Consider the following 288,358-nt stretch of genomic DNA (forward strand, 5'->3'; position numbering starts at 1 on the left):
AGGGGATCTGTTTCCGCGGAGGTTACGTAAAAGCTCACGGCAGTACTGACGAGTTCTGACTCAAGGATCCAGCGTCGGCCTCAGCTCAGCTGCAGTCCTAAATGCCGTTCCTAGACGAGCGTAATCTGCTGCAGCTGGCAGAGGACGACGAGCGGCAGGTGCGGCCGTCTCTCGAGTAGACCACTTCCGGGTTCGCAGTCTCCTCAGCGAACCCACACCTCCGGAAGCTCACACAGAGACACATGGAGAGATGGAGAGCAAACCAATACAACACACGGAAAACATAAACATACACTGAAAATGCCTGAGCCCTGGGTCCCTAGACCCAGGCCATGACAGTACCCCCCCTCTAAGGGTCGGCTCCCGACGACCCAAAAACAAACCAAAAACAGTACAACCAACCCAGGGCGGGCGGCGGGAGGTCCAGGACGGAGGGCCCCAAAACCACTCCGCTAAACAGCCACTACAAAGCAACAACAGAAAAACACAGTTCAACAGTCCAATCCCCCGGTCCAGCGGCAGCAAACACAGTTCCGGCGGCCGACCCGCAGGATGGCAAAACAAGCGGGACCCGCCGCGGGTTAGACAGTGGCGGCAAAACAGTTCAGGTGGCCTACCTCTAACCCCTTGATGGAAACACAGCAGCTCCGGCGAGCGGCCACGGGTCCGGCAGCCGCGGCGGAACGGTTCCGGTGGCCTGCCACGGGTCCGGTGGCCTGCCACGGGTCCGGTGGCCTGCCACGGGTCCGGTGGCGGCGGCGCTGCTCCACCGGCGGCCTGCCACGGGTCCGGTGGCGGCGGAACGGTTCTGGTGGCCTGCCACGGGTCCGATGGCAACGTCGCTGCTCCAGTGAGCAACAGCGAGGCGTGGCACATGGTCTATGACGCGCCGGTCGCTGACGTGGACGCACTGGACGTGGATGGCGTGGAGGCCGCGCTAGACGTGGAGGTCCCTCCGGTTCGCTGACCTCCGGCTGAGCGGGCCCCTCCTCGGCTGGCAGCGAGAGCCCCTCCTCGGCTGGCAGCGAGAGCCCCTCCTCGGCTGGCAGCGAGAGCCCCTCCTCGGCTGGCAGCGAGAGCCCCTCCTCGGCTGGCAGCGAGAGCCCCTCCTCGGCTGGCAGCGCCGGTTGTTCCTCCGGCTCGCCGAGCTCCTCCGGCTCGCCGAGCTCCTCCGGCTCGCCGAGCTCCACAGCTGGCGACGCGGGCTCCTCCCGCTCGCTGAGCTCCTGCTCGGGCATGCTGAGCTCCTCAGCTGGCCGTGCGGGCACCTCCGGCTGCGCTCCAGTCACAGATGGATGATCCGGAGGCGAAGATGGTGATGCGGTGTACGCAGGCGGGGAAGGTGAAGGCAGAGCCGGTGAAGAAGATGGCAGAGGGGTGACTACATGCGGATGAGATGACGACGGCGCTACATCCACAGATGGTGAAGCCGCCAGCGGCATGGAGACTGCTGAATGAGGCGACGCTAGTCGTACTGTAGGCCGGCTTGCAGCAGCGTCAGCGGCGTCACCATCCACTGAAAACAAAAAAGCAGATGGGGTGAGAAATGAAAAAGTGTCCTTATTACTCACCACAGCCGGTTCTTGAGATGTCCGGGAGGGCGGCTGCGGTGAGGAACGCCGGCGGCGCGAACGTCGTTTCCATGTAGACGTCGGGGCCGGCGTCTCAGGCTGTGAATCCACCAGCTGTCCGGGCCGGTGAGCAGCCTGAGGAGGAGAGTGGAGGTGGAGGGTGGAAAGCAGGAAGTCCAGGACAACTGAATTAAGGGAGTCCACCAACCAGGGGAATTCAAACAGCATCCCCTGCAGCCGCCTCTCCACGGCGCGACACAACCCCTCCGTGGGCTTCTCCCACCACAACTCACACATGCGGTAAACCTTGTCCATAACCTCCCCCCTGAGCCTCTCCTCAGAGACCGCTGGGTCCAGACGTGGCGCTGTAAACCGAGCTGAAGGTGGCCGCTGATCGGCTAACCGAACTGAAGATGGCTGCTGATCAGCTGACTAAACAAACATAGCCCCAGAATAAAGAGTTCCAGACGAAACAGTCTTGATTCCTGGATTTGAAAGAACGTCAGGCGCACAGTCTTCTGAACCTATGGGAGAATAATCGCTCTTAAAACGAAAACTTCTATTTTCCCAAACCGGAGAAACACGAGCTGTAGTGTTCATGAAGCTGGCGGAATGTGACGAGGGCGGATTTTGATGTGGCTGCTCCTGCAGTGATGTGGGAGCGCTGGGTGTGTCGGGTGGCACGAGAATAATCCCTAGCATCTTATAGAATGCCTGAGCGGGCGTAAGCTGATTGCTGTCAGGCTCATAGTAATCCTCCCGGGACCGGCTAGGGCGTTCTCTGCGAGACCGAGGCGTCCGCGGAGAGGAAGCAGACGAGTGGGCCGAAGGGTAGGCTGCCAGCGAGGAACGGCAGCACGGAGGCCCTCCAAGCACTAGTCGGGTCCCGTCAAAACGGGAGCTGCGCTTCCGCGGTGAGTCCGCTGGGTCCATAGTGGCTGGATCCTTCTGTCACGGGCTGCGATGGCAGACCGTGGAGTGACAGTGAAAGCAGGGCCCAAACGCGAGACTCTAAGTGAAGGACAGTGGATTTATTTACAGGAGGTGAAAAACACAACTATATACAAAATCCCAGCACTGTGGTCCCGTGGTGATTCTCCCTGAATCCCACACAGTGCAGATGTCCGTGAGAAGTGAAAGGTGGCGACTCCAAAAAACTCCAATTCCCACACCGTGACTTTAGAGGCGTACTCCGCTCCCGATTCCTGGTAACACAAAAGGCAGAGGGTTAGCAGGGGATCTGTTTCCGCGGAGGTTACGTAAAAGCTCACGGCAGTACTGACGAGTTCTGACTCAAGGATCCAGCGTCGGCCTCAGCTCAGCTGCAGTCCTAAATGCCGTTCCTAGACGAGCGTAATCTGCTGCAGCTGGCAGAGGACGACGAGCGGCAGGTGCGGCCGTCTCTCGAGTAGACCACTTCCGGGTTCGCAGTCTCCTCAGCGAACCCACACCTCCGGAAGCTCACACAGAGACACATGGAGAGATGGAGAGCAAACCAATACAACACACGGAAAACATAAACATACACTGAAAATGCCTGAGCCCTGGGTCCCTAGACCCAGGCCATGACAAAGGGAAAAAGAAAAACAAAATCTTTTTCCAATTATTTGTTTTTCATATTTGTATTGCGCTTATGGAGTAGATGTTGCTATCTGAGACTGCCTGGTGTGTGTCTTGGTGATTAGTTATGAGGAATGTGTGCTCTTGTGTAAGGATCAGCATGAGATGTCAAGACGAATGAAGCTGCAGGTGCACCAAAGCAAAACAATAAACTTTGCATTTTTTCAGCTGCGAGTGTGTTCAGGAAAAGATTTGTCCTTAGATTCCTTTTTATTTGATGTATCTGCTGTTTGAGCCTTAAAAGTCTTGTTTTTTCACAGCAGCTGAAAATAAAAATGAGAAAAAGATTCAAAGGACGTCTTGAACACTCTCTGCATGACCTGTGAAATTTCGAGAACGTGAAGCGCTGTTTTACATCCAGGCTTAATGTTTTACAAAAACAGGCTGTTCTGTCAGTCTGGATTTAAATTAACAATCAACAAAAGCTGCTCTGGACATGTGGACGGATAACAGAGTAACCAGAAAGGAACCAAACTGAGGGAAACACTCAGAATATCAATGAAGGTCTAGGGAGATGGCTTAGGTATCACATGCTTTTACTTAAGTTTATGGCTCACTAAACAGCCAGTCATGGACAAAACAAAGGCAGCGGGAACATTTCAGAAGAAGAAGAAGAATTCCTATCATATGCTTAGATTTTATTGCTTTTAGTGCAGTGCTGCCTGATCACAAGGATCCAGTATTCATTTTCAGACTTCTCCACTGCGCACAGATTTCAAAATTTCTCCAAATTCCCTGACTTTTTTGATTATTTTATTCACTGTAGATGCTTAGATATTTAAAGCATACACAATTAAACACATAGGAACATTATTTGGAACATGCTCCACAACTGTAGATGCAATTTTATGCAGATTGCAGAACCTCTGCCCATCTTTGTTTCTCTAATAGTTGGTCTCTTTAAGATGCTACTTTATACCCAATAATGCCACTGATCTGTTATTTTTCCTCACTTATTTTTGCAGCCTTTTGTTGCTCGTGTTACAACTTTTCTAAGACGTCACCACCATCAAATTCAAAATGAGCTAATATTTCTTATGAAACAGTAAAATGTGTACATTTAAATATTTTTATGTCCTTTTTTTCTATGCTCTCTGAATACAGTATAGATTTACGACATTTGCAAATCCCTACATCCTTGTTTTTGTTTTACATTTTACATAGAGTCCCAAATGTTTTGCAATTGGGGTTGCAAATACATATATGTATATATGTATCATTTGAAGCCACTTCTGCAAAGGATTCGCTTCCAAACCCACAAGCTATATCAGTCTCATGGCCCACACACAGATGTGGGGATCCATTAAAGCAGCATGGATGCATGTGTGCCAAATGTCAGCTAGATGCGACCCTAGAAAAACAAATGAAAAAATTTATATGGATAACAATATTAATATGCATTCATAGGGAAATGAACTAAATATCACTCTGAATGCCAAACTGTCAACTATGGCTCTGACCCAGAGATCACTGTGACATCAGTGTCACTTGCTGAGTTGGTTCTTTAATGCAGGGCTCAGTTTAATTAATTCACTTTCATCTTGGTTTCAGACCTGCCAACTGGAAGGACACTTTGAAACAGAGGTCAGCGCAATAACATGTTGAGACTCGAGAGGTGTGCGTGTCAGCCTCAAAGCCTCTGCAGCATACAGTCACCCATATTTACCTTTCTCTGCTCAGGTTCACAAAGACGTTGGGAATTTCAAATGGAGCTGGATTCCAGCTTAAAGAGGACCTATTATGCTCATTTCCAGCTCCGCATTTTTATTCTTGGACTCTACTACAGTAGCGTTGCGTGATTCACAGCTCCAAATAATCCTTTATAAATGATCCATTTATCCTTCACTGGGTTTTGGTGCAGTCATTTAGTTCATCCACTGGATTTATGACAGAAAATAGGCAAAGTGCATTATAGGTAATAATAATAGTAAGCTTTTTAATATAAATTGTAAAAATAACAACTATAAATAAATATATATATATATTATTATAATAAAAAATAACAGCTGCAGTAACTAATTTTAGACCAATAGAAATGACACCCCGATTTGCAGCAGCGGAGAACAAATGAAAAATTTGCTCTGGTCACTTCATGGAAGATGAGGGGATAACCTGATGATTGCAATTAAAGTGGCACACAGACCTATGCATACATTTTCATGACAGTTCAGAGGAGAAACAAAGTAAGGAGTCATCATCAACGGATACAGCAATCAAGAGAAAGAAAAATACAACAGCAACACCATCTTTATTTCAGTTTATCCTGATAAAATCGAGTTGTAGGGTTTACTTACAAGCAATGAAAAAACTTTCAGTATTGAAATGCTCAAACCTCACACCTGGAGAGACAGATACAGCCTGAATGAAACATCTATCGCAGGTTTTAATTCTTTAACTGCCAGATTAAAAAATGCAATCAAATAAAGTAGTAAAAGTAATCAAAAAGTAATCAGAGGTAGAAAGCTAACAACGTGCAAAAAAACTGCAGATGTGTCATCAAATTACAGATCACGGGGGACTAAATCCACAAAGTCTGAAAAAACAGGAAATTGCCATTTGAACAGTGAAGAAAAGGTTTCTTTTGTGGTTTTCTGAAGATGGTGTATTTTATGATATGCACTTGCTAAAAAGATAGACAAGCTCTAAAGGTTAGGGATTTATCAAATTTATTACATCAGTAAAATGTGACAAAACATGTGCATCTTCTCAATGTTTACCTCTTCCTCAGTTAAAACCTGTTAAACATAAGTGGATACGTAACACTTTAACTTTCAGTTAAGTACCAGTACAAAGATTATAAAAACAGTTTAACAGAAGTCTGACCCCACGAACCGTTTCAACATTAAATAGAACATAAGTTACACAAACTGTCTTTGTCTTTTCCCACTGACAATCTGTGTATCTTTAATGAACTGCAGTAATCACTCTGACCACTTCTTCTGAAGTTTAGTTTTAGTCTTTACTATCAGAAGCTGTTCTTGCCTGGTTCCTACACTTTTTCTGCAACAATTCGTTTTACCCAGCTTCTTGTTGCTTTAGCCTCCTATGCTGTAGTTTTTCATGTTCATTTCTGGCCACCCAGTGATTGGTTGAGATAATATTCAATGTTTGCTGTTTAATGCAGAGAGATTTCTTTTCATGCTGATCAGTGTAGATATAGTTCTGCTAACGTATATGTCATATAAGATCAGTTTTACAAGGTACGCCAAGAAAAGAGCATCCATACTCACCATAAAACCATATTACAGTAAAACTCAACCTCAACAGTAACCCTGATAGTACTGGGGGTGGGAGGGTGGGTGGGGGGCTGTTCTTTCTTTTCATTTATAAATACTATAATGAGTTCACAAGGCCCATTTATGTTTGTATTCTTCACTGTAACAGATTGAATTTTATGGGGTAACTGCATTTCACCCAGTGAAAAACATGCCTATGCAGCTGCCCAGGCAATGTGTGCATATTCTCGCCACATGAACCTGCTCTCATCTGTGAAAAGCACAGGTCGTCATTGGTGGACCTGCCAATTGTGGTATATTAAGGCAAATGCCAGTTGGGCTCCATGGTGTTGGGCAGTGAGCACAGGGCACAATAGAGGATTTTGTGCTCTCAGGCCACCCTCACAAAGTCTGTTTGTGATTGTTTGGTCTGAGACATTCACATCAGTGGCCTGCTGGAGGTCCTTTCGCAGCTCTGGCTCATCCTGTTCTTCCTTGCACGAACAATCAGATACGGTCCTGCTGATAGGTTAAGGATCTTCTATGGCCCTGTCCAGCTCTCCTAGAGTAACTGTCTGTTCCCTGGAATCTCCTCCATGCACCTCATTTTGTGCTGGTAGATACAGTAAACCTTCTGACAATGGCACATATTGATGCTCTGGTCCAGGTGTCATCGCATGCTACAAGCAGTTGCACTGACCCTAGCCAAATGCAAAACTACTGAAAAAAATAATAACAAAGCAGCTGAAACTGATTAACAACTCCCTCTGCCTGTTTCCTGAACAGACCAACATCCTAGAAGTTTAATGACTGATGCTATACTCTGATTAAAAAGTTTTCTTTTAATTTTTTTGAGTATTATATATCACTTGGTTCAATAACAATGTCTTATGTTAATTTCTGCTTTTTGTAACCTTGATCGCTCAGTGAAAGATAAGCCTACCCCTGTAGCATGTCCGTATGTGATGAGACAAATTAGATTTGGAGATGTATCTGTAAAATTTTTAAGAACTGAGGGACTGAATGTAACAAACCCAAAAACAGGCAGAATGAACAGTCACAGCAGATTTATTGTAGAACTCCAGTGATAACAATGGGTAGGAGTTAACTGCTCAGAGTTGCAGCTGGCAGTGTTTGGATTCAGCTGGTGGATGTGAATAAGAGAGATGGACAGGCAGGCGTGGTAGCTGATGATGTGAAGCTCTGGTACCAGACAAAGGATTTGATGCACAGGAACTAACAAAGACTCTTAGGAGGTCAGACAACAAAGCGACAACATTATAGAACTACAACTTGGACGCAGTGTTGATACCATATTGACAAACTGAACAACTGAGTCAAGAGCAGGAGCTTGATTGGTGGATTAGTCTCATGTAATCAAGTGAATTGGCAGCAGGTGTACGCCACATCCTGAAAACACACACACACACAAACAGAATACTCCACTCACATCTTGCTTCCTGAGCTGCAAGCAGTAGAGGTAAGGAGACCTGAGAAGCGAGGCAACCGGCATTTAACAAAATGAGGTGTCTTTGTGTCAGAGCTATAATTTTAAAGCAGCGTCAGTTTATTAGAAACACATGCTGCACAGTTGCAGAATCTTTGCATTCTCTCGTGTCCATGTATCTTTGTGCTATAAGAATAAAATGAAGTCACTCAGTTTCACTGGACATATTTGAGGAAGGCAGGATTTGGGTTTTTCAAGGTCCAATTTCTTTTTTTTCTTGTCAGGTTTGGAAAATTCATTCCAAAACATCACACCTGGAAAGACATCTGTGCCTAAACACCTGTGCCATTTGGTAGATGCTGTATTACCCTTTTATTTATGCACTTGGCTGATAGATCTAGGTTTGTCAGCCAGGATGTCAAGCTGACATTCACACTTTAACGCAGTCTCAGCGTTTATGTGCAGCGAAATTGTTAACATAATCTAAAAAAGCAGCCAAAGGTTTCTCAGAAACAGTTGCTGAAGAGCTGCCATTTTTAATGATGATGCTTTGATTCATTGTTTTGGAATAAAGGCTGTGAATGGATTTATTCACTACAACAAGTATCGTCAGTAAAAGCGCATGATAACAGCTTGCGTTGATAATTTACAGCCTCTAACTGCATCCTATCACCAGAGTGCTGTCCTCACTGATATAGTGCCTGTGGGTCTCGTGCTGGTATTGTCTAGCCTGGGGCTCGGGACCTTGGGCTTATCAGGCGCTCTGATCCCTCTCTTTTTTTTTTTGTCTAATTGCATCTGTGTGCTACATTGCTATCATTAGTTGGTTTAACCTACATACAAGAAACCTGTTGGACTCCATCCAGTAAACAGAGCCGTTGCGAACACACTCCCATCATGAATTTGAATAGTTCAAACGGATTGGATTTATATAGCGCTTTTCAAGGCACCCAAAGCGCTTTACAATACCATTCACTCTCGCATTCACACGCTGGTGGAGGCAAGCTACGGTTGTAGCCACAGCTGCCCCTCTGGCCAACACCAGTAGGCGGTAGGGTAAAGTGTCTTTCCCCAAGGACACAACGAACAGGACAGAGAGCCCAGGGATCGAACCGGTGACCTTCCGGTTACAGATACGCTTCCCAACCCCCTGAGCCACGGTCGCCCGGCCTAAAATAAAAACTACAAATAATTGGTGCAACACCTACATGAGTAGTAAAACTTCCGTTACTTTTACATAAGAAAATGGTGCTGAGTTGTTTGTTTGAGGCTTGAATTTGCGCAGTCTCTAAACCCAGAGAGCAAACAACACACATAGATGTGCGTATCTGCGCTCACGTCAGTGTTCAAATTACATATTAGACATGTAGGCCTTGTGGAAGATTGAGCGTGCACTATTATTCACAAGTATCTAATTACACTTCTGTCCCTTGTGTTTTTCAGTGGATGCCGTTGTTATTAATCAGACTTTTTCCTCCCCATTCACTCTCATAAACACAATTATACTCCCTTTCCTTTTAGCACCTCAAAGTGTACAATCACAGCTGTCACTTTAAGCTGTAAAATTGTAGTGATGGCATGACTATAGACTGGAGGCATATCATCATTTCCTTTTTGTTGTTTATGTTGTTGTTATGATTGGATGAGCTGAAGTTTTTATTTTCCGGCGTACAGCTGGTGCATTCACTGTCCATCAACACAGATTCTGGGATTTTTGTCGAGTCGCAATTCTGACGATAACTGTTTGTGCAGGTCAAGGTAAAGTCCATAGATGCCTTTTTTCACCAACTCACTCTAAGTTGAATTTGCGGCTAAATGTACGTGCATGTTTATTCTGTATTTTACAATTATGAATCATGCCTGAAACAGCTAAATAAATAAGTCAGATTTTATTTATGGCTTTTAAGACAGTTTTTGTTTTTTATTCAGAATGGGTCTGAAATGGAAATACAAGACTTTATATTTCGGAATACAAAGATACCACGGTTAATTCTACAAGCCCCAACAAAAATCTCTTTTGTCCTTTTTCCAGCAGCTAAACAGCAGTTTCTGCTTCACTGATGACAGCTGCAATGGATTTACTTCACTAGCCTGTAACCTGGATGCTGCGAATATGCAGGTATGAAAAATGTAAACTTGAGCTTATATGTGACACTGATTAATGGCTGTGGACAAAGGTTTGTGGGGGACTTTTGCAAGACATACAGTATCTTCCGTGTGAGTTCTGAAGACAGTTGAACCAACAAGGGAAACTGCGATGTTGGCTGTCATGTAGACATTTTAGTGTTTGTCATCGGGGGCGGGGATTTTCTCAAGCGTGGGCTCCACGCCCCAGATCTCACGAGCATACTGGGCAATGGTGCGGTCACTGGAGAACTTGCCACACCCAGCAATGTTGTAGATCACCTTCTTGGTCCATTCCTTGGGATTCTAGGGGAGAATAAAAATGATTGATAAGCCAAGAATAACTTGACTTTTACACTGTGAATGAGACAACTATCTATATCATACTATGAATACATAAGAAGCATTTTTTCCCAGCTTTTGCATTTAATTCCTACCTTATAAAGAGCATTGACTTTCTCTTGGCATTTAATGTAGTCTTCATAGTCAGCAAAGACCTTAAACCTATGCAGAGAATAATGCCATTAACCAAATGATAACATAACAGGCTAATAACAAAGTTCACCTGTTGCATATGAATAAATGCATATGTGTGAATGAACATGTGCACTGAATATTGCTTTGCATGCAGCAACACCAGGATGTTCAGCAAGTTCATACACAATATTTGTATGTGTGCATGCAGGTCTGAGCCTCAGGCATCTAATGTTAGATGTGTCTCTACCTGTCATGATGCATCAGCATGTTGACAATTTCTTTAAACAGGTCATGCTGCTTTGGGCTAAAGAAGCCTCCAGCAATCTGGTCAATAGCCTGTTTCAGCTCAGGCAGACGGTTGTAGTACTCTTCGGCGTGGTATCTAAGCAGGAAAGAAAATAAATAACAAACACATTCAGAAACACAGAAGGACCAGGTTGTCGCCGTAGTAACTGAATCATTCACAAGGAAAAAGCAAATAGGGCCTATAAAAAATATGAGCCCAAGGCCACACCTTTTTCGTGTGGAAAATCTCAGTTTGTGTGGACATAACATTTGAGTCTCTGTTTGGATTGTCAGAGCATGTGTACACTCGTTTTAATATCAGAAAATCTTGATAGTTGATCTTTTGTTTGTCTGACAGATATGGCAATATATTACGTACAGTAGTTATCGAAATTACAAAGACAATATGAGGCTAGGAGTAATAAATGTTCTCTCCTTACCCTCTCTTGTCAAGGGCCTCGACATCGTCCACCCTCATGCCGAAGATAAATAGGTTTCCTTCACCGGCCTCCTCTGCCATCTCCACGTTGGCCCCGTCCATGGTGCCAATGGTCAGGGCGCCATTCAGCATGAACTTCATGTTGCCAGTGCCAGAGGCCTCAGTTCCAGCTGTAGAGATCTGCTCTGACAGGTCAGCAGCAGGGACGCCTGGGAAAGAGCAGAAGTAGGGGTTTGAGAAATTTTAGAATAAATATTAATAAACATTTGCAGTGATTTGGTAATTACCTTTTTCTGCCAGTGTTACTCTGTAGTTCTCCAAAAAGATTACTTTCAGACGGTCTCCAACGACAGGATCATTGTTGACCACCTCACCGATAGCCGTGATCAGGCGGATAATCATTTTTGCAGTGTGGTATCCAGGAGCAGCCTGCAAGAGAGCCACAGTTAGAGACACGACATTAAATAGCCTTAACACTTCGTATCGAATGGTGCTGAAATGTGACATAAATTTAAAGCTAATAGCTGTTAAATTAAAATACAAACCTTTCCTCCAATCATGATAGTTCTTGGGGTCCACTGCTTGTTGGGATCCTTCTTGATGCCTGGTGGAGATATAAAGAGACAAAACTGAGGCGAGCAGCAAAATCCTTTTTGTAGGCTCTGACACACAGTCGGTAAAGATCTGGAGCAACATGTTATTTGGATTTGAGAAAATATCAAATCAAATGAAAATGGCAGAGGCTTTTAAATGCATCCTTACGGTTGTAATAAGTGATGATGTGCAGGCAGTTGAGCAGCTGTCTCTTGTATTCATGGATTCTCTTGACTTGAATGTCAAACATGGAGTTGGGGTTGATCTTCACCTTGTAGTGCTCTTCCAGGTGCACAGCGAATTTCATTTTGTTTTCCTACGTGATCAAAACATTTATTTTACTCCAAAAAAAGAAAACAAGTCATAGTCAAAGTATGGTAACCCAAGAACATGAGAAAAGAAAAGCACAATTGTGACTGTCAGGAATGCCTTTTTGGCCATATGCGTATACTACTGTCTGCCTTGGGGAGGTTTCAGGGCTAATGTATTCATTTTATTTGCTTGTCAGTTGCAGAGACAGAAAAGAGCTACATGACTGTCACGTGTCAGAGATGAGAGGTGGATCTCTGGAATTTCTTCATTAACCGAGTCAGTGCTTGCTTCCCAGAACACCTTCCTCTGTCTGTAACTGTTTGCTGTAAAATATTGTCTTTGTTATGCAACTAAATGAACCAAGGTCACAGTCCAGTGGTCCAGTGTTGTGAGCTCAAACACAAGGCGAGTGTCACGTGTTGAATATCGCATGTGTCAGAAGCCATGGACCAATGTGCCTAAGGCCTTGAGGTAAGCCCACTGACTCATGCCCAACTGACAGTCAGGGCCCACCTCTATCCTGATGCTATTACTGTTCATGTGCAGAAATGTACTCTGAAAGCCCCAAGGACAACAGCCATCTAGGCTTGCGAAGTATTCATAAAATGGCATTTTTCCCAGACTGAAGTGGTAAACCACAATATGTGCTGGCTACGGTGTAGATGCTGCAGTTATTAACTGTTAATGCAGGCTTTGACACTGATCTTAGAGGAACAAATAGGTCAGCAGGTTGGGTCTCTGGAAAAAAACGATATTTCATCAGATATTTTACAGAACAGTTTGTGTGTGCAGTCTGAAAACAGGCACAGGTTGCTTAATGTGAAATATATGCAGAGGTGGAAAGAGTACTCAAAATTTGTACTCAAGTACAAGTACTGTTACACTGGTTAAATTGTACTCAATTACAAGTAAAAGTACTGGTGTTAAAAAAATACTTGAGTAAAAGTACAAAGTACTGTTCTCAAAAACTACTCAGAGTATTAATTACTTTTTAACAGACTGATGTTTTATTCTGTTGTCAATAGCAGGCATTCAACTCGATTCACCAGTATAAATATTTATGTTCAAAGCACATTTTTCAGATGAACAAGGTATAGAAATGTAACTTGTTTTGTAAATAAATGTAGATATAAAAGGAGGAATTTTGTTTGTTAAAACAATGACAAAAATGTTTCTGAACATGCGTAGAACCATTTAAACTTTTCCCCATACACTGAACAACAGGCAGGTAAGTGTCTTAAAGTCTTAGCATTTCTTTCACACTTTACTTTCTGAACCTTTTGTTCAGTTTCAGCAAGAGCTGGTTTTCTAAATTAACAGAGGCAATCCGACTTCGTTTGGCAGCGAAGAGTAGACCAGCACAGCTAAAAAGTCGTTCACACGCAGCAGAAGCAGGCAGAGCTGTGTTCAGTTTAAGAGAGAGGTTTTTGATGGCTGAGAAGGAGTGCAGCAGCTCCATGGTGTCTGTGGCACAAGCAAGATAACCATCAAGCTCAACTGCACTTTGCAGCCTTCTGGAGATTGGTCTGGAGAAGAATTCATCTTCATCAGATGACTCTCTTTGCTGATCCTCACTCTCATGCTCTGTCATTTCAAGATGTTGTTTGATGTATGTCAAGGCTGTAATTGCAAGTAGATAACACAATTTTGTTATTTAAATTTCAGTGATTATTCCTGAACACAAATTTAAAATCGGCAAATTCTCAAAAAGGATTGTTTAGTATTCAGGACAGACCATCAATAACTTACAATGTATTAGGTGAAATACTCACTTAAGCATGTGTTCAAATGTAAAAATACACAAAAATGGGATCACATGAATCCTTACCAGCCTCTGTTACATCTGCTCTGTCAGTCCAGGAAGTCTTGAACTTGGGTAAGAGGACTGCAGCTGCAGCCAACTCTGGATCCTCCATCATCGCTCCAAAACGCTTTTGAAGGCCATTTTGCAGGGCTCTGATGAGTGGCACGCATGTCTTGCTTGATGTCTCCAGCCTGCTAAGTTTGGACAGTAGTTGTTGGATTACTGGCAGGAGCCATCCCATAAAGGAAGTGGACTCAGACTGAAGGATGTTTGAAGCTTTCACCAGTGGCTTCATGGTGGTACAGTACTCCCTTAGGAATGCAACTTCTGCAGGACTCAACCTGTAAGACACAACAACAAAACCCACCATGACTATAATAGGGATCTTCTGATTTAATATTAAGAGTCTGCTCACGTTTTTAACCATCCATTAAGGAAAATTCACAAAATTTGAAACCATATTGGTAGGTGTCCAATTTTACTCACATTTTCACCTTGAACTCCTCACAAATGCTCCTGATGGCATCTTCCCCCTTCTCATCAATGATGCGTATTATCCTTTCAATGGCAAGGTAGGTTGAATTCCATCGTGTTGCATTGGGACGAATGATCTGTAGCTCACACTTGTCCTCTACCACTTCATTAGCCAAATGAGATCGGCCAGTTTTGTTCCAAATGGCCTGGCATTTTGCAAAGGTTGCACGGGAGAGCCTCTTGTAGGTTTCATTCATGCTCTCTGCTAGGGCAGCATCAGTTGTTGCCACAAGGTTTAGCAGGTGACATGCACATCGCTGATGAGGCGGAAGTTGATACTCCAAACCAGAGTCTTCATCAAGAATTGCACTTGCCTCATGGTAGTCCCTATGGTCAGTCAGGTCAATAATTTCTGGGTCTGCTTCATCTTCAGCTTCATCTGCATCATTTTGTGCCCAAAACATGTGGAAGGCCTTGACAAAGTTGGATCCACTATCAGTTGTGGTTCTTACAACTTTGCCTCTAATCTTGTATTGGCAATGGATATCATCAAGCGCACCAGCAAGCATGTCAAATGTGTGAGACCCTCTCAATCTTTTGCATGCTAGTGCTGCAGATCTTCTTTCCAGGGACGCTTCCTCTATCCAATGGCATGTGACTCCAAGGTAACTTTTCTGATGAGCTGACCAACAATCAGTAGTGGTAGCAACAAATTTGACTTTATCCAATGCTGCAACCAAAGTCATCTTCATGTGATCAGCAGCTTCACAGATTCTGGCACGGACAGTGGGTCTGGAGATGACTTTGGCTTGAGGTTGTAATGTGGTAACCAATTCTTTGAAAGATGGCTGTTCTACCACTGCAAATGGCTGTAGACCCTCACATATGAAATTGATGACAAGCTTGTCAACAGTTGCTTGTGGAACATGTTTGTTTGCAGCTCTCAACATCAGGTCTGGTAACTTGGCTTGTGTATTTGCTGAGAGCTTGTTTGGTGTGGCTGTGGTCTTTCGCTGTCGAGATGTTGATGCCACAGTGATATTGTACTGCTCAGTCTTCGATGGATGTTTCCTCTGTAGAGATAAATATTATCATACGTCAGGTTCATACATTACTTCATAACATCACTGTGATTAACACTAAAAGAAAACACATTTTTAAAACATTATTCAACTAGACTTGAGCTAATCTTTGATTGTTGAGCATAGTATAAAAGAGTGGTGAATTGGTGAAATTTTGCAGATATATTGCTGTATTTATTCACAAGTGTAAACCAATTTTGAACGATCATTGCAAAAAACATGAATTTCTGTATACATTCTAAGTTCTGTAATATGTATACTATCTGTAAAAAGAGTATCGACCAATGTATCAGTATCTAAATTTTTAACTCCTTTTTATCAGTATCACCCTAAAGTTTTCAGTATTAGTCAGGTCCTAAAAATACTAAGAGAGCAAAATATGTGTATCTAGCAAATCTAATTTAAGAAAAGGGATCACATACACAAAAATGCTGCCCATACAGCTAACAAATAAAACCAATCCACATTATGTTCTTTAAAAAAAGATATCATATTGGGAAACATATAACCCTACTGATTAAGAGCCACGTCACTATGATAGACCTATATCAGGCCAATGATACTGATCAACTGATCCATCAATCGGGCTCTGGTACATGTCAGCTGAGAGCTGGAAGATTAATTTGAGATGCAGCTCAGCACTGTGTTCAAGTTTGTTTGTTTTTTTGTTTGTTTGTTTTTTTAAATAGGCCAGCTGATTGTAGGCCTGTGAGTTTTAAATGACTACAAGTTTAATTTATTGTAATGACGGTGGTTATCCAAATAATAAGCTAAAACATTCCTACGAATTGTAGCTCAGTTATGCATGCACACACGCACATTAGCTAGCTCCGTCTTATTTTAATATCAGGCTAACCAATGGCGGTGACAATATCTTAGCCAAACTAGTAACCTTAACACACATGAAAAATAAGAAAGCAATATCATACACGTATAGTTGTAAAACCTCTTACCTCAATGTGTTTTTTTAGATTAGATGCTGAAGTCTTGTAAGCTGAAATGACTGTAGAGGTCAAACAAAGTTTGCACTGCATCTGGACGCTGTCTCCTTTTCTTCCTCTGTACACGAAAAATTCCTCCAGGTATGGCCACGGGCACGCGTCCTCCGTCTTTTCTACGTCGTTTTCATGGTTGACAGTGTTGTCCTCTGTCTCCATTTTGGCTTCTTTGTCTCCAAATCTTTCGTCTATAAAGTAGTTTATACTCCACCATTTAGCACCTCCAGACACCTGTGCCTGCTGCTGCAGCGGAGTTTATTCTTTGCTTACGTCTTAAATTGGCGCGGTTGCGATTGCACGGCCTTATTGGCTGCAAAAATGCAGACGAAAGGTTTGAATATTAATTCAAATTGTGGGCGTACTCAGTAGTGACTTTTGATTTTATAAGTAGCGAAGTAGATTACATGGTGTAAGTTGTACTCAAGTATGAGTAAAATTACACACTTGAAAAATTACTCGTAAAAGTACAAGTACCCAAAAAATGTACTTAATTACAGTAACGTGAGTATTTGTAATTCGTTACTTCCACCCCTGAATATATGTGCCGCTTCTCTGCAGGACTTCGACATCCTGTCATCTTCAGACACAATTATAAACATTCACAAGCATTCTTGTATCTTTTTGAGCATAATGCTGGATACATATTAGACAAAATAACACATTACTTGCCTGTTTCACTTTGGCAATATCACGAATGAAAGCCTCATCATTCACAAACTTGATGAGGTTCCTAAGCTGGTCAAGGTCACGAATGAAGTCCTCCCCAATTCTCTAATGAGAAAAAGATAAGTGAAAAAATAAATGAGTAAATAAATTGACTGATCATTGTCCTTTGTTAAGTATAACCTAAATTTAAGCACTGTGTCCCTTGTATATTTGAAACACTGCTAACCTCGGCAATGACCTCGGCAAGCCCGGGGTTGCACATAACCAGCCAGCGGCGAGGAGTAATGCCGTTGGTCTTGTTTTGGAACTTATGTGGCTCCATTTCGTAGAAGTCCTTGAAGCTGCGGGAGAGCATAGCATATATCAGAACACACAGATGATGTGCAGTCCTTGAAATGACAGAGGATGGGGATTTATGAAACAGATAGCAATACACTTACTACACACACTCGTGCATCTGTGTGCGACGTTGATTATGATTTACCACTACAAAGGATGATCAGTTTTTGTTTAGAGACGTACACTGTAGCTTTGAGGATGTCCGAGTGGATCTGAGCCACGCCGTTGACGGCATGGGAGCCCACAATGCACAGATGGGCCATGTTAATCCTCTTCTGTCCGCCTTCTTCAATGAGGGACATGCGGCGAAGGCGATCCACATCGCCGGGGTACTTAGCAGCAACTCTCTGCAAAATTCAAAGGTGCACGAGAAGCAAAAATAAACTAAGTCAGAGGTTATATTTCTTTATTTCATTTGCTGAATATGATTTTACTTGTCACACTTGTCACTGTAGGGTCAATACAGCTATTCTAAAATTATACCAGACCACCAGTAGGACAGTTTCAGTCAGGATTTAAGTAGATGAAAGTCAGTGTGTTATCTGGTTGAGCAACAGCTCATAAAAACCTGCCCACCACTTTATGTCAGAAACAAGTCTCTCTCTGTTCACGAAGAATGTGGGAGTCTATTCTGACAGATGTTGCAATTAAAAGCCCATCAGGACCATTTTGTCCTTTAACTTTTACATTACAGCATTTTGGTTCTCCTGCCAATCTTTGAAGTCTGTCCTTGCATTTTAATAAGGTTTCCTGTTGTCTCGTTCCACAGTAGCAATCTAAAATCCACGATGGAACAATATTATTAAAAAAGTAAGAATAAGTATTTTGTTTTTTCTGCTTCTTTACCTTTCAGGTTTTTCAGTTTCATGCTGTATTTATGCTAGAAGGTTAATATCTTTCTTAACTTATCTTACCTATGAAGCAGATTAAAATCATTAATTATAACATTAACTATATTTACATTGAGCCACAGGACAACGTCAATATGTCCTTCCTGTGCTATATATAGTAATTAGGAGCCATAGGGGCCTATGCATCCAGCACACCCCAGATTATGACATGCTGCAATGTGCAGAACTAACCTCCAGGTGGCGGCGGTTGATCTCATAGACTATTTCCAGATGACGGGGCAGCAGATGAGCAAACAGTTCGACTGGCCAGCGCTCCAGAGCTTCAGGGAGAACCGTGTGATTGGTGTAGGCACAGGTTCTCACACAGATGTCCCAGGCCTCACCATCAGCAGCAGGACATTAGGTTTAGTGAACAGAAAAATAAATAAATTCTGAGCTGATATCCACCCTGCATCCCTCCATTGTCATCATCATCAAGGTAATGACAGACATCAAGCGTCAAACACTGCGGTGACAGTAGGTAAGTTTTTAACTCCACCTTCTTGCTGAAAGAACAGGTCGCTTCTCCTTTTTTGTGACCTAATAGATCAGCAGTTGCTTCTGAACTCTCTCATCTGTAGTTCACTTTTTGTTTTGTTCGCCCTTCCAGCAGCTGAACTCTGTTTCTTTTGCTTGGTAGAGTGTCCACATTTACTCCAGTTATACTAGTGTCAACCATTTCAACTGCCTGGAGAAAACTACTGGCAAAAACAAACGGGTCAGCTTGCTTTGGTTGTGCATTCAAACCTTTAGCCTGGTAGCACACAGAAAGTGAGGCCTACTGGGAAATGTTCGCACCAATTTAAAGCCAGATGTGTCATTATTCTGTTACTGTTATACTGTGCAACAAACTGACCTCACTGTGATCATTTAAAGCAGCAAATCAACATAAAGCACACATAACCTTTTAAGACCCTTTTAGGGGTCGTATTAATCTGCTACTCACCGTTTCCCAGTTCAGCTTCTCTTCATCAACAAGAACCCTCATCAGCTCAGGAATAGCCATGGCTGGGTGAGTGTCATTCAGCTGGACGGCAACCTGAATATGCAAAACATTAAAGAAAGTCAAAACCGAGTTTGAATGGGTCACAGAGCGCTTTGTAGATACTATTCTTTTCAACTATTCTCCTAAGGTACAATAAAACCCACCTGCAACCTGTTCAAAAAACTGACATAGGCAATTTAATGAAGACCCAGGGAGAACATCATGAGGAAATCTTTTCATTTTTGACAGAAACTATTTTCTTGAGTTTTTCACTTCACCTTGTCAGGCAGTTTGCTGAAGTCTGTGCGAGCAATCTCCCTGGAGCCAAACTTAGAGACCTTGAAACGGCGGATGATGTCTTGCAGGGTGGCAGACACCACAAAGTATTCCTGCTTCAGACGGAGCTCCTTTCCTTCAAAGAACTGCGGGTAAAGACACATATTTGTCTTTTTCTGTTCTGCAGTCAAAGATGAATTTTCTTTTATTATTCATTAAGCATAGCCTTTTGTATATCAGCGGCTGCTTTTTTCGTGGACCACTAAAATATTTTAATATCACAATTACATATTAGACTTGTGAGAAAAGATTTAGTGAAGCTTTAATAGATCTATGTCTAATCTCTTAAGCAGAGACATTATGCTAACACCCATTAAGAATATACTGGCAAAGTGTACTACATGTGTATAAGCGTGCATTTGCATTTGTCCACTGTGCAGCTAATCAGTGTTTAAATCAGATCTCCCTTGAATATGCAAAAGACATAAATTTCACACTTTTCATCCCTCAAAGATACCAAATTCATGCCGCTATAAAAATGATGGTCTTACCAAAAATAAATTATTTATTCTCAATGATCCCAACTAAACCGCCACAAGATTGGTTCAGATCTCTAGATTCATGTATGTCCAAATTCCTTTGGAAAAATAAACCCCCACGTATAAGCTTAAAAACACTACAAAAGACCAAGGATAAAGGAGGACTAGAACTGCCTAACTTTCAGCACTACTTCTTAGCCAACAGGCTTCAGTTTATCTCAGGATGGCTAAAACACACCCTCTTAGATGAACCTTGGCTAGATGTAGAACAAGCACTCTGCAATAATCTAGAGATCTCAGACCTACCATTTATCAGCTCAAACATCCAACGACATGAATGCTTTAAAAGCATCAACATCAGCTCTTCTCTGACAGCATGGTGGGAGTTTCTAAAATTGACGGCGTCTTCATTAATCCCATGCAAACGTACACCTATCTGGAACAACCCTGACATATTACAAAACAATAATATGATAAACTTTTCAGATTGGAGTGATAAAGGAATCAAATATTTAGAACATATACTAGAAGGAACAGAATTTATTTCATTTGACGGACTAGTTACACAATATGGGATCAACAAGAAAAGATTTTTAGAATATCAACAAATTAAATCCATAGTAAAAAAGAAATTTAAACCGGGTCAAGTTGAACTACAAACACCACCAAGTGTGGTTCAATTTCTTACTCTTAAACCCCCCAAATTACTATCCAAAATATACAGAATGCTTTCTAAAACAGATGAATCAATATCACTTCCTATTGCAAAATGGGAAGCGGATTTATCAGTTAACTTAGACCTAAACTTCTGGTCTCAGATTTGCTTAAAAACCTTTCATCTAATTAGAAATCCCAGTCTTCAATTAATTCAATACAAAATATTACATAGAGTGCACTATACAGGTCATCGGATGTTCAAGATGGGCTTTACGTCTACCAACAACTGCTCACACTGCCAAACCAATTCACCGGACAATTATATCCACGCTCTTTGGTTCTGTCCACCAGTTCAGAAGTTTTGGCGCGAGATATGTGAAGACTTATCGAAGTGTCTGAAATGTAACATTCCAACTTCCCCCTTAGTGTGTTTGTTGGGCAGCTTAGATAATGTCACTTCAGAAAAGAATATCGCCCATATGGTTTTCACTGCCCTATGCATAGCCAAGAAAACAGTCCTCATGAACTGGAAAAATAAAAATAATCTTAATTCTAACCAATATAGAAATTATCTATTAGATTACATTAGTCTTGATACAGCCTCTGCCACCACATCAGATCAATTGCTCTGGGCTCCTTTGATCAGCTCCATCACCTAGTGGGGGTGGGGGGTCATAGTTTGGTCCCGCCTTCACTGTTGTGATTGGTGTGGGGGTAGGGACAGGCTTAGGGCGTCGGGGGGTTCCCCGGAGGCATCTTCCTTGGGGGGCTCAACCCGGGGTAGCGGTCATGTCCGGTTAGGGGCTCTGTTGGCTCTCAGGTGACTGTTTCCTCGCGGCTGCGTGCAGCGGGGCTAGGGGAGGGTCTGTGCTGACGGACGTGGGTTACTGACCTGGTAGCCTGGCTGCCCCTGGGTGGGTCCGGGATGGGCGTGAGGTTCTGGGGGCGCTCCGTCTCTGGGCTGGGACCCGGACCGGGCCTCGGGGGCTTGGGTCCTGGTTGGTGTGTTGCCGGGGTTGTGGGCGGGTGGGTGCATGGGGGCCCAGCCCTGGAGCAGGGTGCCGCCGGTGCGTCGAGCCACCTGGGGGGCTCTTCAACTGGTGGGGGAGATTGTCACATCTTGCAGGAGCTTTCCTCTCCTCAGGAGCTCCCTCTGCAGGAGGGGGAGATACAGGAGAGGTGGAGGAAGATCTCAGCCTGGGTGTTTATTGTCTTATGTAGTCTGGAAGATGAGTGGATGGTGGGGTGGGTGCAGTTTTCTCTGTGGTGGGGTTGGGTGGACTGTCCCGGGCTCTGTGGGGCCGGGCGGCGCTGCTGCACTGGGCCCGGTCTGGATGGGCCTGGGCCCCCTTTCCCTGGCGGGTCGCGGAGTATGGGGGTGCCTACTGGGGTCAGCGGGGGAGCTGGCCCCAGGGAGGGGTCACTTGCCCCTCCCTTCCTTCCCTCCCCATCTCCAGCTGCCTCCCTCTTCCCGCTCCACCACAACCACCCACACATGCAGGGCCTTGGAGTAGGGGTATGTCACCAGGGTGCAGAGGAGGCTACCCCCCCCTCTGTCCCCTTCTGGCTGCCTCTGCCTCAATTTTATCCCACAACTTAGACATTCACATTACTCACACTCTCATTACACATACATATAGGATCTTGGGGGTGGGCACGATACACGGAGTCCAAAGTACCATCAGGGTGTACACCCCACCCCTGGCATCGTTGCCCACCTCTCAATTTTAAATACACGTAGACATTGAGGGCTAGCAGGAGGGACCATGCGCTTACCTGCTGCTCTCTGGCAGGTAGCTCCAAGCCCTCCTGGGTTTTAAATGCACCTTAGAACACACATGCATCAACATTACAATGAGCGGGTGGAGGGAGGTTTGGAGTCTTCTCTCACCCCCATTCTCTGCGACCTGCTGGAGTAGGGGGGCTAGGACTAGGAGGAGGAGTTGGCCGTCCGACTGCGGTCTGGAGTGTGGAGCCTTCCTGCTGCTGCGGAGTCGGGGCGGTCTGCCTCCCCCCACCGCAGGGAAAAGGGAAACACCACCTGGGTCTGGGTGCAGTTCCCCCCTCCAGGGGCGGGGGCACCTAGACCCGGTTTGTAGAGTACGCTTGGGGAGTGTGATCGTGTGTACAACGTCTCTTTATGTCTGTCTCCACGTTGGTTGAGTGTGGAGTCAGTGCATATGAGAGCATGAGGGTGGGAATGGATGTTTGTATCTGTGTGTGCCTGTATTTCTGTGTCTATATGTCAGGTTGGGTGTCAGGCGCCACCTCTCTGGGGACATCTCAGGCCCTCCAAGGTTTGGAGGCCTATCTCCCCCTACCACCACTTCCCCTGCCAGTGGCGGACCCCCTCAGACATCGGTGCGTTGGTGGTTCTTTGTGTCCGGGGATGGGCGTCCAGGTACACACCGGCTCACTCCTTGGCGGCCGCTTATCGGGGCCTGGAGCCTGGGGCTCGCTCGGGCCACTTCGGAGGTGGGGTTCCCCCGGCCTCTCGGCCTGGGGCTCGGTCACTCAGGCGCAGCTGGCTGCCGGCGGAGCTCACGGGCGCGTCACTACAACTCCCCCTGGCTTCTGCTCCGCGGCTGCTGAGTGAGCCCTCATCTGGGACTCTCCTCAGCTCTTTCCGGGACAGTGGCGCAGCTGCCCCTCTGTTGGTCTTCCTTGGTCTCTTGTGTTCTGGGGGCCTCTGGATGTCTGGAGTTTTGATCTCCTCCACACCTGCTTCACGCCCTGGAGGACGGGGCTGTGGCCCCCCCACACCCTCTAGCAGATTATTACATGAAGGAACCTTTTAAAAAACAAAAAACAAGCGCGTCCATGCTCACAGGTGTACACACGGGTGATCACACCCACAAACTACACCCTTTTTGGCTCCTACCTCAAAGCACACTGTGTTCTGTTGATCTTATGTGCTGCACAATAATGTTTAACATTTAGTATTTACTGTCATATTCCCATATATCATTGTGATGTTGTTTATTCTATTACTCTTGTTCTCTTCTGCTTGCTTTCTTTTTTCTTTCTCAGCAGGTGATCCAGGTGATTGATATATGCATTTTTTTTTTCTCTGCCCGTTCTGTTGGTTTTTGTCTTTTGCCCTTCTCCCCCGTCCCTCTTCTCAGCTGTTTCTCTTTCCCTCTTTCTTTCTCCCCTTCTTTCCCCCAGTCAAGTCTGTCCCGTATTCAGTAAGTGAAAATAAAATAAACAATAAAAGGTGAATCAAATGGACCATTACGGCAAGGCTGGGATGGTCAGTTTGGTAAAGTAAATCCGTTGGGCATCTTTCTTTGCCTTTAGACAACAATTCTGATGGCAAAAGAGCCAAACGGGACAGGCCAAGAAAAAAAAAAAAAAAAAAAAATAAGAAGTAGAGGTAAAAGCCGATGTGTTGGAGGCTATGAATATGTTTTTGGAAGAGTTAAGAGAATACTGTGTATTTGCTGTTTTGATTTGCCAAACAGAGAGGATTTGCAAAGACATTTTAAGGCTGATTAAAGCAACTTAAGGAATTATATAAAGGGATTAAAACTAGCAAAAATTTAGTCTTCAGTTTGCAATTTCATATACTGAAGAAACTGGAAACATTAGCTTTCAGTGTTTTGAAACAACCTCAGCTTTCATTTTTGACTAAATTTAATAAATGATCACCCTACTATTATAATATCCCGATATTACTAGAGCAAACTTGATTGAACAGCAGTGTAACACTACATCATGAGTTACACCACACTTTCTGTTCTCAAATGCAAAGACGTAAATTACCACACTTGGCGTGAGCTATAACTCACGCTAGATGGTTATCTCCTAAATCCTCCTGCTGGAGCCTTTGAGGAGTCGGCACATGTTGGTCAGATCTTTTGTCAGATTTGAAACCGAGCTTCAGAGGAAGCTGGGAGAATACACATCGGCTCTAGCTGAGCACAAAGGACATTAGGTGTGGTCCAAATTATGGAAGTCCATCTCCCAGCTGAGCTAAGATAAGGTCTAACCAGTCACACACAGATCCCTTTGATATTCACATTCTTCTAGTTCCTCTAATTCAAGTTAATATCTGTATGCTCGGGCTATGAGTGCAGTGCTGGTGGATTAAATGGTAATAGAGCCACATTTTCTTACATTATCATTGGGATACAGAACACGGGAGATGTTCTCAGCCAGGTTTCTGTCCAAAACAGCCTGAATGTAGCCACCGACATTAACTATAAGGAAAAAGCAATTATTTAAGTTGATGCTAATTCTTATTTGACAGATGTATTTTTGAAAATACGTGCTTTCTGCCAGGATACATACAGTCTTTCAGGTTAAACTCGCACGGTGCCTTTGCAGACCACAGCCTCATGGTGTTGACAATGTTGTTTCTGTAGCCTGGGATAGGGGTGTCATAAGGCAGAGCCAGCACTACCTGTCAATACCATAACATGAAGAGCGAGTTATTTAAAACCGTAGATCATCAAAGAAATATCTTTCAGTTTAATTTGCTTTGTTCCACACATTCACCTGAGTGTCAACCCATTTGACGCCATCGGGGTGATGCTCGGTCCTGCCATAAAAGTGAACTGGGCGCATGTACTCAGGACGTGCTTTTTCCCAAGGGTTGCCGTAGCGCAGCCAGTCATCGGCCTCCTCGACCTGGGTAAAGCCACACATTTGTATTGAGGCAGAAAACTGCTCATTAGCGGGTGGCTTCTGAGCTGAGCCAGGTATAAAGGGATGTCAGGTCATGATAATGAAAAGGAGACTCCTCCAGCAGGTGATTTAAAAACAAAGCTGGTGTTACTTAAAAGGAAAGCAACAGCAGCTGTTTTCTCTCACTGAAAGGAATGTGAAGTTTAATCTTCTAACCTGCCAGCCATTGACAATTTTCTGATTGAAGATACCAAATTCATAGCGGATACCATAACCATAGGCAGCCAGGCCCAGTGAAGCCATGGAGTCCAGGAAACAGGCTGAAAACCAAAGGCAGGACATGATAACAGGTTCAATAATATCACAGCTCTTGGAAAGAAAGAAAGAAAGAAAGAAAGAAAGAAAGAAAGAAAGAAAGAAAGAAAGAAAGAAAGAAAGAAAAATGCAGTATTTTGGTCATCCAACAGGGATAAAAAAAAAAAAAAAATTCCTTTTGAATTTATTTAATACAAAGCATGAAAAGATGCTCACCTGCAAGGCGACCCAGGCCACCATTGCCCAAACCTGCATCTTCCTCCATGTCCTCCAGCTCCTCCATTTCCAGACCCAACTGAAGGAGACAAACGCATACAACAGCAAACCAGTGACTCGGGGATGCTCCCTCTCTGTTACAGTATTTGAAAGCAGCAATTTCACAGTTAAAAGAGGATTAAAATAAGCGTGTTTGTCTCACCTGGTACATGGCCTCGTCACAGGCATTCTCCAGTCCGAGGTTCACCATGGTGTTCTGCAGAGTGCGACCCATGTAGAACTCGAGGGAGATGTAGTACACACGCTGCATTGTGAATTCGAAAAGGAGAAAAAAAAATCATATTTAGCAATCAAACAGGTCAAAACTGTCTTATGAACACTAGCAGAAATACTCAAGTGACATTCTGCGATCAGGGTCGGGGAAAGGTCCCACTAACACCCGCCCCATACTGTCAAAGAAATCTGCGAGTCTCATCTATTGGCTTCATGGTTCAGAGTGCGGAGAAATATGCCACCTGAGCCTCTGTTTAGCCTTTGCCATTTAGTTGTGTGCTTTTTTTCTCTCTCTCTCTGACATGGAAGGGTGGACACAGGCTGTGGAGGTAAAGCAGGGGGAGAGAAGACTGGGCGACAGATTGCTTCAAGTATTATGTAACCCCAACATTTTGGGCTTGGGCAAAAATAACTCCTGTAGAGGTCACTGTAAAGGTCCGCTGATAACCTTTCATTGTGGAGTTCAAGTCTAGAGTAATAGGAGAAGTGGTTCAGATGGATGTGTAAAATAATAATGAATACATCTGACAGAGCCGTATCACTAGAGCGCTAACAGGATCTCCTGAATTATATATGACTCTGTTCCATATCTTATCTTTGTTTCATCTTCTTGTGTTGATTGGCTCTGCTTTTCCATGAATGTGTATTATTAGTGTTTAAATAGTTGCAATAGTAACTCTTCGGGACGTGATCTTTGCACAAAGATGTAGACGTGCTCTTAAGCTAGCATGTCTTCCCTCCTGCAAGACCTTTAAGAAGTTCACCTTTGACCTTTCGATGCAGAGCACCAGAAAAAGCTCTCGGCTGGTTTCTGAGTTAGAGCGCCCGATCAATAAACTTATTGTGAGGAGCAGCATGTGCAGATAATTTGCGAACTGAACTCGTGCATTGTAAGCTATGGCGTACAGGCAAATTTTCTTAACGTTATTAAAGAAAAATAATCTCTTTCATTCAGTGGGGTTATTAATAATCTCGCAAGAAACATTTTTCCCCACTAATAAGTTGAATTGGAGCTGAGTTTTGCTCTGCATCTGAACCCTCTATTGTAATTACAGACAGTTTCGTGTGACATTTTCGAGCAATAACGCGGTGTGGCGGCTAATATTGTGGTAACGGCAGCTTCATATTGTTCTTCTAAGGCTCTTTCTGTAGCTGTTGGCTAATAATACTGGGGTTGCTGAGATACAACTTCAATCCAACTGCTTTTAAGTGAACTCAGACACCCTCAGAGGCATTTGCTCATATGACACATGTGCTGTATGGTCAGACAGGAAGGGAACAGAAGGTCTTGGGGTGGTTTCATGTTTCAACACACTATAAGCACTGCAGCATACCAGCAGAGTGCTAAGAACCCCCAGTGAAGTTTAAATGTCATGACTTGGCATTACACCGATATCAAGCTGCTGAAGGTACAGTTGAAGAATACAAAGCTTTGGCTCTCGGTGGAGGAAGAAGTATTTACATCCCTACACCAATACACATTTTGCTTTTTCTTGCCATTAAAAAATTGCAACATTATAATATTTGATATCAAGCTGACAAAGTTTAAAGAAGAAAGCTAATTACATAGACAAGCGCCGCTCCTTTGACTGATATATGTTGACATTATACACACATGCATAAGACTAATGCATCAGCATAGCAGCAGGTTGAGTGGAACAGGAGCTGTAGTTTTGCCCAGAGTTAGCTCCTTAAAGGATTATTAGATAAATTTGAAAAATTTAGATAAAGTAAAACTAATGTGAAAGAAAAGAGGAAACAATTTCTTTCAATCTGTTTTTTTCTGTGTGTTTGTGTGTGTGTTATATGCTTACACCTTCTACAGGTATTTACTAGAAACAAACCTGAGTAATTGTCTTCAGGTACTTGACACCACTGTTTACTTTAAAAAATGTGAAACAGTGCAGAAGAAACAGGCATCCCATAAAACAGTGTAAGATCCGAAGTAATTGTAATGAAACAAATTTCTTTCATCTTTCCCTTATACCACTCTTACTCTATAACCACCCAAAATACAAGTTTGTACACAAATGGCCAAAAAGATATCAAAAAGATAGATTAATAATTGATTTGTAGGCGATAGGCTGTCACATCTAGATTTATTAGAACTTACTTTAGGGTCTTTCTCATAGTAGTACTGCTGGGTTCTGATCCACCTGCCAATCAAGTGGTCGCGCACCGTGTTGGCAAGCGCAAAGTAGTAATCCCTTTTGGTTGCCACGTTTCTGTCCTTGACCAGAGTAAAGTGGAGATGCCTGTTGAAGTTTAGCTTCAGATCTGAAACGTTTTCGACGCCGGCAAGGCCTCTCACTGAAATCTGTTTCTTTCTATCGTGGTCAGACAACGGTTTAGACATGGTGGCGCAAGTGATCGCGGCTCAGGGCTCTGACACTGGGAGAATGTAAACAGTATGGCAGCAGGTACACACCACCAGTCCCAGACACACAGCAAGACAGGCACCCACACCACAGCCCTGGCTTCACAGTTTTAAAGGCGCGATTATAAATATTAAGCGGAGGGTGGAGCAGATCGCTTGTTTAAGGTAAAAGGGTGGAGCGTATGCTGAGGACAGAGGATGTCACATCACAGTTATGTCAGTCGCAGATAACTAAGAGTCCCTTTTGGGATCTGTTATGTGTTACTGGCATCAGAACAAAGAATTGTACAAGTCGACGTCATTTACACTATATAGTGAAGGGAGGTTTTTACTGTGGTTACTCTCACAAAATTAAAACTTTCCAGGTAAGCTGATCAAATAATTTAAAATAAGCTGTACAAATATTCTACTTGCCATAAACTCAGGATTGTATCTGTTGCTACATTGTATTTTTTCCAGTTTTATTTTTATTTTAAATTGTCTAGCTGTATTAGCCTGGTGTTATGTTCAAGGATCTCAAAGTGCAGCTCCCAGGCCACTGGCGACCCTTGGTGTCATCTTAAGCGGCCTTCAAGCATCCTGGGAATCCACAGTTCCTGCCCCACTATCATATAGCAGCACAGAAAGAACAAAACCAAGGCAATATTCTCTTCCATATTAATTCCTCTTTTCTAGCCATCAGAGCAGCAAAATAAAACATCACCCTGTGAACTGAAACATTAGAAAAACTAAACTAGTATTAGTATTTAATGTGTGCACCCCTGAATCAAACATTGGGTCATCAAAATTTTAAGAACCCCTTACGGATAATATCTCCAGCAGCTCACTTAATTTCCCCATATTTTGCAGGACTGTTTGGCTACCAGAGGATATTTTTACAAAAAAAGGTTTGTTGTGGCACTTTGAAAGCAAAGCTCTACAAAGTGTGCTAATAATCACACTGTAGGGTGACACTATTTGTCAGCCACTGCAGTACAGGGCAGTTACAGGGTACTTGCAGTATGTCTCTGACAATCCAAAAAACCTCTACTGCAAAGTTTAAAATTGTCTCTCTACTCTGTCATTTCACTCCTACTGTACATAGCTGCATTATCAGTTATCAGCACAAACCAGTAATCCAGTGCATGTAGGTGTAGGTCACATCTGTTCAAAGCCTGAAGCAATAACAGACACAAAATCAGCTGCAGTGAAGCAACTAAAACCCACTCTATTTTCAGTTATCACTCCAGCTCGCCAAGCTATCATAAAGTCTTGACCTTCTATAAATAGCAACCCTGACCCAGTCCCAAAGGCCATGATATTTGAAAGGCGTATCCTGTTAATGTCAGCAAGAGCCAGTAGACAACACTGCTATATTACTAGTAGCTGGAGTCGAGTTTAAGAGGGGAAAGCAGTGTTTGCAAAGCTTGTTCTCAGCGGGATCAAATCAAATCAAATCAAATCACTTTTTATTGTCACATCACATGTGCAGGCACACTGGCACAGCACATGCGAGTGAAATTCTTGTGTGCGAGCCCCACAAGCAACAGAGATGTGCAAACACAACAACACAAACGAGCAAAATACAAGAATGGCCAACCTGAAACTAATAAATATATGTACAATATATAATAGTGTATGCATTTCTGGATGTGTATACTAAATATTTTCCTACGTGTGTGTGTGTGTGTGTGTGTGTGTGTGTGTGTGTGTGTGTGTGTGTGTGTGTGTATACACATTTTTACAAATTAAATAGTAAAAAAATAAAATAAAATAATAATAATAATAATAAAATATATAAAATATACAGAGTTGAATATGTGCAAAACAAGTGGCATTTATATACAGTGTGGAGTGCATAATGTTGAAGTTCCAGTAGTGAAGCTGAGGTGTCTATGACGTGTTCAGCAGTCTGATGGCCTGGTGGAAGAAGCTGTCTCTCAGTCTGCTGGTACGGGACCGGATGCTGCAGAGCCTCCTTCCTGATGGAAGCAGTCTGAACAGTTTATGGCTGGGGTGACTGGAGTCCTTGATGATCCTCCCCGCTTTCCTCAGGCACCGCTTCCTGTAGATGTCTTGGAGGGAGGGAAGCTCACCTCCAATTATCCGTTCAGAGCACCGCACTACTCGCTGGAGAGCTTTGCAGTTGTAGGCGGTGCTGTTGCCATACCAGGTGGTGATGCATCCAGTGAGGATGCTCTCAATGGCACAGTGATAGAAGGTCCTGAGGATGCGGGGGTTCATGCCGAATCTTTTCAGTCTCCTGAGAAAGAAGAGGCGCTGCTGCGCCTTCTTCACTGTTTTGTTTGTGTGTACTGACCACGTAAGATCCTCAGCCAGGTGTACGCCAAGGAACCGGAAGCTGCTCACTCTCTCCACAGCAGCGCCGTTGATGGTGATGGGGGTGTGTACTTCTCTGCACCTCCGGAAGTCCACTATCAACTCCTTTGTCTTTGCGACGTTGAGGGTGAGATGGTTGTCTTGACACCAGTGGGTCAGGGCGCTGACCTCCTCCCTGTAAGCCGTCTCATCACCGTTGGTGATAAGACCCACCACTGTAGTGTCGTCCGCAAACTTCACAATGATGTTGGAGCTGTTAGTGGCTGTGCAGTCGTAGGTGTAGAGTGAGTACAGGAGAGGGCTCAGTACACACCCCTGTGGAGCACCAGTGTTCAGTGTGATGGGGGATGAGGTGATGCTGCCCAGTCTGACCACCTGGCGTCTGTCAGACAGGAAGCTAAGGATCCAGCTGCAGAGGGAGCTGCTCAGTCCTAGATCCTGCAGTTTCCTGTTCAGCTTCGAGGGAACGATGGTATTGAATGCTGAGCTGTAATCTACAAACAGCATCCTCACATACGTGTCTCTCTTCTCCAGGTGTGACAGGGCAGTGTGTAGTGTCAGGGCTATGGCATCATCAGTGGACCTGTTGTGGCGGTATGCAAACTGTAGAGGGTCCAGTGAGTCGGGTAGTGCAGAGCAGATGAAGTCCCTGACTAGGATGCGGTGCCATGTGATTATCATCATCTTGTTAAAAGACGGGTTCTGCTTTTGGACTAAAATTGTTTAGTGAAAGAGTGACTCTTATTTCAGTGTCTACTTGTGCCAGATTGTGCTGCACATTGAATGAATGTTGACAGGAAAAGTATTGGGAATAAAATTAAATTATCTTGTCTTTCTTACCATTCCCCACTCTGTCGCCTGATTGGACTAGATGTGGAGAGAAAGAAAGAAAAAGGTGTTGTTGTTGCTGTCAAGCACAACAGCAGTTAGACAGCAGCTAAATAGAAATCAAGTTGCAGGTGGTAGTTGAGCTGCTTGGCAGTGCTTCATGGTCGTTTGTGCATCAACTGAAGAATTCTTAGAACACACACGCACACACAAGCACATACAGCTGTCAATATTTGCTGTTTCCTATTTAATCTTCCTATATGCCAAATGACCCCAGAACATCACATAGCAGATGACAGATTGAAGCTGGCGTGCCCCTGATTTATCCACAATGATGTGCAAACTATGTTCTTGCATGTCTACTGGCTTTTCTGTCAAATGGTACATCAAGCATTTCAAGACTAAACTCAATGAATGCATTGACTTTTTGATGAGAGCCCAAATTTTCAACAACAAATACAATTGCTTTGCACAGATTCTGCAGAAAGTGTGCCAGCAAAACGTGAGCATTTTTAAAAAATAAATAAATAAATAAACTCTTCTTTCTGCTCTTATTTACGATCTCTCCATCAAGTAATAATCGGGCATGTGAACATTTAATTAGCTTACATTTAAATTTTTATTCCACTGGAAATATTAACTGTGATTTTAATGAAGGCTCTGATTGGCCAGGAGTAACCTCAGTTATTAAAGTGCCCATGATGTTTGACAGACATTAAAGTAAAGCAGCTAATGGACAGTAACTGCTGCTGCTGCTGAGAGCAACACTGACTTCTGCAAATTGGAATCAGCAACGGCAATATTAAAATATGTCTCATTTAGAGTTTACCTATTGATGTGAACTGATTTCTTAAAGCACATTTCTAATGATGTTTTATGAACACTGTTCGCGGGTTAAGTCTGTCTCTTTTTTTGGCTTAGAATAACTCCTGGGGATTTTTGTTTTCTCACCTTATTTTTCAAAAGTCTAAGCTGACAATGAGAGAAAACCTCTCTTTGCACGGTTATAAATATGCCTGAAAGCTTTCACACGAAATGATGTGCCACATTTTCAGTTGCAATCTCTGTCTTGCGCCTTTGTGTTTCTCTGCAACTTTTTACATTCGAGATTTTACACAGATGCCTTTTTTTCCCCCTTTCATTTTTCTTATATTCCTATATTTGCCTGACTTCCTCCCTTTTTAAGCAAAATAAAAAAAATTTTCATTTTCACAAACCTTTAATACGAGATTTATCAGAATCTCGTATTAAAGATTTGCATGGGCGAGTTCACCAGAGACTGCATTAGTTCAGCGCACAGATATGAGAAAATGAATGATTAATGGGTAGCAGGGGGCATTGCAATGTTCCAGTTAAAATGTTTACTTTTTTCTGGGGTTTGTTTGAATGGTTTTTGCACTTGTCTGCATTCAACACTCCCGCCACCCAAATCAGCAGTCAAACACCTGAAAAGTTTAAATTTAAAACCTGATGTTGATGTGGCTGCAGTTCTCCGTTATTCACGCTCTTGCTCCATTCACAGACTGACATCCAGACTGTTGAACTGAGTCTGTTTCCTCTTCTTTTCCTGGTGAGAGTGAGCATCTTTGTTTACATCTCACCGAAAATTAAGGACAACACCTACTGCTTGGCGCACATTGCTTTTCACACACAAGACTGCAAACCAGCAATCCCTAGAAGGCCTTGGTGTTTTGTTATTATAATGCATTAACTTTAATTAAGTTACGTAGTTTCAAATATGTTCTGCTAAACTGTAAAATCTGAACTTGCTCAATTAATTTTCATACATCGTTTATCTCCAGTCTTCCTGCAATGATTTCTAATAGTGCCAGACAAGATAAGTACTTGGGCTTGTGTGTGTGCATGTGTGCGTGTGTGAAATGCAGTTTTATCTCAGATGGCTGAAAAGACGTTTAATTGCATACACACTGAGCATATCTGTTGTGCACCGTTAAAATGGAACACCAATCATCTGATTTGCACTGCTGGCAATGAATCACAAGAGAACGGGTTCATAGGGGACATTAAGTTGCTGAGTGTTTTACTCAGGTGAAATGCTTTTTTTTTTCTTCTCTCCCGCTCCCCATCCTTGTTTATCCGTGAACTTGTCAACATGACGCCGGGACGGAAAGGAAGGAATAGTGTCATCTGGTGGTAAATCCGGAAATGTCACAGTGGAGTGAGTGTGAGTGCAGAGGGGACCTGGCAGTACCAGCAACTGCACCTGTTATGAGGAGTGAGCAATATCAGCCCATTAAATATATATTCGACACAACACATAGAAAAGTGCTGACTGATGAATGAAGGACTGGTTCAGTTTCCTCATCGAGTTTCATGAAGCTATCAAACGGCATCAAAATTTATTAAGTTGATTTTAGAAAAATCCCACTCATGATTCACACCCAGACGTTTTGTTATTAATCCTTATCTCTTTGAACTTCTTTACCGGGAATGTGTACACGCTACCTGACAGACAGCGCCTTCAGTCACCTGGCAGGAACTCCACTTGGCACCCTGGTCACGTATATTTCGGTAAAGCTCCACCCTTTCTCAAACTGAGCGAATGTTTGATCATGTAGAATAATCAGAAGTGTTGCTTGCCACCAGGCAAGGCAGACAACTGCTTGGGGGTCCCAGGCCAGTGGGGTGCCCCCAAGGGCTGACAAACTTTAAACTACTGAAGCTGCAATGTGCAAAGTGTGGAATGATATCACGTAAGACCTGATTTCCCTAAAGGGGCTCCATCTTACTCCACTCGCTCTCTTTGCAAGTGGCGTGCATGATTCTGTTTAAACACACCTAATAACAACAACAAAAGCCACTCAGTGGAAATAAAGAAGAGTTGGGAGTGCGAAAAAGAAAGAAGATGGTAAACACGCGGGTACTTATATAGCACTTTTCTACTCAGTTGAGCACTTAAAGGACTTCCTACTACAAGTCTCATTCACCCAGTCACGCACTTTTATTCATGCCTAAGTGCTTTACAACATTCATTCACCCACACGCACACATCGGGGATGCAGTATCAGTTTGTTGATCAAAAAGGAGCATAAAGGGCAACTTTTTGCCTGAGGATACTTCAGCTCAAGGAATTAGGGATCGACCCACCAACCTTGCAAATAGCATACAACCCACTCCACCACCTGAGCCACAGCCTAGCCTTAAATTTTGGGAGAGACGATTAATTAATGTAACTTCCACTTGAATTGTCATTATTTATTTTGTTATTCCTGTTATTATTTCTTTTGCCCTCAGATGGCTGCCCCTCACTGAGCCTGATTCTGCGTTTTCCTTCCCACTGTCACCAAGTGCTTGCTAAAAGGTCGTTTGATTGTTGTGGTTATCTCTCTATCATTGTAGGGTCTTTACCTTGCAATATAAAGCACCTTGCTGTTGTGATAGGCATTATATAAATAAAATGTAATTCAATTGAATTTACTTTGACATTTAATGCTGGTTAACTAGCATAGCAGCCTAGTGTGTCCCACTGTGACCCACTTGGGTACACACAGTTGACTTGCTGGCATAGCTATCAGCCTGAAAGAACGTAGAAGCTTGTAGTTACAGTTTTGACACCATATAATCAGTCAACTTGATCTTGGGTATTGTTACTGACATAAGTATGGTCTCCGCCATTTCTAGAGTATAGTTTTTCCTCTCAAATTTTTTTTTAGAACTGTCGTTGTCTTTGTTGGTTTTGACAACAATCACACATTGTTATGCAGAAATTAATTGTACAAATTCCCCCAAAATATTTCAGCAACATTAGGAATTCATAATTCTAAATAATATTATATCTAATAACAAATATTTTTTTTTTACTTGTTCAATACCTAAAAATAAATAAATAAAATAAAATAAGCTGTTTTTGTTCTTGGCATGGAAGTCCAGATTTTGATAAATTGATAAAGCCTTGAACAGTGAGTCAAAGTGCCAGCACACCAGGACCCTGAAAATGAAGCTGCCAAACAGAATTCAACCATCATTAATTATATCATTCACACCTGTAATTTTCCAAAGGCCTATTGATTTCCTGTCTTTGTATCTGCTGTGTCATATTATCCCATAACAATTCCAAAGCAATGAGCCGAGTTGGTAATAATACTGTTGTTCAAACATTATGATAATAGGAATACTGCTATACATTGGTATTACTTCAAATTTGACCTGCTGCACTAATTCAGCATAATGGCTCATTATGTATTAGTATGTCTTCTAATCCATAATGACTATTACGCACTATTGCAAAGCAGTTAAGATACTCTGCAGCTTTTAATTGGTTGGCTACTTTACTACCTGCTAGGAATCCTTGTTAACTGTACTTGCCCCACACTTTTTATGATGGTAGAGTGTCTGGCTTGTTTTGAGTATTTACTGCTTATTTGAACTGCTCCAGACTCTATCACAAGGACGGCACAAGCCACAGGAATGTTTTGCACTGGTGAATGAACATTCTTCAAATAAAATACATGTAAATAAATAAATAAACTTTTGCAGCTGAATCCCATAAAGCAAGTTCAGTAATATGCATACTTTTCTTAAACCCTCAGGACTTTCTCCTATGAAAGTTGTTCAATATTTTATTGCAGTTGTTGCTCTTTGCACAAGAGATGCGCACCTCCATTTCCTCATCGAGGCCGCAGAGCTTCACTCTGCCTTAGACCAGAACAAAAATCAATAATTGCCGTTGACTGGTCACTAAAATATACACTGCTGTCTGGTAAGGTGTTGTGCAGACTAAAATACCACAGACATTCACAATAAAGGTTTCTATTGGTCAGATGCTGATTATATCCCAAAAACAGGGGAAGGGGGGATAAAAGCGTAATGATAACACAGAAATAAGATTTAGTGTAATAAAGAAAATAAGACCTTCTATATTTCCTGCTGTAGAAGCAACATGTCTTCAGCCTTGCCATTAAACTCAAAGTAGCAACTCAAAGCATATATTATAACTGCCAAGAAAAGTCCCTGCAGTGCTCAAAGAAGGGGGGGGGGAGGCATATCCAGGGTCCAAAAAGCTGAGGAGAGATGTTAAAGGTAAGATAAGACGATGACAAGAAGGGGATGTTTTTGTCAGCTGCTGTGCCATGTACATGCAAAATCAGCAAGTGATCTGCAGACATTTCACCTCCAAAAAGCAAGTGAACTTTGCCTTTTAAATACGGGTTTGAAATAATTAGACGTCTGATGAGGACATTGTTTGGACTGCAATGCACCATCTTTACTATGTGACTGGCAGGCAGATGAGTTGTGGTGACAAGTGGACACACTTTCAATTCAGATTTAGTTGCATTTGTTGAATTCCATACTACTTTCATTAACATTTCCATTAGTTTTTTGGGGAGATATATATATATATATATTGAGGCAGATTTTTGGTCTGGAGTATTCAGGTGTTTGTTAACACGATGCCAAGAAGGGAATTAGTTGTTGCTGTCCAGAATTCTAGGAAGGGTTATAAGAGAATTTCCAAACAACTTTAAATTCATCAATCTACAGTATAAAAAAGATTTTTCACAGATGGAAAACATTCAAGACAGTTGCCAATCTTCCCAGGATTGGGCCGCCCAGCAAATTAACCTCAAGGTTAGACTGAATAATGTTCAGAGAAACTGCAAAAAAAACCAACCAAATATGACTTGCTTGGAAGTGCTGCCAGGAGAAAACGTCTTCTCTCTGAAACAAACATGGCAGCATTAGCATGACTTAGGTTTGCAAAGTTGCATCTGAAGAAACCACAAGACTTATGAAAAAATGTGATTTAGACTTGTTTTGCAGACACAGGACCATGGGCAGCTTGATGTCATTAAGTTGACCATGAACTCTTTCGTATACCACAGTATCCATCTGTGCAATCGATCCCACGGCTGCAAATCTACAACAGAATGTCTGAAAAAGAAAAGAATCAAGGTGTCGAAATGGCCGAGTCAAAGTCCAGACCTCTACCCGACTAACGTGCTCTGGTCCTCGGGAGAGCTGTTCATAAAGAAAACCCTGCAAACCTCAATGCAATAAAGCAATGCTGTAAAGAAAAGTGGGCCAAAATCCCTCCACAATGATGTGAGAGACTGATAAACTCATACAAAAACCATTATCTCAAGTTCTCAAAGTTCTTGCTGCTAAAGGTGTACAAGCTAGTGAATAATAAGGACATAACATGGCTATATATATGTATGTATGCATTGCTGAATTTCCCTCTGTGTTAAATCATGAACGTTGCTATATTGTTGATTTTAGCAGCAAATGTGACCGTAAAAATATTCAACCCCGTTTTTACTCAGTTGGACTGAATTGTTTCACAGGTAAAAACATTTCAGCACATTCATTATTCATTTGTCATCCTCAGACTCAAGATTGCTTTGATTTTATCTGTCTCACAAGGAAGGCTTAGTCCCATACTGGCTCACCTTAACAGGCTTTTAGAGTTTTAAATGGGTGAGTCAACCATCACCAATAAGTCAAATATTCTACACTTCACAGCATGCTGCATAGACCTGATGTAGGATAGTGAATACAGAATCAGCAGTTATAGAAAACTGATACGTGACCTCACTTTTTTCTTTCTGCACAAATCCAAATGTCCTCAGTTTCTCTGAATCCAATTCCAGCATGGAAAAGCAGCATGATTAAACAAAGGAGCTTGAAGTATCATCCAGAAAATGTACAGCTCACTCCAACATAATGAGGTTAAATTTTGATTTTCTCCACCAGAAGACTTATATAACCCTGTGTGAAGTCTTTGCAGTTTATCTCTGTGTTGTCTGCTTGTGTGTGTCTGTGTGTCTGTGTTCCTTATATAAAGCAAGCTGACTTGCTTTTGTGCATTAAATGTACTCTACTACCTTTTTCATATCATTTTACACAAAAATCAACTTCAAAAGTTAAAACTATTGTTTTTTTTTACTTTTCCCGCTCTTTCTTCTCTTTCCTGCCATTAATTTAATGTGATTTGAGCAGAACTAAGAATTACAGTGTAAATAAAGCTCACATCCATACTCGCTCACTTACAGGGATGATAGCAGCTTGAAATATTACACCCCAGCCTGCACACTGGTGTCACTGTTAACTTTGGACAGTCTTTTTTATAAAAAACAAAAACAAAAAACTTTCCCTCAGAGCCATGGAAGTTTTCGTGCTTTAAATAGTTGGTGGGGGGGAGGTGAACGTGGAGGGAGGCTGCTAATGTAGGAATGACACCACGGTGTGTTTTGTTACATGATGTCAAACAAAGATGGCAACTGGATGAGTAAGCTGCTCATTAAGGCACACATGGAGCTGTGGACCCTAGAATGGAGCAAGGGGACTAGTTTTAGTGGTGATGTGGGGGGGGTGACCACAATCCGATCATCTGTCTTGCTCAAGGACACTCTGGCAACACGAAGAGACCTAAGGCAGGATCTGGTTGAACATTTGAACCGCCTCCTTAAAAATAGGATGGCACTCCTATGTTGAGATATCCCACTTAATATGATACTCGTGATGGAAATTCCAGTTTACCTGCTTAAATATTGCAGGTTACATTTCTGTGGTTAAACGCCGTTTAATCCTCCATGGCAACGCTGCTGTTATAGTTTGATGGGAAGCGGGATTGGTCAACAGCAGCTGACCGCGCCCTCAACCCATATAAGCTACCTACCAAACTATTACCATCAAGTGTCGGGGGAATGACGGCTCTGCTGCCGCTGCTGCTGCCCTCGGTGCGGCGGAGGAGAGAAAGCATCTTTGTTTGTACAGAGAAGCTCTGGGCTTCCCTGCCCGCCTGCCTCCATCGACACAGCAACATTTGAAGATAAGAATATCCTTTCTGAAGACAGAGGTCGCTTATTCATCTGCCGCATTCATCTCTGCTCAATTTAGGATTTTTTTTCCCCCCTTTCCCCCCTCCTCCTCTTCCTCCTCCTCTCTTCTCTCTCCCTGTCTTTTGCCTGGCTGGAATAATCAAACCCTCCCTGTATCCATGTGTCGGATCGCTGGATGATGCACAGGTAGGCTAAATGACACCGCACACCTCCTACACAGAAACGACCTTATGGACGGCGATAATTGGCTTTAAAGCGTGCTGCAGTAGAAAGCTACAAGATAAGCCTCGCTGTATCAGTGTCTGTGTGTTTTTATTTTTATTATTTTTATTTTGTTTTTCAATGTCAGTGGTCCAGAATTGTTTGCATTTCAATTCTTGGGGGGGGGGGGGGGGGGGGCGATAGGCTGCTGCTGCTGCTCACCAATTATGGACACTTCTCCTGAGGTTTCTTTTGGAGATTTCACTTAAAGCAACGAGAGATAATCACATTTAAAAACCAAGCCGCCTTTTCCCCCCTCTCTCTAACGCTTTGCTTTTTTGTATCCGTGTTTACAGTCAGTTGAGGGAGGGTGGAGGAGAGGTATGGTTTCCAAATTCAACACGGTTGCGGTTGAGGTCGCTTAATTGCGTGCCGGCAGACATGCCCTGTGGTTAGGCTACAGCACATACAGCGGGGGCTTTTCCTTTGAATACAGGCTGCACAACACACACACACACACGCACACACACACGCACAAGCCATTGTTTCATTTCGTCAGATGCCACATGCCGGGATGGCTAGGTATTAATTTTTTATATAAAAAAGTGAAGTTAAGGTGGTCTTTGAGTCATGCAGCACGCAGGGCCCTTGTCTCCGAAATGCTCGAGGTAGCCTATTTATTATTGAGAGGGATTTCATGTTCTGTGCCAGAGGACTGGCCAGTTTAAAGATAGGAGAAGGAGAGACAGGCAGACACAGAGAGGGAGAGAGAGAGAGGGAGGGAACAGTGGAGTAAAACAGTTGTCACATCCTTTGCATCCTCAGCAGCTTCACTTTAATATTATCTTTAAAACCTGAGAAAGTTGTGCACTGGAAATTATGATTATTGATATGTTTTTGATATATATATTTGTGTGATGAGAGTAGTTGCTCAAACCTGTAGCCCACTAGGCCTATTTATGCTCCCACAGGAATCTGCAGCTTCCACGCAGCAGGTTATGTAGCACCAATTAAGAAGCGTTGGCCGCTGATGAGGTGCTGTGGTTCAATTTGGAGCTTGTTTTCAAAAATGTATTTATTTTTTCCTCCCCTTTACACAATTGACAGCAAATCATCACCACTAACATACCACGCTGCATCTATTACTTGGATGAATGTGAATGAACAGAAACAGACACTAGTTAATCATCTGCTATTGTTCACTGGATTGCGTAAATTGGTGTAGTTCAGATTCTTAGTCTTGTAATTCAGTTTAATTACATCATCTTTCTTTTTTTTCTTTCTTTTTGAGTGTCTTCAGTGCTGTCGCTTAAAATGGTAACGAGTCTAGGTCACAGCTGGATATTAGCCCCAGTAATTAGATTAATTTATCAAAAAAAAAAGAGGGGAGGTGCCCAAGATTCTGAGCTACGCTGCTGCTGCACATTTCACAGGAGTGCTGCTCCCCTCCCTTCACCCTGGAAACCAATTTGCTTTGCAAATTCTACTCCACCTGTAATCCAATCCATTTTGTTACTTGGTTCTCTAAAATCTAGGTATTTACAACTCAGGTAGCTGCATGAAAAATGCTTTTCACTTAAAGTAAGTAACCACCTGTGCTTGACTATCGTTGCATGCAATCTTTTAGCACCTCTGTTGTGGACAGCGCACAAGTGTTGCATCTCAGATTGCACATTTTCTCATCAACACTCTTAAATCCCTGCTGCTTTGGCTGACAGACTCATTTAAATGCTATGTTATTCTTTAGTAAGGCACTTGGTTTTCTTAAATGAGAGCTGTGTTGACAACAACCAAGGCTTGCAATGCTCCAAACCTGAACAATGGATTTATGCAATGCAGAGCATGACTTTTTGTGTATATAGTGTGTGTGTGTTGGGTATTTTTTTTATGATAATATTTCCAGGCAGCATTGCAACAGCAGGGTGTGTCACAGTCTTGCCTTTTTGTTTTCTATTTTAATTTCCCTTTTTCATCTTTTGTATGTGCAGCTTGCAGCAAATTTCCTGTGTTTATTTTTATAAGTTATCAGCTCTGTTTTGACACAGAGTATGCCACTGGCAATATTTTGCTCATCATTTAGTATTTTTTATGCCTTCGGTGTCATCTTTTCCCAACTCTTGTTGCTATAATCTGGCTCACAAGACATCTGTCTCCATTGCTGCTTCCAGTGAGACTTAAGGGTTTGGACAGAGAGTTAGTTTTTTTTTGTTTTTGTTTTTTTAATTGACGTCACAGCTGCTGTTACCCACATAATACAACCAGTATTAATTCAATTGAAAATAATATCAGAAATTATTTTATAGCTGTTAATAGTATTAAGCTGCATCCACATTACTTCACATTAAGCTTAATGCTGGAATGTATTTGAGCCATTATCTGTTAAAGCTGCACTTATTTGAATTTTTTACATTAGCATGGTGCCTGCTAAGTATGAAAAGGAAATTTAGAATTAAGATGTCGTGCCTAAAGCACCAGCCAATATGCAAAGAGAGATGGATGACTGGGTGACGTGAAGGAGGAGACTGCTTGAAATAACAACAGGGCAGAGTTGACATGGTGTGTGTGCGTGTGTCACAGCTCAATAGCTTCAGCGTGCATACTGGGGAAGTGGAAGTTTACAGATATTGTGCGGCATTGCGAATCGTGTCGCTTCCTCTCTATCATACCCCATCAAGGTCACATCCACAGACTGAAAGTGGTGGCCCTGGCCTTTTCCACTTCTGGCTCTGGCAGAGGAACGGGGCCCGCGGACCACTGCTGCTTCTAATCAGGGCTGACGCGTGACTCAGTTGCATGCCAGCTGCGCAGCCAAACAGGGATTATGTCCCTGGATGGTGAAGACAAAAAAAGGTCACAGTTGAGATCTTTGTCTCGCTACACCTTTGGGGAGTTGGGGTTATTTCATTATTTGCACATTATATTTAATGAACTTTGCTCAAATGACTGAAACAAAATACTTAAACAACTGAAATCCTACGCACAATACAAGTCATACAGCCAGCAGTCCTATAGTCAGAGTTGGGAAACCAGCAGCGCTGTTGGTTAAGTTGCAATCTGGGTCATTGTGCCACTTGTTTTAAAGGGTAGCTGTAAGGCTGTAAGACAGTATTAGTCCAGATATGGACACTGAAATTTTGAAAAGTAAAATAATAATCTTCATATGTGGCGGCAACTGATTTAGAAAGCTTGATTGGTCTTGTTATATATCTGTGAAATAATTGACAGTGAAATTGCCCGTTATTTTCACCGCAGGTGGTACAGTAGGTGGAATGGAGCGGAAGGTGGTCTGTAATTTTCTGTAAGCAGAATGCTACTCAGGAATCAGCAAAGGTTGGTACACCAGGGCCTGTCATACTGGGAGGCGCCGTGACAGAAATGTTTTCTGAAAAGCTCAGCTGTAATTCATTAAATATGTGCATGACAAAAAAATTGCACCAGATCATATTTTAGCACGACGGTGCAGCCATTATGAAGAAGGAATGACATTTGCTAGGTATTTCTTTCCGTTAGTTCTCATTAATGAAACGCTGTGAGACTGAAATTAGTTTTTTTTTTGGCTGTGCAACAAATAACGAAATGTAAAATGCTTATGTGCTGTTTTGGGGGGGTGGAATAACAGCGCGGGGAGAAGAATGAGGAAACCTCAAACTTGTGATGTTATCAGTTATGAAGTCTAGACAGTCTCTGGAACTAGCGGCACATTTTGACACTTTGTTTCAGGAGTATTGGTACATTTTCTGCTGCATAAAAGACGATGTTCCTGTACAACAGTACTCGCCCCTACCCCCCACCCCCACCCCCATTCCCTCCACCACCACTCTATGGTGCACACAACTTTTTTTTGTAATTAATGGGCTCCTAAGGTTGACACCACAGTCTCCAATCAGCCTCTGGCCTTGATTAAGAGGCTATTGTATTGCAGTAATAGCAGAGGAAAACAGAAGCGAAGTAAGTGTTCATAATCTCACAGTTTAACTTTGCATGGCACCGTAGTAATTCCAAATGAAAATAGCATAAAGAATAATGAGTTCTTGGAGTGCATATAAAAAAAAACCCTAAAGGTGATATTTATAATAAGCATTTACTGTTAAACTTAGGATACATGAGCCAGTAGGTGAAGAAAGCAGGATTGTTATTCTGCTCCATTCAGGTGTCTTCTGCATGTTCAGGAGTGTTGCAATACATTGCAAATTTATTTCAGCTCGTCCATCGTTGCTACCGTGTGACAACATGAGAAAAGGGAACTGCACTGTTACCCAAAATGTGCCCAGGCAGCATAATCAGTGCCCTTTGAGATATAAAACACAATATCACCCTGTCAGTACATTATGCAGTTACGGTGCTCAGAAAACAGCAATGCAACAAGATCCTGCTGAAATCTGGAGCAAAGAACAGAAACTACTCTCTGTGCTCCAGTTACTGTATCATTTCAAATCTGCATTTTCTATCTAACCCATTGTTTGGCAACTTAGCAGGCACACCGTAATATTATTAGAGGTGTCTTTGTTTTCCTAATTCTGAAATATTTACAGTTCAGTGTCCCCAAACTGTGGATCTTTATTTATTAAAAAGAGCCAGTAATTCCTAGAATATCATCACATTTCTGCATATTGATATATTCTAAACTTGTGTGATCTTTTACTTTGGCGAGCCTCATATCTGGTTTTGCATTCCTAAATGTTTTAGTAATGAATGTCAAAGAAAAAAATAAATCAAAGGTCCAACAACAGACTGGATCCAATGCATTATTCATGAGAGCACTGGGTTAGCTTCTTTTACAGTACATCAGTGCCATCTTTAAATAAGTGTGCGCAGAAGCCTGTTTCTTCCACTAAAACAGTGATGACATGTGGAAGGTCAGACATTCACCTTGGCTGACTGTCAGTCTGGTACAGTAATACACATTATCTTCATCAGTGAGTCAGCCCATAATGTTGGAACTGAAAAAAGGGGGTGGGTGGGGGGTTTGGGTCAGTGGGGGATGCTACAGTAAGGCAAACTGAAATGTTTTGATTGAACTTGCATCAGATCTGTTGCCAGAGATGTCTGACGGGGCTACGGAGGTCTTATACTGTCTTAGTTTCAGATTGCTCAATGAATCTTTCTCTTTCATACCAGACATTACTCTCACCAGAAAAGGCATTAATCTTTTCAAGCTAATATCCACAGGACTCTGGCTTAGAAGGAATGTGAGCACTCACGATGAAAGGAAGCTTATGTATGGGGAAAAATAAGAGCAGGAAACCTGGCCAGCCATAGTAAATTGCATTGTAACACTTGGGGTTAAAAGAGCAAAGTCTTGCAAGCTTTCGTTTCTCCTTCCTTATCATCTCACATTAAGGTGGATGACAGATTTATGTGGAGGCAATTGATCAGCTGCCTGACTGTCCATCCATCACTCTGATCTCTGCTGTGCCTGAACCAGGCCTGTCACACTCAGATGACCAGCGGACTGCAGCGTCGGGGATGGTGTGGTAAACACTGGGACAGTCATTTATTTCAATTCAATCTGTGTCTTCGGGCGTCTCTCATGGGGAACAGATTCATGCTAATTTGTTATAGTATGCATCGGAAATCTCATCTAATGCTGCATTGCAAAATCAATCTTATCCTTGACTGAAGCGGCTGCTTCTATAAAGGAGTTTGTCTCTTGCGTCCTACCTGTATGAGGAGGCTCCATGCTGTATCAGTGTCAACATTCATTGGGTTTTAGTGGAGCTTTCTGATCCTGGCCAAGAAGCTGTTACCCAAGATTAACCCAGGTTGTTCTGTTGCATTGCTGGTGAAGAGGAGAGAGGAGTGTGTGTGTGTGTGTGTCTGTGTCTGTGTCTTGTGTGTCTTGTGTGTGAAGGAAAGAATCAGTGAATAGGATCTTTTCTTGCTCCCACTCTCCATTTTGTCTGGTGGCATCATTCTCAGGATGAGATGTGACAGCACTGGATGATCTAATCATGGATGTCATAGCATAGCTGCTTATTAACTGAGATTTCAAGGGCAAACATTTTCATCATTAGTAGTATGCTGTATAAATGGGTGAGCTCCACAAGCAAGTACAGTGCTGAATGATGGCTCCTGGTAATGTCACTGAAGCACAGGAGGGCCTTTGCTGTCTCATTAAATTTTTTGTGCATATATTTTAGGAAGCGTCTTTATGAGGAGCTAAGTTACAGAACCTACATTGCTACACAGTGCTCTACTAGAGGACCGAATCTCAACGGCAAATTAATTCTTCCTTGAGAGTTGAGAGGGAAGGTCCGTCATTTATAATAAAGATCTCTGGGGTTGCTTTCATGAGGGTTGTGTTTAAGAGTATTTGCATATCCAGAGTCTTGAAGAGGCACTCTGAAAGATGGGGGAATTCATAAAGTTGCACAGTAAGGACTTCAATGATCTTTGATATCGGCACTGTATCTGTTAGCTCACTGACAGTGTATTTTATCTTCACTGCTTTTGGATCAGTGTATTTTTGTGCAGATTGAATTAAAGTTCAGCTTTTTAGAAACCTCTGGTATCTCCCAATGAGATGTTATCCTTTGTTAGCCCTGTATGAGCTACAGCACACTGGTGAAAACCGATGGAACGCTTTCAGTATTTTGATTGGATTTGATTTTTTTGCATGTGAAAATGTTAATCAACAAGGCAATCATTTAATTAACTTTATATACAAATTCATGGTGCTGCCCTTTATTATCAGTGCTTGTATAGTATTAGTATTAGTAGGCTACAACTTACCTTGTGATTGTGTGAACAGCTAGTACTATTCAGAAGAGTGAAATGTAGAGATGCATTAACTGCAATTGTCTTGGTTGATGTCAATTGTTTTTAAGTGGGACCTGCAGATTTTTGGCACTGCCGATTTCTTTCTGAGTACTATAGCTACCAGCAAAACCAAGCAAAATCATATTTTTTCATTATTCAATATTTTTTGTTAATAAAACAAATGATAAAACAGTTTCCCCCATACTGCTCTGACTGAAAATTAAGTGCTCTGCTACTGGTAAGAGGTACAAGTCATTAATTGCTGTACACCCATCTTTACCTGAAACATTTTCCCCCATAAAACAAAAGCAGTTGCAATAGATTTTTATAAGATAACAAAACAAGCATCAGTTACTCGTATTATTTTCCAATATGTTTATAACTTCCCCAGAACATCAACACTTATCTTTTCCTATCATCTTTCCTTATAACAGGGTTGATCCTTTGCTTATACCAAGCCTAGTGGCATGTGGTAACTCTAGCTAGCTAGCTCAGACCTAGCTAGCTTTTTTAGTATCTTTAAAATGTCCATTTCAGCTTGGTGAGTGTTATTTAAGTGTGCAATTAGGTAAAGGAGTTTTTCATGATGGTCCCCCATGTGCCTTAACTCACAGTTGGGCGCTTTCTAGCCAGTAACATGTTAGCATGTGGGCTATGAGTGTGCTGCAACTATTTGTCTGCATTCGTGTTGCACATGCATTAAAGGTGACATACACGAAGTTGACTGGCCAGCCAGTCATCTGATTCTGGTCCCTAGCTGGTGGATTGGTGTATCTCTAGTAAAATGGGGTAAAATAAATTATATAGTTCACAGATATCCAAACACATCCTCACTAATGCACACCCTCACATTATTTTAACATGGGGCTGAATTTGCTCTCAACAACCATTCAGACATGAGCCATTTTTCTAAAATGCCTGAACAGTGAAAGATTAAACTATCACAGGAATATCAAAAACATCCATCAGAATAAACTGAAAGATTTTCCCACTCATTTGTACTGTAGCTTACCTGTGTGAGATTGACAGCGTCTGACTAAATGGCGCTCTACGCCATTCTTTGCTCGTCCACACACATCAGTCATGTCATTGTATGCTCAAACTGAGTGGAGTGGGTGGCGAGCAGAAAATTGGAATCTTTTTTATAAAATAAAGCTTCAGACAAATGGTTCTCTTCTGAAACAATCTTGTATGTAATTTCTTTTTTTCCCCTGAAAACTGAAATATAAGTAGAAGAACTGAATGTTGACAGAAGATATGTCAGGACAAAAATCTGTCTAATGATGTTAGTGAGTCTTGCCTGAGCTGAGCTTCTCATAGCCACGACCCAACCTCCACCTAAGTGTGCGATGAAGGTGTTGCTCTGATCCCGCTTGGTTGGACAGAGACAGTGATGCAGGCTCATTTGCTGCATGTAAGCGAATAAGCTGGAAGATGCCTGCCGTCTTGTCATTTAAATCACATTTTTTTTGCTGTGGGAACCCAAGCAAATTGCATCTCAGAGGAAAGCATTTCAAATGGCATTACAGTTACAGCAGTGTAGCAAGCAGATGTGCATGGATTTTATCCCTACTACGCCTACAGTACATTTACATTTGCTTAATGAGGGTACTGTGAAGAGTACCATGTTTATGCTTGTAGCTAGTGTTACGTAGTTAGTTACCTAATTACCTGGCTTGCTGGTTTGTGAAAATGTCATCTGTTACAGGCCCTGTTCTACTGAGACAAGGGGAAACTAATGCTTGGCTGACACGCACCCAGTATGTATGGCCTACATAGTGTTGCAGCAGGTAGATAGATACCTTAAATTGGTTGTTCTGCCTGAGTGTTGTTCAAGCCAAAGGCCCATATCTGCTCATATTTATCACACTTAAATCTAAAGGTGCAGTAAAAACACAGTTTTTTCTCTTCAGGCCTGTGTCTCTAAGAGCTTTCCCAGCAAGACAAATTGGCAGATTGTGAAGAAAAATAAGGGCAAAGCAACAGCATGACTACGACCGTAAATGCTACGAAAGTGGCTTGATTGTTTCTGTGGAATATTTACAATTAAAATCAATATTTTCAAAAGGTTGCTTTCATGTCTGATAAAAGCAACCGGCGCAGCGCACAGTGTGAACAGCAGCCACAAACATCTCGTTTTTAGCACTGAAAATACTGGAACGTTTATACATCTCTTTGAATTATGCAACATATAAATCAGGGGGATAACAGCTGACGCAGAGATATGAGTTAACGGTCAAGAAGAGGATCAAGTGGTTGATGAAGATGAGGATAATGACGGCCTTGTTGATGATGAGGAGTATATGCCTAATGGCAAGGGTGACGGTCGTGCGGATGCAGATGTTGATGAGGGCGGTGATTGTACCGCTCAAGCTTGCAGCTGAGCTAAAAAAGCATTCCACAAATACAAGAAAAGCAAAGCACACATAAAATCTCAATAGCAAACGCTTCTAGCTTGAAAAGGCACAAATGTGATACCTTAGGCTGGTAGAAAATTCAGAAAGACATATTTGACGATGTGTCTGTTTGAGGACTACAAGCATTTTTTTTTTTCTTTAAAACGTTTTTCATTTAACAGAATGCATACCAAAGTCCAAATGCAGCTGCATTAAAAAAAGAATTCCGTGCTTTTGGAAATGCTTTGCCTATTTGCTTTCTTGCTGAGAGTGAGATGAGAAGATTGATAGCACTCTCATGTCTTTACAGTAAATATGAAACTCCTGCCAGCAGCCAGCTAACTTATCTTACCACATAGTGCGGAAACAGGTGGAAAATGGCTACCCTGGCTCTTTTCAGAGGTAACAAAATATTCCTTCCAGCACCTCTCTGTAAAGCTCCCCTAAAAGACATGTTGCACTTAGTCGGTATGAAACCAAACTGTAGAAAATTATTTTGCTGTCAGCTACTGTCTAGGCTCCATAAAACTACTGCTCCAGGCTTTGCACTAAGTGAAGTTAGCCTGTTGCTGCTGATTATCTACACTGAAAAAGAAATCCATTTAAATAATGGGAAATGTCCCGGTCATTTTATCCCCAGCTCATTTGTCAGAATTTTATCGTAAATTGTAAAATTCAGTGCATTTCAAGATTTAAAGAAAAACACCCATAAAAATGAAAGATTTTAAAATGGTAAATTGTTCTAAATCTACTATAGTGTGTAGTCTGCAGTGTACACTCAAAAAATAGATTTGAGAATTGTGTCACTTTTCTCATATTAGTTTTGATATAACAAGACAGCCAATGACCCTTTCTCTAAATGTTAACACGAGCAAGCACGCTGCTATAAAATACCATCTAAAATGAGGTTATTAGATAGGAGAAGCACCTGATAAGTCTAATACTGACGTTCAATATGAACCATGTTGTTTATCAGCTCATCTTTTATTTAGCAGGTGCAGAATCAGCAACTAAACGGCGTCCATCTCACCAGTGCAGCATCAGTTCTTGCATTTTTTTTAAATTCATCACCGTCAATAGCCAACTGCAAAAACGTACACTGCAAACCTGACACTTTTTGTTAACACATAAAATAAAAATAAGCAGTCCCTCATTGCTGATGAAATACCTCGATTCTCTCCCTTAGCCCACCTGCCAAAGTAGATGATGTGTCCTCATCATAAAAAAAGTAGGCCTAGATGTCATGTATGAGTAATTAAAGTTTCATGTTACACAAGCCACTATAGATGAGTGCATGCCCATCATAAAAGATTGACTCATTCCAAGGAAGCTGCCTCCAAAAAAAAAAGTACTGAGGAAAAAGTAGAAGGGATGAAATGTAAGATTCATAAAGCTGGGAGAAGAAGAGAACGTGTTGTTTGCAACATGACATACATTTGAAGTCGGGACACTGTCATGCAGTGTGGAAAAATATGGATGCCACTAGGAGCGCTGAGAGCCTGGAACAGCAACACAGATACCCACAAAATGCATGAAAGAACACCAGGATGTTCCATTTACCAATTTACCAAATAATCATCTCTGCATTACGTTTGGGTTACAAACAGGATGAACTGTGTTAAGTGAGCAAACAGTGGCTTAAAACAAAAGCTGAGTGACAAAAAGGTAACGCGTGTGAAGAGAAAGAGACTCACCTAAGTGTCTCATGCACACTGCTGGGAGGAAAACGGTATCTCTGGGGATGATAATTGGATGACACCAAATTAGAAGCTGGGAGTGTTTACACACTGTTGCATTTAATAAATGGAAAATGAGAACCCCTTGAGCATTTGACCATCAAATGCATGTGTAGATCTGCTTATTAGCTTTTATTTTATTGATAGTTTGATGGAAAAAGTAATGTCACTTTCATGTGTGTAGGAAATATGAAGCCACAGTCATCAGCAGCTATTATAGTTTGCATAAAGACTGGAAGTAGGGGGGGACATCGGAAGTATTGCTCTCTGATAAAAGAAAACCTTCCATTGAAAGGAAAAAATACAAATAATTGATACTATCCACTAACTGAGGGGGGTGGAAGTGGTTAACAAAAAGCTTTTAAATGTCCTTAAATCTAAACCACATGTCAGACAAACAACATAAAAGGCATTCAGTGCATAATGTCCAAAGCTGCCACAGTTTATTGCTATTCAAAGTCCAGGAAATTGCGCTTTAGTATTGTCACGCTCAACAACAACAACAACAACAATCTTTATTTATAGAGCACATTAAAAGCCAGGGGCATGCCAAAGTGCTTTACATGAAACAATAAAACAATAAAATGATTTACACTAAAACATCAGAATCATATAGGTGTGGGATTATGTTCACAGGTAAAAACCACTCATGTCTTTCAACCATAAAAAAATCACTTTCAGTAACATTTAGTATTTGATCTATGCTTCAAACAAAGTGGAAAACGATCACGGAAATATATTAAAGAGAGTTTGATTTTTATTGTTAAAAGCTGCGGACTTCTCTAAAGTACATCTACCCAGTAGGTGTAGCAGAAAAAAACAAGAGAAGAAAATAAACACCCTTGTCAAATTACTCACTCGCTCACCTCACAAATAACCTGCACTGGTTGCAAATATTGCAAAGTAATTTAACTTGACCTTTGGAAGGTAATGGGGCCACTGTTAACCATAAATTCAAGGATGAGTCGAGTGAAACGCGGCCACATAACAAGGGCTGAAATTCGTGAGACATTCACTCTGCTTTTATCTAAAGAGCTTCAGTAAAAGTCGTGGCATTAAGTAAAATGAAGTGGCTTTAATGAAACATTCTAAATATACATTTAAGAAACTGAATATGGGTCAACATTCTTGGATGGGTAACGGTTAGAGCATTTACATTGCACATTCTTGGTCTCCAGAGGATGATTTGTACTCACTTTTTTAGCCCCCAGCCTGCGCTTTACATTTGCAGTTTTTTGTGATTTACCGTGACTTTCATTGCATTTTACTTCTAGCTCGTTTGTATGTTCAGTACTTTTTTTTTTTAATTTGCAGTTTTATCAGCCTCAACAATACTTTGGGTTTAATTTAAACTACTAGGTCTCCAGGCTAAGGTGATGAATGTAGGCAGCATTGCAGATTACCATGTTATGTTAGCTTTGTCATTGTGAGCAGGTGAGCCTGCTGTCAGTAGCATTCAGCTATTCCTTTTTTCCCTCCTATGTGTTGTCTCAGCTTCATTTCAGTCCTTTTTAATAAATGTGTAATTGATGAAATTAGGTAGATTATGTAATGTGAGACTATATATTGTATATTTTTTCTGCTTTTGAGCACCGCATCAAATCTGTGAAGGCTCTGGTTATGAGTGATTTTAGTATGAACTTAGTCTTTTTTACTCTTTTGATTCCTAGCAGACCTCCATTTCTGTTTATGAGGTTGCAGCTAAACTTGGTCCCATTATGTCTTCACTTTCTCTCCATCTACCTTCCGACCCCTCTAGTTGAGAGGATCTTTTCTGATGTGGATTTTTGCATTGCTGTGTTTTTACATTCAACAATACTGAATCTGCTTTTCAGCTTAAAAATTCAAAAACACAGTCTACATTAGCATATGTAATGCCCTTGCACATGTGGTTTATTGCAGTGGTTGTCATGTATGCCTGCAGATTGTATGTTGTGCCCGGTAAAGTGATCAAAATTCAGGGACCACAGAAAGTGACAACATATAGAAACAGCTACAACTTCAATGGGTGGAGCGTTCCTGGATTTAGATCCTACTTTTAGTATCATACAAGGAAAACAGCTCAACAAAATTTTCTGCAGAGTAACAGCATCCATTACATGTGTCATCAAAATGACTTTAAAAGGTCAGATTTTTGGCTTTATTTCTGGAAATTGTTGGAGTGTATCATGACATAGCCTCAATTATAGCATTTCCTGGCTTGGAATGAGAAAAGTCGATGTGGCAAATTTGTTAAGCTTATAAGGGAGGGTAAAGCAGGATCTTTCAAAATTGAAGATAGATCTTCTTCATTGTGAAAGACACTGAAAGAAACCAAAGAAAAACAGAAATGAGGGGTTGAATATCTCATAATGCAAGTCTTAATTAAGAAGACCTTCTCTTTGAGGCTGGTGGGGATTCACTGAGGAGTCGTTGGCATGCAAACACAGGAAGAATTCATTCCAACCCAAAACCCAGCAACAACTCACTGAGGCCACTTTTATATAGGCGCCTAGTAAACACAGTAAAAATAAAAGGAAAAAAAAAGCTTCATCTGGGCCAGACTGAGGTAGCAGCTTGTTTGAGTGATCCCACACAGCTGAGCAACCTTCTGTGGCTTCGTCCTGGGTGCTGTAGGGTGGAGGGCGGGTGCTGTCCTTGTAACTTCTGTAGGTCCCCAGGCAATATGAGTGCCTGAGTGACAACCCCCTGCTGCCTACCCCTCGCTTATATTTGCATTCATATACTATTAATAAACTTGAATTTCAGTGCAGCAGAATTTTCCCCTTTTTTTGCAAATGACCAGAACCTCCTTGAGCTTATACATCAAGAAAGATTTATAATTATTCATGAGTGTATTGATGGTTTATCCTCATAAATTTACATGAATGTGTACACTTTTGTGAATGTTATTTGAAGATACTCTGCTTAATATCACATGGGACAGACTTGAATGAAATAAATGTTATCGATTGGGTGTTTTTTTTCTCTTCTGTCTATCGAGTAATGAATTAATCATCTTACTGATGCATATCTGTGAAGTAAAATCTGTCTTTGACTTAGCTGGTCTCCTATGTGCGTTCTCGCTCGTTTCACTGTGGAAAAACTAGTCTTCAAACTACTGTTAGTCATGTGACTTGATATAAGGGCTGCATATGGTGGTGTAGGAGAAGCAAGAAGGTGAAGAAGAGTGCAGTATGAAGGGACTTCCCTTCCCTTCATACTGCACTCTTCTTCACCTTTGAGCACATCCTTTGAGGCACACAAAGTGTGACCTGCTAATGAGATAGTTGATGATTCAGATCACATTTATGGCATCAAACAGCCTCACCCTGATGTTATCTTTGTGCTTGTGCTTTTAAAAGCAGTCGTGTCTGTTTATTTGCGTGTCTACCGTCTGTCTCTGTGCTGAATTTTATCTACTGCGAGAGAACCACTGGCTTAGGAGAGATTTGACTGTGTAGTAGTATCTTTTTTTATTCCTTAAAATGTATATTCATAAGATAAAGATCATATTTTTGCCTTGAAAGATGGATGGAAATAGTTTTTTTTTAGATATATTTAAAAACCCCGCAAGCTCAGATTTTTTTCAAGTCTGTTAGAAAATTGTCCATTTTTATTTTGGAAGCAAAAGTGCTGACACGCTGTGGACTTTTTGTTGAGCTTTAAAAAAACATGGCTGCTCACTCTCTTTGTCTGCTGCTGTATGCAGCAGTACTATCTCAGTGTGCGGAACAAGACGGTCCCTTGATGTCTGAGTTACTCAACTACAGACTATTCCTGATAAATACCAGCACTCATTTTTTTTTTGTCTCCCCATAGAGGAACAAACGTCTGAAAAGAGGCATCCATCTGTGTCTCACGGTTATTTGAAGGAATCAATTCGCTGTTACACTCTGTAATTACTAAAACATGCAACTAGACAGATACATTAATGATTCATTATGAGACAACAAACAAAGCAAAACAATTTTTTTTGTCTACAGCTCTTCCATTTATGAAAACCTATGCTAAAATGGCAACAAGCAAAAAAAGGAAAAAAAACCAAAACGCAATTAATGACAATGTATTTTAAAAGGAGAGCTTCAATCTTCAATCCAAACTAGATCAAAGAAAAATTCCTAGTGTATGTAGGTCAAACTCGTCTTTGTTTCACACCAGGCCAGATTAGATTTTACTTCAAAATTGGTTAATTAAAAGTGTGTATCATTACTGGTGTCATTGTTTCCGTCTGTAATTTAGAGTAATTCTGCGCTCACTGCTCAGGTTTTCGTGTAGTTTCTTCACTCAGAAGAAATGCTGCTGTGCATGACAGCCAAACTTAAGACCATGAACTTAATAGGCACAGAACAGACAGAATTATGTGGAAGGGTTTTTAGCAGCATTAAATAATCTTATATCGTTTAGCATTTGCCTCCACAGTCTGGTGCATGCCACAAATTTCAATATGCTTTCTTAGATTAGAGCATTCTTTGAAAAAGCTGGGATAAATCTTCCTTTGCACTTACTGTAAATATCAGCAGGTTTGACTGTGCTGTAACAAAGAAGGTACAGCACTGTGCAAAAGTCTTGTTTCATTACTCATTTATTCATAATTTAATAGCAATGAGAAATACTTTTTTTTTTTTTGCAATGTTTTAAAGTGGTCTTGAGCAGTAGTTCTAAATATCAGTGCTTTTCTTTGGGTGTTTGCTGCTTTTTTAACTTTATTCATTTTCATCCCAGTTCTTGTACCTGACCACTTTTATTTTCACAATTTTTTATCATTCAAGCAAAAAACAGACAGCTTACTCAATGTGATGAATCAGTGTTGTGTCCACACATAACAGACACCCGAAGAACCAACTTTAAATTGTATCTTTACAATTTGTTTCTAGCAGCCTGTCACAAACACACATCATTTGTTCCTTTTTCTTTAGTTGTATAGAAACGTAGTTGTATGGAACGATAACACAGTTTGACAAGCATAAAACAGTATTTTTGCACCAACAAGGTGATTCCCAAAGAGCTGTTAGCCAAAACCTGGCATATCTCATCATTGAGTGCAGTGTGTTTTTAACAAATGCAAGAAAAATGGAAAAATGGACAGTTGGAGGATAAAAGATGAAGTGAAAGGCCTCAAAAACCATCTGCAATGGTGCAATATCTAAAAGTCATGTCCTTAAGAAATAGGGAAAATATCCAGCAAAGACCTTAAAGATGCATCTGGCCCTTCAGTTGATCCATCTGCTGTTCCCTAAAGCCTCATCAGAAATGGTCTCAGTGGAAGGGTGGCTGTCAAGAAGCCATTCTTAAGGAAGGGAAACAGGGAGAAAAGACTGGAGTATGCCAAACCTGAACAGGTTTTATTTGGTGATGAATCCAAATTTGAATGTTTTAGTTCAAATTGTCATCAGGAGAGAATGTTCAACAATGTGTATTTATAGCCTGTAACAGTGCGGGGGCTCTGTCATAGATGATGGCTACATTTTCAGCCACTGGTGCTGGAATTTTTGTCAAAATTGATGGAATTATGAGCATATAAAAGTATTATCAGATTATGATCCATAATGCATTACCATCTGGAAAGCTGACTGGCAACAGCTTTATTTTTTAGCATAACATTGGCAGTGTGCAGTGAAATCATACCTGGGTATAAAAAAACAACCCATAGTGGAACACTATCAGGCATGGCATGGCCTCGCCAGAGCCCAGAACTCAGCGTTATTGAAGCAGATCATCTCGACAGAGAACAGAACAAAAAGGCAGGCTACATCCAAACAAGAGCTTTGAATATCTTTCAAGAAGCCCAGAGAATTATTCCTGAAGACTAATAAATGAGGGAACTTGCCTTATAAAGGCGGTCAACCTTACTAGCATTGTAGAAACTTTGTTTTTGCCTTTTCTGTTATATTTCTATTTATTTCGTTTAAAGAGATAGCTGTCCTTTTCCAGGCACAATATAAAGAAATGAGGGGTGGCTCAAGACTTTTGCACAGTACTTCAGAGTAACTCCAAATAACCCCCATCACCCTAATAGAGACTATTTCTAGAATGGAATCTTACATCAACATAAATACTTAATGAGATATTTGCAATTCACTTTGGTAATTAATATCCGAATTTATGCCTAATTTTGCTTCCAGCATCACTCAGAGGATTACAGAGGTGTAGTAGGAAGTCAATATTTGCCAGAGTGCTTTCACTTGGACCCATGCCACAAGTAGATTGGGCATGCATATTGAGTGCAGTTTTCCTTACATTTGCTTCTATAGGCCTATTGGAATTGTTTTCATAGTCTAGCAGGCTCCATTTGGAGAATGGCTGAATATTCAACCTCCACTGGTCGTCTAATAGAAAAAAATGATGGATGAAAAGAGAGAGCTAAACAGCTGGAGAAAAATAACCATGTGGTACATTAGGTGCAAATGCAGGACTCATTGTCATTGTAACCCAAGAACCTGCTCGGATAAATTCTAGATAAGAGGAATAATTTCAGAAACATTTGCAGTTCACTGAAGCGTGAAAAAGAAACCAATCACTGCAACAGAGGCATACTTGAAGACAAGAAGACCTTGAGCTCCGTCTAAATGCCTCAGTGACAAGCAAACACAGACTCCATGTATGATTAAATGAAACATACCATGCAACAGAATATCAGGCTCACTTTTTTGCAATCTCTTGCAGGTTATTCTTAAGCATTTTCCTTTTGGTAACTTCGCAGTCGAACTCCTGTTTTGCTCTTTCACCTGCTTATTCGGTTTATCCAGATTCAAAAAAATTGCTTTAAGCTCACCGCTGTGTTCGCTGCCATAATACTGAGTATCACTATGATCCCTCCTGTTTGGTGTCAGCTGTGGAGTCAAGAAAAACAGTTCAGTCCTATCCCTAGCAAGCCTGTGTGTGTGTGTGTGTGTGTGTGTGTGTGTGTGTGTGTGTGTGTGTGTGTGTGTGTGTGTGTGTGTGTGTGTGTGAAATCTGTTCACGTTCAGGCAGTAATTGCTGAACCTGTAGCCTCTCTGACCACTTCTCTGTCCTTCCCCAGGGTATCAGGTTGACTTTTACTACCAGCAAGTCATTCATGCTGAATTTCTTTAGCAGTGCAGTGCTGGTTGTGACCCTGATGTGATCCCAAATGTTCCATTTAAGAGAATGCAGTATCTAATCTGTTAGGAAGAGGAAGTTGGATTGGAGGTTTTATGTGGCAACCCCATTACTCTCATTTTTTAATGATCAGTGCCAGTGGCTTGTGATTATAGACTAGGATACCAGCAGCAGTGACATTCCACATAAGTCATTTGGTAACTCATCTTTATTCTCACCATAGGGATCATAAGGCTAGACCACAAAACAAAAGTGTTGAATATCATCCTTATAATGTATACAAATGTCTATTGTAACAATTACTGAGCCAATTACATGAGATTGATACTGGATCCCTCCTTTCTTTCCATTTTTTTTTCTTTGCTTCTTTTTTCTTCTTTCTCCCAACTAAACAAATTTTCTGTCTGCTGAATGGAAATGTAATACTCTTATTTTCACAGGCCACTTTGGTATTATTTTTTCTGTACTCTGCATCAACTCTTGAGTCATCGCCACATCTCTCACATTTCTACCTGTTACCTGTTATGTTTATATTTATTCGGATGCTTCGTGGTCGCCTCGCTTCCTCCTTTTTCTGCTTTAGCAGCTCTGTGGGCCAACATTGCGTTTTCAGTGTGCAACACGTCCCTGCACTGTCTTTTCTCCTTTATTTATTTTCTTTTATTCGGCAGCACTCAGGCTATTTTATTATTTATTATCATTTTATTTCTCACGACTTAAAAAAAAACCTTCACTCAGCACGATGGAATATAACATTTATTAATATTATTATCGGCTATAGATAATAGTGTTGTTTTTCCTTGTTGCCGCAATTGAATTGTCAAACGCCACGCCACATTTATACCCACACCTACTGTCTCTTCCTGTCATGCCTTTTTTATATTTTGAATTGGTGCTTTTTTTAAATTTTATTGCCACTCACCCACTCACAATTTGTCTGTCCTAAGCACGCACGCACACACATTCTTTTCATATCTTAGTGAAGACATCTAATTGACATCATGCTTACCCTAATCCTAACCGTCAAGAATGAATGCCTAACCCTAACCCTCAGCCTAAATCTAACCATAACCTAATTGTAACCCTGACGCTAAAACCACATTTTGAGCCTCAAAAATGCCTTCAAACTCGAGGGGATGGGCATTTTGTCCCCATAAGTCACTGGTGGTCCCTACAAGTATAGTGGCATGCCAATTTTCTGTCCTCACAAAGATGTCTACGTACACACACGCACACATACATGCATTCAAACCTCCTGACATAAGCTGGTGTGCTGTATTTGTCATGTTTGTTGCATATTTGTGTCCTTGATGCATTTCTGCAGTGTATGTCTGAACTATGTGTTGCAAGAAAAGAAGAAAAACCAGCAGATGTTAAAAAATAACTATTAATTTGTGGGCTGTGTTGTAATAATTTACATTTTATCCATAAGATTTTTGAACAATGTTTACTTTTAAGTACGTTCATTAGCACCAGCTGTGTAGGCTGGAGTAAAACATGGTGCATTTGTAATGTGTCTCGTCCACCCACTTCCCACAATGATTGACCAGCTGTGCGCCTCTTACTGGAGAAAGAGGTCGGGGTATGAACTTCTATCTCAAGCTGTGTTTTACTCGGGAGAGATTGTCTGAAAATGTGCAGCTTTATTCCCCATCTCCACTGTCTACAGCAGTTGGCTTTTCTCCCCAAATTTGTGTGTGGTGATTTGGAAAAGCTATCAACACACTGAATATTCATTAAGGTTGAACTTTAGTTCATTTTTTTATTTAATTCACAAACAAAAACTTTATGACCAAGGCTTTAGTCATAGAGATTGTCATATAACCTTCAGTCTACCTGGAATGTCTGATGCAAAGTAAATAGTTCTGTGATTGTATATCTGTGGTAGTTTATAAAGTGAGCATTATTTTAGGTCACTTTTACACCTATTGTTGGTTTTCTCTGGTCGGAATTAGTTGACGAGTTTGTAAATTTGTAGCTTTTTCCTGTGGTTTGGTTTGTGAACTCCAAAGGGCGGGAGCAACAAAAGTAAATAGATGAAGAAGGTGCTGCATTCTGGATTATTGGAAAAGAGAATTTACGTTAATTTCACGGCTAGTTGCTGGGCCTTTCCACATCTATAGTACTTTCCCACAATTAGAATAGAAGCGTACGTGGCTACGGGATGTTTTTAGCTCAGACTTGTAACGTGTGCCTGGTAGTTCGTTCAGATGTGAATCAAATCACATTCAAACCATAAATGGACTGCTCTGGAGTTTGTTTGGAACCGTACCAACACCACCTCCTCCAAAGGGTCTTGGTGTGGTTGTTTTGGTCCGAGTGCAAAGACTGTGTTCAAACAAACCACAAACAAACCACACCAAGGGGGGAAATTAACCAGATTTCCATTTAAATGGACTATACAACTGTAGGTGTGAAACTTGAGAAAACAAACCAGAATTCTTGAAGATGATATATGTAAGGATAAAAAAAATTGTGTACTAGTAGTTTCATGTACACTCACCGACTAGTTTAGGTACACCTTGCTCGTTCTAGGTGTGACACTATTTTCCCTTCCGAACTGCTTTAATTCCTCATACCACAGATTCAACAAGGTGCCGGAAACATTCCTCAGAGATTTTGGTCCACATTGACATAATAGCATCACACTGTGGTTGCAGATTTATCAGCTGCACATCCATGTTTTGAGCTTTGTGACATGGTGTATTATCCTGCTGGAAGTAGACATGAAAAGATGGCTACACTGTTGTCATAAAGGGACGGACAGCAACAGTACTCGGGTTGGCTGTGGTATTCAGACTCAGGTGGTACAAAGGGGCCCACAATGTGCCCATCTGCTTCATGGTTCAATGTGTTCTTCTGCATAGATTGGTTGTAACGAGTGGATCTGAGTTACTGTTGCCTTTCTATACCCTCCAAGCAGTTTGCTGTGTGACCTCTGGCATCCAAAACGCATTTTCTCATGCTTCAAAAATGCTCTTTTCTGGACCTTTCTCTGTAAACCCTAGAGATGGTTGTGTGGGAAAATCCCAGTAGATCAGCACTTTCTGAAATACTCAGACTAGCCCATCTGGCACCAACAGCCATGCCCTGTTCAAAGTCACTAGAATGACATTTTTCCCCATTCCGATGCTCGGTTTGAACATCAGCAGGTCATCTGCCTGAAGGCATTGGGTTTACGTCATGTGACTGGCTGATTAGAGATTTGTGTAAACAAGCAGCTGAACAGGTATACTTAATAAGGTGGCCAGTGAGTGTATTTAACTGATACGATTATGTATGATGATCAAAAGCAAACAGTACAGCAGTGTCTCTTTGCCGTTGTATTGATAATAAAATGTCAGTGATGTTTGGTGGCGTTTCACTTCACCATAGCAATATACTGCATCATGTTAGATGTATGCATGTAAGAATTATGCTGTATGCGTCCTACTTTTATGGTATCACTACTTATTCAATGTTTTTTTTATAGACAGAAAAGTATGACAGCAAAATAATTTTAGTTGTCAGAAAAAAGAACAACAAGAGCTCAAAAATTTAGGGCAGGTGAAAAGAAAGGCTATTGTTTTCTGCCACGTGAACCAGTGACAGTGCAGACAGACCTTGGTAGATTCCATGTACCAGTCTTCTTCCAGTGGTGGAAGAGAGAAGTGTATAATGTATCTGGTTTTGCCATCAAATTGGCTCGGGGCACCACTAAACGAGATTAATTGAGCACCCCGAGTGGCTCCCAGACCAGATTCTGACCCTGATGGGTAATTGGCCTGTTGCTTTTAATGAAGAAAGTGCATGTTACCCAGTGAGGAAAGCCATTAAAATTTACAAGCTTAACTGTAAGCACCTTGCTTAGACATTGAGACGTCGTTATTTTGTGATCAATAGTGAGGCCTATTTGAACAGGGAGTAGCTGACCTAGGTCCAAACACACACACACACACACACACACACACACACACACACACACACACACACACACACACACATGCATTGAGGACTCTAATTTGTGTTCTGAAGCATGTAATTCATTGAACTGTTATTGTGTTTTGTTTTTTAAAGTCAGCAATAAATCGGTGATATCATTCAGTAAGATCAAAATCTTCACAGAAAGAAAATTAGAGGAAGTAGAACAGGTCGTTTACTAATCAGAAGGTTTCTGATTCAATTCCTGGATCTTCTACTCTACATGTTAAAGTATTCGTGGGCACAATGAGTCGCCCCTAAACCATCAACTTGTGTATAATGGTTAAAGTGTTCTGACTGCTCAGATAGTATGTTAAAGCACTATCTAAGTCCATTTATCACAGCGTTTGGGCTGAATTGAGTTTTTTAAAGCACTGTGATGCTTCTTTTTTTATTTTCATGTTAGTAGGAGTTTGAAATTAACAGTATCCATGACAAGACTTACTTATACCCAAGATTTGTGCTGAATCAGCTTAAATATTTTTTCCAACAAGTGCAACAAAATTACATTTCTTGACTAGTCCCTCCAGGAAATAAGGATTTGCATGTTTCATCCACCCTGTCTCTGTTGGCTTAATGCTGCTTCAGAAATGTTGAGTGTTGGTAAGATTGTTGAGAGCAAAGGGTGTGGGTTAACGGGACACACAGCTCAGATACGCGTACAGAAGGATGCATTTGGCATAACCAGTGCACTTAAAAGTGTGATTATTTGAGAAATGATGTTTCATATAGATGTCATTAACTGTTTGAAGTTAGGTTTATATTCAAATGTCAGCTCATCCTCTTTTAACTTTGAGAACTCATGCTTAAATTCAGCCAGTCAAACTGTGCACTTGTCATACGCTATAATATGAAATTTCTCCTGCTCAAGATTTATTTATACTACCTGCCCACACATTGTAGTGATATCTTAGAGTGAAAATGGCTCGTAATGAGTATACAGGACTTGCAGCACAACACTTATGTGCACGATGTCTTTTAGTAGCACATACCTTCTTGTTACTTTGTGTCTCAAAATACTAATATGTTTTTTTTAAAACATCAACGCAAGCTAGTGTTGACCGCATATATACAGCCTGTGAAGCATCTGACACGCCATACCTGACCCTGGCAAATTGCAATTCATCTTGTGAGGAGGGTGTCAGTTTTTATGACCTTCCTATTCCCATGATAAACCCGTCTATCAGAAGGATATTCTTCCAGCCTGAAGCCTTCTCATGCTTTAGGGAAAAACTTTGATTTATTTGCTGTAATGCACTCTTTCTTGCAACATCTACCTTTAGCAGATATAGCTAACTGTAGCAGTCCCTCATCTGCAGGATACCCAGTAGAGGCTGTAATTCCCAGCAGACTCAAACACACATTATATTTCTCTCTGTGACAGAGATGAAATTGGGCCAAACATGCGTGAAATGCTTCTACTCCTGGTGGAGAAACATCCTTAAATGAGAAAAAACTCAGTTTGACACAACAAAGATTATTTCCTCTTTCAGACAAATTAGCTATTTTATGTTTTATTGTAAAGCCCGGGAGCTGTAACTGTGGAAATTATTGACAGCAGGCTGTTTTTATTGGAGACTGACTCATTAGATCTGACTGGATCAGTACAGTACCTCCATTTCTTTGTGTTTTTTTCCCTCTTCTTGAGATGGGGTGACTTTGGGACATTTTTTGAATTTTAAGCGCAGACATCTCAACATTCACTCAACACCCTCCTTTTCAAAATCAAACATATAGTGAGTTTCATCAGACGCGCGCTATGTGACGTGCAGTATAAGCATCCTTCAGATCTACTGTCGCTCAACGCTTTTACTCAAACTGGTTGTAATTGATTGTAGCTGCTGATTGTGGTTTTGATCACTTAATTGAATCACATAGTGCTATTGCGCTTTTATGTGTTTTTAATAGATTTTGTGTAGCCGTGGAGTTCTTTGGCACAAAGAAACAAGCTGCAACAGGCTGAAGCTGTACTTGTCTGTATTCATTATTATTGGCTTTGTTCTCTGCAGGGTAATGAAAATATAAATAAACACTACCCTCGTTGTTTAAATAAATTTTTTGCCACTTGGAATATGTCTAATTTCCTAAGAAATAATTTTATCCTGCTTGACACCAAACTGAACGGTCTTAGTGAGTCATTGCAGGCTCCGAGTACAGCTGACGACTGGTACATAACTTTGTTTGTGTCCCTAGCCCTGAGAGGCACACCCTCTTTTGTTATCACAAAGTATTGAATTTTGCTGTTTGCTTGTTTGTTTCGAACATAGACCCTGTCCTTTTCAGCACTCTCCAGCCTCTAGCCTGCATGTATTTTTTAGCTGTAACGTCTTAGCTTGAGTCTAGGGACTGCAGAAGGCTTTAGGGGCTCAACATCACTGAAGTTACCGAGGCCATGGATTGTGCTGGAACATCTGTGCGGGGGGGGGGGGGGCTTATAAGTTGTTTTTTTCCCACCAGCTTATTGGAAATCAACACAGGTCTCAGAAAACTAGTGAGACCCTCAGTTTCCCTTTCTGCCCAAAAGCTAAGGAATAAGGTGGGGTGCCAGGATTAGGGCTATATGCTAAAGCCATGTGTTGAGGGCCTTTTGCTGGAATCTCTAGGCTGTAGATGGTGAAAGTGACCTGTGATCATGTGAACCAGAGCTAAAGGCAGGCATTTCAGTTCTTCGTAACACTGACAATTCTCTCTTGCTTTCATCTCCATGTTCCCCTTCTTGATGCTTCATTATCTTTGGTAATTGATTTGCCACGTGATTCATAATGACTGTGCTGTGCAGTATTTCCAATTATTCATTGCACGCTCTTCTTTCATGTCTTAGGATGTTGGGATGCTGAGGAGAATGGAGGCTGTACCTAGGCCGCGTGCCTAGCTAACCCATGAAGAACTGACAGGAACAGTGCTGGATGGAGGCCAAGACACTGGATGGCGAAGACGAGGAATCACGCAGTGCTGTTTGTTCTCTTTCTCAGCCAATCCAAAGTAGATGCAAAGTGTTCTGTAATGTGCCTCGGCTGTTCACTCTGTCACGAGTCACCCAAGGAGAGATGGCAAAAAGAATCAGGATAGACAGTCAAGGCTAAAGAAACTCTTATTTCTGCAAACTGTAGGGTTATAAAACAATTCTAGATATATAGATAGCTTTTCCTCACAGCTGTCTGTTGGATTCATTGGAACTAGAGGCCTACACTAGATAATAGATAGTCAGCATCATGTGCAGCAGTAAAGGAGCAGCTTCCTGGTTGTTGTTAGCTGGATTGGTGCTAACAGGAATAGCTTTGGAATATGAGGGGGTTCCTGGTCAGTGGACACGTTATGGCCAGTGGGATGCTAAGACAACAGGTGAGCTGAGCTTTATTCTCAAAACCAACATCAGCAAAGCCCTGGTGCTCTATCTCGATGACGGGGGAAACTGTGACTTCCTGGAGCTTCTCATTGCGGACGGGAGGCTTCAGTTGCGGTTTACCATTCATTGCGCAGAACCCGCCTCCCTGCACACGGAGACCCACATCAACGACCAGCGCTGGCACAGAGTCCTTCTCACTCGTAATTACAGAGAGACCAAGCTGGTGGTGGACAACGAGGAGAAAGCGACTGAGGTGAAGTCCAAGAGAAAAGAGATGGCAGTGGATAGCGACCTCTACGTAGGGGGAATCTCACCTGACGTGCGCCTCTCAGCCCTGACTTCCAGCACTGTCAAATATGAGGCACCCTTCCAGGGCTTTATTGCCAATTTGAAACTAGGAGAAGCGCTACCAATACTGATGGATGGTCAAGCTGTCCATAATGATCTGGAGTATATATGTGACACACATTCTCCATGCAGCAACAAAGGCCTGTGCTCCATCGACCAGGGAGAGGTTTTCTGCGACTGTATCAGTACTGGCTACAGGGGAAGGTACTGCCAAGAAGGTGAGAAAAATACCATGTGTTTCCATGACTTAAAGGCAGTAAGATTTTATTTAAATTGTGCTTCTTTTGGATTAAAAAAGGGATTGTCTGACTAAGGCAGACACAGTTATAAGGGTAAATGATAAAAGTCAAAATACAGTGTGACAACACCACAAGCATGAAAGTTACAAAGTCAGCAATTAGAACTATGAGCTGTTCAGCGATGTCTAAAGTATAAATAGTTCACATATTTTCACATACCTTCCAGATATACAGTGCATACCTTCACTGAGCTCCTGAGGATAATCAATAAAGCCCACTTAACCGCAATCCAGGCCAGAGTACACTACAGCACCGCTTAGAAGCCGCTCGCCTGCGTGACCTCAGCTCTCTCAGCAGTTATCTTCACAAGTCAAAGGATAACAGCTTTCTAATGTGATAGCTGTTTGCATGTTTTCAACACTGGCACGTTGAATGGGCCACCAAATGGAGCCCCTTTTCTTATTTTGGAAAATCTGCTTAAAATAAAAGGAGAAAAGAAGTGTTTTAAAGGAGCTTAGACACTTCTCGTTACCTAAGGTATAAAGATCAGAAAATGGTAGTGATTAAAATCTTTTCCACTTTGCAAAAACACATTAGGGTCCCTCTTATAAATGCTACTCGTGACTGTTTGCTTAGCTCAGAAGCTTCGCAGCCTTCTTCCAAGAGTCCATGCGATGTCCTTAGTGGCTAAAACGAATCCTGGCATCTATATCTGAGATCACGCATATGGGACATTATCCATCACAGATGTGATACAATACTATCATTATACCGAGCGAACAAATTACCGACTTTCAAGGCTCTGGGTAAATCATGTGTCACCAGCATGCATGCTGTGACATAAAGAAGAAGCTCGAGGAAGGCATGGCATACCCATCAATGTTTGATGAGATGCAGATAGTAATCTGGCTGTGGATTAATTCTTCATATCGAGATTAAACATGTCTGTCTTTCATTCACTCCTGCAGCTGTCCAGAGAGAAGTAGAAGGTAAGAAAATGCATTGTTATATAATGAGCATAATGATGAGCATAATTTGTTTGCTGTGATGCTCTTATATGCAGAGGCTATTACCGCAGCATCAGTGGGTGAGAGTGTGTTTCGGTTATTATCAGGTTGTTATTGTCAGTTTGGACTGCAGTTCTGACATCCTACAAATTAAGCTGAACGGAGATATACTATCACTGGTCACAAGGTCACTGATGAAAAAGGGCCTAATGTGCGGAATGCTCATTGTATATATAATCACTGTGCTCAAGGTGACTAGAAAGGTCCGCCGAGTACGTGGGTGTCACACAATAGGGGTTGCATTTATATACTGCATCACAGAGAAAGCAACTGTACAGAAATGCTTTGCTTTAATATTTATACATTCTATGTTTTCCTCTCCTGGCAGTGCATATATATCTCAAGAAAGCTGCTCTGAGGTTTATTAAGTCTTATATGCCATATATCTCTAAGGTAAATAAGTGTGTTTATCTCTAAAATGATGCCATTTTAGAGTTGAATGTACTCTGGCGCTGATCGCCACGCCCTTAACGTTAATACATTTTGATAATGCTTGAAATGTATTTTTTGCATAGGTGCCTTTTTTTCTTAGAAGAGACACTTGTCTCTGAATTGCCAGCATTTTCAGTCACCGTAATCAAACAGGACTGATTTCTAATGAGGTGCACATGCTGAACGGAAATGAGGATTGAGAGCCGCTAGGAAGATTTGTTTAGTTGGCATCCGAGTGAGACATCCATCTCCCCGGTAGGAACTGCTGGTTCTGGTGAAAGGACAGTCCAACAGACTCAGGACACCAGCACAAGGTGTGCCGGACTGTTGCACATGATAAATCAGTGTTACCGACTCGAGATGTGCACCTGTACACACCTACTCTCTCAAGTCCTGCTTGCGGCGCTTACATTCGGAGTATGACAGCAAAGATAAAAATGACATTTTCTTCATCTGCAGTCTTCTCATACGCCTGTGTTGATTAAATATACATGGTGTATCTGGGTATATTATTAGATGCAGTATTTATATGATACATGATTTGTTACTGATTCTCTCAGTGCAGGATTTCAAACTTATGCGGCTCTTGGTTTGTACTTTTCACCAACAGTTAAAACAGGATTCATCGCTGCACAATTTGCAGAAGCGAGCATTAATCATTGTTAATATTAGCAAAGATGGCATGGCTCTGCTCACAGCAAGCAGGCACGCATTATTAAATGACATGCTGCAAAGAGAGCACATCAGAGTGTTTATTGGATTAAAGCTTGACATGGAGACAATCCCCAAATGCAGAATGCATGAAAACAAGAATGACGGGGGGAAGAAAAGAAATACTGACCAGATGCTTTTTTAAAAATTTCCTTCATATCACTCATACACTATTCTGCAGCAAATCTCTACCCTGCTGGCCTTGCATCAACAGAAATAGACTAATCTATGCATTATCTAAATTGCCTTCCCCCTACCCCAGAGATGACAAAAATGGTACGCTACATGCTATATTTGGTCTTGGCTGTGTTTTAACTGGTGCAGGAATTAGCCTTATTTGTGTGAGGAATGCTTTAAGCCAGCAAAAATCTTTTGGCACAGCAGGTGAGTCGTCCGAGTTGTTCATCTACAGTATGCTGCACGTGGGCCTCCCATCGATCCGTGGGGACAAAGGCCATAGTGGGGCATGCTTAGATGCCAAGAGAGTGCAGCATCCCAAAAAAAAAATCAGGTCTGTGAACAAGAGATAAGAATAGCCACCTCACAAGGTGCAGCGAAATCAGTCAAACATATAGGGGAACCTTACGCAACACGCACTGCCATGTGCAAACACACTATCATTGTGTTATTTCCTCTTCAGATTTTCAGTTGTAAGCACAGAGTAATGACGCACTGAGAGCTTCTGGGATGATAAGGCAAGCGTCAAAATCTTCGAAAGAAAGGACACGAGCGGTCCTGGTGGGTTTTGCATCTCTTCAGCAGCACTGACCTTGGTCTAATCCCTCATTACAACAGGCTTCATAATGCTGTACTTTTCATGCAAAAACAAATTTAGCAAATGCTAATCCTCGTGAAATGGTTCTTTCTTCGTAGTTGCTTGCTAATTAATGTCACAGAGAGGTCCTTCAACATCTGCATTTGTTTTTTCATTATACTTCTTTAATTAAACTTACAAAGGTAGCCTTGCTTACCTTGTTAGAATCATTTCCAGAGTTAATCGCGTTATAAATGATTCAGAGAAATAAAACTATTATGTTTTTTGTTTTGTGTTTTTTTTGGCAGTCCCACTAACATAAATTCAGCTCTTTTCATATGCTAAAATGTTTCAAAATCATGCTAGTTTCTCTCAGCCTTATATATTTAATATAAAACATATATATGTACATATTTAAATAATAATGTGCTTTTACAAGTGGGAAAAAAAAAATCAATGAAAAGAATCCAGAGCTGAAGTGTTGGAGGAGGGGAGTGAGGGGAGTTAGCGGTCTAAAGGTCAGCAGCAGTGCACACGGAATAGCCTGTTAATACAACGTTTTCGGAAGCACCAGGCCTTCCTTCTGTAGCAGTGTTTGTTCGCATGTTTTTAGGTGCGCTCTTTAAACTTTTGCTGGGTATATTTGCACATGAAATCGCACAGGTCAAAAAACTTCACCTGCTCCAGGAATCTGTGGATTCAAAAACCCTCGTCATTCACCGACTGAATTACTTATTTTCAGCCAGCTCTAACTGGGATGTTGCCAGAGGTGCATTATTCTTGAGTGCTTGAAAACACAAAGAGTTGTTCTGCAGCAGCTTTCCTGGTTGTATGTTTTCAGTATCATAGATTTACTCGAGGTCAGGAGGTGCAGATGTTAAGGTGTGTGTAAGCACATAAAAAAAAAACAACAAAAAAAAAACGTGACTAGTAAACTATTGACGTAGAAAATCGCACGCTATTGTAGAGTATTGTGACCAATACCATCACATCACAAGGTAAATGAGTTGATTTCAGAGTACTTTTTACAACAGCAATAACAAAAAACTCCACCTTTTTTGTATAATGAGGCCAAGTTAAAAGTATCCTAATAGTAGCATTTTAATAAAGTGATATTCAGTCGCTTGGTTTCTTATTTTATAGCCTACTTTCCAGTGTATAGCTTACTGGTAGGAAGGATAGTTTATATCCATACAGGCTTTCCCTTCTAAAGGGTATTAGCCAGTTATCTCTGCATTTTCACACACTGAGATTTGGATGTAAGGCACAGCCAAGCAGGATGCACGTATTCGATGGGTAGCTGCCTTTGTACAAGGGAAGCAATGGCACCACTCCTAATCCCCTTATAACTCAACTCCTAGGAAATGCATATATTCTCAAAGATTATGATGTTGACTTGGGTATTTCTGTTCTGGTCAACAACATTCATTCATCTTACTCACGGGTGCGAGTCAGTTTTGCTTGACCCAGAGCTCAACAACAAGTAAGTGAGTCAAAATTTGCTTCCGTCAAAGCCTTTTTCCTCATCTTCATATAAGTGAAAGACAGATATTTGCCAGCTTTGGCTTTTCTACTGCATTTGCTTATTATTTGGATGAAGGGAACCTTATTCCTGTCCGTGAGGACCAAAGGCAAAAGCATGGAAAGAGGATTTTTATTCTTCCCGCTATGTGAGCCAGTGGTGGCTTACAACAACAGTGTCTTTGTTACAGTTAATGGCACTGTATGCAAGCCTCCTTTGTAGCCCCTTGAAGCTGATGCCGTGGCTCATCTATGCTGTGTGACGCTCATAGCAGAATGATAGGCAGAGGATAGAGGCCGACGGGATCTTAATCTAGTCACATCTTAGTACTGCTTTTGAGTATGAGATCACCTTAGGGGTGATGAGGGTAAGAAGAGGTGACATCATTTATGTATATGTACGTTGGCCTGTCATGTGCAGTGCACAGCCGCAGTGGGGGTGCACACAGCAGTGCTTTGTCTGCTCTGCAGACAGGGCTGCTGGTGAATCCTGTCTAAGCAGAGGCTCAGTCACTGGCTTTGCAGTGGCACACTGTATCAAAAGCCTACGTGTTGGCAGGCAAGGACCTTCCCAGGGGTAATCATGTCCATTCCACACCATGAGTTGCAGCATTAACAAGATTGTTGAGTGGGACATGCGACGAGATTTGTGCAAGAGCAACCTGCCCTCTTCATAAGGTTTTACCTAATGACTGAAATGGGGCTGGAATAGTGAGTAAGACTTGCTGTACAAGGGTCTTAGAGTGCTGATGCACTGATGAGAGGTGTTTGTGTCGGCTCACACAGTGGGGCTCATGTGCTCAGCAGAAGTGTTGCATTGTGTCAGCCCCAACTCTTTGATATCGGGAAAAGCAGGAGAGCTAGGCTACGCCATGCAATTTCTGCCTGACCTACTGAGATGTTTGTCTGTGTTTCGCTGTCAGTATATAGCACACGATGCATTGAGAGATTTAAGCTGGTTGAAACTGGATCAACCTTTGATGAGCAGTGCACGCAGGCTAGCCTGCAGGGTTTTGACTGCAGTGTCACTCACAACAAGCACGTGACACGAAAACAATGTTTGTTCTCAATATTTGCTTTTAGAAGGCATTTCCATGCAGTATTTATGAGTACTATAATATGATCTCATGAAGTAAACTAACTGTTAATCAGTGCAATTAGCTCATATGTTCAGCACAGTAGCCAGTGCATTCAGGCTAACCCCTTTGCCCTGCCATATGCCATAATATGGAGGCGTGATGTGGCATTTTTGTCTTTGGCTGACAAATTAGAAGATGGTTAATATTTAGTGAGGCTTTACCGGAGTGCAGCATTGCTTTTTTCTTTGGAATTAAAAGGTTACGTGTGACAGCCTTAGATGTATTGGTGTTTATATTATTACATTAGGGCACAGACTTCAGGCTCCACTGTCAAACCCCGCTGCATTAGATGGTAAATCGTGAGAATAAAAATATGAATGAGAGTCGCTAAAGATTTAAAGGATAGGGAATGGTGCTTCGTCTGTCCTTTTATGAAATGGTGCCATCTGAAAGGTTAAATAGGCTCATCTGGGTTGGCTGAGCACTTACATGCCAAATACTCGTGTGGAGAAGTGGAGATCAGGAGATAGAAAGATCACAGAAATCCATGAACTAGCATTACCGCGGGTGATTTCTTTCTTCTTCTTTTTTTTTTAAACATTTAGTCTTTACAGTCGAAGCAGTTTTATGTATAGCTGGTACATCTCAAACGCTGTCTGCATCAAATAAACATACAATATGTGTTCCATTAGAAAAAAGCATCTATGAGAGCAACTACCTGCGAGGGTTGCACCTGTCAAGATGTTTTTTTCTCTCCTTGCCTTCCCTTTCCTCCCTTGAGATGTTTGTCTGTTTTTAGTTTGATTTCCCCTTTATATTTTAATTTGAACTTTGACATCCGTACCTTCCCCAGGATGTCTGTCACAAACTGCAGTCCAACATTGTGACAATGCTTTTGTTCTCCCGAACCTCTTTATGAACTTCCTGTTTTCGTATCCTTTTTTCTGTTCTTTCCCTCAAGGTCTGGCGCACCTGATGTTAAACCGCCAAGGTATGGGGTCTATTGGTTTGCTTTTCCTTCCCAACCACCTGATCACATTTCCCTTCCCCTGAAATCATTTTAGTTAACTGTGCTGCACTAATATTTCCTCTCCTCTTTTGTCATATACTTGCCTATTCGTTTTTTGCTTCCTCTCATGTTATGCTCACTATTCATAACAATTTTTGTCCGTCAAACCCTTGTCCTGACCACTGACTGAGCTACTGGAACATCACCTTTGACCTCTGCAGTTATTCGCCAAGGTAATGCATTTATGCTCATTTGGTTTCATGGTGTTTTCAAAGGAAACAGGTGTCAGTAATAACAAAAAATACATTTATATATATATATATAAAGGTATCTCATCTTACAAATGTGAAGGTCTGCAGAGAAGGGAGTTTATTTATGTAGGTGTTTAGACAGACATATTATGTGAGGACTTAGTTTGCCTTTATTTTCATTCTTAAGGTTGTTGTGTGCATAATTGAATTTTCTTTCTGTTGCACTGATGTCTCAGACGTGTTATCACTGGGTTGTAGATTAGTGGGAGATTTTAAAACAAAACAAAACATTGTTGGAAGGTTGTGGGATTTTTTTTTCCTAATGGAGGATATTTTTTCAGGGAGAGGTACCACTGTGGTCCTCTGGTTGGAAAATAAAAAAAGCAGTAACATTGTGTCATGCCTATGTGAACAAATAACAATTATACCAGCTCATTTACAGGTGATGAAAATACTGAATATAATTGTATGATTTTAAAACGGAATTAAAATAAAGCGTAAAACATTTTCTGCAAGGCATACTTGGAATATAGGCACTTTGAAAAAGGGTGGATGTACTCTGCTGTGGTGAGGCTTTTGCATTTCCTCCACACGCTGTGAGATTTAGATAAACTTCATCATCCTGTCTCCATGGAGATCAGTGTTGTCTATAACGTACTTGGCTTTTCTGACCCCCTCATGTTGACCACACAGTATTTTCCACTGTCCCAGTTCCTCGGGAAAAATTGCTCATCTGACCAGAAAGAACAGTGGTGTCGGGTTATCATCGCAGCTTCTGTACTAATGATTTTTTATTTTCAACCCAATTATCCTTGATTATGAATAATGTGCAGCCGTGAACTGAAATAGCTGCGTATGTCATCTTTCACTCTCCCGCTCGGTGAAGATGGAATAAAAGAGGGTGTGGCAGCATCCGCATTTTGTCACGCATATGTGAACAAATAACAATTATACCAAGATCATTTACAGGAGATGAGAATGCTTCACAGAATGAGGTTTTTCACCATATATAAATGATGCAGATTGAAGCCGAGCATGACTGTGACATTACAGATTAGGGTCTAAATCTTTTTGGTAGCCACTAGTAGCAATTAGTCTTTATAAGACCAAAAACATAATGTTCAGTTTAAGCTTGTGCTGTAATCAATGGATATTCTGACAGAACAGTGTGGGTGAATATACTGTACGCCACTACGTCCTCAATCGTACAAAGATTAATCATCTCTGCTGTATTAGAAAAATGCTGTTATATAAAGCATATAGTACATCATACAGTAAGTGTGTCCTGAAGCCAACCACAGTGCGATTTGTCATGAAATGAAGCCTAAACGTAATTGTTCAATTTCACGCATTTAAATGAAGAAGGAGTTGGTAATTGATTGTGGAATCGAGATTTGCAGAAATAACCCTCAATGCTCAAGCAAAGCACAGTTACAGCTGCAACACAGAGCGCTGCACGTCTGACCTCATGGGATATACATGAGACATCAGCGCTTTATTCAACCATCTCATGTTATAACAAACATTTGTTATTAACTGTGTTCCACCTTCAGCCCCGGGGCGCATACTTGAGCGAGCGCTCTCAGACTTAGTCTCTATTTGTTTTGCCACAAATATGCAGACTTCTGGAAATTGAGAAGCGGCAGCTTGTGAATATTTCACTCCCACACTCCTTCGCCAGCGTGTGCACCCAGATGAGATTATTCAGGCACAGGTGTAGCTTGATGACCACCTACAGAGCTACACACCAGTGGTCAGCTGCTGCCCCACAGCCTGCTCGCACTCTGCCTGATAACCCAGTCCCCGCCTCTGAGCCACAGACAAACGTTACCAGCTGCATCTGTGCCCCCTGCTTTTACATCATTTTGAAATTAATCTGCTGTAAACCTTAATATTAATGAGCAGCGTGAGTGGTGGAATTTGTCTAATAGTAACAGTCTTCTCACCTGGTGGCTGAACCCTTTTTCTCACCTCATGGTATGGCCATCAGGAGCTTACGTATAGCTCCCAGCAGCAGAATTATAAATAAATCTTACACTGACTGTCTTAGAGTTATCCGGTGTTATAGTAACATCCAGGATGCTTTCGCTCTCCATATTTTGTAGCTGCACGCTTCATTGGATTGGCCATGAGCAGTGTCCTTCTAGAAGGACTCGCTTGTATTTGTATCCTGAATTTAGAGGGAATTTATTTCAAAACCTTGGGCTGCAAGTAGATTGAATGGTGTATAGTAAGACGGGAGTGGGGGCAAGGTGGCGCGTGCCACAATGAGATGAGAAGCAGGAGAGGCATGTAGAGATTGTCGGTGCTGCTGTTATTTTCTGCTGAGCCTCCTTTTTTCATTGATGTGTTTCCATTTACATCGAGACGTGGTTCAGCACAATGGTCTTATAGCTGAATCCAAGAGGGTGGACGGCCCATCCACCCCCTCACTCTCCGACGCCCCACCCTCGTATAGCTATAACATGCATAAAGTGCTAAACTGCTCCAGCAGCATCTTTTAGCTGGCGTACTGACTGCAGCTAGGGTCTTTGAAGATTTTTCTTCGGAGTTAGTGCCAAAGTCTGTCTGGTGTCAGACAAAACAAAGCTACTATTTCTTTTTTTCTTGTTCCTTTTTTCTTTTCTTTTTTTACAGAGTGGTAAACATTATTGCTGCAGACAGTAGGACACCTTCTAGGAGAGCTGAAAAGCAGAGCTATAGGCCGTCTACCCCTCCCATTTCAAGAAAGACCTTCAAGACAGATTCAGGGTCATGCTGGGGACATCTTCATCACAGAATGACAGGAAGCCTATTAGGCAGATTGCGTTCTGTAGAATGTGCACAGCTTAGATGCAAATCTTCTTGTCATTAAGGTTTATCTCTTATGATAAATCCTTCTGTATTTAGAATGAAAAATGACACAAAGGCACTTTTAGTTCAAGTGCTATAATTTCCCTGTAGTTGTAACTGTCACTATTGGCTCCACTTGGTTCTACTTTACACCTTAAACGTCAGCCAAATGAGGAAGTTTGCATTCATGCTCCGCGCCAGTAGCTCAACGAGTAGCTGTGTGCTCAAGAGTTGAGCGACTACACTGCACAAACAATACAGACTAACAGGACTGCTCATCCTGCAGCCTTAAATTGGCCCCTGAGTACCAAAGCTGACATTTGCTGTGCAAACAAACAAGCATCAACTAAAGGGTCAGCTTATCCTTCTAGCTTGAAACAGCTTGCTTAGTAGCTCATAAAGAGCAAAGGACAGCAGCAGTACTATGTGTTGTAAAGTTGTTAGTGTTACTCCCTGTGTCAAAGCAAAACTTTGGTTCAATATCAGAAAAACTAAACTTAAAATTTGATGGTTAAAGGTTGTGCGTGCACGGAAGGCCTTCGTGAATTATGAAGCGAAACAAAATTCAGTGATTCTTTCTAATTTCGTGTGCAGTAGGGCTGCCTGTGAGGTCGTGAATTGAGAAAAAAATAAAAAAAATAAAAAAACAAACTCAAAACTGTCACCTTGTGGAAGGTGTATTAGCAGCATAACTGTTGAATGAGCTGTAAGCTGTCAAGAATGATTTATTATTGACGTGCCGTGTGATGTTTGCCATCAAGGATACATTGATGGGGTTGCTTGAGAAAAATTGCTAAAATAAGATAAGATAAGATAAGATAACCTTTATTAGTCCCACACGTGGGAAATTTGTTTTGTCACAGCAGGAAGTGGACAGTGCAAAAGTTATGAGGCAAAAATTTGAATACAATAAGAATAAATACAGTACACAACTGTACAGAATAGAATAAAATAAAATACTATATACAGTAGAATAAAATAAAATAAATATACAATAAGATAAAAATAGAATACAAATACAAATACTATATACAACTGAGTAAAAATACAACGATGACAGAAAGGATTATTGCACTTAGTATTATTGCATATGTATGGATGTGTGTGCTTGATCAGTTAAAGTCTTTATTATGGAGTCTGACAGCAGTGGGGAGGAAAGACCTGCGAAATCTCTCCGTCCCACACCGTGGGTGCCGCAGTCTCCCACTGAAGGAGCTGCTCAGTGCTGTCACAGTCTGCTGCATGGGGTGGGAGATGTTGTCCATCAGGGATGACAGCTTAGCCACCGTTCTCCTGTCACTCACCACCTCCACTGGGTCCAGAGGGCATCCTAGAACAGAGCTGGCCCTTCGGATCACCCTGTTCAGTCTCTTCAGTCATGTGGAATTCTAAGAAACATTGACAAATACAAAAACAACATCTTTAATCAAGCTCCATCTGCTTCCCTCTGAACAGTTGGTGAAGTTCCCTTCTGTATATTTCACTGTGTGCATTACCTAGCGGACATTCCCTGGAATGTGAGTGTGAATTAAATGTTTAGCCAAGCCTTACACGTTGATATTGGCATTTAAAAAAAACCCCTGCTGAATAAAGGATAAAGCGGCTGTCGTTGTATAATAATTTTTTTTAGCAAATTCTTCTCAAATGATGGTAAAAAGTGCACACGTCTTGATCAGGACCTTTCTCAGCTGAGGATGTGGTGTAATGCTGTAGCTCTAGTGTGTTTTTATGTCGGTCTTATGAAAGATGAATACAATTCATTAGGCTTTGACTACAATGAAAGTACTTGTCAGTAAGGATCACTTCATAGCTGCCTTTTTTTCCCTACATATGTTAATAAAAAGAAAAAGACATAAAGACTTATACTTTACTATGGAAACAGCACGCTGAAAATGTACACTTGTTCATCTGACTGTACAGTGACTTTGTAACGTTTCAATAGCTTTACAAAATACACACATGGTCTGTTCAAGTGGGTCTTAGTGAAATGTTTCCGAAGCAATACGGCACGATGCATTTTCCGCTCATTTTAGCCTCTAATATCACCCACCAAGCCTCCTCTATTTTAGCAAACTAAAGTAGTGAATGCACCCAGTAGATAAGTAAAGGTTAAGCTGGATGAGAGGAACAATTATCTAAGCTGTTTCTCTTTGACTCTCAGGGCAGGAGGAGTCAGTGGCCACCTTTAAAGGCAATGAGTTCTTCAGCTACAACCTATCCCAGACTCCCATTCAGAGTAACCTGGACGAGATCACGCTGTCCTTCCGGACGCTGCAGAGGAACGCCTTGCTGCTTCACACGGGGAAATCAGCTGACTATGTCAACCTGTCTCTGAGGAATGGCGCTCTGTGGCTGGTCATCAACCTGGGCTCTGGCGCTTTTGAAGCCCTGGTGGAACCAACCAGTGGGAGGTTTAATGACAATATATGGCATGATGTTCGTGTGACGCGCAACCTCCGTCAGGTGTGTATACATCCATTACTTATGATTTTGTATTCTGCTTAAGAAAGTTGCAGTTTTTTGTAAAATGTGTAGATTGTATTTACGCAGAAGTCAATATAATTGCAGTCTGCAAGCGATCTGTGTGAGATAATGAGAAATCAGTCACTGTACACAGTATTGTAACAGTATTTAAAGTGTATCTTTCAGCTTATTAATATAAAAAAGATTTGGATCTGATTCTTATGAGCTGCAGGAAATGGCAGTCCTTTGCAAATAGAGTTTAGATAGGCTGCTATTAACCTCCGGCAGTGTGAACTGCCAGTAAACAAATACTGTGTTGGATTCTGTTGAATGCTTCTGCTGCCACATTCCCTATCCTGATATTGCAAGCGTCTATTAGGTCATTGCCCCTAGATTGCATTTCTAGAAATCACTCTTTTTCTTAATTCAGAGAATTGATTCCTTCTTGCACCCACAAGATTGTCATATATATACTTTTAATACCTTTTTTGTAATAAAAACTTAACTCATTATTCATCCTATTCATTCGTCCCACAGTAGTGATGATATCAGGAGCCTGTTCATTACCAACTCTTGAACGGAGAGTGCAAAAATATATTTTTTGCAGCTTTAGCCACTGATGTAACATTGCAGCAGTATATGGGGACTTGCGAGAGAAAGCAGTGCTTAAATAATGAATACAGCCAGTGCACGTGTCCAACCATGTACTGCTGTACCTATTGTACTCCAGCCAAGTACAACTCGGCCTTAAGGTTTCATATCATTAGCAGTCAGGACAAGGGACTGAATTCCCAGTCTAATTTACTGCAAGGATGTGTCTGTTACATTAAATGTTACCCCACTGGCATTCTTCTTTGACTGCATCATTCTGCTATTCTGTTAGTCTCCTCATATAATACCTTACAGCTGCACTTTTTTTTGTATGGACACTGAATAAGTGGGAGTGAGTGTAATGTAAAGTGGTTGCTTGCAGGAACAAGCCCACACATAATTACTCATTTCTTTAGGTCTCACAAATTTACCTTTTTCTTTTCTTTTTTTTTGCATTGTCACCACTGCAACAACCTTGTTGCTCATAACTGCAGCAACAAACTGCAGAGAGACAAACTAGTGAAGAAGAAAAAAGATTCATAAGATGAGTATAATTAGGTGTTTAGGAGTCCTAATGACGAATGGAAATGCCCTTGAAGTGCTGACAGAAAATAAAGCAAGATTTGATTTTGGTCTGATTACCTTTTGATTGACAAGTAAGCGGCCTTACAGGGTTTCACAGTCAGAGCCACTCCTCGCTCGTCAATTCCTGTAAAAAAAAAGAAGAAGAAAGAAACAGTATAATGACTGCAAAAGTGCTCATTTGGTGGTTGTAAACTTGTCAGCTGGAGACATTCCTCAGAGATTTTGTTCCATATTGACATGATAACAAGCTCATTTTGTCAGCTGCACATCCATGAGGCGAATCTCGCGTGCCAGCACGTCCCAAAGGTGCTCCGTTGGATTGAGATCTGCCGCCGTCGAGGCCATTTGAGTACAGTGAACTCATTGACATGTTTAAAAAAACAGTTTGAGATGATTTGAGCTTTGTGACATGGTGTATTTTCCTGCTGGGCATCAAATCAGAAGATGGGTACATTGTGGTCATAATGGGGTAGGCATGGTCAGCAACAATGCTCTGGTACAGCGGTCCCCAACCCCCGGGCCTCGGAGCGGTACCGGTCCGTGAGTCGTTTGGTACCGGGCCGCGAGAGTTGAAATGTATGGTTTTCAGGGTTTTTATCGGTTTTCAGCGTTATTTTGTTATCGTTTTTATCGTTAACTCGGTTTTCCTGGGTCTTTTCACGTGTGTTATGAATAAATCTTCTTTTTTTCGGTACCGGTACTAGTTTTATTTTGTTGTATTTATCCGCGACACCTTAAAGGCCGGTCCGTGAAAATAATGTCGGGCATAAACCGGTCCGTGGCGCAAAAAAGGTTGGGGACCGCTGGTCTGGTAGGCTGTGGTGTTTAAATGATAGTACTAAAGGGGTAACAATGTGCCAAGAAAACATTCCTCATATCATTATACCACCAGCAGCCTGAACTATTGATACATGGCAGGATGGATCTATGTTTTCATGTTGTTTGTCTGATCCTACCATCTAAATGTTGCAGTAGACAGCAGACTCATCAGACTGGGCAAGATTTTTCCAATCTTCTATTGTCCACTTTTCTTGAGCTTTGTTTTCCTGTTCTTAGCTGAAAGCTAAGGCACAGGTGTGGTCGTCTTCTGCTGCTGTAGCCCTCTGCTTCAAGCTTTGGCATGCACTCAGAGTTGTTTTTTCTTTTTCTAATCCTTCTTGGTAAACCCAAGACACAAAAGTAGGTCCATTTCCTGACCAGCCCATCTGGCACCAACAGGCATGCTACATTCGGTCACTTAAACCACCTTTACTTCCCCATTCTGGTGCGCAGTTTGAACTTTAGCAGGTCATCTTGACCATGTCTACATGCCTGAATGCACTGAGTTGCTGCCATATGATTGGCTGCAACTTATTAACACTTGTTACTGTAGCCATTCATTGACGAGCAGATGAATGGCTGCGCCTAATGAAGTAGCAGTTCAGTGTATTTACACACAGAGCAGTGACAGATAATATAATGATCATTCACTCTCTTCTAGCTGTGTTTATGGTTATTTAGCTGTCAGTTATGTTTCTCCAGCTAATCTGTTATGTCTTCACTTTAAGCTAAGCGTAAGCTAAGAGTGCATCCACCCTAAATTGTGCTCTCACATATCTGACCAATATGCTCCAGTATGCTCTGTATTAGTCAGATACATTGGACAATGGCATTAATGTCGCTGTTACCATTATCTTAGCTAACTGAGTTCAGTACAATACTGAAACCCTAAGAAAGCTGAGCTTCTAAAGGGAAAGGCGGCGCTAGCTTTTCTGTTCCCCACAAAGCGATCGCTCTGTAAATTTACTTGAACTATCACCAGACTAAACATATTCCCCAAGATGAGTGGGACTCATGCAGTGCATATAAATGTTAGATTTCTTTTCTAAAGAAGAACTCATTTTGTATCTAACCATCTCATCATCGCCAATATATTCTAAACCTGTCACGTTAACCTGCATATAAGCGTGCATCCTCCTCCACTTCTATTTCCTTAGCCTGGCTTCCAGAAGAGCGGCAAGCCGAATGCTTACAACGTCACTTATGCTTTCAGGCATGCATTTGATTCCTGTGTAAATTGCTTTCCCCTCAGATAAGTTAGCTCACTGACATGTAGATAGGAGGAACTGTAACTCCCACGAGAGTGCTGGTGGAAACATTTTATTAGATCCGGTGGTGCTTTTCACTCTAGAATTCCTCCTATTACTATCTCTCTCTCTCCATCTGCCTTTTGTGTAGTCTGTTTTGGGCAAACTCGTTGGTGCTCATTTTCTCTGCCTTTCAACCCTTGTTATCGATGCATCCACCTATTTACTGGCATGCTCAGAACACAGAACTCACTAACATGCTTGCTGATTATCTGCTGTTGTACCGCATGAATACTCTTTTGAAAACCTCCTGAGCTACACTGACAGTCATAAATATATATTACCATTTAATAAGCACTACATAACACCGGCGATGTCGAAATGCTGGCAAAATTAATGATAAAAGGTCAGCTTCAAAGTGTGCCATCCAGGTCTGGAGCCTGTATATTCTCCCAGTGTGTTCTTCTAATTAATAATGACCTAAATCAGTAATTACCTTTGAACGCACCGATCCCTCACCTCAGATATTCAAATGCCAGTAAAGTAGGTGGGTGTCACCACCATCTTAGACATCGGCCATGCTTCTGTAGACATTTTGGAGTGAACAAGAAAGCAAGATCAATCACTTCCCAGACATGAAACACATTTTTCTGAAATTTCTTCATGTGCAGTTTCATCAACCCTCAGTCAAGCCTTCTCATTGTCCAAGGTCCGAGGCAAAGATACTCAAGGCTTCAGTACCAGATAGATAGAAATCAATACCTGCCAGTAGCAGCAAATGGAAAGGCAGAACCTCATTTTATTGACCTGACGCCTAAACATACCATGCTGTCTCTCATCCTCTTATGATATTCATAAAAATAGACACGGTTCTTTTTACATAGTTAACTCATTCTCGAGATGCAAGGGTCACAAGTCAAACATTTTAAATGATTTTTTAAGCGAAGCTAGAAATGATTCCACATTTTATAATGCTTATTTTCCCCTGTGGGTGTTTACTTGAGAATTTGGAAAATAGTTCCCTCTCTCTCATCTCTCTCATTTCCTGTTTTTTTTTTTTTCCTTTTAGCTTTTTGTAATCCTTGGTTCTTAGTTTTCCTTCCACACTTTGTTTCCTTCCCACCAGTTTTCTGCACCACCTGTTCCCCGTTAGCTAATTACATCCTCTAGTAGTACATTACAGATCATCATTGAACTCATTTGTAGCAATGCATTATAGCCATTTATTCATGTTGTGAATCCTTTGCCTTACTCTACTCTTGTTGATCCTTAATTTTTTATTCTGTTTTCCTAGGTTGTTTGGGTATTGTTTTTTGATTTTGCCCTGCTGACTGATCGCCTACAAGTATAACCTGAAGCTAGTGGATAGAGATTTGTACTGGCTTTTGCTCTTTGCATCCTCTCCCTATGTGAAAACAGTGCATGATCTGTGGTATTTTCCAAGCTAATGATCTGACTGAAGGATTTTATGCACAGTGTCCTTCCACTCAGGAATATTGTGTGTAGCATGAGACATCGGAACAATTAACTGAATCTGTGACCATGCATGCTCAACACTTTATTTTGTTTGTTTATGCATTTTGTGATATTTATTATATGCAGTGCAATATACAAAGAAATTGCTTTCTACTGTAGAATTTCCTGAAATGAAATGGAATAATGCTCCCAACAATAGAAATGGTAATTGTTTTCACTTATTACCCCTAAGTGGGAGCTGTTACATTTGTGCAGAAATACTTGTTACTGTAGGCTTATTGTCATGGCAACAAGCATATCATTTTTACTTCTATATCCCTGTTCAGTCATTCGTTTTCTTCCCTGTTTACTGATGACATTGATAGGAGAAATCTCTTGCTTTGATGGTGCCAATATTCGAGTAAATGTAGCTTGCCATCCTGTTACCTTTAATCTCAAAATAACTGTAGCATCGCAAATTGCTTTGGAGCCAAAATATCAGCGGAGCCCACATTTATCATACGTTGACTTCGCTACGATCATGCTGGTTTATCAGAAATGGGGATCAGTTGAGATTAGTGAACCTTTCAAAGCTGTTCTTGTAATTGCCTTCAAGAGCCAACATTACGACATGCTTATTTCAAATCAAGAAATGAAGCATGAAATAATTAGGCCGGTTCTTTCCACTTGGTTTAAAAATCTTGGATTTTATTTTCCTAACGTGCTGGGATTTTTATCCCTGTAGGTGACGATTTTGGTGGACGGGATTCTCACCACCACTGGCTACACCCAGGAGGACAACACCATGCTGGGCTCTGATGATCTCTTCTACATAGGGGGCAGCCTAAACACAGCTGACCTGCCAGGCTCCCCGGTCAGCAACAACTTCATGGGCTGTCTGAAAGATGTGAGTACAGCTTGACCTCAGCTTCAGCAGCAAACTGGAAATACTATCCGACCCTCCTTAGGTAGCGCAACCCTTTAAGCAGAGCATGTTCTGCGTATAGAAAATTACCCCTCGCACTGATATTGATTCTCCTGTTGTAGGGTGTTTGAAGGAGAAACTTTCAGCTGGTAGGTTGTGCTGTGCAGAGCATATGCATTTATAGATTCCTGTGGGAACCCCTTTGAGAATGTAGCACTGATATGCATAAGAAACAGATGCATCTCATGTTCATTCCTGAAACACAGTTTGGAGCTGGTTTTCATCCCCTCTTCTGCATTTTTTTAAGTGCTTTAAGTCTGACCTGCACCTGTCACATTGATTATCTTCAGCAAGCGAGTAAAGATCATGTACTTGGTACTCGATGTTTAGGTAAAGCAGCAAATTATGGGTTAATGCCCAATTTCAGCCAGGTCTCACAAATTTTTAATGAACTGAGCCGTCTCATAAAAAAAGCAACTGATGTGCTGTGAGCCTTAAAATAAGAGAAATGCTTTCCCCTTACACAAAGAGAGTTAGGAGGAGACGTGATTAAACAGGCAGCAGTCTGATATTTAAAAGTCACACAGACGTCAGGGAGGCCGATTTTCTTCGGGGTTAATACCCCAGCTCATACAGCTGAGTTTACTTCTGTCAGAGACACTGACGTCACACAATATAAGACCATTTATTCCGTAATTGCTTATAAACTCTTTCTAGCCGCCTGTCCTGATCCCCATTAAATCCAGCTTCTCTGGATTCAGCAGGGAGAACAATGCACCAAGGACAGAGCAGACACATCACTTAGATATAGGTTACACATAATGCACAAGGCAAATAGAGTGGAAATAACGTGACTAAGCTAATAACAGCAGCGCCAGGTCGGAGCATAACGAGCAGCGGCTTCATTAAGTGTGAGTGCTTGGCAGTCAGAAGGACTGTCTTACTGTCTTGGTACAAGTAGATTAAGGACTGATTATTGTCGGGTATGCTCTTGTTCATCAGTGCTGGCCTGCTTAAACTAACACGAAGATTTCTTCGTACTTCGGTTTCACATTTTCTTTTTGGGATCCGGTTGAAAAAACTGCTTAAATTGTCAACTGCTAATGACAAAGCAGCCAGCTGGTGTAGTGGAGAAATGAAATCTTCAGATAATATTTTGATTAATTGGATTTTGTGAGGCAAAATATGGGAGTTCAAGTTTTAAAGTTCAATCAGATGTTGCATACAGAAAGAAGTTAGCGATATCTGTGATTTTTACAGTTGTAATATGCTGTGATTACTGTGCACTGGTCTAGTTTAAATGTCACAACAGGAACTGGACAGTGATCTGTGGTTCCCCCAAAAAGGATCATTCTTATCCTGATGTTGCCGTTATGAGGTTTGTGGTTTTTAAGCGAGTAGTATCGACTGCCTAGCTGGATTGTTGTGAATTTAGCTACAGTTAATCGAGCCCACCCACTCACAATATAAATTTAGATGACTTTAGTAATCTGTGGACTTTTCGTTGCCGGTCAGAATTTAAATTGTCCACTTCTTTGTCTGTTTTTACCAAATACCTGCAAAATAATTCCTGTATGCTTTGGGTTTTTGTATGAAGTACTAATTTATTAAGGTATTTATGTATGATCAAGGCAACCCTGTGCTAAACCTTGCATTTACATGTTCCCTGGATTAGTCCTATTTCCTGAGTCAGTGTTTGTTCTTCTGACCTCAGTGCGTTCAAGTCTTGTGGAAACAACATGGATGTTACAATCAATGTGTGCTACTGCCTGTTGAAACAACATGCAACAATACATTTTAAGTAATTTAGGTAATTCTATGTAATACCATGGTCAAAAAATAAATAAACATTTTATATCGAAATGAATATACGGTGTATAAATGGGCAAGTTTGTTAGCCCAGATATTTTGCTTTCACCAGGTTTTTGTGTATGACATCAGTAACTTGGTCATAAACATTCCTTAATGTTCAAAGTCTCCCTTTAAGGGTCGCTACTGCGGATCATCTGCCTCCATCTCACCTTATCCCTAACATCCTCCTCTGTCACAACAACCTCCTTCACTACATCCAGGAATATTCCCTGAGTCTTCCTCTTTCCCTCCTGCTTGGCAGCTCCATATTCCACATCCTTTGTATTCCACATCCAGTATATCCACCATCCCTCCTCTGCATATGTCCAAACCTGAGCTCAGTCTAAGCCATATTATACCAATGGAATATTAGAGACTTTAAGAAAAATAAACACACTAGAAGGCTCTATTTTGATTTAATTATTCTTAATTTTGAGATTAAAGTCAAAATAGTACTTCAGGTTTTTCCAAAAATTTGGACTTTATTCCCAGAATTATTCATTTTACTATAATGACCTTGTAGCATGTATGCATTCCTTGTCTCTATCTCCTCCTTGACAGGTGGGCCGCATGTGGGTCGCACATACAGAGATTATTAACATCTAATGTTTTTTGAACAAAATGTATTTTAAATCACAATTCATTTGATTTTCCTGTTATTACGTTCATTTAGTAATCCTCCTGCGAATGCGATGTTAGTGCTCTATTTGGGTTAAATGCGTCACGTTTCTCATATACACAGACGGCACCCTAGATTCAAATTAGAATAGTATGTCAGTTATATATATTATTGTTTATTTTGTCTTCTCACAATGAACAATAATAAGAAACAACAGATCCCACTAAAATTTCCTTAATGCATTCCTAATGCTCTTAATAATAGCAATAAATGTCCATCCCAGTCACTTGAAATGGAAATCTGAGCATCTTCCACTCTCCTGTCTTGGCCCCCGCCCGACCCCCTCACCTCCACCGCACCAGCGCTGGGTTTAATTTTCCGAGGGGCATTCATACAAATTTTTCTGAATATTCTAGCTCGACATTTAAACACAATTACTGCCTAAGTACAGTCTCAGAGAGCTGCCAGCAGTTTTTATTTTTAAATCAAGGCTGTTATTCATTTTTAGTCATAACGTCAACACAGTTTGCATATCTATCTATCTATCTATCTATCTATCTATCTATCTATCTATCTATCTATTTTTTTTTCCCTATAAATTCAACACTAAAACAGACAGATTTATTAATAAAGCCATTTGTAAGCAAACAATAACAAACATATAATCATTTTTTAATAAACCTCATAACATAAATATTTAAACCCACTAAAAGTATTTCCACTGACTGATTTTAAGTGCACCATCTACATCATTACTATGCAGTTTGCATCTACTAAAACGAAAAGGAGATGTTATTTATGGACAGGTTATTGTCCCAGCACCGCTGCCAATGCTGCAACCTCCGCTCTGTGGGCGGTGTGACTGGTGATGGTGTTTAGACCTACTACTTCTGTGTGTAGTCACACAGTCACACTGTAGGCATGCGGGAAGAGTGTGACGCGATAAAGAGTCATGAAGAAGGGTTGACAAACCCCGATAATGAGTGTGAGCGGTGACACAGGCAGAGCTGGTCATAACTGGATCGGCCTGCCAAGAAATCTGAGATGTGTCAGTCCATAAGCGAGCGCTTGAGTTTGGTGATGAAGTAAAAAATCAAAGCTCTGTGGTGATTAGAAGGTATTCACAAATACATCCGGCACATATTGTATTCCTCTTGGTCCGCGTGGGGGGAAAAAAGTGAACAGTGAGGAAAATACTCGTTTTTTTCTGTCTTATTTTACTGAATGTAGACAGCGTAGGCAATGACTAATCTCCCTACATGTTTCAGGATAGTAGATATGAGAGCTGCTGAGGAGAGGCCATCAGGTTCATCAGTGCAGGAGAAACATTCAGATGAATGTCACAACCAGCAGGCAGAGATGAATTTGTTTTTCAAAGTTGCCGCTATGTCGTTTTATTATGCTGCCGTGCGTGTACCTTCCAGATATCACATGCCTAACCATTAGCTACGTGTACTTTAATGCTTCACAGATTGCACCCAATTTGGTTATGGAGAACGTCTTCACACGGCTGTTGGGAGAAGAGAAGGTCCTCATTCTCACAGTTTGTTATGCTGTACTTTTTGAACATAAATGACACAGGGACTTTGCCGGTTGGCACTAAAGGGCTTTATTTCTTGTGTTTTGGGATACTCTGTAATCCATGTCACAAACAACAAGCATCTGAATTGGTGAAATAGGATTCCGCTTCTTGCTTTGTCCTTTGGCTTATATAATAGCCCTGCAGAGGTCACAGTGTCTTTTTGTAGCCATCTGTGCGTTTTCGCTGGTGTTGTTGGTTGTTTACTGAAAACACGCTGTTCCCTCTTTGTGTAAGTGACTGCCTTGATTGACTGTCTTCCCATTTTAAAATTGCTTGTTACACTCATTTCTCGATGGTCAGTTTCGCCATCTGATTTCACTGCTTAATTAGTCACACTGAGGCAGTGTGAAGTGTGATATTGGCTCAAATTGCCTCTCAGCTCTGCTGTTAGTCCTCTGTGCTGTGTGGTGTGTCACCTCAGGCAGTGACTGGTTGCAGAGTGATGTGGCAAATAACAGTGGGCTCGGGGTGACTTACAACTGATACAAAATGAGACAAGGACCGCGGTTTCCTACTGTGCATATTGATGAAGCCAGAATGAAAGCAGAAAATACAACAACAAGACAAAGAAGCCTGCGCAGGCATTCTCTCCCAGTATGCTTTATGTTGAAAATAGGCATTGTCTATCTGGAGCCTTGTACAGTATATGCAAGTAAATATATGTACAAAAGGTTGTTTTTGAATTTCACTAAAATATTAAATCACCAGCAAAATATTCCTCAAAGGCAAATGAGTTTCTCATGTACATTTATTCATGCCGGAGTGCAAAATTGGATTTTTTTTTTAACGACTGTTCTGCAGATCACGAGTGCATGTTTACTAAATTTACCCATTTTAAATAATAAATTTCGCGCTGAGCTTGTAAAGGGTCAAGGCCGCCTCTCTCCCACTCACCATCTCTGCCTTGACTTGATCTCTTTCAGTTTACCTCGGTATAAATACACCAAATTGTTTGCCATCGTGTGGGTGCAGTGTTCCTCCTCCTGTTCCTCCGCTCTGAATTTAAGATGATTATGTCAGACACATTGTGCATTCCTAAATGAGCCAGTTAAATGTCTAAAATATAAGCATTTGCATCTAAATCTAAATGCATTTTCTTTTTTTTCCTTCTTTTTTTTTTTGCAATTTCACAAGCGGTTTAACACCTGCTGCCTTCTTGTTGTCTCGTGATAATCTCCTCATAATTTGTTGGTAATTAAAATATTTTTATGATCTACCTGAAATCCTGCAGAATAAATGCACTCAAATGTAAAATCACTAAAGTGCTTTCTGTCTCAGCTCCGGGTTCAGGAATGATTCACCGTGTTGTCGGCTGCTGTGTCCTATTGATTGTCGTGTTTATTGATGACTAATATTCAACCTTTGCACTAAATTCATTCCGCTTTTCCAGCTGTCATCTCACCACGACATCTCTCTCATTTATTAGGTGGTCTACAAGAATAATGAGTTTAGACTCGAGCTGTCACGGCTGGCTGAACAGCGAGACCCCAAGATCAGTATCCATGGTGACCTGATATTCAGCTGCGAGGATGTGGAAGCCCTGGAGCCGGTCACCTTCGACACGCCGTCTGCCTACTTGACATTGCCCAGGTGGAACACAAAGAAAACGGGGTCCATATCTTTCGACTTCCGCACCACAGAGCCCAGCGGCCTTATGCTGTTCAGCCATGGCAGCCTGCAGGGCACGCAGCCTGATAGGAAGCCCCGGGCCGACTTCTTTGCCATCGAGCTGCTCGACGGATTTCTCTTCCTCGTCATGGATATGGGCTCTGGCAGCATCAAGATGAAAGCCAGTAGCAAGAGGCTCAATGATGGCGAGTGGTGCCATGTGGACTTCCAGAGAAAAGGGCGCAATGGTAAGTCAGTGTTGTGTTTTTGTGAAAGCGGGGTACGCCTTCTGTCTGCTTCTGCTGCAGTGTTTCTCTAGTTTTAGCTGTGGAGCAGACTATAAAAGGTTCCAAGCTGTGAAATCGCCATATGTCAGCGTGGATACAGTCACTCTGGCACGCTCCTGTTTTTTATTCACTGCGGTGAAACATGCATGCATATTAGCTTTTAATTACAATTATATTTTTAGTTGCTATAATCTACATGTGACATTTTTAAATTTGTGTTAACCTATTTAACAAGTGGCCAATTACACAGTCGCCCAACTCAAATTAGGAATTGCCTGACTTATTAGTGCGGTACGTATGTGGAAGACGAGATTGCACTTCTTCTATTTTGGCCTCACGTTTCTATAAATAAAATCCATTTCTTCTCAAGGGTCCCAAATTCACAGGTCGTCACTTTTACAGATCAAGTTTTAGTTTTTGCTTTTGCCCAAAAGCAAAATAATCTCCCAAGGACACATAGTGCATTTTTATTATATTCACTTTTTTTTTTAAGACAAGCAGCCTGGTGCCCACTTCCTCAATCTCGCAGTTTGTTCTTGCCTTTCATTCAGCACAACCCACGCACACACCTGTCTTCCTTTTCTGCAACAAAAAAAAAAACTGTGTAAGTGCAAGTTGACTCACACTTAATGCCTGGCCCACAGGTTTTATTTCAGTGAACAGCCAGAGCATCCCTTTTTCTGCTAATGAAGGCAGTGAGATCCTTGATCTGGATGGGGACATGTATCTTGGAGGTTTGCCAGAGGATCGTCAAAACCTCATGCTGCCCCCTGAGGTATGGACTGCGTCCCTCGGCCTCGGCTACGTGGGCTGTGTGAGGGACCTGTTCATTGATGGACAGAGCCGTAACCTCCGGAGGCTGGCAGAAATTCAAAGCGCCACAGGTGTCAGCAGCTTCTGCACCAGGGAGACTCACGTCAGGTGTACCAGAGACACATGTGCCAATGGTGGACACTGCAGAGAGGGCTGGAATCGCCATATTTGTGACTGCAACAGTACTGGGTACCTAGGCCCCAGCTGCGAGAAGGGTAAGAGTATCTAAGAAGGATGGCAGTAGATGGGGAAGATAAATGTGTGTTTTTTTTTTTCTTTTTAAAGGTGCTGCAAAGCTTTTAGCACACTTGGCTAGTATTTTATTTATTAAGTTAGGTGTGTAGTGGCTTAAAAGTCTCTGTAAATATAGAAACAATGTAGCTATAGACAAATTTCATTATCAAAAGGACTTAGTGCTCAAGCTTCCTAAACAATAAGAATTTCATTTGCAGTTGCATTATGATCATACTGCCTAATGCCATCTCTATTCAAATGAGAGGCATGCTCTCAATCCAGAATAACTCTCCAAATATACAAACCAACCTGGTGACAGTGACAGTATTATGGAAAATGATGCTGTTTTTAATGTGAGCCATTCAACAGCAAATTGCGGTATTTACCTACAGTAGAGCGATTCATTAGTGGATTGTCAGTATCACGAGGTTACCAGTGCTATGAGTATTTCATCAGAAATGCAGTGGTTCTTCAGCAGAGTGATTCGGCCTGAATCACTCTGCATTCACCGTGCAGGCCAAATTACGCAGCTCCATTGGCAGCTAATAGTATGAGGAATGAAAATCCCCCTTCTATTGCGCTGTGTTGGGAATAAATCCTTCAGAAATTTGATTGCGCCTGCAATCTCGCCACTCTCTCTGTTTGCTCCAGGCTTTTTCTGCCATCTGGTGCGGCAGATGAAAACTGCAATCTAAAAGGATATCATGTCGCACCCAAAATAATCTCAGACCAAATTTAGGTTTCGCTCCATAAATGCCTCTTCGTGTTTTTAATTTCACGCTGCGATTCCCTCTGGATGTCTGCTAACACTTTTTTTCTCTCCCGTTTTTGGTCAAATCCAATTCCTAAATCTGCAGAGGCCACCATGGTGAGCTATGACGGCAGCATGTATCTAAAAGTGGTACTGCCGAGGACGCTGCACACAGAGGCCGAGGACGTGTCTCTGCGCTTTATGTCCCAGAGGGCCTATGGACTGCTGATGGCCACCACCTCCCAGCAGTCTGCAGACACCTTGCGCTTGGAGCTGGATGGAGGCAGAGTGAAACTCACTGTGAACCTGGGTAATGCTGCTGCGGCGAATATGAGCACATACTGTAATCCCTCTTGAACTTTTAGGCCGCGTTACTTAGACAGATACCTCTGTGTATTTGTTCTGTCTGAGGCTCTCTCATCCCCATCTGCATACACAGTATATACAGTGGCCTAAAAAAAAAGAAGAGTAAAGCACACACCCCTGGTTGTTTTGCATGCTCCTATAATTTTTTTCAGAGGCCTGCAGTGGTTCTGTCAATTTTAGAAAGAGCAGCTGGGTCTAAGTGAAAATGAATTAATTAAATAACGAATTATCAGTTTAAATTAAAAAGTAGCATAATGTGATGTCATTAGGGGATATCCTTGTCAGCGTTCTTTTTTGCCAGCTCTGCTTTAAACCAGGAAATTTTAAAGAAACATTCCAAATAACGTCAAAAAAGATGCATATTATAACCTGCTAAATATTTGTTTGTCTTCAGATACAGACAAGACTATATAGAGAGAAAAATAGTATGATATGCAAGTGCCATTGTGTTTACACCCAATACGAGCTAAAGCGTCAATATAACGAGACGTCACAGTTATGTCTAAACTTTGCTTTGAAGTAGACGTTAAAATATGTTTCAAGGTTATGTCTTTATCTAATACCTTATACTGCAGAGGCAGAAAGGAAAGAAAGGGAGAAAATGTATATTTTTGTGCTCTAAAGACAATGCACATAAAATGCAGAACAAAATACAAAAAGCTGTGGAAAAACAAGGGATTAGTGACTTTTTAGGCTACTGTATATGTGTATGTATATTCTGCCTTATCTTTCTCTCTCGCTCTTTCTCTGCCTCTCTCTCTCTCTCTCTCTTTCACTCACTCACTCTTTCAGTTCATCCCTTGGTCAGGTCCCACCTGACCGTCTCGGCTCTTTCAGCCCTTCAATGGCTTGTCTGCAGTTCAAGGAGAAGGCAGTCAGAGACCTGATCCGTCATTACGCTGAAATATTACCGCTTAAACTGCTCACATTGTAGATGTGTCCATTGTAGTTCCTTCCCCTCACATTTACTGGCCTTTCCAGTTTAGAGCCGCTTCACTGAACAGAGAGTACCAGCGATGGCCGTACAGACACACGCACTCACGCGCACGCACACATGCAGACACACATCCGCAGCAGAAAGTCACTCTGGTCTCTGGCTGTCTGTATCCACTGCTCTGTGATGGTTGACAGCCTGAGAGCACTCTGCAGCCACATAACTTACACCGACATATTGAACCACAGTTGGTTAAATTGGTTTCATTATTCAGAACATGCAAATGATGTGTGGGTGAGCCCATTTTGAGGCCAAAAATGTGAACATTTCAGCTGGATTGAGAAGATAGTCACTGTTGTAGATATGAGAAAATGGTGGCAAAGCATTACATTTGTGCTGTTGTCACTTTTTTCACGGTGTAACTATCACTGAGGCTGCAGGTTGTGCAAATCGCCACTTTTCCTCTGTGTGTAACTCGGAAAATATATTACCGTCAAGCCTGCAGGACAAACAGCAATTTGAGCTGAAGATGGATCGAGAGTTGGGCTTTTTCAGTAGAGGTGCATTAGCCTACCAGATTTAATAAACGACAATAATTTGTGCATAAAAAAGCACAGTCATGAAGAATATACTTATAATGTATTACATCTACGGACTACTAGTTGATTAACCTCTCATATATTAGATTGCACAGGCTCTTCTTCTTTAAGCTGCTCCCTTTAGGGGTCCCCACTGCCTCCGTCTCACCCCATCCTCTGTCACACAACCTTTGTTGTCTTCCTCTTTTTCCTCCCTCCTGCCAGCTCCATATTTAACAACTTTTGTCCAATCCACTGTCCCTCCTCTGCACACGTCCAAACCATCTCAACCTAGCCTCTCTAACTTTTGCTTCTCGACTTGAACTGTCTCCCTCATATACTCATTTCTAATACTGTCCATCCTGGTCACTCCCGATGAAAATAGCATCTTCAGCTCAGCCACCTCCAGCTCGACCTCCTGTCTTTTATTGTCAGTGCCACCGTCTCCAAACCACACACCATAGCAGGTCTCACTATCGTCTTGCAAACCTTCCCTTTCACTCATGCTGCTATATTCTGTCACAAATCACGCCTGATACTGGTCTCCATCCACTCTCTTTTCTTGACCTGACTTGTTTAGTGTTTCTATGAATAGTTGGCCTCAGACACTCATACACCTTGATATCTTTACTCCTTGCTTCTTCACTATTACCCCTCTCTCACTCACTCACATTTATTCTTTCTTCGTTTATTTGTTCTACTGACTTTCATTACTCTTCTCTCCAGAGCATACCTCCACCTCCCCAGGCTCTTTTCCAACTGCACCCTACTCTCACTACAGATCACGGTGTTATCTGTGAACATCGAAGTTACCAAGTTACCATTACAATCAACAAGGGCCTCAGAGGTGATCCCTGATATAATCCTACCCCCACCTTAAAAACCCATCTGTCACATCAGTTGCACACCTCACCACTGTCCTCATACATGTCCTGCACCACCCTCTGAAATTTCTCTCCCGCTCCTGTTTTCCCCTTGCAGTACCACACCTCCACTCTTGGCACCCTAACATATACTTTCTACCGTATCATATCATATGCTCTATCCTGAAAGATGCAGTGCAATTCCTTCTGACCTTCTCTATGCTTCTTCATCAACACTCTCAAAGCAAAGATCGCCTCTGAAGTACTCTTTCTTGGCATGAAGCTTGATCATCACTTCTCCTCTTAACCTAGCTTCAACAACTATTTCCTGATCATATATCTCAGTGGTGTACAGGTTACTTGTCGCTGACTGCAAATTCAGCCTCAGTGACGTCTGTGACTGTTTATTGTTCAGTAGCCACCTGTTCTCTGTGTCTATTCTCAGAGAAAGGTTTTCATGTTTCTCATGTTAAAATCAGCATAATTATCTCCTCGTGAGACACTCAAATCTAATACGAGTTTCATTTTCCAATTTTGTTATCTGACAATTTTCCTCACAGCAGTGTGAGTTTGCCGAATTACCCCAAAGCAGATGTAGGTGGAGCGATCAGTCGTGTTATCTGAAACAGATAAATCCTGCCGATTCTTAACCTAAGCAGTCGTAGCAGAGCCGGTATGGATGCTAAAAATAACTTCACTGCACCTCTACTTTTATTGTCCATAAAACTCTCATTGATCCCAACTTTGACCGGGTGTCTTGTATTTCCAGCGGTGCCAGACACATGCTGGGAATTTTTTTTTCCCTTTCACTCACCGTTCCTTTTTTCTTCCTCAGAGAGGAAGGTGGCGGTTTAGACTCTTCAGGCTGTCCCCGGATGGTGGGCTCTGAAAAGCACTGAATTGTCTGCAGAATGTACCTTGAAGGATGTGAAATGATCTCCTCTTGTGCTGTTCTCTCTTTTTTTTTTTCTTTTAATCTCACCATCTCACTCTCTCTCTCACCAGATTGTATCAGGATAGGCTGTAATCTCAGTAAGTGTCTCCTATGATTATGATTTTATTTACTGTACCATGATTTAGGAACATGCTCTGTGCCTCTGCTCCCACATGAAAGAGAATATAATTCATTTATTCTGCCACACAATTGTCTTTGTTTACTGTTGCTGTTATCTTCCTCACAAGCATCAGTATAAAGATAAGAACATGAGTGAGACTTCACTGTGGCACGCAGCTGTACAGTTGAATATAATTGGGATCCTGTTGTCATGAAATCTACCAATTCAAATTAGACACATGATGCTGTAATCATATGTAGCTATTTTTGACATACAATAGTCTGCTGTTGGGCTGCCAATGAGTCTGCCATTCATCTGCCTCTGACTAATTTGCTCACATAGCTGATAATTGGGTGCAGTTAAAATATAACCCGTAATTGTCTTTAGTGGGAAAATCAGTGTCTCAATTTCATTTTAGGGAAAAAAAACAACTGCTTTATTAGGAGTAATCAGACTGCAGTGACAGAGCTGAGATAAACTTAAAGGTTAGAATGAAATCAGATCAATAGCAGAGCTTCAGAAAATCAATGACTTGTTTTGGCTAAAATGTGTAAAAATAGATACAGATTGGTGCAGACAATTCGCAGCTCTGGACACCTTTTTATTAGAGTAACTGTCACGAAACATGTTCCATGTTTAAATATCTTTTCAATACCCCATCTCCTTTTACTCTGATTACCAATGCCTCATTAACAGATTAACAGATTGCTCTTTTCATCAATAAACGTTTTGATTGCACATCGTTGACTGTTTGCCATAAAGTACAGGGCAATAAATGAAATAAATGTTGAAAATGAACTGAAAACATAAGCTAAAAAATGGCAATAAAGATGAGAATCTATCCAAAAAGAAGAAAAAAAAACATTTTCATGAAGCTACAGGGTCTTTTAATAATTCAGCTGACCCAAAGGAAAATGAATACTGAAAGTAAGATTTTCCCCTGGATTAACGGAATAGATTTGCTGGTTTTTTCTGCTCTTGTGAAGTGGAGTGGGAGTTCAGGTCGCACCGCAGTGATGCTGGAATTTATGATGCAGATTGTTGCTCTCGCCCGATAGACAGGCAATTTAAGTTTGGGTTCAGACTACAGCGGTGTGAGAAACAGATAAACGCTATTGCCGGTGGAGAGGTGAGCGGCTCTCTGATTTAGATCATCGTATACAGAGGAGGCTTATGAATGCTTATAAAAGTTATCACTATAATTGAGTGCGGACTGAAAGCTTGTTCCCACCCCTCATGTATGAATAATTCTTTGATACTTCAGAATAAAAACCTCTCGGTGTTCGTGTTAGAAAACGATTCGCAGAAAAGCCGCCCTATTGCCAATTATTATGCATTTAAAATCACGAGAGGTAGATACTCTGATAAAGACAACTCTTTGTGTACTCTCAAATATATTTGACAGTGAATCCCAGGTAAGTAAAGAATCGATAACCCGCAGTCAGTTAGGTGCAGGTTTTAACAGCTTTTACAATACAGTTGTACACAGATTTACTGCACATGTATGAAATTATTGAACTGCTCGTTATATTGAATCAATTATATTGTTTTTCTCTGTGCGAGGTGAGTAAAATGTGTGCATTAATGTGTGTTTGTGTGTCTGGTTTTATGTGTGTGGATGGTTGAATGGAAACTAGGTGCCTGTGTGCTATCTCACCTGCATAAAAGCGGTTTATAATCCACTTTAAATGATTTGTTGCACTCAGTGGAAAATATACAGATGAAACCTTATGCAAAGAAAGCTTAGCAGAGAAAAATGCATTGAGCATTGCCTGCCTATCTATTATCTTCATCAGATATCTGCCCTGGAAATTCTCCTTCTCTACCAGCAGATGGCATTATAACATTGTGCATTGTCCACTTTATTTGTGTCTTCTGTATTCATTAAACTGCTTGTATCCTGCATCAGTTGCCTCTAAAATAGCTTAACTGGGCACATGTGGCAATGAATGGCTTCCTAATGGTTATTCAATATTACAAGATGTACACAGAGTTTTAAACTGCAGAACTACCTGCTTAAATTATTAAGACACTAATCACCAAAAACAGCGCTACCGTACAGTTTGGGTTATGTACTTTTTTAAATACATTTGTTTTCCCCGCTTTGATGGACTACCTTCTAACTTGACTGCAGGCAAATTATTTCTCAGGCAAATCGGAATTGCCTGAGAAATCGGAATTTCTCAGGCAAGGTGTCTTTCAAATGTAGCTTACTTCCAAAGGAATCTGGGAGGAAAGCCCATCTGCAACAGCTGCTTGGAAACTGTCCACAACTGGATACACAGTGGGAGGGTAATCGCTGTAAGAACAAATGTTGCTGCAGTGTTCTTGATTAATTATATGGAGTCTGGGAAAGCGTGGTGCGCACACTTTTGAAATGAGGCATTTGTTCGACAAATTTGCATTTTATTAAGACGCAAATCCTGCAGCCATAGTCTCAGCTCACTCATGAGTCTGACCTGTATAACTCCATCGAGCCTTTGAAGTTATTATTGAAAGCATCACTCAAATACAGCTGGGGATCAGAATGGACAATATGGACCTTTCTTTCAAGCTTTTGAAAGGCAGACCGATTTCAAAGGGTTTACAATCAGATGTCTGTGGTGAATACACTTTTCTATTCCACCATTTTGATCCACTCTGCAGTGTTACAGATAACTCTTTCTATCATAAAATATACATTTAAAATGCTGCTTCTTTATTTAAAAGTATTGAGAGACAACATTCATTATTTATTGTTATATAAATTACTTACCCTGCTGCAACTATTTAAACTATTCGCTGCAGTGAACCGGTAAGCTTCTTTCTGACTTCACACCCATGGATCATTCATTCATCGTTCATTTTTAAACTGTATCCATAATCAAGCTATATGAGCTAACATCCCACCTCACTGCTATAGCAACCACACTATTGGATTTCAATAAGGGGCCAGGACCACTGATGCCATTGCCCTTATTCTGTGGATGCTTTATAAAAGATGGGTTAAAAGTAGGATCATCTTAAAGTTGTTTCAGACAGTATGAACTAAGATGCTGTACCAACACCCAGTATCAGAAGAACCAGGATTAATTTTGAACTGTGAGGTGTGCAAAAGTACTTTACGCTGAGTTGTAAATTAGCACAATAGGTCACTTTTGAAGCTGCATTCTTTAAAATGGCCAGCAGGGGGGGACTCCTCCAGTTGCTTAAAAATAAGTTGGGAGAGGGACGGGGGGCGAGGCCTTTGCTCTCTGCCCTCTTTACATTTTTCAGATGGCCTCGATTGTTAGCGACAGGTCTTGAGATCTCGTGTTGAACATAACGCTCAGTTCAGTAAGCAGTCCTCCCCATTACAGTCATAAAAGGTGACAGAGCAGGGTAAGCTCCAGGGCAGGCCTCCCTTTTTGATCGATAACTCGCTACAGCATGGGCTTGCATGCTGTTATTTATTGTGTCACCCTCAGCTGATTAAAACCTCTGGAATAAAGTTGTATTGTATTGTATTGTAACTGGGTAGTTGTGTTGTCGAAATACATCCCAGTGGAAACAACAGACAAAGAGAAATTGTTCTTGCTAGAAAAATAGTCATTACTGGTTGTACCTGTACTGTTTTACATACTTAATGAACGTGTGCATAGCCCCTTTAATTGCATTTAACACTGTTTGTGAAGGATGCCCAGACTTTAGTTCACCCCTAAGCGATTTCTCGGAACTAACACGATGTTGTGCAAATGTGCACAACAGCAACAGATGTAGGGCAACTGCAACAACAAGAAGAGTGGCCTGAGTGTAATTTTAAAATGATGATATGATTGAAAGCATGTTCAGTATTGCACTTGTAGTATCACCACTTTGGGTCTTGATCTATCCAATTGTAATAATGATATAAACTGAATTTTATGTGTAAAATATTGAGAAATTCTTGTTTTGTGCTTGCAAGAAATTTGACTTTGTTGTTCTATTTTGATATTATTGTGTTTGGCTTCATATGCTGACATTAGATAGCAGGTGAGGTCCCCATGCAGAAACACAGATAAGCCGAATAGTCCGTACTGTCTTGCATTCCGCTGTTGCCTCTTTCATTACAGCAAATCTCGTCTGTACCTCTGCTATCATGATAGTCACTTACAAGATAAACATTTCTCGGGTTTTTTGTGTTGGACGTGAATCCAGCAAGTTGTGTGTTTTTCATTATCTAAGCGACGACATCAAATATACAGCGAGCGGGATTTGATGAGATTGATCTTTCTGGTGTGCGTAGTCAATATTCAGCAGGGTGACGGTGAAATGATGCAGTGTGCTGTGAAGACACTTGATATGCAGCTCTGGACAAAGTCTCCAGTCACCATTTTATTTCCCTGAGGATGAAACAGTGAAGTGTTCGGAAACCAGTTGATGTTTTCCATTTATTGTCCTCTGTACGTCCCCTGTAATTCTCCTGCACCCTGAGCTCAATTAGACAGACAAACCCCTAAAGGCGCAGTCAGCTTAGGCATGGCCAATTAGTTTCCCAAGCGATGTCAGAACTCCTTTGAACTGCCGTGTCGGCCTGTTGCATAGGCACTGATTTGGGATGACGGTGCTGCAGTGGCAAGCTTCTGCACTGTGACCTATTTTGAAACCACTGAAAAAGGCTCAGGATAGTGCAGAAATTCAGGAACTTAAAGCTCCGTGTTTGAGACAGGGCTCCAGATACTGCATGGCCTCAACATGTTTCCACCAACAGACATCACCCAAATGACCCTACACAGAGAACGCGCAGCTGTGTCATGCAGTACATTTTAAACATTCGGATTTGAATGGGCTCTTTTGTAGCTGTTTCTTTGTCTCATTTCCCATATTATTGCGTATTGAATAAATGCAAATTATTGCTTGCTGGTTTGTGGCTTTGTGTGTGAGTGATAAGTAAATGAATGCATGCACCCTGAGAGTGCTTCAAATGTTGAGTGCTTTGTGTCGAAGACTTGTACACTGAGCTCATGTGGTATGATTGTCACTTGACGCTTTCTTCCTCTTAGGCAAGGGACCAGAGATACTCCTTGTAGGCGAGAAGCTGAATGACAACGAGTGGCACACAGTGAAAGTGGTACGGCGTGGGAAGAACTTGCAGCTCTCTGTAGACAACGTGACTGTGGAAGGTATAGTAGGGAGAAAGTGGCTATAGTAGAAAAAAGGCACAGATACTGAAATGTTTTTCAGTTGAAAAAGAATGCTTTGTTACTTAGGCCACATGACCGGCGCCCACACCCGCCTGGAGTTCAACAACATCGAGACGGGGATCATGAGCGAGCGCCGTTTCATCTCTGTGGTGCCTTCCAACTTCATCGGACATTTGCAAGCCCTCTCCTTCAATGAGATGCTCTATTTGGACCAGTGCAAGAATGGAGACATCTCCTACTGCGAGCTGAATGCTCGGTTTGGCATGAGGCACATTGTTGCCAATCCTGTAACTTTCCTAACGCAGGCCAGCTACTTGGCTTTTTCCACTTTACAGGCCTACGCCTCCATGCACCTCTTCTTTCAGTTCAAGACCACTAGCCCCGACGGGCTGATCCTTTACAACTCAGGAGATGGAAGTGACTTCATTGTGGTGGAGCTAGTCAAAGGGTAAGTACTAGCGTCTAATATACATGTGTGATGAAGAAATCTGAAAAAGGGGTTTATTTTTTCATTCACTGTATTCCAACCAAACAGTATTTGTCTTGGAAAAATAAAGCACGAACGGGAGCTTTTCTTATTTCCTGGCCTCGAAATTACCTAATCATAATTCATATCTTGAATCCATCACCCCGCAGCACTGCAGAGAGATACCAAATGGCTTTAAAATCATTTGTTCATTATAAATAATTCTGTTAAAGGGAGTCGAGCACAGAGAGGCAGCGCAAGTTCAAAAAAGTCACACTCGTTCCCGTACTCAAGCACATTTTGGCACTTTGACACCATCTCAAATACGTTTCAAATGTTTTATTCATCGTAAATAATTTTTGTTGCAGAGAGAATCGCAGAGAAAGGTCGTTAAAACAGAGCAAGCAAAGCAACAATTGTATCTTCCCACTGTCAGACCTTGCACAGACTTTCTTCCCAGTAAGCAATTAGTCAGCGGGAAGCCTTGTTCAGCTCTGGAGCCTGCAGCAGAAGCTCAGGCAGACAACACAGACAAAAAAAATGGTTTCCAACACTTCTGTCATAGTTTTCCGGCTGCTCGGTGTTATTGAAGTGAAGTGTAGCAGCTTATTCATGGATGTTGCTTTACTTTGATTTAAGCAAGATGTCGTTTTTGACAGTGTGTCCTTTAAATGATAAAATTTAATGTCAACATATTGGTGTGCCTAAAGCATTACCTTCTGTGTTTACATAAATTCACTGTTATTTGTTTGAACATAAACAAAATACTTGAATATGTTCGAGTAGTTTGAGGCCCGGCAGAAATAGAACCACAAAACAGATTGGCAGACAGAAGTGTGCACAGCTGCATCGCCACGCATGACACTGGAGTAATTTGAACCACGCTTTAATCGTATAAAAGTCACGCACACGGGCGGTTTTTACTTATCCGCTTGCTACGTAAAGGTGGTATTGCTGAGTTGCTGGTGGCATGTGGCATGTGAAGAAATAATTATAGATAGGAAATGGCGTTTGTAAACATTTGTGTTGTCGTGCAGGTACATCCATTATGTTTTTGACTTGGGAAATGGGCCGTCACTAATGAAGGGAAACTCTGACAAGCCACTAAATGACAACCAGTGGCACAATGTGATGATTTCCCGTGACAGCAACAATGTGCACATCCTCAAGATTGATTCCCGCACTGTCACCCAGCACTCCAATGGAGCCCGCAACCTGGATTTGAAAGGTATTACTAAAGATATAGTTGGTACTTGTGGCAAAAACTAATGCTTAATAGTCAATTTTGTTGACATTTGCTCTGAAGAAAACACTATATTGCAAAATTTAAAGTGTGTACATGTGTAAAACGTGCTGTTTTTCGGAGTGGTTCAGTGCATGCACTAGCAAGCACTTGGATACGGAAAATGTTTTTTCTGGCCAAATTTCCTCCTGATCAATTCCTCTATCTTAAAGGGGAGCTGTACATTGGAGGTGTTGGGAAGAGCATGTACAGCAGCTTGCCCAGGCTAATAGCATCCCGGGAAGGATACAAGGGCTGCCTGGCATCTGTGGACTTGAATGGAAGACTCCCTGACCTCCTAGCAGATGCCCTACACAAAGTGGGGGAGGTGGAGCACGGCTGTGGAGGTGAGGACATGTGAAACACCTGTGAATCATTCGGTGTTCTGATTTCATTGTACTTCACAGGTGGTACTCCTGAAAAGAGGGGAGCAGGTAGCTGAAAATTAATCACACCTCATTTGTTAGGGCCTGAAACATCTTTGTTGTTCTGTGTATTATTATTTCCTTTCAACCTAATCTAACGTGCAATACTGTCATGCAGCAGTAAAGACATTCAGCTGCTTTTATGGACCTCTAACAAGAAAACACTCAGCAGAGTGGACAGTTCTGCCAAAGCTAAATAGTCACAAAAAATCTCAAATAAGGTAGCCATTACTTAACAAAGGCCGACCTGGATGTGACAGAATAGATGTATGCTGTATATGTACTTGAACTGGTGGTGACGCTTGGAGAAGGTCAGACATTTTTCTCTGTCAGTTTTGCACCATTTATTAGTTACCGGTGAGGAGCTTCAGTTGGTGTAAAATGATTGTGGCCCAGTTGTGAATTAGTTATTATTATTAATCTTCCTCTGATTGGGGGGGGGGGGACCAGAAAACTCAAAAGTGTCATGTGAACTTGATTCAATACATTTTTGAGTTTTCTCAATTTTTTTGTTATTGACTTTGCTGCTGTGTTAATTTTAGCGGAACATTTTCATTCAGTTTTAGTCTTAATTTTTGAATTTTTGTTTGTATTATTGTGGACTAAATCTAAAGTCGATTAAGTTTCAGTTAAAGTTTGCTGTTGTGAGAGTTGTTCCACACTTATAATATCCACAAATGGATATTATTTACCTGGATCGTTTCCCAACTTCTCCCACATCACACATTGTCTTAAAGGGGAGCATTGGATCTCGATTGGATCTCACCTCCCCTGGAAATTTTCATCTCGTTTTTGTTCGTGGGTGAAAGTATCAATCAATTCTGATCCTGAAAAATCACTTGTCACGGTCCTGGGTCACTTGAACAGTGTTTGTGAGATCTTAGACTTTTCAAGTTTTATTTTCTATTTGATATTGGTTTCTTTTTTGTTTATTTTACAATGTTTTTGGCTTTTCCCTAGTCACTGATTTTCTTTAGAGTTTCGTTTTCCCTTAGTGTTTCATCCTCTTGTGTCAGTCCAGTCAGTTGCTTTTAGATTTTCATCCCTTGTCTCATCCTCTGTGGTTTAGTTCAGCTGTGTCTTGTTTTCCCCAGCTGTTTCCACTTCCCTGATTGCCCTTCTGTGCGTAGATATATAATAACGTCTTCGTCAGAGCATCTGTTCCCTTTGCCGAAGTGTCTCTTAGCCCCTGTGTGTTTTCTAGTAGCTTATAGTTTTCTGTTTTCCCCTTTTTGATTTTGCAAACAGCCAAAAAACCGGTTGCTTTCAGTTCAGTACGGTTCACTTTCACACATCGGCCTTTGGGTCCTCCTCCACACAGTCTATAGCATCCACTGGTCCATGACAGCAATGTTATTCATGCTGCAATAGCTCTATTTAAGAAACACTGAGTAAAGTGAAGAGGATGAAGCTGATAGTTATCCACAACATTGTTTATTTTGTGAAGCATCGGATGGGTTTGAACAGGTAAAGTACATTCTGTCTGGCCTCAAGTACGACAGGCCTAAGTTAAACATGCATGTGTTTTTCAATGAATTGTTGAATCTAGTTCAGCTCCTAGTGATCTTCAACTGCTCTGATCTTTAGCATTAAGGTTCTCTCAGCCTTTGACATAAAGATTCAGAAACATTTTCTGTTGTCAGTCCACATGGAGTGCGTGTACTATTGGCTTGTAACGATTCGAAAACTAAAACGCTGGTAAAAGCTGTACTCTCTGCAGATTGTTCACATAAAAAGCCAACTGTGAAAATGCTTGCAATCGTGATTAAGCCATTAGGCCTGCGGTCAAAAGATGGTTTCCTTGTTTTGTTATACCTTCCCTCTACAGTTGGTGAATTGTTATACTCTTAATATCCATATCCAGGGTTTGAACCATTTAAGTACATTTTCAGTGTTACCATTGTGTGTTAAAACTTCAGTTTTAAGTGAACTCTTATACATCTGCTGAAGTGCCCCAAATCAAACTGGCTTACCACAGCTTGTTACTTTTGCTGTATGTTATTTATTCCGGTAGGCTAGAATTGAAGATGTGTGAATAAAATAAGTGGGGGCAGAAAAACAGCTGGTAAATCTGCTATAAATACCCTGCAGGTCCCAGCACCACCTGCACAGAGGACTCCTGCCACCACCAGGGAGTGTGCCTGCAGCTGTGGGAGGGCTTCTCATGTGACTGCACCATGACCACCTACGGGGGGCCTTTCTGCAGTGACCGTAAGTGCAGCTGTATTATACCTCACAGGGAAAAGTCTGATTGAGATGTTACTGATCAGATCGTAGAGTCAAATAATTGGCCAAAGAAAATGATTTGTTTTCAAAAGAATAGCCAACGGCATTTTTTCATGGAGTCACTGGATTTTAGAGCTTTAAAAAGATTACAGGAAGAAAGAAAAGATGTGCAAAATTCATTAATGAGGCTGTTAATTGTGGGATTGCCCTTAATAAAATGAAACCAGCTGCTCTGTAAGGTAGTAGCGGAAACTAAGGATTCATGTCATCACTCCAATAATGATGTAATAATCAAACCTCCATTGTATATTGTAGCTATTTTAAGCGAATAACAATAAGACTCTATTATTCCTATTAGTCAAAAACCATGTGAATATGAAAATTTGCATATATTGTGCCTACATTTGAAAGCATGGTAATATATTACATTTCTAACTCAATGGGCCGATTGTGCTGTAATTGTGCATAACAAAGTTATAGCACCGCATTTCAAACTTCTCATCTGATTGCTGCTTTCACTATAAAGGGCCCTCGACATCAAATATAAAAGACCCGACTTTTACCAGGAGCCCCCCCGATACCCCTCGAGCTCATCGGTCAGGGTGAGTTAGGCTTCATTTGCTGGAGAGGCATTTAGAGTAACAAAGAAACGTCTTTGCGGTAATCATTATCCAAATGTGCTGGTGTGTGTTGTTTAAAGCAAGAAAAGGACAATGTGCTATGAAAGCTGTAGGGCGAGTGTGAGAGGATAATTTGCAATAACACTGAGTGTAAGAAAGCCAAATTTGTAAGGGGAAGCTTCACATTGTAGGAAAACACATCTCATCAATTATCATTATAAACGAATTTCCGTTGGCTGTTTACACTGAGTGTAGCATAAGTGGAGCGCTTAGCTCACTAAATAAGGTGTTTTTTCGAGTAGGTGATTATCCGGCTTTACCTTAATATCATCAAGCAGCCTTCTTCTTTCACTTGTTCCCACAGTTTCTAGTTTTAACAAATACACAGCCAAATGTGCTTCCTGTCATTGCCTACAGATCTGAAAATCAGTAGTTTGTCCACTGTAGGCTTTATGTTTTACATCTAAATGTGCTACGTCACGGAGCGGGATAACTGCGCCGATTTGTGAAAGTTCAAACGATATTGTCATTTTAAATATGAATATAGTCTGTTTGAATACCTGCTACAGCATGTCTTAGTATTACAGATTGATATGCTGGTGCTTTTTAGTGTTTCTGCAGTAACTTCATTTGAACAGGCAGGAATTTGTTGTTCAATAAAGGCTTGAATTGGACCTAATGAAAATATTGATTGCATCAATACCAAAGGTGGTATTGGTATCGGATCGATACTAGTGTGATTGGATCGATACTTTGTTTCTATCCTCTAAGTTCGTTATGCAGGCCACTGGATTGTGTTAAATAAATATTTTTTAAATAAAAAAACTATACCTTTACCATGCACTATGTTTTATTTATAGCCTGTAGCAAATGTAAGTGTTTTATAGACAGGCGCATTTACATATACTGCCATTATAAGTTAAAAGGAGTAGTGTTAGTATTGGTATCAGCAATACTGCTCCTGTATTTACTTGGTAGTTCACAGCATTATTAGCCCTTAATCAAACAACTTAATTTGATACGGCAAGTTAAAAAAATTCTTGCATTTTCCATGTCACATAAATGATTCTAAAGAGTTGGTTTTTTCTTCTTTTTCTTCCTCCTCCTTCTTTCATCCATTAGAACTGCAGATATTTGTGTTGATTCCCTTTCCACACAGATAATACTTCTAGTCGGCCGTGGCTTGTCAAAGCAAACAGCATGTCCGCTTACGTAAACAACAACAGCAAAAACAAATTGTTGATCTTTATTAACCTTGGAAAGGATTCCAGTCATGAGACATTATGGCAATCGACAAAATGTTCAAAGGACGCATGATAAAACCCCTCCCAGCATCAGATAGAGACCATCTCCAGTGGAATTTCAATATTTTTCTGTAATTGCAGTTTGTCTCATGCACATCACATCATCTGAGCTGGAATTTCAAATGGCTGCCTACGGCTAAATCTTCACACCATCTTTTTCTGAGTGTTGCAGACATGAGTGCATTTACAGCAATATTTGTTAGCCTGCAACAGAGGCAAGCACTCCGTGATCTAGCTGTCGGATGCATCAGTGTGGTTCTGTCAGTGTGTTTTGATTTTCAGGACAGAAGCTGCCAACAGAAAATGTTTCAGATCTTTCATTTCTCTATCCCACAAATTTTCTGTGTTCACTTATCTGAAATGTATTCCTGTAATTGTAAAAGGCGTGAAAGAGACACTTTTTAGATAGCGGCAATAATAACATTTTCAGCAACAAAAGGGGGGGGAAAAAGAATTTCATTGCAGCGTTTTGGGTTTTCATCTAGCAGTGTTCAGGGAGGGCTCTCAATCATGCGGGTGGTAAATGGCATCGCTGGCCAATATCAAAGGTCAAACCAATACATCAGTCCAACTCGGAGGAAATAACAAGCCTCATACCTCACATTGATCCATCATTGAAGTCATTAAAACTAATGGAAATGTGACTATAATGTGAATACACAAACAAACACGTAGGCAGGACCGTCTTTTGTAATCATCAGTATTAAATGGTAAAGCCTGTCTCATCCAAACCACAATCTGCTGCTTTGTTTATCTCGCCATCATTAAAGCCAGATCTACTCCTCCCACCTTTGTCTGCTGCATCTGTGCACCAGCGCAGAAGGTCAGCTATATATTCCAAGAAACAACCATTAAAGAGAAAGACGACTGGTGTGCTTTACTGATCAGATTTGTTTTTTTGTTTTTTTGTGTTTTTTTTTTTTTTTTCCAAGAGGGGATTCATAAGAAACAAAGTTGGAGAAGTCTGGAGGCTTGTCAGACAACTCATTTTTTCTCAGTTAGCTTGTGCCTCAGTACATTGATATTCATATAAAGTGAGCAATTTACCAAGTCTGCTATAAACATCTGGGCTAATTATCTCTAGGTCATTGTTTTATCACCAAAATCACTTAGAATTATGCACTGCGCTCAATTTTTAACGTTTCTTTCTGTAAACATATGGAGTCTGTAATTATTGGTTAACCTCTGCAGTGGCAGATAATTGTTTTGGCATATTCATTACGTGTGTGTGTGTGTGTGTGTGTGGAGACAGAGTGCATGGAAACATGTACTCTATGTGAGCATTTTCAACTTGTGCTAATGTCAAGTAAAATTCAGTAAAAATTTCTGTCATAACAACCACAGTCTAAACATTGTATTTAAACTTTATTTTAAAAAAAAGAAAACACAGTAAAAAAAAAAATGGCGTGACATTAATAATACAATGTTCAATTGCTCAATGGACAACCGTTTATTTTAACTAAACGTGACTCTTCCCCCATGTTCTTCTCTAATCTTCTGTGTCCTCCCACCTCGTCAAACTCTGCCAGCCGACGTACAGTAAGCCCCCCGCACACTGAACTAGCACATGAAATTCCACCTGACATGGCTTTACATAACCATAGCATTAGCAGATTGGAGCCCACCTTTGTGTTAATTTGTAAATCAGCATTTCGCTGGAATTGTTTGATTCCTGTGGATAAAAGGCAGACAGTAAACAGAGTTTCCAGGCAAGTTACAGTAGACAGCATGTCCTGTTGCACGTGCCTTGTTAGCAAGCATTATCTTTAGCTTTTACTTTCTAACAAGATATAATGAATTAAATCAAAATTGCAAAACTGGAAGACTTATTAAAAGATTTGAAATAGACCAAATGCAACTTTTAAAGAAATATGACATTTAAAAAAAACTGTTAATTAGTTTTACGTACAAATTCATCGTCTGAAAAACCAGTGGTTATTTTTATATAATTATATTTCAAGTGTTTATGTAAAGAGTGAAAAAGGGGGACATGTCATCTTTTATAATGCACTCTAAAGAGCAGAAAAACTGGAAGTTTCACTGCTCAGTCAAATCCTATTTTCCCTTTGACCTTCATTTCAGGTGGAGTCATTCTCGATTATGAGTGTGTCCCAAAGGCCACAAGGATAATCCAGGATAGAGGTTCAGACTTAATCTTGCACTCCGGGACAGAGGCTCAAGAAAACATTGCTGTTCATAACTTGGTGACCTATAAGGAATAGACTTTTGAGACACTACAAAATCTGGACTATTTAAAGTCAGTGGTTTGGACTAGCTTGGGATCCATCACCATACTGTATCTCTTGGAAACCTGACCTCTGTGCCTTTCGTCCCTTCTGTGAGAAACATAAACATTATAAAGCTGACATATTAATCAGGCTGCAATTTAAAAATCCAGAGCTTTCATTTATACATTACTTGTTTGAAAGGCCTTAGTAATTACAGTATAATTCATTCACTTTAGTCTTGAACTCTAAAGTGAAATTGACTGTGCTCGCTTTCTGTAAAAAGATGGGTAGTTGTGTATACTTCACTTCAATTTAAGTCAGATTAAAAGAGACTATATTGTGTTTAACAGAGATACACCATTGAATTCACAGTTCCAACTACTCAGACCAATCAGATTCAGTGGCATTTATGCAGACATTAATTAGATGTTGTAAAACCAGGATGGGATTAAAATAAATAAATGTTATTTTTCAAGCCAACCACCGTCATATAACATTACGTGCTGGGACAGAGCGGTCCTGTATGATTGATGAATCTGCTTGAATGCAGAAGTTTGTGAAAGAAGTCCTTCTGCAGTTACCTTGAGTGGTTCAAGTCCAAGTTCAGTTACATCATGACCATTGTACAACATCTTGCAGTTGCCAGCTGCATACAGAAATTAATAATAGCTAATGCATTGCTGAAAACACGTCTCTGTCCATGGGACAGATGTCTGTTCATGCAAGGTTTTACTCCTTGTTTCTTATTTCACCTTAATACTCATTCTGATAGATGACTGTGTGTGGGGAGAACACGCAGAGTTGTCACGTAAAGGCCCGACGATGGATTCAATTCAAATATTTCAGCTATAGGATTTTAGAATTATTAAGGGACTGAATTAAATTTGACTTCCTACACAAAAAACAAAGCATGCCTGATTTAATTGGACCACAATTCAGTTCCTTGAAGGTCGTCTCCTCGTGCACGTTTTCAAGCACAGCTGTGATTTTTAGATCATCCTGGAAGTTGTGTTTTAACCACTTGCATTAGTCACCTGCGATTTCGTCATGGAAGTCAAACTTCCACAGAGAGCAAAACATCTGTGTCAAGCTGACCCAGCTTTTTTGTTGATGATCATCACTGTAGAGGAAAGCTGGACCCTGGCTATGTCCCAGTGACATACAGCAGCCTTCGCTGAAAGAGTCTAGTATCCAAACATAAAGGTGTTTTGTTGTAATGTCCTACAGCCTATAAGGGAGAACATTTGGCACAAACCACCTGGACTGTTTTGTTTATCATCATGTGCCAGCACATAGCGCTCTCAAAGGGCAGGTGGGTTTTTTTAGCCACACGAAGAAAATCTTCCCTTATTACCCACCCTACTCAGCCAATTTGTGTCGCTACCACTTTGTATTATTCTTCAAAATGAAATTCAAATCGAGGGGTTTTGTTTGACACCACAGATCTAAGACGCACCGCAAACCAACACATGAAGTACTTTCTATTTGTGGATTAGAATGAGAAAAATACTTGTATTATCAATTTTTTATAATGAATGAATGTTTGTGATTAGATTTCTCTATGGGCTGTTTCAGTTGGTCAATTCATGATCATTTTAACATATTATAATTTTCTATTAACTTTTACCATATAGAAATTATGCACACTTAACCACTGTCTTTAGATGCCCTTTATTAGCAGACACCTGCCTTTGTTGGCTCTAGAGTCTCTATTATAAAATATCATTCCTGACAGATCTCTGCCCTGTGTGAGTCATGTCTAAATCCTGGGCCTCAGACTGCTGGCATAGCTCCCTGCAGCTATATTAAAGAGGTAGAAAAGCTTAAACAGAGTGTAATTGACTGGCAGAGCTTACAGGGTCATAAAGGTTCACCTGTGATTTACAGGAAGCACTTCTTTAATCTTTGTAATTCTTTAAATATTTCCTCCTCCAGTGAAATACACCAAAGGTCAATGTCTGACCACTCAGGGCATTTTTACAGCTTTGTAGCCTTTTAGGCATAACTGCAAAACTTTTGACATTTACATAGATGTGAAAAGAAGTCAAGCACCTGAGGGAGTAATGCCCCCTTTAACTGATTTTGGCTTATGTCCTTGCAGTTTCTCACATTAAAAATATCTTTGTTGTCTTCTGTGTTATACTTCAGTGATTTTCTCTCAAGGGCAGCAATATGTCACAGGCATGTTTTTGCAAATAGAAAAAAACCCACTAATAAGTATGATTAATTGCTAATCGGTCCGTCTTCCGATTTGTGCCAGTGTTGCCATTATTTTGAAAATAGCTGCTCGGTGAATAAATAGATAAAATTTTCACTCTAATCAGCGATGCTTGATAGTGCACTATGTTAAGGCTCATAGTGACAGCGACACAGTGACTCACACTGTTTAATAAGCTGTCAACAAACTAAAGCAACTACATGTGTGCATGTGAAAAATGTCTTATCTTTGTATATGGGACACCAAGGGGTTAGCCTGTTTCTTCCAATTTACTAAACTGAGACCGTCATATTTACCATTTCTGTGTGGTATTTTAACTTTTCAAACACCAAACAGGCTCAGGGGACAACAAATCAGATCTGATCCGTTTGAAATGTCCTTTACCTCAAATGTCAGAGGATGGCATTAAAAGAGCTATAAAAGGACTAAATGAAATAAAATATAAAGTGAAGCCTCATGAAAAACGGACTTTTCACATCTAATCTGCTAAATAGTTTAACAACCAGACAAATACATCTAAAAAGTCCCCTTAGCCTGAACTTTTCACCTAATGGCATTGCTTTTCCTTCTTTCCTTTCCTTCATTTGCTTCCTTCCTTACTTATTGAAATTGTGTCTTGAAATTATGTTTGCACTTTTCAATAGTCATGAAATTATAAATTATTTTAGTATTTTTTTTCTTGTGTTTTATCTTTTAAAACACATATTCACTTATATTTTTTCACACACTTGGTAATACAGTATTCAAGTGTTGCTATTGCCAGAAGGTTGCTATAAGACACCTACAAGCTGTTTGCTAACCAGAGTTAAAAAATAAAAACAAAATTAAAAGAACTCGTCAGGGTCATGGTACTGTGCTGACACTAGACAAGGCTTTGCAGAGCTGGTGTCATAATATGTAGAAAAATATGTAGAACAGCTGCTAAAGGAGGCTAGCTTTTTGAAGTTTCAGCTTTTGTTTGTCCTTAAACTTTTAATAGATAATAGACCAAGAAATTCTTTGTAGTGAAGAAATTCACACTTTTTCTTCTTCATGAACTTCACTGTGATTCGATTTCCTATTCAAGCTAACTTTTTCACCAACTGCCATTTAGCAGCACAGAGATTAACCTCAATTGTCTTATTGAAGGACTGCATGACAATCCTCTTTGTATCACCTAAGAGGTCCATGAATGGACACAAAGGTGGGACCATAAGTCCAACTTTAGTAAGGTCCCAGTGACATGGATCTAGAACTTTTGGCAGATTGCTGCAGTTACCCGTAGTATGCATAGAAGACACCAGTTTGCCTGCAAAACCAACAACTTGAGAAAGTGCAACACAAACCAGAAACGTAGAGTGTTCACGAGTAAAAAGTGGGCTTTACCTCTGCAGCCAACATGGTTGCAGGTTTTCAACTTTTATTCTACTCCTCAGCGGGTGTTTACAAGCAAGTTGGTGTCTCCCATGCAAGCTGCAGCCAACCAGGGCAACCTTCAATCGACCAAAGCAGTCACATTGAGGTTTTTGGTGGAGGACCATCTTTGTGACTAATTTCACGTAACCAGCAGCCATGTTGGAGAATGCACATTTTTCACTAGCAAACAGAGATTACCAAGGGGTCTGAAGTCTTTGATCCAAAGGTTTGTGTGACAGGGTACAAACTCCTCAAACAGAGAAACATGTGCTGTTCAGTGTGATTAGGCACTACTGTACAAATATAGAAATTATGCAAAGACTATAATACCCATAAAACCGTCAGTCAAAACAAAAGTAGTCACCCCAGTGTTTGTCATTCAGGTAGCAATGTTCTCAACTGTTGACGCCCTTCCAGACAGAAGACTGTGATTTTATGGATTGCTGTTCAGCTGGGAACGCTTAAAGTGCTCACAATTTCATGTTTCTTAGTACATTGGCGTTTCTCTAGATTAGTGTAATATTGAATTGCACAACACATGAACACACTTAAATTGATTTTTTTTTGTTTTTTATCCATGTACCTTTAGACATTTACTTTGAGAGTTTAAATGATTTTGCAATTTTGACTACCCTCAAAAGTAGAAAAGAAATGAAGCACAGTCACACTCAAGATTTCAGCCACTGTATTGTCATTATAGATGGCCTGTCTCTCTATTTTCTTTATTGTTTTTTGTGTGTTTTTTGTCATTGAGATTAAACCTCTAAGCGTGGTGCTTGATGCTCTTCTAAAAACAAAGTAGGTGTTGATTCCTAGTGGGATCAATAGCACTAGTAGCCCATTCACATAACTCTGAGTGATTTATTTCCATCTTGTATAAAACATTGTGAGCTAGGAAGTGCGACCTGACCAGTCAGCCAGTGAAATCTGCTCCCTTAGAGATGCTGCTTTTCTGTCTTTAGATTGTGGTGATAATGTTGCGTTGATTGTGACCAATCAGTGGTTTCTGGTGCACCTACCAGGGTGTTTATCAGAAATTAATCATTTGCAAATGTGCTACATTCAATTATTACTGAACAACAATAATCTAAAGGGCAGACACAGTCTGACATCTTTGAATTAAAACTGCATAGAAAACAAATAAAGCTACTGTTGTTTTTTTGTTTTTGTTCTGTTTTTTCCACGTTGCTCTAGAAGTTTTGACATTTTTTGGAAATGTAAAATGTAAAAAATGAACATGGTGAACTTTGACCACCAACAACACATTCATGAAGTTGTACACAGGAATCTATACTGTGCATCTTTGCACATTGTAATGGTGTCAATAATTGATATTTGTTAATGTTTTTAATCATAAGAAGTTGAGTATCATATACTTTATGCTTTTACCTCAGTATATCTATAGTATATCTATAAAAAGATATCATTAGTAATGACACTTTTTGGGTAAAATCATATAAGGTATTTGTTAAACATTTTAAGGTGTAGCTCTGGGCATAGCAGCTTCTGCCTATGGACCAGTAGGTGCAATAATTTGGTCCGGACTGAAATATTCTGAAACTGTTAAATGGATTTATATAAAATTTACATTCATAGTCAACTTCAGTGGTGGCTTGACTTTGATCATTCATGAGGTCAAAATATCTATTTAACCATTTCTTTGCTCCAGCACTTAATCCGTCTTATAGCTTGGTTCTCGTTAAATAATCAATCACAGGCTGACATAGCAGCTAGTGAGGCTTTATACTTGGAGATTTTACATGCTCAGCGTGGAGACTGAAGAGCATTAAGGCAGGTATTTACACTGTTCGCAGTGTAAATACCTGCCTTAGTGCTCTCATTAGCCTCAAGAATTTACACCATCAGCAATCAGTAATTCTTTCTTCAAAAATAATCCAACTCACCATTTAAAGCAACTAGACATTGCTTCTCTGACCCCTTGCAACCTCTGGGTAACGTGTCACGGATCAGGATAATTTAATGCAAGCTGATAGCTCATTAGAATGCAAACAGAAACAGGCTGTGCTAAGCTATGTTTGACAGATTGGAAAATACAAGCCACACTGCCAGTTTCGCTCAGATATGCGACAGGTTATTTCATGATTAGTCATGGTCTCTTATGACTCACCCTGCAAACACTGACTGCTGGAGAGGGAGTTCAATCTTCTGCCAATGTCACACTGACTAACAGAGTTAGGAGAAATATCCAAACCTCTATAACACACACTTCACTCACTCTGTCTACCAAGGAGTTCAAACCACAGTTACATTGTCTGCATTTGGAAGTGACGCGAAGCAATCTAGCATCGCTACGGCGCCATTGTTTGGACTCACAACAACAAGTGGCCCTTCTTGCGTGAGTTGTATTTTCATACCTTTTATGAGTTTTAATGGAGTTTTCTCAGTGTCCTGTGCTAGTGTTTGTGCTTTATACGAGCTTGTTTGGAATTTCACCATAGCATATATAAAATGCAGTTTTGCGAAACATTACTTTTAAAAGTAACTTGATGATTACTCCTACATTATTGTTGCATTACAGCATAACCTACCAAGAGAAGTAACTCATAGTACTTTTTTCATTACATCCCTACAAAATTTAACTTGTGCATGTTGATTATGATATACAGAGTGAGTAGCCTACTGTACACTGATGCGCACTGATTATACTTCACTGCAATCTGAGTTTATGCTACATCTTCTCCAACACATAACCAGAAACAAGCTTGGCAATTCATTGTCCATCAGAGCAGCCCACCAGTGTGTCGAAGCTGCACTTAGTTTTCTGTTCTTTCTTAAATATATGCAGTGGAGCTCCTTAGTGGCTGACAGACACTGATTATCAACTCAGCACAAAATAATGCAAATACTTCTGCAATGTAATGGCCTTTCAGTCATTTTGAAAGCTGACCTTAGCATGCTAATCTGTCACAGCCGTACAACCAGATACACTGTGCTATAGCAAAGAGTCAGAAGGAGACTGAAGTATTGTGAATGTATCAGGGATTTTCTTTTCTTCTTCTTCTTTTGCGACAGGAAAAATGCAGCAACATTTTAACAGCAATGGATGGCTTACTTGAAAAAGTAACAACAACAAAAGTTGTAGAGTAAATAGTAATTAGGGTTGTCAAAGAAATCAACACTCATCAGAAAAGTGTTTACCAGTCTAAAAATGAAATAAGATGATGCTCATGATATCGTATTCGTTTTTTAAATGAAGATGACTGGTTGAGTCACTGTCCCAACTCAGGCAAAATCGCTGATATAGGAGTTGAAGAAGTAGAAACCAGAAGGAAAGAAATCTTTTTCAAGTTTTTCAAAGTTTGCATCATCTCCCTCTGTATAATCTGGAAATTTCTGATCTTCTGCACTGATGTATGCTTTGACATGGGTCATGTCTTCAATCCAGCCATGCCAACCATGCAACCTGCACGTGGTTACAAAAACTGAAAGCCACAACCAGTTTAGCAAGACCAGCATTGTTTTTCACATGCACCGTAGTTCCTGAGAACAAGAACAGTGGATGTAAAAAGCCAGACTTCTTGCAGCAATAGAAGATGCCCACTGCTGGGCTTTTTTTTTTTCGTGTGTGTCCTGTTTGGATCTTTAGCCATCAGAATTGTTGTCTTAAGGCCGAGAAAGATGCCAAACAGATTTATTTTACCAAGTGGATCATCATGGCCTTGCCATATTGGTCCATTTGATTGACCTTTATTATAATTATGTATTTATTTTATTTTCGGTTGCTACAAACGGGACAGACATGACTGGGGGATAGGACAGGGAGAAAGAATGAAAGAAAGAGAGGGAGAGAAAGAAAAACAGAGGGGAGAAGAGACGGTGAGAAAGGGGGAAAGAAAGAAAGAAAAACAAACAAAACACCTGGATCACCTGTATGGAGAAAAAAAAACAGAAGAGAAAGTAAGCAAAAAAAGAGCAACATAATAAATACAGCACCATCACAATAAACTAGCTAGCAGTAGATAACAGTAGATACTAAATATTAAACGCTATTGTGCAGCACGCAAGATAGACAGCGCACAATGTGCTTTGAGGCAGCAGCCATGAAGGGTGTAGTCCGCGTCTGTGAACACCCGTGTGCATACCTGTGTGGATCAGCATGCTTGTATTCCAAAGGTTTCTCCATGTAACGATCAGCTAGGGAGTGTGGGGAGCCATAGCCCCGTCCACCAGGGTATGAAGCAGGTATGGAGGAGATCCAGGCCCCAGACATCCAGAGGCCCCAGAGTACGAGGACCCGAGGAGGACCACCAAAGGGGGGGAACCGTGCCACCCTCCTGGGAATAGCTGAGTAGAGCCCCAAACGAGAGGTCACCCAGCAGCTACGGAGCAGAGGCCAGAGGGGGTTGCAGTGGCGTGCCCGCGGGCTCTGCCGGCAGCCAGCTGTGCCAAAGAGGACCGAGCTTCAGGCCCAGAGGCCAGAGGCCTGAGGGCATCCCACCCCCCAAAAGGGGCCCAGCCGGGCCACAGGCGCCAGGCCCCGCCAATCGGCCACCAGGAGTGAGCCGGTACATACATGTGTGCCCAGCCCCAGTCGACAAGAACCACCAACACACCAACGTCTGAGGGCATCAGCCACTGGCAGGGAGTGTGGTGAGGGGAGATAGGCCTCCGTACTTAGGAGGGCCTGAGATGTACCCAGAGAGGTTGAGTCTAAGACCCAACCTGACATATAGGCTGTATCCCAATTCAGGGTCTGCAGCCTTAAAGGCCCCATTTCAAGGCCGATTACGTCACAGCGGCGCGCCGAAGGCTGTCCCAATTCAAAGGCTGCTCGAAATGCAGCCCTGAAATGCGTCCTTCATATCCCTGAATTTTAAGGCTGTGGCAGTGTAGACTTCGTGGCCCAACATATCCCAGAATGCATAGCGCGGCGGTGGGTGTGGATAATTTCGCCGAAAAAAAACGGCGGATGAGGGGCGGCCGAAGAGTAAACTTTAAGTAAGTACTGAATATTATGTCACTTATTTATGTGCAAATGTTTAATAACGAAGAACATTAAAACATTACTGTTGGCAACATGTCGGCATAGTTATGTGACATTAGTGAAGTTTGTACTAACTTGGTTTTAAAGCCTTTACTTTAAAATATACACCGTTCAATAGCTGAGCTTAATCTTACAGAGAATGATCAAAGCTCATGTAGAAAGAAACAAACAAATGAACAAAAGATTTTCTCCTTCATTTCTGTCAAACAAAGCTGTATGACACGTTTCCAGCTGTTAGTATCATGGTTGCTAGGCAACCTGGGCAGCACAACGGAGGCTAGACCGTCCCATTTTACAAGCCTCGCACTTCTGGCCTTAGCGGTCTTTGAGTACGTGGCCCTTGAGGATCGTTGAGGCTGCGTACTTTAAGGCTGCAGACCCTGAATTGGGATACAGCCATAGACACAGACGAACAGGCGCACGCGGACACAAACGTGCATTCCCAGCCCCATATACACAACCAAATACTTGGCACTCACCCAACGTGTAGACAGACACAAATAGACACTGCACAGATAGTCACACTCCCCAAACATACTCTATATCCCAGGTCCAGGTACCCCCGCCCCCAGAGGGGCAAGCCGCACCTAGACCCAGGAGATGTTACCCTTCTCTCTGGGGTGGAGGCAAGCGGACCACCTCCTTATCTGCAGTAGCAGGGAGGCCCCGCATCCCAGACCCCAGTCTGACGGCCAGCACCTCCTCCCAGCCCCCCAGCCCTGACGGCTAACAGAACCGGGGTGAGTGAAGACCCCAAACCTCCCTACGCCCGCTCATATGTAGTGTTGCTGTGTGCTGTTCTGAAGTGCATTTAAAACATCAGAGAGCAGCACGGCTCCTCCCGAAGACCTGTAGTGTCTATATGCATTTAAAATTGAGGGTAGGGCACCAGCGCCAGAGGTGGGTTGGAGTACACCGACCATCCTCTGGATGCTGTAAAACGTGCCCACCCCCAAGGCCCTATATGTATGTGTTATGTGAGAGTGTGAGTAATGTGGATGTCTAGGTTGCAGAATAAAATTGAGGCACAGGCGGCCAGAAGGGGACAGAGGGGGAATGCCTCCCCTGCACCCTGGTGACATACCTGCACCCCAAGCCCTGCGTGTGTGGATGGGTGTGGTAGAGCCTTAGCAAGACCAGCATTGTTTTTCGCATGCACTGGAGTTCCCGAGAACAAGAACAGTGGATGTAAAAAGCCAGGCTTCTTGCAGCAATAGAAGATGCCCACTACTGGGCATTTTTGAAACCCCCACCCCACAGTTTGAAGGCACTTTTTGCTTTAAATTTCAGAACAGGAGGCCGTATCCATCATCTGTATGCAGTCTATTCATGCTGCTCTAAATCACATCGATAGCAACAATTCTTCAGCATTCCAAAAATCATATATATCATCAATAGGTTTAGTCTCTCAAGAATTATAAGATACAATAGTTGTGCTTTTATATGCCGAGTTACAACTAGCATTTGGTCCAACCTTAAATATTTAACATTTTATTGCTATTAGAGTCTCATAATCTGATATAAAACTCATCCTTGAAGTCATTGGAATCATCCAACTGCATCACAGTAGCCTGTAAATAAAATATAATAAGGTAAATCTGTCTGTCCTCCGAGACCCACCCATGATTTATTCAATAATACTAACATTTTTTGGTTAGATGAATTAATTCTTACCAAACAAACATTCTATGTCCATGAAACCAATGCATACTGAGGGAAAGTAGCCATTAAAGGATTATTCTGTGCCTGTAATTCAAGCATCATCTTCTCAGACTGTATTAAACGCTTGCTTTGTTAAAAGTAACTGACTCTATTCTTTAGTGGAACTCGACTTAATGTCATCATGCTCGACAGCTCCTTCAAGCAGAAAAGACTTATTTAAAGATAGAGCTTTGCTAATTACCAGGTTGTGCTTGTGGATTTAAATACAGAGTGCTATTTAATCACCTCCCGTCCAAATTAAAACATGTAAAATCACCAATGCTGCACTTTAAATAGGTTGCAGGGAGTAGACTTCTGTACTTGTGAGGGTGAAAACATTGCTTATAATTAAATTACAATATAAAGCTATATTTGACACTTGCCATATTCCTTAATAAGCTTGATAATATTTGGGAAAGTTTCTAAGTCATTATAAGTATGTATTAAACTGAAGAGGAAAAGAAAAATTGGGTTCAAGGAGACGCCAGGAGTACATCAACTGGAGGGCAAGTCATAAAAGAAGAGAAAACGCTTACCCGCTTAAAAATGTATCTCAAAATTTGTAGAAAAAGTTTTTCAAGCAATAACAACGTCATAGCAGCGGTTAGAAATTTGGGCTATCATGTCAGAGATGCCCCAGAAAATAAGTATTCTGGTTGGAAATTATGTGAATAAATAATGTAGAACATGATTACTGGTTTAGGGCACAGTTAACGCTGAAACTTGACTGGCCTGTTTGCTGTTTTAAATTGTTGGTCATAAATGGCTGCAGCAGTCTTCTGTTCATCTATATGTAATTGCCCATGTTAGGCCTCCGTTAGTCTAAAGGTGCTTGCACGGATAATGAGACTTTAAAAAAATTCAGTCTATAGTGCTATATGGGAATAGTTATTTCAAAGAATTTTATTTTTTTCCCTAACAAAAATATCTCAGGAGAAAAAGACATAAGTATAGCTTCCCAGCTTCATCTCACTTTGTGTGTCAAGGGGAGACTGCATGGAAAGACCTTATCGTATTATAAGCAAACAATAAAACTGAAAGATTCCCTTAAAAGAGCTATCAGGAAGGCTTTATATCAGCCTGAAAAAGCCTTGGTGTGCTGGCCGATTTAAACAGCCATAGGCAGTTTTAGATTCCATAATAACAACATAAGAGCTGAGCAGAAGGCTGCGTCTGCAGTTAGAACAGTGTCATATCCACCGAGGATCTATCTGCATTAGAGAGGAGAGCTTATTTTTTCCTTTTTTTTTATAATAACTGGCAATTTGTTAAAGAGGATGTTTTGAAATAATCTTCATATAAAGGCTATTTATTGAAAGAATGCTTTTATTTCTAAATTGCTTTGTCAATAACCAAAGAAGTAACAGCAATCATAATGCGCCTGTAGGTGAAGTAACCAAGAGTACATATAATTATGGCAGTAAATGGTGTAAAAGTGGAGTCAGAGGCTTAGCAAGAGGCCTGGCACTTCTGCTCATATTGAGTGAAGTGGATGTGTAGAGATACAAGATAAAGTATAAACTGTCGCACTGGCGTTTAGTGCCTTTGTTTACTCTCTCATTTCCAGGCTGATATTCAGCACAGTCTCTGTGAGGCTCTATCAATTTTTGGGACAAACATTATGCAAGACTTGATTACCAAGTGGTCAGTCTCCACTTTGCTCTGACTGTCCCTCTGTACCCTGCTCTCCATGGGAACACGGTGGGTTTCACTTGACATCCAGACCACGCAGCAGCTCAGCCTCTGATGAATGCTAGTCTATGCTGGCTCCCGGGGGTAGGCCGGGGCTTCCTAGTCTCTACTGCAGGGGCTGTGTGAGAGGAGAAAGGTTACATTCAGTTTACATCATAAAGGCTAGACGGAGACACACACACACACACACAGAGGCCTTCAGATACAGAGACTGCCTCTATCTGGCTTCGTTTCTTTCTGTCACTCTTTCTAACACTCAAAGACACAGCGACACACTCACTTATACATCATTCAATTGCTGTTCCTCTTACAACATCAAGCTCTCACTCTGTTTGGTGCTCAATAAAATTAGACCCGCTGTAATGAAGAATTTAGGAAGCGCAACTTCTAATGCAGTTATGATGTATTGTGTTTTTTACATCATTTTTTAGAAGCCTGCGTGGGCTACGAAGCTGAACCATCATAATATCTGAACTAATCTAAAGCAACTGGTATAATTGAATACTATACATTAGAGAGCTAAAACTTTACATTTTATACACTTATACATTATAGAATGCTTACTGCACTCAGGTCTGACACTGCCCTGCAGCATAAGGAGGGAGTTGTGGAACTCATGTTAGTGTTAGGTCAGGTCAAAGTGATTTTATCAATTCAATCTCATAAAAACGTACAAATAGTCATATCGATGTTCTAATGTGTGTTCTACCTGCTTCAATTTCATGTGTTTAAAGCAAACTTGGCATAGAATTAAGGTCAAGCAGAAAGACATATTTATTCATTTACATGCATGCAAATTGCCATGACAATGCAGCAAATACATTTTCGCACTGCTGTAACTTCACTGCGCAGCTTTCTCAGTGCATGCATAAAACAGATCTCTCCAGCTGATGAATTATATCGCACTTAAAGCATATTGTCATTAAAAGTGAAAATGTGGTGCCTTAAGCCAATTTTAAACTGAAACTCTGACCCAGTACCAGGTTATGTACCAGGTTATACCAGGTTACTATATGTAGCCAGATAAAAAGACAACCTTGTCACACTGAAAATTCTGATTTTAGGCTTAGCATACTCACCTACCCATTAACATACACAAAACTGCATAAATAAAAAAGATCAAAATCTAGCAGAAGCAAGAACAAAGGACATATAAAGAGTTCATTGGTGTTAAGCCCATTTTAGTTGACCTTTAAAGCTATATGTCTGTATGCAGTCTTATCCTTCTGTAATATTCAAGACTGTTTTCTTCATTTTAATGTAATGTCTGGAATCCAACACTAATCCTAAAAAAGTTGTTATGCTGAAGTAATTTGTAAAACATTTAAACCCTACATTGAACCTGAAGAAAGACTATATATCAAGTTTTTAAACTGAAAAATTTGCTTGTAATTTAAAATATATATTCTAATTTTAAAATTGTAACCTACAATTTTTGCTGTTATGAGACAGCAAAGAGTCCCACAACAAGAGTCACTCTTACCTCCACACTGGATCCTTTTCTTCTCTCTCACTGCCTGCTGATATGCCTTCCCCTTCTCCTTGTATGCAGACAGTCATTTGTAGCCTACATTGAAAATATTAAAATGGGGTTGTCACCCAGATAGCCCCCAAAAACTGAAGCTTTTGAAAATGTGGATACAATCGTGATATGGTGTGTTTTAACCCAAACAGTAACTAAACAGAGTGCTGTTTACAATGGACTAAGATGAATGGGAATCCTGCGGTTTGATAAATCCAAACTTACAAATTTTAGAAATCACAGTCACTGTAACCTCTACCTGAGCAAAAGACCTATCCAGCTTTTTATCAACACAATGGTCAAAAGTTGGGATCTGTGATACAGGTCAGAGGTCCCCAACCCCCGGGCCAGTACCAGTCCATGAGTCGCTTGGTACTGAGCCGCGAGAGTTGAGGCTGGGGTGCGAAATTTATGGTTTTTATCGTTAACTCGGTTTCTCTGGGTCTTTTCCCGTGTTGTAGTTGTGTCTTATTTTGAAAGAAATATTTACACATTACCACAGCAATTACACAGTGAATTCGCATTTATTACACAGTTTTTGTCTTGGTCCTATCATTTTATTTGGTTGTATTTATCCGCGACACCTTAAAGGCCGGCCCGTGAAAACATTGTCTGACATTAAACCGCTCCGTGGCGCAAAAAAGGTTGGGAACCGCTGATATAGGTAACTTGCAGATCTGTAAAAGTGCTTTTAGCTGTAATACATTCAGCCCTTTAAAAGAGTCTTCAAAAACATTTGGCTCATTATAAAAATTTAAATTAAAACCATTGAGTGGCTAAAAACCCTATATCAAATAATAATGTGAAGAGTTTTCATATTACTTTCATACGGTGCTTTAGTTCCCAAAATTTTGTAGTTTTCTACAATGAGGAAAGGATGTGATGAAGTAGTTGTAAAAATGCATAAGTCACAAGAGAAAATGCTGCTTACCTTACGTTCAAAGTAATCTGTGTTAAAATTTTGTCGTTCAATCATTTTTAGCTTTTGATATGTTGCATTTGTTCAGTTTTGAAGGAAGAATTGGGTTTAGATCATTTTAAAATTATTGCATGCTCTTTTCATTTTTTACATATTGTCTCTTCACGTTTATGACTTTATTACCATAGATCATACAACAGCAACAACAGAAAACTCAGCATGGCATTCTGTATTTAAAAAAAGAAAGTCTTCTCATAGCATTATGTGATTAGCAGACTGTGCATCACTCTGGATGCATTTCTATGTCATTTCTATACTTGAGGTCACAACTGTTGTCATTTTCCTTCAGGCAGCACAACTGGCTGCCGTCTTCAGCTGCTGGAGCCGCCACTGTTGCCTGATAAAAGCTCATGTTCAAGTATTTCACATTTCCCTACCCACTTCTGTAACCTATTAAAACTCACGATCCATATAAAATTGGCATTCGGGAGATTCGTTTATTGAAACGGTATAGAGTAACAAGGCACTCAGACAGCTGCAGTGCTGTGAATAGCTATAATAGTCACAGCCATTGTATCTAGCACATGTTATTTTGAGGGGTCTGTCAAATGTCGTTGTGCCTCCTTGATTAACAAATTAATTACTTTAGAAAGTTTAATACATAGTTTCACTTAGTATTTGTAAGGTTATTGTCCTTACAGGCTGTAAAACAAGTGCAGAATATTTAATATACATATATTTTTTAGACAATAATAAGATACTCTTAATCCTTATGTTTCCTACATATTTTACATACATGTACTATGGAATAATAATTTTCTGTGAGAAGCAATCATAATAGCACAATAACATTTTAAAACGTATTTCTTCTTAAAGCTCTACGTATGTAATTAATGTCATCTAAAGATTAAAAAAAGATTGTTATTATTATTGGTTTTTTTGCAAAGTTACAGTCAATTTTCATATTTAGCAAAAGGACAGTCTATCCTTTTCTTTACCACAACGTGCAGCTTTTATCCCAAGTACAATTATTACTAAAAAGCGTATTTATATTCATTTGACTCTGGTGTCATTTAGTTTTCAATCATATTAGTTAACATTAATTGTGCTGTATTCATATGATAAAAAACAGCCAGGGTCATTTTAACTCCCACATAGAAGACTTGAAATAAACGCACAACCAGCCAATCCTGAAGTCTAATCTCTCCAGCATGTCCTAGGTCTGCCCTGGGGCCTCCTCACCTCCTTCCCCTAGGACATGCCCAAAACACCTCGCCTAAAAGGTGCCCAGGAGGCATCCTGGTCATACCATCTGAACTGGCTCCTTTTGATTTGGAGGAGTGGCAGCTCTACCCTGAATCTCTCCCAAACCACCAAACCTTACACCCTATCTCTAAAAGATAACTCAGACACCCTTTAGAGGAAGGTCATTTTTGATTTTATCCACAATCTCATTTTTTCACTCACTATCACTCACTATCGCTCCATCTGGAACAACTTTTAGTTGTCACGCCACCCATTTGAAGATGAGAAGCATGGCCTAAGACTTTGAGATGCTAATTCTCATCCCATCTGCCTCAGACTCAGCTGCTCCAGTGCAGGCTGGAGGTCACATCATCTGCAAAAAAGCAGGGATGAGACCACTGAATCCTCCTCCCTCCGAACATTGGCTGCACCTAGAAAGTCTGTCCATAAATGTTATGAGTGACAAAGTGCAATCCTGTCTGCCCAGTGTCAACCAAGCTCTGTCTATGGTTGTACAGAGACCAGAAAAAACTAAAAAAAACCTAAAGCTAAACATGCACTACAGGCAGTCATAGGACCCCTCCTGCTATGCTCAGGGCATCTTACAGAGGGAACAAACAGATGCTATTTCCTCACTTCCATGAGTGTCATTGCTGCTATGACGCAGCAGTATCAGCTCTCTTTTTTATAGGATCCATGGCAAATATATTTTTTTTAAAAATATTTCAATTAAAACAACATACTGTAAATGTGCTTTTGACTTTATCCCCCGGGACCCCCAGACATTTTTTAAAAACCCATCAAATCAAAGCAGAAATAGAAAACAGTGGCACAATGGAAGCGATGAGAATGGCCCATGATTAGGAATGAATTGACAAAGTCAAAAAAACATGGGACTGATGGGTCCACACAGACCCAATTTAGAAGGATGATTGGTAAAGTAATTACTACACCTTTAGGCAAATCCAAAGAGTGGTTATACAGCACAACTTGTGACTTAATGTGCTTCATATTAAGATGTGTATGCAAAGATCCACCTATCTAAACACATTAGCAATTTAGTGAGTAGGAATAAGTATTTAATGCATATTCTTATGAAAAATTACTGTGCAATGTGATTTTCTCATTGGATGGTAGATTATTTGGGTCTAGATTAGTGCTGTCCTTCTCGTGCATGCTTGGCTAACACATACAACAGTACTGTACATATGTGAATTTGATACCATTTTGTCACAGAAGACACCCTCTCCATTTGACACACAAATGCAAATGACCTCTCTTTACCTGTTTCTCATTATCTCTTTTAAAAAAAAACATGTCTCAGTTTCCATTCATTTTATCTTTCTCTATCTACCCCCTTGTCTTCATCGCCACTTCTTTATACGTGGCTCAAACTCTGGTCATTGTGCAACAATGGAAGAGTCTCTGCATGCTCAGCAAAAGAAAATCCTTCCAATTTTTTTCTTTGCCCCCAATTCATTTTGATAGATTGCTCCCTCACTTTGCTCATGTTCAATGAATAATAAAAAGATCTGTTAAGCTTCTTTCCTGCAGTGAGGTAGACTGCTGTCCCTTATGCATTTTTCCTCAGACGCAGTTGTAATGCGAGTGATAAATTTAGGACACACACGCAATCATTTCTCACCCGATTTGATTCTCTGTGCAGTCTTCAATGCACAGTAAGCACTGCTATTTGGGCAGTGATGCAGTACTCGTGATTTGACTTGGACTGTCCTAAGGTCAGGTTAATGAACTGTAGAAATAGCAGTTTGTGTTTGATTGTGCCATCAGTCACAAAAAGTATTTTTTTCATTTGCAGCTTGTGTTGGGACTATTATCTGTTGGTCTAATTTAAAAAACACTTGATGACCATTTGATAAATGTTAAGTAATAAGGCATCTGGCAATCACTTTTACATTTTCCCCATTAAGATGGAAACTGGAAAAGTGATGGCGATGCTGCTGTTTGCTAAGGATTGACATATATTTTTCCTTTAAATGATTATAAATGAATATTTAATTAAGAGTAAATGGTGCATTTTCTTTTTTCACAGCTTACAAAAGAAATGCGTGATTATCAACTGCTCCGAATTAGCTGTGCATCTGTGTTTGTGTGTGTGTCATCAGGGCAAAAAGTGTTGCTGGTGACACCTACTGTAGTGGTACGTGGCACAAAATGTCTGACTGTGGACAGATTTTGCCAACACGATGGCAGCACAACCAGACACAGTCACGAAGGTTTGGATGAGTGTGGCTGACATGAAAGTAAAGGTCATCTTCGAATATGTGGTCTGGTATCCACATATCTGATCCCTTCACAAATGGTACTTGCATAAATAATTGTTTATGTAGTTTAGAGCGAAAGTGTTACCCGCTGAAAAAAGTAACTGGTTAAAGCACTTTTTGCATTGCAAACAAAAGCCCAGCACTTTGCAATTCCTTACAACCATGAGTTATATTGTCCAGTGTGCATGTGTCCTTTTGTATAGTTAACTATGTATATCACTGCATAGCAATTTGATGTTAGTATCTTCTCTGCTATGCAAACAACAGCAAGACTGTTAATTCCCTCTAGCTATCAGTTTCATATTAACTAGAAGCTAGCTCTTGCTATCCCATAGCTATAGTAACAGCATCAAATTGCTCCTCAAAGGTCTTAGCACACAATTTGGGAAACTTAGCTTTAAGAGGCGTTCTCAAAATGTGAATTGGAGTCCTCCAAACTCACAGACACTTATCTGTTACCAAGGCACAGTTTACATTTCACCGTGATGTTCTTTTCACCCACAAATTCAGAATAATGTGCGTCTTTGATGACATAAAGGTTTTCCTTTCTCCTTTCTTCTCTAGCGTAGCTTTACATGCACAGTAACACAACACTAGGTTTGGAAATCTTCAAATAACACCTGCACAGCAACTGGCCAATGAAGAGAAAGAGAAACTGTGCACATTTGTCGTGATTTTCTTTTTGTTAATATGCCTATGCCTGTGTATGTGCATGCGTGTGTTAAATAGGAAAAATTATTAGAATGGAGAAAAACAGGCTGCTTGAAAAAGTAACAAAAACAGTGAAATGCAAAACCAATTTGCCACATCAGTCGTTACAAGACAAAAAAGTCTGAGCAGTCCAGAATGTTACTTTTTAATGTGTTACTCTAGTTTTCCTTTGCTGGGGCTTTCACATTATTTCACATAAAACGATACTGCGTACTACAAAAGACATCCCACAATGAATATATTGTGAATCTGACATCTCTTTTTGGTTCCTGTAAAAAGAAAAAAAAAGGGGGGGGGGGGAAGAAGTATGTCTGTAATATTCAACTCAACGATACTTGATGACTTGCTCAGAGTTTGTCATGATAGCTGTGTGGCAGGCAGGATGAGGACCCAAAATGCAAACTCACGGACTCAGGGGATAAACTCAAAATCACAGCTTTAATGCTGGAAGGCAGATCACAAGAAATACAAAACTTAAACCGGGAACAATAACTAATACTTGCAGAGAGACACAGGGAAATCCACGCAGCTATGAGGGAGACTACGACACAGAACTGAGGGAGACGCAGACATAAATACACAGAGGGTTAACGAGGGAAGTGGGAGCACACGGGGAACACAGCTGACACAGATAATCATAACGAGACAGGGCAGGAGTGAACACAACATGACGCATACTGACGAGAGACTGTCAAAGTAAAACAGGAAGTACAGAGGTTCAGACAGGAGGAGAGAGCACGGGGAGAACACAGACATAACAGGCTGGGGAAAACATGGAATAAAACACGAAAGGGGACAAGGGCTCATGAATACATAGAGGGGCACACAGGGGGTGAGAGTCACAAAGGGAAAGCACACAGGGAACCACATAACAGGGCAACTCAGGAAACAGAACCTAAACAGGGAACTGAATACAAAAATACAAGAGAACTAAGAATACTGGGCCAACACGGCCCAGGACCATGACATCACCCCCCCCTTAAGGGCTGGCTCCAGACAGCCCAAACACAGGAAAACAAAAAACCAAACAGAAAACGACCCAGGGCGGGCGGCGGGGGCCCAGGACGGAGGGCACGGAACAGAAAACAAAGGAGCACAGCAAACACCGGAGCCCAAGAAAAACAACCCAAAACACAGTGCAGTTCAGGGGGCCGACCATGCGGACGGGAACGGTGGAGACGTGGAAACAGTTCAGGGGGCCGGCCGTGCGGAAGGCAACGGCGACGGCGAAGGAGACGACGGAGCAGTCCAGGAGGCCGGCCGCGCGGAAGGCAGCGGCGGCGGCGAAGGAGACGACGGAGCAGTTCAGGAGGCCGGCCGCGCGGAAGGCAGCGGCGGCGGCGAAGGAGACGGAGCCGTTCAGGGGGCCGGCTGCATGGAATGCAGCGGCGGCTCTCCAGTGTTAGGCATGCTGGCCATGGCCTGGTGGGCACAGGACCAGACGAGGCAGGACCAGACGAGGCAGGACCAGACGAGGCAGGACCAGGCGACGCTGAAGCAGAGGCAGGACCAGGCGACGCTGAAGCAGAGGCAGGACCAGGCGTAGCAGAAGCACGGGCTGGCCCAGGCGTAGCAGAAGCACAGGCGGATGCAGCTGGACCAGGCGTAGCAGAAGCACAGGCGGATGCAGCCGGACCAGGCGACGACGAGGCGGTCGCAGGTGGCGGCTGGACAGGCTCCTCGGGCCCTCCAGCTGATGCGGCGTGAGGCTGAACGGGCCCCTCGGACCCTCCAGCGGAGACAGGAGGCTGAACGGGCCCCTCGGACCCTCCAGCGGAGACAGGAGGCTGAACGGGCCCCTCGGACCCTCCAGCTGACGAGGCGTGAGGCTGAACGGGCCCCTCGGACCCTCCAGCGGAGACAGGAGGCTGAACGGGCCCCTCGGACCCTCCAGCGGAGACAGGAGGCTGAACGGGCCCCTCGGACCCTCCAGCTGACGAGGCGTGAGGCTGGACAGGCCCCTCGGACCCTCCAGCGGAGACAGGAGGCTGAACGGGCCCCTCGGACCCTCCAGCGGAGACAGGAGGCTGGACGGGCCCCTCGGACCCTCCAGCGGAGACAGGAGGCTGAACGGGCCCCTCGGACCCTCCAGCGGAGACAGGAGGCGTGAGGCTGGACAGGCCCCTCGGACCCTCCAGCGGAGACAGGTGGCTGAACGGACGCTAACTGTAGCTGCACAGGGCACGCAGTCTGCTTAGGATGCAACGGCTGGGGCTGTGCAGGGCAAACAGTCTGTCCAAAGTTTGTCAGCACCACGCAGTCCTCAGCTGGCGGAGAAAGCTCAAAGGCTTCCAGCTGAGGTTGGCAGTGTCTGAGCGGGTTGCTGTGCTATGAACTGAGCTGGTGACAGAGGTAATGACAGAGCTAACAATGACTGAGCCGTTAACTGAACAGGCAATGGAGTAAGACACTGAGGTGGTAACAGAGCGGATGACTGAGTGGGTAATGGAGCCGTTAACTGTGCTAATAACTGAGCCACTGACTGAGTTATGGACAGCAATGCCAGTTGTAGTGGGAGTTGCGCTTGTGGTAGATTAGGTGTCTGGCTCTGGGCTGCTCTCCTCCGGGGAACAGGAATGGGTGCTGGGCCTGGCCGAACACCAGCCATCCCCACCCGAGGAACAGATACGGGTGCAGGGACGAGCTGGGCTCTGGCTGCCTTTACCCTGGGGGCTGGTGTAGGTGCAGGAGCTAGCTGGACCTCTGTCGCTCCCACCCGAGGAACTGAGACGGGTGCAGGAGTCGGCAGGGTCACGGCTGACCTCACCCGGGGAACCGGAACAGGAGCAGGCAAAGTCTGGGTGTCCATCAACCCCACCCGAGGAGCAGGTACGGGTGCCGGGATGATAGGAGCCTCTGCCAGTCTGGGAACAGAAGCAGGGACCAGCTGGACCTCAGCTACCCTCTCCCGAAGAACTGATACGGGAGCTAGGGAAGGCTGGGCCCACGCTGCCTTGGTTACAGAAACTGAAGCGGGAGAGCTGAGCTCAGGAGCAGAAACAGACACAGGGAAAACAGAGTTAGTGGAGCTAGAAACAGTGTTAGCGAACAGAGATTCATGGCGGGCCACTCCTAGCGACTCTGTAGGCCTTAAGCTGTCCATCTTAGGAGTAGCAGTCTCTAAAACAGTCATTGCACAGGAAGATCCAGGTTTAGCAGAGTCAGAGTCTGTAATACCGGGCACAAAGGGATCCGTTATGGACACAGGAGCATTCACACAGACCGTTTCTAAATATACAGGTTGGGGAGCAGCATAGTCCAGGAGTGGAGACACACCACTCACAGTCTCACACTCAGCAGGTACAGAGACCGCAGAACTGTTAACTTCACAGTGCTGTTCACAAGTATGCGGCTCAAAAACGGTCTTTTGCTTCTCTACGGTGAAATAATCTGTCTGTGAGTTAATTGCTGCTGACCTGGGAGGAGCACAGGAAACATAGTCGCTCTCAAACACGGGCGTGAGGGTAGGCACTGCAGGACCAGAATTAACAGACCCAGAGTTAATGGCCTCAGGGATGACGCGCACGGGGCTTATAGTGCCAGGATTCTTTAATTTAGCATGAACAGCAGTCTCTAGAGTGGTGATGAAGTCAGTCTCGTGCGTAATAGAAGCGGAGGCGAACGTAGAAACAGTATGAGGCCTAGAAACACAGTCATATTCAACCTTTTTGTTCTTCTCTGGTGAGTTACGGACGTGAAAAACAGCGGACTCAGAAAACGAATACTGTCCGAGACGGTCGGGCTTGGAACTCGCATGGAAAAAGCAGTCAGATTCACTCACCACCGGAGCTTGCTCAGTAGCTTTAGCGTGGCGACGGCGTGAGCGTCGTGTTTTCCCGGGAACTGTGCCGTGAGTTCCCGAGGCAGTGGGCGCAGGCACTTCGGTGATGTCGGCTGGCTGAGCCGATGACGAACCAGGCTGCGCCGGAGAGACAGGGAGCTTGTGCAGCTCTGAGCGCGGAAGTCCCAGGTAGAGCGCAAAAGCCTGCAGCGGGGTAAGGCCGTTTGTCGTCGGCTCGAAACCACTCCCCGACCGCCGAGTAACCCTCTTCTTTGCGCGGGACGTGGGCGGCGACCGGAGAGGCGAACCAGAAGTCGAAAATGCCGGAGGAGTTGTGGCAGGCGATAGGCTGACTCCTCCAACTCTTCTTACCGTGGGGCGGTGTGGGGAAAAAGCAGCAGCCTTTGCCATTTGGACGCTGCGCGGCCCACCTAGCGCCCATAGAGTCCCATGAAAGGCAGACTCGTGCTCCCGGGCGTGCCGAGCCTCCTGCCTTCTCCTCTCGTTAGGGAAGGCGGAGTTTGCACGCTGCCGGTTCCGAACGGAGTTTGCTGGGTCCATTACTGGTCGTAGTCTTCTGTCATGATAGCTGTGTGGCAGGCAGGATGAGGACCCAAAATGCAAACTCACGGACTCAGGGGATAAACTCAAAATCACAGCTTTAATGCTGGAAGGCAGATCACAAGAAATACAAAACTTAAACCGGGAACAATAACTAATACTTGCAGAGAGACACAGGGAAATCCACGCAGCTATGAGGGAGACTACGACACAGAACTGAGGGAGACGCAGACATAAATACACAGAGGGTTAACGAGGGAAGTGGGAGCACACGGGGAACACAGCTGACACAGATAATCATAACGAGACAGGGCAGGAGTGAACACAACATGACGCATACTGACGAGAGACTGTCAAAGTAAAACAGGAAGTACAGAGGTTCAGACAGGAGGAGAGAGCACGGGGAGAACACAGACATAACAGGCTGGGGAAAACATGGAATAAAACACGAAAGGGGACAAGGGCTCATGAATACATAGAGGGGCACACAGGGGGTGAGAGTCACAAAGGGAAAGCACACAGGGAACCACATAACAGGGCAACTCAGGAAACAGAACCTAAACAGGGAACTGAATACAAAAATACAAGAGAACTAAGAATACTGGGCCAACACGGCCCAGGACCATGACAGAGTTAATTCAACAGGGATCAGACTTCGCTCTCTAAACCCATTTCCCATCTTAAATAAACAGTCACTATGATAAAATCAGCTAAAGAACAGGGCAGGACAAAAATACAAGTTAAATGTGCAGTATGTATCTCTGCCAAGGCTGCAAAGTCATATAAATCTTTAAATATTGATTCACAGTAACTGCATTGGGCAGGCAAACAACTGTTTATCTTCAGACTCCACTGAAAAACATTTGTGTAAAGTGAAGATACCGACAGTATCTGCCTCTTGGTGGAAAGAAGCACACAGTTAAAAAAACAAAAAACAAAATAACTCCTCCTTCAACACTAAGGATCATGACATTCACGCCGATTCTTTATTTGAAAGGGTATTATTTAACTATTTTGTTTTTCACACACGATTTGCGGTAATTAATAAAATAGGTGAAGTAATGCAGCCGATTTGGTTCAAGAGCCGTTCTCACCAAACTGCACCAAAATACATAACACATTAGAAGCATCTGGTCTGAATACAATGTTAGCAGTGGAGCGAGGATCTTGGAAGTATTGCCTGAAATCTCAGAATAATGACTGATTTTCTTGTTCTTGCCGTTCTGGCAACATTGCATAAATGAAGCATAAGCATTCGCTCATCTTGGTTCCTGCCACCTCCGCTCATTTAGTGGCCACTCACATGAAATATGGTGCTAATTAATGTTAAGTGCTAAGCTTAAATGAAGGAGGATGCAACAAATGGATATTGACACACATCATGTCTAAAATCACTCACTTTTTTGCTAACTATCATACTACATTTGCCCTCTGTGGTTTTATTTGATTGTCATATTCCTCCTTTTTTGTGTGTTAATGGCTCGATGCGGCTTTCTGCTCACGATTCAATGAATCATATTTGATGGGTGTGAAAATTACAGTTGTGCAACACTACAGCTGTCAGCGATGATGCAAAATGTCAGAAAAATCTTTGTTTACTTCTCCTTTGGGAGTAAATTTGTTGCTTAGACGGTAGTTAATGAGTGAATGATGGATTGATTTCAAAAGCAGCCCAGAGGTTTGAGTGTTAAAACACCAGCATAAGTGACAAAGAGACACGATTCAGTGTTTTTGTCTGTGTTACACAAGTGGATAAACGCAGTAATGACAGTAATGCAGCAAGACAAGAGTATTCAAATGTGTGTTTTCTCCCATTTTGTTTTAAGTTGTTTTTGTAACAGTGCCTTTCATTCTAGGTGTTGAACGCAGCTGTACTTGTGTAACGAGAGTGATAATAAACGTCTTTAATCATGTGGCAAGTAAAGAAGGAAACAAACACTTACGCATTCAGTGTCCACTTTGCTCGGTACACCGTGCTAGTACCGAGCTGAGCCCGCCTTTTGTGTTGAGAACTGCCGTAAGTCTTCATGTCTTCCACGTTGACGTGATAGCATCAAACAGCTGCTGCAGATTTGCCAGCTGCACATCAATGATGTGAGTCTACCATTTCACCACATCAAAGGTTCTCTATTGGACTGAGATCTGGTGACTGTGGTGGCCATGCTCAAGAAACCAGTTTGAGATTTTCTGAGCTTTATGGCATGGTGTGCTATCCTGCTGGAAGCAGCCGTGAGAAGATGGGCACGCAGTGGTCATAAAGGGATTGACATGGTCAGCAGCAATACTCAAGCAGGCTGTGTTGTTCAAACTCAGCTGGTACTAAGGGGCCACAAAGTGTTCTAAAAACACACACACACCATTACACCATCAGTAGCAGCCTGAACTGTTGATAAAAGGCAAGATGGAGCCATGCTTTCATGTTGCTTATGGCAAATTCTGACCCTGACCCTGAATGTCGCAGCAGAAATCAAGATTCATTTTTCCTGTCTGGTCTTCTGCTGCTACAGCCCATCTGCTTCAAGGTTCGATGCAAGGTGCATTCAGAGATGCTGTTCTGCATACTTTAGTTGGAGCTAGTGGTTATCTGAGTTAGTATTACCTTCCTAACAGCCTCTTGTTGATGATGATGCCATGTAAGCAAGGACACTCCTGAAAAATATTGGCTGAAATAGCACCACGGGTTGAACGTGAAGCATATATTGTGGGCACAAATCTCAATCTCAAGTTTCATTTCATATATTCAGGTTTTTCTTTCACATACTTCAACTTGCATTCTATGTGCCATCTGTAGCTGTCTTTAGTGTGGCATCATTAGAATTTACTGCCCCTACTGGATGGATAGATATATCAACCACCGGGTATTATTAAGGGGGAACTAATTTCAAATAGTTAATTTGGATAGAATGGCCATTTAAAAGCCCAGAAACAGAGGGGAAAAGTTCACCTCTTGAAATCCTGAAGTCCCACAATGCAAGAATCCATTAATAATTGTCACCTGAAATCTGCTGCCTCAAAATCATTGAATTAATTAATTAAAGAAACAATTAAATTGGTTTTCAGCTTAACTAGCTATGTGCTGCCACATAGCTCATCTCCTACGTGTACTGATGAAAGCATCCACACTCACAACAATGATTTTGCTACTGCAAAATCTCATTTTGGATTTAAGCAGAAGAAAACACACAAAAAAAATTATAAATAACCATTAGATATACATTTGACCTTGACTGAATGCATCAAAAAAATTTTAACTGTTAAATAAAAATGCCTCAGCATTTACCTTTAAAACTATAAGCGCGCTACACAATACCTGCCCGAAATGAAGAAGAACAGATCAGGGCTTTCTGACAGATTTTGTGTCTGTGTCAGAAATAATTGTTATGAAAAATTAATAAAGTCACTGCTGTTCTGTGTGCACAAATGTGTAACCGGTTCCTGTATTTTTAGGTCAGTTCAGTTTTATTTATATGGCACCTATTCACAACAAGGCACTTTATATTAGAGGATAAAAACCCTAAAATATTAGACGGAAAACACTAACAATCAGATGATCCTCTCTCTGAGTATCACTTGGCAACGGCGGGGAGGGAAAACTCCCTTCAAAGAGGAAGTAATTTCCAGGGAAGGTGCAAATCACAAGAACATGGAGGATGGGGTGAACATAATTATTTTTGTGTTTTAAAAAAAATTGATATCTTGTATTGCTTGTAATACACAAATTGCAGTTGTGTTTCATCCATATGAAAAATCACCATTGTGATAATTACTACTGGTGGTTTAGTGCCCCCTCCGACAGTTGCTGTCCGAATAGTGCCATTGTTGACATTTTGATGATATCCTAAAGTGCCTGAATCATCAGGTGGACACTGCACATACCAGAGCTATAGCAACAGCTCATGTTTTCTATAACGAGCAAGACGAGTAGATCAGCACAAAGCAATAGAAGAGAGAGGGCTTCCAGCATGGCCGGCTTTGCTGCTGATGTCTTTTCATGCTCATCATCAAAATAAGGCGATTACGCTGGAAATACACCTCATCCAAGTAAAAATTATATATCCATTTTCGATTTTTCTGTTTTTTCTTTTTTTTACTTTACACTGTGGAATAAAAGGAGGAAATGACTTGAAGCAGTCCCCCTTCACTCATTTTCTCTCATTTTTTTTCCTGGCCCTAATCCAGAGCCCAACATTTTAAAATTTTGGCTATTTAATATATTGTAATTTGTTCACATTGTAAGCATCACTGCCGCTCTTCTTTTCCAGGAGACATGCTGAGGCTATTAAGCTCAGCTAAACAAGCAAATGAAATCTATTTTTGCCAGCACCATGTGCAGCCAGCAATATGCAGCCTACTGTCACATGCACTGTCTTTTCAAAGAGACTGCACCCCATCTGCCAAGACACAAGTGAAAGATCGCATTTATTCAAGGTGTGCATTTCGACCAGGAAATTGTGTATTTAAAGTTGTGCTTCCAGTGCCCCCACCCACCGCCTCCATCTTCAAGCATTAGAGCATCGGTGTGAATGAATGCAAATTCTTATATCTGTCGATGGAACTATTGTGCAAAGCAGCGCCCTCATGTTTCTTACTTTTTCCTTCTTCTCCTTGCACCGTCTACGCCAGGCTTATTTTAGGTGTTGTCGCTTTGAGACTAATGAAATCAACCAAACATCACAACTGCAGGCCATGCCTTTCAGGGGTTGCTCGCATTATGAGTAATTAATCTGAAAGTGCTATGATTAATCCTGCTACTTTACCCCCTGGGGCGAGACTGGATGTCTGCGAAAACTCGTCTCTCACAAATCCTCCCGAGAACAAACATGCGCATTTAGGTTTCTTAAGTCTTTAAAACGCTATACACGTCTTCTCGCATCATGTCACTCGCAAGTTTGTGAGAGAGAAAAAAGCAGAAAAAAAACCCCTTCTTTACGTGAGCTTTTTCTGCAGTGAGACATCTGTTCACGGTATATGTTCTATAAATTGTTCCCTATGTGCATAAATAATGTGATTATGGAAATGCTCAGTGCTCTCCCAAAGCTCAATAAGTGATAAAAAGGGCTTTTAAAAGATATGTGGGAAGATTTTAAGGAATGCAAATGAAAGATTGTTTGGTGTGGAATACAGAAATCGCAGATAATGTAGGGCAGTATCTTTGCTTTTGAAATCCAGGAAAAGTTTGTTGGATTTCATCTGACGGTCAAGCTTGGCTTCTAATGCAAAGTTGATGTGCGTCCTTTAAAGTCTGCTGAACTTGTTCAAGTTGGAAAATAACCAAGGGCAACACAAGGTTACAGTCATCCATCCTTCTCCCTTGTGTTGTCCAGATATTGTGACTTCGATGGTGTTAAGCAACCCTCAAGTACGCAAACTAATTAACGTAAGCCCTTCATTGTAGACAGTTCTCAGAGAAATATCATCTGGAAATTAAATACTGGTTTTATTTGAATTGTGTGTCAGAGAGAATTTCTTGCTGAAATTATTTGTTATGACTGCCCGTATTTTTGGCTGTGCAAAACTAAAAATGGCTGAACTGCTTTGACAGTGGAAATAAAATTGACTTTTCAGTTGGCGTCATCGGGGGATTATTCTCTCTGTGCTTGTCAGTGCCTTTCCACAGCAAATAGTTATTACTGTAAAATGTGTCTACATGTTATAGCCGGACAGCGCTCAGCATCGTCACTGTTTGATTAAGCTGGCATGTGCTTCCCAGTATTAAGATTTATGGAGAAATGTATAGAAGAGGATACACATAAGGGAATTAAATCTCCCTCTGACCGAAAAAATAAAAATCCACAGCTTCTTCCAGCTTATTCACGTTCATAATAGCAGCAGATAAATGTCTACATGCTGTTTGGGCACTTGCCATTCCAGAGTGCTGTGCACTCATCCCTCCTGTGTTCTTTTTTGTTCGACCAGCCTCACTCCCCCACATGCCCCACCCCCTCCCCTGCTTGAGTAATGGCCTGCGTCGACTTCTTGTCACCATGAGAGGTGGTGCTGCATGGCTTGCCTCTGTCCTCCTGTTACCATGCGTGTCCTTTCAACCGACTAGGCAATCCCAGCTGATATCTATATCGACCGTGATTTAGCTGATATAGCTGCAGTCTCCCGTTACTTCTCCTGCAATCCATCCTCTCGAGTGTCAACGTAGTCCAATTCATCAGTTCAAAACGTGAGCAGCTCGGAAACTCGGATCAGTCGTTGCCTAGAATAAGTTCTGCATGGTTAAGCAGCAGAGCTACTGAGCTCTTTTAACATAGGGGTGCCTCGTATACAGGTATGAGGTGAAAACAGCAGGCAGAGGGATTAGAGCGAATTGATTTGGAGTGTAATGTAAAAACAGCAAAGGTTTGGAAGTGCAATCCTGGGAAAAGAGAGGTTTGAGATTGAATTTTGATGCAAGCCATTGATTTGCTTAAAATGGATTACATACCGCCGCCCATAACTTGCTTAGCTTAGGGGTGGCGAGCGATATTGCTCTGACAGGTATTTGTGTTTCTGTCGTTCATGCCTGTTGTAGCTCTGGAGTCTTTATGTTAGGAGCACGTCCATACCAATACCCTTGTGTTCATTCTGTAACAGCTCTGACAGCTCACCTAAATCAGGCTCCTCCTCTGCAGTATGATTCCTGCGTGTTACTGCCAGGACCTGCAAGCCAGTGCGCTGTGAATCTGTAGCATGTATTTATTCACACAACCCATTTACTTGCCTCACTATTTCCCTGTGTGTTTGTGCCGTGGCTGCCTGTTTTCTCTTTCGCTGTCTCTTCCTGTGTCTCCCTCCCTTCTGCTATCGTTCTCCCATCCTCGCCACCCCCCCCACTCTCTTCGCTCACAGACTCTCTTTCTCAGACGCACACACACAACGCACACACACACACAGAGGCACATGCTGTGCCTCACTGGATCAGAGCCTCTGACTACAGTATGCCTTCAGAAGAGCTCCTTTATCTTGCATTCATTAGACCACAACTCCAAGGCAAGGTTGCTTTTTGCCGGGGTCCAGACTTGTCCTGGAATTTTACCCATCCGGGATTCATTATTATACGACGGTGCTTTTTAATTAGCATAATTTTTGCTGCGGCAGTCCAAGGCTACATCTCACTCGCTGCCACCCAAGCCATCTGATCTGAGGAGAATCACCTGCTCTCCTTCAGAGACAGACAGACGCAGCCGTCACGTTAACCAACCGTTCTCCGTCAGAGGCAGTACGGCGGATCTGGACAAGGTAACAGGAGAAGATAAAGGGGGAATAAAGGAGCAGCAGTGAGAGGAATGCAGCAGTAGTCGCTACTGCGTGAGACTAAGCAGGTGGAGCGTGAGGGGAGGATTGTACGTTCAATTGAAACAGAAACACTCAGCTGCATTCTGGTAGATCGCCACGCCAGAGGTTGCCGTTCGCTGGATTTGCTGCGCCTGTGAGAGGCTGAACGAGGAGCCGCTGAGAAATTATTTATTTATTTTCTGGATTTTCTCCTTTACCGCGCTGCTGCTGCCGCTGCTGCAGATACTGCTCCCTGTCTCTCGCTCTCTCTCTCTCATCTCTCCCCCCCCCCTCCCAATCTCCGTTCTCTACCCATTCCCTGGCTAAAGGAGAACAAAAGCACTGGTTCCTGCATCACCCTTCATCGCTGCATCTCCACCTATTTTTATCTGCTCGTGATTTTTGCTTAATGAAATGATCCAGTTTCTCGCGGGAGCGTGTTATGTCTTCTACTGCGGTGGAGGGGCACTCTTCTTCTTAGTGGGCAGGCTCAACTGCCCCCAAGCTCTACCTGTGGGCGATGGAGACTCTTATCAGAATTCCTATCACATCAATCTCTTTCGTGCCACTTCTCATGCCTAAATATCATGGTTGAGCAACATGCCCGTTTGAAATCAAGGCTGGATTCGTTTCCTTTTCTTTATTCGGATGTTTATCTTCTCTGCATTTAGGATGCACCTGGCTCACTTTTGGAAGAATGTGCTTTCAGGATGCTTTTTAGTGAGATTATAAATCTAGCTTTTCCGTGCAGTGGACATGTCGGCATGGCACAATGTTAAGTGAGAATAGACAGGTTAGTTGCTCTACAGTTTCTTCCGCAAATGCAACTGGATTTTGACTGCCTGTTTTTATATCCGGTTTTGATATTTTTCATAACATCCAGAGGATATTTTTGTCCAGAATCTAGAACTCTCGAACCAGTCTAAGGGAGTACAAAAGAAATGGGCCCAGATTGTTAGTGAGATGCCCTGTTGTCTTCAAGTTGGACTGTCAGAGGCCAAGTTTTCTGTCCTGGGCCCATGTGGATCTAATATACATGGGTAGACTCTTTGCAGCCACCTCTGTGCTTGGACAGCGGAGCAGCTGGTCACAGTTTAGCCTAGGCATGGGCCTAAGTTATTGTTCGAGACTTGCCTTTTGGTTCACCTTGCTTACTATACTCCCCATCCAGACTGGAACAGCACGCGTGTCCTCAAGTCTCAGTACCACACACCATGTCCACCACTTCCATAATAAACATGGTACTGTTCCCATTGCTATCAACAGGATGCCTTTTCTTACAAGAGGGGGCCATGGTAAGACATTTCCCTTTGAGGTTTACACTTTGCTGCATCACCAAGGCATCACTTTACTTAGATAGAACAGAGTGCCGTGGGATTATTAAGAGCTAGATGTCAGATAAAATCTCTGCTGTCTGACAGAATTGGCAGTATTGTCGTTTTAGAGGTAGAAAGGCTACTGCTGTTCTTGTTCTTTTTATTTTATTATTCTTGGTGGCTTTTTTGTGAGATACAGAGGCACTATAGCTCTTTCAGCAGCTATAGATGAGCTGCAAGCCTCTGTGCGTCATTAACTATCTTTATCTGTCCGTCGGTATCAATAGTGTTTGCCCTCTCCCCGTGCTGCTGTTCAAGATGCGACTGCATCTGTGGATCTGTGTTTGTTTCATTACAAATAGAGATCAACAGCATGATGAATCATCGTTGCAAATCTCCTTATCTTTCTCTGTGATGTTCCTGCTTGTTTTTGAGTGGCACAATGCACTCGTTGTTATGATTTTTCCCTTGTGGCAAAGGTGATTGATGCAGTGTGTTGTAATTAGTGCGATGTCGTGGCACAGAAGCTCTACAGTGATTATACTGTACAAACGGAGTTCGAGTGGGGATTGCTTTAAATTTATGAAAATAATCTTGATTTTGTTTAAAAATTGGTCTTGATCATTTTCTGTTCTGGTTATTTTTCAAGGCTTCGATATAACTCGAGCTTAGTGGATGTGATATAAAGTATTGATCTGTCCTGCATCAAATTGGCTACACTCCTTAAATCGGGTCCTTCAAAGCGCTGACACCAGAGTCATTGCTCCCTTTTATATCTTACTTTGAAATTTCAGTCCTAGGACTTGCTTTTATGTCCTATAAAAAGAGACCCGATGGATTTGCAGTGTCTTTTTCACGGCAGCAGTTTTGTCGCTTGCAAAAGGGCTAAAAATGTGATGAATTACATCTGTGCTATTATAGCCATATCATTCCTGACCAGGCTTTTACAAGGACAGCACAGCCTGTGATCAAACAAGCTTATAAAAAAAAACACTTCTAAGAAGTTGCTGATAAATTTTCAATTACCTCTATTATAGATTTTGTACTGTGGGTTATTATGAAGGATGTGCTTCAGAGCAAGAAATTCAATTTAGTGCAACATAAATGATGCAGGCAGCACTTGTGATTTACAAGCCATGTCTGCAATACCGTAACGCAATATGTAGAATGCATATCTGGATTTTGGGGAGCATTTATTGGTGTCATGTTTACGGTAGTAAGTCGTGGAATAACTATCAGAGAGTCCTAACCCTTTAAAAAGGCATAATAAATATGGCCTTCATTATTGGTCACAAACACCTTTATTGTAACACATAGTTTGTTTTGGGGGGCTTTGTCCTTGCTTTGATATAGCATAAATGCCTGTGTGTATGAGCCTGAGCGTGTGCATGTGCGTGGCCATGTGTGTCAAGGCTGGCCAAAGACTTCTGGATGCCCCTGGGCTATTTTCTATTTATGGGCCACCTAGCCTGCTGCAAAGCCTTACATTTGTCATCCAAAACACATTATTGGATTTATTGTTACATTAAAGTGGGTAATGTTCATAGCATGATCATACACACAGTATTTCTATGACAAGTGCATGAAATACCAAGCAAAATAGGACAGCATTAATCACTGAATTAGGACTAAGGTGTGAGGTTGTAAAGGTTTTTATTCCTTTTGCTTTACGCGATCAACAAATAACTGTTTTCTAGCAGTATCTTAGATGGAGTGGCATTCATATAGTTCATTTCTCATCCTATTTATCAAAGCCACAGATGCTCCTAACCACAAGAATAAAATGTGTTTTTTGAATTGTTTTAACATCATTTTTAGCAAAAATGGCAAACATTCCTGATTCTCAAGTTGGAAAAAAATGAATGATTTTCTCTGTTTCATAAGCTTGATCAGGAAAGCAAAAAAATTGAGAAAATAACTGGCCGATTAAGCCAGTAGTAGTTTGTTCTGCCCTGTACATTTTTTACGTTAAACTCTGCAACGACGCACCTTCAAATCCCTCTACAAAATCAGAAATCCTTCTTCCTCCAAGTACCAGGCACTGCTCATCGCTCAGCTGGTCTTTGATAGTTTTTTTGTTGTTGTCCTTCCCCTTCCCTTCATGTAACATAATAAAAAAGCATTAACACTCAAAATGCATTTACAGCAATATAATAAATTCATAATTCAAAATAGGTTTTTCATTCATTCCTAAGCCTCGAATAAAACCGTGAATAACTCAGTCACACCTACTTTATCAACTGCTCACAAAGACCTGCAGCATGTTTTCAGCATGGTTTGGTTTATGCAATTTAGCAGCGGTATCTGGTTCATTATAAATAAAATGTTTCCACTTGCTAAACAAAATACCCTACATGAGTTCATTAGCTATTGAACAGGTCCTTTTCAAGAATGTTAACACCATGTTAACTGAAGCTTTTCTTATACCAGGGGAAGCCAAATCCCAATTTGAAGTATATTATGTAACTTGCTTGCTTCCATTCTTCCATAGTTCATATTCCATCACTGCAGGGCCATTAAAACTCAAGAGATTTTGCGCATGCTCCTTAAATGCAGCGTTGTTTTAAATCAGGTTCTATGCTGGGATTTGCTGAACTCATCACCGAACCACTAGACCGCAAGAGAGCTAGCCATGACCCCAGTGCCAAAGACCTTGTATGCTCTCAACAAGAATGCAAGAAAGATTGCACCAGCTGACCCCCCTTCATGCTCACAACACACCCGCATGTTCAACACACTCAGTAAAAATATGCTGCACTTAGATCTCCAGGGCCCCCATGTTAGTGCAAGAACTGTCTGGCTGAGGCAAGGCAAAGAGGAGCTAATGCTTGAAGAGAGACGTCTCAAGTTCAGGAAATGGTTTAGTGAGCTTCTTTCAGTGATGATACCTTTGGGCACAATTCAAAATTTAAAGATTGAATAAAACAGAAAGCATGCTGTCCTTAGATCGATGCATTAGTGCACCACAGTGTTTATTTTTTTCTTGCTTTGAGAGCTGCAGAAAGGGAAAACAAAGGGACGCCCGAAGATCCGTTGAAGGGGGCTCAGTTGTCTCCAGGTCGCATATTACATTACCCTCAAGGATCGTAGTGAGGAAGGCTTGAGTACACATGCACAATAATACACTTACAAACACACACGACAAATAAAAACAAATTTAAGCAACAGAGGTTGTCTCGGCCAGCGGATGCATATGTGTTCAGATTTTGCTTGTTAATTTCATATCAAAATCAAAATCATACAGCCATTGCCTCCATTGCCATTCCATTCATTTTGATTGAGCGGGTCGTTTTGGGTGGTGGACGCGACAAAGGATGGGGCGTAAAAGCAGAAACAAGAGACCTGCTCTAGATCTGCAGCAAAGCAGAACAGGAGGCTGAAAAAGTGTTTTAAGAGGGAAAAAAATGAGACACAAAAGAAGTGCGAGTGCTGCGTTCTCGAAAAAATAGCCAGTAACCAAACATCATGGCACATATACTGTAGATTGCATTTATGCTGCCTAACTGGTACACATTTTTAGCAATCCATTAAGCAGCCCGGCATTCTGCATTAGTAGGAGATGTAGGCCTATACGGGGGCTGGTAAGAAAAGCAGCATTGTCTTGTAATCCTGCCCATCTGTAACATTACAGTGAGCATTAGCAAGGCTCCTCTTGAGGTGCAGTGAAGTTAATACGTTGGCCATACATTTATGGTAGTCGATAAAAAGAAGAAGGGTCACATTCACAAAGAGTGATGGGTTTTTTTTAGTACGTCACAGAGCACATTATAGGTTGGCTTGCTGTACCATTATATTGCATCAGAAACTTCTGCTTGCATGACAAGACAGGACAGTCTTGATATCAAGATTATTGAGAAGTTAGGTCCAAGTTAGGTCTTGGTGCATAATGGATATTTCAGCTTCTAAAAAATTAACCAAAAAAAGAACCAAGAGGAGAAAAAAATATATTAAAAAATATAAAGACTGCAGAGGTGCTCGATGAGAAAGAGTCTAAAACACAAAAATGAATGAATGTAGCTGCAGACTAAAGGTTTCTAGGAAATCCATTTTTTCAAGGTCTTGTAGTGTTTTCAATTCTCAACAAAGTAAAACCCTGTTATAATATGCTTTGCTAAAGGTGCACAATTGTGTCATGCATGTTCCTTTTTTTCCATAGGCCATATAACTGGCAGATTACAGGTGCTTATCAGAGCACTGCAGTGTGCATTTCGGGATCTCAAAATCACATTCGTCATTAAATACAATAATATCTGAGTTGGGATGGTGACACCTGTTCTTACTGTGATCACAGCAAGTAGGATTTTACACTTCAGCTGATGTCCTTTAGCAGCTACTTTGGCAGACATGCAGCAGAGGAGCAACAGCTGTATCGGTTTATAACCTGGTAGAACAAACTCCTGTTGTTTTGCTTTGGAGGCGCATTATTGATAAATCATTAAAAGCCCGCTCTGTGTTTTGCCAGTTGAATGCTTTTAATCTGAAGCAGCAGTGAGAGGAAATGTTCAGTTTGCATTAGCAGTAGCATGCGTGTGCCACCATTTTAACACAACCCAGCTGAGAGCATAGCATTACACTGTCAAGCACATCATGGACAGTTAAGAATGGGTTCAAAGTTAATGCTTTTTTCATTCGACACATTCTTCTTTGGTGCCAAAACCTACTATTTGTATTACCCACAATGCAACTTTATGATTCAGTTCGATGTATTAAAGCATAGGCTAGGCCACGGAGGTCTATTAAGCAGACTATATGTCCTCACTACCAGATTTTTATTCATTCCCAAACTTGTAGTCTTCAGTTCTAACCGACATTTATCAGATTTAATGCAGCTCCCTCTGGAGCCACTCAAGCCTTTATGCAACTCCCCAAGACCAGCAAACACACTTTGATGTGTAAAAGTGATGAGGTCTCCCTTTAATATAGCTCTGATGTGGCCTGAAGAGAGAAAAGTGAACTGTAACTATTAGGCTCATCTCAGTGAGATAAAATAATGCTGCTTTACTTGCATCATCATTCCCTCTGAGTTCTTTGACAATTTGAATCCATGGTGGGAATAGGGCACTCCACCAGTAGCAATCAGAGCTACTTTATACTGCATAAATTAAACTAGAAGCACGCTGAATGGCTTCTTCGTCTTCTCCTGCTTCTTCTTTTTGCTGCTCCCTTTGCTTCCTCCATCTCTTCTTTCCAAACCTTCTCCTTCACTACATCCCTGAGCCGTCTCTTTGGTCTTCTTCTTTCCCTCCTCCCTGGCAGTTCCATCTTCAACATCCTTTGTCTACATTTTCTTCTCTCGCCCTGCTGCCAAACCCCCCTCCTCCTCCTATGTCTTCAGCAAACACTAACACAGTTTCCACTGGCACCCTGCTGGCAACATCAGCAGCGGCGCTTGTTGTTAGCCCAGTCCTCAACTGATCTGGTATGGAAATCTCATTCTTCACGAAGCGTATTTGATTTAGCAAAGGTTTTACACTACATGGCCTTCCTGATGCAACTCTCCCCATTTACTGGAGAGAAGCACTAGGCGTAGACTGGCTCGTGCCCCTCCCCCCATGGCAGAGTTAAGCACACTGAGTAGCTATTGCTAGAAAATAAATACCATAAGCAATGTTAAAAAATGTTTTCGGTTCCAGATGTTTAAAATACACCTGCCTCACGATCAAGCCATCACAGGTAACTTTAATATCGCTTTATTTCAACAATGACAGCTGACGGGGCAAAGTCTGAGAAGGCTGGGGTCATTATCACTGACATGGTCATAAAAGCTATTGTGGCGCATTGATGGGAGATGTCTTGCACTTGAGTCACTGTCAAAACAGCTTCACCAGGACACACATCACCTGAAATCTGAGCGGGGCAAAACCTTAACACTGGTTTAGAAGACGGGGTTTGTTGGAGGTGCTCTGAGCTGCAGACATTCAATTTAAGAAGTGACAGCGTGGATACATCTTGCTGATAGGAGCAGAAACTGCAATTCAAGCATAATACAGCTGAAGCCTGCGTGCGCCAGCTGAATGTGCATTTATTTAAGATTCATAACGTTTTTCAGTCTGGCTTTTGGTTGATCAGATTTAATTGATTTGATTGATTTGATTTCCAAAGTCTGTGTTTACTGTGCTAAGTATATGATGCCACTTTCTAACGTGAACGCCATATTTTTACTTGGGAGCCATATGTCCTCTCTGTCAGGCTTTAGGCTGCACTATTCATTTTCATCGTTTCAGTGAGCCGTATTTAATAGACCGTGGAAGAAGTGTGCCTCAGATGCCATAAGTCAAATGATAAATTCGAACTTGATATTTCTCCATAACCCTCTATTTCAGCAAACCGCTCACAGATGAAAGATGTATGTGAGTTTATTTTCTTAATTGAACAGCTTTGTTTTCCCAGTAAAGTGCCCTTGTTGCCCTTCACAAACTGTCTGTCTGATGCCTCCACAGCATATTGTACAGTATACTGTACTACACTTGGACATTTTTGCCCTGCTGGAGGCTGGCAGGCCAATTCAGAGCTGTTAATTGACATTATACAGCCTTAGGTGCACTTAGATATGAAAATCCTGATCATAATCACCAGAAATGATTTAAATGGCAATGAGAGGATGAGTAATTTACAGCTTATTCCACTGCTTTGTGTCAGTAATGTTGCTGATATTAGTCGCTTTTTGTATGATTCATTATGACAGCAAATATTCGCTCCCTCTGGCCACAGGAATTCTTTACGACAGCAAGCTCAGGGGGCGATTTCAAACCTTTTCACATCTTAACTGATACATGTGATAAAAATTATCGCCAGCATCTCAGCGTATTTTCCAAGTCCTATGAGCATGTTGCCTCGTCTCTCGCGTATTCAGCTGGCTGAGAGCTCAAATGAAAAGAACAGGATGTTTGAGTGGGTAGCATGCATCTTGGCACAAACAAGCAATCCATACTGTTACATTTGTTGTGTAAAGGATCCATTAAGACATGACAATCACTCATGGTTTCTCTATAGAAATTCAGGTGCTCCATTTACGTAATTACTATGCATTTTTTTTTAAAAAGCGAATTATTCATATGATATCATTATATGCTGAGGGGGCTGTGTTAAACTGAGAGACATTTTTAAAGGTGCAGTGTGTAGCATGTCTAACTCTAGATGATGTGACTGTTGCACCAGCGATGCTACTTTGGTTTCTTTGGCCAGCTTTCTTTATTTTCTGACTGGTGATCACGTTTATCGACAGATGTTGCTAAAGCATATAGATCATCATATAGCCAACATGCATGTGATCTGCGAGACAAACTGCATAATTTAGGCTTGCTGCGGGAACCAGATACCAATACCAGTCCCGAGTATTGCTTGATGCTGGCCAGGAGGGAATGTGTTATGCACAGTGTGCGGGCGGGAGGGATAGGCGCTAGGGTATAAACAAACCCTAGCCAGCTGCCTTTCATGTTAATCCTGCTTCCTAGTGGTCGCTTGCCAGGGCCGTTGAGTGCCGTCGCCATCGTTGTGTTTACTGTTTCATTCATTGACTTCCTGCCCTTCAACATGACTGACAAGAGGTCAGAATCATAGATGGTATAAAAGAAAAATACGAGCTCTGGGTAGCACTAAATCTTCTTGCTCTCGTGATGGACTGAGGGCAGACTGGATGCTTCATTGACTCACTATCTCATCTTGGGGTACAAAATGGCGTTACGTAAGGGCATGGGCTGGCAGTTAGTGGTTAGCGTGTAACTTTGGTAGATATCAGTCAATCTGTACATTTGACATGAAGTCATTATTATTATTAACCTTTATTTAACCAGGAAAAGTCCCATTGAGATTAAAAACCTCTTTTGCAAGGGAGTCCTGGCCAAGAGGTGACAACACGTTGAAATTACAAAGTTACATACATATTATAAATAACAATTACATTTTAAAAACATTTTTCTCTGGCTCTCTCAATCTGGACTTAAAAGCATTTAATGAAATAAGATCTGCTATCTTCCAGTCTTTTTGCATCATGTTCCATGTGAAAGGGGCAGCATAAGTAAAAGCCCTCTTTCCCAGTTCAGTTCTGGCAAATGGAACATTGAGCAATAAAAGATCGCTTGAACGCAGGCTGTAAGAAACAGTACTTCTCCGTGTGAGCAGATCGCAAATGTAGGTGGGCATTTGTCATGGCTATTAAATCACTGTACTGATCAATTATTTATTCGGATAATGATTAATTTATTTTCTTAATGTTTGAAGCCGTTTGTAGGTCGTTGTCTTACATCTTTTATCTTTAATATCCCTAATTTGATTTGCACAGTGAATATGCTCCATCGCTTTATTATTATTCCCATATATAATATAGTAGACAGCAGGAGCATTGCAGTGCCTGTGTAAAATATAGTTAATTGCCACAGCTGCAAACTAATAATGATGTGATATACAGTGAACACTTTGCAGTTGAGAATCTCCAAGGAGGCCTTGTTATTAAAGCACAGATGCAATGTACAGCCACAAGACAAGAGCAGAGAACTCCCATGAGGTAGTCGGCAGAGAGCGAGCGAGCAGGGAGCTGTTTCAAAGCAACAAATTGTGATGTTTATAGAAATAATTTTGATTTTATGTGTGCTTTCGTTGATGGAGCTCAGCCACAGAAAAGAAGAGATAAGAGGAGACGGAACAGGAAGGCAGAAAGGTGTATTGAAATGCTTTAATGTTATGACTAATTCAGGAGTTACTGCTATCTATAGACAGGTGTTTCTGTGCAGGTGTATTAATATTCTATATTTTTTTATGCACACACAAGGAGTGCTTGCTACCTTTGTTCGCCTTTCTGCTCTGTCTGTTTTCTGTGATCCCAACAGCAAACTAAATGTTTGTGTTTGGAAACCATTTGTAGTGAGACGTTTCCTTGACGGGGGAAATCATTTCTGAGATTAAAGAGTTTTTGTTGTTTTTGTTTATCTCATCAGTGTGTACTGCTCACAAAGAAATCCCTTCTTCCAGCAGACTTAATTGAAATTTCATAATTTCCGAAATACACTTCCATAGGTCCATAATTAATAAGCAGTCACCCAATATCAAGTGTTGTACTTCAAGACCATTTGGTTAATGAGCTTTAGCTTAGTTATTCGGAAATTTGGTCACGTGTAATTGAGTACAGTAAAGACTGGATTGGATTTTTGTCTGCTGTATTTTTGCCGAGAAGAATCCATTAAAATATACGAAATCACTCCTGATACCAATCTGAACTAATGATAAAATTAATACACGGTTTCATGCGTAGGCGTTAGCTGAATCAAGAGGGTATCTACCGATACTCTTCTTTGTTCCATCCACTGCGGCTTAGCGAGTAAACACTCGCAGTTAAAAGCCCTGTAGCCTTGGAAGATATCCACTTGACTAATTCAGTCTGCTGGAGTCAGTTAGTAGCTGCGTCTGAACTTTCCCTCAGCACATCTGTCAGTGTTGTTCACCGTCACTTGCATTAATATCCATTTAGGTTTTGCTGCACCCAGTATGGAAAGAATGAATAATTACAGTGAACAATACATGGCAGCTCTGCCGTGTACATTAGCCTACATGTGAACATGTCAGTTATATTTTAGCTGAGTATATAATAACAGGCAGATATAATTTTCTAACTTCTCAACACAGTTACAGTGAAAGACTACAGGTTAAATTGCTGTTTTCACATGAGATGACTTATCTGGTAATTAAGCATGACTTTGTCGTATTTGAATAGAATGAAGATGCCATCTATTGCTTTGCTAAAATATGATTTTCTTTCATAAATCTACATTTTTGTTGTTATTTAGCTATAACGAAAGTCCCCCACATTTTTCTGATGACATTTGGTGACATTTGTACTCACCACACTATTAAATGTGATGCAGCGATCGACCAAAGACCGGTATTTAGACTTCTAAAACTGGGAACAAGAAGTGCATGAGGCTTAAGCCTCTTGAGTATACTTTTAAAGAGGTGTCCTGGCTTATACAGCACAGTGAAATTTGAGGTCTCCGAACATGTGGACTGACCACACCGTGGCTTGGCTGCTCTTTGTTTGCTTTCACAAGAGTAAACAGAGCTAGGAATCATGAAGGCTTGTATGATATAATCAACTGCAGCATTATGGTCCTCCAACAAATACCAGCAGTGTTTGATTTTGGCTGAGTATGTGGTGAAGTGCTAGTTTGGAACTCCTTATAGGCAAGTAGACTATCTGCACAAGTACTGCACTATATGTTGTAGGGCTGATAGAATTTATTACCATATGCCCTCATAATGCTATGTTGTTTTCATAACAAAGGCGTAGCATCCGATGGGGCAGTTGGGACAATACCCCGAGGCCCAGAGGATGTGAGGTGGGGGCTAGTTGGCATAGTTACCAGATAATTAGTCCTGCTAATATTTTAAATTCACAATTTTATCTTTTGGACCGAAGCTTGTTTATGCAGTATACATTTTCTTTATTAATTGAATTTTAGCTCTGCAAATATTTACTCTCCACTGATTAAAACAGAAACCTTTTCTAAATGCATTTTGATGGCACAGAGGCATGCTGGGAAATCTTTGATTATTTTATGTTTGTTTGCTTTTTTCTGGCCTTTCTCTCTGTCATTTGTGGTTGATGCAGGCGAACCTGTTTACATCTCCTGTGATGCTGTTGTAAATTATGTTTAGCAGGACTTTTTTTTTTTAAAGTACGGTTGAAAAGAGGAAGGAGAGAACAGGATGAGTATACCTGCAGGACTCTGGGTTTAAGCAGTGTTGTCAGTGAGCGCAAGGTCCGAAAGATAAAGTTGGGACGGTGAGTAGTTTGCGTTTTTATAGAGCACTGAAACATTGTTCTCACTTATAGGCTGGAAATATACAAATAATACTGTAATATGTGTGCATGATGTATCTAGAAGCTGGACCATAGGAAACGATTGTGAATGAGGAGTCCTATAAATAAGTCTGTGACGATCTGTGGGTAATGGGTTTCTCTCGTTTGTTCCATGCTTACACACATTACAGATGTTTTTATATGATTTTCGCGAGGCTGAATCTGTTTTGGGCTTTTGGAAGATGGTGCAAGTTTATAGCATGAGCTTATTTAAATGTGTCTGTTCCTTTGAATGCTTTTATCCGTGGTTCTGATCAAAAGCTGGAACCATGTTATTGATATTAGTATTACTGCTACTATACCATGTAATATTTTTTTACACAAATATACATTGTGTGTCTGTGTGTGTGAGAGAGAGATCCTGCTTTGGTTGCTGGCAGTAGGAACCTAAAAAAAACACCGTATCTGCCCCGGGGCCCATCGCAGAGTTGTTACGGCTGTGATTCGTAACCTATATTTTGTTTAAGACACAATAAGACACGGGCATAGTAAGCAAGATAGTGGTTTGAAAATGAATCTAGAAGCCCATTACACATCACTGTGAAAAATAACAAAGTCCCCTTGCAAAATTCTGCAAAGAAAAGTAATCTAAGAAGAAGGATCTAAGAAGAATCTACAAGGACACACAAACCTTTTCAGTCTTCTCAAAAGTAATTTGGGAAGAGGAGACTAAGAGGCCAGCTGTGAGTAACATTAACTGAAAGGAAGAAGCCAATAAAACCGCTCTTTGATGTGACTAATGTCACTGACTCATATTCGACTGCAAATCCCTGACATTAATTAAGATTACCTCAGTAAGAAATAATTTTGTTTTAAAATAATTGCTGTCAGAGAACCTGCCCTTTTAATTTAAATTCAAAGCCAGCACAGGATGTTTTTCAGCATTTGGATTAGGCGTTTAATGTTAAGAAAGCATCCAACCAGCAGCTTGATCTGTCAATAGGAAACCTGTATGGTGAGTGCCCATTACGCTGAAGAGTGGAGTCTTTGTAGAAGGTTGACATTGAGGCTACAATTTTGTCTCAAGTGTTTCTCTGAGCTTCTATACTTAAATCTTTGAGAGATTCGGGCATTGAAAACCACCAGTCGTGAAACCAGCTCTTAGGTTTCAGTTGCTGAAACGATCCAACACGAGTTTATTTGTACTTTCTTAAGTAATTCTCATTTCTGCTATGGCCACGTATTACAGTGACTGCACTATCACCTGCCTTTGTGTAACTTTGTAACCTGCGGACAGCGCTTGGTTCTCACTTAGATTTTCCACATTTAAACTATGAAAGCTGTGTGGATTATATTAAATGGCTTAAAGTACACAAATGAAAGAATTTAGCAAATTATTGTTGAAATGCCTTTATTTAGGAAAATGTAACAGGTGTCACAAGAGGTGTCATATGTACAGGCTGATCAGCATATGGATTCTGCAATTTAAGCAAGGCAAATGTTGTTTATGTTGTTTATCTCAAGGAGACAAAAATCTTGCTGAGCACAGAGGAAAGACTTCCACAGTAAAGGTTCAAGCAGATATATTTCGTTCTCATGCACCTCTTAGATTCTGCACCAGCTGCTATTTTGTATTAATATCAAGTGTTTGCGATGCATTTTAACTGTGATTATTAAATGGTTGGCTAAATGACAAAAAACAAACTGAACTGTCCAGAATATCATCCTTATCTTTCAAAAACCAAGAAGGTACAGGGACAAAAGATGCTGCTAGTTTCTGGATTTCCATGGTGCAAGAGAAGTTTACATTTGTGAAAGCAAAGCTTTATCAAAATGAGTAGTTCAGGCTATTTAATGGAGATTCATGAGTGGGTTTCTTTAATAAATCTCCCATCTTTGGTTGAAATTTTTCTCTGCCTATGGCATGATTTTGAAAAATGAAAGGTAGTGTTCGTGCAAGGAAAGAGACGTGGAATCTCATCTCTTTATAATAAGGATTGGTACTTCCAGAAAAAAAACCTAAAAACGAACAAATGTTAAATTAGTTAAAAGAACCAAGGCTAAGGGAAGACACCTGATAAAGCAGAACTAATTATGTTAAAAATGCTGCCTGTTTTTAAAAGTGTCTCTGGCTACTGTCTGTCCTCTCATCTTTTCCTTATTGCCTCTGTTCCCAGCTGGCACCACGTATATCTTCGGGAAAGGCGGAGCTCTCATCACATTCACCTGGGCCCCCAATGAGCGCCCGAGCACCCGAGCTGACCGCTTAGCCGTGGGCTTCAGCACTCAGCAGAAGGATGCCATCTTGGTGCGAGTGGAGAGCACCCATGGGCTTGGAGACTATCTTCAGCTGCACATAGTAAGAACGTGAATCTGTGTGGCTTTAAGTCACAAAAAGGGAAGACTGGTATCACACTGCTACGATAGATTAAAAAAAAACACTTAAAGGAGATTAGAATTTAAATATTTCATACATATGACCTGCGGCTCTGAACACTCTGAATACTATGCTCATTCTTTTTCTGGTTTCTAAATATTACAAGTGGAGTTACTTAGACAGAAAATGTAAGAATGATTACCCAGAGAGATTTTAAGATACTTTTCTATTCATTTTATTTCCTTCTCCGAGTGAGTCTGCTCATACCACCTGCATCCTGTATTCATGAGCTTAAAATCATGTTGTGATTATACGAGAGCAGACTTTCTGTGTAGAATAAATTATCCTTAATAGCATTTATGGTCATTCATATTGTGCTATTTAATGTCACACTTTGCAAATATGGTTATAAAGAAGCATTGTGATTGGTTTAGGAGGCGAAAATCAAATCACTTTTTTTTTTTTTTTTTTTTTTTTTTTATTGTCACATCACATGTGCAGGCACACTGGCACAGCACATGCGAGTGAAATTCTTGTGTGCGAGCCCCACAAGCAACAGAGATGTGCAAACACAACAACACAAACGAGCAAAATACAAGAATGGCCAACCTGAAACTAATAAATATATGTACAATATATAATAGTGTATGCATTTCTGGATGTGTATACTAAATATTTTCCTACGTGTGTGTGTGTGTGTGTGTGTGTGTGTGTGTGTGTGTGTGTGTGTGTGTGTGTGTGTGTGTGTGTGTGTGTGTATACACATTTTTACAAATTAAATAGTAAAAAAATAAAATAAAATAATAATAATAATAATAATAATAAAATATATAAAATATACAGAGTTGAATATGTGCAAAACAAGTGGCATTTATATACAGTGTGGAGTGCATAATGTTGAAGTTCCAGTAGTGAAGCTGAGGTGTCTATGACGTGTTCAGCAGTCTGATGGCCTGATGGAAAAAGCTGTCTCTCAGTCTGCTGGTACGGGACCGGATGCTGCAGAGCCTCCTTCCTGATGGAAGCAGTCTGAACAGTTTATGGCTGGGGTGACTGGAGTCCTTGATGATCCTCCCCGCTTTCCTCAGGCAGCGCTTCCTGTAGATGTCTTGGAGGGAGGGAAGCTCACCTCCAATTATCCGTTCAGAGCACCGCACTACTCGCTGGAGAGCTTTTCAGTTGTAGGCGGTGCTGTTGCCATACCAGGTGGTGATGCATCCAGTGAGGATGCTCTCAATGGCACAGTGATAGAAGGTCCTGAGGATGCGGGGGCTCATGCCGAATCTTTTCAGTCTCCTGAGAAAGAAGAGGCGCTGCTGCGCCTTCTTCACTGTTTTGTTTGTGTGTACTGACCACGTAAGATCCTCAGCCAGGTGTACGCCAAGGAACCGGAAGCTGCTCACTCTCTCCACAGCAGCGCCGTTGATGGTGATGGGGGTGTGTACTTCTCTGCACCTCCGGAAGTCCACTATCAACTCCTTTGTCTTTGCGACGTTGAGGGTGAGATGGTTGTCTTGACACCAGTGGGTCAGGGCGCTGACCTCCTCCCTGTAAGCCGTCTCATCACCGTTGGTGATAAGACCCACCACTGTAGTGTCGTCCGCAAACTTCACAATGATGTTGGAGCTGTTAGTGGCTGTGCAGTCGTAGGTGTAGAGTGAGTACAGGAGAGGGCTCAGTACACACCCCTGTGGAGCACCAGTGTTCAGTGTGATGGGGGATGAGGTGATGCTGCCCAGTCTGACCACCTGGCGTCTGTCAGACAGGAAGCTAAGGATCCAGCTGCAGAGGGAGCTGCTCAGTCCTAGATCCTGCAGTTTCCTGTCCAGCTTCGAGGGAACGATGGTATTGAATGCTGAGCTGTAATCTACAAACAGCATCCTCACATACGTGTCTCTCTTCTCCAGGTGTGACAGGGCAGTGTGTAGTGTCAGGGCTATGGCATCATCAGTGGACCTGTTGTGGCGGTATGCAAACTGTAGAGGGTCCAGTGAGTCGGGTAGTGCAGAGCAGATGAAGTCCCTGACCAGCTTCTCGAAGCATTTGCTTACGATGGGGGTCAGGGCTACAGGTCGCCAGTCGTTCAATGAGGAGATGGTGGAGGATTTGGGTACAGGGACGATGGTGGCCATTTTGAAGCAGGCTGGGACTACAGACAGAGAGAGGGAAAGGTTGAAGATGTGCGTGAACACTCCAGCCAGCTGAGCCGCGCATGACCTGAGGACGCGGCCGGGAATCCCGTCCGGACCAGTAGCTTTGCGTGCGTTCACCTTCCTGAAGCACTTCCGCACATCCTCCTCAGACACAGTGTGCGCACTGACGTCATCCGCGGTGCGCACACTGTCCGGTCTCATGGTGTTCGCTGTGTCGAATCTAGCGTAGAATACGTTTAGATCCTCACACAGAGAGGCCGTGGTCTGCGGTGTGCTGGTTTTCCCTCTAAAGTCTGTGATCGTGTTTAGTCCCTGCCACATACTCCGAGGGTTGTCAAACTGTTGTTCCACCCTGTCCCTGTACTCACGTTTGGCTGCTTTGATCGTCTTCCGGAGTTGGTAATGTGCGTGTTTGTAGTCCGATGTGTTCGCGGAGGCAAAGGCGGTGTTCCGTGCCGCCAGTGCCGCGCGAACATCTCCGTTAATCCAGGGTTTTTGATTTGGGAAGGATTTGACTGTTCTGGATGGGACGACATCTTCCACGCATTTCCTGATAAATCCACAGACTGAGTCTGTGTATTCATCAATGTCTCTGGCGGCCACGTGAAACATTTCCCAGTCCGCGTGATCAAAACAGTCCCGCAGCGCAGACTCCGATTGGTCCGTCCAACAGTGCACCGCCCTCCGGGTTGGAGCTTCCTGTTTCAGCTTCTGCCTGTAGGCGGGCAGGAGCAGGATGGAGCAGTGATCTGATTGGCCGAATGGGGCGCGGGGGAGGGCTTTGTACGCATCCCGGAAAGAGGTGTAACAGTGGTCGAGTTGCCGGTTTCCACGTGTGTTGAAAAGGATGTGTTGATGGAGTTTTGGTGAGACTTTCTTCAGGTTTCCCTTATTAAAGTCTCCGGCTGTGATAAACGCTGCCTCTGGGTGTGCGGTTTCCTCGCTGCTGATCGCGCTGTACAGTTCCCTGAGTGCACGGTCAGTGTCGGCTTGTGGGGGAATGTAAACAGCCGTAATAATCACTGCTGTAAATTCCCTCGGTAGCCAGAATGGCCGGCACTTAATCATCAGGTACTCCAGGTCCGGTGAGCAGAAGGATTTGACCGGGTGCACGTTCGCATAATCACACCAGCTGTTGTTGATCATGAAACACACACCACCGCCTCTGCTTTTCCCAGTAAGATCCTGTGACCTGTCCGCGCGGTGCACAGAGAACCCCGGCAGTTGTATTGCGGAGTCCGGTACTTTGTCCGATAGCCAGGTTTCTGTGAGGCAGATCACGCAGCAGTCCCGCATCTCTCGCTGGAATGAGATCCGTGCCCGAAGCTCGCACAGCTTGTTCTCCAGAGACTGCATATTAGCCAGTAATAAACTGGGTAACGGTGGTCTGTAAGTGCGCCGTCTCAGTCGAACCAGAACGCCAGATCTTCTCCCTCTGCGTCGGCGTTTGTGGCCTCCAGGGCCAGAGAACAAAGGCGTCTCAGGTGAGATGAATGGGGGGTCTGCAAACGGAGCGTCCGTGTTGCAAAACTTGAACTCCGGAAAGTTATAAGAAAGACCGTCTTTTATGTCCAGTAAGGTTTGTCAGTCGTACACAAGGAGACAAGTGCTGCTCGTGAAAAAATAAAGGAAAAGTAAAATTAAACACAGAAGAAAGCCGTTGCTTGGGGGAGCTCGCGACGAGGCTGCCATACTGCCATACTCGGCACCAAATCTGGTCTGTGTGAGGTGTGAAGCCTATCAGAACTGTTCAAATTAGTCTACTCTGTCTGCAAACAGAAGAGTGCAACAGCAACTATTTGAATGCCCGAACAACATGTACATACATAGTTAGAAACAAATGAAACCATGAAATGAACGTCACTACACTGAAATGTGAACTTTTTATTCAAAAGTTTTAAAAAAAATGCTGCTGTGGCTTCTTAAGTGTTAACCTTTATTATTCAGGCCAGGTCTGCATGTTGAGGAGGCAGAGAAAGAGCCGTCAGGATAACATCACATGACCTTTCTGCAAAATGATTCACAACATTTGGATATCTGTTGGCACTGCACATATGCACAGAGCTTTTTTGGAGGGTGTAGATTACAGTAACTATGATGTCATCATGTGCTTCAGAGCGGCTGCAGCTACTTCTCAAATGCTCACCAGCTTCCGACAACAAGGCAGCCATGTAACTCAGGGGTTCTTAAAGGGAAACCCTAACAAGAGATTTCAGCTTCCCTCACGAGTTGCCACAGAGCGTGTTATTCTATCAATAAACTGGTAAGCCGTTCCTGATGCTGATTGCAGTACTTTCAACCTTTACGTATGTGAACAGTACGTGGTTGCTGTCGTACTGGCAGCATTTCCATGAGCAGTTAAATAAATATAGACAGCGCAGAAATAGTTACAGCTACAAAAAGGGGAAGAAAAAGACGGCTAAGGTGCCAAAGTTTTATTTTAGTAAACTTGTAAGTCACATATCATCATTTCTCTCCAGATAAGCTGATGAAGGCCCAAAAAAACAGGAAGCAAACTCACATTTGCTGGTGGAGTTCTAATGCTCTAATCTTAATTAAATGAAATGGATATAACTAAACCTCTCGGTCTATTTTTAAATGACGTTTTAACTAGACTTTGTCCTTATTCTAACTTGGCGCAGAAGCATCACAGCTTGTGTGATTCACCGATTAGTGGCATCTGAGTCCAAATATTGGAATAAAATAGGAATTAATAAATCACACAAGTACAAGAAGGAGAAGAGGCGCACGCACGTCAGCAGACTACGAGATATTTTCTGGTGATGAACACGTGTGTGGATATGTGTTTGCGTGCCTGTGTGTGTGTGGTCGTTGAAGCCAAGTGGCGCCTCAGCATCTGCCTGCAATGGTGCCTTTTTCTGGAGGGAAATCAGCCTTTTTAGTATGGAGCCACAGGACAGGTGTGCCGTGATGAAAACCAGAAGGGAGATCTGTCAAACGTCTGTGAATGGTGTAATAATTAAAATCACATCTGTTGACAAAACTCGTAACTCGAAGTCGCTATCTTATTAGCAGACACTTTTGTGGTAAACACTAAAAGGAAAAAAAGCCTTTATAAGATTACAAATCTGACCTTTGAAAGCAAAACTTTGGCTCCTCTTATTTTTAATTATTATTTCTCATTTGAATTGGATTCATTCTGATTAGGAAGCTTTGAGGTCAGCTGTCTGGTGTTTGCATGTGTGGATGCACACGCACTTAGTGTCATATCCACTAAAGTAATGAATATGTCCTCAGTGGCTAATCTAATCTGTGGCACGTGTCTGATCAGCTCCCTGAAGACAGCTAGTGTCCGTTCCAGGGGACCAGTTCAGCTCAGAAGCTGCTGTTTTGGGCATGCATAACCACACAGTTACATTACTGTTTTGGGCATTGGCAGAAGCAAAGACGAATGGACCCCATGTGCAGAAAGAACCCAGCCTGAAAACAATCTGATTGAATTGTTTATATTCCAAAAAACAAAAACAAATAAGTCTTCTGATGAAAAAGTTTTTATGACCCTTCTGAAACCAGTTGTGAATTACGTGTGCGCCTCTTTTATTCATATCATTTTTATTCTAAAAGGAATTTGAATTGTAATATCAGTCTCTGTATTAAAGTACCTGCTGTTAAGTGTGGAAAAGTACTTTCTACCTGATTTATTGGACTCATTTGATCTAATATTGAACTTTTTGGTGCAGATACAACGCACAGAAGCAGGTAAAAGACTAGAATAAAAAACATTATGCACAAAATCTGTTGTTGGATGAACACAATTTAACCACGTGATTTAACCAAGTAAAATAACCAATTTTTGAACATGTCAAAGTATAGTATAGTATACTTACATTGACTTGAAGTGATTTATTTATGTAGAGCGAAATTTGGCAACTAACCACTCTGACTAGATTGTATCATGTCATCTCAACAAGAACAAATTAAGCTGCTGAATTTCATGCAGATGCTACTTGATTTAATTGCGTTCACCATAGAAACATGAAATTATTTAGTTCAAATTACAAGTTTGAATCTTGTACATGTAACAACCACCCAATTTCAATTTTTTGAGTGTGCTTGTCAGCATCTCCTCATTTTCCACACCACATTGACTCTGTCTCTTAATCTTAACTCTGAGTGCAGGGCAAGGGGAAAGAAGGGGGGGCATCACATTTGTCCTACCAAACCAAATACATCCATCCATCCATTCGCGTCCGCTTATCCTTTTCAGGGTCGCGGGGGGCGCTGGAGCCTATCCCAGCTGTCATAGGGCGAGAGGCGGGGTACACCGTGGACAGGTCGCTAGTCTGTCGCAGGGCCAACACACAGAGACAGACAACCAGTCGCACCGTGCCACCGTGCTGCCCTAATCTTAACTCTGAGTGCAGGGCAAGGGGAAAGAAGGGGGGCATCACATTCGTCCTACCAAACCAAATACATATTTTTGTTTTAACGGATATTGTAATTTGCACATATATCACATTATACTGAAAAAACAGATAAAAACTGTAGTGTTGAACATTTAAGCAAAAGTGTTTTTCCTCCACATGTCATTTACTTGACATATTTTGGTCCAAAAATCCTGCCCTGGATGTTTTTTTTTTTTTAAATCGTCTCATTTAAATTGCATTTCCAGTTTTAAATGTCTGAATCTGACCTTGCCAGCCGTAGACTGTTGCTAGTAAATGCAAGGATTCCTGCCTGCGTGCAAAGTGAGCTGAAAACATTTTTCCTAGCATCTGCCAAGTCCTTGCGCACAGACAGATTGCTGAGTTTGACACCTTATTACTGCTCAGCGGAGGGAAATCCAAAGCAGTTCAGGTGATGTTGAAATCTTTTTTTAGTTTCCCAACAATTTCACACCTTCTTGTTTTGTAGAGACATAAGTTGTGATTTGTTTTAATGTATTCTGCTTTAGTGTTAATTCTTCTTTTTATCTCATTCTGTCTCCACGCTGGAATTTGCCCTCTGCAGAAGAGGACGACTGAGAGCAAAGCTGGCTTGAATAACAGTTGAAAATAGTAAAGGAAACAAATGATATGAGCTTTTTATGGTTTCGATTTTCTTCAGATTTCACCCCTTTCATTCAAAACTACCACTGTGATGAATAATTACAGTGGGATTTCAGAGCTGCTGAAGATTGCTGTAATAAACTGGTCACATGGTTAGCTCAAAAATATGACTTTGAACACGGTACATGCACCAGCTTAAAAGACCAATTATTCTGCACAAAAGCAGCAAACCATCACCGTATTCAGTTGAGAGCACATCAGAGTGGCTAATGCTATTTTCAAATGGTCATGTTTTTAATGAGTGACTAAAAGATGAAACAAAACAGAACATACACTGTGCAAAATGGAGACTATTAGAATTGTTAAAGCAGTGCTTCAAGAGCAAAAGATCAACTTACTGGATGAGATTTGGGTGGACCTCAGTGATTCCTTAATCTCACTCCTCTCCCCAATATTATTAAGGTGATAAGCCATTTAGCTATATAGCCAGAATATATTTTACAGTAATAATTACACATTTTTATGCAGAACTTATTTTAGTTGGGAATCAGTGTCTTTCATAATCTTTTAAATTTTATAGCTCAGTTTCCTTCATTTAAGATGTGTCGTTTCCATCAGAAATTAATGGAAACCTTACCCCTGACCACAGCGACACACCTGATTGAAGCACATTTTATCATTTCTATATTTCTGAGAAAGATTTGAAGACTCTAAAATCCCAACAGTATTGTCGCAGGCTCCCACCCACCTCTAAAAAGTCTCTAGTAGAGAGTATAGTAAAGCAAGCCAATTCAGAGACAAACATTTGGCTGGTGACAAACCGAGACAGACAGAAATGCTGGTGGTGTTAAAAGAATCATGATCGGTCCACTCTGTGCTCTGTTTAAAAATATATCAGGCAGCGGCGATGTATTATCACAGAAGAACTGTTAGTATTGTAACTCTTTTAATTCATTTTGTCACGTCATCATTTCATCTGAAGAAGCTGCAAATTCTTGAAATCACATATCCTTATAAAAATCAGTACTTTTTCCCTCATGTGAATTATAGTCAGTAGCAGGTTAGATGAGATACAGGAATGAAAAATCTTTGGGAGAAAAGTAAGAGTCCATCAGAGCGGGTGTCGAAACAGTTTAGTGAGTGTGCAAGAAAATGCACTTCATACAGTTACATGGGCATTAAAAACCACTTTGCAGTTAAGGAAGTGATGTCACAGTCACAGTCAACGAGTTAATGTCAGTCAGATAAAATAACCACAACCATAATAATATATAACTTTATATAAACTCAATGCAGTTATCATAATGCTGTGTTTATAGTGGCCAGTTATCCATTCCTTATTTATTCCACAATCATTCAAAAATCTGGCACTCTGCACCCTTGCACATATAAATCTTGAAATATGCTATATTCATGTTGCCGTCTGTATTATCTGTTTGTCTATTCTGTTAAGTACACTGAGAGGAATGAAAAATGCTTTTCCAGGCTGCAGATAAGTTTATTTGTGCTAAAAGTTTTGTATTATGGGGTTCTATAAGGGTCGACTCACAAAATGCTTGTTTCAGCACCACATTGCCTTCAATTTTGTATTTTATCTGGAAAATGCTTTGCCCTGCACACTGAAAAAATTATGCTAAAGGGCAGTGAGTAAAAATGTGATGGGTCATGACTCATGACCAAGCATCAGTATGTGATAAGTTGGGAGTGAGAATGTGTTGACTAGAATGGCCAAGCTTTTGTTTACAAAAACCGGGGTGCATTAGTGTTGCTTTGCCAACTGTCAAAAGGTGCTTCAGGGCTATTTTGCAATCACTCTCTAAGACTGAGTAAGCAAAATAGGAGCAGCACTTTTTGAAGCCATAAGGACCCCCAGGCAGACTCTCCTGGCCCTGGAGATTTTAATTGTTGTCCAGAGGACACGAGTTGAAATTTGACCTGAGGTCGCACTACCCTGTAGCTGCCTAATGACTACTCATCAGTTTGCATCATCGGAAGAATATTTAAACTACCGACATCCAAAGTTGTCCATTTAGGTTACAGATAAGTATACAAAGAAAATATAAAGGATAACACTGACAATAAAAAATATAAGGAATTTATAGTAAGTGCGTATCAAAAGGCATTTAAAGGATTTCTCATTTGCCAAAGTGTGTCTTTGTTCTTGAAGGGGTGTACATGTTCTGTGACATTTGTGTGACTTTAACTGTCCAGCTTTTGTTCAGGGATCATAATTCAATTCAATTGCACATATTCACCTGTTCATGAGTTCATGATGGCTTTCAGGTGATTTTAGAAAGCATAAAAAGATAACAATCCTTAAAACTTCTGTACTTAACACCAGCCATGTCAGCAAGAATAATTATTTCAAATTCAAAAGGTTTCTCGAATGGTTTTACATGTGATTAGAGGGTAAGAGCAAAGCACCGAGAAAGGTTTTACATCACACCATCAAGGAAGGAAAAGAAGTCTACGTATTTGAATTTTTAGCCTTTGAGTCAGTAATGCAGTACTGGAGGTAGAAGAAAATGGGGAACAATCAGTTATATGAAATGGTGCATGTCAAGGAATAAGCTGTGCAGCTCATTTCTGACAGTAGAGGCAGGGAATCCAATTGCAATGCAAGGCCCACTGTTGAACATATTTACATAATGGCTGTAAGGCCAGTAGATATTGTGCACATCATAGCATGGAAGGCCAGCAGTTTGCAAGATTTTATTCAAATAAAACACAACTCCAGTCATTTTCACTCTTTACCTCGTCTTTCCTCGCTGGTTCAAGGTCTGATACGGTGTAACCAGCTGCAGGAGTCGAGATTGTTTGAATAAGAACCTTCAGATTCTTTTGTCCTTGACTGTAAACATTTGAGATACACATTGTCATGATACGTTGTGTGGCAGGCAGGAGAAGGACCCAATAGCAATATTCACAAACACGGGGATGAACTTAAGAAACACAGCTTTAATGCTGGCAGGACAGAATACAGGACATGCAAAACTAAACCGGAAAAACGTAAACTAGTACTCGAAGGTAGACACAGGGAGATCCACACAACATGAGGGAGAACACGACGCCGAACAGAGGGAGACTCAGACAGAAATACACAGAGGGTAAACGAGGAAAGTGGGCACACACGGGGAACACAGGTGACACTGATAATCATAACGAGACAGGGCGGGGTGAACTGAACATGACATGTAGAGGCACAGAGGTTCCGACAGGAGGAGAGAGAGCACGGGGAAAACACAGACATAACGGGCTGGGGAAACATGAAACAACCACAAAGGGAGACGAGGGCTCATCAATACATAGAGGGCACACAGGGGGGAGAGAGCCATGAAGGGAAAACACTTAGGGAACAACACAACAGGGCAACTCAGAAGACATGGCCTAAATAAGGAACGAAATACAAAAATACAAAGAACTAAGAATACTGGGCCCACATGGCCCAGGACCATGACACACATGTTATGGGGTGGGATAAAAGTAGAATATTACTGCATGTGTTATACATATCATAATATCACATTGCATAATCTCTGGTCTACAATGAAATAAGTATGGTCTTTTGATTTATTTCTCCACCTTTTCTACTTACTTACTTACTTCTGTATTAAACCAGCATTAAAGGTTAATGCTATAAGTCGAGGGAAAGTGGCCCCGCAGCTTTGTGTTGTTTCTCACTATGTCTATTATAACCACCTTAGCACTTTGTCCTTGGCTTGCATTTAAAATGACTGCGAGGCAGTGAACGTACAAGGGCCGGACAGGCACAGAGACCCCACAGAGTTTGCTTCCAATGTTTCTTATTAGTACCAAACAAAGGCTAGTTTGAGAAGCAGATTTGACCTTTGAGGAAGGTTGGCAGGAGTAGGTAGAGGCTGACAGGGTGAGAAGTTGGTCAACCAAAAGAGAAACAGCAGGATTCTGTCAAGAGTGATCCACATCAGGAAAGTGGAGCTGGCTGCTGAGGGGAAATGGCACTGAACCCTAAAGAAAGAACTAAACATACTGCCCATGTCACAAAGGATATGGGTTTCCGTTTAAACAAGGTTCCTGGCCTGACAAGCAGATAGATTAAACTTGTCAAGCCATTGTCTCTTTAGTCAGAAAAGTGTGAAAAATATTATAAAAAGATAAACATCACCAATTTAATTAAAACAGTTCTTTTGATGTACAAAGCAAATATCAATATTAAATATAATTTAATAATACACGCCAAACGGCACGCAATCTGCTAAGCTGTAAAATAAATGCATAAATAAATACTAGCAATAATTACTATTTTATCATTCACAACTGACACTGTATTGTTCAACCTGTGTTATATGCTCTTAATAGTGATATCCAGCAGCAGATTGAAGTGGGGCATAATGCCCCCCAGGGCAAATGCCCTAAGGCTCAAAGTACAGGCCCCGAGAAGCAGAGGAATACCTCTAAGTAGGGTTAGCCCTTACTTTCATTTATTTTTAAGTGATTGCTCAACATGTTTCACTATCTTGGACTTTCCCCAAACCCATTTGTGGCAATGCTCGCTTTTCCTACCGCATCTGTCATTTGCCTAATGAGTCACGTTCATTCTTGTTTTTGTGCAGGATCAAGGAAACATTGGTGTCATCTTCAATGTGGGGACAGATGACATCACTATTGATGAGCCTGCTGTCATAGTAAATGATGGCAAGTACCATGTTGTACGCTTCACACGCAGTGGTGGCAATGCCACTCTCCAGGTGGACAACCATCCAGTCATTGAGCGTTATCCACCAGGTAAGGTTAACAGGACAAACTTTGGAGTTATTACACGCATAGTAAGACAGCATGAAACTTCTGGATCAGAGAGAAAGGGTTGCATGTCTGCCTATTTCTGCCTTGGCAGTTTGCCCAGTGAATAATTTCAATTCAGTGTTCCTGCGTGGTTATTTTATCAGTTTATAAGAGATCTATTAAAGTTGCCTCATGCAACTAAAAATTATGTGTTTGTGTAAAAATATAATAGTTTGAAATGAGTAAATCTCCTTAAAGCTGCCTTTTTGAGTTTAGCAATTCAGGTATTTTCATCAGCTGCTGCCGTATTTGCATTTAGTTTGGTAGAGAGGTGGGAAGATGTGAAGTTGTGGCTCAGGTGGGATTCTCTAGACTTTTCTAAATGGTGTAATATTTAAGCCATTCTTGTGCGGCTTAAGTGCTATTTCAGCCCAATATAGCAGTGTTTTAGATGTGAATGTATGAACTGCTAGCCTTAAATTTATATGATAGTGTTGTTTTCAATAAATATTCACTTGACAAATTCTTGCTGACATTCAAAATGTGGCTGTGATCATGCTTGATCATACTTAATCTGTCTGTTGTTAGATACAAAATAGTGTAGATTCACTAAAGGGAGACTGTTATAATGATAAGTTATATAACAGTTTTATTTTATGTGTGGTAACTTATGATAGTGAGTAAAAATCACTCAACTGTGTGCACACAACATATACATGGACCCAAAAAAGAAAAGATACATACATAAAATGATCATAACTGGCTGTGCTTTAACCTGTTCTGAACCAATCTACCAATTAACCTTATTCAGAGCAGGTGCACCAGCTGGCATAGTGGGACACAAACCACATCTTTTCTGTGCCTCCAGCTGGTGTTCAAATCACAGATGCATATAACACGAGGGCACATGCAAGCATGCAATTGGGTAATGAAGATGGTGTGCACCTTTATGTCAGCTCCCACTCAGCAATCAGTGATATTTGAAACATTTCACATGGCAATGCATAGAATAGTTAGAAATAGGGAGTGCACATCACACAAGTTTCTTGTGCCTTAAATAGATATCAAATATCATGGAGTATTTTTTTTCTGGCAATTTGTTTGAGAAAAAAAAGGCAAACATATTTTAACATCTTCACTATATTACAGCTTACAGTATAACCAGGCATTTAACTGCCTTTTCATTGTTGTGCTGTAATGGTTTACTTTAGATTCTAATAATTATTCATATTTGTATTAATTACAAATTTGTTGAAAATGTTTGCAAATAATAATCTCAACAGAATGTGAATGGAACAAAATAATGTCACAATAATTTACTATCAGTTTTAGTGACCCTGTGGCTGATGATTGATAGAAATTCCTCGGTGCTAGGTCTAAATAAAAATCTGGGCTCTCCTAATGTCTAGAAACAATTCATACTGTAATTACTGTATGTTGCTTGTTCTTGTTTTATTTTAATTTATTTGTTTTGCATTTGCATGTGTTTAAAGGAGAGCTGAAGTCCTGTCTCACCGGGGAACTGTTTGTGTCTCGTTCAAATAAATGAACAAGACAATGAATGAATGAACACCAAAGAGACTTAAAATTGCAACTCCCATAAGCCTTTGATGTTGACATACTGTCACTGCCTTCTGGGAGCTCGAGTAAAAACACTGCATGTATACCATGCGCTGCATTGGAAAAATGCATTTTGGCACTGAAGTGAGCGAGACTTTGGCTCTCTGTGAATGCAATCAAATTCATATGCTCCTACTCTAACTACATGACTTTTTATCACTGTCTAAATGCAACTGTTTTCCTGATTTGATTGGTTGTTTCTTATGAATGAACGTCTGTTTTATAAAGTACATAAAATTATTCGTCTGTAATTGGTAATTACTGAAGACGATGCTTTGCTTGGAAAAAAAAATAGCTAAATAACACTAACTAGAGTAGCACATTATAAATAGCCTAAACGTTGCTCTAATTAGCATTAACAGTGTTACTCATAATAACTAGATAACACTAAGTAAAGCTCAAGTTTCTTTTAACTCACAGCTGAGTTAAAATTGATAACTTGTTAAAAATGTTAGCCGTTATAACTTTGTTTCTAACCATGTGATGTTTCAGCTTGCAGACTTTAACCTTTAATCTGTCTCTCCAAATTCTTTGAAGGACACTATGATAATGAACGACTGGCTATTGCTAGGCAAAGAATCCCATACAGACTTGGTCGGGTAGTTGACGAGTGGCTACTCGATAAAGGTAAAAAATATAATTGATTAATTAATTAATTAACCCTTGAAATAACTAGTAAATAAACTTCCCCCCCTGAGAGGTGCAGTGCCAGAAGACAAGGGTGACAAAGTGCAGGTTACCCAGACGTATACATTTCCATTTTAATTGGAACTTGTACCGGCTATGAATTTTAATGGCCACAGTATAGCTTTAAGCAGAAGAAAATGAGTGTGGAAGCAAACGGATATGGCGTGCTTGCCATTTCTTTTTGTCATCCTTATACCTTGTGGAGAGGCTGCACCTTAACAAAGATTTTAAACTAAATTAACTAAAAGCGCATAACCCTTGTCTAACCCTCTATCATCCCTCTTAACCACTGTGTGTAATTAGATACTGTGTGTAATTATTCTACATAAATATCATTAAAATGCTGTGTAACGTTTTCATTAATACCAGTGAAGCTAACACTGGACATAAGCTGACTAGGCTTTGTTCCTAATAACTGAACCATATTTTAAACCACAGCTTCAGGATGTGTTCACCCCAGTGAACCTCTTTCCATTTTTCTTGTTCCCTGTAATCTTGTGCTGCCTTGCATTGTACTACAACGAGCACATCAGACTCCCAAGCTGAATTTTTTTTTTTGCTGCAACAAAACAACCCTGACAGGCTGTTAAAGTAGATCACTGTTTGCAGCCATTAACTTTGCTAATAAGTATTCTCCTGAGTTGGGCCCATTACCGCAGCCCTCCTCCTCAGATGTAACACTGCTTATCAGTAAAGGTGCTGACAGCGGTGCTGTTGAATATCATTGCCCCTTTGAGGAGGTAAAACAATTGGACCGTGGGGGAAACCCACGGAAAAGCATGTGTTAATGGCCTAATGGCTGATGAAGTCAGTGGGAGGAGGGAGTCAAATTTTTATTGTCATTCGGCTTCAAACTGTCTGATGTGTGGCAAGACTGCCATTTTAGTAGTTACCTGTTAAAAGGAGCCATAAGATACAGATCTTCACACCTTCTTTTTTTCCCCTCTAAAGCTAAGAGACAAATATAAATATCATTTTCCCACAGGCAGCTGCTAACTTATTCAGTGACATTTCAAAATCATAAATAAACATCTAAATAGGCTTTAAGCCTCCTCTTCTTGTATGTGCAAAGTCAAAATTATAAACTTGCTGCTAACCAACATTTCCCTTTTTAGAGTTAACATCTAAATAAGCTTTTAAACAAATTAATTACTAAATCCCACCTGGCTCAGATGATGTTCTTGTGCAAAATCTCCCATATGCCGTCTCTGTGTGTGCTCTGCCGTTCTCTCCCCTTTTCCATCATCTCCTTCTCTGTGTTTCTGTCTAACTTTAGGGAGACAGTTGACCATCTTTAACAGCCAGGCAGCCATTAAAATTGGCGGTTCTGACAAAGGGCGACCCTTCCAGGGTCAGATTTCAGGGCTGTATTACAATGGTCTCCAGGTGCTCAAACTGGCAGCGGAAAATGACCCCAGCGTACAGGTGGAGGGGAACCTGCGGCTGGTCGGAGACTCGCTCTCCGTGGTGACCACGGACACCACCTCCGTCACCCCGCTGGCGGTGTCTGATATGTCTACCACGATCATGGAAACGACCACCACGATGGCCACCACCACCACCCGCAGGCAGCGGTCGCCCAGCTTGAGTGAGAGCATCTCAAAGGTCAGCGAGTTTAAAAAGGGGTGCTAATTTGCTGACAACAGGGAGGTAATTAGCTCATAAGGTGAAGGCTGTTGTCTATGTTTCGCAGTAGGAAAAAAGGCCATTTTAAATATGGCTCAATAACAGTGAGTGATTTTTATTTTTATTTTTTTTAATTAATTAGCTTTGTAGAAATCTGGAGCTGTGCGTGATTCCCAAAATTACAAATTTATATTTCTGTTCAATTATCAGGTTGCTAATATGTCTAAGCATCCTTAACATTCTCAATCAGCTTTAAAAATGCAAAATTGTGATTAATATAAGAACAAAACTGAGTAATACTTTGGCACTGTCTTTATGTGTGTCACCTTATAAAACATAAATGTTTAAACTTGCACAGGTTTACACATTTGGAGCTTATTTAATCCCCCTGTCATGTTTAGCTTATACTGTAGTTTCTGTTCCATTCATCTTGTATTAATGCACATTTTGAAATTTAACTTGCAGTACTAGAATCTAAGATGACAGTCAACACACAATCACAAAACCAGAGAACACTTCAGAATCCCCAGTTCTTCTCTACATTTGACAATGATAAGCTTATTTTTCAGATTTTTCAGATTTTTAGGCCTTAAAGGGGTTTAGGAACATGAACACACTTTTCCCCTGATCATCATGAAAGGAGTTATGAGATGAAATGAACCACATTTAAGTCTCACACCTTGACAAATTTCAGTGTTTCACAGCATCATTAAATTTCTTAGCGCTGCATCAGCTATTACTGAAAGAATTAGGCATATAAAACCTTGTATGGAGTAATAGGTAAGCTAAAATGCTTCATAAATTCATTAAATAACAGGTTTGATCCAGCATGTTTGATTCTGAATTCGCTGCATAACTTACTTTCCATCAAGGTATTAGGATTAGGATAATGATAACATTCTTGCTTAGTGTATTTTTACAATACAGCGGCCACATAAAAACAAAGAATTTGAATGTGATAAATGCTGAAAACCCTTCAAATTGGAGAAATTTCAGTAGTTGGACTTGTCCTGAGGTTTTAAAGAACCCCCACTGCCACTGCCTCTCCTAATAAAACTGCAGAGTGCTCTTTTTGTTCCATTTCTTTTGTCTAGCTATCCTAAAATGGTCTTCTCTATATTTTCAATTTATCAAAGTAATCCATTAGTGAGCCTTCTAATGCCCACTCTGCCCAGAGCCCACTGTGCATCCTGCATCCTCGTTAAATATATGTGAGAATTTTATATGGGTTTTTTGTGCAAATTTGATATAAAAGAATTGTTTAAAACCCAATTATATAGCATTTATCTCATTGAGAGCCTCCATCGGTGATGTTTTTCCATTGTTTGCACACACATAAAGTCAGCCAATGGGGTAAAGGATAAAAAGCAGCTGCTGATGGGCTCATTTTGAACTTGTAGTCTTACTAGTGTCGCTCCAGGCACAAACACTTAAGCAGTACAGTGCTGCATAGTGCAGATTTTTTTCTCAGACCGGACAGTCAGTGTAAAAAAGAGACTGTCTGTGAGCCTGAATGAAGAAAAATGTTTATTGGGTATTTGTTAAAAAAGAAATTGTATTCCCTGTTTGCTTTCAGCCACAGAACTCTGATGATATTTTGGTGGCATCAGCTGAGTGTCCAAGTGATGATGAGGACCTGGAAGAGTGTGAACCGGGAACAGGTGGGTCAATTGGTCCTTATGAAGCGATGGTACTAGGGTGCTTAGATGAGTAATGTTATTTTTACCCAGGAGTGCAGACAAAATGCAGTGCTTTTAGGCAGCCATCATTGTTCTTAACAAAACAGATCTGTCTTCTCAGTTTCATCCAACTATCTTACACTCACATATTGAGTAATTCTGTCAAATAACTGTCATTATTTGGATAGTTATTACAGACTAGCATTAATTTGTTCTCTACCCTGTATTTGTAGCTCACAAAAGTGAATCAAAGACAATCTTTGTGAAGTGTACTTCAGGCATTAAGAGAGTCTGATCGAGTTTGTGACAGAAACAAGCTGTAGAACTTGAGAGTCTGGCCTTATTGTGGGTGCCTTAATTATTAATATGACCTTATCAGAATTGTTTGTTGTTGTCTGGCCCGGCAAAGTGTGACTGAAATAATAATGAAAGAGAACCTATTGGCTGTAAATGTCTGTAGATGTATGTATCTGTAACATCTGTAACTCTGCAGAATGTTATAATCGTATATACAAATACACACACACACAGGAAAATATATTGTTGAATTGTTGAGGCATCTAGTAGTAGTGGTTAAAGGTACATCTGTAAGATAGCAAGTGCTTTCAGAAAATCATACTATTTTGTGTGTGATTCATTCATACAATAACCTTTCTGCTCTCTTATCATTCCTCAACCTCTGCCTACAGATGTGCATATCGCAGCATGGCCATTTAAAACTTAATGTTCTTGTGTTTATTATGTGCTCTTCATTCAGCTGCCGCCTCTCACGGGTCATCTTGTATGTTTGTTTCTGCATGTGAGCTCTTTTTTTTTACGCATTTGCTGTATTGCATTATTAAACATTCTTAATCTGCACACCCACACACATATGCATACCTTCCAGACAGCATTATGATGCTTTCGGTTTGCTTTTCTCCTCAGTTGCCAAGCGCTGATGTAAATACCCATGTATTATAGAAATGCAATTACTATAAATAAAATCACTGATAAGCCATCTAATATTAAATTCTTCATTAATAATGTACATAATGAGCAGATTGTGCTTCCGTTCTGATGAGCACAACTGCTCAGCCAGAATTTCAGTGTTAATTCTGCTCTAATTTAGGATCCCCTACCTTTTCTGTTTTCTTTCTAGGAGGTGAATTAGTGTTGCCTATTATAACAGTGGATTCCCTTGAGCCCCCATCCATCGCCACCCGTTACCCCGTCATCCCTCCTCCTCCTACTCTCCTTTCCCCACTTGAAACCACCAAAGAGTCCCTGATACTCCCTCCCCACCCTTCCTGCCCCCCGGACCAGGAGGACTGTGGTGACCCTGTGGAGGTCTCAGCCTTCGGCTCTGGGGAGATGACGGAATCCGATGACGAGGACTTTTACAATAAAAACTCCCCCTTGGTCACTGACAGGACAGTCCTTCCTCCACCCCCTGCTGCTGGTGATGGTGGAGTCCAGAAACCCCGCCCCTTACCTCCTTTTGTTCCCACCACCAACCCTGACCAGCTCCACATTCCTGCAGGAAAAATGAACACCCGTGACCAGGTGCTTCTGCCCCCTGTTCCTCCATCCTCCCGAAACACACCAGGACTAACTTACCCCCCCAATTTTCCCCATGTGCCCACAGCCAACCCCACAGCCTCTGATGATAAGAGCCTGCCTGGTGCCGTGGAGGTGATAAGGGAGTCCAGTAGCACCACGGGGATGGTGGTTGGTATCGTGGCTGCTGCTGCTCTCTGCATTCTTATCCTCCTCTATGCCATGTACAAGTACCGGAACCGGGATGAGGGCTCCTACCAGACAGACCAGAGCCACAATTTTGCCAACAATTCCACTGCGGAGGGCAACGGAGCAGTGGTCAAAGACAAAAACACAGCGACAGCCTCTGTGGCAAAGGCCATCACAAAGGGTAAAAAGAACAAAGACAAAGAATACTACGTCTGAAATCACAGGAGAGTAGGCAAGTGTGGACTGAGACAAGAGGATGAGAGAGGATGCTTTCCTTTCGCGCCCCAATATTGTCAGGTCGACTATCAGAAAAATTCCACAAAAGAAAAAAAACAAAAGAAACAACAACTGCGCAAAGCAATTGTGTCCTGCTTTTACATTTTTCTCAAAAGTCAAGGTTGCCCAGTTCCTATTAATGATAAATTCTTATCTACGGCACAAGATCTGACTCATCCTCTGTATCACAATGTGCACTCAGTCTGCATTCACCAATTCCTTATTAGTGTATCATTTTTTTATGTTTTTAACAAGCTCGAAGGAGGCATATCCACTTTGGCTTTGTATATAGCATGGATATGGCACCGTGAAGAAAGTGCTGAAAAACATCTGGTTTCTTTGTACTTCTTTGTAATGCCCTATCTCAAGTCTCAATGTCCCCATTATGATGTATGAGGCTGAACAGCCCAGCTATTGAATTTTGATGGTAGATGAACAGAGAGCACAACAGTCATCCTGGCTACACTCGAACAGAAGGCCTTCATTTGGATAAGACATCATGTCTGCAGTCTACATGTTATTTCATGTGATTTTAAAACTCCCCACTCACTCTGCCTCTATCCACAAGAGATGGTACCGTGTTGCTGATGGCTTATCGTAAAGTAAATGAAGCAAGATATTTAGCCCTCCTGGTGAAAAAAGGAATTTTCAAATCCTTCTCCATATTCTGGCCAGTGAACCTTACAGTATGATGGCTCAGAAAGAGAATTAATATCAGATATTGCAGTCAATGTGCCATGCCATTCCAGGTAGGGATGATTGTGAGCCAGTCATTCTACACCAGTGAAGGTATTTATCCGTGAACACTGCTTGTATGTACATATAGTGGTTAGCAGATTGAAAAAGCATCGTGTACGTAGGGAAGGTATAAAGAAGAATAATCATGCGAGATGCTATGCTTGGCTCGCCCCCGCAACACAGCTTTTCATGACAACTTCAAAACTGTTTCAGCCCGAACTTTACAGGAATTTTCAAGAGCTCAGAATCACATTTGAGAGTGTTTTCTGATTGCTTCTTGGAAAGAGGAAACCAACACACCTCACCAGATGCTGGCTCGCTCATAATGTTTTCTTTCTTCTAAACTGTCTTGGGATAATTCAGAAGCACACAGAAAATGTAAACATATCTTTGAAGCATAGATATTCCTTGTAAAGCAGCCAAACATGTATTGGTTTTTTTTTTCTATCGGTTATTAAATGACTATTCTACGAGATGAATAATTGAAGATTTGTGAATTGTATTGATATTTCTCTGATATTTCAATGTATCTTGTTACCACTCCTCTTAACACGTTATATTTTAGATTGCCTTTTACTCAAATCCGGACTAAAAGCACACTTTTTCCTCTGATAGCTGCAAATATCTTTTGGGTTTTTTGGGGGGGGATTATTTACGGTACAGATTATGCAGAGAAAACACAAGGGTGGAACAAACAAATGTTTTGTTTTGTTGCATTGTGCATTTTATATGTGCTAAATCTGTTACTCAATGGATCTGATAATATAAAGCCATTTTCTCTGTTGAGTTATTTATTCATGCTCTGTGATTTCGTTCTTTTTTTTATGAAAGTGCCATTCGACATGAGCTGCTCAGTGCTCAGAAAATATACCATTCCTCACTCATTGCTATTGTATAGTGTTCATGTGAAATGGATCTTAATATGTGTACAGAACGTGGATAAAGATGAAAATACACTTGATTATATACTTTGTACACAACTGTGTTGTGTGTTGCTTCTTAGAAGTTCCCTAAAATAATTAACTTTATTTGACTTTTCTTCTTGGATGCAACATTGTGGGTGAGCACAATGAAAAGAATGTAGTTTTTAGGTCAGGACAGTTCGGCTTCATGGTGTGGTAAACTGTGTGACCCTTGTTCTTGTATGCTTCTGCAACAGCTGTGGGTGTGCAGTCCCTGCAAACGGACAAAGTTAATATAGTAGTAAAATAAAACTAACTAAATTTCAAATAAGAAACTGACATTTTCAGAGGGTTAAAAAAAAGACTTTGAATATAAAAAATACAGTCAGTCTTTTTGTTTTAGTAGTTTTCAAGTTGGTCTCACTTTTTCAATTAGCAAATCGTAGCAAATGCGTTTATAGTGCTAAATATATAAATGCAAATAAAATGTAAAGTAATCAAAACTAAACTGAAAGTAAACATTTTAAACAATAAAACAAATCTTTAGCACTGAAAACTGCAAAGTAAGTAAAAATAAGCCAAAGAGAAAATAACTTTTTAACTCTATATTAATAAAAGCTATGAAAATAACACGGCTATGATAACCTTGGTACAGATGCTGACATGTTTGTGAATGTTATACCTCAGAAATGTCTTATGAAAATTTGGTATATTTAGCACAAATATTCCCTTGGCCTCAATGATGAACTGAATAAAGATTGTTGGTCAGAGGTAAAAGTCACTGTGACCGTACCCAGTCCCATAATAGTGATTTACTCTACTTAATTTTATGAGAACACCTGGAAGAAATATCATCACACCTGGCCCAAACATCGACCGGGACTCAAGGATCAACCATGCAGTGGCCAAAGATCACTATGACCTCATAAAATATGCTTTTGGCCACAACTTAAGAGTTCCTTTACCGAGTAACAGAAGATTTCCAACAAATGTTTAATATTGTAAAGTGATGGCATCTTAAAACGGAAAGGTCAACAGTAAAATTCCCTGTGGCATCATAATGTTCTGTAAAACATAACTCAGGAGTAGGAGGTTTGTGTGTGTGTGTGTGTGTGTGTGTGTGTGTGTGTGTGTGTGTGTGTGTTTGACTGTGTATGTGTGTGCTTCTAAGTTCAATAAGAGGACAGATGCAGAAGCAAATGTAAGGTAAGCTAGGGTAAACCTTAATGAAATTTGGAGAAGAATAACAAAAGGTGCTTCAGGGTTATTCAGGCAGGCAAACAAAAAAATAATTCAAACAGAGAAGAAAAATTAGATTTATCCAGAAGAGGGGGGGTTCATATTCCAATGAAACAATGAAGAAACACAAGGAGACATGCAGAGAGAAGCAAGAACACAGGAAGGTGCACAGATGAATGGACAGAGGGAGAAACAAAAGGCTAAATATAGCAAGGTAACTGGGAACAGGTGGAAACAATGAGAGAACCACAGGAGTGTGAACCACATCCAGATATGAAAGGCACACAAGAAAAGTAACTATCAGATTGACACAGGGAGCGATAGGAAAAAGTGACAAAGAAATTAATACAAAGGGCAAACAGGGTGGAAAGAAAAACAGACTAAAAAGAGAACAATGACTGGAACACTCCAAAAGTTGATTATGTTCATCTGGACATAGCGTTTTATGGGAGAAACATTTCGTCACTCATCCAAGTGACTTCTTCAGGCTCAGCTGGCTGCAGGTTTCGCCAACCTACTCCATGCTCAAACCAGCGTTCCTCCCTGTCCAGGATGTGTACATCCTCATCATTGAAAGAGTGTCCACTGGCCTATAGGTGTAAATAGACTGCAGAGTCCTGGCCTGACGAGGTAGCTCTTCTGTGTTGCGCCATCCGCTTCGCCAGAGGTTGTTTGGTTTCCCCGATGTATAAATCCTGGCAATCCTCCTGGCACTTAACAGCGTACACTATGTTACTCTGTTTGTGTCGGGGGACCCGATCCTTGTAGTGGATCAATTTTTGGCGCAGCGTGTTTTGGGGTTTACAAGCCACAGACCCGGTGTTTAGAAAAAATGTGTCTCAACTGCTCTGATACTCCTGACACATATGGGATCACTACAGGTTTTCGCTTAGGCAGCGATTGTTCTTCTCTCCTGGATCGGCTGAAGCTTTCTTTAGGCGCCTGCCCAGCTTTGACAAATGTCCAGCTGGGATAACCACATTTACTCAGGGCCTTCTTGATGTGATGTTGTGATGTTCTTCTGCTTCACTGGCCGCTGTGTCTGTGGGGATGGTGTTCGCTCTGTGTTGTAGCGTCCTGATGACACCCAATTTATGCTCCAGTGGATGATGAGAGTCAGACCTTAAATACTGATCCGTATGCGTAGGTTTGCAGTACACATCAGCTTTTAGATGTCCCTCATTACTGATGGAAATCTCACAGTCTAAGAAGGCTAACTTGCCACTTTTCATATTCTTCCTGGTGAATCTGATGACTGGAACAGGACGATCGTGACCGTATTTCACGTTTGGTTGAATACTGAATTACTCACACTAATTCTGGGAGCCAAACAATAGTGCTTGTGTAGATTTTCTGTGCTGCAGGGTTGAAGATGTATGTGCAGCCATGTCTTTACTCAGTGTTGATCCCGGCTACATCTTTGTCTCTTATCAAAGTCAGGCTCGTGGGACATAAATCCATCTAGCACTTTTCATTCAATTTCTTTAAAATCTTCACTACATCATAGAAATCTGGCTAGAAATGAATAAAAATTTAGATTAACCCCTGTTGCCTTACTTACTATAAGAGAGTAATTCTTGCAAATTAGCAGTGTAACATATTGATTGCTTCCGTTTGTCTGTTAGTGCTTGGGACCAAAGAATCTTTTTAGGATAGACCAAAGACAATCACAATGACGTCACTCTACAAAGGCTAACAAGACAGGTTAATACATTTAACATGATGAACTAGTATTTGCACAAATTGCAGGTCGTGTAATGTGCTAAAAATGGGTCTTACACTTGAATTTCATCATCATTTTCTCACTCCTCTCTTTTGCTCACGCACTCTCTTTTGGACTCTGCGTTGTTCTGGCATGTTAGTAGCTCCTGGATGTCTATTATTTATAATGAAGCACCTTCTTATACTATCAGAGTCCATTGCAATGGAATATCATGATCTCTGTGAGGCTTAAATGCAATTTAAATAGTCCAAAAAAAGAAAAGAAAAGAAAAGAAAAGAAAAAGAAAGACAAGATAAATTCTCATAAGAGATGCTAGTGATTTGTCCACAGTGTGACCCAATCAGGTCTGACACTCGTGGACTTTGTTGTTCCCTCACTTGAGTACCAAGCACTCAACTTGGGTTAAAAAACAAAAAACAAAACATAAAACATGCATTTCAAGCTGGTGACTTAGAGTTTAAAAAAAATTGGTAATTTAGAAGGCAGGAAGTGTTATGAAAAAAGTTACTATTTGGTCAAATTATTAAAAATGAGGGAGTGTTTGTGGAAACTAGGAGTCAGGCTATATCAGGCTCTGCTACACTGAGTTTAGTCAGTCTTTATTTGAAATCCTTCAAATAAAGTACTAGAATATTCCCTTAATATGTGGAGCAAGTCTATATGCTGATATCATATTACTAACTTTGAGGCTACAGCACATGAGGAGTTCCCTCACAGTAAAAAAGTATGCCACCGCACAGCATTTATCAAAGGCAAATTTGGTTATCATCTTCAACTACAGAACTACAATAAGGATCAGCAGCCTCATGATAATCTTTGACAGCGGCACCATGTTGGTGTTGTTTGACTACCCCCTGCTGAGAACATGTGGAACTGTAAGAGAGGAAAGCAAGTCGGTGACGTTGATGTGATGTAAGGTTATAGTTGCCTGCACTTAAGCAGCCATCAGTTTATCTCAAGGATGTTTATCACCAAAGACAAGAATTTAAAGAGACTGCATTTCAAGCCAGCAGGATGACCCGTCCTATCAGTCTCTTTGTGCTGATAGTGATGACAATAATCCTGTGGGGTAAGCAAGGTGTGGTGTCAGTACGGTTTTGGTGCAGCAAGGCCTGATCTGTGCTGACACTGTGTATCAAGGAGGGTGGCTACAGGATATGATAAGCCACTCCTGAGCATTGCTGAGGTATCACAAGGTTAATTCAACAAAACAGCAAAGGCAGGGGAAACAGATGACGGCTGATATGGCCTACCCTACACTGAAGCTGTAGGTATAACACGCGGGGATTTAATTGGAAGGGGGAACAGAAAAGTGCAGGAGCAGCTTTTAGACCTGATGCACCTCAAGCATAGTAATGTACGACAGTAATGAGTGTATTTTATCCATCCATCCATTCTCTTCTGCTTATCCAATTCAGGGTGGGGGTGCTCAAGCCTACCTCAAAGTGTGTATTTTAATTAACATATTTTTTATGTGTGTGTGTGTGTGTGTGTGTGTGTGTGTGTGTGTGTGTGTGTGTGTGTGTGTGTGTGTGTGTGAGCGAGCAGATGACCATCAATGATTAATTTCCTTTGGGATTAATAAAATTTTATGAAATGAGCAACCACTGCTCAAACAAGGTTTTCTTTTTACTGTAATTACTATGTAGTTATTTCCAAGGACTTCACAAGTAATTATATGTGTTTCATAGCTTCTCTTCATATCTTGACATTTAACCTTGGCTATGTGTCATCTTCCCACAGCCGTGATGTTAACTCAGGCATCACTCCCTCCACATAACTCTGTAAATTGAGAGAAAATGAGTGCATCCATGCTCTTCCACTTATCCAAATCAGGATCACAGTGGGATTGGAACGGTACATCCTGGATGGGTCACCAGGATTAAGACAGTGACAGACTATTTGTGTCTTTGGACTGTGGGAGGAAGCCACTGTACACCGCGAGAACATGCGCTCCGCACAGAAAAACCCCAGAATGGACTCAAAAGCAGGACCTTCAACAGTGCTAACCATCGCACTACTATGCTGACCATCCAGCCATCCATTTTCTTCCACTTATGAGAAAATGAGTTATTTTATATTAAGGAAGCCAGCTCATATATACACTATATAGCCAAAAGTATTCACTCACCCATCCAAATAATTGATTTCAGGTGTTTCACGCTACTAAATATTTCACAAGTCTGTTAGTATTAGTGGTATTATAACAAACTGGAAGCAAATGGGAATGACAGCAACTCAGTCATGAAGCAGTAGGCTATTTAAAATCACAGAGTGAGGTCTGCAGATGCTGAGGTGCATAGTTCACAGAGGTCACCAACTTTCTGCAGAGTTATAGCTGCAAAGGGTGGGCGGACATTATATTAAACTCTTTCGATTAAGAATGTCAGTCAAGTTCATATGTGTGTGAAGGCATATGAGCTAATACCTAGGGCAATATAGTATATTTGCACAAGAACTTTTTTTTAACATGCCCTCAATAAATAGGCAATTTTACAGACAAAGATGGTCGGAGATGTTCTTTTACTTTAAAAGAACAACTTTTTTATTTGTAAAGAGTTTATGTGTACTGTCATAAAAACAAGAGATCGTTGGCTAATGTTGCAGAATGGCACACAAATGCGAGTTCTATACTATTTATAAAGAATAAATATAAAATATAAATGTAAAATTTTTACCTATCTAAAAATTAGCTACGGTACCTACCTATATGTAGGTCCAATTCATCTCTTCAAGCATGGACAACTGGGATTGTCAGGTGGCATCTGGAACTGAACCATTAGCAAGGTGAGGGTCTTTTGGGATTGCAGGGAGCAGTTTAGCAGTGTGGCTGGCTTAAATGGGGGTTAGCTTGGCCTACATTAACCTGAGCTAGCTGGTAAACCCATATATAAGAAACGTCTACATAAATGCCAGGACCTGAAAGTAAACATTCGGGACCTATTTATTTTTATTAATTTGTTTAGGTAGTTTTGTGGTTGATTGGTTTGTACTAACATTACATTTTAAGAATATTTTAAAATAAAAGAAGAAGAAAAAGTCCTCATCATGACGTCAGTACACATGGCCAATCAGCGCCATGGGAATCTCTCTCGGTCTCTCACTCACTTTGCGGCCGTGCGTGCGTGCTTGCGTGCGTGTGTCAACTAGTTGTTAGCAGAGCTAGCTACCCAGTGAGCTAGCTCGTTGAAACATTTTTTGTTTTTGTTTAGTTTTTGTTTTTTTACACAGGGTCCGTTTATACCAAGAAGCATTTGTTGTTCGTCATGAGAGGGGCCCACGGCTCCCCATACATGATGTTTGTCACCCAGTCATGCCAAAGAGGAGCACGGCCTCTCGGGAAAAACGATAAGTTAGCTAACGCCAGCAAAAAGTGAAGCTACAGTTTTTTAACAGCCGATTTCCTTCCTAGCTAGCATCCTGAGACGGAAAGCGCTGAGATTTTGCATGAACTGGATGCGGAAGGAGGATATAAGCCAACCTGGACAGCTATTGCTAACTATGAGCTATGCTGGGATCCAAAATCGGAGAACATCTCACTGTGAGCACAATTATTAAATCTATCAAGCCAGCGTGAGATAATAATAGCTAATGACTTTCACCTACCTATTAGCGGTTAGCGTTAAGCTGTCTTGTTTTAGGGTGACGTTACAGTTACCCAGTCAACGATAGGGACATCAAGATAGAAATGCTTGCTTATGCGGCCTAGCATTAGCCGGTAACTAGCATTAGGTATCCTAATGTTGTCTGTCAGGCAGTTTGAGGAGATAATCTTCGGGTTTAGGTCATGTTATCATATTCACTGAGGTCACTGAAACCACTGGCGGCTGCCCAGAGGTGAGAAATGCACAGAAATCTTTGTAATATACGATGAGCTGCCAGTTAGCTTGCTAGTGCCTGTCACAAAACTTAATCTAGCTGGCACAACAATGGCCTGGACGTGAACATAGGGAGTTCATGCTGTCGGAAAACCGAATATGTCAGATATGTCATATATCACATACAGCTGTTTTTGTTTGTGTGAAAGACATCTAATGGCAAATTATGTTTGTTATAATCGTTGTTTCACGTGCCATTGCTAGTTTATGTTATTCTTTTGCATTTATCGATCACTAAAACGATTCTGTCACTTCAGTTGCAATAAAGGATAATTAGTGTCCTGTGATTTAATGTAATTAAGTAAAGGACAGATGAAAGAAAAGAGTAAAATGTTAAAGTAAACATACTAAATAGACGTTATAAGTTGCACCTGAAACAAAAAGAGCAACACTAAACTTATTTGGTGATTTTTATTAGATTTTCAAGATTGTTTTTCCATAAAATCCAGTGTTTAAAGTGAAGCTTCATAAAAGAAAACTGACTAATTGTGATCTCTCTCACAGATGAGCACTTGTTCGTGCAGTCATTGGGTTACCAGTGTGTCAAAAAGTCACTCTGCTGATTACCCACCGAGGATTGGGCTAGAGTGTGGCAACGCTGGTGCAGGGAGGGAGCTTATACTGGCACAAGAATATGCAAGGACTCTTTATCTCAGCTGAAGTGTATGCATATATCTAAGACACAAAATTGCTGTGCTTGATGAAACAGTCTTGGTCAACCTGCCATGCCCCATGGACATGCCATCGTAGACACAAGATACCGTGGCTCAAACTGCTGCACAGTTTTTTGAGCTACAGCCTTGGGGGAAGCGTTTCAACTTTTAGTTGAACCTGAAGGTGGAGATGGGTTCCCAAGCTCTTCAGATACTGCGGCAGGGCGTGTGGGCTTCGCTCACTGGAGGGTGGTATGTGGATCCCCACCAGAGCACATTCTCCAACTGCTTCCACCTCTACCTTTGGATATTTCTCCTGGCTTTCCCCTTTCTTCTGTACATGGTAAGTTCATTTTCCTATCACCATAGGAGCTACCAAAATAATGCACAAATCCTTTTAAATCAGTTTTCAGAAGTTAGCCATGATGACATGATAGCTTCAAGTAATTTCACTTATATAGGTCAAATCACAAATTTACCTCAAGAAGTTTAATAATCCGTTTCTAACTTGCATGCCCAAGCCCTTTTTACACATTGGCAACTTCAACTGACTTAATCATCTCCCAGGATTATCATGTGTAAAATGGGTCAAATACTATGTTTTGAATAACATGACTGCATTTTTTTAATGATGTAAACTGTATGAGAGACTCATTCAGCACATATGCATGGGATAATAACTTTATAGTTTAACTTCTAGTGCTTGTAACAATAGGGGGAATAAAAACTAAGGGTGTTTGCCTGAACTTGTGTGGTTAAATTAAGATCCTGATTTAAAACAATTCCATAATAAGTTTGAAATATCCAGCTATATTTAACACCTCATTTCCAATTAAGCTTCCTTCCTGGTTCTAGTTCTTTGACGTGACTGCCTGGTCTCATTTTTGTAATTCCTCTCTTTAAATTCCAACTCCTTGTCAGGCTCTTCCTCCAAGCTTGTTGGTGGCAGGTGTGTACTCTGCTGTGGTTGCTGTATTTTTTACTGCCATTAAAGTGGTAAACTACCGACTTCATGCAATGTTCGACCTTGGGGAGATTGTAGAGAAAAAGCAGGCCTCACTAACAGCTGAAGTGCCAAGGACAGAAGAAGGAGAAGAGGGGTCAGGTGCTCATGAGGGGAATCAGCACAGGTAATGTGATGTGTCTTAAAGAAAACTTGCCTGTTGCGATGCTGTGACTTGCTGAATTCTTTGGGAAAAAAATTTCTTCCTGCATGTGACTATTTCACAGGGATAGTCATGTTGGTGTAGAGATGACTGTGTTTCGGAAAGTCAACTCAACACCCCCAGTGCGTTGCAGCTCCCAGCACTCTCTGTTTGGATTAAACCAAGTGTCGGTGAGGATTACCATATTTACTAGCATGCAACATTATCTCTTCTGGCTTCCAACATTTCTCCAGTTCTATCTATTAGAATTTTGGCACTAAGGCTTACTACAAGATGTAGCAAGCTTTAAAAGCTAGCAGGTGGTATGGCTACAGGCAAAAAATTAAAAAAATAGACAGCAGATGATTGAATAAACCAAGTTACTGTTTAACCCAAGTACACTTGTTGCTATGATCTTTCTAACTCGTAGCTCCTCATTAAATGCTAATTGGTCTGAACCTCCCGTGGCTTAGTGCCAGGTTAAAAAAATTTGTATTTTCCATGATCAGTATGCCTGTAATAGTAGTTTGCAAGATTTTTTTTTAGTTCAGTACCAAGCTAAGGGGGGATTTTTTAAGTACTTAGCGATGTTCTTATGGTTTCGTAATGCATAATCATGTGTATCAGGTGGTTTAAAGCATTGTGTATATTCTTTCTTACTCTTCAGGAATTCTTGCCTCAATTGGAGGATTCAGGGGGTACTAAGGGTAAGCATCTAAATGTTTTAATTCTGCATACCATATTTTTATTTTAAATCATGATGTATATAATAGATAGTCTGACATTTTTATCCAAGCATATGTTTTAAATTTGTAATTTCCTTTTATTTCAGATATCAAAGAGTTAATGCGGGAACAAGGAAGCAATAATGTGATTGTCACGTCAGCTCAACGTGAGATCCTACGTCAGAGTTCCCAGGACCCCATTAGTAAGTCTGTTATGTTTCACTGTTTAGAAATGAGCATTAGATACTGGAAACAATGTTTAATCCTTCCTGTATAAGTCAGGCTGTAAGTATATCAGTATTTTCATACAAATTTAGGAAAGGGGGGGGAAAAATGGAATCTTGAGAAACATAATTCACAACGTCAGTGTTACAGCTTGCAAAAGTGCATTTCAGTCTAGGGGGTCCTTTTGTCCCTCTGTGGGGGGATACTCCCACTAGGTTTATATCTGGGACTCTCCACCATTTGACCTCAGAACTGAAGAAGCTTCTCGGATGAGAGGTGAAACGTCTTCAAGTAACTTAAAGAAGTCTAGACGCTTTTCTTTGCAAGCTCCTTTGACTACGATGACCTGGATGACTGAGAACCTTCATAGACATTTCAGTCTAATGTTTGGTTTTCTTACCGTACAGGGGCTCTGAATGGGGTCTCATCCTGCATTGTTGCCGCTCTTGGAGGTGAGTTCCAAGGTCTTGTAGGAGTATCTGGAGTGTCAGCTGGATTTGAAGAACCTGGAGCCTTGTCTATCCCCCCTTCACCCTCGAGTCAAGAAGATGGAGGCGAGAAAGAACACTTGCAAGAAGTGGAGATGTTAACAGAACAGTTGTCTCATCAGAGTTCCAAGGACAATGATTTGGGGGCTTACTCTCCCCTTGGCCCCTCTGCTGAATCTGAGAGTTTGGGAGATACTCCCCTAAGCCCTCTTATAAAGAGTAGTTTAAGTGAAGAACTCAGTGAAAATCTGCTGGGTTTAGGCCTTGACCCTGTGGCTTTTGCTCCTGGGACTGAGCTCCCCGGCAGCCGCAGCGGAGTAGCACTAGCTGCTGGATCAACAGACAGTTGTTTCAGTGCTGGTGGAGCTACCACAGACCGTGAGACGCTAAGCACTGTTAGCAGTTACCGCAGTGAAAAAACTGATTCAACTCAGCTGGAAAGTCCTTCATTCAGCCAGTCGCGGCCTGTAGATGGACAGGTTTCTGCCTCAGCACCAGCGATAGGGTCTGACATCCACAAGCCCACAGAGGATTCAGCAGTGCAAGATGGCAGTGATACTGACAATCTGTCAGACAGTGTGTTACTACGCTCCCCTTCCAAAGAATTCTCCCTCAGCCAGGGGCTAGACCGGACACTTGTTGAAGGAGAGGATCTGCCATCTGTACCTTCTGATATTGCACAGCCCCCTCCTCTCCAGAACTCTTCCCCTTCAAGTAGTGGCCACTCAGAGGTTTGTGAATTGGACAGGAACGTCCCAGTTCCTCCTCTACCCCCACCTCGGCAGACCAATTCAGTGCCCTCAGGGCTGGCCCTGGGTCTGGTGTGTTCTGAGCCTGCTTTGCCCATATCTTCTACCCCATTCTTACTGTCTGAGCAGCCTGCTCTGCAGTCCCAGCAGGTTGTACGCCCTAAAGACTTAAAGCTGCTGCGGGCCAGCGGCGGTAGCATGGGGCACAGGCCAGGCCGAAGGAAAGCTCCAAGAAGGCGCGCTGGAGCTGGCAGTAGTAGTTTTGACTGTGGCTCTTACAGGCGTCACCACAATCATAGACAACACAGAGATTACATACCAGTGCGCAATCGACTCGGCACTAAGGCTTACAGTGAAAGTTTGTTTGAGGATTCCAGTGACGAGGACGACGGCAGTGACATGAGTGCAGGTTCTAGCCTGGGCTCTCAGCGCCGATACAGCTCAGATGATGATGACGATGATGATGATGACTCTAGTTCCTCTACCTCCTGCTACTCTCCAGACCTTGCTAACACTGGCATTACATCGACTCTTCCCCCTGCTGCTCAACTGCCTACTCCAAGGGAAGGGGATTTACCCGAAACTGCTGGCCCCTCACATCCTCGTGCTGCTCAACGCTCTTCTAGCACCGCTAGTGCTAAGACTCACGCAAGAGTGCTAAGTATGGATGGGGCAGGTGGAAGCCAGAGCAATGCAGTGGCTCTGCCCTCTACTCTGCTTGCAATGCCCTCCACCTCCACGCCTGCACCTCGGACTCTCACCATCTCTAAGTCTGATCTGGAAGCCCGGACTATACACTCTGATGGCTTTGCTGGAGCTCACCATCATCGCTTGGATTCACTTGGAGGCTCTTGGACTGGCAACCAGATGGGCTGGAGAACAGGAGAACTGGTTGAAGAGGGGGCTGTTGGAGGTGGTGAGTTTGCAAATTTTCAGTCAAGAATATATGTTTTAACTTACCCTACTGAAACAGTTTTCATCATGGTTTGGAGGTCTAACTAATTAAGAAAGTTAACCTTCATAGGGAGTCGCTGATAGTAAGGCCTATTTGTAAGGCATCAAATTGTTGCTGATATTTTTTTTCTGTAATATATTTGATGACAGACCACTATTAATTTGTACTTAATTTAATCACGAGTAATGACTCCATGGTGTAGTGATTAATACATATACCTTATTTGTGAAAGATTTTATTTAAGATGGCGAAGAGACACAAACCCAGCCTTGGGGTCTCACAAGCTAGTGTACTGTGATCTAACTAGATGTATCTGATATGATCCCTGTGTTGGTGTTGTCCCTGGTGATCATAATTAATATTGGTCCAGGTTCAACATTGCAAGTTATATTGTCATATGGAAAAAACTGCCAATGTGTACTAAAATCCAAAACGGGGCAGTTGTGGTTTAGGATGGGTTACGGTTATAATTATAGAGTTACGGTTATAATTATAGAGTTAAGGTTAGAGTTTGGTCCGAATTTCTTTCCACGTCGCAAAACCATGACATCACAACAATGTGATTGGTCACTTGCAATGATGAACCTGGCCCATCATTAGCTTCGGTGATCCTAGAACAACATTGGCACATTGATATCAGATTGTGCACTATACCCAAGCCAGTATAGAGGTGACGGTTGTGTCAGGAACTCCATCTGATATGAAGTCTGTGCCAAATCAAACATGGGTTCCATGTGCTGTGGCAATTCCTTTGGAAATAAGAGAGCAGCTGAAATTCTATTACTTTTTTTTTAGTTCCAAGTAACCATGAGGTGTGATCAGAAAGCTCTGGAAACGATTCTGTAAAAATCTAAAATCATGCCTGTATACCCATTCAAGAATATATTATACACTGCACCATTGTAAGTGGAGCTGCTATATTTAGATCACTGTAGAAGTCCTGTTATGTCTTCTACTTATGTCTCAGTAGCGCCTGTTGGATCTACTCCAGTGTATTCCTTCAACTTAATTTTCATTTTCAATAAGTTTACAGTGTCACTATCAGACAAGTGTGCAATAAGAGCAAATAGCAAGAAAAGACTATGTTGCAATGTATTTGCAACTCTCATAGGCTCGTATTTTGTCAGGTAATTGTAAAATGCAGTGTTTCTTTTTCGGCTTTTCTGTTCTAAGATTTTGTGTAGAAATTTCACCAGAACCTCAATCTGTTTTGCAAAGGAAGTATGGTCTCATTAAGAGCTTGTTTGCACTTGGAGGGGCTGATGCCCTGCATAATCTGTTATCCTTCAGAGGTTGCTGGCGATGCAGGATTTTCAGCTCTGTGTGTCCACCCTGCAGCTGGATGTGAGACGTCATCTCAGCCGAATTTCTCCCAGATATCTTCTGCCTCTCTATTACCGGAGAGACCCAAAAGTGTTCACCGCCAGTTCCCCTTAGGTTAGGTGGTTATGAGGAAAACTAGATGCTTCATTGATTGGGTGGGGTGCTGTTTTCAAGTGGAGGGCCATAAATGGCACCTAGCCCCAGAGGCTTTGTCGCACATATATAAATTACTTGGAGCTGACGGCAGGTTTTCGGCTTTGGGGCATTTCTTGCTGCTCCTGAAAAATTGTTATGTCCTGATTAGGAGAGACAGTATAACAACAGTTGTGTATACAGACTGTCTGAGTAGGGCTGCTCGATTATGGCAAAAATGATAATCATGATTATTTTCACTGAAATTGAGATCACGATTATTTGACGATATTTATTTAACCCTTTAAGACCTAAATGGTAAATGGTAAATGGCCTGTATTTATATAGCGCTTTACTAGTCCCTAAGGACCCCAAAGCGCTTTACATATCCAGTCATCCACCCATTCACACACACATTCACACACTGGTGATGGCAAGCTACATTGTAGCCACAGCCACCCTGGGGCGCACTGACAGAGGCGAGGCTGCCTGACACTGGCGCCACCGGGCCCTCTGACCACCACCAGTAGGCAACGGGTACTATAGAACCAAGTCCACCAGAGCTTTTTTTTTTTTTTTTTACATGCTGTAGTGCCATTTGTGGGAGCATTTCAAGTTGCTATACATCAATACAACTGTTATAGCCCATATTTTAATAATATGTATGCATTAAGTCCATAGTAATTACATAAATTGCAAAAAAGTGCAATAAACTACAAAAAATATTGAAAATCGCTTTTGTTTTGTTTACATATATTTCTACTTGGAGAAATTTAAGAGGTTTATCCCTCAAAACTTTAAATACAATAAAGTTGCAAAAAATAGTTTACAACAACAGGAAATTTATTTTGAGTGTCTTCATAGTTTTATTTTGGAGATACAGTTTTTATATACTGCAGGAAAAACAAAAAACAATCCTATGATGCAAATTTGCAAAGAAAACAGCAGGTGCATCATTTCACTGTGGGAAGTGTTACGAACAGCTGATGGATCGGCAAAGCGTGTTTCTGGAATATTATGTTTTTGTTCCTGCAAGCGCTTTTTATGCAGTTTTTGCAAAGCTTTATGTGGAAGGAAACCGTGACCGAGGACAAGCTGATGGCATCAGATGTAAGTACAACTCCTCCGGTTTCATATGCAAAACAAATTATTGCGCTAGCTTACACGGTTCAGGTTCTACAGGGATTTAAAAATAGTTACACAACACGGAGCGTGCTGCTCTGACCGGATTTAAAGGGTTAACAATGACTTTAAAAAATAATATAAAATAGTGTGCAACACCACTGAAGTTTTTTTACCTCTCTTTTCAACCAACAGCAGTCACTCTCCTCTCCAAATAACTTCTGCTTAGCTTTCCGAGCTTCCCTCGGGTCCTCTTAATCAGCGGTCTCCAACCTTTTTTGCGCCACGGACCGGTTTATGCCCGACAATATTTTCACGGACCGGCCTTTAAGGTGTTGCGGATAAATGAGGGAGGGGCTAATAATCGGCTCAGTCATTTTTAATGATCGTTGAAAGCCCAGATCGTAATCGTGATTAAAATTCGATTAATTGAGCAGCCCTATGTCTGAGGCACTTGCTGTGTGACATTACACAGCCTGGCTCACACTCTGATTGTGTGGAGCAGTGAACACCTCCTGTCATTATGTGTGACGCATGTTCCCAGTGCATTGAACACTGGAGTGGAGCTACAGAGGAAATCCACTCTATGGGGAGTGGAGACTCAATCCCACAATAGTCCACCACGTCTGAAGGTGTTCGTATATTTGTTTGCATCATACAAAAACACAATCTCCTCTTTTCTTTTCCCTAAAAAAATTGAGGGCAAAACATTAGGGGAGCTCACCCATGGCCAGGCGCACTGCTATAACAGTTTCCCTGAGCAGGTTGAGGGAGCAGTGGCTGTCTTTGATTTTGATTGTTCCATGATGGATCTAACTTGTCTTCTCCACAGCCCGGCGGTGGACACTGCCTTTGCACAGGGGCCTGGTGTCACAGGTGTCACAGAGCAGTTAGCTGAGACTGGCACCTGAAAGGCTGAATTTAAATGAGTTGGGTCTCCCCCTGAGGTTGATTGAGACCATTCAGAGTGCAAGAGCAGTTTCTGTATTCTGACTTTATGAGGGTGTGTATTTGAGAGATGTGCAGCTGCGAACAAAATTTCTTATCAGTGCTGTGTTAGAATTGTGTTAGACTTCCTTCAGGTTTTGCTAGATAAGGGAAGAGCATTTTCCTCTAAAGTGTTTGGCTGGAATGTCAGGCTGCCATGTTGGCTTTGGTAATGCACCAAAGAGATTTAACTACAGTTTTAGAGTTAGTCTTAGTCTTTTTACAGCTTGCTTTAGCATCAATGAAAAATAACAGTAACTGTAAGTTGCATGCTCTATCTACCTACACATCATGTCTGTAGTTTTCAACTGTAATAGGGAGGTTTTGCACCCTAATGCTGCCTTCATGCCTGACATTAGGGATTCTACCTATAGCTGCCCTGCACAGGAGCTGTTAGCTTTTCGCCCCCTGCCATTTGGGGAATGACAGCCAGAGGTGGCTGATCTTTTGCGTGGATCAAGGGGTTAACCCCGGTTCCTTGAAAACTGAATGAGGTATCTCACTCGCACTTTGCCCATGCAACTGGACAGTGTCAGTAAGGCATCAATAGATTAAAAAAAAAAAAAAAAGGAAAAATGCTGACTGATATTTATTTATTTAGTCAAAATTATTTGACCTTTTGAATTTATTAAATTTAGTCATGAGTTAGTTGCTTTATGGTGTAGTAGTGGCACATAGAAGAACAGCACTAAGAATGCCTGGACCCCATGGTCTTGGTGATAAGAGCTTCTGTGGCTTGTCATGCCAGAGGGCACTTACCATAGTGAGATGCCGCATTTGAGCTTCAAAGAAATGAAGTTACCCTGGGCCCGTTTAAAAAAAAAACAAACAAACAAAAAAAACAAAACTATTAACAAAATCCTCACAAAACTAAGCTCGAAATTAAGCAGGCAAAACAAAGGTATAACTGTATCTTTACGGAATAAAGCATGAGATTGGGGTTTGAAAGAACACATTCAAATTTACAGATGTAACAGAATCTGCTTTGAAGTGTCTGTTTTGTGCACAGGAACAAGAATAAAGAAAACATTTAGAAAATAATATTTTATTCAAATTTATTTTTTAGGTTATTCTATTTAATCAGATTATTTTAACATTGTGTAACATAATACCCTATATGGACAAAAGTCCCTCTTAATCTTTAAATTCAGGCGTTTTCACTCCCATTGCCAGACTTGCATAAAATCAAGCCCATAGCCAAGGAGTCTGCCTTGAGAAACATTTTTTCAAGAATGGCTCATTCTAAAGAGCTCACTGAGTTCAAGCATGCCAGCCAGTTTGTGAAATTGCTTCCATCCTAGATATTCCACTATCAGTAAGTGGTATTATTGCAAATTGGAAGCATTTAGGAACCACAGAAATGAAGGCTCAAACTGTGTAAAGTTATAGAACTGGCTTACTGACTGCATATAGTGCGCAAAAGTCTTCAAAGCTCTTTTGAGTCAATAACTGCAGAGTTCCAGAGCCCCCAGCACAAAACCATCAGCACAAAAACTTTGCACCAGCATTTTTGTGGCATGGGCTTCCACAGCTGAGCAGCTTTTACCTATATACTGTATGTATTAATGTCAGGTGTTTCCACTGTGTGTTATACTAGGGATTTTCCTAATTTCTTAGTCGACTAAATGAGGAAAAAAAAAAAAAGACTGACTAGTCTGAAACTTAGGAACACTCAGGTAATAAGTTCCATTTGAGAAACTTTTATTGGAAAATGTCAAAAATTAATAACATAGGTATTTGAAACCATTTATCACATTCTTCAGTAATGAATCATGCCGCTTAAATGTGCAGCACCTTGCAGCATGCATTATCAATATTACACATTATACTCCAGATAGACAACAAAGATGAAAAACACTTAAAATAAACCGATGTTAAAGATGATACAAAACCAAACACGTTCCACTAAAATATGACAAATTAACATCTAATAAATCACGACTTAAAAGTCCCAAGCATTATGAATGATGCACACTGTTCGAAATTCATGACATCCACTTCAATAAAAGTTAGAATCTAAAATAAAACAATAAATCATCCATCCATTTTTTTTCTGCTTATCTAAAGTCAGTCAGACATCCTTAGCCGTCCCCTTTCAATGTGAAGGAGTAGCTGCTCTTCTTTGAACCCCTTCCGAATAACTGAATTCCTCACCCTATAACTAAGGCAGAGCCCATCCACCTTATGGAGAAAGTTCCTTTCCACTGCTTGTAACAATGATCTCATTCTGATAGTGTTAACAGAAAGATCAGGCCTAGATTAACAGATTTAGTTTCCCAACAATGATGTGCCATTTGGTGGCAAATGGGTGCACAACATTTAGGACCCAATAATATACCGACATTTGGCATTGATTAAAAGTTTAATAATTAGATTAAACCACTAGTAAGTCTGGTACCAACTAGTGACAACAGCAACGATTAGTCAGTTAGTCGACTAGTCACACATATGCCTACTGTAGGAATAGTGAAAGGTAACTAAAGCACAGTGTTGGGGAAAGTTGGAAATATTAATTAAAATGTTGACTGCTGTGCTTAAACTTTATTATTTTAGTAGAACTCCTTATTATGCAAGTTTACCAGAAACATTCAGGCATCATCCAGCTTTTACCTCTTTGTACCTGAGTCATGAGAATGTGAAGAAACTATGCAAAATATTTTCTACCATCTTTTGGTGCCATTTATGGTCGACGTGCAACTTATTTTTAGCAAAGACATAGTTGTTTAGGAGGTGTTCCCATCTGCACTAAAAGATGGTTTACAAAACTGTTAATCGAATAAATAACTTTGAATGAAAACCCAATAAAGTTTTATTAAACTGTCTGTTTAACAAATTATATGAATATTTTAAACACCCAAAAAGCGCTTGTTAGGCTAATTTGATAAAGAAGTTAAAACACAAGCTTCACTATAAACACTAACTGCTAACTTAATTTACCTCTGCAAATTGACAATTTGGCTGAGGCTGCAGCTGTGCTCTTTCTCTAGCAGCAAAATCCAATGAATCCTCATCAGCAGCATAGGAGAGGAGAATGAGATGGCTGAAAGCATCTGATTTCTTTGTTATTCACTCACTGTCTTCATTTTAAATATTTTTTTGGTTTGACAGTTTGGAAAAGCATGAGTGAGATATGTGCTGCTGGTAAATAATACTGTTGTGCTCAATTACAATTCTGTTCAGATGTTTTTCTTTTTTATAAAATGGGAGTATTTAAAACAATGTTTAGCAATGAAAAATGACCGAAAAGACTACTAATACAAAAATAAGAAGCATCAGTAAGATGAGTATAAATTATTGTTTAAACCCTGATTACTACCTCACTGCTGAGACCTCAGTAACCGATCACCCCTAACACATTGAGGCAAAATCTTTTCATTAACCCATGTCCTTGCTGCTAACATGGAGTCATGCTTTGAAAAATTTCTAATAAATTAATTTTAATTAATAGTCTGGTGTGTGAAACCTAACTATCTCTTAAGCTTTATACTTATTTATTTAATAAATGAATAAATAACATAAGGACATTCTAAGTTCTGAATTAAGATAAAATGCAGTTATAGTTAAATCTTAGATATGTGCATTATATACACTGACAATGTGATGTAAATGATAAACTTTCCTCAGCCATGGCCACGGAGGAAGGGGGCAAACACGAATCAGTCAGCAGTGTAAAGAGGACCCAGGCCATACGCAGGAGACACAATGCTGGGAGCAACCCTACACCACCACCATCTACCATGGGATCTCCTCCCAGGTTTGTCATCTAAGCAAAGATGTCCCTATATTTCTGCCATGCCTTCCATATTAGTATGTTTACATTATAATGGACATAAGAATAACAGCCCAGATTAAAATTTTGTCTATATAAAGTCGTATTTTCATTAAATAATTCTAATTATAGCTCATGGAGGATGTGAGCTTTAGGAGGACTGAGTTTAGGATTAAGATTAACTGCTGTATTCATTTGTTTGCTTCCTGCAGTCTCCAGGACCTCCAGCGAGCTCGGACCTCCTCTCATTCACGCACCCGTACACTTCCCTCAGCCTTACAGTTTGCCTCTTCACTTCTACTACCCCGCAGTGGCATCCATGAGGCTTCAACATTTGACGACACATCAGAAGGGGCAGTGCACTATTTCTATGACGAGAGTGGTAAGTACCTTGTCTTGTCTAGACAGTCATTCTGTTTATCCTATTATTAAATGGGGAGATATGAGACTGAATTCATGAACAGTGGACTCTCCTTGAGTACCGATTCTTAGGACTTGCTACCTTGAAATGTTACCAGTCTGTTATTTGAGCTATTATTTTGAAGCATTATGTAAAGTAATTGTAATGTAATGGTCACTGGTATTTGAATCTACATAAAGAAAATCACTTGTCAGATTGCATTATTGTATACTCTGTCTGTGATTGCAGATTTTACACTGTTGAGGGTATTCATTTCTGCTGTGTCTCTGTTATATAACAGGAGTAAAGAGATCCTACACATTTGGACCTGCTGGAGGCGGCTATGAGGACCCAGTTCAGTAAGTTATAAAGTTTTTATTGCCAAGTGTCTTTCTTTTCTACAGACTACGAGAGTTATTGTTGTCATTAAAACATTACTAACAGCTACATTCAAGGCTGTGAAATTTTACACTTGCAGAGAAAGGGAGAGGCAGTCCCAATCTTCAAGCTTCACATCCACTGAGGTCCCAGAAGGGGCACCAGTCCTGTCCATGCTACAGCCCAGACAAGGGGCTTTACAGGGGATGCAGGTGCGCAGGGTGCCTCTGGAGATGCCCGAGGTTAGCAGTGCTTCATTGATTATTCCAAATAGGACATCAGTCGGCACATCAAAGCTAACTATCACAGACGGTCCTTCTAGATCCTGTTTCCTAATTCACACAATCTCTGAATTCTTACCTAGTTTGATCTGGATCACGAGTCTCTACAAGAGTCCCAAGAAAACACTTTGATGATTGAGGAGAAAGCCAAACCTAAACAGTACTATCGCTTTTGGGTGCTGCCTGGAAAGTGGCTGAGAGTCCGATATGATCGACTGGCTCTGCTTGCCTTATTAGACAGGTAAGACAAAACATTGGAAAAGAGAATGGATTACATTTTATTTAGTTACTTTTCTCTGTGACAGCAAAGAAAAATGTACAAAATGTACTCTGTTGCCCCTCAAATAATTAATACATAACAACATTTGTTTTTGTTTTAGTTTTGACAAATTATCAGTTCAAGTAAATATTTAACTTATAAAAGCAACTGAGTTCACTTTTAAACAGGTCCATGGTTTTGATTGAGAATTGATAGAGAAGATGGATTAACAAGTCCAACAAATTTGTTCACTCTGTATCATTTCTGAAGGCTGCTTTTCCTCTTACACTGAAGCAAAAGATTTTCATTCATAAGCAAAGTTCTTTTAAAGGATCAATTTAAAATATTTTCACTAAACAACAACTCAGAAAAATGTTATCCTGTGTTTTTCTTTCAAATACATAGAAGCTTGTGGCATGATATTATACAGGATGCATTGTAAACTGATTTAGATGAAACTTTAAGGTTTTACTATAATACTGATACTCGTTTTTTTTTTTTTTTTTTTTAATGGGTTGTTTCGTTTGTAATGGATGAACCTCCTCATTGTCACAGGACTTATGTCCAGTGGGATATTGACTTAACACTTAATACACATTTGGTTTAATTTTTTTCATGAAGCACATTTTATTTACAAGTCAAAGACAAAATTTAGATATAATTTTGAGGTTTCTCAAATATGTACTGCTGCACCTTACTTTCCCAGGAACCGCCGTGTGGGAGAGAACGTGTTTGCTGTGGTGCTGGCCAGCCTGGTGGCATTCCTGGGGTTCCTGCTGCTGCTCCAAGGCTTTTTCAGGGACATTTGGGTCTTCCAGTTCTGCCTGGTCATTGCTAGTTGCCAGTACTCCTTACTGAAGGTACCTCTTATTTATGTTGTTTCTCTTACCAAAAGTCTTCAGCAAGTAACTTAATAATCGTCACTGTATGACCAAAACTTGTGTTCTTACAATGTCATAACATATAAGTGCTCAGTCTAAACTAAACTCTGAACCCCCGTTTGGTCCTGTGAAAATCTCTAAACAGATCGCACAGGTGGAGATTTGGCAAAATCATATCCTGTCGAATTTAATCTTACTTAGAGCTTAGAGATTTGATGTTCATTTAAAAGAAAAAAGGGGGAAAAACAAATGGTTGTCAGACTTAGCCTATGTAAGACCGTTATAAGACTTTCTCTTACAACGCATCCTCTGTCAAGAGTACAATAATTGTGCAATTTAAAACAAGTCCAGTAATATGATACTGGACTTGTTTTAAAGCAATCTTTTAACATCATTGTTGTAGGAAGACTAAGTGCTCAAAATCCAGTCCAAGGGTCACAACAATTTTCAGTTAACCTGGTTAGCTAGAGCCAAGCAATTGTCGTTCCTATTTTTAACATACACGTGAAAGACATGAAGCCTAAATTCCCTGCCTCTTTGTTTTAGAGTGTACAGCCAGATGCAGCCTCTCCCATGCATGTGAGTAGTAGATTTAGGAATCCACATTTTATAAAATACTTTTGACCTTAAAATTATGGTATAACGTTGTTTCTCTCCTTGTCTGTTATGTAAAAGGGGCATAACTGGATCATTGTGTACAGTCGGCCAGTCTACTTCTGCTTATGCTGTGTGATGATCTGGATCTTTGACTTATCTGGGCGCTCTGGAAGTCTGCAGCCCTTCTCTCTCTATGGCATCATCATCTTCTCTGCGCAATTCCTGCTCTGTGTCAGGGATGTGCTCATTGGTTAGTATTATTCATGGATTCTTTTACATCAGGTTGATGTTCAGATTGACAGTGCTAGCATTGCTACATGCAGGTCTATCTTTCTTATTGCAGTGTTAATTAAATAGCCCTTAATATATCCTGATTGTAACACTGCTTTATGCAGGAGGAGGATTAGTGGGTTTTTAAACTGTAACCCATTTTTAAACACAATTTCCCCTCTTTTCATCCAACAGTGTTTGCCCTGTGTTTCCCAGTCATTTTCCTGTTTGGGTTGCTACCTCAGGTCAACACTTTTGTGATGTGTCTGCTGGAGCAGATTGACATGCACATTTTTGGTGGAACTGGTAAGAATATTATTACACGAATGGGATAATCGAATACTTGGAAGTTGAAAGTGTTAGACCATTTTTAGGAGGACAGTTTAAAAACCATGTGGTTATTTGAACACATCCTTGTGTTTATTGGTACATTTGAACAAAGCAAAGTTTGTTTTGTTTTTTTAAAATGGTCACTACACACTATCACAGTAGGCAGTTAGATGTATGGTTATTGTTTCCGCCTTGGGAAGGCCTGGCTTCACTAAACAATGCAAATAAAAATTTTAAAAAAATGAGAGATTCTGCTTGTGCATTGCTCAGAGAAACTAGTAAAAACAAATACTTTGAGTATTTCTGCCCAAACAGAATAATGAGAGTTGTCTACCGTTTGTGTCGTTGTGTCTCACCCATACCAGCCTAATTGTGTCTGATCTCTCTGTATTCTTTCCTCAGCCACTACCAGCCCCCTTTCATCTCTGTACAGCCTCATACGCAGTGTGCTGGTGGCTGCCCTGCTGTATGGATTTTGCCTCGGTGCCATAAATGTAAGTTGAACCGACTGACTGTCCCAGTTCGCACCTGTTATTAATGTGCGTCATGGGTGATCTGATCACAGGTAGACTGCTTACTCTCCACATATGTCTCAAGTGATCATTTGTGATTGCGTGTCACTTCCCGGCTCGGCATCTATGCAGACATACAGTATTATGTGTGTGAGCCACCACTCTCTTCTGCAGCAATTTATTGAAAAATGAGGAAATACGGATCATATGCAGGGCAAAAACGGAGTTTGTACAATTCTTATGAGCTTGATAGTCAAAATTTAGTATGAACACCTTTATTTTTTAATATTATGACCTCCTAGGCAAGCATTGCTGTAATTGTTAGCGCTCAGCTGTAAAAGGCTGATGGGGTATTGTTGTCACCCCTCTGGGTGGGTGAGCAGGTGACGTGAATACAGTAACTAACTAGAGAGTGAGGCGATGTAAGGTTTTCAGTATGGTCGAATGATTCATTGGTCGGTGCTAAGCGGCTTAACAGAACATTCTTGTCCAAGGACTGGCCTGAATGAATGAAAAAGCAGCCAATGGCCAAAGAGAAAACTTTGAAAGCCTGGATACCTATTGCTCAAGATCACTTTAAAAATTACAGGTCTAACTCCTTCGAAGCAAAATATAAAGAAATAAGACTGTGTACTGTAAAACAATATTATTTCAGTGACAAGTGGGTTTGATTTTTAACTGGTAAAAGGTAGAAATGCACTTCCCCTGACTATTCAGCTGGAAATTAAAAGAAGAAATCAAAACAGTGCAAGCTGTGTTTCTATTCCTTGACATGTTCAGGCAAGCCAAGTCGCCAAAAGAGCTGTTAATGTGTGATTATGTTAGTGTCAGGTGTGAACTTACTGAACACGACATGGAAGAGTTTGAACGTGTTTTTCCTATTACAGTCGTCTATTTGACTCCCCCCCCCCCCCCTTTTTTTTTTTTTTTTTTTCTCCATCAGGCACCGTGGGGGGACGCCCATGTTCCAGTACTGTTCTCCGCGTTTTGTGGGCTACTCCTGGCCTTATCCTACCACCTGAGCCGCCAAAGCAGCGATCCTACCATCCTTTGGTCAGTATTTCCTGTTTCATATCGGCAATGATGGTCTTGGGAGTCTTTATTGAATCTTCTTTTTAGATCCAGAATAGATTAACAGTTACTTAAAGAAGTCTATATAGCAAGATAGATAGCAATAGATAGCAAGTCTAAAGTGTAGTTTGTGTGTTTTACAAAGTTAGCTACAATCCAAGACACAAAAATGATGCTAATGGCCAAGAGACACTGCTGCTGTCTTGATCATCTGTGAAGACTTTGATGATAGATTGTATCTTTCTGTGGTATTTCTTGTAACTCTTTCTTTTATGCTTTTTACCCGTAACATCAGGTCACTGGTCCGGTCTAAATTATTCCCAGAACTGGAGAACCGAAACCCAGAAGAACCCCCTGTGGAAATCAAGGACCCTCTTCCTGATAAGCTACGCAACTCTGTGGTAACTACTGTTGCTCACCAGCCTGCAGTTTAATTTTTATGTAATGATTTAATTAGCTTTAAAATCAATCTGTCTATTTATAGAAAGAGATTCTTCATTCGGACCTCGTCATCTGTCCCCTCATGGCTGTGATTACCTTTGCCATCAGTGCCAGCACAGTTTTCATCGCTCTTCAAGTTAGTTGGAGCAGTATGCATGACCTTACTCTCGCATCATTTTTGTATATAGACTTAATTAAAATGTTTCTCTTTTTGCTCTTGCTCCGCAGCCTGCTCTTAGCGTTGTCTTATACATCCTGGCTGGAGTTGTTGGCTTCATTACACACTATCTCCTGCCTCAGCTCCGCAAACAGCTGCCATGGTTCTGCCTGGCTCACCCTTTGCTCCGCTCCAAAGAGTATAGTCAATTTGAGGTCCGAGGTGGGTGTCTGATTGCATCTTTTATCTTCATTCACATGCACAGAAAAATAACAACATCTAGAAATACATGTATAGTATAACAGGCTTTGGAAACTGAAATGTTATAAGTTGTTCTAATTACAAAAAGTAAGATCTCCAGCTGAAAGTGCTCTTGAGAAAACACTCCCGGCAAACTTCATAGGCTGCTTCACCAGACAATACATAACTATTTTTAAACAACAGTCAGCTGCATATTTTGAATATGATTTGAATATCATTGATTAATTAAGTAATATATATTAAGTAATATATACACTCAACACTAAAAATAAATCAGTTATTTTATCTCAAGATTTTTGTGTTAGAAGTTGTTTAAAATGATCAAATTACTGTCATGTCTTCTTGAGTTTATCTTTAAATATTTTACAGACAATTTTTGCAATGTTTTTAATAGTGCTAGTCAGCCACAACTTTAAAAGCATCTGCTTAATATTGAATAGATTCTCCTTGTGCTACTAGAATAGCTCTGATTCATCAGAACATGGACATTGGAGCCTTGGGGTGTCTGGCACTGAGATGGTGACAGTGATAGTTCCTGTGGGCCAGTTTAGGCTTGATTTTTGAAATTTAGTGGGCAGGCCTGGTCTCTTTATTGAATTCTTCAGGCAATTTCTAAGCATTTTTGCAGTGTGGTAGAGCATACAAGCCTGCTGGAGGAGGATGGGTGTTTCTGGGAGTATCGTTACAACCCAGAAACATCCACATGAATCCCAAGTGAGTAACACTGATCTCACAATCCTGCAGTGATGATCAGATCAGTTTTATTCATGTCATCTGTCAGTGGTTTTATTGTTGTGGCTAATTAGTGTATTGAACCTCTTTTAAAACTTCACTTTTCTTTTTCTTCACAGCTGTGGTGGGATATCTGCAGTTTGTGAATTACTCCACATTTGTAACATATTTTTTTTTCTTTCTGTTTGACCCAGATGCTGCTCAGTTGATGTGGTTTGAGAAGCTGTACGCATGGCTTCAGTGTGTGGAGAAATATTTTATCTACCCAGCTGTAGTGCTGAACTCCCTGACCACCGAAGCTCGAACAGTGGGCCAGAATCACAAAGAGCTGGACATCTAGTAAGCATTTCCTCGTCCTGGTTCTGTTAATATTTTAAATGTTATACTGTTATACTTTTCTTTATCTCTGCTCCCTGTGAACATGTGCTGTCTGCTGGATGTGTTGAACTCTCCCATGTGTGCCTTATGTCCCATCTCCCTCTGCTGTCTTCTTTTTCCCATCATCCCCAACCGGTGGTGGCAGCTGCCCCTCCCTGAGCCTGATTTTTTTTTTTCTTCTGGTCTTTTGATAGTTGGTGTTTTCTCTAATATTGTACCCCCTTTCCCTACAGTATAAAGTTTCTTGTGGGGACAGTTGTTGTGATTTGGCACTATATACATCCATTCGAATTGAATTGAACTCTTGAAACGGGTGATTTTAAAAATGTGAACATCAAGAGAAATTTGTCAGGTTTTATTTCATTAAACAGTGTAGTAGTATATTGTATGTTACCTGTGATTTTCTTTTCTTTGAAGAAGTAGTAGTTTGTTTTCGTCATTTTCAAAAAATGAGTGTGAGAACCACAGTGAAGATTTTTACAGCAGTCTTTGCAGTCGTGTAAAAAACTGTGATGATTCAGTAGCTTTTAAAGCTTCAGTTCATTCAGTTTTGTGCACTTTTCTTTGTGCACAGCTCCATTAAGGTCCCACCACAGCATTTCAGTTAGGTTAATGTCTGGACTTTTTTGGGGCCATTGCAGCATCTTAATTTTTTTAATTTTCACACATTTTGTGTAGATTTGCTGCTGTGAGTGGAATTATTGTTCTGTTGCACCAACTCACTTTTGGCTAAGGACACACTGGCTGATGCTCACTTAATGAACTTTTTATTAGCAGCAACTTGCTGCTACTTACACTCTTACAGTGGGGCAAAAAAGTATTTAGTCAGCCACCGATTGTGCAAGTTCCCCCACCTAAAATGATGACAGAGGTCAGTAATTTGCACCAGAGGTACACTTCAACTGTGAGAGACAGAATGTGAAAAAAAAAATCCATGAATTCACATGGTAGGATTTGTAAAGAATTTATTCGTAAATTAGGGTGGAAAATAAGTATTTGGTCACCTCAAACAAGGAAAATCTCTGGCTCTCACAGACCTGTAACGTCCTCTGTAAGAAGCTTTTCTGTCCCCCACTCGTTACCTGTATGAATGGCACCTGTTTGAACTCATCATCTGTATAAAAGACACCTGTCCACAGCCTCAAACAGTCAGACTCCAAACTCCGCCATGGCCAAGACCAAAGAGCTTTCGAAGGACACCAGGAAAAGTATTGTAGACCTGCACCAGACTGGGAAGAGTGAATCTACAATAGGCAAGCAGCTTGGTGTGAAAAAATCAACTGTGGGAGCAATCATCAGCAAATGGAAGACATACAAGACCACTGATAATCTCCCTCGATCTGGGGCTCCACGCAAGATCTCATCCCGTGGGGTCAAAATGATCATGAGAACGGTGAGCAAAGATCCCAGAACCACACGGGGGGACCTGGTGAATGACCTGCAGAGAGCTGGGACCAAAGTAACAAAGGTCACCATCAGTAACACACTACAACGGCAGGGAATCAAATCCCGCAGTGCCAGACGTGTTCCGCTGCTGAAGCCAGTGCATGTCCAGGCCCGTCTGAAGTTTGCCAGAGAGCACATGGATGATACAGCAGAGGATTGGGAGAATGTCATGTGGTCAGATGAAACCAAAGTAGAACTTTTTGGTATAAACTCAACTCGTCGTGTTTGGAGGAAGAAGAATACTGAGTTGCATCCCAAGAACACCATACCTACTGTGAAGCATGGGGGTGGAAACATCATGCTATGGGGCTGTTTTTCTGCCAAGGGGACAGGACGACTGATCCGTGTTAAGGACAGAATGAATGGGGCCATGTATCGTGAGATTTTGAGCCAAAACCTCCTTCCATCAGTGAGAACTTTGAAGATGAAACGAGGCTGGGTCTTCCAACATGACAATGATCCAAAACACACCGCCCGGGCAACAAAGGAGTGGCTCCGTAAGAAGCATTTGAAAGTCCTGGAGTGGCCTAGCCAGTCTCCAGACCTCAACCCCATAGAAAATCTGTGGCGGGAGTTGAAAGTCCGTGTTGCTCGGCGACAGCCCCAAAACATCACTGCTCTCGAGAAGATCTGCATGGAGGAATGGGCCAAAATACCAGCTACTGTGTGTGCAAACCTGGTAAAGACCCATAGTAAACGTTTGACCTCTGTTATTGCCAACAAAGGTTATGTTACAAAGTATTGAGTTGTATTTTTGTTATTGACCAAATACTTATTTTCCACCCTGATTTACGAATAAATTCTTTACAAATCCTACCATGTGAATTCATGGATTTTTTTTTCACATTCTGTCTCTCACAGTTGAAGTGTACCTCTGGCGCAAATTACTGACCTCTGTCATCATTTTAGGTGGGGGAACTTGCACAATCGGTGGCTGACTAAATACTTTTTTGCCCCACTGTAATTCTCTAGGAATTAAAGGTGGATTTAGTTTTTCTGTATAAAGTGTTGCGAAAACCTTTCTTTTCACATCACTGTGAAATTATGCACACTTCTCTGCAAACTCTAAAGAAAGGGGTTAAACTGTAGCACGTACACGCAATCACTTTCTTCTCTCCCCCCCCCCCCTCTCTCTCTTCCTCGAACCCTCCAGTAGCCGAGCTTTCTTTATCTCGGTAGCTGGAATGAAGCTGCTGCGTTCGTCCTTCTGTACCCCATCGCAGCAGTACGTCACACTGTGCTTCACCACACTCTTCTTCCACTACGACTATCCACACTTCTCAGAGACCTTCTTAATCGATTACTACTTCATGTCCATTCTCTTCAGCAAGGTTAGAAAAATTTCATATTTGTAGCATTCTTTCGTCACAAATGATTTTGTTCTACTTTAGAAACAGCTTCCTGCACACAAATAGTCTTAATCGTCTTATTTCTGTAGCAAATATGAATACTATTTTTACATGCGCATGTGTGTGAGAGTTGATAATGATGAATGTTTGAATGTTTTCAGATGTGGGACCTGCTGTACAAGCTGCGTTTCGTGCTGACCTACATTGCCCCCTGGCAGATCACTTGGGGCTCAGCCTTTCATGCCTTTGCTCAGCCCTTTGCTGTGCCCCGTATCCTTATTCAGCTTGATTTTGTGATAGTAGGAATACACCAGTGCCAAATTTAAGGTTGATAGAGTATAAGATGGCAAATTGTAGCTTTAAGATGTGACAAAGGTATTTTATGTTGCAAGATTATTGAATTGTTTTGCATTACTGCACAGAGGTTATTGTTATTTTGTGCTGTATTCTTTATTTTGATAGTCTTAAGTGTCAGTGAAGTTATTCAGTGGAGATTTTTGTTTTGCTTTGGGGGTTTTGGTGACATGTCCTTAACTCTTGCTATTTCAGACTCTGCTGTTCTTTTTGTCCAAGCTGTCTTTTCTGCCATCTTCTCCACACCTCTCAATCCTGTCCTTGGCAGTGCTGTATTTGTCACCTCATACACCAGGCCCGTTAAATTCTGGGAGCGCGACTACAAGTATGTGTTTGGTTAAATAACCTTTGCAAGTGTGAAACTGTATATCTTACACTCTTAATATAAATTAAATCTATTTGGTTTTAATCCTAATTTGTCCTGTTTACAGCACCAAGAGGGTCGATCATTCCAATACTAGACTTGCCACCCAGTTAGACCGCAACCCAGGTATGCCACAGTGTTCCCTCCTGTCGATGCTTACCGATTTTTGTTCTGAAATGAAGGTGACAGTCTGTTTTGTTTTTATCATTAAGGTGCTGATGACAACAATTTGAACTCTATTTTCTACGAGCACCTGACCCGCTCTCTGCAGCACAGCCTCTGTGGAGACTTACTGCTCGGCCGCTGGGGGAACTACAGCACGGGCGACTGCTTCATCCTCGCGTCAGACTACCTCAACGCTCTGGTCCACATCATCGAAATCGGCAACGGCCTTGTGACCTTCCAGCTGAGGGGTCTAGAGTTCAGAGGTCAGCAGCATGCGATGTTTAGAGCTCATAAAATAGTAATGTAGTTTTTAGTTGTTTACCATCTTGTTGTGACGTGGACATCAGTCAAATGTTGTGAAAAAGTACTTATTATGGGGATGTGGTGCTGTAGCTTAATCAGTAGTTAAAAAGAGGTTTCTGATGGCACTAGTTTCCCTGGAATATAAAGCTTTAGGTGGCAGCAGACGTAGAAGTTTCTCGATTTAACTTGTCATAAAGTAAATGTTAAATAAATGTAAATGTCGTCACATTATTTCATGCCGATAGAAAAATTACACGATTGACGATGAAATTCGTACCCTGTGCAATTATGTCTGCCATTAAGTATGAAATCTCCGTGGAAAATGAAGGCTTGATTGCAGAGGAATGAGGGGGAGAGATTGAAAAGTCGTCTAAAGCCACTTCACCTTCATATTTTGAAGATTACTTTGTGTTTAAGTTCTTACAGCATATTTTTATTCTTAAAAGAGATCAGTTTCACATCTGTCGGTTTATTTTAAGGTCATTGAGGATTCAAAAAAAAAAAAAAAAAGTTGTGCGTCAGCCTCTGAAGAGGTTGTCACTTGGCAAAGCGGGGCTTTATGATCTATAATGATACGACCTTAAAACCGATTATTTTTTTGGTTAAGTTTAATCTTTTTTTATTTTTTAGCTGAGTAAAATTATTCAAGGCCAAGCATTGAATGTGTGGGCAGTGAAGTGTTTCTACCTGTTCTTAATCATATCGTTCCTCTTGTTTCTCTCCTGCTGGAGTCTGTGACAGCTGCTAGAGCTGTAGGGTAAAAGATTATTAAATTTGACACTCTGACTTTGACAGTCATTTCACCAAGTTTCATTATAATGTCTCACTCTGTCACAACCAGTGAATGAGTGATTGGAGCTCTCTTTATGCACACAGCTTTTAAAGCGTTTAAAGAATATGATCACACTGTCACTGGATTCGTCGTATCTCAGAAATGCTTTGACCTATTGGAGACCTATTGGCATTTGGACACCACATCAAATAATTAGGTGGTGTTTAGCCTTAAATAAGCATAACATCTCTTATTGGTTATACCCCGTGTGACACATGTTAGCCTAATTTGGTGACTCTTAAAAACCTCACCAAGATTTTATTGATTTTAAAACTCATTAAAGTCAGTCCAAATTAGCTGAAGAGTCTCATGTGTTGACATGAAACCTATGTACAGCACCTCTTACCAGCGTAATTTTAGAAAACAAAAAAGGTCACCTTTTAACACAAGATACTTTTTCTGATTTTATCAAAGTTCATTTTCTGCAAGGGGTGGCAGTCTAAGCAGAGATATCAACATTTTCCTTTCCCCAGCGATCTCCTACAGCTCATCTGGGCAGAAACTGAGGCGTTTCCGAATTAATGGAGAGCTATAATCTCTCCAGGGTGTACTGGGTTTGCCCCAGGGCTGCCTCTCAGTAGGACATGCCCCAGAACACCTCATGTAGGAGGCATTCTAGTCAGATCCATCAAACTACCTCAAATGTGGAGGAGTTAGTGGCTCTTTTCTGAACTCTATCACCTTATCACTGTGGGAGAGAGCAGTCACCCTTCAGAGAAGCTAATTTCCACCACTTGTATCAATGATCTTGTTCTTTCAGTCACTACCCAGAGCTTGTGACCGTATGGGAGCTGGAGTAGCTAGAGATAATTGATACCTCTACCACAACAGACCAGTGCAGCATCCAGTACAGATACTGTGCCACTCTGTCAATCTCTTGCTCCGCTCCTCCTGACTCATGAATAAGACCCAGAGATACTTAAACTCCTCCACTTAGAGCAGCAACTCATCCCAGATGTGGAGGATCTCCTTCGTGTCATTGTACAGTCTTTACCTTAGAGTATAAAGCACCTTTAGATAACTGTTGTTCTGATTTGGCGCAGTATGAATAAAATTGAATTGAGTGAAGACACCCGTTGGACCTCAGACTTGGAGGTGCTAATTTTCCTCGCAGCTGCAAACTGCCTTAGCCCAAGCTGGAGGTCACAGGCTGACGAAGCCAAACAAACCAAGAACAAAGACGAGATCCTGAGGCCACTCAAGCCAAAACCGTCAGCCAATTACAACACACGCAGAAACTCTGTCCATAAAAGTTTTAAACACATTATGCAGATATATATTTTTTTGAAGTTGTGTTTTCCAGGCAGATTGTGTCAGTGTCATCTGTTGGAGCCCTTTAATAGAGCAGCTAATCCTTATGTTTCACATCTTTCCAGGTACCTACTGTCAGCAGAGGGAGGTAGAAGCAATCACAGAGGGGGTGGAGGAGGATGAAGGCTGCTGCTGCTGTGAACCAGGTCACCTGCCTCACATGTTGTCATTCAATGCTGCCTTTGGACAGCGCTGGCTGGCCTGGGAGGTGGCTGCTACAAAGTACGTGCTCGAAGGCTACAGCATCAGCGACAACAATGCCGCCTCCATGTTGCAAGTATTTGACCTTCGTAAGATCCTCATCACATACTACGTCAAGGTGAGCCAATGTTGAGGAGCTGTTTTTACTCTGTTCTCACATCATGCTTTTTGCGTTTTATTGCAGTTGGTTTTGTTTACTTTAGTTGACTCGAGGCTGTTTTACTTCTGTGATGAAGAGCAAGTCATAGAAATTTAGAAGCTAAGATATGAAGCTAAAATATGCACATACTTGTAATCCTTGATGTGGATTTAAAGCTGTCTACAAAAATGTTTTCCTAGCGTGACTAGTATTTTGGATTATGTATTTGTTGTGTCCAATAGAGCATCATCTACTATGTGAGTCGATCTTCTAAGCTGGAAGAGTGGCTGACCAATGAAACAATTCAGGAGGCTTTACGACCTTGTCTCGGATCAAACTACGTAGACAGTGACCCCACCTTCAACCTGAACATTGACGAGGACTATGATCACAGAGCGTCCGGCATCACCCTGTCCTCATTCTGCATGGTTTACCTGGACTGGATTCAGTACTGCAACAGCAGGCGCCAGACAGTAAGACTCCTCCACAACATTTAAACTATAACGTCACATGCGTGGGTTGCATTTGTAGTGCTTTTTCCCTTATGCTACACATATTTTGATCATAACGGATCAAGTATATCTTGCTTTCATGTGCACAAGAAGATGCTATTTGGTCGCATTTTTCTAAATGACATCTGTTGTCTTCCACTTTATGTCTGTCATTAGGATACTTTTTTCATCATTACAAACAAGTGAAATGTTTAATAACAGAAATACAGAAGGCATTAAATGTACAACATTGCACAATTTATTTGTGCTTCACTGTGTTTTAGCCGGTGACTTGCGAAAGAGATTCTCCACTTGTCAACCTCTGTTTTGGCCTCTGTATCCTGGGAAGAAGAGCCTTGGGCACGGCCTCACACAGCATGTCAGCAAGGTAAGTTCACCAGGCCGCACAACCATGTCTGTCACTGTTGCTGATGCCATGCATATATATGCTAAGAATATGGCAGATTTATTGTTGTTTTGTTTGTTTGACAGCTTGGAACCGTTTCTCTATGGCCTTCATGCACTCTTCAAGGGAGACTTCCGCATCACATCTCCTCGTGACGAGTGGGTGTTTGCGGATATGGACCTGCTGAATCGGGTCGTAGCACCAGGAGTGCGGATGTCACTCAAACTGCACCAGGTACCAGAGAAGAAAACTAGTGCTGGAGTGCCAATATTTACTCTTTTTTTTGATACTGAAGTGAGACTGTTTGTATAATCTGTGTTTCTTTCAGGATCACTTTACATCTCCAGATGAGTACGAGGATCCTATGGTCCTGTTTGACGCCATCACTGCCAATGAGGAAAAGATGTTGATATCACACGAGGGTGACCCCGTGTGGCGAAGCGCTATTCTAGCAAACATGCCTTCACTCCTAGCACTGCGCCACATCATGGATGACGGCAGTGACGAGTACAAGATCATCATGCTTAACAAGAGATTCCTCAGCTTCAGAGTTATCAAGGTCGCAGCTTGTTACATTTAGCACTTCTTCTTTTTTTGTCTTGTTGTCTCTGACTCATCACATGCCTGGATTGTCAGATCCTCATCTCTCTTTTTTCTGCCCTCCATAGGTGAACAGAGAGTGTGTGCGTGGGTTGTGGGCGGGGCAGCAGCAGGAGCTGGTTTTCCTGCGCAACCGTAACCCCGAACGAGGAAGCATTCAAAATGCCAAACAAGCGCTGAGGAATATGATTAACTCCTCGTGCGACCAGCCCATCGGCTACCCCATTTACGTGTCCCCCCTCACAACCTCTTATGCTGGGGAACACAGCCAGCTCCGCTCTGTGTGGGGAGGACCAGTCAGCCCACACAACATTTACACCTGGCTCATCAGCAGCTGGGACAGGTGCAAATTCTTTGCTTAAATAAATGTACACATGAGCTTTAAGAGAGAGTAAACATAACTGTAACATATGTCTCCCTGCAGGTTACAGAAAGGGTGCGGGGCTGGCTGCAACAGCGGGGGGAACATAGAAGACTCAGACTGTGGAGGCGGCTCCACCTCCATCTCCACCAACCCAGCTGTTCACACCACCCAGAGTACACCAGCCTCCAGCCTTCCACAGCCACACATCACCACTGTCCAGCCCTCGATGGGTAAGAACCGAAACAGAAATGGAGGTGTTTTTGTTAGCTTGTTATGGTCACATGAAGATGAAATGTATTGCAAGTATTTTATTTTTAGGAGTTAAAAGTGCTTTTTTTTCTTACACTTCAGGCACAGACAACCCTGTTGGTCCAACCCAGAGCTGGCATCACCACCCTCAGCCTCTCCCATTAGCTCTGCTCAGCCAGTCAGAGGGCAGAATGGAGGCAGGACTTCTCTCATCCCTACAGCGTACATCCTCCATCCAGGGTCTCCTGGGCCAGCAGCTGTCCAGCTCCCAGCTCTCCTTCAGCAGCTCAGTGGCTCCTCCACCTCTGCCAGGCCCGGAGCGCTTCTGCCCAGCAAGTCTCCTGGAGAGCTCGGGGCACAGAACGGGCCAGCGGGCTGGCCTTGGCCCGGGCAGCGGACTACACTATGAGAGCCACTTTAGCAAGTGGAGTTTTTCAGGGAGGAAGGGCTTTAATGGACCAGCTTCAACGGAGGGGGAAGGAGCACCATTACAGACCATACGCACACAGGTAAGGAGACTGTCCATAGTTGTTCAGTTCTTTAAAAAGATCCAGAAATACAGATACTCACGCTCAGTCAGTACACTCTGATGCATAAATCACCTGACTCTTTCTCTATTAATCAAACAAATCCAGCAAATTCAATTTCAATTTTATTTCTATAGCACATTTAAAAGTCACAGGTACAACAAAGTGCTTCACAGACGAGCCATACTTGCAGGTTTACAGCAAAAGAAAACAATCAACAACAAAAATACAGTTATAGGATGGTACTATTGCAACAAGCATGAACCGGGAAGAAATTAAGCTAAGTAGTTTGAAAGGCAAGCTTAAACAAATGGGTTTTTAACCGTGATTTGAAAGATTGAATAGTTTCCGACGCACGGACATCAACCGGCAGGCTGTTCCACAGTTTTGGTGCAGCAAAAGCAAAGGCACGATCCCCCTTCGTCTTTAGTCGAGACATTTGTTGCATTAGGAGCCCCTGATTAGAGGATCTGAGTGCCCTTGTAGGGATATATAAATTAAGAAGGTCAATCAAATAACTGGGTGCCAAGTTATTTAAGATTTTAAAAGTGTATAGAAGAATTTTAAAAACAATACGGTACTTGACAGGAAGCCAATGGAGGTTAGCTAGAATAGGAGTGATATGATCCTGTCTTCTAGTGCCGCTTAAAAGGCGTGCTGCGGCATTCTGGACTAATTGTAGGCGTTGGATGAGGGAGAGTTGGAGGCCTAAGTAAAGAGAATTACAATAGTCCAGTCTAGAGGTTATGAAAGCATGAATGAGCCTTTCAAGGTCCTTGTGTCGTAGGTAAGGCATTGCCTTCGAAATTTGGCGTAGTTGGTAGAAGCTGGTTTTTACCACTGCAGCCACTTGCTTATCTAATTTGAGGGAACTGTCCAGCACTACTCCCAGATTTCTGACAGTAGACGATAGATGGCTGGCATAAGAACCTAAGGTCCCCGATAGCTGTTTCAACGGCATATGGCTACCAAAGACGATAATTTCTGTTTTGTTTTCATTGAGGGTAAGCGAGTTATGAAATAGCCAGTCTCTGACATCACACAGGCAGTTAAGCAACGGCAATAGCGGGGATTGGAGATCCAAATCCAGAGGGAAATAGACTTGGATATCATCCGCATAGCAGTGGAAAGAGATATTGTGATTTCTGAAAATTTTTCCCAGGGGTAGCAGATAGATATAGCCCTCCTGTTGTTAGTAAATCCACTCAGACCATTCTGTTTTATCAGATCAGTGTTTTTTGTAGAGTTGCTTACAACTGAGTATTCGCAATATGCTAAAGTAAATAATCAGGCACATGGACAAAATGGAAAAGAGGAGCTTAAGAAGAATATGCTGTGTTTCTATGGTTACTGCTTCCTAGATTTGAGTCTTGCTTATGTTAACCCCCAAAAATTGTTCCTTAAAATATTTTAATGTCTCTTCAAACCCACTCAGGGCATTTTTTTAGAGTGTTTGGGGATATTTTAACAGACCAAATGTCTGAGGAGTTCTGAGACAACAGAACTGATAGATTGATCAGTAATGAAGTAAATCTTTAGTTATATTTCTGCCTACATGATGTCTTTACAGTAGACGGTAAGCAGACAGCAGACGATAGTCACACCTACTGAGATATTGCATTAAGCTCATTTGAACAGATGCACATATGCAGTGAGTGGCTTGTTGTTGTTCAGTAATTCAAACAGGAAGTGGTTTATAAATATGGCATGCTTTCTCAGATCATGATCCAGATTGCTCAGTGGGACGTCCTTTTTGTACCTGTGCCTGTGCGAATGACTTGATTTGCTTTTGTTTGGACCTCGATGATACAGATTTTGACAGCACGTTGAATCATTTTGTTTTGTTCAGCTGTGAATATGAAGCAGTGGGCTTTTCTTTGCCTGCCTTGTTGGTCGTGCTGTTGATAAACGCACTTAATCGTCTTCTTATTATCAATCTGTCTCTTTCAGCCTGCTCCTCCTGCATCCCTACAAGAGGCCGGTCTAACGCAAGATCCACTGGGAGCCACTCAGACGACAGATCCATCCCCGGACCCTCCCACTCCCAGAGAGGAATCCACAGAGCTGCCTTTACTTGATCACCTGCGCTGAGTCTGCACTATTGACAGTTTCTACAGTGAAAGCACACCGCAGTTGAATGTGGACCGGTCCAGTCCGGACTCATTCCAGCCTTTGGGACTCATTCCATGAACTGTTGTTGAACTAACTCAGCGCAGCCACAGTTTGGAAGTCCTCTGATGGCACTTTGAATCAAGCGTGGATCTGGGAATATACACATCACTCTTCTTGTTAGTCAAGAGAGAGCTAAACATAGCATGCTGAGCTGATGCACGTCAGACCATGAAATCATTTTAGCCAACCTGTTTATTCCAAAGTCAGCTTTCATCACAACTCGTAAGACCTGATGATGTACTCATTTTTAATTTTACATTTTTTTCTTTTCCTGACTGAGCACTCGCTGTCTCTACAGCCAACCATTTGGTTGTAAAAGTAATGACAGGCCAGACAGGCCAGTGCAAATTATAAGGGATATTTTGCTTGAGGATTGTTTATTTTTCTATACTGGAGACTAGAGGACAATCTCTAACTTGACGTCTGCAGCAGCATTAGGTTTTTTCTGTTTGTTTGGGGGGCCTCATAATAAATCCAGAAAAAGAAAAAGGACGAGTACATTGCTGTACGTGCAACTAAAGGACGCGTGGAGACCACAATAAGCCTTGTTTTTGTTTTCCCCCCACATGTAACCATCCTCGCCGGACAGTTGTGCATCAAACAATATTTCACATGACATATTGGCTAATTTCAGGAGCCTCCACTTCTTTTCCCCTGCACAAATACACATATTATATGAGGAAGAAGAAGAAAATAAAACAAGAAAACATTATTCTTGTACTCTGGCCCATTTTCCTGCAGAGGTGCCTGACTATATCAACAGTTCTGTCTTGGAGCAAGTTTCAGGGAACACCCCCACCCCCCCAAACAAAAAACAAACTCCCTTCCAGCCCAGCTGACATGTGGTGCTTTTACTGCTAGTTTACAGCGTATGTAGGCTTGGACATCGTGGAGTCCTGTATCTGACTAGCAACCTGGAGAACTTCAGACAGAGCTGGTTTCCATTAATCAGGATCAAACAGAGGACGAGTCAAATCTGTGAAAAATTGTGTTGATCACAAATTCACAAGCTGGGAGTGTAAGGAACTTTTTTTTTTTTAATCCTCTTTTTTTTTTTTTTTGCTTTGGTGAGTGGAATGTCTTCTATTTTTTGTTTTTTACTTGAATCTTCACGAATCCCTCGGTGTCAAATGTGCACTGAGTTTGTTTTCTTTGGATTACTGATCACTAATGTCCTCCCTGATCAGATCCAATCAGCTCATGGCTTTCTGAATAGCCGGGGTCCAGGCTGCTTTGTGAGGAGAGCTGTGTTTGCTAGGGATGCACTGATGTCTAAAATAACAGTTTGTCTGATACCCATATATATTTTTAGCTGCTTGTTTTTCTTTTGTTTTTTAAGTTACTTATCCTCCTTTTGCACCAGGGAAACAAAAGACGTCTTCATTATGAAACTATTTTAAGTCCTCCTCCTCCATCATGCTGTTGATGTGACACTACCGACAACCATTAGCCACTGGTTAACTGACCATGTGATTGGCTGATACATCAGTGTATCCCCAGTGTGCTCTTTGCCTGCAGTCTGGGCCTTTCTGTTACTATACTACTGCTTCTGCATCTCCTGCTACTACTACTATAATACCCACTACTACTGCTGTTTCTACAACAGTTAAATCCAGCGTTTTAGTTGGAAATAAACAAAAGCTGAATAAATACTGAAAGCAAAGGTGGAATATTTATTTGATAATGTCTTACAGATGTCTTTAACGGGGTTTGTCTATATGGTGTGTTGATATATTGAGTTGGAAATCTGCCTTCTGTCTACCCTCCCGCCCCCTCCCCTCAGTTTGTTTGGTGTCGTCACGTTTGCACCATCTCACCAACGGCTCTTTTTGGTTATTTTTAAGTGCGGAACATAACTGGAAGTGTTCCTGAAATCGCTTTAAGTTTGTTTCTTTTCCCACGCCTTTATTTTTATTTTTTTTTTACCACTGTGAAAAGCAGAAAACGGGAGAGTTTCATAAAACAAAAAATAAAAGAAAAACTTGCAGTTCTGTCAAAAAATTTTAGCCCCAGAAGTTTCCCCGGGTCCACTGGCTTTGTCCCCGACGGTTTCCGGCTCTTCGCACTGGGTGAAGAATTCTTAAACGACCTCGTGCCATAGCATGAATCGCCATATGCTGCTTTTTCCTCATAAATGATTTGTTTGGGTTTTGGGGGGTTTTTTTGTTTTTGTTTTTTTTCCCCTTCCCTGCTGGAAAGTTGGATGGAGGCCAGTGTTCTCAGGGTGTATACTGGGAAAGGAACTGACTGCTTCTGCAGGAAGACTTACAATAGATGCTCCCTTTTAGTCCCTCTTTTTAAGAGATGTTCTGCATGCTGTTAAAGGCAATTTTTTTTTCTGCGCAGTGTCCCCCCCCCCCCCCCCCCCTTCCCCATCTAGCCATTTTAAGCTTTTTAGAAGATAAAGCTCAGCAGCCTCCTCCCCCCCCCTCTCTTTCTTTTAATCTTTTGAGCAGCCCTTAGTTTTTTGGGGTTTTTTCTCCTTTTTTTTTCTCGAGTGGCTGTGAAGAAACCGGTAAAAGTGTGTCAGCTTCCATCTTAAACTGCATTAGAAACTCCCACAACTCAGGAAAAACAGAGACTTTTCTGATCAGTGCTGTTTTCTGTTTTTCTTTTTTCATTTATTTTACTTCTAAACGATGGGGAGCTCGACTTTTGTTCAGTTTTGCTTTTTTTTTTGCCTTTTAGTTGGAGTCGGGGAAGCACAAGTTGACAGACAGATGTGAGTGTCCAAAAAAAGGGATTTCTTAATCTCTGACGTTCTGTACAGCATGTTTGTTATATAAATATATTTAAAATATAAATCTATTTTATTATTGGATTTTTTTTGGGGGGGGGGGGGGGTCTTTTTACATCAAAGACACTATGCTGATGTTTAGGGGAGGGACTCTCGTGTTTACCTGTAGAAAGACACCTGAGTGGAGAGAGGCGCCCTCTCCACATCAAGATGTGCAGTTTGGGAAGAATTGGTTCATACTTCTTTTGCACAAAAATGTATCATACACCATCCCACTTTGTTATAGTTTTGTTATTTTTAGTTACTTTTGGAGGGGCGGGGTCTTTTATTTAAGAACTTTAAGTCGATGTTAAATGTTCTGTACAGTTTCTTTTTTTTATGTGATTTTTTTTTTCCCCCTCCTATTTAAATTAAAGGTTTTTGTCTTTGTTTGCAAATTAACTGCTGTGTGATTTTTATTTTCTGGCATTTGTCCTGTTGGTCTGTTTTTTGCTGTTGTTTTTGTCTGGAGGATTTTCAATCTTTGTCCTAGCAGCTTAAAGCCTTGTGCTACAATAAAAACAGCACCACTGAGCGGGCACTCGGGTTTAATTAAACTGTACGCTCACCTGTCCACTTCATCGGGTAATCTGTTTAACTTCTTGTTAACACAAATTTCTCCAAGGAAAAATGGATTTGGTGTAAACAACATGATAGCATCATGTTCAGCATGGTGGTGGAGGGGTGTGGGGGATATTTTCTTGCACACTTGGTACCAATTAAGCATTGCTGCGGAGCGTGCTCATCCCTTTTTGACCACAGTGCTTCCAGCACTATGGCACTGTACTCAAACAGCTGCCACAGTCACCAGATCTCAATCCAGTGGCGCACCTTTGGCATGTGGTGAAACAGGAGATTCACATCGTGGATATGCAGCCAACAAATCTGCTGGAATTATGTGCTGATGTAATGTCACCATCAACCAAAATCTCTGAGGAATGTTTCCAGCACCTTCTGATTTGAGGCAGCACTGAAGGTAAAAGGATCCCAACCCAATACTAGTGAGGCATACCTAATAAAGTGGCCAGTGTGTGGCTGCTGAAAATATTCAAAAGCCAAAAAAATGCTCTAAAAGCAGTGTCACTGTCCTCTTACACTGAACAGTTCAACCTCGCGTCCAAGGAAAATGCTTGGTTTTCTCAAGAGATTTACAAGGAGGAGTTGGATTGAAAACCCAATGACATTTCCCACTGGCAACCTAAATTTATCGACTCTGATAATGTGCATAAATGTTCTCGCCTGATGCTTTCAGGGAAATGTAGGTATTTGTTTTATTGAGAAGTTAGATGATTCCACTCTTGTTCGCGAGGTCCATGTGAAGCAGAAGCCAGGTAAGAGCTTAGCTCAGAATTATGACCAAAAACAGGGAAAACTTACATGAAAGATGGTGACTTGACTTTGAGTGCAGTTTTTTGTCTTTGGTTAAAGCTGAGGGGATCATTGATGGTTACCTTTAAAAGCTGGTTTGGAGGAAATGAGCATAAATGAGACGCATTGCTATCACACCTTTCAGAACATTTATTCCACTTTTATTTCAAAGTTTCTGATGCTTTACAGCTGTGGAGTAACATTCAGGGAACACTGGTCTGGGCTGCAGACATCTTTTACATGGATACATTAAAAAGTCCCGAAAGTCTTTGAGAAATCAAACAAAAGAGCGTTTCATCAGGGACGGCGTGTACCGTATCTCGTTATAAAACTCATCCTTGTCTCCTCTCCCCTTCCTCAACCTCCCATCCTGCCCTGTGTGATGGAGCCACAGAACGAGCACCAGCAAAGCCAGCAACAGCAGGCACATAGACAAGGTCAGCAGCACACCCTGCAGTACACCAGAGGGACTGTCTGGGGCTGGGCAGAAATACAAGAACGTTTTATCACAGGGCATAAAAACTCTGGCAGAGGGTTATGGGTGAACAAAGAGGATCTTACTGCTGTAGATGGATAAGTTGATGTAGCAGTTCTCTGTTCCCAGGGTGTTAGTGGCGGAACATCGGTACAGGCCGGAGGTCTGAGAGGACACGTTGACAATTTGAACAGAGCCCGATAGTTCACCTTAGAGAGAGGAAGACGAGTATGACGGTGAGTGCGCTGTCTTACAAATCTCATGCTTAATATATATTAAACTTCCAGCATTATATAATGGCTAAAAAATTAGAAAGGAACACTTTTTAATCAGAATATAGCATTAAGGCAGTTAAACTTTCTGGGATATAGATGTGGTGAGTTAAGTATCAGAGGGGGTTGTTAATCGGTTTCAGCTGCTTTGCTGTTAATGACAATAACAACAGGGGCATTGAAGGCCAACAATAAGACAACCACCAAGACAGGAATGGTTTTACATGGTGGAGGACTCTGCCATTTTTGTCCTTCTCATTTTTTCTGACTGTTTTCAGTAGTGGTTGGTGGTGTCAGACAAGCTGGGGTGAGTATTAGGAAATACTCACCCCTAGGGTCAGGGCCAACTGCTCCAGGATAACACATAACTATGTGCCATTGACAGAAGGTTTGCTGTGTCTCCCAGCACAGTCTCAAGAGCATGGAGGAGACAGGCAGTTACTCTAGGAGAGCAGGACAGGGCCATAGAAGGTCCTTAAACCATCAGCAGTACCAGGATCTGATCATCTAGGCAACGGCACCCTGACCCATTAGATATCAGGATGAAATCCTTGGATTGTCAGACTCTACGCTGGTGCAGTGGGTCCTGGGTTCCTTGTGGTGTTTGACAATAACCCGACTTCACGTGGTGAGAAAATGCAGACAGTTTCTGGAGAATTAAGGTATTGATATCATTGACTGGCTCCAATAGAACACCTCTGGGACTTTATGTTTCAGTCCATCCGACACTGCCAGGGTGCAGTTCAGACAGTCCAGAGCTCAGTGATGCCCTGGTCCAGATCTGGGAGGAGATCCCTTTGAATTTGTCTTTGAATTTAGTCTTCTGTAGGTTAATAATTTTCATTTCCATCAAACAAGGTGGCATCCTTTCTTCTGTTACCCGGTCCACATCAATATAGATATCCGGCATGATTTTTTTCCCCCCAATGAGATCAGTTGTGTTTCTAGGTATTCCTTTAATTATTTTTAAGTGGAGTATTAAGCTTATTTCCAGGAATATGTATTTTTAAGCTTGAACTCTTTGCATTATTCATGTTTCAAAACAATCCTTATTGATCCTATAAATGGCTTTATTTCATCCACCATCTGAAGAGGACAAACTGAGCTTCCCTCTCTTTGAGGATCTCCACACTACTTCAAAGAAACCTTCTCCTGATTGGGTGCCCATCAGAAGCAAAAGATCTGACAAGCTGGTGGGTTGGGGCCACTATACCGAGTACCTGTGGCTGCGAGGTAGTCATATTTATCATATCCTCCTAAGAGTAGAAAAAACTGTCAAAAAACAATAATTTAGAGCATTTAGGATCACCTGCACATGTGTGAACGCTAATATCTAAAGCGTGTGTCATGTATGAGTATTTAACCTGAGAGAAAATAAGCAAGAACACATCAGTGCTCTTTTTAAAGAGCATTTGACTACTTTATGTTATTAAATTCACTTTAATTCGGTTTATATAACACCTGTTTACAACAAAAGTTATCTCAAGGAAGTTTACATTTAAAGAAAAAACCCTACAGTATTGGGGAGAGAAGCCCAGCAGTCTAATGGGTAAGAAGAGCTCCCTATTAATAGGAAGAGACCTCCAGCAGAACCAGGCTCAGGGAGGAGAAGCCATCTGCTCCAACCAGTGAGGGAGTGAGTGAAAGTGAGCATTTGGAAACCACCAGACAGCAAACAGGACAAAACACAAAGCAGGAGTGTTTATATAGAAAAGCTTTTTTTCTTTTTTTCTTTTTAAATCAAAGATCTTTGATAAAAGCTCTTTTGTACCACATCTGGTAAAACTCGTGTTTTAGCCACAGGTCTCATGCTGAGTGACATAATTATTTCTGTGGGGAAAAACTGAAATAAAAAGCTTATCCCATACACTGGAGACTAAAGTTAAAGTTATATTTGCTAATGATGCTCCAATTCAGTCCATCCTTTCTTTAAATAGTCGATTTTGTTTTTCTAAGAAGTGCAATACTAAATTTCTCTTCCATTTAAACAGTCCTAAATACACTTTCATTTTAAAACACTTATGACTTTAATACGCCTTCCTTTTTTTTCTATAGCAGACCCATGTGTGCGTGTTTTTGCCTTAAGTGAAAAAGCCACCAAGTGGTTAAATACTTTTTAATAGGCACTAAATCTGCTTGTCATAGCCGGAAGCCTTATTGCACTATAATGGAGTCAATTATAATATCCATCATATTTCACTTGCACTATTAAATTCAAACATTTATTGTGCGTCATTTTAGGGTCATTTAGTTGACTCTTTTTGGACTTTAAGATCTAAATAACGATCTGCACACAAGATTATTTTGATTCAGCTCAAGGGGTGCTTTAAGTTTAATACATATCCGTGTGTGTGTGTAACTGACTCTCCATGTTGATGGGAAGGGAGATTTCATCTGGATTCAGTTTATCCCAGCGGATCTCTGGAGTGGGGATGCCCTCTGCCACCAAGCAGGACAGCCTGACACTTCCTCCCATATTGATGTCTCCATCCCACTGGCACACAGGCAGCGAAGGCGGCACTATAGATGACCCACAGATGAATTTCTTAAAAGATGTGATACAAACCGAGACGACACACATTTGAACTTTTAAGCCGGTGGCTTTTAGAAGCAAAGCTGAAAGATGGTCTGTAAAAATTTAACTATCTGGTAAACCGCTGACTCAATAACATTTAAACTCTCTTGTATAAATGGATTTATCAATGTATGCCTCTGGGATAGCATTCCAAATTTCACATTATCTGTGCTTTTTATCTGTATTACAGCTAAAGTTAATGGTGTGTATTTTGGGGGGTTGTGGTCAACTGTGTTGTCATATCAACATGTGACAACACAGTTTAAAATAGTCTTGTTTTATTGTTACAACAAGTAATGTTGCTGTAACAACAGAACATGCTCGTGCTTCATTATGCTCTGCCTGGCTCTGCTCTGCAGAAGCTTATTTCTGCCACTGAAAAAAAAATGTTGCTATTTATAGGTCAGAATTTCAGGTTATTGTCTCAAAGGTTTGAGTTATCTTAAAAATTTGACTTAGAAGTTTGAGCAAATTAAGGCTCATAACTCAAAAATTTGAGATGAGCTGAAATTTTGACTTCCAAGAACAAAAGTGCTTCTAAGCATATGCTTCACCTCTATTCAGATTATGCGTCCTTTGTCCCAAAAGCATGGGAACTGCTGGATTTACTTTAGACAAACCTTTTATCACATTACACTCACGTTATAGCAGCTCTCCCAAATCAGTTTTAACCTTCAGGGATTGTGCAATTCTCTGTCAAAATTATGAGATCTGATAAGGTTTCAAAATATTTTTCCTTTATTGGATGCACTCTGCTTCAACCAAAGCACTGAACAACATTATGTCTTTATCAGCCGATTCACACCAGAGACAAACTCGGTTTATCAACTAAGATAGCAGAATTCACCCTAAGAGCTGTGTGAATGTGTGTTGCCAAATATTATAGAAATCTTCCCAGCAGGTTGTTCATTGGAGGAAAAGTCACAGAGCCACCAAAGTCATTAGGAAACCTCCCCTCGGCCGCATGATTGTATCTAGAAAATTGTGTGAGTCTGAACTAAAAAACAGACTCACCAGCAGCACCACGATTGCTGTCGGCAGGGCTACAAATGTTTTAATTAACCTAACCTGTTTGGCTCCTCGGTATTTGCTTTACAAATAAATCCACAGCAGTTTTGGCAGATTTGGTTTGGAAAACAACAAATATCATAGTCAGAATCACAGAGAAAAAAAAAAGACAAATGGATCACCAATTCCTGCTTTGGTAAATGGTCATAATGTGTGAGTGCTTCTGCCAGCTGCTCAACTCTCAATAACTTACCCAGAACACTGAGCACCAGCTCTCCGATGCCGGGATCTGTAATCTCCGGTGGGTTGTTAACCATGCAGCGGTAAATACCAGCATCTGAGACCCGTGTGTCGTTTAGCATGATATCTGCACTCAAAGGAAGACCTGCACAAGGAGCACATGAAATAATGTTTTTGTCTGTCTTCAGTATCAAGTTTCATCTATGAAAAGAGGATCATCTTACATTTTACCTGTGAAACCCACCCTGCCAATGAGGGAGGGGTCTTCAATCACCTGCCCGTGATCGTACACAATCACCTGGAAATCAATTAAAACAAGGATGTCAAAGTCCATTTACATTGTGGGCCACAAACACTTTGATCTTAAGTGTAAAGATGTTTAGCTACACGTTTAATCCTGGGGATATATAAGAAAATAACTGCAGTTTTAATGGTACGCCTCAGTTTTTCTACCCAATAAAGAAATGCTGCTGCAGTAAGTGAAAAAAAAAAAAATCAGTCAGATCGATGTTTTAGGTTTAAATTGTAGAAAATGGGCAGAAAAAGTTCTGGAAGCTCATTTCACAGTTTGTCCTGTAACAATGAAACAAAGTTTTTGTTAATTCACAGAAAATGTCCTTTTTTAAAATTTGGATTTGGTGTGTGTGTGTGGTGCAGTATGAATGGTCACTGGGAAGACCTTTGCCAGAAGGAAAAGCTGTAAAACTTATTCCCTGTTTCACATTTTCCAAAGCCGTCCAGGGGGCCAGATTGGAGTGTTTACCGGGCCACTTCTGGCCCCTGTGCCTTACGTTTGAAATAAACTGATTTAAAACAAACGTTACTCGAACACAACAGGATATGTAGAGAATATAAATGGACTGGAACTTATATAGCACCTTTCTACCTGAACACTCAAAAGGCTTTATACAACATGCCTCATTCTCAAGTGCTTTCTATGTGACGCACTACAGGGTTGTTCTTTGTGTGTGAAGACATTTCTCTTCAGTATCTTGCCCACGGATACTTTGGCATGCAGACGGGAGCAGCCAGGGAACCTAACCGCCAAGCCTCTAATTAGCAGATCGCCTGCTCCACCCCATGAGCTACAGCCATGCTAAAATATGCAATTGCAAGGCATCACCCTGACAGATGTATTGCCACACCTGTATCGGGGCCTCTGGACTGGAGAAGGGAGTCAGCGTCCAGATGATGTTGAGTCTGGAGAGGTGGTTGGAGGCGGAGGTGTAGAAGGAGCAGGGCAGGACGACAAAATCCCCTCGAGCCACCTCCAGACTGGATTCTCTCATGGTTACCCTGAGCGCAGCTAGGAAGGGGGAAAAGATTCAAATGAGACGAGCATTACCTATGACATCACACAGGTATTTCTTCTTGTTTTATCGTCACCCATCTGCTGTTTTTCTGCTGACGTGCAGACAGCACCAGGCCTCACTCTCCCCTTCATTACTGCAATAATGAACCTCCTCCCTCCTCCTCTCTGCCATCCCCGGGCCCTTTTGTGTGCGTGGGAATTGAGCGAGCACAGTCGTCGTTAATTAAACTTGACAGCTCTGAGGTTGAGCCAGATCCGTCACAGGACGAGAAGAACAACAGGCCACTTCACTAGGATGTGTTTGGTCATTTCTCTTGTTGTTTTTACGTAGATCACAAGTTCTGAAAATGCTGGCCTCAAGAGAGACTTTCATTAAGACTCAAAATGTCAAACATACTGTATTGTATTAATATTAAAAGGCCACGCTTTAGAGGCAGTTGATTAATAACGGCACTAACATGAATAAAGCCCCTGTAGCTCGTACTAAATAAATATCATCTCATTTGATGAATTTGTGCATGTGTATACAGCGAACAGTCCACGCATGCATCAAGAGGTCGCCCACAGTCTTACATTTCTGTCTGGAAAAGCTTAAATGCTTCTTTCTAAATACTCATAAGGTTTTAGGTTATTCATGTCACGTCTCCTTTTACACTAGAGAAGGAACCTTCTGCCTTAGCAATATCCGTGCAAAGAATCACAGAGTCGCAGCAAACATTCGTGAAGCTGCTGCAGTGTACTAAAGCAGCAATAATTCAATCTTTTCTTAAGACAGGCCTACTCACTGTTCTCCTGAGCGGTGAAACACACACACAAGGTCCAGAACATCCATCTCCCTGTAGCACCCATAGCTGTTAGGGAAGACAGAGAGGCAGTCATCTCATCCCTACGGTCTCCAAGCTGGTGGCCCAAAAAACCCAGGCATGCATGATTAATGTATCGAGTGCTGCGATCAACCCCTCCCTGTTATTTTCACTCTCTGTCTCTGTCCCGTTGTCAGCTGGGAGAATTTTCTCTAATTAGGTTGTCAGGTAAGCGAGTGCACAAGGAATTTTTCTGCTCCTATTAGCTGTTCCTACAGTGGTACCTACAGCGTGAGCTTGTAGTCTAATTAGTTAGTGTAGCGTGACGAAAACTGCAGCTGCAGAAGCTACAACGTGCATGTATTCAGCAAGAGGTAAGCAACATGGTGCGGCCATGGGAGTGTCAAACCTTCATGGTTGTTTTCCAAATTCAGGAGCATCTTATGTTTCATCTTTGCAGAGGTGAAACAATCTGTGCACCAGGTATAGTAAACTAACTGAACATATTCTTAAAATGGATTCATTTGTCAGCAAATAATGCTCATTTATGTTCATAATCCATACAGCTTCTTCCATCTATGCAATCCGGGGTCTCTGAGGGGGCCGGAGCTGATTTCAGTCAAAATACAGAGACCTGTCCAGGGTGAACCCATCCTGGTCAAGTTAGAATCACCAATTGACCTAAACGCACGCATGTATTTGGTATGTGGGAGGAGGCCGGAGTACCTGAGAGTTCCTGGAGATAACCCACACAGACATGAGACCACAGAAAGGCCCGAGCCTGGATTCAAACAAACAACCGAAGAGCTTCAGACTTTTGGGTGTTGTCTCAAATAAGCTTTTGGGCATTTTTTTTTTTTTACCATAAAGCCAAAAATCCACACTCTCTGTCCTTGTGGTAAGAGGCCAAAAAAACAGCTTTAACATTTTGCATCATCTGGTTATTTACAGCTTCAAGGCTTCAAGAAAAAATGAAGGTCGTCAGTGGTGCAAAGAAATGTTCAGAGGCGTGTTTTTGACACTAGAAGAGTCATTAGATGATGACATCCTTCCGTTATGACCTACAGGCAAAATAAAAATCCACCAGAGCTCCTCTTTGATGCATTTACATAAAATGTGTTCACTAAGTAATGACTCACTAAGTTGATCTGCCGGGCACGTTCTGCAGTCGTCGTCTAAACATATAAACTGTTGTCACATTTATGGAATTCATATGGGAACATAAGTAAATGCTGCCATGTTTCACTGTGATGGTTCATGGAGAAAGACCCAACTGTGCTGTGGAAATCGGATGGGCTGTAGAAGAGTGGTGCTCCATGTATGTGTATGTATATATATGTAGAGAACGAGAGTATGTAGAGAGCGAGAGAGAGATTTGTGATACCATGGGGATTTGAATAAATGCCTACACCATCCGCACCCAGAACAGCACCAACATATGAAGGGAAAAAAAGATATGGACTACAAAGTTTATGGCATCATTAAACTATTAAGTTCTTCAGATGGAGGCACTCCCACTGAGATAGAAATGCTTCGAAGGATGAAGGTGATGATAGGGAACAGATATTAGACACAGATGTGCAGCGATTCATTCTTTTTTCCCCCGCTACCACACACACACACACACACACACACACACAAAGACACATCCACCAGCTCTACTCACTGTAGGAGTCAAACATTCAGGCTTTTCCTTTGATTCATCATCCACCTGTATTTTTAACATGAAAAATTGACTGAAATGGTACGTTGTGGATCACGAAAGGTTTTCGCTTAGACAGCAGTTGTCCTTGTTCTCTCCTGGATCACCTGGAGCTTTCTTTAGGTGCCTTTCCAGCTTTGACAAAAGTCCTGCTGGGATAATCACATTTACTCAGGGCCTTCTTGATATGCTTTTCTGCTCCCCTGGCCACCATATCTGTGGGAATGATATCCACGCTGTGTTGTAACGTTCTGATGACACCCAGTTTCTTCTCCAGAGTGTGATGAGAGTCAAAGCTTAAATACTGATCCATATGTATAGGTTTATGGTACAAAGCAGTTTTTAAATGTCTCCCATTACTGATGGAAATCTCAGTCTAAGAAGGCTAACCTTTCACTTTTCATATCCTCACTGGCAAAGTTGTGTTGGTCCACAGAGTTAATGTGATCAGTGAACTGTGGCACATCCTGAGATTTGATTTTCACCTAGATGTCATCCACATACCTGAACCAATGTGGTCATTGAGGCTCCAGGTTCAGGTGTCGTTTGCAATCAGACCAATGCCCAAGAAAGGTACATCACTTGCACTTCGATTTGGGCAGATCACCGTGTGTGAATACAATCTTACATCAAGTCTTCCAACAACAACAACAACGACACAAAACAAAGGAGCTTATGGCACAAGGTTGTCTTCACCCAGTTTATTCAAATTACAAATAGCATCCAGCACCACCTTTGTGCGTTCCAGCTGTGAAATACAGAATGTTTGAGACTAGAAAACAAAACAAAACATCCCCGCTGAAGAGAGAATTGGCAAAACTGTTGGATATTTCCTGTAAGGGCAGCCTTTTTCATTCTGAGCTATAATGTTATTAAGTTCTATGGTGAGGTCTCCAAGAGCTTGATTTGTTTTTATCCAAACGTCTCACCACCATATACAAATATACACATACAACTCTTTTCATCCACAGTCAATATACATAACCCTAGCTTCACCCTCCCTACAGAAAACATCTTGTATTTTGAGTGTCTGGGATCATAACAGGGACAGGTGTGTAGATCTGTGTGAGCCTCAACATTTAGATCCCCAACAAGCATACAAACATCTTAAATCTTTTATCCACAAATAGCATTTCCTATTTTCTAACATTCACAGATTCCCGTATGTAAGTTGGCAGAAATAGGGGTATACGGGATAGATTTGCTCTCTGGTTTGACATGTAACACTTCCCTTTTTAGTGACGCACAGTCAGTTGCTCTTCTAGGGTAAGTTGCTCCTAATTCTGGTCTCGTGTAAGATGAGGGCCACAATAAATAGAGTATAGGTGAGAAAGCGCAAGAGGGGAGACAGATCGGTAGGAAAGAAAGCGAGACAGACAAGTAAGCGGAGTGAGTCCTGCCTCTTCCCCTTCTGGGTAACAGGGAGTGACCTGGTGCCAGGGCCAGCCAATCACGGGAGGATCCAGACCAGTTTAGACCAATCGGATCGCTTCAGTGAGAAGCCTCTGCCTGTTGCTGCAGTTTGATGGCAGTACAGTCTCGTCACAACAGCATGGTGACGGGTTTCTCCAGGAACTTGCGGAATTCTGCGAGCCACTGTGCACCGACCGCGCCGTCCACCACCCGGTGGTCACAGCTCAGCGTCACCGACATCATGTTGGCTACGTCAAACCTGCAAGGACCCGCTGCATTAGACGGCAGTTTAAAATGATACCATGCCATTCTGTTACATTACTACATAAATGCACAGACCCTTTTTCGTTGTCAGCAGGCATGAGGCGTTTCTCTGAGCCACCGACAGCGAGGATGCAAGCCTGAGGAGGGTTGATTATCGCCGAGAAGTTCTTGATGCCAAACATGCCTAAGTTAGAGATCGTGAATGTACCGCCCTGGTTGGGAATATAAAGAGGACAATTTAGGTTTGCGAAGAAAGGAAAAAAAAAAAAAAAAATTATCACTCAGTCAGAATATTAAAAAGCCTTACCTGGAACTCGTGAGGCTGCAGTTTGCCGTCTCTTGCTTTGCCAGCGAGAGCCGTCACATCTGAGCTGATGGAGGTCAGTCCTTTGATGTGGGCGTTAAACACTATGGGCGTGATGAGGCCACTGGCTGTGCTCACGGCCACACTCACATCCACCACGTGATTCCTGGAAAACATAAATAAAGTCATTACAGATGCCGGCGCAGTTCTCTCTTCAAGGCGACCCTTTCGAAACTGAAAGACTTATTCCGAGCGCTCTCTGCTGGCAAAACTGAAACTGCCAACCTGAGAAATATCACATCATTAAGATAACAGTCATTGGTGAACTTTATATTTACAGACAGGCACTCTTATTAGAATAAAAGTATAACAATATGTTTTATACTACCATAAATAACTATAAATGGAGAGGTAAATAGTGCTAATAGCAGCATTAACAATGATACAAGTAGGCAGTGGAACACACCGATATAATGGGAAGTCTAATAAAGGCATTGCAACTATTGCACTTTGCACTTGAGGGAGATATTGCATTATTATTCTAAGTCAACAAGCTGCTTTCAGGCACTCTGTTATTCACAAAAGGTGGCCACAGCGAGTAGCTCCGCGTGTTTTGATTTGGCACATTTTTATAACAGATGCCATTACTGACACAAACCCAAAGAGATCTGCGTCTCCTACCAGGATGTTTTGCTTGTTGGGCGAATGTGTAAACGAGTGCACTATAGGGCCACTATTATTCTAAATCAATACTGCACACTTCATCTTAACAACTAAAATAAAGAAAGTCTCACGCAGTGTAAGAAACGGTGCAAGTGACTTCATGTACACTTAAACAGCACAGAAAATGGAAATAATTTCAGCTACGAGCAACGTTAATTTCATTTTGCTACTCTCCCCTCTGTTGCAAATAAACTGACACCTCACCAGTGCTAACGAGACTTTGTCTTTGATTATTAAAATCATGCTGCCCAACTTTGAAATGTTTCAATCAAGCGCAATAATTAAAACAAAATAACAAAGTTAATTTATCTTGAAATTAAAAATCTAAATTTTAAACTTCCCTATCAAGTTAACTTCATTTCTCTGCATCTATCTTGTGGTTGTACACGTCTCGGCTGCTGTGAGAGAACCACCAGTCTGCACTAGTTGCTTTTGGCCGTGATGGTTTCTGCCTTCAGTAACAAGGTTTTATCATTTAAATGACTTACTGGCGTAATGTTCCCCAACGGCATGTAAACACACTCTGTGATGCATGCACTCATTTAAAGATAAGATCCAAAGAGACAATGGCTGGGAATACAAAGCAAGATGGATATTTCCACAGTCAGGAGAACGTGTTTTCTGTTTGCTGCTTATAGGAACTAAACTCCATGTGGCTCTTAATGAGTTTTTACTCACTGACGAATGACTGTGTCCAACCAGGACGAGTTGCATTCAGGAACCTTCAGGCAGGCCAGAGCACTAGCTTTGATGATGAAATCATTCACACTAAGTTTGATATTCTGGGCTTTCACCTCCTGCAGAGAGAAGAGGGTGAAATCGTTTATGAGATGCTGGAAATGAGGTTTTAGTGCAGTTACATCTCTATTAGAAAGCACAAACTCACAGCGTTGAGTTCTTTTCTAAGCTCAAGCACTTGGTCCATGTTGACATCTACAGACAAATAATAGTGGGGGATGGTTTGTTTGGACTGCATCAACCTCTGAGCAATGACCTGCAGGAGAGACAAATATATGCACTTTAGCTTTGATCCATTATTCATCACCAAGAGGAATGAGGGGTGCTGGCTGGGTCTGTTTTGATAAATGGAGTGCCCGCCTGTGGGGCAAAATGTGTTAGCACAGGTCAGAGATAACAGAGCTACACTGAGATCTCCTCGGGACATTTGCCTCCAAGCTCTCAATACACCAGCACAGCACCCCGCACAGAAGGAGCCGCTAATGCACCGACTGCTAGCAGCGGAAGTCATCACAGAATGTAATGGCCCATCAAGAGGCAGGTGTGTGGTGGTGCTCACCTTGCGGATGTTGCTGATAGGGATGTCTGTGAAGGTGCCAGTTGGTGCAGCAGGGGCTGGTGCAAATGCGGGAGCAGCTGGAGCAGCCTGCAGACGTAGAGATTTAATTTGCATTACAGACAACAGAAACAGAGGTACAGGAAATTAATTAATAATTGTGATTATTTGCCAAAACAGATAAATCACTGTCCTGCAACAGCTAAATGTATCATTTAAAAGAAAAATGGGCATGACTGACAGGGACTTATTGATCAGACTGTCAGTATTACATCGGTATTAAGAAAAGGACCATTAAACAATAAGAATGGGTACACATGATTTAACTGGGCTGATGGGCACTAATGTGACTCAACAGTATGGGTTTCCCTTACAGGTGCGGCTTTTGGTGGAACAAAGTTCTCAATATCCTTCCTGGTGATGCGTCCATCAGGGCCAGACCCTGAACAAAAGAGTATTTAAAATTAAAATGTAAAAGCTTCAGCAAACGCTCTTCGTCCATCACATAGGTCCAGCTATGTACCGCTGACTTGAGCCAGGTTAATTCCTTTCTCGGCAGCGAGTTTCTTGGCAAGCGGGCTGATGAACACACGACCCTTCCTGGGTGCAGCAGGGGCAGCAGCTGCTGGTGGTGGAGCAGGACTGGGTGATGCAGCAGCTGGAGCTGCGACCTACGACATAAACAAAGTGTTCTTAAGGCATCTTAAAACTGTACAAAAGCCAAATGACTTCTTATTTGAAAGTGCAGGTTTTCTGTGAGTCTCACCGGTGCTGGAGGTGGTGTGGAAACCTCAACCACCCCAGTTTCAACGTAATCCTTGAAAGCGGCAATGTCGCTTTCCTTCTCTACAATGATGCAGAGCGGCGCGCCCAGAGGAACATCACGGGTTCCCTCCGCCACCAGAATTTTTGCCAAATACCCTTCCTCTTGCACTTCAAAGCCTGTATGCAAACACACAGGACCAGGCTATATTAAAAGTAAGATCATAAATATTTTTTCCTCTGTAGTGCTGAAAGTGAACACGCTTTAGGATCGATGTGTTCAAATCCATTTGGATTTACCAATGGTCGCCTTGTCAGTTTCGATCTCAGCTAAGAGATCTCCTTCGCTCAGCTTCTCTCCGACCTTCTTCTCCCAGCGCTGCACTGTTCCCATCGTCATGGTTGGAGAAAGAGCAGGAAGTGCGATCTGTAACAAATTCCCACAAATGTGAACAATAGACCTGAAAAAGACTGACAAACTCTTAAGCATCTAGTCAAGTTACAACAAACACTGTTAAAGGTCTAGAGAAAATTTCTTCATGATCACCCCTGAAGACACTGAATGATGTTACAGGGACATTCACAGCTGAAGTAAGGGCAGGGACAATTTTGTGGCACAGCCTCCAGCAAATTAAAGCCTTTAACCTCTCTCTGATTAAATGATGACGTGGTGTGACATTATTTTTGTTAGTTTTTTAAGGAGAAAGAAAATAGTCCTTCAAATAGAGAAAGTTAAAAAATATAACAGATAGGGCAGTCTAAAAATGGCAAGTTAGCCTTCTTAGACTGTGAGATTTCCATCAGTAATGGTGGACATCGAAAAGCTGATACCACAAACCTACGCATACGGATCAGTATTTAAGGTTTGACCCTCATCATCCACTGGAGCATAAATTGGGTGTCATCAGGACACTACAACACAGAGCGAACACCATCCCCACTGACACAGCAGCCAGGGAAGCAGAAGAACAGCACATCAAGAAGACCCTGAGTAAATGTGGTTATCCCAGCTGGACATTTGTCAAAGCTGGGAGTATTGGAGCAGTTGAGACGCATTTTTTCTAAACACCGGGTCTGTGGCTCTTAAACCCCAGAACATGCTGCACCAAAAATTGGTCCACCCCAAGGATCGGGTCCCCCGACACAAACAGAGTAAGATAGTGTACGTTGTTAAGTGCCAGGAGGATTGCCAGGATTTATACATCGGGGAAACCAAACAACCTCTGGCGAAGCGGATGGCACAACACAGAAGAGCTACCTCGTCAGGCCAGGACTCTGCAGTCTATTTACACCTATAGGCCAGTGGACACTCTTTCAATGATGAGGATGTACACATCCTGGACAGGGAGGAATGCTGGTTTGAGTGCGGAGTCAAGGAGGCCATTTACGTGAAAAGGGAAAGACCCTCTCTGAATCGAGGAGGGTACATCTGTCACCATCTTACAATACTGTGATTGCAGCCATTCCCCAACTCTCTGTGAATGGTACTCATGGCCATTGATCAGTGGGTTTTGATCAAGGGTCATGAGAATTTGCATAATTAAGATTAAGGAACCGACCTCCCAGCCCATTGTTCCTTCAGTGGGCTGGTTTCAGTCATTATGTAAATGTACTGTTTATAAGATTGGGGAAACCTGCAGTCAGCTGAGACTGAAGAAGTCACTTTGATGAGTGACGAAACGTTTCTCCCACTAAACGCTATGTCCAGATGAACAGAATCAACTTTTGGCGATATAACAGATACATGGAAACTACACATCCACGGAAACTGTTTAATACCACACAAAGTAGCAAAATCTGACGCATGATCAGAAGAGTCCATAGTGGTACCCGCTTCACTGCCCTGATACACAGTGATCCTGGACAACCCTGATCAAACCAAGACTACGCGCACAAAACAGCATCGTAAACAGATGCTGTCTACATCACAAATCTACGGCTTTCTGACCGAACTCATTTATGGGAGAGCTCGCTTACCTTCAAGTGTGCGGGATAAGAGCTTCCAGGGGCTGCAGGTTGAGCTGCCGCTGCAGCAGCGGGTGGCGGAGGCGGAGCAGAGGCAGTAGGTGAAGGAGTGGCACCGGCTGCTTTGATCGAATCTAGTGTTACATCCTTAAAGGCTGAGACCAAGTCAGGGCTGCAGAGGAAAATATATCCACAAATGAGTAAAAACTGACACAACTGCATTGAGCCATACGGCACCCTGTCTTTTAACCTCCCATATTTGATTGTGGCACCTGGCAATTTTATTGATATAGCACATTTCATTACATTACATAACAAATGTAGACGTAAACCAAGCAGCATTAAAGTTTATTTTAAGGGTTTTCTGAAGATTCAAGTCTTTTTATCATGTTTGTTAAAGCTGTAGGATTAATGATGCACTTAAAGGACTGAAAAAATAAATAAAAGCAGCATTTTGCCACTATCAAAACAGAGTGCTCCCCATTTAATGTTTTTCAACTATTAATTCGTCCCATTACTATAAAAGAACAACCACCAGTGAACTAACAGGCCTTAGCTCTGAATCTGGACTGTCCAAACACACTAACTTGTCAACTGTGATGCAAATCACGGCTCCAACGTTGACATCTCTGGTTCCTTCAGGAACCAGGATCTTTGCCAGATAGCATTCCTCCATCATCTCAAATCCCACAGTGGCCTTGTCCGTCTCTACCTACAGAGAGAGGCAACATTAGAAATGTACACCACGATCCTGTTTTGCGGCAGCGTGGGCACACGCGGCTCCTAACCTCAGCTATGAGGTCACCCTCGCCGATTTTCTCCCCCTCCTTCTTCTCCCAGCGAGCGATCGTTCCTGTCTGCATGGTGGGCGACAGTGCAGGAAGCTCCACCTGAAGAACAAGCAAATGAATAAAATCAAAAGTTTAACCTAAAACTTAAAATAAAAAAAATTATCTGTATCATCCTTTTAGAGTATCCAAAAGGCCAGTCAAAAAAGTGCCATAAGTCAGGTGTTGTAACTGCTGTTGCTACATCATCATCATCACCTCATTCATTGCTCAATAAAATGACCTACATCCACTTTACCACATCTGATTTTTATTGAGTTTTTTTTATATAACAGCAAAGATGAATGACATGCTATTGGTGGAGTAACACAAAGGTGGAAGGACTACTGAGAAGCCTTCCACTTTAGAGTCAAAAATAGAGGGTTTCATTAAGGCTCACAGCCTCAAATCTGCACCTATGCTCAATTAACCTAACAAGCACACCTCTGGACTGTAAGGGGAAAGTGAAGCTGCCAGTTTCATGATTTAGGGGACAGCATGTAATTTCCACATGCAGCACTCCTGACTGACAAAGAGGTATAAACCAGCAGGTCACTTAAATTGGAGGACGAGCATGTCAGACTTCCCACGTTATAATTGTTTCATGTTTTCAGGAGTTCCTGAAGTTGTTCCACAACCAATTAACCATCAGCTCCCTCAAAGTCCTCTGTCTGATGCAGTAAAGGAGAACACAAATCACCTGCTCTAACTGACTTCAATACACTTGGGGAAAGTGACAAAGTATGAATCTAGTCTTTTTAAAACTTTACAATGAATGCGCTGTGTTAAAATGTCTCAGACAGAGGCAAATATCGATAGTACTGAAACAAACACTGATATTGGGATCAGATTGTGATACAACCTATACTTTACTTCTAATGTCTAAGATCTAAGTTCTGTGTTAGATAAATTATTTTTGAAGAAAGTAAAATATACCTCAAACATTTGCTCAGAAAAGTGTCTGAACCTTTTCGCGGTACCTGTCACATCTTTGTTTTTTGTAAGCTATAGCACATTTAAATAACAGTGCTTTAGAGAAAGGTACATTTATGTTCCAAGTCTAAAAAAACTGTTTCAAAATAGATGACAAGCTGAAAGCTGTACTTTGTTGTAGAAACAAAATACAGCCATTATGGAAGGTAAAGCTCAGTCAGTTAGTGGTCATTAAAAGTTGTTCACAATTTGCAAATTTATGATGAATCACCTCAAACAATAACATACTGCTGTTCCCTACTTAAGCTGTCTTTATAGGTTACAAGTATCGGGATTGGCAATCCGAAACCCTGTATTTACTTGGTATCGGGATCGATACCAAATTTTGCAGTATCGCTCAGCACCATCAGGCATGTGTTACGTTTTTATAGCCCAAGTATTTCCTATGGCCTCCGTGTTTGGGGCACACAAGTCAGGTTTGACGGATTGGTGTCATTCAGGAGAACCGCAGCACAAACAGTCACAACAGTGTCGCCAGTGAACAGTGGAGAAACTAATCGTTCAACAGTTCCTGCTAACCTCACACAGGGAAGAGCCGGATTTCCAGCTAATAAAGCGTTTTTAACAGATCTCTGTAACAGGCAGGGAGGTCAAGCTAGCTAACGCGGTGAACATGGGTGCTATAGCAACCTGACACCGGCTCCAGTAGCGTTACCTTCTGGTGTGGCGGCAGGCTGTAGAAGCGCTTGCACTGACATCCATCTGCTAGCTGGGGAGACCGCAGAAGAGTCGCTCTGTAGCTGAAGCCGGAGTCCAGAGAGGCGGCTCGGGACCCCGCTCCATAATGAAGCCGTCTCAGACAGCTGGTTCCGGGAGCAGACCGGGAGCTGAGCGCAGCAGGCCCGGCCGGGAGGGCACGGGGACACCGGAGCCCGGAGGACGGCCTGAGCCGCAGGATCAGACGAAGCATTTTGCAGCGGTTGGGATACTATACAGAGCTGGTGAATAATATGTATGACTTACACCAGCATGAGAACTACACCTACACCGAGGGTCTCTTCTCCCTGACAGCCAACCCCTATTTAACTCCTCACTTTCTAATGACCTCCTCCAGCCCCAAACACAACCATTTACGGCTTTCTTGCTTGTGCTGTCGTAGCGTTGTCGTTGGTGTCGTAAATCGCAGCGGCTCAAAATTCAGTCGCTGAATTCCCCCAAAACAAAACAAACAAAACAACAAAAAAACACCACCACTGTCAATATAAGTACAATGCTAAAGAAACAAAGTAACGCAAAGAAAAAATTATAATAAGAACTGTTCAAACTGTTTTTAGCGATAAATGTAATTGTGCTGTAATTACATCAATGACCACATGATGGCAGTAGATTCTTTTACTGGGAAGTTTGCCTGGGTTCAGCCAGCCTGTGAATCTTGATTTGAATGTATCACAGTGAGAAGTTTACATATACCCATCATGGCATCTTTAATGACTTAAAAAGAACTGGGTGCACAAGTTTGAATTTATTTTGGATTTTGTCCAATTCACAAAGGTCCGATGCCCGCGTGACTACAAAAACACAGCTGGCTGGAGCAAAGTAAGTCGAAGTAAATGTGATGAGTTGGTGAATTTAAGTAAAATAAGTAAATAAATAAAACCATGTACACATTATAACTTAGTCAAATCAGCCTTGAAGGATAAAAACTGTCTAAGAGTGTCATGAAGCATTCGGAGGATGACACAAAGTTGGCCTGCTTTTCAGTGTTTTAAATTTTCGGCACTGAGGTTTGCTTATTGTAAATATCTTTTACTTGTTTTTACACTTTGTAATGTTAAAGTGACACTGATGACACAAGCGCTGTCTGACTACAGATACCAAATCTGATTTGGTATTTGTAAGAGTGCCATCTGTTGGTCAGAAAGTGGCATTGCAGGTAACAGTCAATATGCTGGACAATGTAAAACAATAAAATACAACATAAAAACAACAAATTATTTGAATGTTTGTCTATATAAAATATCTTCAGCTGCTTTTTAAAAGAATCAGTGGGGTCGGTACAGTGTAAAAACAGTGAAAGAGAATTCCACAACTGTGGTGCCACTGCCTGAAAGGAACGATCAAGTTTTTCGCAAGTTTTCCATCGAGTGCTAGGGGAATCAGCGGTCGTTGACCTGATGACCTTAGAGCTTGGGAAGATGAATGCAGTTTCAGCGGATCCGATATCTATACTGTGGAGCTTGACCATGTAGGGCCCTAAAGGTTAGAAGTAAAATTTGAAAATGAAACCTAAAACTTACAGGCAACCAGTGAAGGGAGGCCAAAACTGGGGTGATATGAGATCTTTTGTTGGTGCGTGTTAAGAGTCTTGCTGCAGTATTTTGTACAGTCTGAAAACGATTTAAAACTGATTTGTAAAAACAAGTAAAAAGATATGGTTGGGAGCAATAATTAAAGTTTTTTTTTATCAGTCTAGCTGGAGGAACTTGTCGTTTAACCATTGCTTGATTTCTCTCAGGCAATTACTTAAACTAGACAATTTATAAAACTCAGAGACTTTAAAAGAACAGTATAACTGAATGTCATCAGCACAGAGATGATAGGAGATATTATTGTAGCGCCTAATAATTTAGGACAAGGGGGAATATATAAAGCAAAAAGAGAATTGGACCCAGAAAGCAGACCCAGACAACAAAGAATATTAAAGCCTTTATTTTCAACACACAAGAAAGGACTAAAGAGGATAGAGGTAACAATTAGCAGTGACAAAATACAGTGGTTTGGTAAACATGGCGTGGTGACGTAGCTATGAGCAACCAGAGAAACGGGACAGTGAAGGTAACTGGAGCATGGCTGGTATGTAATGGTCACACTTGGGAGAGAGGAGAATGGAGTTAGAACGGGAGCCAAGGGTGAGTTTAAGAGAAGGTGAGTATGACAGTTTTTCCTAGCTTACTTGCAGGAGGAGTGATAGAGGTGGCGTGAGTCCAGGAGGATTCGTGAGTGTGAGATGGCTGACCTGAGTTCAGTTGGGTCTGAGGTGATGAGTGGGCAGGAGGGCATGCAGGTGAGGCGCCAAGGAATTCCCAGAGAGCAGGTATGAAAACAGAATCCCAGAGGTGAGTCTCAATCATGCGCCATGAAGTATCCGGGAGCAACTAGAGCACAAGATAACAGCGTAAGCAGAGCACTTAAGAGAACAAACATGAAACATGGGAGCCAGTTACCAACATAGAGGAACCTGGTGGAAATTATGCCTTATGGTTGGTAGAATATGGCTGATATGAAGATGCACCTGGTCGTTTTTTGTGCTGTATCGGCTGTTTCTATAGCACAGACTGACTGAAGTGGTAGAAGTGAGATTTAGAGTCTATTCTTGGCAGTGCACCTGGGTTAAGAAGTCAAGAACTGCCAAGTTGGATGGGGCAGTCCTATTATAAGCGAAATAATCATCATTTCATATCTAACATGTCACTGACCTGTCAAATAACTATAAAGACAATGGATGATAGAGTCCAGCAGGAGTGTCCAGAAAGTGATGTGTCGACTATAATGAAGGATGCAAAACGGTGTAAAATTACATACTGATCAAAGTAAGTCTCATCTACTAGCTAACTGTGTTTTATGAAAAAGATTTGGACTCAGTCAGGGAAATAAAAGATGGGAATTTAATAAATTTAAATGCAAAGTATACAAAGCTACAAAACAAAAGAAGGAGGAGTTGGTGACTCCTCACAAATAAATAAGAGCCCTGATATGCCCGAGAGTTTTTGTCTTTGTTGACTTTTGACCTACATGTGTTTAAGGCTTTTCACCCCGGGGTTGTTTTGCTTTTCTTTGTGTTAAGATGTTGTTTTTCTGTTTATATGAATCTGTTCAATTAACTCTGTTTCAAGAATTCTGCTCTTTTCAAGAATTAGCAAATCTTTCAATCCATCTAATTCTGTGTGATAGTAGTCAACACAATGAGGGTAACACTGATTTTAAGTTTTTAACCTCTAAGCTCTGGTTTTATGCTTTTTATTTTAGTCCTCGTTTCACAGTGTTTAGGGTTGAGTCCAGACTTGCAATTATAATTTATGATTAAACTATTAAATGAACTGAAAATGCATTTGAGACCATCATTCTCTGCTTTACTTCACTAATTAAAATCACCTTCGGCTCCGACAAACAGGAAGACAACTTGCAACGCCTTGACATTTATTCACCGAAAAAATGAAGAAAATAATCAGAACTTGACCAATCATGAAAGAGATTAACCTAATATTCTGTCTCAGTTGGAATGAGTGAACCCATTGCAATCCCAGTTCATCTCAGATGAAATCAATAATAAAGACATTGATATTCATGGAAATGTATTGCATGTGCAATATAAAAACGGGAACAACACATTTCTTTAAAAAAAACAGTCTCAGGTTTTATTTCAAAAATACCTAACGTACAATAAAAGCTGTTAACAGACAGTATTCACTTAAAAAATAACTTTTAGCAAACAGCTCAGGTGTTCAATAATCCTCTCACCAGTATATTTCTACATTCTACAGTACAGCCAGTTGTGGTATTCAAGCAGGAGTTAATAAACAGACGTCTGCATGGATTCTGCTGGATTCTGTAGGAGTTTATTCCAAATGGCAAGACAGGGGCAGGGAGAAACAATGACATGTGTGACAACCAGTTTAACTTCCCAAACACACACATCTGTGTGTGCGCACACACATACACCCGCACACAGTAAAAAGAAAGATGGCTAAATGTTACAGAACAAGGATCCTGTGAACGTTCTGATGTAAAATTCACATCCAGAGCATATTTCGACCAGAGGAGGGACATCCTCGGTTCATAATCTCTTTAAACAAACAGCAGGCATAAAATGAATATATTTAAAGGCATAGTGAAGACACAAATTTACACAAAATGCGTTTTTACTATCAGAAGTTCAATCTGAGCATGCTTACAAGGCACGCCGATTGGCTACAAAGCCACATTCAACTCTCCTCTTGATTTAGTTCACAAATGAGTCCTTTTGACTGCCATGCCATCATATGTAACTAACACGAAACACAGAAATACAGCCGTGTCTTGTCTCTCTATATTTTGTCGACCACAGTTTAGACAAATCAGAGCGCAAAACATGTACAACAACACCCCCCCCCAATTTCTTTATCTGAAGGTAACAGCTTATAGTAATGAAAACTGTAACGTACCCGAGGACATAACAGAAAACATAAATTTGTAACATGTAATCTGGTGGTGTCTCTTTGAAGGCAACACTGATGAACAAGTAATAAAAACTAAACAGTGACTACAGTAAATGTTCTGTAGTTGTGGTGAAACAACAACGCTACTGTGGTTTTCGACGGGTCCTTTAAAATGTTATTTCTGAGTCCATAAATAGCTTCACCGTATAAGGCACTGACTTTTACACTATTATGGACATCAGTTACAATGAACCCAAACCTGGTGCTCCTACAGTATTTTGATAGAAGGTCCAGTCCACTTGTGCCTTTGCTGCCTTAATGTGCCACTGGGATCACAGTAAAAAGTGTCGAAAGCCTCTCAGTTTGAACCTACAGCGGCCTGAGACAGAAAACATAATTAGCTCCCCAACACTGAGATTTAGGGGAACAAACAGAGACAGATGGATCATGCCGTTACCTTTCCTCACCACAATCCTCTTCTAACCAGGCCACTATTTTTCCTTCCCAACCTGGAACAATTGCTTCATCCAGGAATACCTGCAGGCAAGAGTAAAGACTAATTAGTTTTTAGTACAAGAAATTCTAGGATTATTTAGCATATTAGGTAATAATAACAACAAACCCTCAGCAGTGTGCACCAGATTTGATTTTACACTTGTGCTGCTTTTTCTCACCTCTTCTTTCACAGTGCCAAACTCTGGGTCCAGGGCTTTAAAGTGATACCTGTAGTTTCCCTCTCGATCAACAGCTGCCTTAACGTCCTTGAGAGTCACCTCACCCAGCCTGGACAACACAAGCAAAGAAACTGTGTCACGCTAATTATAATTTTCGAATTTCTTGGCCTGACCTGACACAGTTTACTACACTGAAGCATATGGGAATTGGAAAGGGCAGGTGATTGGATACGTTGTCTCTCACAGGCTGATTTCACAAAATCAGATAAGCCAATCTAAGAGTACGCTGAATAGAAATACTAAGTCTCGGGCATAGACTGTATACAGAAGATGGAAGCAGCCACATTTTGTTAAGCATTTTGAGAATAGGGCTGTTCGATATAACGATATATATCAGGTGATGATATAAAAACGTCTATCGTTTCATTTTACGCTATCGTTTGTTTCGTGGTGTCGCAAAATAAACTGTTTACGGCAATATTTTTTCATCGTTTTGATGGTCACTGTAGTGGCTATATTAATTTCTTACAGTTCTCTCTTTCTCTTAGATTTTATATAACCACACTACGAACGGACAAGCGCCTGTTTTTATGCATTGTGGTTAGCAACAACGACGGTAACAACATCGCATGTCCGCTTGTTTATGTTCCACATAAACCTTTCACAATAAGGCTCAAGATCCTGTTGAGACTTTTCAAAATAAACTGAATCACGTGAAAGAGCAGATTATTTACGGATGAGAATTAAAAAAGAGCCGCCAGGTGCTAAAAAATAAACCTTAGACTCAAATGTTAGAACAGGCTTTTCCCCGCAGCACGCCGTGTAATAACAACAGCGGCCTTTACAACTTATGTCTAAAAATGTATCGTTTCATACATCTGTTAAAACACTCAACTCCAGCTACATGACGCGCAGCTGGAAACACTTCCCGCAAGACGAGCTGCCCGAGATTCACAGAATTTACAGAAAATGTTACATTTTTGTGATTTATATCGTTATCGGGACGATAGATGTCTTATATCGGGATATGAGATTTTGGTCATAGTGCACAGCCCTATTTGAGAAGCATTTTGTTCGTTGTCAATATGATGTGGCACGTAAAAGGTGGGTCTGACAAGGATACGGAGGCCAACAGAGTCCATAATTTCCAAAATGATCATGTTATATTCAATAAGGTGTGAAACTAATGATTTGAAGTCATAAACTCATTGGGAAAGTGTTTCCTGAGGTCATAGATCAAAGGACGGGTCTGTGTTCTCAGACTTCTACACAATCAAACTTCTTTTCTAACCATGCCTCCTGTTGGCCATTAGAAAGATTGCAGGTTTATGACACTATAGAGACCCAAAATAACCATCTTTTAAATACAGTCTAAGGTGTGAAGCACTTCAGTCAGTGTAGCTAGCAGTACAGTTAGTATATTCTTTCAATTGTTGCTGTGTAACATTATCACACTCGTCTATAAACACACAAACCTCTTCGGTATAGTGATCATTGAAGGCGTTGGGGATTTTCCAGTAAAATAAAGGATTTTTGTGGAGGAAGATGAACCACTGTGGGACTGACAATTGTCTATAACAAAACAACAAGAACACAATCAGTAAAATGATTACAGTGTATGGCTGTGAAGCTAGGACACACTAAAGGCTCTTACTTGTGGAAGACGACGAGTCCAAATCTCCGTGTTGGGCTTTGCATCTCGGAGATTTCCCCCTTCCCTGGATAAAATTACCAAAACAAAAAACAAAAACCCTCTTTGAATCTTCAATAAAAATTCAGGGTAAAAATCTGATTTTAAAGTGATCATCAGCTGATAGTTTAACAAGTCAGCAGCTACTTTTAGTTACAGCAGACTCGCCAATCGACTCGTGACACCACACAGTTTGAGCTTTTAACCCACAAGGCACAGGTACTAACTAAACTCATAAGACTAATTTATCAGGTGTTCTGTGAATGCATGGTATTTGTACCCTCTGCGTGTGCAGAACATGCAGCCTGTCAATGAGTGATACAATGCCCTGCTCCAGGGTGTCCAGTGTATGGTGCTGCGGGTCGTGGTCTCTGAAGTTGTTCCTCAAACTCCGAAGTGCATCTCTGAGCAGCTGAACTTCTTCTGCCTGCTGACAGAGCACAAACAAACAAACTGAGCTAAACCCCCTCATGCTTGTTTACACTGCTATTTCTGCATATATTCGACGTTTGTTATATCACAGAAACTATTTTGAAGCATAGTGCCTTCTGGGTAATCATTTGATCAGCAGTGATCAATGCTCAAACGATCTTATCACATTATCTCAGCATTTCAAAGAACTTGCTGGTCTAAAATTTAGAATACGGGTTTATGACATTTCAAGTGTAAAGCAATCAGCCAAAATACTGAGAAGTCTTATTGACAAAAAATAATATTTACGCCAGACACAGAAGGAGCAGGATTTCCAGGGTAAGAACAGCCATTATTTTCTGCACTGGTGGGAATCTGAAAAGAAAGAGGAATAATCAGCTGTTTATTGCAACTCTGAACTTATGTTTGAGGCAGACAGAACATAAAATCATCCTGCTTAAAGGACCGATGTAGAAAAATACTACCTCTTGTGGATCTCTGCTCATCAGCTCCTGCAGCATGCTGTTTTTATGCTCCAACTCTCTTTGTAGTTCATTCTGCCAAATCACGAATTAATGTAATCAATATGATGTAGTGCTTGCAGGCAATCATTGACAGAGCCCTGAATAAACTGTGATAGCCACAAAGACTTCTTTAAACTAAGAATGTGTAAGCATTTTATGACCCCAGGAAGCCAGAACTTCTGTTTCCAACTTGCATAGATCAGCTCAATATTCAACAAGCATGACCACAATGCCTAAGAGCACCCTCTTGGCTAACCTCAAGCCTGTTGACACTGGGTTTAACAACTAATCTCCAGGAGAATCAGTTTCATATCCTAGATATGCAACAGTCTGATAAACTGAGAGAAACTTTTCTGCAAACACCATCTTTAATTTCATTCAACATGATCGTTTGCTTCAATATATTAAAAATCAAGTAGTATCATCTTGATGAATCTTACAGATTAAATTGTGATGTTTGATGTTATAAGAATACAAATGATATGAAAAGTACAAATATGTATGTACTGTTTAAACCTCAAGCAGGTCAGTCCAAGGAAGTCACACATCACTGCCAACTCATTTGAAGGACAAACATTTGTGATTGGCCACCTTTGCATGCATCTCCAAAACATATAAAAAATGTAACCAAAAATCTTCATAGAGATCGCCAGGCCTGGCAATCTCTATGAAGATACAGACACATCTGATTTCCTCACCACGGCTCAGCACCTGGCTCAGAAACACACCAACAGCAGGCAGCCCTCTTGTCCGATAACTCCAAACTCACCACTCACCATTTAACTGCTGCTTTTCTTTGTCTCAAAGGTGCGCCATATACGCACCGCTGGTACAGTGAAACTGCAAATGTTTCTTTAAATCAGTTATGGTTCCTTTGATTGCTCATCCATTACTCAGATAACTGCAGCAATTCTAGAGCTATACATGCAAACAAGCGCTGACTCTCCAAGGAATATCTAAAGGTCGTTGGTTCTCTGACTGCTCCGGTCTGCATGCCTTGGTATACTTGGTCTGAAACCCAAGATTCGTTCATCATTGTGAATGCTAGACAGAAAGTCTTGTTATCTTATTTTAAGTTAAAGAAACTTCAGGAGGAAATTGAAGTTACTTATAAGGATGAGTTCATAGATCTACTTAAGAGGACTTCCTATCTAAAGCTGTGTTTCAGGCAGTGGTTTAATTGACATGTGGTTAAAAAGACTGATTAATACTTCTCCATTAATCAAGACATCTTGTCAACAGGCAGAGAGAGAGAGAGAGCTTCACACCTGCATGTCCTGGCTTTCTTCGAGCTTGTGTTTGAGTTGCTGTAGAAGTCTGTCCTTCTGAGCGACCTCCTTCTGCTCACGCCCAACCAACCAAAGAGGAAATATGTGGCTCTACATTTAGTCAAACCTTATTGCACAAATGTGTTGTCATGATAAATGCTAAAGTGAGACTCAAATAATAAACTAGAGTAGCTCACCTTGCATTCAGCCCACAGCCTGTTGCATTCCTCCAGCTTCCACTGTAGCTCTGCCTGCAACACATTTCCACGGATGAGGGACTGTGCATTACACATCTATAATGCAAAGTGCCCAACTTTCTTGTAAACAGGACTCTGACTTTATGCTATAAAAATGGAATCGTATTGTATTGTACATTTTTGCTGTCGAGTTCATCCTTCGTCATGCTGGCTCTGAGCAGCTCTTGCTTCATCTGCAGTATCAGCGCCTCCTGAGTGCACAGTCTCTGCTGCTGGGCGTCCTGCACAACAACAACCCAACAGAAAGTCGGCACTTTTTCAATACAACTAGAATCATTTTCAACTAAGCACTAAGATCATTAACTGGGTCTAGATTTGTCCCACCTTGACTCCCTGCAGGCTCCTCACTTCCTGCTTACAGCACAACAGTTCCCTCTGAAGCAGCAAACACATCGTTAATAATGTTAATAATTAATCGCAGTGTGTTTCGCCACAAATCCATTCTAGGTGTCATGTTTCCCAACAAAAACAAGAGGAGAAAACAGTGACATTAAAAAAACCTTGTAAAAAGTAACTGTACCTTCAGCTCTTGAGCTTCCTCCATACTCTGATCTAAACGACTGCGAATGACTACCTGGAAAAAAGGAGAAAGAGGGAATGTGTGTGAGAACTGCAATGGAGTGAGAAAACAGTGAAATTGATACCCGTGTCACCCTCTGAGACATGCGCGCACACAAAAACCACAGCTATGAAACAGTAACGTGATCTGTAGTGAACACAAAGGGTTGAAGACGAAAATGACACAGGAATGACAGAGAAAGAGAGACAGCAAGACAGAGAGCAGACAGCAGGGATGAAATAAAGGCAACAAATGTGAGAGGAAAAACTAAGAAAAAGAAACCATTATTACCAGCTGCTGTTCAGACGTGTTCCCTTGTTCCAAAGTCAAAGACGCATCCTGCTCGTCCTCGGGCAGCGAACCACGCAGCAGCAGAGCCTACAAAGGCACACACATGTGACAGCAGTTTGCACGGTGTTACATTAGCTGGCAGGTTGCCTTATGAGGCAGTGCAGCTGTGTGCACGGTGTATGTTAAGAACTAAAATAAAAGCTACTAAGAATTGCATTACAATCCTGCATCAAGTAAAAGTCAGTAGGTAAACAACATAAACAGGACCTTGCATGTTTATGTTGTTTAGGGTAGTGTGTTCTGGCCCAGTGCAGGGAACTGAACCATGACCCCCACACAGTTCTTTTAACAAGAAATCTCAAAAATCACCTGAAGCCTTCTTTTACTATATGTACGAAAACATGAGCAAAATACAAGCAGTGTTTCACAATATGCGAAGAAGCACATCAGTGATCAAACATGGAGGTTTATGATGAACACACCTGTAATGCAGACACCATTTTTCGTGTCTCCTGCACCTCTTTCTCCAAAGTATCATTGAGAGAGTCCCCCCATGCCATCTCCACTGCAACTTGAGATGACTCGGCTACACGTGCACACGTGTACAAACAAATAACACAGTGTCACTGTGATGTCAGTGGGAAATTTGGAGAAATTTAGAAATGAACCTGAAGTGACGAGTTGTGTCTCACCACTGCTTTGCTGTTGCTCCTGGTCTTGCTCCTGCCTGTCTGAGTGGCTGCTCGGTGGAGCTCTTGGTGATGACAGCGGACTAACAGAGCTGAGGCTCATAAAGGACAAAACACTTATTAATCATCTTGCACTACAGAAGCATGTAGATTTGTGCACCTACATAAAGATTTTAAATACTTTTCATTCGTTTAACTCTCTGTCAGCTCTATTTTGCACACCTACAGAGAAGCTACACTTTTCTGTAGGATAGCAGAGACCAACAGCCTCCTCTCCAGAAAATAAATAAATAAATATATATATATATATATATATATATATATATATATATATATATATATATATATATATATATATATATATATATATATATATATATATATATATATATATATATATATAAAATATTACTTTACACCATGTATGACACTCCATTTAATGCTGACTCACATATCTTTGTTTCAGGTTCTTACTGCATGTCCTTCATAACACATATTTGCATTTTTAGCAGCATGAGAAAAAAAACACAACAACCACGAGACAAAAGTGACAGTTATCATGCACAAAGCACTGTAAACATGTCGTAAGCAAAGCATGTAAACTGCTACCAGGGTGTCTCTTTTATAAATCCTTGCAGATAAATGTCTTGTCTCACATCCTGGAGGAAAAGGAGCCTGAAGGGGTCAAAATCCACTTGAACTAACCAAACTTTCAGTTATGCTACAACACACATAACGTCACACAAACCTCAGGAATCACCACAAACCCACACAGCATCAGTGTCTTGCCTTACCATTTTATCTGTGCACCCCCCATAGCGAGCTATGGTCGCTTCAGCTGGTACTTAACAACTCCAAGTAGTTGACTTTGTCTGCAAGAGTCTAGCATCTACAGCTAAGACAAACTAATGGCAATTTGTGAATCTCCTCATGCTGAAACATCCGCTCCCCAGCCTCTAGCTAGCTAAGGGTAACCATGGCAATCAGCGCAGCAGCTTAGTATCTCTCAAATGAGCAACATATGGGAAGGATGGCAGCATCGGGTTTTATTTATATCTCTGATGAATCAGTGTCTCTCTGAGAAGACAAACCCCCACTGGACTACAAATAATCAATTAATTCAACCCTCACTCTAAAAATAACTGTAACTAAAAATATGATCACATAACTTCAAAATGGACATGTGATTTGAGAAGACAAAGGTTGATTTTTTTCCCCTGTCATCTGCCTGTGGTTTGCTCAGATGTACTAAAACACTCTCTCTTTCTTTCTCTCTCTCTCACACTCACACACACACACACACACACACACACACACACACACACACACACACACACACACACACACACACACAGAGAGAGAACAAAACTTGCAGTGCTAAGACCAAAGTCATATGCTCTGTCAGGCAGTTTCTGCAAAGTAAAACACACACACCACAAAAATGTGGTGTGTGTGTTTTACTGTTTTTCTGTTTTTAAACTGCTGAAAAATAAGTTTTAAAAATGACAGATATCAAATTTACATAAACAGTGCTGCATGTAACACTAACATTCAGATACTTTTACAGATAAAAGTGGCAAATTTAGGAGAGAAAACTTGGAAAAGTAGTGTTTTAAGTCAAGCCTGTAGTGCATGGCTACCTAACTATATAGCTAATAGTTTGTTGTCGGCCTTTTATTAGAAAGATTTGCTGATCTTCAAATGTTACTTTCAAGTTACTGATCCCTTGAAAATACACACACCCAGCCTCAGAGGCTCACAAGCTAGTCTACTCCTAGTGATGATCCCAAGTCTGAATGAAAGAGCATTCAGCGTAAAATCAAACTGTGGATCCATCACTGTAACAACCCTAAATAAGTTAGCAGCTAAAAGGCCCTCTCTAATGTAAAAATACTTTTAAAAAACAACATTTAATTACATCACTCTGTCAAATAAAACTAATAGACAGAAGCGGGGTCTCTGATAAAGGTCAGGGGCATTGTTGACACAAACAATTTAGGCCTAGTCTGGATGTACATGTCTCATAATATTAAAAACAGGGAGTGCCTGTGTAAACATCTCTGAGTGGGCTTTCATTGAAGTTTGATGTTTATAGTATTAAAGCTTCTAGATATCAGCTATAATACTATAATGTTATATATGCACAGATAGGTGGACTGAGTATTTCTGAGTATATTGTTAAAGGAAAAAATTGTGGAAAGAAAGAAGGAATCTCATGTGATCTCTGGGGTTTGAGCTGAACCTCTCCAAAGTACTCGTAGTATAATTCTAACATTTTATTGTAAGAGGCTTCATCCTGATAATATAACAAAGTATATGTCTACAAATAAAATTAATTAGAAATAAAGCTCTGTTACCTTGTATAGTGGAGGTTAATAAACCTCTTGATGACTTTCAGCCAGCAAAGCCAATACTCTTTATATGCATCGAGTTATGTAAACATGGCAATATGACAGCTTTCTAGTAATATAATTTCAGTCTGCTAAATTTATTTTTGCCCTGCATGACTATAACAGCAATGGCAAACACAGGCTTGTGCAAAATTACCTGCTATGCTGAGGGTTATCCTGTTCATCTGGGGCTCCTCTTTCATACTGTTCAACCAGTGCACGGACACACACACTCTTCTCCCCATCCAATCCACAGCCACTGAAAGACAACCGAATAGCTTTTCAACTTGCACACAGAGACATTCTTTATTTTATAGCGTTTGTGAGGATGGAAACGTGACGATCGGTGTTTCTCCACCAGAGGACAGCAAAGACCACAGAGCTATTGCTCTGTCACTCCACATCTGACCATCTCTGGTGCCATTTAAAGCTAAGAATCAGCCCTTTTAGGGCTTATGATACAACTGTACTCTGCCATAGAGAGCACAGGTTCAGCTGAAATGTGACTAAAAGGAAGCTTTAATTATTTGCTTCCTCCACAGATAAAGAATAGGAGCTGAAATACCAGATTCTTAGTTACTTAATTAGAATATGAATAATTTCTTGCAGTTCTGACAAACTAAGACAAGAAAAATGCACAAATAAATCAACAGACTTCATAAACAGGCAAACAATAATAACATACCTGACTGTATGCTACAGCCCTGTTTATACCAATGAGCTTTTTGAGCTTCAAGACATAAGAAGTCTTGTGCAAATAAAAAAAAATATGATCGGCAGCTTTACTTTTATCAAATACACATCAATGATTAAGCCATATGTGCTGAAAAACAACTCTTTCAAAATATGCATTTGCTAGTTTCCACAAAGACACACAATTGATTTCTAATGCACTCAAATCTAAAAAAAATACGTAGAGCTGCTAAATAGTTTGACGATAAATATCTTTAATTATTTCTGGAACACAGCTTTCAGGCACTGCACATCTGGCGGTGCATTAATTATTTAACAACTCAATCATACAACTGTATGATCATTAAAAAAACTGGCTTTGTGGGGTTAAAATTTACTAGTTAAGCATGTGACACTTCCATGGTGTTGGTTTTATAAAAGTGAGTGAAAGTCCTCTGCAGATGCTGAGGTGTTTTCTACAATGCCGGCTAACTTTAGTCTGTTAGATCTGTAGGCCCATTTGATTGACTTGTATGAAAAGAGTAACCACTTTCAGGTGCAAATTAAAATAAGTGGACAGAGGAATTTTACAACAAAAACTTTACATTTGTCCGAACTACATCAAAGCAAATGACAGGAAAGCAGCCTCTGCATGATTCTAAACAGTAATCTATGGGGATAAGAGTTTACACCCATGATTATATTTACAACATGTGGCCAGCATACCTGTGGAGGCGTGCGGTATGTGTGGGCAGTGAGGCATCGTGTCGAGCTGATGCCAGAGTAGCAGCGGCACCCTGAGCTAGAGCAACAGTAGACAGAGGGTTGTGACTGGCATGGCCTCTCGTCAACCTCCTCCCGCTCCCAGAAGCATTCCTGTGATTGGCTGTTGGTTTGAAATGGGCCGCCAATGCCAGAATTACCCTCATTACGGATTTCAGATTACCATCGACAATGTCTGCAAAAACAAAAGAAGCACATGTTAAGAGTTTCCCTACACTTTTAGACACTGTTTACACTTATAGACAAATACGTATATTTGATACAAGTGTTTTATGGACTTTAAGTTCTAATTTTAATAACACTTCCTGGCTACAACTGTGAATAATGAGCCACAGAAAGTTTAGGAACATATACTCTTGAAATAAAGAAAAGAAAAAACGAGCGGAAATACATAGTTTTCTGTAAGTTTACCTCTTGCGGATATGTGAGGCATGCGTATGTGCCTGGAGGAAATGAAGCGCAAGACTTCCTCCACATTCTTCCTGCTCTCCTCTTTGTTTTGTGGAGCAGCATACACTCCCTCCAGCACCTCCCCAGCTCCCAAAGAGAATACGAAACATCATTAACGGCCATGTAAAGAACAAGTGTTAAAAAAGACGAACAGGTGTTGAGCACAGACTGTGTTCAACCCTAAATTAAACAACATCTTATTGATGGTTTATTTTGTTTTTTCCCTCTATTATTTTTTCATCATGTCATCCATTTGTTTGTGTGTCAGTGTGCAGAATTGTATTTACCAACTATCTCGATTAGCTGTGTGAGCACAACCCCATCCTGCAGATCATGCCTGAGGTCTGCGATGAGCTTCAAGCCTGATTTCCTCTTCAGCTGAGAGTTCACCCAGGAAACATATGCTGCCAGCTGCTGCTGCAATCCATCAATCAGATGCACAAATCCGACAAACCACAAACACACACATTAGACTGGCTGCCAAAGAAGCCTGCGACAACGGCATAACACACGGGTGCCTTTGTTTACGCCACTGGGTCAGGGGGAGAGGGGGCAGGGTCCGCCTATTGTCCCAATGGATTTTACTTTTACTCCGTGAAGTCAGTCATGTACCTTCACGTTCAGAGTAGAGGTGCAGAGTTCACCATACTCCCCCATTGTACTTCACACGGTTCACTCGTACACTCCGTGGGTTTACCACATCCTTACCGGTATCGGTCAGTCACGTGACACCCCGTTGTCCGGGATACGCCACAAAGAACCTACCCATCTCCACAAACCAGAAACGCTCATTTCACGCTAATTGTGATGTTTAATTGCGATGTTTGGTAGCAGTCGAGTCTCACTTCCTGTCAACCGTTTCGTTAAACGTTATTGTAGCCATCCAAGTCAGGCATAAAACTACATCTTACGTCAGTTATTTGTCCAATTATTTCATTTACAACCGTCATATGAAATTAGCAAAAACGGCGTCAACATTACCTGAGCTGCACAAACTACAATAAAGGATGCTTTTTTATTTTTATCTAAGGTTAACTTCAGTGTCCTACCGGCTGACGTTTAAGAAATTTAATCGCTTTACAATTTACAACAAACACAACGTAATAAACATTAGCAGTAGTAACGCCGAGTAAAGTTACCTCGTTGAAGCCTCCGTGAAGAACCTCATCCATCAAACTTCCTCTCGAGAGTGAGGCGATCATCTTCTCACTCGAAAACCCATTTAAGCCAGCCAGCTAGCTGGCTAGCTTCGCTGACTGTCACACGGCTGGTCTAAACATGGGGCAGAGCCCCGTTACTAACTACTGCTGCCCTTCTGCAAACGTCAACAAACCCAGACAATTGGGGGATCTGAGGAAACGACTACCGTTACTCGGGCATGCAGACCGGTGTGAAGTAAGATTAGACACTCGGAACATCCGGTTGAACGTTTCACAATAAAAATGCACATGACTTCCGGAAGTCGTGAAGCGTTCAGATCAAGTACTAATGAACACATTTTAATGACCTCTAAGTCACTGTCATTTTTACTTTCCTCGCTATGATTTACGTTTTGTTTTTAGACACCTTCAGAACTGTTTAGGCCTTATAACTGACCTTAAAACTGGAGCTGCCAAAACCAATCAAGGCACCTCTCAGGATTTCTTTCTTTATCTGTCAAAGATCCTTTAGCCCTGTCGATTGACACGTTTGGGTCAGGTTCCCTGAGGTGTTGTCCTACCAGGAAAGGCTGTCGTTATTAAGGGAGTGCAGTATTTAAGATGGCTTTAGCGTCAAAATCCAGCAAGGGGAAGACCCAAGGTTTCCCAGGGGAACAATGTATTTTAATAAGATAATCACTGTTTTTATTTTTCTGTCTGTGGTCAAAAGCTTGTGGCTGAATGGTGTACAAATGTTCACAGGAAAACAAAAATGAAAATCTTCCTAACTTTTAGTTACAATTATTTAAAAGGCAGAATTAATGTTTGGTGACACCTATTTTTGATACTCCTGATGCTTTGTTTGTATTGATGTTATTTGTGTGCTGAAATGAAATGAAAGATAGAAAGAGTGTGTAATTATAGCAGAAGAATATCCAGGTGAAGGTGCAACCCTGTTGTGAAACAAAAAAGAAAAGTCAATTCAGAGATTAAGGATTCCTTTTCTGACAGAAAGCACTTGTTACCCACACTTGATCAAAATATGAATACTTTTACTTATCTGTATCATTGCATTGCCATACCAAATAGTCGTCACTTAACATCTGTGTCCATCTTTTCAGAGATGTCTGGCTCCCATATTTCATACGTCAGTTTGAAACTACTCTTTTCTTTTGTGTTTTTTTTATTTGACCCATTTACTGATGCAGATAAACATACAAGAAGAACAACAAAAACTACACAGAGTTCTGGTAGCACCGTGTAGCTGTGGGGTAGCTTGCAGGGTTGGTGGTTCAAGCCTGTGCAATTTCACGCATAGTAGTGTCCTCGGACAAGACACCAAACCCATGGCTGATCTTTTTGGTGTGTGTGACTTGATAAATGAACATTTGCGTTTCATTTGCTTTGTAGAACTTTCAGTACCTTAGATTAAAAGGCGCTAAATTAATGCATACCATTTCATTTTATTCTAGACCTTAACTAAAAGTGACTTAAAATATCCAGAAATGCGAAACTATACAGTATTTTGGCTCTTATGTACTAAGTTGATAAAATAATGTGTTGCTACACAAACTTGTCCACAAGACTCTTGGTCTCCAGGAAAATAAAAGCCTTCAGCATCCATCTCTATCGTTAAATATGCACAAAAGATGCATTTAAGTAATTTAGGACTGGAGATGGTTGGATTGCTTGGAGATGAAATTGCTCGAGTCGCTCTCATTCTGGATAGAGTGGTGCAAAGTCTGCCTTGAAGTGGACTATGATGACTGGCTTGCAGAAACCTGTGTCTCCATTTTACTTTGACCCAGGATGTTGCCTGCAGAAAGCGATGCAGAAGATAGAATAATGACATTTCTAGACATTTATTCACAGAAAAATTACCCAAAATGTAGTAATTTAAACTTTTAATATTACTATTAGTTGGTAGTGATACTAACTAAATATTAGTAGTGATCTTCCTAACCTTCTAATGACAGCAAATTAAATATCTTAGTAATAGTAATTTAAAAAGATCACCTGGGGCTTCCAGTAAAGCCATTAAACAACGGAATATGTTTGTAAAATACTCAAAGTCTGAATAATAAATCCCTGATTTAAAAAACAGTGACCAGATCAATTAATGGTGAAGATTTTGGAAACAGAACATCATCTATGTCCTCAGTGAGTATAGTGTAAAATCCTAGGTGGGGGTTCACGATCCACACCTTCTGCATGAAATCCATTTTCAGAGATATTGAATTTTAAATTTCAAACTATGAACTTTTTATTTTTATTTTTTTGTTTGTTGCAGCATAGCTCTAAATACCAGGGCTGCCGTCTGCCTATCAGTCGCCTGGTCTGTAAATATATACTTTTAAAACTCATGACATTCATAAGACCAAGTTGTACTTTGTGGTGCATGATAAACAGAATGTTCCTCATTTACCAATTTGCAAACTGGTCTGGTTTAGTATGTTGAAGTATGGGAGGTAGATGTTTCTTGGTCCGGGAGGAAAGAGACGCATTTTTCCATCAACTAATTCCACACTTTCACCAAAATCACACAGCTGAAAGAAGAGGGGGAAAAAGATCAATGTTAATGTTATGATGTTATGCTTGTCTGCTTTCAGAATATACAGCGATAATATGATGTACACATATGTGTGTGTTAGTGTTTGTGTCTTCACTTGCCTGCTTTTTCAGCAGTTTCTGCATCAGCTGTAGAGGTGTGATACTCTGTGCCCCTCTTAAGTCACTGAGCAGCAAAGTGGCCTGAGCCAGCGTAATGACAGACTTCTGTGGCAAGCGTGTCCGTCCTGATAGCAGGCTCACTGCTTTCTACACACAGGGACAAACGGCGAACGCCGAGACTGTGATTACTTTAATTCACTGCACGTTCAGTGTAGCCATGCTGATAATTATATCACAAATACAGGCTCAATCCATGACGTCAAAAATCACACTTTCTAATGTGCACACTTCATTCGTTTTAATGAAGTCAAAAAAACAACAAGATTTTTGATCATGTGAGCCACCAACTCAAGAGTGTCCACGTTCTATTTCTAGTTTGAGAACAAAAGAGTGACTGCATTTACCTAAATCTAATCTCATTTAGCTTTTTTTCTTAGCTTTTTTATATTTACCTGCATTTATAAACAGTGACTAACAGCCACTGTCTCAGCAGACCAGAGAATGGGGTCTCTAACTGACCTCTGTCCCATTCTGCTGAACACAAGAATCTCTGGAACGTCTTGAGGGAGTTCTTCAAACTTGGATCACGTATAGACTGATCCGAATTATTCAAAGATCATGTATAAATCTAGGTTAAATCAAGGACTGCATGGCCTTGGAATTCAACCCATCAGACATGTACACCGCATGCTCTGGTCTCCTGCTCTGTTAATGCTTTTTTCAACACGTTACTTTTGTTGCAAAAAAGAATGAAAAAAATGTGTTTGTCTTTGTGTGCAATGGTACCTGCAGCATTGTCATGCTGTTGTCAGTCTTGCCTCTCCGGGCTTCCAGTCTGGCACCTTCGACCAACAGCAGGGCTTGAATGTCAAGGTCTCCCCACAGTGCACACTCATCAAGACCCTCCTGTAACACCCGGGCTGCTTCCTCATTAATGTTCTTACCTTGAAAAGATGGTGCCACATACATCGTAAATTAACAAAAAGTATAATAATAATAAAAATATTAGGAATATTAATAATTATAATAAAATTATAATGTGAAAAATGAGAAAGAGAAAGAGTTTGTGATCTTTTTTTAGTGACTGTAATAGTAATAATGTTTGTAGTAAGTTGTGGTACAATCCACCACTTTGAAAAAAAAAGACAGCAAACACATGACCAGACCTGGTAAAAGCTCAATGGTGCGAGGGTTGTGGGCAACCAAGCTGTTGACCAGAGCCAAGCGGCAATGTAACCACAGATGAACTCCAATCCTCTCACTGGCCTCAACTACTCCGGGACAGTCTCCATTCTGGGCATCTGACTCACCAAAATCTTTATCATCCTTAAGAAAGATCATGTATACAACAAATCATTTCTGCTGTCTTATTATGATTACTTAAAGAATTAAAATTCAATTCTGGTTGTAATGTAACAGTTGCTGTAACCAAGCATTCAAGGATCAACCTACTCGATTCTGTTAATGCTTTATATAAATATTTTGCCCAATCACTTACAGCCCAGGATCCTCTCACAGTCACAGGTGATGTTTGGAGCAGCTTCAAAGATGAAACTGCCGTGTCAAAGCTGAAGGGGGGGGGGACATAAAAATGGTTAGGATAGGTAAGATATACACATGTACACAGTAGACATGCATAAAGTCATCGTACCAAAGTGCCGTATGTCCTTGTTGCATGTAGAGGTTGCCCTTTAGAAGATTGGATTCTATCGTCAGTTCCAGGGTTTCCATTTTGCACAAGGAATGAGATTCAAGCTGCTCTGAAATGGTGTTTAACCACGAGGAGGCACGTTCCAGCAAAAGGAACTGTAACAGAAGAGATGACAAATGGCAGAGAATTGACTTCATATTTCTTAAGGGTGTGCCTCACCTCATCCTACCCTGTACTTGTGAATGGATAATTATTTTACTAAGCCTGACATAATTCGGTCATATTGTTTTCATACATTTCAGTGAGGTTTTAGAAAGTCTTATCAAAAAGTCCGCGTAAATGTTACCTAAAGGACTACAAAAGCAGGAGAGGAATTCAGGAAAAAATATGTGGAATTATTGTGTGTTTTGGCATCGTTCACATTCTGCAGATCAACCTTGAGTCCTTTATTTACTGTGTGAAATACAGAAAACTTAAATTCCCAAGAGTCTTACCTTTATCCTTTCTGGGGTTAGATTCTTAGCATCAAGATTGAGAACTTTCTGCTCTCCTGTCTTTGGACAGCAGTCATCAGTGTCTGGACTGTCCTGCTCATCATCTTTTGGGTCCACCGAACAACTTGTTACGCTGATACAAACTTCTCCCTCCACAGAATCTGCAAAACATCCACACTTTTGAAATTTCACAATTGTAAAGCATCAAAACTGCCTCATCCTCAGCTTGTTCTATCACTGAAGTTGCTTTTAAAGAGAACTTGAACATTTAGGGCACAAATACAGAACAGTATATTTTAATGTGAGTGTATGCAAATTTATTACTCCCATAAAAAATGGACAAATCATCTTTTTAGATTGCAATTTTTTTGCTAACAGTCAGCACTATGTATACAATAATGTAATTTTTTCATGTGAACGCATATATTAAATGTGAGTTTAGAGTCAATTTTACCTCTAATCTTCTTGTTTAAATCACCTCAAACAGAAACAAAACAAAAGAAAGAATTATTCTTATTACAGACCTGGCACAGGATAGCCTGCGATAGCATTAGTAAGTGCCAGAACTAGTTGAACACGAGCAAGGTTAAATCTGAGGCACAGTGCTGGTCCATACAGGGTGCAGACTTCTGGAGTAAAGTCACAGTTCACAAGTTCCTCCAAAGCCTTAACACAAGCACCGCAAACACACAGATTACATTCATAAGAATCCAATGAAGTAGATCACTTTAGAGAGCATCTATTTAAAAGAAGTTGTATGCAGCTAAAAGAACAGCACAAAGACAAAAAAGAGGTTAGTACAGTACTTGTGTATATATGTTTGTGACTTCATGTGCATATATCTGGTTAACTTGTATTTTCAAATTTGCCTGGAAGGCCAAAATGACAGGAATGGGCAAGGGGGTTGACCCAATTCAGTATGACTAAGAGACTTAAACTCTGAAGTGTGACTTTACAGTAATGTGGAGAATACCTCTGCATTGTCCAGAAGAGACTCGTTGCTACAGAATGTCTTTGTAGGCTGCACAAAAGAAAGCAAAAACATATGTGAAATTATGACATATATCCATCAGTTCTCTTATCAGGGTTGTGGGGAGAGCATGCAAACTCTACACAGAAAGGCTGCGACCTGGTGGTGGAGTCAAACTCAGGACATTTTTGCTGTGAGGCAACAGTGCTAATCACTGTGCTATGAGAAAAACAGCATGTTGCAGTGTTTCAAATCAGTTTTTTACCACGTGATAACCAGAAGTTTGCAGTGCTCACAAGACAGACCAGCTCACAGTTTAAAACAGATATGACGGGCTTCCTGAGAGGGTACTGCACATGACATTTCAAGGAGAAGGCCAAAACTGCACAAGGCCAGAAGTGTAACTGAAATAATCTCAACAACAGTGAAATATTCCATATACACAAAAAAAACAATGTAATCATTACTATTACTATATTAAGAATTCCATATGGATGATTCCATAAGTTCAATGCATTAACAAAACCTTTCCCAGTACCAGGACAACAAAGGACACGAGTGTACTGAAAATGAAAAAAATGAAAATGTGGAAAGACACTGAAAATTCTCTTTCAGCTTCTAAAAACAAAATGCTCTTACTTGGACACAGGCACTGGCAATGTATTGTCCATGAGGCAGAAGGACACCTGTTCCACGTGTGAGCTGAACTGCGTCCTTCACAGCTTCAGCGAACAGACACAGTTCAGTAAGGGCACGTATCTGCAGAAAACACGCAGGCAGATTAGAAAATCCATCATGAAAGCAAAACACTTGAATACAAACACAGGAGAAACAACAAATTCTGACCTTCAATATTTTGCCTTTGACAGTGTGCTGTACGTCTCTGCACACAGTCCCAACAAAATGTAGATAGAGGGCTAGTGTAGGAAGCAGCTGAAATTACAAACACAACTTAACACAAAGCCAGTTATTTATCATAAGCACTGATGAATAGCGGGCAGTGTTTTTGTATGTGTACCATGATGCAGTAGCCAGTGGTTAAAAGCCAGTGGCAAATGAAGTTCAGGCTTGACACAGTTGTGCCAAGGTGAAGCCTGTGGGGTTCGGAGAAAAGGTCAACTCCAGGGAGCAACTCATCTCCGATGCTGTAGGAGGCGTACTGGAGGTCTGCCTGGGGTTGAGCCATGGAGCAACACAGCAAACTCTAAAGAAGGAAGCAAAAATGTGTAATAGACACTCCAGTCCACTGTGTCCACTTCATGCTTTGCCTCTCCAAAGCATGAAGTGGACACATGTGCAGAAGTTGCAGTAAGTTGTAATAACAGCAGAGGGAGATATTTTATTTCAAGACAACATTAAAACAATCAGGGGAAATCATTTACATAGACATTATTAACATATTTACATGTAAATACATATTAGGCACCTAGCTTAATCGTTTCTGGCGATTAAAGGCTCTAGAATGCACTTTATACAATTTTTGCTCACTACTGATGTCTTGGCCTAAATGTATTATCTCCCCCTGTTGGTAATGCAGCTTATGCATGCATGTCCATTTCACCCTTTGGAGAGACAAAGAGAACTGGGTGTCTATTACATGCTTTGCCCTTGGCATGTAGGAATGAATGCATACGCATGCATACCTACACATTAAAACACGCAACAGTATATCTGCTCAAACCATGTGTTTTACCTTAAACAGGTAAGCAGACAGGAGACAGTACTTTGTCCGCTGGTTGATATCAGAAGTTAAGATAAACCTGCAGAACCAAAAAACATGCAGCAGGAGTTGGCAAAACCTAAAGGTGTATGCTTGGAAAACCCATGAAAAAACACATCAAGTCAATGATAAACCTCAGTGAAACCTACTGTGCTATCTTAGCGGTGACCACAGCCGCCTGCAGACATCCCCACATTCCAGCCTGCCTTAGAATTTCTTGCAGGGAGCCATTCCCAAGCGACGCGCCATCCCATTTCTCCAAAACACCTGAGCTCTTCAAGGCACAATCTACGGCTTTACTCCAGCATGAGTGAGCAGCTCTGGAAATAAAAAACACCAGGAATAAAATTCTTACCATAATAAATCATAAATTATGCCAATCTGAGTTTTGCTTTTGATAAAAGGTTGAAAATGCATTTAAATACAAGTAAATGCATTTAAATACAAGTAAATGCATTTAAATACAAGGCTGAAGACTTGTTCCAACACACTCGTGTACAACAGTTTGCTAACCGTGTGTTTCCACTGTAGAACTGCAGGTTTCCCAGTTCATGCAGAGCCAGAACTCTGAGGGAGTCACGGCTGTTAGCCTTCAGGTATTCTGAGGAAAAGGTGAATGATAATTATAAGGACAGTAAACCATCTGACCCACTGAAATATGTGCTCATATGTCTTCATCCTATATTGCTGTAAGGTCACTTAGTCTGCATTTGTTGATATTTGCCTTATTTATGTAAAATGTGCAATAAAAGTCTCGACAGTTTCTAAACATTTTTTGTTCTCGTACTTATAGAAGTGGAGTATGCAGAAATGATAGTCTGCAAGTGGTCACGGCTGATAGGCAAGCCATAGATAGCATCTGGAGTACTGTAGTCCTCCTCTGTCAGGTCACATGGTTGGATGTTTGGAGTGGGCATAACAACGGGACTGAAATTCACAAAGCTCGCTGAATGGCTGAGACCTCGGCTCCGACAATGCTGCGTCGGTATCATAAAACCTCACGAGGGACACAAGCAGTGCAAAAAGTATTAATTTAAAATACTGTGTGCGACATGTGTATGTGTTATTCAAACAGTGAAGAACTTACAGGGTTGTGTGTTTGCCAGAAGCAGCACAAGCAGTGAGCGACTGTGCTGGAACATCTGAAGACAATATGTTTTTTTCTCAAGAGCTTGATGATAACAGCTCAGCGTGTCCTCTACATCCAGTGGGACACAAACAAGGGACATGGAGTGCTGTATCTCTGCACCTTAAATATACAGCATGTACATGAAAATATGACACCTGCGCTGCTGCAATTGATAAGTTATTGTCTAACATTTAGTTCTTACTCTGGTATTTAGTCATTACTATTTACTGTACACAAACCAGTGTTAACATTATTTTAGATGAGCTGTTTGGCTGTGTAAACCTGTAAGATCAACCGCTTCTCGAGGAATCGAGTTTGTCAGTGCTGCTTTTTTGTGAAGGTGCCGTTTCTGTGCGGCGTGATGGATCCGACCACTGAGAAGCTGGCAGCCTGCATAACTTTTATTGGTCACCTGAAAAGCATAGTATACACTCATTTACTGCACAATACAGACAATGCAAGATTGTAGACACAAGAGATTAATTAAGGACTGCAACTAGAACAAACATAGATTCCGTGGTGCTGTGAGTTATGAGATATTTAACTGAAATAATTTAAGTTTTTCAAATATTCCACAATATTTCTGTATAAAACCATTTGTACTGCCTTAGTTTTACTTCTTACACTTTGATTTTAACCAACACATGATGACCGGTACTATAGCCCCTTTCTACTCAAAGAGCGTCCCACTAAAATCTCATTCACACACATTCATAAGGTGCTTTTAGCTATACCTAAGCATTTATTTCTAATATTCACACACACTCACACTCTGATAAATGCATCAGGGGCAACTTTGGTTTCTCCAAGAATACCTTGACACATGGACAGGAGGAGTCTGAGGTTGATTTAAAGGTGGTATCTCAGGTGGTAGCTAAGTGAGCCACAGTTACAATAAATGGGAGTGTAAATGGTAAATAGACCAGCACTTTTCTACTTTATCTGAGAACTCAAAGCGCTTTACACGACTTGCCTCATTCACCCATGCACACGAGCACTTTTTTTTTTTGCTATGCTTTGTGTGTGCGTTTCTGTGTATGGGTCTGTGCTACCTCTTTTCCAGTGGCCTTCTGTGTGTTGACATGGTGTGGCTGTGGGACTGAAGGGCCTCCAAAAGAGTTTATTCTTTCAAGTAACATCCTCTGGGCGTGGACAAGCAGAGGAGTTACGATAACAGTATACCGATCCCTAGTATCATTACATAGATGGAAACAAACACACAAAACATTGTCAGGAACATAGATTGTGAGGAACTAAATGTCTTGGTCATTAACAAGTGAAAAAACACAGTATTCATCAAGTTTCTCTATATTACATGATTTTGAGTTTTCCTGGTTTCTTATGGTGAATTTATGTTTCATGCAAAGTACAACAACCCCACTCAAATCTCCTGCGATGCCAAGATCTCAAAGAGCATTTGATTTACTTCTCCCTAACAAATGTTTCTATTTGTAATAAGTCTTATAGAAGACCTGAGAGGAGGACATGCAGAGGGTTGATGTGATAGATTAGGATCCATGGGATAGGTTTAGATGGAGGCAGATAATCCACTGTTGCAGCCACTAACAGAAGCAGCCAAAAGAAGAAGAAGATTTGTAGTACGTCTTATTCACCGTGTGTATGAGTTGAAAAGTAAAGCAAAGTGGGCCAGGCTTTCCCACTTGCCACTGTCATGGAGCCGCTCAAGAGTGTGCAACACCAACGTGCGGACCCAACGCAGATCCACCTGGGTGCTGTCATCAAGTGGGACTGAGAAGTGGAGACTGGACTCTAGCTCATCTTCAGTCAAGTCACTGCCATACAAACTCCAGAGCTAGCAGGGGCAGAAATGCAGATGAAAATGTAAAAGTACACATAGTGACATGTAAGCTGTGGTTTTGTCTTTATACTTTCCTAGGAATAAAACTATGTGCAAGTTTTTAGAAAGCAGCTATTAGTACAAATAGCAATATGTGAAGCTCACCCCTAGTTTTTGCAGCATGTCCATGATAAAGTCAGTGGCCAGCACCAGCAGTGGGGTGAGAATACTGTGCAGCTGTTCTGCTGTAATCGTACATGGAGTTTCAAGCTGAGCAGCTCTCTGTACAAGGACAGTGATTCTGCAGCTTTGGTCCCACAGTGTCTGACACACACACTGCAGAGTGGTCCAGTGGTTGCCACGATGAGCCAACACCTGGAAAATAATGAACAGTATTAGATATGAGTACATCAGAGGGACAGCTCAGGTTGGACTGTAAGTTGTGCAGAGGAGGGGGAGTGGATATACTGGACAAAGGCTGTTGAAGAAGGAGGAAAAGAGGAAGACCACAGAGAATATTCACGTATGTAGTGAAGGAGGACATGCAGAGGGTTGGTGTAACACAGGAGGATGCTGGGGTTAGAGTTGGATGCAGATGTAAAGTCACTGTAAAGTCATATATAAGTTTACATCCACATATGTATCAATGGTACCATCGCTCTCCGGAGATGCACAGCAACTTTGTTAATTGACTCCAGCAGTGTGGCACCAGTGCACCTCTGTGCCTCCATCTGCTGTTCCACAGAATGAGGAGAGCCCTCTCCCTCCTTACATCTGTCCTCTGCGACAGAGCCATCAACTGCTACAACAGATTAAGACAAATGTTGACAGACAGACCAGATGCTAGCTTTTCTCTTCACTTTATTTTCCGTGTGCCTTTTTCTTCTTACCATCCTTTCTTCCTCTATCTTTGTGAGCTGTCATCACATAGTCCATGTGATCAGATGAGTCTTCATGTAAAACAGCTTCATTTGAAGACTCCAACTCATGTTGCTGCGAGTTGTTCCTCCATACCAGGACACCAGAGTAAGCCAGAGAAAAACACAAAGGGTGAAACTGGCTGTATCTGTTAAAAGAACAAACAGTGCAGGACATTTTATAATTAGTCAACCATGTGAAGTACTACAGTATCTCAGCTCAGATAATACACGTAAAAGTAAATACATTGCCACCCAAAAACAAGGCAAAGCTGCTTAGCATCAATCAGAAAAATGTTGTTTCTTAGTGTTTGTATTCAGTGTGAGTCTTTTATTACAAAGAGAAAAAAACTGAAAAAGTAAAGAATAATATCTGGCATCTCTGTGTGTGAACCTCTGCTCCAGGTCTCCTCTGTGTTGTTGGGGCAGACGCTGGTAAAACACTGCTAAATGGGCCTGAGCCATGTAGTAGTTCAGGTGTGATCTCCACACCCTCTCCACAGCGCAAGTGTGCCTCAGCTGTAGCCTCTTCTTTTGGCGCTGCATCACAGATGAAATCATAGCAAGCAAGTTCTCCATAGCCAGCACTTCCCTACAAACATGAACACACTTATTATATATGGACTTACAGAAATGATCAAGAAACCTCCTGAAAACAGAAAAACAAAAACACAGATACTCTACCTGTGAGTCCTCATTTTCAAAAGCATATTCTGTGCCAGTTTATGCTTTGCTTGCTTTCTTGTATCATCATGTGAAGAAGCGTTCTTGTGCTGTTTAAAGGGCAGCACATGTTATTGTTTTTAGTTGATATTGCAGCAACAAAGTAAAAACAAAGTTTTCTCTCAAGTCGCAGCATAATTTTGGCACTAAAACTGAGCCTGGTGAGCCAAAGATTCAGAGATGTAATGTACATTTTTGTCAGTGTAACTCAGATATTTCCTGCCCTTATTAACTACATGCATGTGTGCACATGTTGTATCATCACCTGGGAGGTTTCGCTTCCTTTTGCATTCTGGTTTCCACTTCTTTTTCTAATCTGACCGTGCCCCTCCAAACATTTAGTGGACAGTACCATCGCCTCGTCACGGCTGCCAAAGAGAAAACTATTCACGAACTTTACTTAATGAAACTGACATTCATATCTTTCTGATATCTTTAGGTGTCTTTAGCTTTTAAAAATATATTGAAGAGCTTTATATTAAAAGCACACCTGGAAAGAAACTGAAACATGCTCTGCCCCCATTCCAACACAAGGTCTATGTGGCCTTCTTTCATGGTTCTTTGGAGTAGCAGTGCAGCAAACTCAGTAAAATACACCTTGCGTCGGAGTTTCATTACTATCAAGGACACACACACACGAACAAACCTACGAATTAGCAATACTAATAATTACGTCATAAAAAAAATATGAAAGACTATACAGCTTACCGTGCATGTAGGCATCCTTTAATGTGCCACTGGAGATCAGCTCGTACAATAAGTTTGGATCTTCTGAGACGGTTAGTGTCTGAGAAGTCTCTGGAAAAATATATGAAAAAATACATAGAAATCAGTCCAAAAATTACAGGATTTATAACAAAAATGCAAACTTTCTTCTATAAGCATTACTGTGCAAAAATCTTGTGCCATCCCTCATTTCTTCCTGATTTGTTTCAAAGAGTCAACCTTGTAATTTTTTAAGTGTTGTTGAACAACACCGAGGCTTTCTGAAGGGTTTTGGACATTGGCTATTTTGTCACTCATTTTCAGTCTAGTGCTTGTACGTGACCATTTTCAGAAAATGCTTTTATTAAGCCACATACGACTTGGCAAATAATTTTAAATTGTATCTTTTCCAGATGCTTATCATCTGGAAAGCATCATTTTTCAGGATAGCAACGATCCCAAACACATCGTCAATGCAGTAAGGGCTGAATAGAAAAACACAATATCACTAATGGATTGGCTTTTCCTCAACATTACTGAATCAGTGTAGGGTCATGTTGACAGGGAACAGAACAAAAGGCAGATAACATCCAGAGAAGAGCTTTGAATGTCCTTCAAGAAGCTCGGAGAACGATTCCTGAATTCCTGACTACTTACAAATCACAAGAAAGCCTCCCCAAGAGAGTTTAGGCTGTGTTGAAGAATAAAGATGTTCATTATTTACTATATTTCAGTGTATGTTTCCACATTTCACTAAATTACTGCACCAATTTCCCATTTACGTACCAAAATACAAAGAAATAAGGAATGGTTTGAGACTTTTGCACACCACTAACAGGACCAGTGTGAGTACATGTGTTTATTACCAGGCTCTGGGGTGTGTGTTCCTTTTGAAACTGTTATTTTCTTGTTCTTTCTTTCCAGTGCCTTCAGCTGACGACTTATTTTCATCTCACTCTTGACTGTGGCTTGATCTGCCGTTTTACGCTATACACATGGAAATGCACAAAAATGCTAGAAGTCGTACTTTACTTAAGTATATACATAATATATCACAACAGCATCCAGAAAACAGCTCTTACACCCTCAGATTGATTGGTGAGTCTCCTAATCTGCAGCTGGGCATGATAGACATCCTGAAGTAGCCTGCAGCCACAGTCCATCAGTGCTTTGGCCATCTCGTGTTTCCTGAGCACACGCAACGTCTGTCAGGAAGAACAGAAGAGTTCCCAGTTAGTTTGCACAAAGTTTTGATTTTATTCTTATTTTAAATTCCATGTGAGTCACTGTAAATGTAAGTAAAAGTCAACACAAAATAATAAATACACAAATGGATTGGCATTGTAGCATGGTCTCAAACTATACAAAAAGATTTTATGTAGTGGTAAATCCAACGGAGCGCTGTCAACCAATATGCAGTGCAAATATATACATGCAAACAATGAGTGCAAGAAGTAATCAAAACTTTTATGTATAACACTTTAAAACTTGTGCATACAATTAGAAAAGGTTATCTATTTGTACGCACATTAACATGAACACTATGTGCACGCACGCACGCACGCACGCACGCACACACACACACACACACACACACACACACACACACACACACACACACACACACACACACACACACCTTTGCCAGGTAGTAGGTGATGCAGGCTATCATGTGGATAAAAGATTCTGAGGTGTTTCCAGTCCATTTTTGTTTTAGAAGACCTGAATTCTCCTCCAAAACCATCAAGCATTTTTTTAGTACCTAAACACCAGAACACAAACAGAGGTATGATTATTCATTTATAGTTCTTACTATGTTATACTGTTAATACTTTTATGGACGTGGTGGTTGCATACTTGCACCACAGAGTCACAAGTAATCTGATGGAACATTATAGGTGCCAGGAGCCCGTAGCAGCTAACTGCAGCCTGCAAAGCAGCAGCCGCATCATTCAAACACATCGCCAAGTCCATGGCCACCAGCATTCGCTCGCATTCTTCCAGTCTGGCTTCCTGCGTACAAACAGGAAGAGCATTCCATTTAGAAAATGCAAAATAAGTGTATAAGTTAGTGTCACTGCACAGTGCTCAACAAGACTCAGGTATTTACTTTTTCCCAGATAAATGGTCCATTGTCACTGAATGAGTCCCAATAGAGTGATCCCTGCTGAATGTTGATCTCTGTCTCTATGAAGATGGACGTGAGAAACAGCTGACACAAGTGAAGAGAGGAGTACTGCAGGATTTCTTTGCGTAGTCTTTAGCATGATAAATGAAGACAGAGTAGGAGGTAAGTAAATACAAAACAAAAAAGAAAATTCCTTGACAGGTACTGTGTGGTGTGTGTTTCCCTCCTCACCCTGTGGTGGCTAGTCTACCCTCTGTGCTGTTGGACTCACTGTCAGGGTAGGTGCAGTGGCTCCAAAGTTCTCTGCAGGCTCTTTTTGCTATAGCATACTGCTCTGTCTGAAAAGCCACCTGAGGAAAAAGTCAACAAGGCTAAAAACATAGCCCAAACCTTTCTCTGTCTACTTGGTACAGGTGTAGAGTAGCTTGAAATTGTACCTTAGCCAAATGAGCCCAAGCAGAGAGCAGTGGTACAGGCATGGATGCCAACAGTGGTAATGTTGTCCCCCCTATAGTGCTGCCCAGTAGCTCTCCCTGACTGTTGTATGCTGCAACAGCAAACACATACTTCTGATTGGGCTCCAGACCCTCCACCCTCAGCACACACTCACCAGATACAGCAGGTACCTTGAAACAAAATCATATACACAGAGGTAAGTGATAATGACAAAAATGAGTTTCACTACACTTGATATTCTTCTTCTGTGAAGAAATAAACTGCACCATATTTCCAGTTCCTGGCAGGCTGCAGTCTCCAAGCCGGACTTTCCGGTTTATGCCCTCAGCTACCCGACTGCAAAGCTGGTACCAGCACACCTCAAAGGAAACAAAAGAGGAAAGATTTCAAAAAGTGTTGAACATGTGTGGATTATTTGCTCACTGTTAGGTTATTAAGATTAGTAAAATGATGGCCTAATTAAATGTAAATCTCACTTGTCCCTCTAAGTTATGAGGTGCTGGGGCAAAGGTCATGGAGTGGTTGTTGCGTGAGAGTAGGACAGGAGGAGGTGGAGGGCTCTGTCCGTCCTCCTTGATTACTTTGCCTTTATCTTCAGATGTAGTATTAGGAGTTGAGGACATGTACACTTTTCTCTCCTCCATACCTGCTTTCTCTATGAGGGTAGCAGCATCCTATCAACAGCGCACAGCAGTATAATTTTCACATGTCCTTAAAACTAATATTAAACACCACTAAGTCAAAATGTGGCTATAATCAACCAAATGTCGTGAAAGTATTCTGCTTGTTTAACCTCCAGCAGACTTTTGGTTTCACTGATGTCACTTTGTTCCATGTTGTTGTACACCAGCAAAGCTTTCTGGATCAGGAACAGAGCTTTGGACACCTTGTTTTTTTTGATCCGGTCCAACAGTTCAGACTCTACAACTAAACAAAGACAGTTTACTCACAATTTATATTATATTCAGACATACAACTTGTCGGTAAGCATATGTATTTAATTCCCTCTAACTATGATTTACTGTTGCCAGATTTTAACTTCTGTTTATAAATGTGCAAGTGTGAAGTAGCAATATTTTGCCATTTCAGTCAGTGCAGAGCTTAAACTACTTGTCCAAAATCACTGGTGAGTAAAACCACCAGAACAACTCTGACCTGCATTTAGCTGCAGCAACTTGAGGGAAGCCCTGTGGAGGATAATGTCCAACTCTAGGTGGAGATCTTTGATCAGAAGATACGTGCATGTGGCTTCAGTTTGTCGACAGCCATTAAAGTCAGATTCTGTTTGAGTTTCCACCTCTCCTTTTTTCAGATTTACTTCATCGTCTTCATTTCTGTGTTTTGATGATTTTGGAGAGGTTGTGGAAAAAGCCGATGACTGGAGGGGACAAAATTTCTATCAGAAGAAGAACACATGCAATTTAAAAAAACAAAACGAAAAACTGCATGCCCATACAAGATTTAGTAAATAAACTCAGTAAATGTGAGAAAGAATATTTACCAACATGCTAGAAATGCGTGTGGGACAAGATGACTGTGTACCTGCATGAACGCAAAGTCAGTGAAAGCTGAGCAGTCCTGGGGGGCCAGCGTAGCCGCACCCTTTGCCAAAGCTTCGAGACCCCTCTTTACCACCTCACACACTTTCTGAAGCAGCTCTGTGCTTGAACTCTGCAAACACAAACACACATATAAAAAGTTCACTTCATACTTTCAGTAAACAAGAGACAGGACACTGCCCAATAGCACCATGCAGTATGATGTCATTTGTTCACATTTTGATGGTATGCCCAACCAGTCTATTTACATACCTCAAGAATAGAGAAAGAGTTTGGCTTTGCATCATCACAGTCTCTTTCGCAAACTGCTGGAGATAAGACATGAGAATAAAAATATTCTCAAAGCTTTGGTTTGTGTCTGTAGTGCATGTTCGTATGCGTATGCATACGTATGTGTTTGTGACGGTGCAAGATCAAATAGATACAGTACAAACAACAATAGCTTTAAATCTCCAGCAGACCGTAACAGAGCAAGTGGCAGAAAATAACCTCGCACCTGACGTTGAAGTTTCAAGAAAATATTCAGCTGCATTCTCAAGCAGCATGCCCAGTGTGTGGCTCATCTCTGCTATCATGATACAGTCAACAGCTGCCAGGTCACAGGTGAGGGCCACCTCATACAACACATAAAGACACCACAACCACTGCAAAAATAGATTTACAAACAGCAAAAAAGACAAATGAACAGAACAATGAAAATTCATGAATGTACTATGCAAAGTTTTATATTTAACAGCAATAAAGTCGGAAGCAGCCGCAGGAAATGTTTTTTTGAACACATACCTTGTCATGATTTTGCAGAGGATCTCTCTGTATCACCGCTTTCATCTTACCCCACAGGAACAACACAATATCCAAAATCAGGTCTGCATCTGGCTGCACCTCCTACACAGACACAAACACACACAGCTTAAATGCTTATAAATCTCCTCCTCTGAATTCTAACTTTAGCCTGAACCCTAATCCTTTATCCTCAACACAAACACCTGCAAACAGTACGTGGCATAGAAACTTACAGGAGCAGAATCACAGACGGACTTGTGAAGGGTTTCTACCAGATCCATCAGTTTATCACTCATAGAAAGTGAAGCCTTATGTTGGTCTGTGGAAACATAAAAGAACATGACCACTTTATATTGTGATTGCTGAGATTAGTTTGGAATAATCTGAGGAACCAAAGCTCACCACTGACTACCATACTAACAATTAATCAATGTTTAGTACATTATTTGACCTAAAAACATCACGAAAAAATAGATCCAGACATGTTTTGCAGTTGACATTTCTCATATGTACTCTATTTGATTTAGGTAAGTGGTGATCCCTGGACAGAAGTTACATAATACCTACTTGCTTTCAGTGAAATATCTAAACCTTTACCAGCTCTATTCTCACAATATTGATTGAACATTACTCAGACTTTGTGCTAGCATGCTGAATTTTTAGCTGATTTGAAAAATTAGATTCCATATATACTAATCTGCTGGCTAATTTTGATAAAAACTGGATGTATTACATGCGGTAAAAATACTGATAAACTCTGTAGCAGCTTAAAAGCACAAAATTCAAGGACAGGGAGGCAGAAAGCTATTTAATGAATCCTTTATTAATAAGGTTTATTTTTCAAAATAAAAGTTTGGAGCCTGAAAAATTTAATAAGTCTGTATGTGGCAGATTTAATATTGCTACCTTTGCTTGTGATGTCTTCTTTAGGAGGGCTCCTCTGGGTAGACAGAAAAATGTTGAAACTGTGAAGCAAAGCAAGCTCCTGCTTTCCCCTCCTGAATGATTGGCCATCCAAACTCTGTGATTAGAGAAAGCCAAATTAAATAAAAACTTCCCTGATGATCATTCAAACAGTGGAAGCCCCAAACCGAATCATCAATCTTGAAATGCATGTGAAACCTGATGTATTCCACTTTTCTCATTAATATGAATTAAAGCATTTTTGCTTGTGTGCTACTTACAGTCAAAACCTGCAGCATCTCTGTGCTGAGTTCAGTAAATGCATCCTGCTGCTTGTACTGAAACAGCAGTTTGATGAACCTCACTGCAGACATGACGGGTATTTTGTTTTCTCCTAGCAACACAACACATCTCCTTATCTCATACTGACTTTTAAAGCAATGCACAAAACAAACACACATGCTCATTGTAATAAAGGACCAAAATGACTCACCTGAAATGGCTAAATCTATCAGAGTCGAATTCTGTGTCAGTACAAGAGGAGACAGGCACGGGTGGTCATCATACCTCTGCTCACCAGTGACACCTTGACAGACACGGCCATACATGTACATTACCCACTCAGAATCCCTCACCTTACTGAAATCACAAAATGTTTTTTATTGTGTACTTGTTTCACTAACCAGATAACAAACTAATTCCAGCAGACAGGAGTTCCAGGTAGACCTCTTGTAGCTCCGGATCTTCAGGCATTCTCATTTGAAGTGGCCGCGTGTTGCTGTCCCAGAGTGCTTCCAAAATGCCCAGGAACTGTGCTGCACTGCACTCAAACAAGCCTGTTAGCAGGCGCTCTGTTGGGGTACGAGGCCATGGCACCTACAGTACACACACATAGGCATGTGATTTTAGTTACAACACCGACTCACAACATTAGATTTCCTTAGAAGCAAACAGGTTGTAAAAAACAAACAGAACTAAAACAGAAATCTAGGGTTCAAACAATTAAACTATATGGCACGGGGTTATTCAATTATTATTATTATTATTAAAGAAATCCAACAAAGGCAATGCATAGAGTGATAGAAGATTTAAAGGTGATAACACAGTATACAGCGTTAAACAACTAACAAGAGCCCCTAAATTATACTGCATTTAAAAGTAAGAATTAACATTAAATATGATGATATGGCAGTAAAGCAGATCCCATTACATTAGGTATGTCCTTCAGGGTGCTTTTGATTTTGGTCTTGTACAGGGTTTTGGGTCTCTTTCGGGTCTCAAATGCTGCTCGCTTGAAAATCATGGCACCAAGCTGAAAAACAGAACGCTCTCAATCACCTTTCATATGTTAACCAAAGAAGAGCACATCAATACTGTAAAACACTGACAAGGTAAGTAAGCTTCTTCAGAAGTGACTATATTCAGTTGTGAGCATGTAAGTATGGAAATTGCTGTATCTAACACACTGAGAAACAGCATTTTATCACAACAACATAGTGTGCTGATGTATCTCAAGGACAAGTTTCTTGCCTTGATGGAGGCATCTTTGTAAGCTCTCTGAGTCTCTCTGGTGGCAGGAACTTCACTGTGCTCCCCGAGTTTTGCTAATTCATTGATTTTTCCAAGGGCTCTCCGGGCAAATTCCTGAGAGCATTTGAGGACACACAAATCCAATTAACTTTTATTGCAACAATATGATGGTTGCATTTCAAAATAAACTATACAAACAAATGTAGTTAGCAAATATACTCATGGGTTAACCATACCAGCAAGACTTTCTTTTTGTACAGTCAAGTGTGAGGAATAATTTAGTGCCTTGTGCTGATTAACAGCAGGCAGGCTAAGGAAATTACATAAAGATCAACACCAAGTTACAATGAGCATTTATTACTGATTAGATCAGCCTGTGATGGATCAAATCGTGTATTTGTAGGTGTCTGACGCTGACGTATTTCACCTCCGCCTGCACCTCAGCATGGTTGTCATAGTAACACTGGCAGACGGCACAGTAGAGTGTGACGATCACTGGCAGATACTTAGCTGTCATCAGAGGGATGGACAACTCCAAACTGATGCTTGCCCACAGGAGGTACTCCAGTGCCTGAATAGGATGACAAACGGAGGCTGTGAGTATCACAAAGTATTAAAAAGACAACTACACAATTTTATTATACACTACATTCATTATATAACAATATTACACAGATTTAGTTGTGTGTTCTGCAATGTGCAGAGGCTCAATCAACTAAAACTGAAATATTGTCACTCACGATCAGTCCAAAGCCATATTCCAACATTCAGTTAGACATTCAGTCTCTGTCACACATGATTTTCTCACCATCCTTCATGTTTTTATTTTCCTTTAGGGCAGGGGTGTCAAACTCATTTCACATCGTGGGCCAGATACAGCCCACTTTGACTGAGTAAAAAAAACTTGGAACTTGTTTGCTTATCTACTGCTTACTTTGATGTACGGTAGTATGAATGGCAATAGATGAGGTCTTTATCATTAGGAAAAGTTGTAAAACTTACAAATCACAGTTAAAAACCCCAAATGTATGCCTTTCTTCACATTTTTTAAAGTAACCCAGTGGGCCAGATCGGAGACCTTGACAGGCTGATTTAGGCCTGTGAGCCTTATGTTTGACATCCCTGCTTTAGGAATGAGTAGCAGAAGTGAAAAGTGGCAGGAGTGAACAGTACCTGCGCGCTGCACTGCATAGTCATCAAATAACGGCAGACATTGTAAATGTGTAATGAACCTGGATGACAAGAGATAGAAATACATTACTACTTAATACAATAGTAGATAAACAGTTTATGAACAGTTCATTTTCATTTTTATCTTCAAATTTTGAGAGCTCAATTTGTTCTACCAAGATTACTCCTAGATAGAAATATCACACTGAATTATACAAGTTCTTCTAATATACCATTATATATCTGCCAGTAGAGGTGCTCGTGTTGCTGAAATGCCTGCATCATGGTCCTCATGAAGTTCAGCACACGCAGCAGTTTACAGAGCCCCTTTTGGCTGAGGAAACTGTGCTGTCTCTCCAGCTCAAATATACACAGGGCACAGCCCTGCATGGCACGTACCTGTACACACACAGACACAAACACACACATATAGAGGACAGACACACAGGCACAGACACATGGATACATACAGAATAATAGCAGATTTTTAACAAAAATGTCTCAAAATGTCAATGACCTCAGCCAATGTAGTAAACTTTCTTTGTAGCATAAAACAACAAAGCAAATCCTGGAAACAGTTATTACACAGCATTTTAAACAGAGATACACAGGACACACACAGTCACACAGTGATGTGTACCTTACCTTCATGGCAAAGGTATTTTGGTCTGTATCAAGCCCTTCGGGGAAGAAGCAGGCCATAAACTGATCCACATTTGTGATGTCAGTTATTTTCACTGAGCTGAACTGTGACAGGTGGAGACTGTAGCCCTGCCTTAGAGCCAGCTGGTACAGCTTGAAGAAGCAGAGGGAAGAAAAATAACACTGTGAATGTGTTAACATGTAATTAATGCGCAGAAGACAACATATCCAAAGGCTTCTTATAGTTTTACTGCAGCAAAACCAAGATTGCAAATACTGAGAACAAAACCAATGAGTCAAGTAGTAAAACAAAGAATTCACAGCAACCAAGACTGACAATAGTGACTGAAAAAACTGTGTAATTCACAGACTGAATTAATATTTAATCAAAGAAAAAGTCTGTGGTAACCAAATATTAGTAGGTATTCTAATTTGGGGGATTTGTCAAATACCTTTATTCCAAAGAGAAAATCTGCAATCTGCAACATGTGCTCCTGGTACAGTTTCAAAGGCAGTCGATGTTTGAACTTTTTCCATATCTCCACCAGAATTTTAATCCTTTGAAAATGAATTCAGAAAAGCATAGCTTTAAAATAAATAACATAAATAAGCAAACATCAACACCAAGAGATCTCTAACTGGTTCAAGATCTATGTAATATAAAATATGTTCAAATCTGTTTTTTGGGATACTGACAAACTGAACATTGTTATTTTCATTTTCTACATGATCTTTTTAAAAAGTTAAACAAGGACATTCAGTGGATGCATGATAGGAAAAAGCCTTTAATTATGCTGTGATGTACGCTGACGACTCGGTTGTTCTGGGTTTTTTTTTAAAAAAAATGATGCTGGCTAGCAGCAACTGTCAGCGTCTCCTAAAAAGTATAGCTTGCAGTATGATATTGAAGTTATTATTAAAGGCCACTGCAATCCTGCTTTATACAGCAGATACATGCAGTTATAGCAAAGCAAAAAATGTAAATGGTGCACTCAAGACTTTTCTTAAGTACAAGCCAAGTGTTTGAGACTAGTAACTGGACCTTATCAAACATTTCCATATATTATGGTCAAATCATAAACACCATAATAATTATAAGCTACACAGTGTATCATTTATTATTAGCTAAATACATTTTAGTGGAACAATGACGGTAATAAAAACTGCACGCAACTAGCTATAAAAATTTATTTAAATAAGCCTGATTTAATAAGCTAAAGTTTCCTATAATCAGTCAATATGAGCTTTATAAGCTAGCGCTGACTTGGCTTTTTAGCATCTCACCCTTTAGCATAAGTGCTGTTGTCCTGGTTGTTCGACGAAGCCACTTGTTTCATCAGCGTTATAAACGAGTTAATCTCTCGCTTAAAAGCTGAAAGTACTGGGTTTCTTTGATCAAGTTCCCCATAATACGACGCTGGTAAATCCATTTCTGCGTCCACAAAAACGATTCTGACCGGCTAGCACATTTATGTTGGTTATTTCCAACTACACCAACAAAACTGCTCCAGTCTAAGAGACCGGGACAAGACACATCACCATGGTAACAAGCGACGCTAATAGGGCCGACTTTGTGGATACCGTATTTCCTGTCTTTTTCTTTGTTTCTTTTCTATTCTTTTGTTGGGTTTAAGAATGAAAACTAGTTTCCCGTGTTTAGGGAAAACTTATAGTTTGCGATAAACAACGTTAACCACGTTTTGGAGAGCCTTCCTGAAAGGCCTTAAGGGCAAGAAAAGAAAAAGGTTCAGCACATATTTCTGCTGAGCTTTTGGACAGTTTTAAAAAGGTAACAGTTTAACAAAGACTGATTAAACATATAATGTCTTACACTTACAAAGCTTTCATTTATAATCAGTAAAATACAAATCCTTTAATTCACTACAGTCAGGGCTTTTACTGCTACCTGCCATGCTCATGCTTTAGTACCTTGGAGTGTCTTTATTGCTTTCTTACTTGAATTCATTTCGACCTGTCCATAAACCTAACATTTATATTGGGCATTTATATTAATGATAGATAAAAACTCCAGCTTTGATTGGACTGGTCTTTGGCTCAGGCACAGTGCCTGGGCTTGGTCTGCAAAGCACTAAAACTAAAATTCATGGTGTGATGGTTTAAAAGCCTCTGATGAACCTCTATGCTTGCAGATATAATTTAATGCATATAGCCTTCAGTACTAACATGACTGGGAGGATGAAAGAAATTTATTGGCACAACCAACGCAAAGGACTTCATATTTTACATCTGAGCTCATAGCAAAATGATACGCACAGTGTCATCTAATGCTGGCCCTTACAAACTCATCAGTTCCCATTCAGTCACACATCCACTCCACACACAAACCTAAAGCTCCTGGCACTCAGAGCACAGCAGGCTAATGCTCTGGCAGCTATTCCTCAAACAAACCCTCACAAAAACACACACACAGGCACACACACACCAGACAGGAGCATTTCCTGGGGAATGAGCATGGAGGATGTCAGCAGTATTCCTAGCCAGTGTCACCTCATGACCGAGAGAACAGGGACAGATAGAGGGTAACGGCGAGGGAGAGAACCAGTCTCAGTCAGACAGATAAAACAATGGGAGTGATGGAGGGATAAACAGTTGAGATCATTGTTCCAGAAAGATCAGGCTGTTGGCAGAGTCCATATGCAAATGTGCATGGGAGGTCACGGAGGGGAGGAGGTGCAGAGGTGGTGAACAGAGGCAAAGTCTGGCTTGGATGGGAGGGAAAGACCTATAAATTCAGTGCAGGAGAGCACAGCAGCACCCATCTCAAACCAAATCAGACCTAGTCAGCCTGCCTCGTCATTTATTACAACCCTCTTGGAATCTCACCATGGATATCCCCATCCAGTATCCCTGGTACCGCCGGGCGTTCCCACATCGATTTCCTGACCTCTCCATGGCAGAACCTCTCACTGACTGGCCAATGATGTGGCCATTCTCCTGGTCCTTCCCCTGGATGCGCCCTTTGTTTATGCGCTGGTTCAACTGGCCCGACAATGGACACAGTGAGGTAGAGTACAGTTCACCTGTGTAATTAAGATTATTACATCATGGGAGTTACGCACAAATGTCAGTGTTTTATGGCCTTTCGTTTGTGAGGTTTGGATTAATGATCATCAGAGTCAAAACCTCCACTGATATCATGAGTGTTTGTGTAATTTTCAGGTGCCAGTCCTTCATTAAACAAGATTTGTATGGGTTTTTATCCCAGGCTGACTCACTGCTCTACTGTATGTATTTAGATGCGCTTGGAAAAGGATCGCTATGTCATTTATGTGGATGTGAAGCATTTCTCCCCTGATGAGCTGTCTGTCAGCGTTAGTGATGATTTCATCACAATACACGGCAAACATGAAGACAGACAGGTCAGAGGAGCAAATTTAACACCAGAAAATAAATTTAGCCACACTGTTCTGATGCACTCACTAATTCTGTTTCAGGATGACCACGGCTATGTGTCAAGAGAGTTTCTGAGGAAGTACAGGCTTCCTTCTGGTGTGACATGTGCCGAGGTCACCTCCAGTCTGTCGTGTGATGGTGTACTGACAATCACAGCACCTCGGTCATCTCCTGGGCCGGAGCGCAATATTCCTATTTCCTGTGAAGATGGAACACAGAAACAGAAAATGTAGAGCAGAGCCTGACGCACCAGATGCTGCTTTACTATTAACCCTTTATATTGTCTGTTATGTTGGCAGTGCCGTACATATATATAGAGTAGTCATACAGTTCTAGATGTCTAAAACTGCTGTCTAATAAAACAGTTCCTAACCCCTAACTCACTATTATTGTGTTGTCTCAGCAAAACTGTAGAGCTCGTGTAACAGTCTGTTTTTGACAGTACAGCTTTTATAGACACATCATGGTGAGCTCCAGGATATTGAGCTCCCAAGAGTTCATTTCCCTATCATAAACAAACAGATTAGGCTTCTACGCAAAATACAGTCGCACATGTAACAGTATTTCCAAAGACAAATTCATAACCACCATCAGGCATTTAGAGAAACACAATGTCTCTAGCAACCTTTCATTTCAGTGGCAAATGTGCTAGTTAGTAACTGAACCCAGAGAAGCTTGCAGCATCTACTGGTTCTGCAGAGAAATACTAATACTAATCAGTACTATCCACTAAAGGTGCTAACACACTAACCAAAGATGTATTTTCAGCACACAGAGCAGAGTGAGCGGGTATTAGTAAGATGCCAAATGTGCTGTGTTCATTCTGTGGGAAGAGCATTGGTTTCTGCATGTGTGAGGAGGAGGTTTTCTGGAGGCACAGACAGCCCGTTTGTTTTTAGTAAAAAAAAAAAAAACTAAATAAATAAACAGAAGAAGAAGAAAAAGCCACCAAAGGCCTCGGGACCAGGCGTGTTGAGAGAATGAGAGCGAATGAGCAAGAAGCAAAGTTGTGGACAAAGGAGAGAAACAGACAGGGCCCCTTTTTCACTGGGGAACATGACCTCTGAGCTGCTAAGGGTAGTATGATTGTGAATGTACGTGAGCGCATTTATACTTGTAGATGCAAGAATTACAACTCTATTATCTTTGTTAAGCCTTTTGGAATATTAACACTGACAACAGCAAATAGAATAAATATGGAGATTTAAGTTCACAGGTCGGTTGTGTGTGTTTTTGAATCATTGTCAAGGTTTTCTTCTGTCTATTGTGTTGCTGTTCTCAAATGGATTTCAAATAACAACGTACACTCACTGACCACTTAATGAGGTGTTCAGTAGCTCATTAACATCAATATTGATCAGCCAATCAAATGGCAAGAACTCATGGTCATGGTCCAGATGATCTGCTGAAGTTTCAGAGTAGGAATCAGAAGCAGATGAACTACAGCTCGGACAGTCTCGGTCGTTGTGTCCTTTGGCAAGACAGTCAAAGGAGCTAGCAAAGAAAAGGGCAAGACACTTCACCCATTGCCTACTGGTGGTGGTCAGAGGGCCCGGTGGCGCCAGTGTCCGGCAGCCTCGCCTCTGTCAGTGCGCCCCAGGGTGGCTGCAATGTAGCTTGCCATCATCAGTGTGTGAATGTGTGTGCGAATGGGTGGATGACTGGATGTGTAACGCGCTTTGGGGTCCTTAGGGACTAGTAAAGCGCTATACAAATACAGGCCATTACAGCAGCAAAAAACCATATTAGGTCCTTCACCTGTCAATTACAATTCACACGGGCTTGACAAAATTGGACAATAGTAAAAGAAGGGAAGATAGAAGGAAAAATGTTGCCTGATCTAATAGTCTTGATTTCTGCTGCCACTTTATTAGGCAGAGGCGGAGCCAGACATTTGAAACACCCGGGGCTTAGCCCAAAAGGATAGTATGCATGTGGGATTTTTTTTCCCTTGGGGGGGGGGGGGGGGGGGGGGTAGAAATGACTGAAAGATTAATTGGCTCTGTTTTGAGTTTTGTTCAAAAAAGAATGACTTCATATAGGGAAAAATATATATCACATGTGCAGAACACCTTAAACTAGTTTTTTAATTAAGCAGCAAGGCAGAACAAAATCAGGGCTGTATCAAGACACGAGGACTAAACCCCAATTCAACCAGACCAAGAACTGATCCAGAATTAAAACAGGACTACAACAGTTCAAAATCAGCACTACTTGGGACTTAACCAAGACAGAACCAGAATCAGAACTAGATGATAGTAGCACTAAAAATCATCATAGACCTGCACTACATTTATTTTTTAATTTTACCAAAGTACAATATTTAGATTGAGAAAGGTTTATATAATTATTTAGCCTTGTTGTGCAAACAAGCCTTCATAACTTAATAAATATAGAATTTGAAAAATAACAAACCTAAAAAGAAACACTAGGTATGAGATACATGAGTACCTATGATACGGTGATACTTTTGGTAAACAACCATTTGACTAACATGTGTGTCTCACCTGCTCTTGTTCATCTCTGTTCTGTCCTCATTCTCCATCTCCCTCTCTGTTCCTCTCTCCCTCTTTGTGCTGACAATCATCAAATATACAGATATTTACAAACTCTTCAGATAAAAACACAAACACTTTTTAATTGTAACATCAAATCAGACTAAATGTTTATTTTTTTAGATTGATAAATATAAAAAACATATTTGTTAACTTTAAGAGTAAAGAGAGAAATCGTCTGTATTTCTTAATTGCAAATGGCACCAAATTGTATTCAAAATTGAGCCACACTTATGGAGCTCCACAGTTCTTTTCCTGGTGTTTTGGTTGACATCTCTTGATTTTCCCATGTCACAGAAACAGGCTCTGTGTTTTGCCTTATATGCATCCACAGCTGTGCCACCTGTTTACTCACATGGACTCTACTAACCTATCAGAAGCTTCTTCAGCTCAGAATGGAATCGTCTGGAGTTTTCTTATTAATTAACAATAAACTTAGTGTACATGTACTCCTAAATTTGATGAAAGTGATAAAAAACAGAAAGCTCTGTCTCTCTTTATTGTGACATTTAACTAATTCAAAAGATATTTCAATATTTATCTAAAACAAAAGTTTACTCTAAATTGATGTTGTGCAGTAAAAATGTTTTATGTTTTCTCCCTAAAGTGTAAATATCTGGTTACAAATGTGAATATCCTGCTGTGTACTGAAATTCCTCTTGTTTTGCATACAAATATACTGAACAACATACAAAGCATAATATATAAAATAACATTTACCTGAGTTTTTCTTTGAAAGAACCCTCTAATGTCCATTCTTATATTTCAGTACATAACTGAAACCGATTTAGTCGGGGAGGGTAAGAACTGAAAATATGAAATAAACACACGTAAGCTAAGACTCTCTAAAAAAAAAAATAGCATTTGTTCGGCTTTTCATTTCGCCATTTGTTGATTCACTTGAAGAGCAAGTAACGTAATATTGGTCAAGTGATCAGTTTGATATCAATCTTTCGTGATGCACCGTCATATTTACATTATTTGTACGGTACGAATGATTTGCTTTGGTACCTGGTCAAACTTAAGCTCTCCTTAGTATGGCTGGCTCCGTCTCTCCAACAGCGCACTGACGGGCAGCAGCTGCCCCGCCCCCTCGCTCAGTCGCTTAGTGCCTGAGCTTGGATCATACCAATATCAGGGGGGGATTCACGCACAGTCGTAAATTCCCACAGTGTGCACTATGTGCTTCGAATATTGTGTGTACTTTTTGTTTTATACAGTTGTCAGCCAGGCATCTAACTATGAAAAAATTGCACTCCAAAATACCCCGGGCTTCTGACAAAACAACCCGGGCTTAAGCCCAGTAAGCCACCCCCACGCTCCGCCCCTGTTATTAGGTACACTGTATAAAGGTGTAGCTAAAATAATAGGATCAGAATTGGACGTAAATAATGTGAAAGCATGGATTCATCCTCCCATGTATCTGTTCAGGCTGGTGGTGTAACAATTTGGGGGATGCTGTGGCACAGCCTTCTGAGTACTGTTAATGATCATTTCCATCCCTTTATGACAGCGTACCCATCTTATGCTTCCAGAAGAATAACACACCATGTGGCAAAACTTAAATAATCTAAAACCTGTTACCTGAACATAACAGTAGGTTTGCTGTATTCAAATAGCTTCCACAGTCACCAGATCTCAATGGGATGTGGTGAAACTGGAGATTTACGTCATGAATGTGCAGCCAATATGCAGCAAGTGTTTGATGATATCATGTGAAAATCTATGAAGAATGTTTTCAGTAACTAGTTGAACCTGTGCAATGCAACAATGCAGCAAAAGGTGTGGGTGGTTATGTACAGTGAATGTAGAGCTGCTGATATTTTTTTTCAGACACTTTATTAATATTGGGGAACTGGAGCTTTCAGGAATGAAGGTTTAGCCTGGCCTCAAAAAGCACCAGATAAATGCTTTGCGGCACGCTTTATTTATTAAACAATGCAAAAGTCCCCTCTAATAAATTGAAATTTCTTACTTCATTGCTGCTTTTAAAACAGTTTTTACAATCTGACATTGCCTGTTGATAAGACACACAACGCTCACGAAAAAGGAATAGCTTTAGCAGAGAAAAGGAGGGCACAAGTCGTGTTTCCTTCATTTGTAAGTACACGATGGACAACTTTTATTATTATCTGCAAAACCTCAGATAAACAGGAGCATTACAGACAATGTACATCGTTCATCTGTCAACAAAGCAAGGCTGCAGAACCGCTGCTGATGTCTAAGTCATCAAAAGACAGCAAGACCATCAATGGAGACATGAAATTATAATAATACGTTTTCATAATAATACATGCACTCATTGCTGTGCAGAGTTTATGCATACTTCTATTGGCGCTCATGTTATTAGATGCATAAAAATAAACTGTCAGCAGTGTGCATCATATCAAGTTAAGTTTCTTGGGAAGTGTATTATCAGTAACAGTAGAAGTCCCATTTCTGGAAAAAAGAAGATACACTGAATCAGGAGAAAGCACTAAATAATTCATATGCACATGTGCATGTGTGTGTGTTCACCTACAGTAGTTTTGACTTCAGTTGTGGCTGGCATGAGAGCATGTGTCTCTTCCACTATGCTACTGGGGAAGTGGCCAATGCGAGCTTCCTGTTGTCCATAATAGGCGTCTTGTACCTGGGAAAAGATGACGCAGATAACATTTGTTTGATAACATTCAAAACTTTTAAATGTTTTGCTGCACATGGAAGCCCAAGCCTGTGACGTTTTCACAGTTTTATGGTTAGAGCCGTGCCCAGGCCATTTATAGCCACATAAATATGTCACTTTTACTCACACTGCCAGCCCAGAAGAGATTCCCTCTGTCTTTTAGCATTGCATAAACATAGACAAGCTGCCCCTGCCTGATGGGGATGAACCTGCAGTCTCCAGGGTAGTAGTCCTGCAGTGCACGAGCTATCAAGATAGGATCTGTGCAGGGACAAATGTCATGAGCTATAATGTGATATGAATCTGACCTTTTTTTCCGAAGCAAAATAAACAGTTGATACTTACAGCTGCACTCGGAGTCAGCACAGAGTTTCTTGTCAGAGAGTTTAGGCATTTGCTTTCCAGCTTCAGAGGTTCCCAACACAAGGCACAGGGAAAGAGCAAACCACAGTTCAAAAGCCATGTCTTTACGTCAATGTACCTACCGATGGAAAAGCCTTTTTTCTCAGCTGGGAAGGTCCTGGTTTTCAGTCTTCTTGTAAGTCTGTTTGGCCACTCTTAAAATGAAGGTGCAGCAGAAGCAGTCCCCTTTTTCTTCTTCCCCCAACCCTTCGTCACATGAGCACACACAGAGCTCCTTTGAAATTCTTCAAGCAGGTAAACAGGATGGGGCAAAGGGGGTGGGGAGTAGACAGACCCCTGCTTGTGTCCTAGACTTTTCCATCTGTCACGCAATGCAAACCCCTCCCCAGTGAATTCCCCAGAATTAATCACTTCCTTGTTTAACTGCCTGATATCCAATCAGCAACTATTAATTTTACCCCACTTTTCCAGTATTCCCTGTTCTTTCTGTCAGTTCCTCTTGCTTTTTCCCTCGCTTCACCTTTGGAACTCAGTAGGTGGAGCCATGTGCTTTATTTACATAATGAACGTTTCCACTACCAAGGAAACCAGCTGAGCTTCTCTTGCGCAAACACTCCCAAACAGGAAGACTGTACCTGTTAGCCTGCGGTGGCAGAGAGCTGTCAGGTAAGACCTAACTTATCATTTTTCAAAGTCTGGTGGAAAATAGGTTAACACGGATTCTGTCAACTGTCGTACTGGCAATAAAGTAGGACTGAGTTTATTACTTGTATTTTAAAGGACTTTAAATAGCATGTCAGCACAGATTCATGATACCAATAGGTAATAACAGGTGAGAAGCAAATAGTGACAGACTTGATAGTTGAGGCTGGTGAGACTCCAGATACTGACACTGCTACACTGTGACTGAAATTCAGCTTATACGGTCTAAATTTGAATAAAAATAATCTGGGAATTATTCATGATAGCATTGAATTATCAAACAAAAAGCTTTTTTTTAAGACTAAGCCTATGCTGATTGTTTATTGATAATTTGACCTAAACGTATTACTTAAGAGTCTACTTGAAATACTCAACACATTGTAGCGATCACAAGAAGTAGCAGTTCACAGTGCCTCTGGAATTTAGGGAGGAGACAATGATAATAGTGCAGGTTGGTGTTTCGGTCAGAGCTACAAAAGCACCTGTCAGACAAAAGATCTCCTTTTAGGCCATGCTGGATTATGTTACCAGAAAGCAGCTAGTGTGATATTCACACAAGGTTTTCTGTGTTATTAAATGTCTTTTCTTGCCCAAAGATGTCCCGGTAAAGACCAGAAGAGAAGAAGAAGTGAATGATATAAGCACTGGGACCACACACTGAAGCACAAGGAATACTCTGGATAACAAAAGTGGAACCCAAACACCTGTAAACTAAACCATCAGGAAACAGAAAGTCCTGACTCTCTATCCATTCTCTTCCACTGAAGAGAGACTGAATCACAACTGCAGGACTTGGGATAGTACTTTTTAACTGATCCTTCAACTGTCAGCTATGTTCAGCAAAAACAGTCTTCCCTCACCCAGCTTGGAGGACTCGTTCTTTCCTCTCTCTCCCTCCTCCTCGGTCTCTCTCTCCTTTGGTCTCCCCTCATCCACATCCTCCCCTGGAAGCACTGACAGTGGAGGAGGCATAGAGACTGACCTGATTCTAGCTGCTGAGCTGGGACGGGCTTTACTGGAGAAGAATGAGGAGCTGGCAGCCTCTCTGGAGCAGAGGGAAAGGGAGCTGGAGGTAAGATTAAAGCTACTGTTGTCCCTTAATCTCCCAAAAGGTCATATTTGATAAACACATTTTTACACAAAATGAAATGGGAAGTAAGATTAGCTAAAATTACAAACAAATCGCTGCATGAAGGCAAAACTTTTGGATGTGGCCTGCAGTGCACAGTCATTCCACCTGTGGGCAGAAGATTTGTCAGATTGCAAGGAGACAATGCAACCATGATAACCACCCCCACTGGAGGAGAAAGAGCTCCAACAATGTATAACCGCAGACTGAAACTTATGCAATGCCTTTAGCTGGCAAATCACTTCACTGTGCTGAAGGAGATTATATCTGGTTAGCTGTTAGGAAGCTAATGCTAACTTTGTCTCATAAAGCTGCCATAGATCACCAAGGGACTTGCAGACATACCATTACTGACTACTGCTTTACAAAATAACTTAAGTTACACAGTGTGAAAATGCTATCAGAAATAGATATATAGATAGATTTTATCTATATATAAAGTATTTAAACCATTTGTTTTTTCTCTACAGAGATAACAATACATTTAACATTAAATGTGGCAGTACAAAGCTAATTCTATCATTCTAGTTCTAGTATGCAGTCTAATCATTAAAAATGGTCAAAGCATGTGACATCAGCTATGTCCCCCAGTTACCCAGTTATGTAATCAAATGTTCTACAGCCACAACAATCTTTTATGCTGGCTATGATAATGATCCATGATTACATGGCAGCCATCATGTCATGATTTCTTAATCCACTGTTATTCCAAATAGTGTTTCTGCAACTGCATTAGAGGTGAGCCAATCAATTTAAATATCGTTAGTATCGATACCAATGCCGCTACTGGTATCGGACTGATACTAGAGTGATGAGATCAATGTATTGTTTCAATCCTCTAAGTTCAGTATGTAGCCTTCTCAATTGGGTTAAACATATTTTTGGAAAATATACCCCAAACATGCACTATGAAAAATGGCTCGACCTTTTTGTGTTGACTGTAGTGTCTGTTTTATTTATAGCCTATAACACATTCAAACAGAAGCTGACCCAAAGTGCTTTAGAGACAGGCAAATTTACATCCCAGGGCTCTAAAAAGGTTTTAAAATACATGCAAAGCTGAAAGGTGTGTTTTATTGTGTCAACAAATAATTGTGCAAAGTAAAAATCACAGTGATTTAAGTGGTCATTAAAATGTGTTCAGAATTAAAGTATCAGTATCAGTATCAACAATACTGGCCTTTTATTTACTTGGTATCAGATGATACCAAAAATTTTCAGTACTTTGCACTACAGTGCAATGTATGGGACATAACACGGTGCTTCCAATTCCTGATAAGTATGCATTACTTAACCTGCATGCGCTCCAACTTAATGTGAGTTAAGTACATTTAACTTTAGCAGAAGTCATTTAAGTAGATCTTCACCATATATCAGGTTCATGTGGCTTTGTGTTAGTTATACTGTTTTTACAGCTTTTAATTTTTTAATTAATAAATCTGCCCCCAGTGCAGAATCGACAAGCACAGAGAAATAAACAGAAAAGTATTTTTCATGAAATACAATGTTAAATGTTCTTTGAATGTTTTTGATTACATGTAACCTTTTTTTTCTGAGTCTTCCTATTGAGCACGCTGGCTTGCTGTCACACTGCCATGTCCAGGACTGGAGTCACCATTCATGTCATCAGGAAAGTCTGGTTATTGAAGCTGGTTCATATGGTGTTTAATACAGGCTTTACAGCAGGAGAAGCACGTTCTTCAGAGGAAGCTGGAGATGAATGAACTGGCATTTGGACAGAGGGAGGCGGAGCTAACTGCTGATTTAACAACTCTGCGGGCTGAGGTGGAGAAACATCAGAGTCAAGGGCGTGACCGGCGAAAAGATGAAAGCGAGCAGATGATCCAGTTAGCCAACCATAACCAGAGACTGGTTGAGCAGCTGGCAGAGGTTTGTTTTAATGGATCAGTGAATCTCTGCACGTATGTTGCATCACAGGAAAATGCAGACTAACAGGTTTAGATAGTCCTACCTTTATTATTCACACCTTTCTCACCTTCCCATTTCTCACACATCTAGGCTGTGACACTGGAGCATTCCTTGAGGACTGAACTGCGTACCATCAGAGACGAAATGGAAGAATCATCTTTTAGCCGAAACATCAGCTTTACACAGTTAGAAAACATACAAGCAGAGGTAAACCCATAAGTAAAACATTGCATACACAAAAGTTTTGGTTTTATTATGAACAGCACACCCAAAAAGCACAAAGAGCAGCAGTAGCACCACATGAAAGTACAAGTGCAAGTCTTAAGTTCGCAATGAAAAGTCCACAAACCACATCTTTTGGGAGTCAATTTTCATATAGCATAAGCTAAAATCAAATCTCATGTTCGGATAATTTGAGTCTGGCTTGAGACTAAATACCAGCAAAAATAAGTAAAATTCTTAACGTCATGGAGGTCTGACAAGCCTTCAGTCACAATAATTTGTGTCATCATGAAGCATGAAAATCTGGTTACAAAATAACTGTAACGAGAAATAGTGGAAAATTCTTAAAATGTTCAGTTGAGGTGTAAACCAACAATCAGGATGCTGATTTTATAAACCTCTTAACAACCTCGAGGTGTGCAGGAAGTAGGCTTTGGGGTGACATCTGGGCTGACAATGCTAAAACAGCTTTTATATTGCTAGTCTATCCTTTTGATCCTTCTCATACAGAACAGAGTTTTGCAAGAGCGGCGGTCACACATGGAGACGCAACTAAAAGCTTCAGGGGAAGACAACCAAAGACTTCGCATGGAGCGAGAGCGCTTCAGAGACAGACTGTCAGAAATGCAGATGAAACTCAAAGAGAAAGAAGCAGAGGTGAGCAATAAATCGGAGGCATATTTAGGATCAGCCGTGGTGTTGACCGATGAAACTTGAGGCAGTTATATCTGTTGCAGGAAGCATTGCTCATCACAAGCAGAGGTCACTAACACGTTCTCGATCTGTGTGTGTGCATGTGCTTGGTGTGTAGATAGAGCAGGAGCAGGGAGTGGTGTTTGAGTTGCGCACCTTGAATCGCTCTCTACAGCAAAAAGCTCTGAACCTGGATGAAGACAGCATCCTGGACAGGACACAAGCAGAACCTTTGTCTCTGCTGAGTGAAATTCAGCAGTCACAGGTGCCCACAGAAACACACCCACCGAGTAACTCCACAGTCTAAGTCAGTGTGTACCGATCCTGTGTACCAAAGCTTGTCTGGATAATCCTTGTACTCGTGTATGTTTACATGATCCATCCGATATTGATTTTTGTCTCTTGAGCACAGAGATTTCTCCAGATTCACTGAACCTTTTTATTGTTCTGTAGCTGATGATGTCTTCACTTTTTTACACTGACAAACATTATTATGAATTTGTAGGCACAGTATTTTTAAGATTAGTGACCGCTGCCTTTGTTTGCTCCTGAGAAACTTTGTCTCTCTTAAACATTCTCTTTTAAACCCAGTCTTTTACTGACCTGTTTGCCAGTTAACCCAATTAGTTGCAAAATGTTCCCCTAGCTGTTTCACCTTAGTGCATATTACTTTTTCAGCCATCTGTTGTGAGCGTCCAAGCGTTTTTGAGAAAACACTGACATAAATTGGTACAGATCAGCTTATGTATTCAGCATAAGTGAATGTGGTGATCTAGGCAGGTAAAAAGAGTCCTTTTCCACACTGAAAAAATCTCACTTTTTCAAATTTACCTTGCTTATACATTAATCTCGCCCCATAGTGCACAAGTCTGCCAAAAAAAGCAACATATTTGCAGGACAAATTTGCATTAACAGCACAAATGCCTAGTTAAGTGTTGGACCCCTCTGACTTTTTGTGATGCGGTGTATATCTCTCCTGTTACAGGCTAAAGAGGCTCTTCTAGCTCACTCCACAGTGCTGCAAGCGAGAGATGAAGAAATACAGGCACTCAAAGAACAGGTCAGTGAAACTGTATGCTGTATATACTGTCCTTACTGCTGCAGGAATAGAAAAAGACATATTTGCTGATTTGTCTAGCAAAAACAGACAATATAGGAAGCACCAACTGAAGTCACGGAATTACATTTTTTAATAATGTGCTATAGAATCAGTATGTTTAAGTTTGGATTAATTTAATCAACATGTGTTGATTAAATTGTGAAGACGTGTGTGATGTGACGATTTGAGGCTAACTGTGTGACATTATGTAGCCTATTTTTCTCTGCTCAGCTTTTATCTGTGCACGACTTTATAATATCACATTTATTTTGGAGGCCAATCATGCTCTAATATGCAATGTTCTGATCAATGTGAGTGATGTATTTACACATCAGCTTGAAGGTCAGAGAGAAGAACTCGAGTCTCTGAGGGAGGAAATTCAGCTGTGTGGCCGCAGTTCAGGAAAGCCAAGCTACAGGTAATGCTATGCTGATTAGTTTAGTTTCTCTCAATTTTATTTAGATTTTATTAAGATAAATCTGTTTTTAAAATTTCCATTTAGGTCCTTAGAAAGTGAACTGGTCACGGTGCGTCAAGAGAAAGAATCACTAACTCAGCAGCTTCTCAACACCATCAAGCAGAAGGTGGCGCTGTCTCAAGAGCTGGAGGCCTGGCAGGTTTGTGTACCTGGATACAAAACTACAGATAGTCTCTTTTGGAAAAATGGACTTTAAAAAATTATTATACTTTTGTAATCTGAACCTTTGCTCTTGCTCCAGGAGGACATGCGGGTGGTGATAAATCAACAGGTTCAGCAAAGGGAGGAGGAGAGGAAGAAAGAGAGCCAGCAAGAAAAAGGTGCTACAGGACTCCAAAGAAGCAGGTCTTTGAGAATGAAGGGAGAAGGATCGAAAGGATTCCTCTCTTTTTTCAAAGATATATAACAGCAAGAAGACTCCCAGGTTTAAATGGACACTATCCGCAATTTTCTTTGCCACTCTGTCTTTTGTGGCCAGATAATGGACACTAATGCCATATTAGCAACAAGTGACTTGTTTACATACCTATATTTCTATATATGTATATACAGTGTATTATTAATTTCATACTTTATATTAAAAAAAAGTCTCAACTGAGTGTTGGATATGTTATCATCTTTTCTTGCATTATTTAAGTCACTTCTAGTTTTTTAACCTCCTAAAACCTGGCGTCCACATATGTGGACATTACATTTTGAGTTATTTAGACCAAAGTACTCAAGTTTGCTCTACAAGAGCCTGATATCCACTTACGAGGACATTATACTGCTACTGTTTTAAACGAATATGCTCATATGTGGCTCTCATTTTTCTTAGAAACAAAAATCAGATAAAAAGAAAATCTGGTAATTCTTTGTTTTTTGATCAAAGAGAAATTAAAAATGCATGCCGTGGAAGAGTTCAGATTTTAGGAGGTTAAAGACAAAAGTTTACAAGATTTTTAGAGGCAGCATGCAAATACGAAGGAATAAGAGATTAAAAAGGACCTATCATTTTCAGGTCTTATCCTTTACTATGTTACACATTATTCAAAGTTCAAAAACAATCTTTCTTTTTTTTTTAATCTCACACACATTAGACCTCAGTGCAATCTCACAACACACCCTCTCCTTTGAACCCACTTTTCTTATGACTAGCTGCCCCTGACAAACAGAAAGTGGGATTTCTGTGCTGTCAGCATGAGCTGTGTGCCTTCCATAAGCATATTAAAAGGTATTCACTCTCATAGCCATCATCCAAAATCAAACACAGAAATTTTTTTTCCCAAAATGTAGCGTCTTATTGC

The 288,358-nt window shown here is 41.2% G+C and overlaps 11 protein-coding genes across 11 annotated transcripts; 4 read left to right on the forward strand and 7 right to left on the reverse strand.

Annotated features, from left to right (window-relative positions):
- Positions 1-7,469: 7,469 nt before the first annotated feature.
- On the reverse strand, positions 7,470-28,693 carry pygma (phosphorylase, glycogen, muscle A). Its single transcript, XM_085364481.1, has 20 exons — positions 28,341-28,693; positions 26,157-26,258; positions 25,955-26,033; positions 25,640-25,743; positions 25,295-25,426; positions 25,088-25,199; positions 24,914-24,996; positions 19,601-19,744; positions 19,284-19,376; positions 18,530-18,676; positions 17,631-17,794; positions 17,335-17,449; positions 17,112-17,213; positions 11,941-12,088; positions 11,724-11,782; positions 11,466-11,607; positions 11,180-11,387; positions 10,702-10,836; positions 10,415-10,481; positions 7,470-10,283 (listed from the first exon to the last, which is right to left on the reverse strand). Exons 1-20 carry the CDS (start codon positions 28,581-28,583, stop codon positions 10,134-10,136), a joined length of 2,529 nt encoding a protein of 842 aa, XP_085220607.1. The 5' UTR covers positions 28,584-28,693; the 3' UTR covers positions 7,470-10,133.
- Positions 12,095-17,105, reverse strand: LOC146624145 (E3 SUMO-protein ligase ZBED1-like). The gene is made up of 4 exons (XM_085364482.1): positions 16,398-17,105; positions 14,375-15,435; positions 13,913-14,229; positions 12,095-13,704 (listed from the first exon to the last, which is right to left on the reverse strand). The coding sequence occupies exons 1-4, from the start codon at positions 16,599-16,601 to the stop codon at positions 13,349-13,351; spliced, it is 1,938 nt and encodes a 645-aa protein (XP_085220608.1). The 5' UTR covers positions 16,602-17,105; the 3' UTR covers positions 12,095-13,348.
- A 36,186-nt stretch (positions 28,694-64,879) lies between the features above and the next one.
- nrxn2a (neurexin 2a) lies at positions 64,880-174,098 on the forward strand. Its single transcript, XM_085364483.1, has 21 exons — positions 64,880-65,579; positions 66,569-66,589; positions 72,126-72,155; positions 72,395-72,406; positions 77,418-77,719; positions 83,162-83,323; positions 88,820-89,249; positions 89,933-90,316; positions 91,193-91,396; positions 94,833-94,859; positions 99,883-100,002; positions 100,090-100,471; positions 101,527-101,717; positions 101,945-102,118; positions 104,288-104,407; positions 153,158-153,339; positions 165,112-165,283; positions 167,438-167,527; positions 168,864-169,192; positions 170,790-170,874; positions 172,031-174,098. Exons 1-21 carry the CDS (start codon positions 64,880-64,882, stop codon positions 172,831-172,833), a joined length of 4,920 nt encoding a protein of 1,639 aa, XP_085220609.1. The 3' UTR covers positions 172,834-174,098.
- A 6,521-nt stretch (positions 174,099-180,619) lies between these two features.
- Positions 180,620-214,226, forward strand: LOC146624147 (pecanex-like protein 3). Its single transcript, XM_085364484.1, has 36 exons — positions 180,620-181,036; positions 181,878-182,369; positions 182,948-183,156; positions 183,257-183,362; positions 183,839-183,878; positions 184,004-184,099; positions 184,529-186,274; positions 193,502-193,631; positions 193,859-194,028; positions 194,348-194,405; positions 194,525-194,666; positions 194,789-194,946; positions 195,671-195,824; positions 196,392-196,424; positions 196,521-196,692; positions 196,908-197,018; positions 197,445-197,536; positions 198,498-198,607; positions 198,921-199,026; positions 199,110-199,202; positions 199,295-199,445; positions 200,411-200,555; positions 203,194-203,371; positions 203,551-203,659; positions 203,939-204,068; positions 204,175-204,233; positions 204,320-204,535; positions 206,784-207,037; positions 207,301-207,531; positions 207,834-207,937; positions 208,042-208,189; positions 208,284-208,514; positions 208,624-208,898; positions 208,980-209,149; positions 209,271-209,677; positions 211,646-214,226. Exons 2-36 carry the CDS (start codon positions 182,217-182,219, stop codon positions 211,784-211,786), a joined length of 6,828 nt encoding a protein of 2,275 aa, XP_085220610.1. The 5' UTR covers positions 180,620-181,036; positions 181,878-182,216; the 3' UTR covers positions 211,787-214,226.
- Positions 214,227-216,288: 2,062 nt separating this feature from the next.
- LOC146624148 (immunoglobulin superfamily member 11) lies at positions 216,289-222,772 on the reverse strand. The gene is made up of 7 exons (XM_085363730.1): positions 222,679-222,772; positions 221,727-221,887; positions 220,813-220,879; positions 220,595-220,726; positions 219,123-219,278; positions 216,573-216,695; positions 216,289-216,491 (listed from the first exon to the last, which is right to left on the reverse strand). Exons 1-7 carry the CDS (start codon positions 222,770-222,772, stop codon positions 216,289-216,291), a joined length of 936 nt encoding a protein of 311 aa, XP_085219856.1.
- A 2,309-nt stretch (positions 222,773-225,081) lies between these two features.
- Positions 225,082-234,018, reverse strand: dlat (dihydrolipoamide S-acetyltransferase (E2 component of pyruvate dehydrogenase complex)). Its single transcript, XM_085363732.1, has 14 exons — positions 233,599-234,018; positions 231,912-232,013; positions 231,711-231,835; positions 231,136-231,295; positions 229,459-229,585; positions 229,163-229,338; positions 228,920-229,067; positions 228,771-228,838; positions 228,400-228,486; positions 227,989-228,096; positions 227,781-227,899; positions 226,383-226,545; positions 226,151-226,287; positions 225,082-226,070 (listed from the first exon to the last, which is right to left on the reverse strand). The coding sequence occupies exons 1-14, from the start codon at positions 233,851-233,853 to the stop codon at positions 225,941-225,943; spliced, it is 1,905 nt and encodes a 634-aa protein (XP_085219858.1). The 5' UTR covers positions 233,854-234,018; the 3' UTR covers positions 225,082-225,940.
- Positions 234,019-238,348: 4,330 nt separating this feature from the next.
- On the reverse strand, positions 238,349-249,938 carry LOC146624150 (dixin-like). Its single transcript, XM_085363733.1, has 21 exons — positions 249,876-249,938; positions 249,024-249,153; positions 248,698-248,823; positions 248,230-248,461; positions 246,989-247,090; positions 244,445-244,533; positions 244,235-244,338; positions 243,753-243,839; positions 243,423-243,476; positions 243,227-243,277; positions 243,019-243,123; positions 242,843-242,896; positions 242,646-242,717; positions 241,339-241,410; positions 241,163-241,228; positions 240,723-240,872; positions 240,407-240,470; positions 240,228-240,324; positions 238,753-238,861; positions 238,536-238,615; positions 238,349-238,457 (listed from the first exon to the last, which is right to left on the reverse strand). The coding sequence occupies exons 1-21, from the start codon at positions 249,936-249,938 to the stop codon at positions 238,448-238,450; spliced, it is 1,917 nt and encodes a 638-aa protein (XP_085219859.1). The 3' UTR covers positions 238,349-238,447.
- Positions 249,939-251,611: 1,673 nt separating this feature from the next.
- cfap54 (cilia and flagella associated 54) lies at positions 251,612-273,253 on the reverse strand. The gene is made up of 57 exons (XM_085363734.1): positions 273,108-273,253; positions 272,276-272,381; positions 271,827-271,976; positions 271,415-271,580; positions 271,185-271,243; positions 270,439-270,582; positions 270,012-270,125; positions 269,692-269,793; positions 269,165-269,357; positions 268,975-269,067; positions 268,763-268,875; positions 268,485-268,599; positions 267,812-267,897; positions 267,579-267,680; positions 267,292-267,439; positions 267,048-267,103; positions 266,779-266,907; positions 266,392-266,632; positions 266,030-266,163; positions 265,713-265,910; positions 265,503-265,595; positions 265,218-265,406; positions 265,012-265,130; positions 264,763-264,910; positions 264,510-264,665; positions 264,292-264,414; positions 263,735-263,857; positions 263,519-263,639; positions 262,656-262,745; positions 262,438-262,564; positions 262,213-262,315; positions 261,909-261,997; positions 261,619-261,816; positions 261,198-261,373; positions 260,961-261,109; positions 260,473-260,682; positions 260,123-260,322; positions 259,562-259,697; positions 258,792-258,921; positions 258,468-258,629; positions 258,168-258,377; positions 257,894-257,981; positions 257,530-257,700; positions 257,354-257,420; positions 256,679-256,864; positions 256,507-256,593; positions 256,300-256,419; positions 255,664-255,711; positions 255,215-255,356; positions 254,691-254,851; positions 254,197-254,351; positions 254,044-254,113; positions 253,712-253,871; positions 253,332-253,489; positions 252,546-252,692; positions 252,301-252,421; positions 251,612-251,691 (listed from the first exon to the last, which is right to left on the reverse strand). Exons 1-57 carry the CDS (start codon positions 273,251-273,253, stop codon positions 251,633-251,635), a joined length of 7,587 nt encoding a protein of 2,528 aa, XP_085219860.1. The 3' UTR covers positions 251,612-251,632.
- A 1,404-nt stretch (positions 273,254-274,657) lies between these two features.
- LOC146624152 (alpha-crystallin B chain-like) lies at positions 274,658-275,470 on the forward strand. The gene is made up of 3 exons (XM_085363735.1): positions 274,658-274,848; positions 275,081-275,203; positions 275,279-275,470. Exons 1-3 carry the CDS (start codon positions 274,669-274,671, stop codon positions 275,468-275,470), a joined length of 495 nt encoding a protein of 164 aa, XP_085219861.1. The 5' UTR covers positions 274,658-274,668.
- A 4,586-nt stretch (positions 275,471-280,056) lies between these two features.
- On the reverse strand, positions 280,057-281,331 carry mia (MIA SH3 domain containing). The gene is made up of 4 exons (XM_085363736.1): positions 280,803-281,331; positions 280,585-280,718; positions 280,314-280,424; positions 280,057-280,231 (listed from the first exon to the last, which is right to left on the reverse strand). The coding sequence occupies exons 1-4, from the start codon at positions 280,918-280,920 to the stop codon at positions 280,208-280,210; spliced, it is 387 nt and encodes a 128-aa protein (XP_085219862.1). The 5' UTR covers positions 280,921-281,331; the 3' UTR covers positions 280,057-280,207.
- Positions 281,332-282,166: 835 nt separating this feature from the next.
- bicdl2 (BICD family like cargo adaptor 2) lies at positions 282,167-287,478 on the forward strand. The gene is made up of 9 exons (XM_085363737.1): positions 282,167-282,594; positions 284,326-284,541; positions 284,671-284,787; positions 285,313-285,459; positions 285,614-285,760; positions 286,481-286,555; positions 286,930-287,012; positions 287,097-287,211; positions 287,314-287,478. Exons 1-9 carry the CDS (start codon positions 282,355-282,357, stop codon positions 287,476-287,478), a joined length of 1,305 nt encoding a protein of 434 aa, XP_085219863.1. The 5' UTR covers positions 282,167-282,354.
- The last annotated feature ends 880 nt before the right edge of the window (positions 287,479-288,358 follow it).

This window comes from Diplotaxodon limnothrissa, linkage group LG10 (assembly GCF_057381915.1).
Source record: "Diplotaxodon limnothrissa isolate DT_005_m linkage group LG10, D_limnothrissa_male_GT1.1, whole genome shotgun sequence".
Classification (NCBI taxonomy): domain Eukaryota; kingdom Metazoa; phylum Chordata; class Actinopteri; order Cichliformes; family Cichlidae; genus Diplotaxodon; species Diplotaxodon limnothrissa.

Bases quoted from the DNA above. Each gene is read 5' to 3' on its own strand.
- LOC146624145 (XM_085364482.1), bottom strand. From the start codon at position 16,601: ATGGAGACAGAGGACAACACTGTCAACCATGAAAACGACGTAGAAAAG. The intron at 15,436-16,397 runs GTAAGAGGTTTT...TTATCTCTACAG, and splicing joins ATCTAAAAAAACACATTGAG to AGGAAACATCCATCGAAGAC. The intron at 14,230-14,374 runs GTGAGTAAAATT...TGTGTCTTACAG, and splicing joins GAGGAGTTCAAGGTGAAAAT to GTTGAGTCCTGCAGAAGTTG.
- pygma (XM_085364481.1), bottom strand. From the start codon at position 28,583: ATGTCTAAACCGTTGTCTGACCACGATAGAAAGAAACAGATTTCAGTG. The intron at 19,377-19,600 runs GTGAAGTGAAAA...TTGCATATTCAG, and splicing joins TCAGCAAACTGCCTGACAAG to GTTGCCGTCCAGCTGAATGA. The intron at 11,608-11,723 runs GTTTGTATTTTA...GCTCTCTTGCAG, and splicing joins CTATCATGATTGGAGGAAAG to GCTGCTCCTGGATACCACAC.
- nrxn2a (XM_085364483.1), top strand. From the start codon at position 64,880: ATGTGCAGCAGTAAAGGAGCAGCTTCCTGGTTGTTGTTAGCTGGATTG. The intron at 66,590-72,125 runs GTAAGAAAATGC...CTTTCCCTCAAG, and splicing joins TGTCCAGAGAGAAGTAGAAG to GTCTGGCGCACCTGATGTTA. The intron at 90,317-91,192 runs GTAAGAGTATCT...CTAAATCTGCAG, and splicing joins AGGCCCCAGCTGCGAGAAGG to AGGCCACCATGGTGAGCTAT.
- LOC146624147 (XM_085364484.1), top strand. From the start codon at position 182,217: ATGGGTTCCCAAGCTCTTCAGATACTGCGGCAGGGCGTGTGGGCTTCG. The intron at 194,029-194,347 runs GTAAGTACCTTG...GTTATATAACAG, and splicing joins CTATTTCTATGACGAGAGTG to GAGTAAAGAGATCCTACACA. The intron at 195,825-196,391 runs GTACCTCTTATT...TCTTTGTTTTAG, and splicing joins GCCAGTACTCCTTACTGAAG to AGTGTACAGCCAGATGCAGC.
- LOC146624148 (XM_085363730.1), bottom strand. From the start codon at position 222,772: ATGACTGCCTCTCTGTCTTCCCTAACAGCTATGGGTGCTACAGGGAGA. The intron at 220,880-221,726 runs GTGTGGCAATAC...ATTGATTTCCAG, and splicing joins GTCCAGAGGCCCCGATACAG to GTGATTGTGTACGATCACGG. The intron at 216,492-216,572 runs GTAAGATCCTCT...ATTTCTGCCCAG, and splicing joins CAACTTATCCATCTACAGCA to CCCCAGACAGTCCCTCTGGT.
- dlat (XM_085363732.1), bottom strand. From the start codon at position 233,853: ATGCTTCGTCTGATCCTGCGGCTCAGGCCGTCCTCCGGGCTCCGGTGT. The intron at 226,546-227,780 runs GTGAGTAAAAAC...TATGTTTTCCAG, and splicing joins TTGGACACAGTCATTCGTCA to GAATCACGTGGTGGATGTGA. The intron at 226,288-226,382 runs GTAAGGCTTTTT...ATTCCCAACCAG, and splicing joins TGCAGCCTCACGAGTTCCAG to GGCGGTACATTCACGATCTC.
- LOC146624150 (XM_085363733.1), bottom strand. From the start codon at position 249,938: ATGATCGCCTCACTCTCGAGAGGAAGTTTGATGGATGAGGTTCTTCAC. The intron at 242,718-242,842 runs GTGAGCTACTCT...GGGCGTGAGCAG, and splicing joins GGCTGTGGGCTGAATGCAAG to AAGGAGGTCGCTCAGAAGGA. The intron at 240,471-240,722 runs GTACAAATACCA...AATTTTATCCAG, and splicing joins ATGTTCTGCACACGCAGAGG to GGAAGGGGGAAATCTCCGAG.
- cfap54 (XM_085363734.1), bottom strand. From the start codon at position 273,253: ATGGATTTACCAGCGTCGTATTATGGGGAACTTGATCAAAGAAACCCA. The intron at 269,358-269,691 runs GTAATGGGATCT...TGTGTACTGTAG, and splicing joins CCCTGAAGGACATACCTAAT to GTGCCATGGCCTCGTACCCC. The intron at 266,908-267,047 runs GTATGTAAATAG...TTGTGTTTGCAG, and splicing joins ACTCTTTCTCTATTCTTGAG to AGTTCAAGCACAGAGCTGCT.
- LOC146624152 (XM_085363735.1), top strand. From the start codon at position 274,669: ATGGATATCCCCATCCAGTATCCCTGGTACCGCCGGGCGTTCCCACAT. The intron at 274,849-275,080 runs GTAGAGTACAGT...GTATGTATTTAG, and splicing joins CCGACAATGGACACAGTGAG to ATGCGCTTGGAAAAGGATCG. The intron at 275,204-275,278 runs GTCAGAGGAGCA...ATTCTGTTTCAG, and splicing joins GCAAACATGAAGACAGACAG to GATGACCACGGCTATGTGTC.
- mia (XM_085363736.1), bottom strand. From the start codon at position 280,920: ATGGCTTTTGAACTGTGGTTTGCTCTTTCCCTGTGCCTTGTGTTGGGA. The intron at 280,719-280,802 runs GTAAGTATCAAC...GTCCCTGCACAG, and splicing joins TGCTGACTCCGAGTGCAGCT to ATCCTATCTTGATAGCTCGT. The intron at 280,425-280,584 runs GTGAGTAAAAGT...ATCTTTTCCCAG, and splicing joins ATCTCTTCTGGGCTGGCAGT to GTACAAGACGCCTATTATGG.
- bicdl2 (XM_085363737.1), top strand. From the start codon at position 282,355: ATGTTCAGCAAAAACAGTCTTCCCTCACCCAGCTTGGAGGACTCGTTC. The intron at 284,788-285,312 runs GTAAACCCATAA...CTTCTCATACAG, and splicing joins TAGAAAACATACAAGCAGAG to AACAGAGTTTTGCAAGAGCG. The intron at 285,460-285,613 runs GTGAGCAATAAA...CTTGGTGTGTAG, and splicing joins TCAAAGAGAAAGAAGCAGAG to ATAGAGCAGGAGCAGGGAGT.